General features: G+C 37.4%; 1 protein-coding gene and 1 non-coding gene across 9 annotated transcripts; one reads left to right on the top strand and one right to left on the bottom strand.

Moving 5' to 3' along the window:
• The first annotated feature begins 14881 nt into the window (after positions 1 to 14881).
• Positions 14882 to 15072, top strand: LOC123454425. The gene has a single exon (XR_006633383.1). It is a non-coding gene; the product is annotated as a U2 spliceosomal RNA (small nuclear RNA).
• A 6537-nt stretch (positions 15073 to 21609) lies between these two features.
• Positions 21610 to 213889, bottom strand: Pam (peptidylglycine alpha-amidating monooxygenase). Of its 8 annotated transcripts, none has more exons than XM_045132242.1 (25): positions 213751 to 213889; positions 212498 to 212618; positions 172110 to 172167; positions 157621 to 157708; positions 137909 to 137994; positions 136553 to 136636; positions 111467 to 111515; positions 109779 to 109846; positions 108617 to 108697; positions 108093 to 108169; positions 107439 to 107542; positions 92222 to 92406; positions 90385 to 90453; positions 76176 to 76493; positions 66260 to 66389; positions 54235 to 54351; positions 50927 to 50999; positions 49665 to 49875; positions 48264 to 48464; positions 46908 to 47023; positions 38188 to 38287; positions 33223 to 33276; positions 25992 to 26192; positions 23067 to 23120; positions 21610 to 22435 (listed from the first exon to the last, which is right to left on the bottom strand). In XM_045132242.1, exons 1-25 carry the CDS (start codon positions 213843 to 213845, stop codon positions 22257 to 22259), a joined length of 2919 nt encoding a protein of 972 aa, XP_044988177.1. In that variant the 5' UTR covers positions 213846 to 213889; the 3' UTR covers positions 21610 to 22256. The 8 variants fall into 8 exon arrangements, with proteins under 8 accessions (XP_044988177.1, XP_044988176.1, XP_044988181.1 ...); XM_045132241.1 differs by having other exon boundaries at positions 25992 to 26195; XM_045132246.1 differs by lacking the exon at positions 76176 to 76493.
• Between the last annotated feature and the right edge of the window lie 74469 nt (positions 213890 to 288358).

A 288358-nucleotide genomic window follows, 5' to 3' on the forward strand; every position in this document is an offset into this window, starting at 1 on the left:
ATTTTATTACCTTACCATGGCCTGTAGCCACCTCGAGTGCAGTGTTTGCTGTCTACGCAGTAATCATTTTTTTCCTCCTGTCTATCAAGATTATTTGACACTTGTGTGGAGTAGGAGGTCTTAGGGGAAGATAATCATACCCAAGCTTCTTGAATGGGCCTGTGTGACCTAAATATAGTCCCAATCTCTTTAACATGGAGTTTGGAAATGATCATGGGATGCATGATAGTGATTTTGAACAGAGGCATCAATGTAAAGTCCTTACTTCTAAAAGAATGAACTATAAAAATTGGCTAATAAGCCTTTGAACCTGAAAATACAACAAAATTAATGTTACTGTGTTTCTGAATCCTTTGGTGATGGTGATGGAGTATATAGAGATTGAGAGAATAGTGGAGCCCTTTTCTTTAACTGTTCCCAGATATTGACAGAGATATCTTTAAAAAAAATAATAAAGAGAGATAATGAAGCCAACACTGAGGAAAACAGAGCTTTGAGACAGAAGAAATGAAAATCATACATATGAAAGAGAGGGGGGACATTGAAATCATTTTATGTGTCTCTACACTCTCTTACACTTTAATTTTTGAACCAACAGTCATCAGTTTTTTGCAAAAGCATAATCACAGCCCTGTGAGATCTAGAAATAGTCTTTAACAACAGAAAAGCTCTCTAGAAAGCTGATTGAGCAGTAAATGCATGAGAGCAGCGTGAACATGGCCTCTTCTTGAGCTGAGACTAGAGGGGGATTGGGCAGGGATTGAATGGCCAGGGTGAGAGGAACTTGGAGAAGCAAGCAAGTTTCTAGTGATAGAAGTCTACAGTGTTTACCCCTCTTATGTGAATGGCATCAAAGAGTTAAGGACCTTAATTTTAAATTATAAAGATTTCTTTGCATATGTGAAAGCTGGGAAGCAGAAAATTGGGCATTATCAACAGTTGAAACTTCCCTTTGAAAGTCAAGGTTGAGAAAAATGCACTTTGTGAATCTTAAGTAAACCCTTGATCAAAAATCAACAGCCCAGCAGGATATTTTGCGGATATTAGGGGTTTGGATATGCACTAAATCTTGGCTGGTTATAAAGAAAAAGTACTTCTTGGGCAGTACCTATCAAGAACTGGTTATACTATTCTGCTTTGTTCCTTTTCTCCCTCCCTCCCTTCCACCTTCCTTCCTATTTCCTTCCTATTTCTTAATAAAAATGTGTTTTTCCTACCTTAGTGAGATATTATTGGCATACAAAAATTATATATAATGCATATCATTTTCAAATAGTTCACTAAATATAAATAAATTCAGTGTGTGTATATGTGTGTGTGTGTGTGTGTGATGGGTACCTAAGAGAGGAGATAAAGAAAATGCTGCAAAAAGTTAGGTATTATTGTATCTAAGTGAAGGAAACATGGCTGACATTGTAATGTCTCCATTTTTTCCTGTAGCTCTGAAATTTTTATAGTAAAAAGTAGAAAAACAACATCATAACTTGCTCCCATGTATGTTTCAGAAATAATGGAATCGAGAACACCAAGTTTTATTGTTGTATCTTTTGTTTTATTTACTTACTTATTTGAGAGAGAAGGAGAAAGGCAGATAGAGAGAGAGTATAGGCACTCCAGGGCCTCCAGCCACTGCAAATAAACTCCAGATGTATGTGTCACTTGTGTGTCTAGCTTTAAGTGGGTACTGGGGAATTAAGCCTGTGTCCTTTGGCTTTGTCAGCAAGTTCCTTAACTGCTAAGCCACCTCTCCAGTCCTGTTTTACCTTTTTTATAAGTAAGGCAATTATCTGTTTTATTGACTGGTTGCTACCTGTTTCCATCAACTCATTGGCCTTGTTTAATTTTGTTCATTGCTACCTTTGCAAGCCAATGTTTAATATTTTCTTCTTTAAGTAGTTCTTTTTTGTTCTCTATATTGTTTGTGGGAATTTGAGGCTACATCTACCTTGATAATGGCTTAATCATTCAGTTTCTCTTTAAAAACATAATAGCTTCACTAACTCAAAAATATTATGCTTAAGCTGCTCATTTTTTTTAAAATATACTCTTACTCAATGAGATTAAGTATCCAAGGTTTTTCTTTTGAGGTAACCATTGGTTTCTCAATATAGCTACTATTGGACAGATTTACCTGGCTCGTGGAATGCCTTGATAATGTACCATTGCACTGTCTATGGCATTGTGACTGCTTCTGGGGCAGCACTTGAATCAAATATGGCCAGAGAGCATTAAACTCTTTATAGAGGCTGTCTCACAGTTAGTGATGTTGGAACTGAAATCTAAAGCTGTGGTAGTACTATTACAGATACAGCGTGTTTACTTGAAATACATCCCACTAAAGGATGCAGGGAAGTGGAACTGTATGCCTGTCATCTTAGCCCACATTCCTGGTTTAATGGCCTCTGGACCCCCAATACTGGACCCCTTGCTCCAGAGGGTACAGGAGAAGAATGAATAGGCCGTATCTCTCAGTTCCTTCCCTGTCTCCCATTTCCCTGGTCCTGGATCCCCTGTTGCTGGCTTGGGACTGCCTGGACCCAAGGAGCTTGCTGTGGAAGCAGTACCATTGCTCTGCCTTCCTGAATGAATGGCCTCTGGGTCCCCAACTCTTGGATCTCCTGCTCTGGGGGTGCATGAGCAGAATGTATAGTCCAGAGCTTGTGGCTCATGCCCTACCACTGAGTTCCTTGGTCCTAGTATTCCTGCTACTGGCTTGAGCAGTCTCATCTCTGTGTGTGTGTACTGGGAAAGCAGACCTTTTGCTCTAGTTTCCTGATTGACTGGCTCCTGGGTCCCCAGATCCCTATTTCCCTGAGTCAGAGGGTGCACAGTCTACTTTGGGACCTGGTTTCTTGCCCTTGGCTTCCCAGTTTCCGAGCTCCTGGGTCCCTAACCCTTGGCCCCCTTGTGCTGAACGGTGCCCACCAGTGGAGTAAGTAGGCCAGAGTTCCCTGTTTCCCAGGTACCTTGGAAGTAATTGCAACCTCCACAATCTGTGCATCTACAATTATAACCCCATCATACACAAATTCAGTTCACATTTAAAACAGAACACTCACTGAAGATCCTACAAGGACAAATACATGCTTCCCCTCAATAAAATAAAACTTTTCTTCAAAATTGGTAGACCAGAAAGCAAATAAATAAATAAATAAAGTCAGTAAACTGAGAGTTCTCAACCAACGATACCTAGTCCCACAATGGAAGCCTCCAATGAAATAATAGAAAAACAACAGAAATTGAATCCCAAAATGAAGATAAAATAAGCAATGTGGCCCTGATCAAAAAATTGCGGGGGCTGGAGAGATGGCTTAGTGGTTAAACACTTGCCTGTGAAGCCTAAGGACCCCAGTTCGAGGCTCGGTTCCCCAGGTCCCATGTTAGCCAGATGCACAAGGGGGCCCATGCGTCTGGAGTTAGTTTGCAGAGGCTGGAAGCCCTGGTGCGCCCATTCTCTCTCTCTCCCTCTATCTGTCTTTCTCTCTGTGTCTGTCGCTCTCAAATAAATAAATTTAAAAAAAATTGCGGAACTATAAGCAAACTATCCAAAATCCAACAATTGCATAAATGAAACTTAGCAGAATTTTCTCTTACAGCACTCAGATTTTGTCACTAGGTTTAACTTAATTGAAGAAAATTAGAGAAGTCACAAAAGAGAATGTGAGTCAACAAATAGAAAATCTCAATAAACAGCTGATTAAGCTTAATGAAGACATGATCAAATGCAAGAGTGAATTCCAGGAAGCATCAAAAAATGTCAGACCTGGAACTGAAATTGTACCTCATAAAAGAAATGGATATGATGCAAAATAACACAATAGAAAAGTAAAATCAAATAGACCTTTAAAAAATCTGTCTAGAACACTTCACTACAGAGTCACTCATGTGGAAGACAGAACCTCTGAGCTGTAAGAGATTGGGAGGCCAAAAGTTTTGCTAAATTAAAAAAAAACATGTAAACAGAATATGAGGAAACTGTGGGATACCCTAAAATGACCAAATATCTGGATTGTGAGTATACCAGAAGGAGAAGAAATACAGGACAGAAGCATAGAGAACATATTCAAGAAAATTACTGAAGAAATCTCTCAAAAGAGAGGCCCATACAGATACAAGAAGCCCACAGAACACCAAACAGACAGGACCTAGAGAGAAATTCTCCAATGCACATCTAGTTAAAAATGTTAACAATGGCATCATGAGAGAGTGCTAAAGGCAGCAAGAAAGACACAACTCACTACATGCAAAGGCAAGCCCATCAGAAGTACCTCAGATTTCTCAGTGGAACTACTGGAAGTCAGAAGTGCCTGGAATGGAACACTTCAAGGTCTAAAACACTATGGCTTCCAACCTGAATTACTGTACCAAATGAAAGTATCCTTCATAATAGATGGTAAAAGAAAAACTTTCCATGAAAAAAAATAGCTGTATGATTATATGAACACAAAAGCCAAATCTACAGAGAATAAAGAGTCAAACAACCAATCTCAAGAGCCAACAAGAAGAGCACAATCAATAAAGCTAAAACAGGCTCAAAAAAGTACAATGTACAAGAAAGCACCAAACCCCGTAAGGCTCCCCATCATGGCAGTGATTAAATTGAACCTCACAGTTATAACCTTACATATTAATGGTCATAACCATCCAGAAGACATGTTAACAGGGTGGATTAGACAAATGAACCCTTTCATCAGCTATCTTCAAGAGAACAACCTGACCACTAAACACAGATGCCTCCTCAGGGTGAAAGGATGGAAATTGATAGATATTCCAAGCAAGTGGAAATAAGAAACAAGTCAGTAGTTTCTATATTAATATCTGATAAAATAGACTTCAGACTAAAAGTAATCAAAAAGGACAAAGAAAGCCACTTGTTACTCATCAGCAGAATGATCCAACATGAGGACATGATAATCATAACTCTATATGAACCAAAACCAGCTGTACCACAAGTGCTTCCAACTTATGAAAATCAACAAATAATAATGCTTGTCTGGACAATTTTTTTTATTTTCATCAATATTTACATCATCATTTGTATGTGTGGTATATGCAATGTGGTACATGTGGTGTATTCATGCATACATGCAAATGTGTGTCCCTTGTGTGTACACATGTGGAGGCTAAAGGAGGGTGTTTGAATATCTTCCTCTTTCACTTCTTTCCTTGAGACAGTCTCTCTCAGAGCCTAGAGCTGCTTTTCAGCCAGACTGGCTGACCAGTGGACTCTACCTAGTCTCCTGTCTCTGCTCCCCACAATGGATGGCCACACCCAGCTTCACTGATTCATAATGCTTTTTCTTAAACCCATTTCAGTTGAATTACAATTAAGAATATGCTACAAACAAAAATACTAAATGAACCTGATGAGACTGAAGCAATGGCTCCGTGTGCAAAGTCCTTACTATGAAAGCATGAGTACCTGAGTTTAGCTTCTTAGTAGAAGCCAAGTATGGTGTCAAATGTCCATAACCCCAGCACAGCACAGGTAAGTAGAGACACTGGGATCTCTGGGCTTGCTAGCTGCTTGTTAGTCTTGCCAAATCTGTGAGCTCTAGGTTCAGACAGAGACCCTGTCTCAATAAATAAGACAAAGATTAATTGAAGAAGATACCTGGCATTGCCCTCTGGCCTCCACACATTTGTGCACACACATGCATGTACCTATGCATATGTGTGTTCATTCATACACATGTGTAAATACATGTACATACCCATACATATGCAAAGAAGAAAGCCTGAGAAAGAATCTTGGTGTGATGGCTCACTCATTTACTCTTTGTACATGGGAGGTTGTAGCAGGACTGCCATGATCTTATGAGAACATGGGGTACAGAGTAATGTTCAGGCTACTGTGGACTTTAGAGTGAAATTCTCTTTCTCTCTCTCTCATCTATCTTTACTTATATACATACATATATATGTATAATCATCTCTCAATTATATAAAGACTTCAGAATTTTAAGAAAATTTACTATGAGAAATTTCATGGAGAGAAGGTAAAATTATTAGGCAAAAGAGCAAGGATAAATCCAAAATCAAAAAGGACCCAACTTACCCTTCAGTTTGCCAGGCAATATATTGCAAAAGGCATAAGAAAACTTAGCAGTATATAGCAGAGAAAACAAAACATTCCTAAGAATTCTTACAATAGGATGTATTTTCATTCATAAATAGAGTACACTATAATTAAACTTCTAAAAATTAAAACTCTTGTCTAATCTGTTTATCTTGCTATATTTAAATATGGATATTTTATTAGGTTTTCAATGCCATACCTCTTCTCTATGAAGATATATTGCATATTGAACTTTGGATCATAGAAAATATATGTCTTTGTTTTGTACCTATTCTTAGGATATATGATTGATTGGCTTTTTCTGCTCTGGTGTTTTAAAATCATTAATCTTAAGAAGCAGAGTCATATTTGCCGTCATCAACACATTGTCTAGAGTGGGTTCATTCTCTTAATGCAATTACCATGTTAGAAAAATACTACAAATTGTTTATTTATTTTGTAAAATATATTCACTTATTTGAGAGAGAATAGGAGAGAGAGAAGGAGAGGAAGAGGGAGAAGGAGGGAGGGAGGAAGGGACAGAGAAAGAGAAGAAAAGAGAGATTGAGAACATGAATGGGAGTGAGTGCCATGGCCCTGTTGCTGCAGCAGCAAATGAGCTCCAAGTGCACGCTCCTGGCTTTGTGTGGACTTCATGTGTACTGGGTGATTGAATCTGGGTTCACCGGCTTTGCAAGCAAGAGTCTTCAACTGATGAGCCCTCTCCCACGCCCCCAAGTAGTTATCTTTGTCTTGAAAAAGTCCAAGAGTTCCATTGTCAGTGTCTCAAATGTTTGATTTATGTAATACTGGGGTTAAAGTTTAAGTTTGCAGGGGAAATTTGAAAACAAAACTCTGATTGAACAAAGAAAGGAAGAAAGCTTAGAACAAAAGGCTTTTATGCATATGATAATTTAGGTCCAACTAAGTGAATGACACAACCATCATTTAAATGTCTCTGGATTACACTCCTTTGATAATAATGAAAAAAGAAACTACAGAGTTTTTTTTGAGTTTTTAAAAGTCAATCATTCTCATTTTAATATCCAATTTAATACAATGAATAATTAAGCCATTCATATTTTGGCACTAGAAGTTGTATAAAAACACTAAAGGTCATTTTTCCCTCAAATCACACATAAATTATAATCTATGGGAAAATATAGCCATCCACTTGTCATTGGCAGATTAGAAAAAATCTGTTCTTAAAGACAATGGCTTTCAATTCTGGCTATATATTCAAATCAAATATAGAAGTGTCAAGGTCATGAGCCACATCTGTATCCTACTAAAGGCCAAGTATTGTAATTTGGGATTTCTAGAAAGAGCACTCAGTGATGTTCTTAAATTCTTCTGGTGGTTCTACTTGGAAGCTAGGGCTGGGATCTACTGCCTAAGGCTGTGTCATAGAGCAGAGAAATCTTTAATTGACTCAGTAAGTGAAGTTCACCCCAAACAAAAAATCAGTGGAAAGATTGCCTGAAGTCAAGGTAGGTCATTTGTTTTTATTTTGCCACCTTTAATTAAGCCAGGTAAATAGAATGACTGTGGTATTCCATAGGAAGATCATAATGTATGGAAGAATTTGTTTCTCAAATTTTCCCTTCTTCTGTGTCAAATTAGCCCTATTTGCAGATGGCATGATCCTGTACATAAATGACCCCAAAGTCTCAATTTCAAAACCTCTAAAAGTGATTAATTTCTTCAGTAAAGTGACAGGATATAAAATCAATGCACAAAAATCAGTAGCCTTTCTAAATGCAAAGGAAAAATCTACAGAGAAAGAAAACAGTGAGGCTGTCCCATTTTTATTAGGAACAACATGAAATTAAATAGCTTCCAGTAACACTAACCAAGGATGTGAAAGACCTAGCTAATGAAAACATAAAGAAACAAATCAAGAAAGAAACTGAGGAGGATTGGAGAAGATGGAAAGACCTCCCATGCTCCTGAGTAGGTAGAATTAATATTGTGAAGATGGCAATTCTACTGAAAGCAATATACAGATTTAGTGCAATTCCTATAAAAATACCAGCATCATTCTTCACGGAGATTGACTAAATGATCTCAAAATCCATATGGAATGGTAGCAGGCCTCAGATCGGCAAACACATCCTCAGGAGAAAAATACACACACACACACACCTCTGGCGGTATCACCATACTCGATCTAAAGGCATATTACAAAGCTGTAATAACAAAAACAGCATGGTACTGGGTTAAAAACAGAAACATAGACCAATGGGACAGAATTGACGACTCAGACCCTAGGTCAAGCCACTACAGCTACTTGATCTTTGATAAAGTTGCCAAGAATTTAGACTGGAGTAAAGACAGCACCTTCAACAAAATTGGGTGACCATATGTAGAAAAATGAAACTAGACTCACTCATCTCTACATATACAAAAATCAAGTCTAAATGGATAAACGACCTCAATATAAGACCTGAAAGTTTTCAACTACTGCAAGAAAAAAATAGAAGATACTCTCCACAATATAGGAGTGGGGAAAGACTTCCTGAACAAAACCCCAGTAGTCCAGGAAATTAAATAAGCACTCAACCAATCTGACCTCATGAAGCTAAAAAGCTTTTCCACAGACAAACATGACATAAGCAGAGCCAACCGATTACCCACAAAGTGGTAGAAAATCTTGCCAGCTATACTGCTGACAGAAGCTAAATATCTAGAATCTACAAAGAACTCCAAAAGCTAAACAGTAAAAAAAAAAAAAAGAAAAAAAGAAAAGAATACAAATAACCCACTCCAAAAGTGAGGCAGAGAACTGAATAAGGGTTCTCCGATGTAAGTTACAAATGGCTAACACACACTTAAGAAACTTTTCAACAACCCTAACCATTAGGTAATGCAAATTAAAACAACTATGAAATTCCTATTAAAAATTAAAAACTCAAATGAAAACAAATGTTGATAAGAAATAGGAACCCTCATTCACTGTGGGATTGTAAGCTGGTACAACCTCTTTGGAAATCAATATGTAGACACCTGAAAAGGATAAATTTAGAGTTACTGATAGACCCAGTTATTCCCTTACTTGGAATTTACCCTAAAAGCTCCACTCCTTGGTTTAGAGATAGGCTGCTCATGATTATAGCTGCTCAATTTGTAATAGCTAAGAACTGGAATCAGCCCAGGTGCTCATTATTGGGTGAATGGCTATCCAAGATGTGGTATATCTGCACAGCAGAATTCTACTTAGCAGTAAGAAAAAAAATGACAAATGAAATTTGTAGAGAAATGGCCAAACTTGGAACAGATTATTGTCAGTGAACTCACACAATCAGAGAAAGGCAACTGTCACATTGTCTTAGTCTTCTGCAGTTCCTAACCTGGATCAGCCTGAGTTGCTGACATACCTAATAGGCATCTTGAGGCCTGGATGATAATGAGGTTATGGTTTGAGGGGACGGGAAGAGTGTGGGGGGACACAAAACTGAACCCAAATTGAAGGGGTATCATAGAAACCTATATTTCAGATAGACTAAAAGGTTGATCCCTCAATAGGACCTCAGGGGGAGTACCTTAATCGAAGGGCCCTAGAGAAGGTGTGATGAAGCCTAGCCTTAAATTTCTCCTGTTTCACTTTTTTTCTTTTTATACTTTTCCCTTGGTGCTGGACATAACTCCTAGTACCAGGATGTTGTTAACACCCACAATGAGCTGTTGATCAGAGACCTCCAAAGGTCTCCCAAACAAGACAGACTTCTGTCAGAGTACTTGATTATTCACCAGAGGTTAATGCTAAAACCCTGCTGCTGAAGACATCATACACTGTCACCACAGAGCATGGAGAAATCTGGATGGAATCCAGAAGAGAGCCAGTCTCCAGAGAGTTAGCCCATCTAGTGCTGGCAGGCAGTACATGAGCTACAGGGGGAAAGTGGCCAATACCTGTCTGAGCAAGTGCAATAGTGGCACACAGCCATGGTGGGAAACCAACTGCTCTTGGATTGGCTAACAGATCTGCTCAGTGGAAAGAGAACCATATCTGGACCTGGGAAACAAATCCAAATCAAGCTCCCACTAATACTGGGCTATAAAAGGGTCTATACCCATTAAATTATTCTCTAAATTAATAATGCTTATCCCATTTAACCTGTGATGACTTCACTGTTGGAGAATCTGCTTATTTTTTTCAGATGGGGTGGGGGCTGGAGAGATAACTGACCCATAACATTTCACCCTGGCTGCAGCTGAAACCACAAAATAATTAAGAAAATGAGCAAGAGTGCTGCATTTCTCAGTGAACCTGATGTCAGCACAAAGGTGAAGGAGATGACACTGAGGACACTCAACACCTACAAAAGCAGAGGTCCAGACGCTCGTAAGAGCTCATCACTGAGGTAGACTTAAAATGCACCAACATGGTCAGAATTTTTCAGAAGATGGGGAGGAAAGATTGTTAGAGCCACAGTTGGTACATTATGCACAGAGACATTGCCCCTCCCCCATAACTGACTGCTGCCCCCACAGTGCACAATCCACAATCCCCATGGGGATGACCTGCATCTCCAACGAGGAGGGTGCCTTTAGAAAAGGGGTAGGGATGAGGGAAACATGGTACCAACATGTGTTGTTTATGTACTAAGCATGCCCATAACTAATAAAAAGAAATGTCAATAAATTCCCTTTTCACCCCCATTAGTCTATTTGAAAAGGCAGTTAGGTTAGGGGAAGAGATTGAGTTAAGGGAAGATGGAGGGAGACCTAATCAAAATCTAAGAGGATATAAATAAGTCATATGGAAACATACTTTTTTGGACAATGGAACACTCAGGAGTCATAGATTGTTGCTAGAAAATTTTCAGTGCCAGGGATAGGATACCCTCCATTGAGTTGTTGGCCAGGGAGGTCCCTGATGCTCCCAAAACATTACAGGCCAATGCTGTGGTCCTTGGTATCCCACCAGGAATAGATGGTAAGACCCTATTGCTGAGGACTCCACATACTTGGGCTGCAAGTTCACTGAGAAATCCTACTGGAATTGAGCTGATAATCTCCTCCATCCAGACCAGCTGACAGAAAGCTGGTAAAAGCCATGCTGCATGCAGTTCAATGGGAGAGAAATCACCAGTGAAGGTACTCAACAGTGGACACTGCAAGCCTTACACTTGGCCAACCAGACCAAATGAGCCAACAGGTGCAAAAGTGGCATGTTTGTTATGGTGGAAACCAACTGCCCTCTAATTGGACTGGAGACCTGCTCCATGGGAGGGAATACACCCCTGATACTGAAAACCTAAAACAGGTGTTGTCATAATCCCTAGGGAAGTAAAGTCTGCTGGTGTCTGGATAAATGTATGTATATATATATATATATATATATATATATATATATATATATATATATATATATATATATATATATCTCCACCAAACTGTCCAGTAAGCACTTCTCTTAATGTTCATACCCATATATTAATACTACTCTCACATTTGGTTAGAGAAGCTTCTCTTCAGATGGCAGTGACATTGTGATGACTCAGAAGGCACCATGGTTCTGAGAAGAAGTGATAGAGGAGTTCTCAGCACTGAAACATCTCTAGCACACCTTCCAAGGCTCAGGAAGAGATGGTGGAAAGAATGTAAGAGCCAAAGGAAGTTAAGAATCCTTACAATGTGATCCTCCAGACAAAAAGCCTGGATACCCATGACCTTCCAATGTCTGACACTCCCTATACAAGACCATCATAATAGGAGGAAAAGATCATGACATCAAAATAAAAGAGAGACTGATTGAGATAGGGAGGGGATGTGATAGAGAGTGGAGTTTCAAAGGGGAAAGTGAGGGGAAGGAATTACTCTGGGATATTGTTTACAATTATGGAAGTTGTCAATAAAAGTAAAATAAAATTCCCTTCTTCTAATGCAACTTGTTTAAGCTACATACACATGAACAGATAGGCGCAGTGTACTTTTCTACTCTGTTATTATAGAATTGACATTACACCTCATGGTGCTGTTGCTTAGAAGACATGTGGGAACTAAGCTTTCTGATCTTAATATTACAAATGCTAAATGTTTAATGGACTCATGAATTGTGCAAGTATTCACGTTTTATTTACTGAACTACTAGGAAATTTGGAGCCAAGTTTGTTCTCCATGAGCAAGTCTAATAGAAATTATGTCTGTATCACCTTAATATTTTCTTCTTGTTGCTTACTGTTTTCTTATCACTTTGATCTCTGCATTAATTCATCATTTGTAAAAGTGCTCAGGGACAAGATTAGGTGCACGTATCATTTAAAGTTACAGCTAATGAAGCACAGCAAAAGATATACCTGGTGCAAGTCAGAGTAAGAAAGCCTGGATGGCATCAGAGCCAAATGTGTACACACATCCTGGCACTGGGTGAGTAATTATGAGGAACATGCATGCAGATCTCAGCACATTGTTGTAACCCCACATTCATCACTAGTTTGGTGAAAAGAGCACAAAGGAATGGTTGGGCGTAAGCATTTTTCAATTGAGAAAGAAAACCACAGGAATTGAAAAAAAAAAATGAAGCTTGTATTTGGGGATGATTCAGCTCTAACAAGAACATGAATTTTAGCTGGGCGTGGTGGCGCACGCCTTTAATCCCAGCACTCGGGAGGCAGAGGTAGGAGAATCGCCAAGAGTTCGAGGTCACCCTGAGAATACATAGCGAATTCCAGGTCAGCCTGAGCTAGAGTGAGATCCTACCTTAGGAAACCAAAAACAAAACAAAACAAAAAAAAAAACATGAATTTGACATGTCAAATAGGACCGCCTTGGTATCAATTATGAACAAAATTATGCTACTGTTATGGAAAAATAACATAATTTTTGTCAAAGTATCCTGCATTGTTTTCTAACACTTCAAATATTAACATACCTGAAATGCAAGTAGGCATTTTTAAATGGGTGTGTATGATGTGTTGTTTTGTGAAGCTGTGTGCGTATGGGCATGTGAACACACTGTGCATGTGTGGAGGTCTGTCAGGAGCCATAGAGCAAAAGCCTCTCCATTTTGCCTGGGCCTGCTCATAAACTGACTCATTACTCAGAAAGCTGGTCCATCCAGCTTTTTGTTAGGTACTTCTGGAACTGGTCAGCAGGCTGCTTACAGAATCTAAGCTTTTGCAAAAGGCCAGTTTATGGTCAGGATGTGAAGCCTGGTACAGTCAGGGTGTTAAGCCAGTGAGGCAAGATTGGATGAACACCTAATTACATCCCCTCTAGGTTTCCTGACAACTCTTTGCTCTGGCCATGTCCCCTTCCCCCTACAACTCCTTGCCCTGACCACGTCCCCTTCCCCCTACAACCCTATATAAACCTACATGTAAGAATAAACTCTTGAGGCCTTGACAAACATCTAGCATGGTCTCCTTCTTGTGTCTGCTTGCCTTCTTTCATTCAGGTTAATTGTCCCCTCGTTTCTTTGTTCGACTCTCTGCTAGCCGGGGCAAGTGGTGCCCAATGAACGTGAGGCACGAGGTACAAAGAAAGACCTGAACGTCACTCAAGTGGACGGCCGTCCCAGCCATTAGACCGCCACCCCACCGGAGGGTGAGTGAAGGTCTGCATAGAGGTCACTACAGGCAATACACCTGTAAAACAGACCTGCACCACGATCGATGCAGAAAAAGCCCGCCTGTGAAACTGATCCGTTTGAGGTAAGTGTCGAAATTTAGGCAATTAAAGTAAAGACTATTGAGTCATTTTTTTTCAAGGCACAGGAACTGTGGGACTTCCTTTTTGCACTTCTCTTCCTCCTTTTACTTTCGGTTGGCGCCATCGCGTGGAATTGCAACATAGCGACAGGGCAACTGAAGCCTCTTGGCCAGGGCAACCCTCTGGCATTGGCTGAAGGCCCCTAGCTCCCTGTGCGAATCCCGACAGCCCATTCAGGCATTGGCAAAGACCTCCTATCTAGCCTCTCTTCCTATCAACAAAACTGGGTACGCAACAGCCAGTAAATGCTCTTAGAGTGGCTGCCAGTTTTTAAAATTGTGGTCAGGCCCATCGGGGAACCCCCCCATGCCGGTTCTCCGACTGGGAATGTTGCCCTCTGGTCTTGCCATTTCTCCTCTTTCCTTTTCTATCATGGGACAGACACTAAGTAAGCATAAATTGTTGAAAGGCTTAAAACTTCTCTCAAGGCATAAGGAACAACATGAAAAAAGAAAGAAAGAAAAAAGATTTAACAAAGAGTAAAAAGGATCTAATTGCCATAGTAAAAGATATTTTAAAAACACAAGGAATTGAGATTGCTTCAAGTTCTTTTTGATTTTATCAGAAGGACATGTTCTTTTTATATGTGTGTGTGTATGTGTTTACGTGTGCTCATTGTGCTTGCTAGTCGTGTCATGTTTGTGACTGTTTGTAACTAAAGAGATGAGATGGATGCAGGTGATATTCCTTTCTCTTCTAGAAAACCATTTCAAGGAAATCAAAGACCTAAGCATAGAAATTAAAAAGGGAAAGTTAAATGTCTTTACAGGAGTGAATTTGCCAGATATTTGTTCTAGGTCAAGTTCACCTTACATAGAGGATTATTAAAAACAACAAAACTTCCTCTAAAGAGGTAACTTATAATTTGTCAGATATTTTAAAAAAGATTGTAATGTCCTGTTACTTAAAAGGAGGAGGTAACTGATCTGACTTTTGAGTCAGCCTGCCTTAGGATAACAACACAATTTGCCTTAGCTACTCCTAATAAAATCATTCCCAAGTGTGTTATTGGTATTAATGATATAAAATTGTATTAAGACTGCTTTCTTTTTAGTAATAGGATTAATCAATTTGGTGTAATTTTTTAATAGCCTTATAAGAAAGATAATCACTTCTCGGCCTTTTGGCTAAGATCAAGTGTAGTCTCTGTTCTTATCAGTTTAATATCTGATATGTCCTCTATCCGAGGACAATATATTAAATGGATTTTTGGAGCTTGGAGTTGGAATAGGAGCTTGCTCCATCCACTCCATGCATCAACCTGGTCTTGCAGTACTTCCAGGAATGGTGCACCCCCTCAGGGGAATAAAAAAGAGAGAGAGAGAGAGAGAGAGAGAGAGAGAGAGAGAGAGAGAGAGAGAGACAGAGAGAGAAAAGATAATTAATGATGGGGTAAGATGAATTGATTGAAGGAACTAGAAAAGAATTTTTCAATGTTGGGACATAGAATGCTCGTTAAAAATGCTTTTTGAGTGGTACTGAGAATGTTAAAGTATGTGGATAAAGATGTGCATATGTAGGAAAGAATTTTCAGGCTAAACCTAAATGCCATGCCTAAAGTTAGAGATTCTTCAACTGTTTACAGACTCTTAAGGATACTCTAAAAGTTTTCTATAGGGACATAGTCTTAATCTAAATTCATTTTATATTAGACACAGATGATGCCTATGTTAGGTGGGGTCACAAAGTCATAAGTACAGATGGAATTGGAGGTTTAACTAGGTTAAACATAGACAAGAGTCTATCATCTTGTGTTTTGCAAATGGGTAAATTTGCTATGTAAAAACAAACAACTTCGGAATAGGAAAGAAATGTCAGGATGTTTATCTCTCTGCTCTGTAATTTCATTTTGCTCTTGCTTTTCAACATATGCTACTTAAATTCATGGAAAGCTGGACTCTGAAAAAAAATACAGATGGAACCCCCTTTATCTCAAACCCCATGCAAGTTTAAGCCATGTGTCCCCCAGACTCTGACTAGAGATAAAAATGGCCAATTGTCTCTGACAAGGAAAAAGGAATACAGCATATAACTGTGGTTCTCTTTAGTTCATCTCTTATGAACACCTAAAGTCACATCTGTTATATAAAGTCTCTCACTAGACAAAATGTTAAATAGATAAACTGAGTCTTATGATAAGGCCTCACTCATTAACAGGTCACTGATGCTAATTTGTTATGATTTAAGGGTTATAAAACTAGCTTTAAGACTTTCTCAGTAAAGTAAATTAGGTACCTCTTTTCATCAAGCTTTTAACTATTCTAAAGATAAAGGCTCACATAGAAATGGTTAATTTCCAAAGGTGAAGTACTCATACCTGAAGACATTGTGACTTTACAGATAGCTTCTGTCTTATTTATGCTAATTTTATTGAATGGTCATAACTAGGTTTAATCACTCAGGTTTAAGTGATTTAATTTCAGTAATAATAACTTTCATCTTCCTGGGATTTGTTGGGATAGCTTACTTAAACTTTATCAAATTTAAGTCATGGGTAAAACATAAAATTGTTTTATGTTAATAAAAATTTCTGGGCTGGAGAGATGGCTTAGTGGTTAAGCGCTTGCCTGTGAAGCCTAAGGACCCCGGTTCGAGGCTCGGTTCCCCAGGTCCCACGTTAGCCAGATGCACAAGGGGGCGCACGCATCTGGAGTTCGTTTGCAGAGGCTGGAAGCCCTGGGGTGCCCATTCTCTCTCTCTCTCTCTCTCTCTCTCTCTCTCTCTGTCTTTCTCTCTGTGTCTGTCGCTCTCAAATAAATAAATAAAAATTAAAAAAAAATTTCTGTGGTACATAAAATCAATAGCTATCAAGTTTAAGCCAAAATCATTGGTTGTCAAATAATGTTTTTTCTTTCAATGCACGACCCATTTACATCAACAAGGAGGGTCTAATGGGAGGGGGTAGATCATAGATGAGTCTAAACAATGGTACCAAACTGCTTGTATTTGATGAAAAGAAAACTAATAAATCAAATTTTAAAAAATGAACAAAACTGAACAATTATTAATCCAACCAACTAAAAAAAATTTATTAAGGGTTATATTAATATTTAGCTAGCTATTTTGGCTCAGGAAAAGACCAAATTCTACTCTATTGTATGTAAAGTAACTGTCTCAATTTTTGCATCTTAAGTTCAGTGCTTATAACAAAATTAACTCTTAAGATATATTCCCTACTTTAGGGTACAGCCTCATGCTCAAACAATGGTTCTCATATATATATACATATTCATATATATATATATACATATATGTATATGTATATGTATAATTCAAGCTCCATGGTTCTGTTTCCAATGTTCTCTGGGTAATTTGTACCCACACAGGTATCTGAACTAATCAAAGATGTTTTCACACAGGTGCTAAGACCTTATACTGTCTTACTTGTTCTTTTCTGATAATTTCTAGGTTAAATTAGTTAAGTTTGTAATCAACTGGTACTGTTTTCAAGACTGGTAACAGGTTCTGCCTATATTTATAAATGTTAGATATTTAAAATGTGACATGTGCCTATTTCCTGTGCCTCAGATATATGGCTCATGCTGCCACAGTACAACAAAAATTTTAAAGATAGGACAGAATGATTTTAGAAGCCCTTGTGCCATTCTTTAACTAAGTCTATTTTAGTAATCAAATGTGCTCTATATGTACATACATCCAAGCTGATGTAACTTCCTTTCAGGTTGTGTTAATCACCTATGTATAAGCCGAAGCCAACTGGAATCATTAGAGTAAAAAGTGTCAATATTTTGGCCTGTACTTCCATGTCCTGAGGCCACTGGAGATGATGGGACACTTCTACACTGGCCTCCTGGTAAGTCACCTGTCTTCCTGAGTAGGGAGGATATGGATACCCAAACAAAATTGGTGTACAGTCTAAAACAGGAGAGTCACAATTGAGGAACAATCGGCCCTCCTGACTTCCTAAAGAAGGGAAAATTACTTGGCCAGCATGGCCCTGACTCATCCTCATCCTAACAGGCAAGACACCAGTAAACTATGGGGCTACCCTGTGTATCTAAAGTCTCTTTGGAGAGCCATTAATGACCTCTAAAATTAATCCTTAATTAACTTTTGGCTATCTGCATGGTCTTAAACACTCAGAGAGAAATCTGTAACCAAAGATAAAAAAAAATACCTTAAATGTATAAATGTCCCTTAACTTCTGAAATTAGCTACAGCCATGATGTTAGTACAGGAACAACTTGCTGCAGGCCATATTGGACCTACCATCTCTCCTTGGAATACTCCTATCTTTGTATTGCTCCAGGACCTTAGAGAAATTAATAATGCCATGGGACCTATGGGGGCCCTACAACCAGGCCTCCCCACTCCAGTAGCAATTCCTGCAGGACATTGTAAAATCATTAATGACCTAAAGGATTGCTTTTTTTCAATTCCCTTACACTCCTCGTCAGCATTTTACATTTAGTTTACCTGTGGTAAATTTTAGAGGCCCTGAAGATAGTGGAGGCTACAATTCTGAGCCAAGGAGTCACTTTTATCTCTTATAAAAAGCCTTTTCTCCTGGTCATTTGTGCCACTGACTTTATACCTACTGGGGTGTTCTGGCAGGAGGGACCCCTTTTCTGGGTCCATTTACCCTCCAAAAGTTAAAAATGGGGGATTTATATCCCATAAAAGGCTCTCCAAAAAACATCCTTCATCATGCTTTGTTTGTCCTAAACTTTTTAACCCTTGATACTCAGGGAAATTCAGCTGCTGATCACTTTTGGCACAAATACAAAAAATACCTTTGCCAAAGCCATGTGGAAAGATCCTTTAACCTTAAAATGGAATGGCCCAGACCCAGTACTCATTTGGGGCCAAGGATCAGTATGCTTGTCTGACACCAAAGAAAATGCTACGAGATGGCTACCAGAGAGACTTGTAAAACAAGCTGATGATCCTCCAGTGACATCTCACATATCCAGGGAAGAAACACTTCCCTGAGAGAATCTCCCCCTTTTCCCTAACAGGACAAAGCTGGAAGGACCTCTACTTATCTTAATCCTCTCACTCATAATCGGACCCGTTATTATAATTAAACAGATTAAAGCCATTAAGGTGCAGCCTTTACAGGTCCATTATCACAGATTGGAGCTGGCGGATTGAGGCGTTGCCACTGAAGACCTGCCACCTGCAGCTGTCACTCTCCCTTGATCTTACATTCTGTACTTATTTACTATACTGCTGTCCTCTACACCTCTGCTATTGCTGCGGTCTACCTCTCTTGGCCAAATAGCTACCCCTCCTACGGGAGCTGCATGAGGATCCAGAACAATACATGTCGCCTCACAATGAAGTGAGTGTGATATGGGCACCAACGTGGGTGTGAGGCAAAGCTCTGCAGGGGAAGGTCCTTATCTGACCGCTTCTGGATTCCCTGAGAGGTATACCTGGCTTGCATGGAGGTTGGTACCATAACTGTTATCACTAAGGTCGTGCCTCACTCTCCGGCCACATAGGCCCTGAATCCCCTCCCCAAAAGGTACCAAGGGCCAAAGATTGTGGGGAAAAGACATCCCACGGGAGGAGTTGGGTCCCTACTCCCCCAGTTGGTTAATGCCCACCGCTGCAAAGTGGGCCTCCCCCTCTTTTTGTATAAAAAAAGGGAGGAGATGTTGGGAGCTATGAATCAAACCTTGGCCATGTTAACAGAAACCGCCATATAGCAAGTTAAGTTTCTACTTCCTCACCTAATACTCAACTACCAGAAACAAAGACTGCCATATAACAAGTTAAGTTTCTACTTCCTCACCTAATATTCAGCTACCAGGGGATCATGTGCTTGGCTGAATACTCTCCCATGCTGTCAGTAGCTGATGAAGAAACAAAGGCATTGCAGCCCACCACTGAATAGCAGGCCTCCCCCTCTTTTTTTTTTTTTTAAATTTTTATTAACATTTTCCATGATTATAAAATATATCCCATGGTAATTCCCTCCCTCCCCACCCCCACACTTTCCCGTTTGAAATTCCATTCTCAATCATATTACCTCCCCATTACAATCATTGTAATTACATATATACAATATCAACCTATTAAGTATCCTCCTCCCTTCCTTTCTCCACCCTTTATGTCTCCTTTTTAACTTACTGGCCTCTGCTACTAAGTATTTTCATTCTCACACAGAAGCCCAGTCATCTGTAGCTAGGATCCCCATATGAGAGAGAACATCAGCGGTAAAGAAAAATGAAGTTATGAAATTTGCAGAAAAATGGATGGACCTGGAAAGTATTATACTAAGTCAGGTAACCCAGGCCCAGAAAGCCAAGCGCCACATGTTCCCTCCCCCTCTTTTGTATAAAAGAAGGGAGGAGATGGGAGCCATAGAGCAAAAGCCTCTCCATTTTGCCTGGGCCTGCTCATAAGCTGACTCATTACTCAGAAAACTGGTCCATCCAGCTTTCTGTTAGGTACTTCTCGACCTGGTCAGCAGACTGCTTACAGAATCTAAGCTTTTGCAAAAGGCCAGTTTATGGTCAGGATGTGAAGCCTGGTATAGTCAGGGTGTTAAGCCAGTGAGGCAAGATTGGATGAACACCTAATTACATCTCCTCTAGGTTTCCTGACAACTCTTTGCTCTGGCCATGTTCCCTTCCCCCTACAACTCCTTGCCCTGACCACGTCCCCTCCCCACTACAACCCTATATAAACCTACATGTAAGAATAAACTCTTGAGGCCTTGACAAACATCTAGCATGGTCTCCTTCTTGTGTCTGTTTGCCTTCTTTCATTCAGGTTATTTTTCCCCTCATTTCCTTGTTTGACTCCCAGCTGGCCGGGGCAGAGGTCTGAGGAAAACCTTGGACTGTTTTGTTCTCTCCTTCCACATTGCTTTAGATAGGGTCTCCCTTTTTTAAAAAAATATTTTTTTATATTTTGTTTCTTTGAGAAAGAGAGGCAGATAAATGGAGAGGATGGGCACACCAGGTTTAACCATTGTAAACGAACTCCAGACACATGCCCCACCATGTGCATCTGGCTTATGTGAGTACTATGAAATCAAACCTGGGTTTTTTGGCTATGCAGACAAGTACCTTAACCACTAAGCCATCTCTCCAGCCTGGTTTCCCTTGTGTTTTTTACTGCTTTGTGTGTACCAGTGTATTGGCTTAAAGTTCCTGGATTCTCCTGGCTGTGACTCCATTGCTGTAGTCACACTGGGATCACAGCCACAGGTATCACTTTGTGTGTATGGCAGCAGGTGGATGTTTAGGAATTAAACTCAGATTGACAGGCTTGTAAGCAAGCACTGAGCTATCTTGTCAGGTCCTCCAAATATGCATTTTGATGCCAGGGTTCTAGAGTCCAATCATGAAAAAGTGGAAAGTTATCAGGTTCTCATTAGGCTTTCTTGATTGATTAGAAGAAAGGTGTTCTAAATGTAATCTACAGTCACAGAATGACCTTAGATCATAAGGTTACCCAGTAATTTGGGTCAATGTATTCTTTAAAATGAATACTGTTAGTAGTAATTTACACTGAGAGATTTATTTGTATATGTAATTTGAGACACAGGTTCCCTCTTAGGAGTTAATACATTTTATTAGTATTTACTCTCTAGTATACTACAGGCAAAATATTTTGTTAATATTCAAGGAAAACTTGGTTTTACACAACCATGTGTATACTCTTTTGGTAGTTGTTAATGTTTATTGGCCACATAACAAAATACCTTCTAAATTTTATACAAAACAACTCATTGCCTTTGGTTGAAAACAGTGAATTAGTTTTACCATATCTGACTTGTGTAATTACTACAAAAGGTGCATATAAAACATTGTAAATATGCAAAAAATAAAATAAAATCACAAATACACTCTGACAGCTAATGCTCTGAAAACACTTTATTACACAAATTACATTCAGATTCTGAAAATAGTGTTCTAACAGTATAACCATCTAAAAATAAGACATCCAAGAAACAAACCAACTGAAGAGAAAAATTTAAAAAAGAATTTAAATAGAGAATTTTTCTTTCTCTCATTGCAATATAATGTTAGTGATTTTAAAAAAATAGATTTAGCAGCTCTGTCGTTAGCACGAAGTTTCTCTTTACTGCTGCAGGCTGAGAGTGCTGAACAGGAAAGGCACCAAAGCAAGACGCTGGCGATGGCAGTGCGATTGGGAAAACACTGTGCTCAAGCAGAGATGGGGTTATTTACATCCACCAAAAAGCTCTCAAAATGTAAATGAGCAAACCTTCCATCCTTAGGTTAGTACTACTACGATGGAAGAAGAGGGCTGTTTCTCTACTCTAGGTCTTTATGAAGACAATGGCACTGTTGTGAATTCTTAGGAAATTCCTCATCTAGAAACAAAGCCAACTTAACCAAGATGAAGTAAATAAAATATGTACAGTCCCACACAGACTAGTACAGCTTACAATTAAATGCACAGAACTTTAAACGTGCTAAAGGGAAAGGAATCTGGCATTCTTGGTAAGTCTCATTCCACATAAACCACAGCCTGGTTTTCATGAGGAAGGTGCTGGTGGGGGGAGAGGTGCTGAATACTCCTCTTCCGACTCGCTTCCATCATCTTCATCCTTCTCCTGGTCACTTCCCTCTGTGCTGAGGCGGTCGAACCCTTTGCGACTGTAGCCTTTCCGGCTTGCGAAGAAATTTCCAAGGTTTAAGCCGCCACTTCCCTTTCCTGAAGCAAACAAGAAAGCAATAAGGTATAATTAAAGTTTACACAAACGAGTTTCCATTTCATTTTGCATGTTTAAACATTAAGCAATGGCAGAAGTTGGGGATGGGAAAGGGTAGATAGTGACAGAGAGAATCCTAGAGAACCAGACAGCTATTACCACATAGGCTTATTAGAGTAAACAGGAAAAAAGAAAGCTCCCAGGATCATGTGTTTCTTACAGAAATGTCTCAGATTCACTTTTCACCTTCTGTCTTTGCACAGCTCTCCAGGACTGGCAACCTCGGGGCAGCTTTTCATTTCAATGGTTTTATCAAAAGGTCATTTCCACTGTGACAAGCACTGACATGCCAATAGTAGTGACGGATTTACCAAAGACAAATGCAGCCAGATAGAAGGCGGGGGAAGGGAAATAGATAATACAGAATGGCAAGATGAGAAATTTGCTGTCAGTCACACACTTGGTTTAGCTTATGGTCTGCGTTCTGCATTTACATTGGGGATGCTATATACTGCCTGCTCGAAGTTTAATTTTCAGAGTCAAACTATGAAATATAGCCTTGCTCTTTAAAAGGCATGAGCTTGTTGACTTTGAACCAAACATAGGAAGGAGTCTAAAAGGTCATAGGCATACCTCTAAATCTGCCCAGCACTCTTCCAGAACTTGCTTCGTGTTTGTGTTCAGAATCTGCTTTAAACAAAACAAAACAAAATGAAAAAAAGGGTGCTTTTCAAAATGAGTGCCTGTCACCCTCATTTGATCCATAGGCTCAACTTTTAACATAAAATCAGGAACCCATAGCTTGGCTCTTGTCTACATGCAGTTTATGAAAAAATGGCAATATACTATAGAGAAGTATAAAAGGGGTTGAAATTTATAGATACAAAGTTGTATATAATGGTTTTACTTCAGCCCACATTTCTTATAGACAGTGCAATTTTGTCAAATGAACTTCTAGAATATGTATTTTTTTCCCTCTGAGAAAAGAGGGATTGGGAACAATCTCCACCTATCTATAAAGGCAGAAGGGTTACTCTACGTGGCAAGTTTAGGAAAGTCCCTGGCTCATAACAAAGTAAATGCTCTGTAAATTCTTGTATTTGTATTAGGATAGGATTAAGTTACCAAAATTTTGTAAAAGGTTAGAAGCTTTTGGTTACTGCAATTTAAGAATTCTGTGCTAGAATTCACTTGTTACTCTTTCTATTAAGAACAGAGCACAGGCCTGGGAGGATGACTGAGCAGTTAAAGACCATGCAGCCCTGCCTTGGCCTCTCACCATACCTTGAATAGAATGCTTAAGTGAAGGCAAAGCTTACAAACACTGAGTGTGTTCCCAGTGCACAAGGTGAACTAAATCCTTTCCACGGGGCCCCCATCTCCAGAAGAAGTGGATTCTCTCTTCTTTTAGAGAGGTAGTGGTCCCAAAGGATTTCGTTTTCCTCTTGCTATACATATTCCTGCCCTGTATCTCCTGCTCTCAACATTTCTCAAGAGCTATGCCCAGAGAAGCCGCCACCTCAGGGTTCTCCAGCTGAACCTTTCACTAGGCTTGGAGGCAGTAGCATGATGACAGCTAATAGGCAGTTGGGAAAGGAAAGGAAGGGAACTGATAGGACTGTCAGGAAGACAAGAGTTGGACGCTCAGTTCCACAAGGCTGAGGCAGTGTGCAGTCAGTGTTGTGTGGCCTGCACCTGGATAGGGTCTGATGCAAAGCCACCGTGGAACAGGCTCCCAGGGTGTTTCTGAATCAGTGAAGGTCCTTTAGAAAGGTTTCACAAAACCTTAGAAAGAATTCATCAAGAACAAATGCTATAAAGAGGTGAGAGGCTGATCTACCTTTTGAATTAAATGAAGTAGATAGAACTACAATTTTCTATGTAAAATATGGATGAATAATGGCAATTTCATATGATTTGACTTGATTTTTGCCTTCCCAACAAGTCAACCTTATGCTACAGTGACACACCGCATGTCCCAAATAGCACACAGGGGAGACCAAACCCTCTTGACTTGTTAGTCACCCCCTCTTCCACTTTGGGTCAGGTATCAGGGTTCCTGTCAATGGTCCCCAGTTCTATGTGCTGTTAATGTTATATCATTTTATCAATCCACTCACTCCTCCCTATTGTAGCAAGTAGCAGTACTTATTATGAGGAATTCAATAAAACCATGTACCCCCTATTTTGGGAGCTTCATTCACTTATTTTTTTCAACAATCATTTCATTGAATCCCTCACACCAAGAACTGTTACTTGCACTGGTGACATATAAGTAAACATGCATGCAAGATTGTCGTTTACTCAAAGCTTTTATCAAGTTCCATGGAAAAATATGTCCTTTGTGCTTACTTATGATAGCTTCAGATTCAAGATGAGGGCCTTATAGAAGTCTTTCCTGGGAAGAGCTAACTATATTGGGTCACAATTGCTGTCCATGAAAATCAAAGGAAAGTTTAAGACTTCACTTTTTGTTTCTGTATCTTTTTCTGTGTCAGGGCTTTGCCACGGGCACTGGACCCTTGCCGTGCATGCCTTGACCTGAAAGAGGAATAGGTTCTGCCTCTTGATCCAGCAGTGCCTCCCCTTGCTGCCCACTGATTCTTTCCCAGACACAAGGGCAGACTGCCTGAAGACCTGGGGACCTAGCCAACAGACGGCTATTGACACAATTGTATACATTATTTATCTTAATGCCCTAAAAGGATCTTATACCATGGTAATGATTTTATAAAATAAAATAAAACACGACCCTGTATTGTTATTTAGGGAAGGCTGATGGTCAAACTTATCACCATTCAAAAACTACCAAGCACTTGTTAGAACAGGTGGTTTCATGAGAAAGCTGAGGTTTGAGACATGTCTTCTCTTACAAAACAACCGTTGGTCATATTGAATACTTACTAGGTGTTAGGTACTTTGATAAATTCATTATAAACAGTATTTTATTTCATTTTTATGCAACCTTGAAGTTTATACAACCTTACAGGATATTTTATCCTCACTTTCCCCAAGGAGAAACTGTATTGTAAGATTAGATAACTTGCCCAATGTCATGTAGCCAGGAGTTAGAGCCCATCTGATGAGGGTGGGAGGGGGGATACTCTGAGGGTGAGGCCTGTTCCTATCAGAGGTATTTTCTTGTCTTCTTTGATCTGTCAACTAATTTATACTGACTCAACAATCTATCCAATTTCATTTGGAGATATTGGTTGGGTCAGTTGTTAAAGGTTATATTACAATTAAACTATCTAAATTTCAAAGCATCTAGGCGTACTGTATGTTGTGATACTAATTAGATAACTTTTGAAACACAGACAATAATGTTAAAAAAATAAAGGTAGGTGGGGAGGGAGGGAATTACCATGGGATATATTTTATAATCATGGAAAATGTTAATAAAAATAAAAAAAAAAATAAAATAAAGGTAGAGAGTATGTTAACCAAACCAGATAAAACAGACACTTGAAAAAAAAAAATCATGACATAACTCCTGAGGTTAGGCCAAACACGTTTTCAAATGCATGTTTTTAAGTTCAAGGGGCTCATTTTACTTGCCTCCAAAGGCCCTTGATTTTTTCCACCGAATAAATATGACAATGGCCAGCAGGACAACCACCGGAATAACCAGGAGGGTTGTAATGAGAACCACGGGCACTCCCGAGCCTGGCTCTTTGATCAATTTCTGTTTCTCTTGCATCTTCTGCAACTCTGAGGAGGTAGGTTTGTTCTCCGTTTTGGGTTCAACAACTGCCTCGGCTTCTTCAGGGAAAGAAGAGTTCACAGTGTTCAACTGCTGCAAAGATTCTGAAACCCTCTCACCCATCCCAACCCAGTCAAATCAACACTTGTGCACAAAAGCTTGTGGAGACCAACGCAGGTGGGATCACATCTGAACGTCTGTATGTGCAACGCTCACAGCAGGTACGATGATCACTAAATGGCCTTCCGTCTTCCAAGTGGTTTTCTTCCATTCTGCCTGTAGTTCTTTACTTAACTATCATTTCACAAAGCCTATGACCTTTTGCATCTTTTTCCAAAGACAAAATCACAAATAGCATTGTGCAGAGGAAAAGAACTAATACACATCCTGGAGTCAAACCTGAGCTCAGGTATGCTAACTATATAACTTTGGGCAAGTTACCTAAATTATCTTGGCTTTAATAACTTCATTTATAAAACTATGATAATAATATCTACTTCCCAAGACTGTTGAGTTTAAATGCCTGTGATGAAGAAGGTACTTAATATGTTGGCTCATTGTAGCTTTTTTTATGGATCTCTTTCATGTTCAGTGAAATTTCAGTACTCTACATACATAGTTACATACATAAGTTCTAGGACTGAAGCGAGAAAAGGGAACTATTCTTTTGTAGTTATTTTATATGGTTCTCAAAAAATGTAAGTACAGAAATCCCATGAATGTAATTTTACTGGTGATGGAAATCACTTACATTACTGTTCTGTGACACTGGCAGTGTGCATAGGTGTGAGACGTAAAGTGCTGCAGAGAAATGGAGCCAACACATACTGCAACACAAAAGCTTCTAGAAGGATCTTAATAACTACTGACTGGAAAATAAGGTTGGACCTTGAGACATTCTTGTCCCCAAGAAGCATATGGGAATTTATATATAGAAACCCTAATACATAACAGCTGGTAAGAATTTGGCTAGGCTAAATGTTACAATCATGTCTGCCAATACACTTCCAAGGTTTCTGGAATTACAATTTCTTAATGCGTCATTGCCTGCAATACAGAGGAACTGACATGACCTCACAGAGACCTAGACAAAATGGCAAGGATTGGTGGCTAACACAATCAAGAAACTTGGTTAATGTTTAGTATATAAAGAGTTCGTTTCAAGCTTGCTGGACACAGTGTTTCCCATGTTACATCAGACACTGCAAGAACCATTTGCAATGCAAACAAATGTAAGGTTGAAAGTTTTTGCTTCAATGTTCTGAGTCAGCCTTTTTCCTTGTCTCAATTGCATCTACTGAGTGCACACTGCCTGGAGTTGCTCTCCTTCAGTCCTCACGCAGCACAGCGAGTAGGCACTAGGGCTAGGACCATTCTCATCTGGCCTAAGTCTTCATTGCCTTCCTGGCACTGGGTGGGTAAGGGGAGACCACAGTGTCTCCCTTGTGTCCTTTCTCCTTGTGTGGCTCTTCAAACCGAAAGAGGAAGGAAAGATAAGGACTGGTTCAGTGTCCTCTTTCTAAGTCTTGGTTTCCAAGGACTGGACATATGAGCCCTACTCTTCCTGACCACTGTTCTGTCATTTCCATTGTCACTACAGAAAACAACTAAACAAACAAAAAATCTTCTTCCACATTTAAGCAGGAAAAACAACATAAGTCAAACATGCAGCTTAGTATCCAAGAACTTGCTGACTTTGGAAGAAAGGCATGTTTCTATTTGAAGGTAACAGATACTGGCATAATAATTACCCCATTTTTACAGCTGTCATTTCTTGGGTTCATGAGCATCTAGTTCAATGGTTGTTCTACTTCAAATCCAGTTTCTTTGAGAAGGCATGACCAGGAGTGAGTTGCATCAAATATAAAGAACTGGGGATGCCATGGCAATAGACTAAGAATCAGCTTACTATTCTTATAAAGTGTGATGAGATGATGCACTGAACTTGCTATGGCATGCATTTGATATTCTTCTCATCTACACCCTACTCCCTGCCCACCACCCAGCCAAGGCAGAGTCTTTCTCTAGTTTAGACTGATCTGAAACTCACTAAGTAGCCCCAAGTTGGCCTCAAACTCACAGCAATCCTCTGACCTCAGCCTCCTAAGTGCTGGTACTAAAGGCATGTGCTACCATACTCAGACAGAAATTCTTTGATATCCATATCTCTTCTGGTAATTTGAATGTCATCTACTAAAAATACTTGAACATTTTAACTTTTGAAATAAGCTAAAATATGTTTAAGCTTTAAAAGACGGTGTTTTTAAAAAAGATTGTAAGGTTTTTTAATGACTAACATATATATGTGTGTGTGTGTTTAAATGTTTTATTGACAATTTTGAGGCTAAACTTTTAAAATTTTTCTGTCATGGAGAAAACAAAAGAAAAAGATTGCTGTTTTTCTCAGAAGAAGATTGCTGTTACCTACCCTTTATAGGTAGGATACATAGCCTAAAATAATACTTCCCCTTTCAGAGTCTAGGAATTCCATTCAAAGAATAAATTGTCCAAATTGTACCCCATTCATTATTTATCCTACATCCCTAGTAAATAATGAGTAGACTTTTGAAGACTGGGCAATACCTGGCTCTCTGAAAAATTAAAGGAATGAAGCATGGCATTATCCTATCATATAATATATGCCAGACATCCACATAGAACAAAAATGTCTTAAAACCTTACAAAATCACAAATTATTATAGCATCTTTATAAATATTTGAAAATAAACATAATTTTAAAAGCTGATGGTAAAATTTTTTTCCTACTCTAAAGCAACACATTTTGCAAAGGAGGCGGGCTGCATTCCTGTGTGACAACACTCGTACCAATGCTCTTCTCTCCTCTTTAACAAAAGGAAGTGGAATACTGTGACAAGAAAGGAGGGATACTCTGAATACAGTAACACAGAAATTACTACTCAGTTTATCATGGGCAAAAGTTAAGGTTTTGTTAGCATGCTAATGGTGAAGAGATGAAAATTCCACATAACACTGATGAGATTGATTCATACTCCTTCCCACCCCCTGAGCCCCCTCTCTCCTTCCATATACATTTCTCTCCGTAGGGCCTAAGACGCTCTCTGCACTAAGGAGTTTTCTCTGACTTTTCTTCTTTCATCTTTCTTGAGACTGATTACCATCGTTATACTCTGATGGGGGTAGGCTATGAAGAGTATGTTTTTTTTTTTTTTTTTTTTAATTTCCAGTACCTCTATTTTAAAATTAAATTCCTTTTCCTGTTTTTTTATTTTTAATTTCTAACTCTCTTATTCCTGTACCTCCCTTAAAGTGTGGGTTCTGAAACCTTGTTATATTTGATTAGTATCACAGTGGAAGTTAGTGTCATTATAGGCTACTCCAGTTCGGAGATTTTAAAGTTAACAAGCACCTGCTAGGCTATCAGATATGAGAGTTACTCCTCTCTCTGTTATGCAACTTGAATTAAGCTTCATGATTTTGATAAAAAAATAAGATATAGGATCCAACATAATCAATATTACTTTAATAATAAAATATCACTAAAATTTTTTAATAAGAATTAATAAATGAATTCTAGTTGGAAGTAGTGGTGCATACCTTTAATCCCAGCCCTCAGGGCCCTATGAGTTAAAGGCCATCCTGGAACTACAGAGTGGGTTCCAGGTCAGCCTGAACTACCTATCTTTAAAAAACTGAAAGGAAAAAGAAGGAATTACATGTATTAAAATAACAAAATAAATTTTTGAGTTGGGGAACTGTGGTATTCCTATTAAAATGTGACTACTGGGTATTGAGGAGATAGCTTAGTTAGTTAAATTCTTGCCTCACAAGTATGGGGACCTGAGCTCAATTCCCAGTACCCATGTAAAACCATTAGGCTTGGTGGCACGTGTAATCTCAGCACTGGGGATGCAGACACATGAGGATCTCTTGTGCTTTTTGGCCAGGGGGTTAAGCCTAATTGGAAAGCACTAAGCCAGCAAGATACCCCGTCTCAAGAAAAAGTGCACAATATTCTGAGGAAGGTATCTGGAGTTTGTCCTTTTCCACACATGTATATGTGTGCACATATATATGTGAACAAACATACAAATTATGCACATGTATTTAAATTATTATTAAATATATTATTTAAATAAATAAGTTGCAATTAACTTAATGTATTAAATTAACAGCTTGGACTGGGCTGGGGAGATAGATCAGGGGCTAAAGGCATTTTATAGGCACGTACTTGCAATCCTGCTGGCCCAAGTACAATTCTCCAGCACCATATAAAAGCTGGATGCAAAGGGGCACATGTGTCTGTGATCAAAACCACAATGGGAGGTGAAGCCAGAAGAATCTGGATGCTTATAGACCAATCAGACTGGCACATAGGCAGTGGCCAAACAAGGAAGCCCCTGCCTTAAGCATGGAGAACCTCCAGGCACATGCAATGATATGCATATGTGTGCACGCATGCACACACACATACACACTACACACATCCTAGACTATCATGAAAGACTTGAACTTCTGGGTCCTGACACAAGACTGGAAGTTTTCTTTTTTTTTTAATTTTATTTATTTATTTAAGAGTGACAGACAGAGAGAGAAAGAGGCAAGGCCTCCAGCCACTGCAAACGAACTCCAGACGCGTGCGCCCCTTTGTGCATCTGGCTAACGTGGGTCCTGGGGAATCGAGCCTCGAACCGGGGTCCTTAGGCTTTATAGGCAAGCACTTAACTGCTAAGCCATCTCTCCAGCCCAAGCCTGGGAGTTTTCTGACCAAATGGATTCAGTAGTGTGCACTGAGAAGAGAACATGGCCTACAGGAGGAGACTGTTCATCCTTTACTTATCAGTAAAGGTGATGTCAGTATAACTGGATTGTTCCCAATGTACCAAATAGTACCATCAAGAATTTTTAGGCTCAGTTAGTACTTGCTGAACAATCCTGAGACCCAGAGGTTAGATCCTTAGCACCTACGTGGAAGGTAAGTGCAGTGTTGTATGCCTGTAATCCAAGTCCGGGGGAGGTGGAGACCGGATATCCCTGGGACCTGCTGGCCAGACAGTCTAGCTAGCTGGAATAGACCAGCAGGATTGCAAGCGTCAGGTTCAGTGGGAGAATCTGTGTCAAATATAACACAGTGAGTGATTCAAGAAGACACCCAAGATTAACTCTTGGCCTCTACATGCATGCACACCCACTTAAGTATCTGCCCACAGCACATGCACTTATATTCATGTGATCATGCATTTACATACAAACAATAAGCATGTGCATGCAGAACAAAAGATGTTTATGGTTGGAACTATTTAAAGAGAAGTAGTTTGAAATCACTGAGAAACTCTTGTTGTTTCAGTATCAACTGCAACCATTCACAGGCTGTACTTCTTGGAAGAATTTACAGTGAGTGAATTGAAAGGATCAATTAAGAACACAGTATATGACAATTTTTGTTTAAAACCTGACTCTACATTTACTATCTCAGTTGTAATTCTCATCCTCATTTCTTCATAAGAAAAATGGGAATTGTAATAAAAATCATATCATTGCCATAAAGATTTGATTTGATCATTTTTTATACTGTCCATGTTTTTGTGTTCTATAAGTGATAGCAGGTTTAGTCCAGGCTGATCTGAAACTTGCTCTGTAGCCCGGGCTGGCCTTGAACTTATAAGCAATCCTCCTACCTCAGATTCCTGAATGATAGAATTAAAGGCATGTACCACCATACCTGGATAAGTAGCTAATTAAAAAAATATATTTTATTTGTTTATGTGAGAAAAAGAAGCCAGTAGAGACAGCGGGGGTAGCGGAAGAATAATGGGCACGCCAGGGCCTTTAGCCACTGCAAACAAACTCCATACTCATCTGCCTCCATGTGCATCTGGCTTATGTGGGTACTGAGAAATTGAACCTGGGTACTTGGGTTCTGCAGGCAATCACCTTAAATGCTAAGCCACCTTTCCAGCACAGCTGTTTTTAATAATATCTTTTTCAATCACCTTTATCCCAATATAAACATAACATCAAAAATTCTCTAAATAGCAATGATATAAATCAGTATGAGTCATATGAACCCCATTCAGTAGTATCACTTGGGAAGAATCTCTACAAGTGCTAACTGCTATGTGTTTACATTATATTACCTTATCCCTTTCAACCCTGAGGCAACCATATTTTATTATGTGCCTATATTGACCCCTAACATTCCTTTTGATTCCTGTTTATTTTCATCTTTTTCAAATCTGCTTTTAGGAGAAAGCAAAACAAGGAAACCCAGGGTTAATCTGAATATTTATGGGAGTCATTTTTAAAGAACCTAATACTGGAATCACTTGGTTACTTAAGCATTAGAGGCACCTCATGAGGAACATGAAAACACATGACAAGCCTGCAGATCAGAGAAGATATACAAATTCAAACTGATCCCAGGAAAGGGATAGTTGCTTACCAGTCATTAAACTCCTCTCCCCATTCCTGAGAGTGTGTCTCAATAAACTGAGATGCACTTATTTGTCTGTAGGTATGTGTGCTTGTGTATTCTTTTATTCTTATCTATAATTTTAGGCTGTAACTCTCTTGAGGCCAAGTGCAGTTTCATTTAGTCTCAGACATGCTACCAGGGCTTTCAAATAGAAGCCCTCAGTAAATCTTGCAGGCTGAGAGATTCTAAGATAGAAGCTGGGGAATAGCTAATGTTTTTACATGCCTATAGGATTTACTCCTGGAGATTACTTTTCAACTCCTTTACATTAGAGACCATTAAAAAGTCTTTGCCAGTATACTGAACAGCATTTTCCTGTTTGCTTAAGGTTAACATACTTCCGTAAGTGACTAACTGAATATTTCTGCTCTAAATAGAGGCACTGATTATACACATCCTTAGCCACATTCCTTCAATGGAAGTCAGTGACTTGAAATCTTTGTGATTACTCCATTTATTAGACAAAGTCATAACAACATGCAGGTGTATAAGGCTCAGCACATGGCAGAAGTCTGGGATAGTCTGCCCATTATATATTTTTATCCTGATAATTTTAAGCTGCAATCAAGAGCCAAAAAGAATTCAACACAAATAGCTTTTGGTTTCGTAGTCAACAGAGGACTCTTACCAACCTTTGATTTCCTGGACCTCAATGCCAGCCTTTTTAACCGATCGATGCTCCATTTCTGTAACACAGCACAGCAAGGAGAGAGAAAAATCAGAATCCTCAAAACAAAATCTGAAAACTCAGCTTTGGTATAAGTTTCATTAACTAGAAAGTATTTTTCTCAGCCACCAAATATATTGTTACACTAGCAAGAAGTTAACACAACCCACTCATCAGTCATCAATTGCATGAATCCTGGATAAAATCTCCTAGGACAAGCAGAGATGATATATTTTTTTAATTTTTTTAAATTTTTAAATTTTTATTAGCATTTTCTATGATTATAAAAATTGTAGCTTCCGTCCGGGCGTGGTGGTGCACGCCTTTAATCCCAGCACTCGGGAGGCAGAGGTAGGAGGATCGCCGTGAGTTCAAGGCCACCCTGAGAGTACAGAGTTTATTCCAGGTCAGCCTGGACCACAGTGAGACCCTACCTCGAAAAACCAAAAAAAAAAATAAAAAAATAAAAAAAAAAAATTGTAGCTTCCGGTTAAGATGGTGGCGTAGGAACCACACCAAAGCAGTCTAGGGGAGAAAAAAGCCAAATAAATAAATAAATAAATAAATCCAGCAAAATACACTCTTCTACTAAAAAGTGAGGTGTATAGGAAATTATCAATGATAGCAGAGAAGTAAGAGAGATCCAGAGAGTATAGAGCCCACAGAAGCAGGCAGAAGTGGTTCCAGCAGTGGCAGCACCAGGTCCACGTGGCCACAGCCGCCAGGCTCGGCCTGAACTGCAGGAAAAGCCAGTGCAGGCACCAAGGAGCACCGGAGACCTGGGGAAGGGAGCTCAACTGCACAGCACCCGGCACAGGTGACCAGAGCAGCGATGTAGCAACCCAGCCAACCTGCCTGAGCCCACAGTGCAGCAAAGAAAGACCCAGGTGGGAGTGCAGCATAACTGAGATCAAAACAATCCCAAAAGGTAACCTGGATTACACCAGGTCAGTATCCTCCAAATAAGCCTGGTATATAGGCTTGAATTGGAAGTGCTAATTGTAACTTCCATGTCAGGAAAAGTTATATGTTAAATCTGATAGATAGTTGGATTTGCCATTCTTAAATAAGCTATATCGGGGGCTTGTCATTTGTTGCTTCCTGATTTATAGTGCCTTTGTTTCCTCTTCTGTTGTTCCTTAGGGAAGGGACTCACTTGGTCACAAGCAGACTTGGAACTCTCAACAGACCAGAAATCTTGTCCTCCTACTTGACAGGGTTAAGGGTGAGGGGCAACACATACCCTAAGGGACTGTGACTTTGTTAAAGAATCTGGTTGTCATTATACCTATTCCTGCATAAATACTCTGTGCTGTTTTTCACTGAATGTGTTCATTGTTTAGTTAAATTTTAGACTATGCTTGTGTTTTGCTCCACTCAGCCTACTTGAATACTCTTTGTGTATTTATTTTATATCCTGCTACATGGTTGTAGGTTTTGGTCAGCTCTAACAGTTTGCTAGTAGAGTTTTTAGGGTCCTTTATGTATAGAATCATGTCATCTGCAAATAATGATAACTTGATATCTTCCTTTCCAATTTGTATCCCTTTTATGTGTGTCTCTTGCCTTATTGCTATGGCTAAGACTTCCAAAACTATATTAAATAAAAGTGGGGACAGTGGAAAAAAAAATCCCATGGTAATTCCCTCCTGCCCCACTTTCCCCTTTGAAATTCCATTCTCCATCATATTATCTCCCCATCTCAATCATAGTACTTACATATAAAATATCAACCTACTGAGATAATATTTTTAAGAACTGTATATATACAATGGGATTTTCCTTCTGGGGCTCATCATATTGCATTATTTCTGAACTATCCATTAGTTCTGTTTACATATGGGCAATGTCATAGACTGGCTTCTAATTCTGCCATGCTGGATTGCCCAGCTTCTAGTGAAGATGGATGTACCTGACTAAGTACTAGAATGCATAGACACATTTGTTACTAGTCTCCACTAGTGGCCAAGCTATGTCCAAGGCCCTGAGTTCCAGATTTGTTCTTCTCAGGATTATGCAAAGGGATGTTTCCTTTAAAACTATATGCCATACTATAGCACATCTTAATCAGAACAGGTACCCAAACCACATAGACACCTTCCTCTTTTGTCTTTTCTTTTGTTTTTTAAAGATCTATTTATTATTTGAGAGAGAGAAAGAGAGAGAGAGAGAATGAGAATGGGTACACCAAGGCCTCAGGCCACTGCAGTCAAACTCCAGATGCATGCACCACCTTGTGCATCTGGCTTACGTGGGTACTGGGAAATCGAACCTGGGTCCTTAGGCAACTGCCTTAACTGGGATGTCATCTCTCCTGTCCCATCTTCTTCTTCTTTATATAGATCTTGAGGAAGAACTGACATCTAGACTTTTAAAACAATCCCTGTGGAATGTTTATACATTTTTCATCAGGTATCAACAACTGGTGGTGGGGGGGATACATGACCTTAGATTACTATCTTAGTATGCCTAAGAATTATTTTTCTTTTGAAAAGTGAATATACTGGGCATATGTCTAAAGTGTTTTCATTCTTCAGTATATTTATTTATTTTGATTTTGTTCTAAAAGGCTTAGTTTGTCCAGGAAATAGGGGATTTTTTTTTTTTTTCATCTCTCCTTGTCTATCTTGTTAGCTCACAGAGCCAGGATCCTTTTTGAAAATATAGATGATGAAATCTACTTTTGTGGGGAAAATATAAAGTAATATCTGAGAGCAGAATAGTCCAGAGTTGCTATAACTATCTACAATCTCAACATTACTGAAAAGAAATGTCTATGATAATAAAGTCATCCATTTGTTGAGTCAAAAATAAAAAAAGAACAACAACAAAGAAATGTCTATGAAATTAGTAAAGCACACTACTTGGCTGTATCTCTGAGGGCATTTCTAGAGATTTTAGATCATGAGGATTCTGAAATAACAATTCATTAATTCTTTGATGGAGTCATAGTATGATGACACTGTTGGAGGCTAATTATAAGTCGGAAGAAGGGTCTTAGGCAAAGTAAGTCTGTGAGGGCAAATTCACGGAGACTATTTTGCTTGGTCCTCTCTCTGTCTGGGCCACCATGAGGTGGACTGTGCTTTTCTGCCACATGTTGTTGCTGCTAATATGTTCTGAGAGCACAAGGGAAAACAACTATGGATTGAACCCTCTGAAGCCATAAGAAAGCAATGTCTTTCTTTTTTTTTTTAAATTGTTTATTATTTTTATTTATTTATTTGAGAGTGACAGACAGAGAGAGAAAGAGGTAGATAGATAGAGAGAGAGAGAGAGAGAGAGAGAGAGGGAGAGAGGGAGAGAATGGGCACTCCAGGGCCTCCAGCCACTGCAAACAAACTCCAGACACGTGCACCCACTTGTGCATCTGACTAACGTGGGTCCTGGGGAATCAAGTCTCGAACCAGGGTTCTTAGGCTTCACAGGCAAGCACTTAACCACTAAGCCATCTGTACAGCCCAAAGTCTTCCTCTTTTGTGTTGTATCTGCTGGGAATTTTGTCAGAGCTGTACAAGGGATAACTCACCCATGCTTGTATATACTTTCTACTCTAATTGTCCTTATTTCAAAATAGCATAAGGTATTCAAAGGATAGTGCTAAATATAGCAGTGACCAAATCAAGTTTTAATATTTACATTATAACTTTATTATACTTTTCTGTATTGATGATTTTACGTTTTTGTTCAGTGATTTGTTTTCTTTCCTTGTTATGACATACTTTACTCTTTGTAATTATAATCTTTTTCTCCATCGAATTTTCATGTCTTTTACCCAATACTATCTGTTGCTGTTGATACCTCAAGTTTATCATCATCAATTCTTTTCCTTATCCTAACCTTTTCCTGTTGTTTAGACACTACTATATTTAAGAAGCATCTCTGGGGCTGAATAGATGGCTTAGTGGTTAAGGTATTTGCTTGTGAAGCCTAAGGACTCAGTAGCCACATAAGCCAGATGTACAAAGTGGTGCATGCATCTGGAGTTCATTTGCAGTGACTAGAGGCCCTGGTGCACCCATTTACCCATTCTCTCTATGCATCTGCGTCTTTCTCTCAAATATTTTTAATATCTCTTGGAATTAAGGTTTATGATTAATGGAACATTTATTGCCCTTTTCTTCAGAAAACTTAAGTTTTTTTTTAAGCTTGAAATCAGTGCTAGTTTAGCATACTTTCAAGGAACCAGAAATGATATCTGAGTTGAAGTTAGAAGATTCCGACACCAGCATACTAGCTGGCTGGACACTGACAGAACAAATCTGTCTCCAGCCAAAACTCTGAGGTAAATAAAAACAGAGAAGTTCAGTATTTGAGGAAAACTGAGTCCTAAACAAAGCGCAAAAATGTTCCATGTGTATGGCAAGATGTATCTGACAAGGATACTGGAGTCTGTAGACGCTCAACAACCACTAAGAGCTAAAGAGCCATGGTGTAAAGCCTTATAGAAAACAAGTTGACCCTCTCTCTATATTGTCAAAGCCATCTCTTCCTTCTGGAAACAAGCTGGATTTAACTCTGGCTTTTAATGTAACAGACACTGTTTCATGCATCAAGAATTTCCTGTGGAGTATCTCTGGAAAGAGGAATATAGCTGCCAACAAAAAAGAATGATCTTTCTCTCTCTCTTTTAAAAATTAATTTAATCCTTGAAATTCCCTGAAATAGTTACCAAATGGAATCAATCTCCCTCCCTCTCTGTTTTTATACTGTTGGAAATTGAACTCATAGGTTCTAGAGAAGTGTTCTACCACTGAGATGCATCACCAAACCCCAAATAAACCCAACAACTGCCTTATATCTTGATTTCCTACTTCTGTCATTAAAAAAGAAGAAAATGCAAACGTTTTTAAAATATTTAAAAATAAACAGGGATAGATGTACACAAAGATGTAGATAAATGTAGACAAAGAAACTGTAACAAACATACTTTCAGCCAGGGTGAATTTCCACACGGTGTTTGTGTGAGCATCTCCAATGTACACAGTCCCATCTTCAGAAGCAACAATATCATGAGGCATATCAAAATGCTGCCAAAACAAAAGAAACATTAGAATGGTGTGGTAGTTTGAGTCAGGTGTCCCCCATAAACTTAGGTGTTCTGACTGCTAGGTTCCCAGCTGATGGATATTTGGGAATTAATGCTTCCTGGAGGGAGTGTATTGTTGGGGGTGGGCTTATGGGTGTTATAGCCAGTCTCCCAATGCCAGTGTTTGCTACATCTTCCTGTGGTCCCCCTTATGATGGCCAGGGGTTGATGTCCACCCTCTGCTCATGCCTTCGCTTTCCCCTGCCATCGTGGAGCTTCCCCTTGAGCCTGTAAGCCAAAATAAACCTCTTTTACCCAGAAGCTGCTCTTGGTTGGGTGATTTCTACCAGCAATGTGAACCAGACTGCAACAGGAAAGTGGTACCAAAGAGTGGGATTGCTGCTAGACACCTGACTGTGTGCCTTTGGTCTTTTGGAGCTGATTTTCAAGAGGAATGTGGAAGGAGTTGAAACCTTGGCCTAAGAGATGCCTTGCAGTGCTGTAAGTACAGCTTGATGGACTATTCTGGTCAGAGCTGTAAAACTGGCTTTATATGGGTACTGGAGAATTAAACCCTCGCTGGCAGGCTTTGCAACAAACACCTTTAATCACTGAGCCATCTCCCCAGCTATTTTTTCCTATATATGTTTATTTGGTTTTTGCCATTGCTATCCTATGGTTATCACCTTGACAGGATTTAGAATCACCATGGAAACAAACCTTTGGTTATGGCTGTGAAGGATTTTCTAAATTAGCTTAGTTGAGAAGGGCAGACTCCACCTAACTATGGGTGGTGCCATCCCATTGGGCTCGGTTCCTGGACTGTATAAAAAGGAGAAAGCTAGATGAGAATGCAGCATTCATCTCTCTATTCTTCATGTCAGTTAATGTGACATGTGATGAGGGTTTCTTGCTCCTGCCATGCCTTCTCACCATGGTGAACTTCCCTTCAGAACTGCAAGCCAAAGTAAACTCTTTGTTTCCCTAAGCTGCTTCTCATCAGTTATTTGTTCACAGCAATGAGAAAACAACTGATACAGAAAATTAGCACTGAGAAATGGAGCTATTTCTGGGATTAACCTGACCATGTGTTTCTTTTGGAACTGGTTTGTGAAAGGAATATATAAGGATTTGGACATTTGGACTTGAGAAGCCTTACAATATTGTAAGCAGAGCTTAATGGGCCATTTTGGTGGGGGTTCAAAAGGCCAGAATATTGAGGGAAATGTAACTATGGATGCTCAGCTTATGAGGTTTTACGATCTGTGCTAGAGGCAGTGCATGTGATATGCTAGAATTAAAAATTGGGGTACATTCTGCGTGAATGCTTGAAACTTGAATGGAGTTGAATGAAGTAATAGACTAATGAGTGTGGTGGAAGAAATTTCAAAGCAGAATGGCACTGAATTTGTGGAATAGCTTCTTATAGCTGTCCTGATCCAGATCTACAATGAAATGGAGCAAGATGTGGAGAAGATACGAAACAAAACATTTGGCATCGAAAGAAATATAAGGAAAATTAAATTCCCAGACCCAGAGAGTACAGTTGCTTCAGCTAGAAATGTTAAAGTACATACAAACACTAAAGATAAGTGTGCTCCTCTGCATTGGGGCATTAGGAAAGGTGCCTTAAGGGCAGATTCAACCCACTGTAATCTCAAAATTGGAAGAATGAAGAATGTGAATTATTGAAAGGAAAAAGCTTGAAGGAAAAAATCTGAAGGAGGGCTATGCTTTCCAAGGTCAGCATACAGAACTGCTGAACTGTGGTCCAAATCCTTGCTTTACCCATAGCTGGTAGTAGAACTTGGGTGCATGGTCTATGTCATGCTTGTTTTGGAAGAATGAAAGATGCAACATGGAATTCATGTAGTATTGAACCATGATTCCAGAGAACTACAGAGATTAGGCAATGTGAGTCAGGGTTGAAGTTCTAGCAAGAAGGCCCGTGAGGCTTCTGTGTGAAGCTATAAAGGTGAAACTTAAGTTTCAGTGGGTACCTCAGAATATTACAGATGCCAGGACCATGCAAGGGACATCCACCAAGGACAGTTGTGGCCTCAGGACAGGTGCAGCCCATGGAAGGCTGTACAGGCAGCAAAGCTGGAGGAGTGTAGCCACCCAAGCATTTTGGAGACCAGAAGATATCATCAGAAGTCCCAAATCTCAGAAATGGAGATGAAAGTTTTGCTGTTTTTCCCTGCTAGGTTTCAGCCTGGTTTTGGTCGTCTTTCCTGGTGTGCCCCCTATTCCTCCATTTTAGGGAGGGAATGTTTACTTTGTACATGCATGTTGGACATGTGAAACTCATTTTAAAATGTTATAGGAGCTCACAGTTAAGTGTCGGCTTTACTTTGGTATTAATGACCTCATAGAGGCTGATGCTACCTATATAATACCTACATAATAGGAAGGAGAAATTATGACATCAAAATAGAAAACAGACTAGTTGGATAGAAGGGATTCTGTGAAGGGGAGAAAAGAAAGGGTGATGGAAGGGGATTATGATCAAGGTATATTGTCTATACGTACAGAGTTATAAATAAGAACTTAAAGCAAAGAGTTTTCCTGAGTCTCAAAAGAAATATATTTAAATTTTTTAAACAGTACTGAAATTGGTAAAGACTATGAGGACTTTTAAAGTGATGCTTAATGCATTTTGTATTGTGAGATGGCCAGGAACCTGTGGAAACAAGGGGTGGGAGGTTATGGTTTAAAAGCATCACGTTTGAGTGTCAGGTTGACAGGGGGTAGACTTGTTATGGGTAATCTCTGTTTGCCAACTTGACAGAATTTAGCATCACTATTGAAACAAAACCCTGATCAAATCTGTGAGATATCTTCCCAATTCAGTCAGCTGAGGTGGGAGAGCCCACCCGGGCTGTCAGTGGCACTATCCCAAGGGCCGGGGTCCTGCGATGTAAAACGTGTAAAGCTTGCTGGCCAAGCCACATTCATGCTTCTCTCTCCCTTGTATGTATCTTCTATCTTCTTACCACTATCAAAGTTGTTTTTCCAAGCCTATGTAAGTCAAAAGGATCAGGAATAATTTTGTTTTTATTCTTATCTAGCTATTGTGTTAGATTAAAGCCATTTGAATAGCACTGGTAAGGGGAATTGTTAATTTTTTCAAAGATTCAGATCATCTTCATTATTTCCAACATTTGCACTAGAAGACAGGAAATGGCATGGGATCTCATATTCTCAAAGTTCAGTGTTTTAAATATTTTCAGTCTGAAAATTAAGTGACACCTCCTGATACTAGGTGTTATGTGTCTAACATAGGTACTGTGCATTTGAATATATTTTCTTCAGTTAGCATCATGAGGAATAAGGTGCCAGGAGCATTTTATGTAACTTTCTCAGGGTCTCTAAATAAATTCCTTGAAGAGTAGCTTTGAAATACTGTGCTGTTGACATTTTCATCTGTCTACTAAGCCTCCACATGTGTCCCAGGCCCTCATGCTGGCTCTGGACAATTTCTTTCACTTTTGAGGTCAGCAGGCCTCCATGAATACATAGTTCTCAAAAGAAACACTATCTAGGCTACAGTTTTATCAGCCAGTATATGACAACTTTGGTTTGCTGAGTACAAAGGGCACTGATGAGGTCCTACTTGAAGAGTTCATGTTTTGAACATGAAAGCTACCATGCTTCAGAAACTGCCAAAATTTTTTGTAATGTAGAAAAGAAGAGATGAAATAGCCATGCCAGAAAGTATAATTTCTTCATACTCTCAAATGATCTGGTGATAAATGTGCAGAGGCTAGAGAGCCAAAGATCAAAATGTTGCCATGTTGAAACCTCACAGGACTGTCATGAAGCATTAATCATGATTTTGGGGTCAGCTGTGAGTGGCTATAGACTTGAGAAATACAGGTCACTATTGTTCTACGGAAGAGTTCTCAGAAAGAACTTCTCATAAAACATAGTTGTAAGAGATACTGCATATTTTCTGGTAGAAAAACATCACAATGGTGCAGATTTGAAACATAAAATTTAATGCTATGGATATTTAAGGAAAACCTTTCTATTTTCAAAGTGGGACTGATATGAAGATTCTATAGTCTGGGCTTGCAAACTCTTTTTTTTCTCTCACAAAATAAAACTGACAGGAAAAAAGAATGACAGCATCTTCTTTTGACACATGGTGAAGAATGTCTGGGCCTCAAACATCTTATATTAACATTTCATCAGGAATTTTTGAGCCACTCAAGATCAAAACTATGTTTGTTGCAACAGAACCATAAGGCTTAACAGTACTTATTTTTGAGATACACACACACACACACACACACACACACACACACACACACACACGTGTATTTATATATATTTGAGGTAGGGTCTTGCTGATCTGGAATTCACTATGCAGTCTTAGGATGGAACTCACCTATTTCTGCCTCCCAAGTGCTGGGATTAAAGGTGTGTGCCATCATGTCCAGCTTAATAGTTTTGCTTTAAATTTTATTTTTATTTAAGAGAGAGAGGGAGAGGGAGGGAAGGAGAGAGGGAGCGAGGGAGAGAATGGGCACACCAGGGCCTCTAGCACTGCAAAAAACTCCAGAAGCATGTGATACCTTGTGCTTATGTGGCTTACATGGGTCCTGGGGAATCAAACCTGGGTCTTTTGGCTTTGTATGCAAGTGCCTTAACCACTAAACCATCTCTCCAGGCCCCGGCTTAATAGTTTTTATAAGAAGTTTCAGTGTGTTTATGTTCTGACTTAAATATAGCTACAGGAGGTGAGAGTGTAGCTCTGTGGTGGCGTGCTTGCTCTATCTGTATGTAGTCCTGGTCTCCAGCCTCAACACGTCCCCACTCTCAACAGCCTTTGCATATGTATTCATACCTCAAGATTAAAAGGTTAAACATTTTAGAGTCAGAAAGATTTGGATTTAAGATCACATATACTCTTCGTAAAAGTATTTTTTAAGAGTTGGAGAGATAGCTTAGCAGTTAAGGCACCTGCATGCAAAGCCTAAGGACCCATGATCAACTCTCCAGATCCCATATCTGCCAGATGTGCAACAGCAAAACAAGCACAAGGTTGCCCATGTCCACTAGGTGGTGTAAGCATCTGGAGTTCCATTTCAGTGGCTGAGGCCCTGGCATGCTAATTCTCTCTCTCTTTCAAATAAAAACAAAATTAAAAATTTACTTATTTATTTATTTAAGGGGCAGAGGTAGAGAGAAAGAGACAGATTGAGAGAGAATAGGCAGGCCAGGGCCAGGGCGTGTAGCCACTTCAAATGAATTCCAAATGCATGTGCCACCTTGTGCGTCTGGCTTACATGGGTACTGGGGAATGGAACTTTGGTCCATAGGCTTCACAGGCAAGCCCCTTGACTGCTAAGCCATCTCTCCAGCCCTTATGTGTACTCTTTACTGTCGCTTTGGATAAGTAGTTCATGTGTGTTTCTTTTACTTCAATATTTCCAAATCTTATAATTTTAACATCCATTGTGAAGGTTCAAGAAAATCATGAGACTAGGCACACTGCTCCTCTTGTTGTTGTTATAAAGGGGTAGGAAAGATTCTCATCTTCTTCTACATGTATGTCTTTGCACATGAAAGACCAAAAGTCCAATTTGATGGGGGGGTGTTATGTGTGAAAGCATATGATGAGGGACCACATGTTGCCCCTTGCATTCGAACTGGGATGTGACTTATGTGTACTTTACCCTCACAGCTTTGAGTTTCAGTACTGAAGGTTAAACCTAGGGCCTCATGCATGCTCAGCAAATGTTCTACAACTGAGCTATATCCCCAGTCCCCAAACTTTCTTTTTCTGGCATGTGCTTGTGTATGCATTTTCATGTACATGGGATTGCATGCGTATGTACGTGCAGGTATCTGTGTACATGTGCATGTGAAGAGCAGAGGACAACTTGGGGTGTCGTCCTCAAGAATTCTATCCATCTCCATTGAGACATGGTCTCTCACTGGCTTGAAGCTCATCCGTTTGGCAAATAAAAATCTGGCTGATGAGCCACGCCATCCTCCTATCTTGACCTCAGCAATACTGGGATTATAGACACAGGTTACCATGCTTGGTATTTTTACATGGGTACTGGGAATCGAACTCACATCCTCATGCTGTGAGACAAATACTTTACTGCATCATTTCTCTAGCTCATTTATATATATATATATTTTTAACAGCATTCCACAGAACTGTCTTTATAGGTCTTACTGTCTCATTTTCCTTGCGTGGTAACATGGTGATCAAACATTCAGATATAAACATATCTAAATAGTCTAAATATCTAAATTCAAAGTGAATAAATGTGAGTAAATCAGCAATTGGTATGACCAAACATACAGTGTAAAACTTGACTTAACAATGAGTCAAAATCTATATTATTTCTTGGATCCAAATTTAATCTTTAAGATGACTACCTAATTAAATAAAAATTCTGACAGATTCCTAAATCATCCTCACTTTATTGAATCAGTGCAATTTTCTGTTTTGGCATATTAACAAGTCTTATTTACTGAAAGGAAACAAAAACAAACAAAGAAACAAGTACATATTGGAGTGAGGCTCTCTTTTCACATTTGCTGTATTGACCCTCATATTGTGACTCAGTCATCAGTGGACTGGATGTCTGGTGACTGCTGATGTTAAGGAAAAGTGCTTTCTGAAATTTTAATTCAGATCTATTTGAATTCTTACAAGAGTAAGACTTAGCACTTGGTTTTGATTTATAATTGCATATTTTAATTAAATTGTAATAACCTAGACACAGCACATAACCATTAAAAGAACCAGAAAGGCAAACATTCTGCTATGCAAAGTGAATACCTGAAAGCAAGTGAAGCTTCTTGCTTCTTTTATAAGTAAATATAAGGAAGTTAGCTCAAAGGGATATAGCCGTGAAGAATAGATAATCAATGAGGGTATGAATCACTTTGGGGTCAAAAAATATATTTTCAAAGCAACAATTTTCCTTCTAATAGATGCTAGGATTTGGCATGTGATTACTTATTGTAAAAACAAAGGATACCCAAATAAAACAATCCATGAATTAATCTTAGGTTCATATTCCCTAAGGTTTGATTCAGATGCTGTTACTCTTCCAAAAGCTCCACTGAGGAAGAGGCTGTGCTCCTTTGCACTTGATTATGTCCTCAGAATCCAATATAATGCCTGGGATGAAAGCTGATAAGACCCAGATCATCTGTCCTTTTACAATCTTATTGCCAAAGTATTAGAGCATTTTAAAAATTCTTCCTTTTTTAATTTAGCAAACTTAGTTTCTTAACAAAAGTGTAAAAATTATGGTATCAAGACCTATTTTGAGCAGTGGGTTATGATAACTGTATTTTGATCCAAGTAAATAAATACTTGCATATTTTGAAAAATAACTTTTTGAGCATTTTGGCAGGCTGGTTTTTTTTTTTTTTTTTTTAAACACACTGATATACACAAAATGTAGTTCTGTAGTGTGTTCAGCACTCTGGTTACCCTGGAAATTCCAGTGCAGGTGAAGTTTACTGGGGCACTTAATCACATTCAGCGTGCATGTCAAAACACTGTTAGAGTATGTGGTGACACGTCACATGAAGGAAAATAGGCCTTTAACTTCCTGCCTAACCCAGTCTTTAGAACTTGAATAAATCCCAGGAAGTGCTATTCTGAACTCTTGTCACTTAGTAACATCTTAGCAATAATAAAAGTAAATAAGGTTTCTACTGAAGAAGAACAATAAGGTACACTTAACATATAGTATCTTTACTACTTCAATGAAACAAGGAAAATAATTCATCTCCCATCTATCTATATATCTATCCATCCATCCATCAATTATCTATCTATCTATCTATCTATCTATCTATCTATCTATCTATCTACCTACTTATCTATCATCATCATCATCCATCACTCTATCCAACAATCTGTTTGTCTATCAGCTACCTATTTTGGTGTGCCACCTATAGTGTACTTAATGTATCTATTATATTCAAAGTCTACTGCAAACATACAACTGCATATGGGTGAATATTTTTAAAGACTATGGACAAGGGAAGACTGATTAAAAATATTATTATTGGGGCTGGAGAGATGGCTTAGCAGTTAAGGTGCATGCCTGCAAAGACTAAGGACCGAGGTTTGATTCTCCAGGTCCCACATAAGCCAGATGCTCATCGTGGCACATGCGTCTGGAGTTTGTTTGCAGTGGCTAGAAGCCCTGGTGTGCCCATTCTCGCTCTCTCTAAAAATATTATTATTATGTGTGTGTGAGAGAATGAATGAATGAATATGGACGCACCAAACAAAAGAATGCCAGACAAATGTGCCATTTTGTGCATCTGGCTTTATGTGGGTACTGGGGAATTGAACCTGGGCCAGCAGGCTTCGGAAGAAAGTGCCTTTAACTTTTCAGGCATCTCCCCACCCCAGGGAAACTTTTTTTCATTTGAAAATAATAATGATTTAGGAAAAGGCAAGTTATTTTAAATAAAATACCACAATAGGATACTGCTGTCAATTCAGCTAAGAAATTTATCATATCCTCTAAGTTTTTTTTTATAAGTCCAAGTACAAAGCAATGTCATTATTCATGCACTAATATAATTTTTGTTAAAATTGAAATGTAGATAATGCATGTAAATACCTTGCGTACTGGCTTGAAGACATCTATAATTTCTCCACTGGAAAAGTTCATCACAAATCCTTGCACAGGTTCTTGTTCCCCAAAGTAAGGCTTCCCATTCACGGCAAAGAGCAAGCCTGGAAATATGGATTAAGATAAGCTTTCATATTGAAGGTCAACTTTGTCTTTACAATTTCTAACAAAATTTACATATAAAATACTTAGTAAATGTTGCCTCCAGAGTTAACCAGATTTGGGGCAAACAAGTCAGAGGACTAACTTCATTGTAATAAGAAAATCAGAGACTGGGAGGTCTGATCTACTTAGGAGGCCAGTGAAAATCAGGAATACATAGTTATTGATATATACATATATTGACATATAGATATAGATGTAATATAGGTACCCTAAGAAGGAATAGTGAAAAGCCAAGTTATTCAAGACAGTTATTCTGGTGTAGCAAATCTTTTGAAAAAATATAATATCTATGATTACTATAATGTCAGTCTGTGTGTGTTTGTGCATACATACATATACATATGCATATGTGTGTGTGCTTATTTTTATTTATTTGAGAGAAAGAGGCAGAAAGACAGAGACAGAATGGGTGCACCAGGGCCTCCAGCTACTACAATGAACTTCAGATGCATTACCTTATACATCTGGCTTACGTGGATCCTGAGGAACTGAATTGAGAATTTTTGGCTTTTCAGGCAAATACCTTAACCAGTAAGCAATATTTCTAGCACTATATCTTTGTTAATAAAGAAGTTTTTAGATTATTAAGTTGCTCAGCATTTATTTAAATGCTGGTTTACATTCTAATTATGTATATCTTATTTTATAAGTTCGGACTATTTTTCAAGTCTCCTTGGAAAATTTTAAAGTCATTAAAAGCTATATGAAAATGAGAAAGAAATCAAAAATTGGTTGTTTCTCCTTGCATGAAGATATAAACCTCCCTTATTTTACATATTTATCTTATTTTAAAAGTTGGCCAGCACATTTTAACAAATGTGAAACAGCAGAATTTTCAATGCTAATTTTGTCAGACATATACCATCTGTTGATGATGTGTGAAGACAATATTAATCATTTAATAACTAGAACATATGATCATAATTAAAGAAAGATGAATGTTTGGGAACATTTTAAAACCCAATACAAATAGCTGTTAACTCTTTTTGCAAAAGGAATAAAATAGTGACATTTAAGTTGAAAATAATTTATAGTGTGGGAACATATTTAAGACAACTTCAAGATTTGGTATATAATGCATTTTTATCCTATTAAAAATGATCAAAACACATTCAGATAAGGAAAACCACTTTAAAGAGTAGAATATTGTATAACAAAACACACAAAAAGATGAAATACCTGGAACATATGAAATTGCAAATACATTTCTTCCAAATGATGCATGCTTGATCTCTCTCACAAATTCTTTGTTGTCAGTTTTAAAACACTGGATCCGCCCATTTTCTCTGTCTGCCACACACAGTTGGCCCAAATGGGGCACAAGTGCCAAGCTATGAGGAACACGAAATTGGCCTGGCTTAGGATTGCTCTCTGAAGACTCTACAAAACAAAGAAAAGTCTCAGATATGTCATTTATGAATTTATCCACTGTCTGATTCTATAATTTTATAACTCAAAATTTATGACAGAACACCAAGAAATGTTTATATTTAGTCTGTTATATCATACATACGACCCACAAACACATGACAGATTTTCTATTTGGACAGTTTTTACTGGAAACATTATTTTCCCTTAAACCTCCTCCATGTATACCAGCTGACAGAAAGCTGGAAAAAGCCACACTGCATGCAGCTCAATGGGAGAGAGAGAACTCACCAGTGAAGATACTCCACAGTGGACACTGCAAAACTTATGTCAGGCCAAACAGGTCAAATGAGCCAATAGGTACAAAAGTGGCACATCTGTTTGTGGGGAACCAACTGCTCTCTAATTTGACTGGAGGCCTGCTCCATGGAAGAGCATACACCCCTGATACTGAAAACCTACAACAGGGGTAGTCATGAGCCCTAGGGGTGTAATGTCTGTTGTTGTCTGGCTAAATGTATATACTATGCTAATCAATCTGCCCAAGAAGCTCTTCTCTTAATGCTCATACCCATATCTTAATGCTACTCTCACTTTCTTGTTAGAGAATTTTCTCTTTTCAGATGGCAGTGACCTTGCAATGACTCAGAAGGCACCACGGTGCTGAGAAGAAGTGACAGAGGAGTGCTCAGCACTGCAATATCTCTATCACAACTTCCAAGGCTCAGGGTCCATTGTGGAAGAGGTGTTGGAAAGAATGTAAAAGCCAAAGGAAGGGTAGGAGTTCTTACAATGTGTTCCTCCAGACACAAAATGGCCTGGCTATTCATGACCTCACAGCGTCTGATACTACCTATACACGACCATCAAAATAATAGGAAGAAAAGATGATGACATCAAAATAAAAGAGACTGATTGAGAGGGGGAGAGGATATGATGGAGTTTCAAAGGGGAAAGTGGGTGGGGGGGAGGGAATTACCATGGGATATTATTTACAATCATGGAAGTTGTTAATTATTCAACATAAAAAATTAAATTAAAAAATTAAGAAAGGGAATGTGTGTGTGTGTGTGCGTGGTGACTAAGCCAACTGGTTACATACAATGACCTTGTTTTCTTCATACCCTAAAGAATGTGAGGAGTGGCCAAGGTCATGGTCCAGGTCATAGTTTGTCAGAATTACAATCAGAGATCAAGAGCCCAATTGGATACCTTCTCCCCATTGTGTGATGAACTTTCCACTTGGTGAAAACTGCACAATCCGACTATTACAGTAACCATCTGACACGTAGATGGCTCCAGTGCTGGGATCCACAGCCACGTCAGTTGGTTGGCAGAAGTGATTTTGGTCGCTGCCTGGTTGCATGCTCCTTCCCAGGACTAAGAGAGGTCCTTCTTTATGGTTTAGATTCAGCTTGAATACCTGTTTGAAAAAGAGTAAAACCCTTACCTGCTTCTCATGACTATTGGCACCCACATGATGACAAACACTTGAATAAGCAGTTACAGACCAAAAGGCTTATTTAAAAGCAAATAACGTGAAGACCCAGATTGGATCCTAGAAACCATCTGATCTGATTCCCTAAATTGATAATTAGACACATAGAGATTAAGTGGTTTACTTAATGCCATCCAGTTAATACATAATGAACACTGTTACTTGTATGTGGATCTCCTTTTTATCCACCTCAACTACCTTTCTGTCTTTCCTTAGATAATATGACAATGACCTTCAGATAGTACATAAATAAAAGGGTGTTTACTGAGCTTATAGCTAAAGATTGTTAAGAAAACACCTTAATAACTCATAACTAAGAGTGAGAGTGAGGCTTCTTTTTCCCATTCTTCCTAGTTCTATGCCACCAACATTATATTTTACAAGCTTACTTTGTGGTAGAAAACAACCTTAGGACTATTTTGTGACTAAAATAAATGATGTCACAAAATAACAACTATTCTGTTTTATTGTACATAAATGTATACATGTGAGGATACAATGAGAAGATGCTCATCTGCAAGACAGCCTTCATCACCCTACTATGCTGGTTCCTTGATCTTAGCTGTCTAGGCTCTAGACCTATGAGAAATGATTTTCTTCTGTTGATAGGCCAGCGAGTCTATGGATTTCTTCTAGTAGGCTGAACTAAGACATGACTGTTCCATTGTCCTGTTATCAACTTATATTTTGTTATCAACTTCTTGAGTCATAGGAAAAGACCCAGGGAATTCCAAAGCACTTTGAAAGCTTAACCATCTTAGCTTCTTTTTAAATTAATTAATTAACTAATTTTGTTTTCTGAGATAGGATCTCACTCTAGCCCAGGCTGACCTAGAATTCACTATTGTAGTCTCAGACTATCCTTAAACTCATGGCAATCCTCCTAACTCTGCCTCTAGTGTGCTGGAATCAAAGGCATGCACCACCATGCCCGGCTTAGCTTTTATTTGAATATACTGACAAATTGGAAGATTACCTGATGGAGAGCTACATCCGTGACCCAGTAATTTCCATCTTTATCTATACTCAATCCATGTGGCAAGTAAAACCTGTAAAACCAAAGTAATAAAATAAAATAAAAATAAAAGTATCTTAATTATATTTATTCAAGCACACAAGAGAATCATTTATTTATAATTAGCATATAAGTATACATGTATAATATCAATGTATATTTGTATAATTATAAAAAACATCAAAATGAGCCAGGTGTGGTAGTGCAGACCTTTAATCCAAGAACTTGGGAGGCAGAGGTAGAGGATCGCCATGAGTTTGAGGCCACACTGAGACTATATACTGAATTCCAGGTCAGCTTGAGCTAGAGTGAAACCCTAACTCAGAAAAAAACAAAACAAAACAAAACAAAAAAACAAAAAAAAAAAAAAAACACCACCAAAAATGGATTAAGTGATAATATCTCTTATAATGATGAATTCTTTATGAAAAACCTTCAGCTGCATTTAATCAATCAAATTAAATGTATAAGGGCAGCCTACATAAAATTTTATTTGTTATAAAGAATGCTCTATTAGGGAAATGCTTATTGGGCAGTTTGGTGAGCATAGTATATACATTTTGCCAGACAGCAACAGACATTACACCCTGAGGGCTCATGACTACCCCTGTTGTAGGTTTTCAGTATCAGGGGTGTATTCTCTCCCATGGAGTGGGCCACCAGTCAAATTAGAGGGTGGTTGGTTTTTCCCATAATAGATGTACCACTATTGCATCCATTGGCTCATTTGGCCTGGCTGGCCAAATATAAGGCTTGCAGTGTCCACTGTTGAGTATCTTCATTGGTTATTTCTCCCGCCCCCCCCCCCCTTGAACTGCATGTAGCATGGCTTTTTCCAGCTTTCTGTCAGCGGGTAGACATGGAGGAGGTTTTCACCTCAGCTCTGGCAGGATTTCTCAGTGACCTTGCAGCCCAAGTATGTGGAGTCCTCAGCAATAGGGATTTACCATCTATTCCTGGCATGAAACCAAGGACTTACGCAATGGCCTGTAATGTTTTGGGATCATCAGGGGCCTTCCTGACCTTGGGATGACTCAGAAGGCACCATGGTACTGAGAAGAAGTGACAGAGGAATGCTCAGCATTGCAATATCTTTATCATACCTTCCAAGGCTCAGGGTCCATTGCAGAAGAGGTGTTGGAAAGAATGTAAGAGCCACAGGAAGGGTAGGACTCCTTACAATGTGCTCCTCCAGACACAAAATGGCCTGGCTATCCATGACCTCACAGTGCCTGACACTACTTACATAAGATCATCATAAAAGGAAGAAGAGATCATGACATCAAAAGAAAAAAGAAACTGATTGAGAGGAGTAGGGGATATGATGGAGAGTGGAGTTTCAAAGGGGAAAGTCAGGGTAAGGAGAGAATTACAATGGGATATGATATTGTTTACAATCATGGAAGTTGTCAATAAAAAAGAATGCTCTATTACGCAACACAAATAACATGAAATTAAAATCAAGATCTAATATCATAAATATTAATGCTTTAGAGATATATATATAAAACAAATTGCCCTGAGAAATATACTGGATTTCCATATTTGAACAGTTAAAAAGTCTTCCAAGGAAATGTAGTATCATATTAATAGAAAACATTAAATATGTAACTCCAAAGCTTTGAGAGTGGCTACAAAAGATAATAAAACACAAAGATATCAGCTTTGATCAGGGTTGTGACCCTCCAGGTTCAGTGAAGCATGAGCTGGACAATCTCTAGAGAAGATTACTATTCAGCAAATCTGTCAGGATGATCTGAGTACGAGACTTGCAGCTGATGCACACAGAGGCCCACAGGTTTTAGGAACCTGGGCAGAGTTAACACATGGTTCTTGCTTGTCCAATGACACCCGGCAGTCCTACAAGCTTCTGTGCCAACTTCTACACAACGCAGATGCTGGCACTAGAGATTTTCCTTTTTTTTTCTGGGGTGGGGGCACATTTGTAGCACTTTAATCTTAACTAATAGGCTCCACTAGATCTCCATGTTGGTCACTGAAAGTGAAGGCTGTGATTTGCTTTCAGGATTGACTCTGCACTGCTGGCTCCAAGGTGGCTTAACTGCAGTTGTTCCATCTTCATCCTTAATTCCTTTCTGAGATGATTTCTGATTAATGGACGTGGTTCCAGAGAGATAGGCTCACCCAGAGTGGTAGATATGGTATTAGAAGTTGGCCTGTTATGTATCATGTGAGAATAGTATGAAAATGCCAAGTCTCACTATTTCCACCTCCACTAGCTGCTATTCCAGAAGCAGTGTCTCCCTGTCTTTCCAAGGCTGGCCTTCACTGGGCTTAAGCAGATGGAGAAGGACATAGCTGTGGAAGCCGCCAGGTTACAATGGATCAGATGACTCTGGAAGCTTTCTTTTTGTTTGTTTTGCTTGCCAAATGCTTTACATATGCATGCAAAGGAAAACTAAAAATGGTATTGCTTTAAAATGGTATTTAATTTTAGGTGGGAAGAGAAAAGCCTTTTATTTTTATCAATGATTGTTTGGTGGTAGTTCAGTTTGTAGTTGTCTGTTGAGGATCCAGCTGACCAAAAGCTTGCTCCACTAAACATACATGTCAAAGCCTGACTGCATATTAGAATCACCTGGAGAGCATCAATAGCATTAGCTACACCAAATCACAGTGCAATCTTTTGAAATTTAAATTTAGGATGACAAATTAACATTATATATATGTATAAGATGTGAAATCATGAGATGTGCACACAATCCATGATGTTTTAATCAAACTAATATATCTATATATCAAATAACTTGTGGTGAGAATATTTGAAATTTACTCTTATTCATTTTCAGATGGGCAAAGGTATCAAATAAATATGACTCCAAATATGTCCCACAAATGGTCAATTGCTATATGAGTAGAATTATTTGGAACTCTCAGATAATTCTAAAGAATATTCAGTTCAAGTTAAAGTAGCTTATTTAGAAAGTATAGCCTAATTAGTCTCTTTCTGTTTTTCTTTCTTTATAATAATAATAATAATAATAATCATGATAATAATAATTATTATTATTGGTTTTTTGAGGTAGGGGCTCACTCTGGTCCAGGCTGACCTGGAATTCACTATGTAGTCTCAGGGTAGCCTCAAACTCATGGCTGGGATTAAAGGTGTGCGCCATCATGCCCGGCTTTAGACTCTTGCCTTCTTAAGGACAGCTTTACAACACACTAAAGACTCAAAAATGCATTTTTTTTTTTAAATCCAGCATAAGCGGTATGTGCCTTAATAAGAAAAAAATCATTTAACTCACAGATTTTTCCCACTAGACTGGAGCACAGCAGCATTATTTGGATCTATGACAAGAATGGTGTCTTCTTCAATTGGCCCAAGTCCTCTTTGCTGATAAACAAATTTGCTGTCAAAAGAGCTAAACAAAATACATTAAAAAACATACTAAGCAACCAGAAGTTCCAAGGCAGTTGACAAATCCAGACTCCTTACTTGAGAATCTCAGTCCACACTCAGAAGAAGGGCTGAGATGCACTCAACTTCACTGTCTCTTGTACTACAAGGTGAACCATTTAGGGTAGTCAGTGGAATGGTGGCATTGACATTATTCAGAAATGCAGTCTTAAACTCACCCGACCCAAATCTGCACTTCCACAAGAACCACTGTGGGAGCTCATATGCACATTAGGATTTGAGAAACATGGATACAAAACTGGTAAGTTAACTAAAAGTCTCTCAATAGCTTTGCATACTTTATAATTCAACATATGTTTTCTCAAATTATAATCAAAGAATATTTTTTCCCATTTCTTTGTGAGACAATAATATTAAGAAGGTAGTGATCAGAAGTATGTTATTGCACTTGCCAAAGGTACAATATATGAACACAAGGGCTATAAAGTATGTTTAAAATATTTCAAGAATATAAAATACTAAAAGAAAAATATGCTTAGAGACATAAAGCTTTTAAAAATATTTTTGTAACAACTTGTTTTTGCTTGCTTGTTTGTTTTGAGGCAGGATGTCACTCTAGCCCAGGCTGACCTGGAACTACCTATGTAACTACTCTAGGATAGCCGTAACCTCACTAGGATCCTTTTGGCCTTGCAAGTGCTGGGATTCAAGGCATGTGCTACCACACCCACCTATAACAGCTTTCAAGATGAGTACTTATAGAATAACTGGTTTGAAAAATGAATATGGAAATTCAAACTTTAATAGTTCCTTTTAGATTATTATCAAATATTGTGAACCCATGTGTTCACATATTTACATTTTAAATTTATATTGCTTTCAAAATTCTTAGCAATATCCTTCTTTAAAAATGCTAATTATAGCCAGGTGTGGTGACGCATACCTTTAATCCCAGCACTCAGGAGGCAGAGGTAGGAGGTAGAGATAGAGGCCACCATGAGACTACATAGAGAATTCCAGGTCAGCCTGAGCTAAAGTGAGACCCTACCTCAAAAAAAAGAAAGAAAAAAAAAAAAAAAAGAAAGCCAACAATCATAGATGAGCCTTTTTAAATATCTGTTTCAAAAACCAAACTAGTCCTTTCTCATCCTTGAGATTCTTAGAATCCAGTGATGATCAAACCCTGAATATGCTATGATTCCTACATTGATATATTATGATAACATTTCAGTTACAAATCAGACATAATAAGACTAAAACTAGCAACTAATACTAAAATAAATATAATATAAATAAAATGCTATACTGCAATAAAATTGCTAGTGTCACTACTCCTGAACTTTGAGATTATTATTAATATAAAGGTTACTTCAACAAAAATACTGTGTTACTTTGACAGTCAATCCAATAACAGAAATAGCCAAATGAGGTGGTGGATCCAGTGTGGATCGACAAAGAAATGATTCATATACTGAACTAGGTATAGGGTAATTTCCTCATGCTGCTCAAAATAGCACACAGTTTTAGGTGTAAAATATGTAACTGTTTACTCCTGGAATTTTTTTCATATAATAGTTTTGGACTATAGTTGACTGAAAGTAACTGAAGCCATTGAAAAATATAACTATAAATCAGAGGAGCTACTGTATATGTAAGGGGAGCTAATAACAAAGATAAGCTCTTATTTAAGCTTTTGTAACAGAGAGGTAAATGAATGAAGCACCAAGAAACCAACACATATTTTCAAAAAGAAAGCACTAGAGTAGTAATAGGTGTGTGTGTGTGTGTGTGTGTGTGTGTGTGTGTGTTCGTAGGCACCAAAAATCAGCAGATGAACAAATATTTCTGTAAAATAGAACTTGGTTTATAGCATCTCAAACAGTTGTAGGGAAATACATTTTCCAGTTCTATTGGATAAAAAAGGATTAACTATCAGATGCAGTAAGGTTACAACTTGGGAACATGACTGCTTAAATCCATCTTACATCCATTGATTGGTTAGTTGGTGCTTTTTTGTGGTACTGATATGAAGTCCCAGTAGGAGTACAAAACACATTTTAAATGATATTCCCTTGCCACTAAAGATATTCATTACACAAGTATATGAGCCTTTTGATTGTTTAGGTCTTTTGGGATTTTTTTTTTCCTGAAAGTTAACAGTAAGTCTCTGAAGTAGTCTTATTAATGATGCATTCAATTGAACACAAAATATTGATTCAAGTCCGTCAACTTAAAAGTTAAATAAAAGTGCATATGCTACTATGTGAAATTAAAACCATATGGAAGTATCCAGAAAGAATCGCATGAAGTTTATGAAACAAAAGTAGCATTATTAATAAAATCCATATAAGATATTTATGGGAACATTATTAAATTAAGATATGAAATTTATTAGAATGATATCAGTGACTGAATATAGGATGTCCTCTTATTTCATGGAAGAACATTTGGTAAGGGGAAATAAGCAGTCATTCACTGTTGCTACCATGAATACTAAGGAATTTATTCTGTACCTGAAAATAAATTCAATAGGATTTCTTTACTTAGAACATCTTAACTAGTCCTCTAGCAAACAAAGATAGATTTAACCATTAAATTCTCCTTTTTCCAATCTCTGACATTAGTTAGCTAAAACTAAAATTAAAAAAAAATTAACATTAAAAAAAAATCAGTTCATCTAATATGGCTGCTTTCACACATAATAAGATGGGCCCCTGTGATGCATTAAGTCTCAAGATTTAAGTCTACTATTATTCATTATTTAGTGCTACTCACACATATAGAAAAATGCTTCCAATGACATATTTTCTGGTCACAAACAGAATTTTCATACAGGTTCCTAATAATCTAGAAATGTCAGTTTTGCAGTAATGCTCTCTTTTTATACAAAGAAATTATTTTATTATATTTTTGACACTGTAAAAATTAGTGTGTACTTACTATACAAAATTATAGTATTCATTGTGACATATATGTACATAATAAATTTTGCTAACAGTCACTTCCCATTATTCTGTTCTTCCTCCAAATAGTCATGCTGCCAATTTAATTTACACACACACACACACAATTTAGATTTTACATGTGTGATAAAACATTAATGTGATAATCTCCATATCTTCTGACATAATTTTCCTATGGCTAAATAAAGCATTACTTTGCACACACACACACACACACACACACACACACACACACACATATATATATTTCTTTATTGATTCATTTGCAGATGGACATCTAAAGCTAATTCCATAACCTCGCTGCTTCTTTCTTTCATTCATTCATTCTTTCTTTCTTCCCCTCTTTCTTTCTTTCTTGTTTGCAATGAGAGAGAAGAAAAAAAAGAGGGGGAAAGAGAGTTAGGTATCCAGGGCCACCTGCCATTGCAAACTCCAGATGCATGCTAAACTTAGTGCACCTAGCTTCATGCGGATAATAGGGAGTCAAACCCTGGCTATCAGGCTTTATAAGCAGGCACCTTTAACCATCGAGTCATCTCTCCAGGCCCCTTTTTCTAAAATAAAAATTTAGTTGAGATGAATGTAGATTCATATGTAGTTTTAAGAAATGACCAAGTGCCTTGAATACTTTCTTCCAGTGATAGGGTATTATAACCAGACAGTGATGTTGATAAGATCCATTGTTTTATTCAGATTCCCTTTTCATTATTTATTTTGTAAAATTTTCTTTGATGGTTAAATTTCATTTGCTTGAGTATGAAATACATGGGCACATTACTTGTCTGTCCCATTCCTACCAAGGATTTAGTAACATGGAAAATTCTCAGGTCCTCTCAATTCTTACTCAGGGCTTTCCATTTCACATAAAGATAGTGCCTGGCTTCATCATGGACAGCTAATAACTATGACAGTACAAAGGCCACTGTAGATTCTCCTGAAACTGCAGCCTATGAGGCTTCAGCAAACTTATGTGTAACTCTCCTTTACTGCAGAATGAAGAGCTACAGAGGAAGAACCATATATTACCTGCTGCTGGTTCATCGTGGAACGAATGTCACTAATACTGTAGGACAATTGCTTACTTTCTCTTCTTGTTTATTCATTTAAATATTCACCATCAATCCTAAATAACTAGTCATATTTTTTGAAGAAAAAATTCCTTCAGTTTCTTTATGAGAGACAGCAGGACCCCCCACTATCTATATCTCTAGTTTATTTTTCCACTCTAATACTTAAAAACATAAATATTATTCCCTGGTAGGGACAGAGACCCAAAATGCTGGGATTGGCCTTCAAGAGTAAAAGCTGTATAAAGGAACAAAGATGAACCATCCAAAACTGGAGTCCTGTGCCACTCAGGTCGTAACTGATGAATAGGCCACTGAAGAGTGCATCTCTTAGAGGTGCTATGCCACACTACTCACACATATAGAAAAATGCTTCCAATGACATATTTCCTGGTCACAAACAGAATTTTCATACAGGTTCCTAATAATCTAGAAATGTCAGTTTTGCAATAATGCTCATAAGCAGTAAAAATAACTAACATGGGGTTTATACATTTATTTTATTATTCACTTTGGGTGTGATAATATTATTATGAAATAGCAAATTAATGGAATAAAAATAAGTAACAAATTCAAACTTGACAAAGTGAATAGATCTGTTTTCGTAATCACCAGTTGGAATGATCAAGATCAAAAATATAAACTTTCTCAGCTTATCAAGGTATTTTACAAGCATCTTATATATAGCAATAAAAACGTGGGTGGTTTGTTTGTTCCTTTTAACATGTACCATAAATTATATTAATGTCAAATGTGTGTAAAAAGGCCATCATATGGACTAAGACTAGCCACTTTTCCACAGAACTACATTTATTACATATAGTTAATGCACTTAAGCTGTATCCAAGAAATGTCTTAGTTATTGGGAACATTCTTCAATTTACCAATTAGAGACTTTTTTCATGTAGCTATAACTCACAGAATAAAACAAAAAAAGATAAGATAAAGGAAAGAATACACCATAAAATAATCTCCACATCCAAGCTAATCTACTAATAGTAACATCATTAACATATATTAATTTACTTTGAGAACATAAATAAAAGATAAGGCAAAAAAAGAGTTCTTACAAAGAATATAGCTTCAAAGGAATTAACTACAACTCAAGATGTCTGACCACTCCATTTAACATCTTGGTGATACCCTTTAATAGATGTCTTTATGTGTAAACTGCCAGGACCTAGACATTCAGTCACTCAATTGATTGGTTGTCTGTTCCCAGTCCTTTCACTGGGGATGGCTGAAGTTTCATAGCACTAACAGCTGGTCCCTGGTGTTCGGCTGAACAAATGATAAAAGGACTAGAATTTGTTTCTTAAATGAGAAAACTGCACACACACCATATGCACACACATTAAACCTGCCAAACAAAATCATTTATAAGGTTTCTTTTAATTCAAAGAAAGGTAACCCTTGAACAATTCACCAATGGATGTCATGTTATAGAGCTGGATACACCGTTGCTATAGCAAACTGCTTATTTAGTGTTCTAAAGCAGCGACCCCATATTCTATGCTGCAGAGATGTCTTTACTTCAACCACATTTAACTTTACAGGATATAATAATACCCTGCACATTTCACACAGTGCCCAGAGCACTGATGATTTTTGTTTGCTTCTCTGAAAAAGCACTCAGCTGAAAAGACTGAGCTGTGGCCTGTGGGCTGGAAATCACCAGCTCATTATTTTAGCAGTTTGCATTCTCCATTAATGATTTTGCACATTAGCAGCTAATCAAACAGTTTAGATAAGGCTGAGAAGAAATGCTTTTCCATATTCCTGCAAACACAAAGCTGGACTGAAGAGAAAACAAACTTATATGTCATCAATCAAAATTAAGGCAGTGCAAAACAAGTGAGAGCAAGTTGGAGTAAGAAGTGACACGTTGCTGAAACTATATAAATCAAGATGCTGGTTGAAGAACTATGGATTTTCAGGTGTGAAAATAAGTGAGAACATGCCCTCTCTGTTAGAAAAGCAGAGACATATTGTATATCCCAAGTGGAATATATCTTAAATATGATGCTAAAAAACATGTTACATCTCAGTACACACACATGAGAAGAAACCCCTGTGATGAGGAAAAGAGGAGAGTAGATAGAGAGACCAGCATAACTATGTAGTGTTAGGATGGTCTGGACCTAGAAAGAGAACAAAGGAGGACCTATACTAGTTCCTGGACTCTGGGTCCTCTGCACTCAATATCGGTCCTGGGCACAAGTCATTTTTATCAAAAGTTTAACATGAAACAATTATTAAAGCTCTCAGTTTTTTAAACAAGGAAGTTGAATAGTCAGGAAATTCAGATGTCTTGACACAGGTCTCAAAGTTATGAAACCTAAGACTTAAATTGAGGTTTCCTGTCTCCTTAAACATATGGTTTTATGTTATTAAGGATTGACTTCAATGGCCTGGGCATATACGAAAGAGAGACGGAATGATAGTCTAAAGAAAAGACTTAGAAAGAGTGGCATAAAATTGGATAAAATGGCTTGTGTAAAAGAAATGGCAATATGAAAGATAGGAGTGGAATATGGAAACCTCTTGTCGAACTCAGTTTTCTCTCAGATATTGAGACACTACACATGACTCTGTCACTTTGAGTTTTAGTCTTCATGCGGAATTAAATCTCAAGATATGAAAGAAAGGGGAACTGTAGAGGCAGAATCCCCAAGCTTGTAAATTAATGGGGGGCTCCAGAAAACCAGTGAGGCAAATACAAAATTTTTTTTCTCCAAATTTAAAAGAAAATAGATTTTGTTTTGTTTTGTTTTGTTTTGTTTTTTGAGGTAGGATCTCACTCTAGCCCAGGCTGGCCAAGAATTCACTATATAGTCTCAGGCTGACTTTGAACAGTGAACTTCCTACCTCTGTCTCCTAAGTGCTGGGATTAAACGCATGTACCATCATGGCCAGCTAAGAAAATAGAATTCTAAACCAAAAGATGTAGGCAAAATTCTTTTTATGGAGAACACTAATAAAGAGGCAGTTTGTGATCTATCTGGAGGACTGCAAGACGGTCATGAGTTCTCTGTGAACAAATCTTGAAGAATGAATCCACTGAACACATTATAAATACTTATAAAGCTATGAAAGGTATGTCTGTCAGAGATTGAATAAAGGATAGGAAGGACAGCTCATTTTATGACTCATTAGGGTCAAAATGTCTACATATTTAAGTACTGTTAAATCTAATGAAATGATGCCTAACCTTACAAAAACTGAATACATATGAACATCTGGTAAACCATAGCATAATTTCATAAAATAGTTTGAATACCTTGGTAGATTACAAACTAAACTGTCGGATGCATAGCAATATAACTGCTGAAAAGATGAATGAAGGGCTGAAAGAAGGGAATGCAGTGATAAAATGCTTGCCGACTCTGCGTTTTGGTCTGATGCCTCCCCCCCACACACAGTGACTTCAATTATTTTATATTAATACATATCTAGACTGCATAGCAAAGAAAGTAATTGTATCACTAGTGACATGAAATAAATGAGGTATCATGTCCACTTCCAGACTAAGCATAGGAAACTTTCAAATAACCAAAGTACTTTCATATTAAAGTAATCAGGTCAATGTAAAAACAAGCTGAGGGTCTGGGGGATATTTAGCCTACAGTACGCAACCACTGATATTAGAAAACGAGAGTAAATCTGCTCTAAGTTATTGTTATAAGAGTGGACTCATACTTGAGTTTAACACATGAAGAAAGTTATAACATCAAGAGGGGTCTCATAATTGGACAGCATTTCCATATTCAGGCAATTTCATGGCAGTGAAAAAGTCCAAACAGAACAACTATTGAAGATACTGTAGAAAAAATGTACACATTAAGTGGGAGGAAAGAGATGAGCTCTCTGGTGGACATGTGCTATTATAGTAAATAGCATTCAATACTGAATAGTACATTGTGCATTAGTGCCATCTGAGCTTTTCTTCAAAATTTTCCAAAACTCAGGACCCCACTCTCAGTCTGTTTCCAAGGACACAGAAAATATTCAGATCAGAGGATGTGACAGAAGCTCAGCTTCTTGGATAATGAAATTTGGAAGTTTATAGGAGGAAAGGAGAGGGAAGCATCATCAAGTCAAAACCTGGAAATAGTAGAATCAACCAGGAGGAAATGAATTCCAAAACAGATTATGGTAATGTTATTTAGGGAACTATATTATTGAAGATTTCATTTCTGCTGATTAAAGTGATAAATTTTCTCCCTTGCTAAAGTAGCTCATGCTGAATTTTCTTTATATTGGTAATATAAAGATTCAAGATCAGAAAACTTCCAAAAATCCCTTCCAACTCCATGTGTAGTAATGATAAATGATAGAGGGATGCAACTCCTGAAAGATAGGGGAAGGACCCACAACTTAGTTGAGTGAGTACGTGCTGACTCCTTCCTGCATAGCTGAGATCAATGAATGTCTCCCAAACAATCCTTTGATTGTGGTTGTGACTTGAAGATGAGACCCAGGAAGAGCTGTTATGAGATAGGACTTATTGAGCTTCTGCTGCAAAGCATTTCAACATGGAAGAGCCTTACTTGCCATACTGCTCTAACATCAGGGAAGACAAGAGACTGTTTAAAGTTTTATTGTGCCTCCTAGGCAATATGCATTTCCTGCCTCTACCAGAAGAAGAATTTTAAGGTAGCCATATTGAAGTGGAGAACATACAAGAATAAAGTTAAAATCATATCAAAAAAGAAAGTGGTAAAGATTTTGCATGAAGTTAAGTGATTCATATTCTTATTAGTCTCATTTTAGTTGTCATATCAACCTAGAATGGCTAAGAACATGGGGAAGAGCTAAAGAATAAAAGAACTTATAAAGAAACTTCATGCAATGGTATGGACCTTTGGGGGCTGAATATCAATTTGAGATTATTAACTCCAAAATTTACTTGCTATACAAAAATGATCATCATCTAAGATTTATGGAATATATAGCATTCAGTTTTGATTTAAAGCAAGCCCTTTGACTGATAGACCAGAACTTTGTGGGTCTGAGAAATAAAATAGGAAAAATTTCAAGGAAGATGACCATGATATTTGTTACTCCTCTCTCCAAACTGAAGCAAAAGAATGCAGTTTCTTCTTAACCTATAATTACGACTGTTTCTCCTCAGGATAGCATAACTTCTGCACGAAGGTGCTATCTTTCATTTGTACAATTCTTGGGTATTTATTTGAGAGAAAGAAGGAAGTAGGGAATGAGAGAGAGAAAGAGAGAGAGAGAGAGTAGACAATGGGTAGACCAGTCTCTCCTGCCACTGCAAATTCTAGATACTTGCACCACATTGTGCATCTGGATTTTGTGGGTACAGGGAATTGAACTCAGGTTATTAAGCTTTATAGGCAAGTGCCTTAAATAATGAGCCATCCCTTCTCCCCAATTCTTAGAGTTAATGCAGAAAAATATATACACTGTCAAACTTATAGTTGATTTTATGCATAGGAAGGATAGCCATGCATTCAGTGAACATAACTGTTTTTCTGTGAACAAATCCAAACTGATTTTCTCTATAAGAAGTAACTAGTGTAATCTACTTTTAATTCTGTTATTAATAAAAAAAATAAACAGAGAAGCAGAGATCAGAGGCCTACCAATTTCTTTAAAAACCACATATCATAAAGGTAGCTACAGTTCAACGGACAATTCTAAGAGGGAAGGGGAAAGATAGACAACAAATATTCTTTCATGTAAAAGAGATAAAAGAGAAAGAAGAAACAGAAACATATTTAGTAAGCCCAGTCTGCAGACCTGCCTTTCCACCAGTAAGTACCCTTTATGCCATTTTCCTTGGTCAATGCACCAGCGCTTGGGTTGTGAACCTACATATGCTATGGCTTGAGCTGCACACCATGTTCTTCCATTGGTTCTTGTTTCACCTTCCTGGGTCATCTCCTGCCTCAAAGTGATCTCTCTCTCTATTGTACTGAACTAGTCCAGCCTCTGCTGTTTACTTGGAATGAATATCATATTAAAATGGGAACTTGGACTTTTTCCAGAGTAGCTTTTGCCAGCTGAAACAGTATCAAGAGGAGAAAATGATGCTGTAATTTCCTTGTCTAGCAAAACATGGCAAGATATCCATGCATAAAATGTAGAAATATTCATTAAAATGAAGAATATGCTACAATGAGTAGCTATAGTTTGCTTTTAAAAGCACTTGTTAAAATACCATTAGACATTCAATACATTCAATAATGACTAAATCAATACCACAGAGATGTATGAATAGGAATGCTGAGCTCGATTGTTTACTTTGAACTTGGAAGTTACCTCTTTCTGAGATTTTGTTTTCAAGTGGAATTAGGCAGTAATAAGCTAACAATCTATTTTGAAATGTTGACTGAAGTTCATCTTGAAATGCACAAAGAAAACTACATAAGTGAATGTTTGACAGAATAAGTTTAACATAATTTTAATCAGCCTCTCAGACAATGGAGGTAAAACAATTGGGCTATACATATAGCTCCTCAATTTTCTACATGGGAGTCTATAAGCTGTTGTTATGTGAAAGGAGAAATTCATTGGACTTTATTGATAAGATATTTATAATTTTACTTTTATATGCAAACTTCTAATAAAAGAAACAGTAAATGGATATGCATCACCCACAAGAAGCAAAACAACTTGCTAAATTTTGGAGTACATTTAAAAACATACAGTCACTTGTGTGCTTACAAATAAGTTCTAGGCAATACCATGATGCAATTAAATGGCCTAACTCTGCACTTAGATGGAAGGGCCTGGAATGTGGCTTTATCACTTGGCTGATGTGACACTCTGAGATTCTTGGTTTTTCATCTGTATGATGATGATAACAGTGATGATGATGATATCAGTGCTTGCTATGAAGTATTGCATGTAAATATTTATTCATGTTTAGACTCATATTAAATACTTGGTAAGTGTTAGCTTTTTATAAACTAAAAATCTCTCTTAGAAAGTATTGGAAGATAGAAAGGTTGAAAAGGGAGACCTAAAGGAAATAACATTAATATTAGAGTCCTGTTATCAGCTGATACCCATAAAGTCTCTGATGCCCATAAAAGAACACATTTAAGTACCAAAATCTTTATGTTAAAATGTAAAACCAAGACACTAACATCTCTACACATCAAGTAAACTGCTCCAGCCAGAATATCTAGAAGGAAAGTAATTCTCAGTGCCATGGGAAGATCCAAGGCAGCCAGAGTACAATGGCCTTGGGATTCTTTTTACTAAGACAGGAAAATAAAAAACTGCCTTAATTGGAGTCAACCAGTAACTTTTCTTAGCTGATCGTTTATTTGGATCATTTTCCTTGGAGTCTGGAAATTTTTAATCACTATACTGACTGAACTGTTTTTAATAGTTTTGCCTTAGGAAGGGAAGGTCATTTCCAGTAGGAAGAAGCAAGATGATAAGTTGGCAGAATTGTACATTGTTCCTACCTTCTTTCCGTCAACTAGAAGATGAGACTACTTTGTTTGACATACATGAGATTTACTCTCTGCTAATTATGACAACTGTATATCAAAAAAACATTTTCCTTAATAAGAATCACACTTAGAGATATACAGGATGATATGAAATTTTAGACATATCTCAGCATAATTCATGAAAAAGTACAGAGAGGTGAAGTGGAAGAAATGATAAAAGAGATACTACAATAGAATTAGAGTACCTATTCTGCATGTCACTAATACCTAATGAGAGTCACACAGTTCTTGCATATCTCCAGGTAGAAGAACTACTCTTCTTTAGAGTACTGAGACACCAAAGTGAAAAGAAATATTAGTTTGCCCATGATTATTTCAGAGTTAATGAAAAGTGATATACACTATTTTTATTTTACTTTGCATCTCAAAGAAAACACATTACTTACTTTCCATCCCAAACGTGGTCACCTCTGTGAAAAATCACTAGGTTATTCTCAGGGTCCAGAGCGACTCCAGAAACCTGGCCTGGTAACAAGTATACTCCAGGCCAATCCAGTGCCTCCTCCATGTGGAAATCTGAAAGATGAATTCACACATAAATTCAGGGCAATAACAAGAGCTAGAATAACAAAGACTCATCATAGCTATAAGAAGTCATGCAAAGAAATTGAAACAAACTCAAGCCATGCTCTACATACAATATTCCACATGCACATGCCAAGCAACTTCTTGAGCTATGAAAAAAATGACTGTGAACTTGACTTGGGACCATCTGCCCTCTTTTCCTGTTGGTAAAATGCCTGTAAAACTAGGTGATTCTTAAGTTACAGAGGAGCCAATTTGAAACTGCCACCTTCTTGATAAGATGTTTACTTTAAATTAATACCTTTCAAAACTGGAAAATGGATGTCATCATTTTAATATATAGCTTTCAATATCACAAATAAATGGCAAAAGATGAGAAATAAGACAGTAACTTAATACACCTCTGCATCTCTCCTCTATCTATCTATCCATACACCCACCTATCCCTGTATCTATCTATTCTGAGTAAATTCTGGATGTTCAATATGCAATATGGTCCACAATAAGCCACTCATTTTATAAGAAAATATGGAAGACACCAATATCATCCTCTCTTCTAGCATCAGTGTTCTTATAAAAATTGGATTTTTTTTCTATATACATCTCATTGTTTTGTGGCACAAAAGGAAAAATGACAGAAACACTGTGGGCATATAATTTTTATATCATTCTTATTTCTGATCACAGTATGTTTTACTCAGGAAATATCTCACTTTATTTGTTCTAATCCCATTTAACAAACATGTTCTTGAGTAAAGAGATATGATATACAGTGGTATCTATATAACTATAAAAATAACCCTGGAAGTTACTGTATCAGTGTTGGCATTCCTTTCTCTCTTGAATGCTTCAACTGACAGGCTGAGAAATAGAAAATCAGCAACTCAAATCTCATTTTTCTTCTTCCATTCAACACACAGTGAAACCAGTTGAAACCCTCAAAGCTAGGCTTTAAAGGCTAGTAAGAGAGCAAAGACTGAGTCGAGCACTGAGGACTTGAAAACTGAGAGGGTGGCAAATGAAAATAACTTAAAAATAATTTTGTCTGTGGTACAGAAGGAAAAGATAATGTTCAGCTGTAAACATTTAAGTACATACATTTTTTATATAATATAAACTAACAAACTATTCCAGTTTGGCAAGCAGCCTTTAATGAAGTATCTTTATTAAATAAATATAATCTCTATAAGGTATTACATTCAATTCTGTTAACATAAACAAAAAAAAACATGCATTTTGGCCTCGATGGATATAAATATACCATAAGGATATACAAATAATATTGGTTTATAAATAAGAAAAAGAAAAAAACAAATATTTATGACACAAAATTTTGCAGGACCACAACAGTGACCCCACAGTCCTTTTTGAGGGCTTTCCTGGCATTGGTAGGGATGGGGAAGTCATCCCAGCTGTAAAACATTAGTGTTTGCATGCCAAGTTGGATAGGTGGGGGTAGAGGAGGCCATTGAGATTATGCTTAATAGAAAAGAAGAAAAACAATAATGTTTATAACAGCAGCCTATGTTCAAGATGCTTAGACATGTGGAGAGGCATCCTGTGTGTTGAGGTTGTGGCAGACATAGAGGCAGGATAAGGCAACCCTCAGATCTGATGTGAACTCATTAACAGGAAAATGTACTGTATATCACAGAATGAGCCTGGATTGAATAATGAGAATGTAATGGTTTTGTTGTGGTGTCTTGACCTAGACTATAATTAAATTTAAGACATGATGCAAGTACTTTCTGAATAGCAATAAAGCACAAAGTTGAGGGGTTATTTAGCTTTGAATATATTCGTATACGTGGTGATGTCATTTTCATGAATGTGCATTGGGATATGCCTTCTTGGATTACAGAGAAGCACTGTAGACTTACATCTGGCATGCCTGAATTTGCAGATATTCCTGGGCCTAGCAGTGGACCTGGATGGAGCTGTTAGATGAATAGCATCCATTATCTACCACACTTGCTTGTCAAAACAGGAGAAAAGGTTGAAAATTGCTGCTACAGGCAATTGTGAGTCACTAAAAGTTTTGAAGCACAGAGTGACATGATTAAAATTTTGTTTTTAAAAGTTAACTTTATAAATAGAGAATAGGCATTATAATTAGACATGTCTCGATAGATCAACAGATGGCTAAGTCATTCTCCAAAGAAAATATTTTAAATAGTTTAGAGTGGCTTGAATCTCAGTTTGATCGTCATTTTCATCTTGGCTTTAGCCTGGCCCCTTGGCTGCCATCATTCTACACTTACCAACCCCTGAAACTTCTGGATAGAATCCAAGTGAGTCTCCAAGCACATACTGATGTAGATATTTAATTGCTTTCTCAAGATTCTCAGAGCCCAGGGACACTGCATCAATACAAAATTCCTCAAGGGCAAGAATCATCTCTTATTCAGTGTTTTGTCACATGTCACATGGGTCTGGCTGCTGCAGGTGGTAATAAATGTACTTACCTCTATATTAAACTTGTTTATGTTGATATTTATGACTCACACACTTACATATGTCATAACTAACATATATGATCATTTTATTCTCCTAAATCAGCACTGATAGAACTGTGAAATTATTTAGTGAAAATGTGAATTAATGAATGGATTTCATTTAAGAGAACTGATACATCATGACTCCTTCTGGGCTAGAAAATTTTCAAGAAGGGAAGGTAGTATAAATATATAGAACCTACTTATAGAAATATCTACTTCTGGTAAATTTTCAACACAGTAAAGTTGATTTGTAAGGAAATTCATGAACTCTAACATTATTTGCAACTTGGCTCTTTTAGTACCAAATGCTTGGAAGAGTTACTTTTTTTCCCTACAATTTAATTTTTGTTATCTATTAGAGAGAGAGAGAGAGAGAGAGAGAGAGAGAGAGAGAGAGGGAGGGAGGGAGGGAGGGAGAGAATAGGCATGTCAGGCCCTCTAGCCACTGCAAACAAACTCCAGACACATGTGTCACCTTGTACATCTGGCTTATATGGATATTGAGGAATCAAATCTGTGTGCCTAGGCTTCACAGACAAACACCTTAACTGCTAAATCATCTCTCCAACAGCCCAAGAGTTATAATTTTTTTTGAGGCAAGCCCAACAGACTGGCCTTTTGTCAAATGTGAGAACAAGCAAATGAGAGGGAGAGAGAGGATGATCCAGGGCCTCCAGCCACTGCAAACCAACTCTAGATGTGCATCACCTTGTTTGTATATGAGACCTTTCATGCTGTGTCACTTTGTGTGTCTGGCTTACATGGGATGTGGAGAGTTGAACATAGGTCCTTAGGCTTCAAGCAAATGCCTTAACCACTAAGCAATCTCTCCAGCCCAAAAGTTATTTTTAATTGAATTTTAAGTCTCTTTACCTTTAAGAAGATTACATAGTGAATACTTCAAAATTTTCAGGATCAGAGTTTTTAGGAAACTGAGATCATGTTCTCTTTTGTGAATACTCATCTTTATTTATTTATTTTTATTTATTTATTTGAGAGTGACAGACAGATACAAAGCAAGAAAGAGGCAGATAGATAAAGAAGGGGCACACCAGGGCCTCCAGCCACTGCAAGTGAACTCCAGACGCTTGTGTCACCTTGTGCATCTGGCTTACGAGGGCCCTGGAGAACTGAGCCTGGAACTGAGGTCCTTAGGCTTCACAGGCAAGTGCTTAACTGCTAAGCCATCTCTCCAGCCCTGAATATCAACTTAAGTAATCAACATTTTCCCTATTATGTAGTTTGAGGTTACTTCCTTTAGGAGCAAATGGCCTAGAATTAAGAAAGTCATTCAGAAGTGCTCGTTTTAGGTGGAATTAACATGGACTGAGGTATTCACCACCCAAGAATCAGGACACTAGAACCAGACTGGAATAATCTCATGGTGTTTTCTCATTTGACAGGAAGAGAACTGTAGCCTTGAGCTACAGGGGATTATTTCATAATGCCCAAGTTTGGAAAATTTTAAATCTTTACAAAATACTGCATGATGAAATTATATCTTAGTTCTACCTTCAAACATTTTTTTTTTAGTCAAAATAAGAAGATATAGTTCAGATTCCAAATTCCACTTAGACTTTACTTATAAAATGATCCAAAGTTCAATACTACAGCCTTGTGGTTTTAATCTGAAAATTAAATAAAAATTTTTAACTTATGACCTTGGGTAAACCACACATGACACTTAAATGGGAGCTGTTCTAAACTCTGATGGCAAATAATAGGATTAATATTCATTTCTTATCTTAAAACATCCAGATTTGGAAACAAATTGGAAGAAATTATGTTTTGTGTATATGTGTGTCCTATACATGTATATATGTATACGTTAATAGGTACATGGGCATATACAGGTCTGCAGGTGCACATACATTTGTGTATGTCTACATTTGCATGTGGACATCAGAGGTTGCAATCATATGTCTTCCTTGAGCACTGCACCTAACTTTTTGAGATGGGCTCTTTCGCTGGATCTGGAGCTCATTAATTTAGATAGACTATGTAGCCAGCAAACCCCAGGAACCATCTGTCTCTGCTTCCCATTAGTAGTCTTTCAAGAGCATACTGCTGTGTCATACACGGGTGCAGGGAATCCAAACTCAGGTCCTCAGGCTTGTGGGACAAGTGCTTTACAGACAAAGCCATCTCCCCAAGCCCACCTTTAAAAACAACACAAATTAAATTGTTTTCAGTTATAGATGCCAGTAGCCAAGATATAAATTCATTGTGATTTACAAATGAAATCCTGAGATTTTAAAATGACCTTCTTTCCAAATGGTATATAAGACTTGTATAACAAACATATTGTATTGTTAATATGCTAAATTATTTTCAAATTAATCAAATATATAATTAAGTAAAAGCTAGGTAGAACCTAAACTTGTGTTCATTATGGGGTGAATGTATAGCTTCATATTTTCTTATAGATTTGAATAAATTATTGTTACAAAAAATTAAACATTACTATTATATCAATAAATGGCTAATATAATTTTATATATTCCCAAAGAAGAGACTAATGTTAGGGATAAATGCTACTTTGGTATGAAATTATTAATAAGAATTTTAAAAGGCATTCATTTATCTCTGTTACATAAGAATCAATGGATCAGCAGAGCTAGACAAAACTGAACAAAATGAGCCCAGAATTATGACTTAACTTGAATGTGACAAGACTCTGCATATATAATCCTACAGAAAAAAATCTAATAAAATCAGTAAAACATTTCAGTGAGAACAAAGTATGATGGTTGCTTCTTCTACACTTAAAATTTTTTCACTAGTGAAGAAAGTATGGTTTATATTTGCCAGCAATGATTATGTCTCAACAGTCCCCAAATTACAGGACAAATATTTATATCAAGAGCAAAAAACCCACTAAGAATTAATCACAATACCTCATATTATGGAGTGAACCAAAAAAGAGACATACACTATGACTGGGGCCTCAAAAATGCTAGCAGAATTAGTTTCTTCAATCACAGATGGGGTTTCATCCTGGTCATACTGTTCAGATACAGACAGTGAACATATAGCCAATGGTAGTGTATGACTGTAGTTATTGTATTATAGAATAAGATGATAGAATGACTAGAAAAACAGAATCTGTCTTCCCACCTATCTTTCTAGTTGGTTTATATTCTTGTTAGGCGCAGAATGATAAAAGCATGACTCAGGGGCACATGTGTCTGGCTTGGCTTGCTTCCTGGTTCCTTGAGCTGTGGCATTTTATGCATGGGACTGAAACTTCCCATGCCTCAGTTTCTCTATCTCTCTCTAAAATGTAATTAATAGGTATGGTTGTTGTATGTAATCAATTCATTAAACCACTTAGCCTCATTCAAAGTACTACATATCTGTTTGTTATTATCTTCATCTATTTCCGAGAAGGAAATTCATCCAAGAAATGTTTTATTGTAATGTGGGAATTCTGTAATACTTGACTAGATATGAGCATGTGACTAAAATTTGCCTTTAAAACAGACTTATAAATTACATAAAAGTTTATCATCACTAGTGGTGTGAAAAATGTAATGAACCCTAAGAACACAGATTCTTTATATGAAACAAGAAGTGTCATACAAATACAGATGTGTTCTATGACACACAGAGGTTTATAATATTGGCTGAACCAACTTTCTATATACAACAGTGTGATAAAAGTTGCCAGGTAGAGTTGGCTAAAACTATGTGCAATTTTTCACTGCTTATTCAATAAGCCTACTTTCTAGAAGTCAGCTAGCATAAAGAAACAACATTTTATTACATATTTATTAATTTCATTTAATACTGACTGATATTTTAAGTATAAATCTTTGCAATTTACTAAGTTAAATATGTTCACATTGAATTTCATATATCCAAGACAAACCCAGTATTGGTCAATGTAAAATCCATGACATGAAAATGCCCTGCCCCCTTACGATGGAACACTGCCTAACACTTTCTCAACTTACTAATGTGTGAAATTCTGTAGCTTTCCTACATAGTTTAGGAAAATTCTTCCATAAATGTTGCTTAAGGTAAAATAATGTTTACACTTCAATTATTTATGGTTTTGGAATATCAATATAACATATTTAGCTAGGGATAATAATTATAATTACTGTTCAAATATCCTAATGCCTCTATTCAAACTTTTTTCCATGTATAATCTCAACCATACCTCACTTCAACTCTATAAAAATTATATCATTGTAATGTAGATGAAAAAAAAAACCAAGGCTTAGCGAATTATTAAAAACTTATGAAGGGTTCACAGTGTAAATGGTATAGCTGTAATGTGAAGTCTAGCTGTTGGTACTGGGGTCTAGAGGTAGTGTGTGGGCTATTTTATGTCCTTTTAAAGACACAATGGACAGACAACACTTAACCCTCTTGCTTTGGAGAATGCAGAAGATTTCCTCAGCTTGGCAATGCTAAGAGATATCATTCATTTGTGCTCCCCTGCATGTTGGTACCCACTGAAACTTATCCCTTAATAGAAAGAGTACACAATTTTTGAGGTGAGAGTGTGGAACAAAATTTTGTCCTGATATTTGGAGGAAAAAGAAGCATAAATTGGTTTTGTTTTAGGAACTTCATGTATTCCTGGGCCTACTGCATAGTCACAGCAGCACTTTTGAGCGAATTCATGAATTTACCTTTGATTCCCTCAAACCATCTGGATAGAACCCATCATTATATTGCAGTTCTTACCTATGGACATGCCAATAAAAATCTAAAGTACTGTTGCTTAAGACACCACTGTTTCAGGTTGTATAGACACCAAAAACAGGTGACATGAAAACATGATCCTGAGTGGAAGTCTCCAGCTTCTAAGCAATGAGGGGCCAGAACTCCAAGGAAGTGTATCTCAACTGGCAAGTCAGCTTCATGGAACACAACTCAAGGAAACCAAAGAACTAGACAGTACACACTGGAAATCATAATGTCTAAGCTGTAAATTCAGGCTTGGTGACTACACTCAAATAGGTTAACTTCTCTTGGCTTCTCTTTCTTCTTTTGTAAAAATTAATATGTCTTAAAGATATCTAGAATGACTATAAGCTATATTATTAGTTGATACAATAGCCTTCCATTTTAGCTTTAGTAAAATGCCACATAAAAGTTACTTTCTTCTTTGTAGCTAATATCCTTCTCGCAAATTAGACACTTAAAGAAGATAGTTAATTCCTAGGCCATTAGGGCCAATTCTCAGCTTTGCCTGGAGTAAAGAGAGGGCAGGAGAGAAACAACAGAAGATTATCCATCAAATTGATTCTCCTTGCCAATACCCTGAGAAATCCACATGAATTAACTGCTAATATTTTATGAGGTCATTGCATGTGAATAACTTTATCCTTTCTTTTGGCAGAATGGAAGCTTGCTGGCTATAGTCTTTCTCTGGTTTATGCACTGAAATGAACACTATAAAATAAAGTTAGATATCGCATTGTGTAATAAAAACAGAGAGAATTAGGACAGAAAAGTGTAGAAATAGATGCTTTAAATATAGATTTCACCATTTTGCACTAAAAAACTGCTTTAGAGTTAGTGTAGTGCAATGACATTAAAATAAGTCATTTGAGAAAAGGAAATACATATATTATCATTTTGGTAATTAAGATTGTGCTGTCTGTGTCTCACTGATTAAATTTAGTGACATTTACCCACATATAAAAGATGAAGGAAGACTTCCCAAATGGGATACTGGAAAGATTTTTTTTTTCTCCTGAGCAGTGCCACATGACTACCCTTGAAGCTAGGAGGAGGTATGGCAAGGAAACGGATTTTTAACAAAAGGTTTCTTTCCTAGAAAAACCGAGGTTTCAGAAATACAATGCCTTAAGCCAAAAATATTTTACACTGCTACTCACTATGGTTAACAGTGACCATGATATCATTTCATATCCAAGAATGAAAAGGGAATTCATGGAATAAAGCATGCTAAAACTATTTTCACATGTGAACAAAACTGTGCTCTCATCAAAGATGCCCCTTTGTATTTTATGTCTCCATGCCATTAATGCAGAGGTCCAGAGACCTCTGTATTAAGTGTTACGAAATAGCAGGGACATGTGAAACTGCACATCTCTAGGTAATTCACTCAGGGATGTCTGCTCAGTTATTCCTCAATAGGATATAGAAGTCTGATGTTTTCTTAAAACCTTTAGGTGAGTTTTAGGCAAAAGGGTCCAGGTATTGCCTCTAGAGAAACACAGTTTTATTAGACAATTTTGGAACTAGTTAGAGCATGACAAAGCCTGTTAAAATTAGAGTGACAAGTCTAGGTTCCAGTTCACACTTTGTATGGACCATTAAGCCAGTCTCAATGGACGAAGTCTGCAACGTTCATGTGAGCAAAAGACACTGCATGCTAATTTTTTTCAATTATAAATAAAAATCAGCTGGGTGTTGAATAATTCATGGCTTCCTGCAAAGCTGAATTTGAAAACGTCAAGCTGGCAGCCCGTGCCATTTCAGCCCACGCATGGACAGCTGCCATGCACGCATATCCGTTACTTCTTTGGAGATTCTCTCCACATGCTGTATAATTTGGCTTTCCACATTAGCAAGTAACATGAAACACAATCAATATCACAGAGGCCACAACACAATTAACGACAACGACGAGGCATCCATAGCTTGCTGGTACAGAAACCTGAAGGGAATAAGATATTGTCCTCTAATTATGCAAGCCAGTCCTGGTTAGAAATAAGCACAATTCTGAAGGCTATTGACTTACTGGAGGGTCCCTTCAGAAATAAATACTCAATTTTCAATTAAGATAGCAGTTGATAATGGAACTTAAGGAATCAAAGTCGTAAAATGGATACATTTTACAAGTCCACTGGATAAGAATGATGAAAGTATAAGATTCCTTTGGGAGGAAATTAATTATCTTAAAAGAAGACAGTGCATAAGCATGGCGTTCTGGAATTTACATGTGAGGTTTTGAAAAACCAATTTCTTTCCATTGAGCAAGATGGAAAATGCTGATTTCTTACCCTGGTTCTCATAAGCCTTTTCCCCCAAAATGATCCAAATATTTTTGGTTCTTGGAGTTTATGTTCACCCACTTAATAAGCACTGAATTTATGTTGTAAAGGACCAAAACCAAAAGAAAAGCTCTTCATATGAAGGGAAGATCTGATAGCTCAAATTTGTGCAACACTTTCTCCAGTAAGTCATTTTCATTGACAGGCTTTATTATCCATTATTTTTTATTCCCTTCAGATTTTGCTAATGTGCATTGCAGTGTTTCACACTCTATTCCTTGATGAAACCCTAAACCCACCTCCTGTGTGTTCTGGCTCCCAGTTGCCTTCACCCGTCTGCTGTAATGAGAAAGCTCTGCTCTCAGCTGGTCTCAGGGTAGATTCTAGTCTGTGGAACTTGTGGATTCTGTCTCTGACAAGAATAGCATTGCCCCTCTCATCATGCTCTTCACCCTCTCTGGCATCAGCCCCACCGAGATCCTTTTTCTGGACTACGTTTGCAATCTCAGCTACCAGGTCTGCATCTGACTCTGCCTGTTCTGTAGGGTTATACTTGTGCAGTTGAACCACACCTTCCCTTTCTCCTAGCAGCTTGGAAAGGAGGGAATAGAAATCACCTGTGGAAAAGAGAAAAGAGAAAGCGGTGGAGTGTTTACCAGACGGTAAATATTACAAACCCTGGTGCCTTAATAATACTGTCTATTGACTGGAGTTATTGAGACACAAGGTTGCTCTTACATTTTCAAGCATGGCAGAGAAAAAAAGAATTGCTCAAACCCTGAAAGAATAATATGCCTTTACATTTCATTTTATATACCATTTACTTCTTTCTGTAATTATGACTACTGACATATTAGTGGAAACCAAGTAATGCATATGTAATTGCAAGGCACATTCCAATCACTGGCTTTCATAGATAGTTACACTGTTGTGGAAGCTAAGAATTCATCAACTTTCAAAATAAAATAACAAGGATACAACAGAGAGAGCTACTGTAATGTACAAACCCTCTGAAGTTGTCTTTAAGATCTATTAAAAGATAAGCCACAAGATATTAAATGTATTTTTCAAGAAGATCCTATAAAATAAAACAGATATATAAGATATGCATCTATTTGCCAACTGGCAAAATGAAGGTTTTATTATTACTTTGCTGATAGTCTTAGTGTAAGTGGTTCAATTGTTTATTTTAAACAATAAATGAGCAAGTTTCAGAAAAAAATTATTTTAGGATTAAAAAACCCTTAAAAGTCAGTTTGAAACAAAAAAAGATTAAAATAACTGAAAACCATTATTATGATTCATCATTAAATATTATTAATTATATATTATGACTATATTAAAGACCGATCTCATGAAACCAAGTTATTTATAAGCTATAATATGATACAAATCATATCTAAAGAAAGTTCATGAAGTATTTAAATCCACATCATTTATATCTTCACACCATAAATATCAACTGTGTGAATAAAAGACATATATTCACTTCCATGGCAATCCCCAGTTCTTCTACTCTGTTCTAATAGCTGACAATGAAGAAATCATTATTATGTAGAATTGGTTCATTTTAATTACAGTTAAAACACACCATTAGATAACATTTAAAAAATATATTTTCGATGGCTGTTAGGAAAAAAAAATCACAAGTAGTTTAGTTATACAAGCCATTGATGGGTGTATTATTGAGAAACTAGTGCAAGGGAATATGAAGTCTTTCCAAAATGATAGTAACAGCTCCTGTCATGGTTGCAAATAATCTTGGCTTACGAATGCAAAATAGGTCTTCAGTTCTTGCCCATAAAATCAGCTTATCCCAGGTGAAATCTTCAATCAAGAAATAATTACCAAGTAATGGGAATAATTTCTTTAAAATGAACAAAGCAAATTATGACTCAACCAAACTGGTTAGAGTACAGTGGCATTCTGACTTACAGTTAAGAAAATTAATCCATTACTGCTGAATTCTTCTGCCATGCACACAAAGTATAAACAGTTTAATAGGCTGTTTATAATGAGACACATAAAAGATACTATTAAAATATATAACACTATTTTAAAAACAGAAAACAATTAGAAATTTGAACCTATGGTATATTCAGCAAATATTGATGAAGGAGGACAACTTATTTACTATATTCAATTTTTTTTTTTTTCGAGGTAGGGTCTCACTCTGGTCCAGGCTGACCTGGAATTAACTATGTAGTCTCAGGGTGGCCTTGAACTCATGGCGATCCTCCTACCTCTGCCTCCCGAGTGCTGGGATTAAAGGTGCGCGCCATCACGCCCGGCTTCAAAATTTTTTATACATTTAAGTTATCTCTAGGAAAGTGTACATCATAGTGCATGTTGATTTTCATAAAAGAACTTATTTCATATCCATGCTTAGTCATATTCCAAGTACTGCTTCAATCATAGTCAATGATTTTAGAGTGAAACATTCACTACTTGTTAAAATGCCATCCTTTGCTTCTATGGCAGTAGACGTAGTATTTTTTCCTTGTTAATTATATATTGCCATGAAGTTCCATTTACTCCCACAACACTCCCAACACCTTGGTTCTTATTTTATCAAATGCAGAAATGTGGTAGGATCAGTTTGCTATTTGGAAAACACAACTGGAGGAGCAAATAATGTGTTGACAAAATGAGTGCATGTGAATGTGAATGGTAACATTTAAATCTAGTTTGTAATCTGTGTGCTCTCAATAACTACTTCATGGCCAAATGGGCATTTTTGTGTTTAGCAGGGACTATTCACTATTCCCCATTCCCTGAAAGGAAATTTCTCAATTAGTTTTTTAGGCACATGATGAGAACAAACTAAAATAAAAGGAAATGCATGTTAAAACAATGTCCTAACCCATTTCCTCTTTAACTTAATAATTGATATGCTAAGAAAAGGAGAGTTTTAATATCAGAGGCCTGCTATTATTCCATATGAATTTTGAGATTTTTTTTAAGACTCTGTGAAAAATTATGCAGGAATTTTCATTGGCATTGCATTAAATCTGTTTATTGCTTTTGGTAGAACTCCCATTTTCACAATATTAATTCTACCTATCCAGGAACGTGGGAGATCTTTCCACCTTCTCAAGTGCTCCCCAATTTCTTACTTGAGTTTCTTTTTATGCTTCATTATATAGGTCTTCCACATCCTTGGTTAGTGATATTTCAAGGTATTTAATATTTTTTGTTGCTATTGAAAATGAGACACCCTCACCGATTTCTTTCCCTGTATATTTGTCCTTTGCATATAGAAAGGCTACTGATTTTTGTGCATTGATTTTGTATCCCACCACATTACTGAAGGAACTGATCACCTTTAAAAGTTCTGAGATGGAGACTTTTGGGTCACTTATGTACAGGATTATATCATTTGCACATAGGGCTAACTTGACTTCTTCCTTTCCAATTTCAATCTTTTTCTTTCATTCTCCTTATTGCTTATTCTCTTATTGCTTGGGCTACTACTTCTTGTATTATGTTGAAGAGCAGTGGTGAGAGTGGGCATACCTGTCTTGTTCCAAGTCTCATTGGGAACTCCTTGAGTCTTTCCCCATTAAGTATTATTGGGCTTTGGGTGCTTTATATATAGCCTTTATTGTGTTGAGATATAAACCCTACATGCCTATTCTTTCCAGTGTTTTGAGAATAAAGTGGTGTTGTATTTATTCAAAGGCCTTCTCTGCATCGATTGAGATAGTCATGTAGTTCTTATGATTAAGTTTATTTATGTGGTGTATCACACTGACAAATTTCTGTATGTATAACCCTCCCTGTATACCTGGGATGAAGCCTACTTGATCAATGTGGATAATGCTTTTGATGTGCTATAGAATTCAGTTTGTGAAGATTTTATTCAGGATCATTGCATCTATATTCTTCAGGGATACATGCCTATAGTTTTCTTTTCTTGGTGCATCTCTGGTTTTGGTACTACAGTGATGTTAGTTTCATAAAAATAGTTGGGGATGATTCTGTAGTCTCCAATTATGTGAAACAGTTTGGATGATCAGATGTAGAAAAATGAAACTAGACCCACTCATCTCTCCATACACAAAATCAAGTCCAAATGGATTAAAGACCTCAATATAATCCTGAAACTCTTCTCCTACAGGAAGAAAAAAATAGGAGGTTTTATCCATGATACAGGAATGGGGAAAGTCTTCCTGAACAAAACCCCAGTAGTCCAAGAAATTCAGCAAGGGCTGGAGAGATGGCTTACTGGTTAAGCGCTTGCCTGTGAAGCCTAAGGACCCTGTTTCGAGGCTCAGTTCCCCAGGTCCCACATTAGCCAGATGCACAAGGGGGCACATGCGTCTGGAGTTCGTTTGCAGAGGCTGGAAGCCCTGGCGCACCCATTCTCTCTCTCCCCCTCTATCTGTCTTTCTCTCTGTGTCTGTCTCTCTCAAATAATAAATAAATAAATGAATAAATAAAGGTGTAAAGAAATTAAGCAAGCATTCATACAATGTGATCTCATGAAGCTAAAAATATTTTGCACAGACAAACACACCATAAGCAGAGATTACCCAATGCATGGGATAAAATCTTTGCTTGCTGTACCACTGATAGAAACCTAATATCTAGAATCTCTAAAAAACTAAACAATAAACAAATCAAACAATCCACTACAAAAGTGGGGCAGAGAACTGCATAGGGTGTTTTCAGAGGAAGAACTACAAATGGCTAACAAACACTTAAGTAAATGTTCAACATCCCTAACCATTAGGGAAATGCCAATTAAAACAACAGTGAGATTCCACCTTACCCCAGTAAGAACAGAAAACATTAAACAATCAAATGAAGGAAGTTAATAGGTGTAGGCCCTCTTGTAGCCCAAGATTGTTGGGAGCTTGTTCCTGGAGAGCTCAGGCAATCACACCTCACCAGGGCCCCAGCTGAAATGATTGAGTAGTTGTGAAAATGAGCAAGAGTGCTGCTTTCTTGGTGAACCTGGTACCAGCACAAGGGTGAAAAAGGTAGACACAGAGAACACTCAACTTCTACCAAACCAGATATCCAGAGAAACAGAGGTTCCCAAGACCTCATCACTGAAGTAGACCTAAATGAACCCAACATGGCTCAGGAAAATTCATGGACGAGGGGGCAGAAAGATTGTTGGAGCCACAGGTTGGGACATTATGCACAGAGACATTTCCTCTTCCTCATAACTGATGGCTATCCCCAGAATGCATGACCCCCAATCCTCAATGAGGAGGGTCCCTTTGGAGGGGGGGACAGGATAGGGAGGAGGCTAATAATGAAACCAACATGGCTGTGTACCACTGAGTATGTACATAACTAATAAATAAAAAAATCACATGAGAACATGTGTTGGTGAGGATGTGGAGAAATAAGAATCCTCATCCACTGTTGGTGGGAATGTAAACTTGCATAACAATGATGGAAATCAATTTGGAGATTCCTGAAAAGGATGAACATAGAGCTACCACAGATCCAGTTATTTCCTTACTGAGCATTTATGCTAAATGCTCCATACATCAATACAGAGACAATTGATCAACCATGTTTATAGCTGCTTAATTAATTATAGCTAAAAACTGGAATCAACCCAGATGCCCATCATGAGATGAGTGGATAATGAAGTTGTGGTACATTTACACAATGGAATTCTACTCAGCATCAAGGAAAAAAATGATACAATGAAATTTGTGGAAAAATTGATAGACTTGGAACAGATCATTCTCAGTGAATGTACAAAATCTCAGGAAGACAAAAGCCACAGAGTATCACTTATCTGTGGTTCCAACCTAGACCTGCTCAAGTTTTTGGAGTACCTGAAAGGCAACCTAAGGCCAAGACAATAGAGATGGGAGGGCTTTGCGTGAGGGAAAATGGAGGAGGGGATAAAAACCACAAAATAAAATCCAAAATGAGCAGATACCATAGAAACCTTTATCCTTGGAGATAGCCTAAAAGATATAACCCTCAAAATGAATAAGAGGGGAGCACCTAAAAAGTAAGGCTCTCATGAGTTTGGGATGAAGCCTAAGCTTAAAAGAAAAAAAAAAGTCTCTGACCTGTAACTCCCAGTACCAAAGATTAGTTGCTACCCACATTGAGCTGTTGATTGGAGAGACCTACAAGGTCCCCAAATCAAGAAAGCTTTCCAGCAAATTTCTTGATAGCCTGACTGAGGCAAAAGCTAAGAATTGTGAAGACCCTGTTGTGAAGACACCATATGCTGCTGACACAGAGCACAGAAAGACCTGGCTGGAATTCAGAAGAAAGCCAGTTCTAAGACAGCGTGTCTAAGGCTGGAAAGCACTACATGAGCTACTGGGGCAAAATGGCCAACAATGATCTGAGCAACCAGAACTTTAACCTACTCAGAGATAAATGTCCTGATATGGGGTATATGCCAGTCCAATAGTGGCACACAGCCTCAGTGGGTAACTAATGGCATTCTGATTGGTTAAGAGATCCACTCAGTGTAAAGGAATCCATATCTGGAATGGGAGACCAGAGTACTACAGAGACAAAGAATATGTTCTCCAGTGTCAAGCTCTCACAAGTCTTTGGCTAAAAGAGGGATTATATACATCCAATTCTCCCTAAATTAATGCTTTTCCCATTTAAACTATGTTGACTTCACTGTTGGAGAATCTGTTCTTCTTTTTCAGAAAGTAGCGAGGTGAAAAACTACCCTTAACACTTCAGCCAAGCCACAGCTGAAACCACAGAAGAATATGGAGACAAGCAAGAGTACTGCTTCCATGTTGTTCTTAATAATCAGTGCCAGGGTGGAGGAGACAGACCCCAAGGATTCTCAACACCTACTACAGCAAGATCCAGAGGCTCCTAAGAGATCATCACTGAAGTAGACTTAAATCTCATCCACCACAGCTCAGGGAATTTTGCAGGAGAGTGGTTGGAAAGAGTGGAAGAGCCACAGGTTGAGACATCATGTTAAGAGGCATTCCCTCCCCTCCAAAATAAATTACTACTACTTCCACAACACATAAAGTGCAGCCCCATGAGGAATACCTGAAACTCCACTGAGGAGTGTCCCAATGGAATGGAGGCATGGAGAGGGCAAAGAGGGCAGCAACACGTGATGCATCCATATGAAACTTCTTGTTATAATAAAATTATATATATGTATATATATATGGAGAGAGAGAGAGAATTTTGCAAAAGGAAAAAAGAAGTGGTGGATAATGCTGTGCTAGAAGACATAGATTATTGTTAGCAAAATTTTAGTGCTTGCACTGGAATACCTTCTAGTGAGTTGTTGGTCAGGGAGATTCCTGATGGTACCCAAATATTACAAACTATTGCCAAGGCTCTTGGTTGCTCATCAGAACCACATGGTAAGAGCCTATTCCTGAAGACTCCACAAGCTTCGGCAGCAAGTTACTTAGAAATCAAGCTGGAGCTGGGTTAGAAGTCCCCTCCCTTGTTGACTAGCTCTCATGATACTGGAAGTAGCTATTCAGCCTGTTTGAAGAAAAGTCATCAACAGTAAGCCAGTAGTGTACCCTGCAAGCTTTATGGCTGCCCAGCCAGGACAAATATACCAATTGGGGCAGCAGTTTCATTTCTGTTATGGGAGAACCAACTGTTCTCTGGACTTGAGCCCTGCTCCATGGGGAAAAAAAAAAATCTGCCTGACACTGAAAACCTAATTAAACATTTATGGCTGGGGAGGTCATAAGTCCTAAGTGGGAAATTCTTCTATATAAATTCCCCTAAGGGGGAAATTACTACTTTTGTCTGACTAAACAGATATATTATATCCATCAAACTACCCTCTCAATATTTATATTTATGCCCATATATTAAGGCTATCTTACTTTGGTTAGAGACATTTCTCTTTTCAGATGGTGGTAACCACTGACGTGACTTAAAACTTATCAAAGTCCTGATAAGCAGTGGCTGTGGAGTGTTCAGCACTAAATAAGGCATCTCTAATCCCACATTACAAGGATCAGGGACCATTTTAGAAGAGGTGGTGTAAAGAATGTAAGGGACAAAGAAATGGGAAGAGTTCTTTGCAATGCTGCCTTCCAGGCACAAAGTGGCATTGGCACTCATGGCTAATGCTATCTACAGAAGACCTGCATAACAAGAGGGAACAAAATTATGATGTCAAAATAGAGGAGACTAGTTGGAAAGAAGGAATTACATGGTGAGGGATAGGAGAGTGGGGAAAGAGGATTGTGGAAGGGGTCTACAATGGTGGTGTATTGATTTTACATTTATAGAGGTTGTCAATAAAAAGTTAAAAAAATGGCCTATGAAGCCAGATATGGTAGTTCATGGTTCATACTTGTAAGCTCATTCCTAAGCAGGTGAAGGCTGTAGGCTCAGAGTTTCAGGCCTGCCTGGGCTACAGTGTGGGGACATCTCAAAAAACATAAGGATAAAAGTCTCAAAAGAGAAAATCTGCCTTATGATAGGCTTTGTAAATAAAATGCTTTAAATTATCAGTTAAAAACAAACAGTGCCTTTAACTTTCAGAAAAATGTACAATGTTAATGGTGTAGATGTTTTACCTTTAAAAATGATCACAAACCTACTGGTAACTTTGTGGAATAAAAATCCATCCCCCATAGGAACCACTAGTACTTTATTACAGAAAACCACCAGCTCTCATTCCATCTCTCTGCTTTTTATAGCACAGCAATAGTCAACTGGCTAGCTTTTGACTGTTTAGCCACTAACAAAATATGTCACATAACCAAACTAATGAGATCACAGCCATGGAGCACAATTGATTAATGAGAGGCATGTGAGGAATGGGAAAACAAAAGCATCTTTTAAAGACATTGATATTCTGCCAGGCATGGTGGCGCATGCCTTTAATCCCAGCACTTAGGAGGCAGAGGTAGGAGGATCGCCATGAGTTTGAAGTCACTCTGAGACTACATAGTGAGTTCCAGGTCAGTCTGTGCTAGAGCGAGACCCTACCTCAACAAAAGACATTAATATTCTGTTTTATGACTTATAACTGACTTTCCCTTTTGTATATTGATTGTTTACTTATTATTAACCCACACCTTTATTACCTAGCTTTTGAAAAATAAACACATGGTCATGATGCCCAGTTCAAGAAGCATAACTGAAGAAAATTTTATATTGTTTTCTTTGTACAGGACCCATGTTATGGAAATCCAAACACATAGGATTTTCTTTTACTTAAGAAAATAAAAATATAGATATGAGAATATAAAATAGAGTAAAATATACAGTAGGAAAAAAGAAGGTTTTTGCACTTACATGCACAGAGATCTTTATCAGAAAACACAGCCATGTGATAAATGATTGCTCACATCTGCCTATTTTGTTATTAGGAAAGCAATTCTAAACAGCATTCAGTCAGCTTCCCAGGGCCCTAGGGGTATTCAGAGTTGTGTTTGATAGATGAGTTCAATAAATAAAGACTTGTGAGCAGCTCATAAATCATAACGTACTGATAAATGTTAGCAAATTGGAGTACATATATGAATTATATCTTAAAACCTCAGTCCTGGTGATATTAACAGTCCTTGGTATTAACTGAGGAGATGATGATAATAAAATAATTGTACTATTTTTAGGGGATCAAGGGAATTTCTCATTTGAACAAAGCAAAAAAATACAAATACTTCATCCCATTTTGTTTTAGTCCTTCCATGAATTATTTAGTAATTCTTACTTCAGGTAGCTTTTATAGTATGTGATTGTGGCTTCAACCTGCAACTGTGTTCCTTGATTCTGCTTATTTGATAAAACATGCCAATGGTAATTCATTTTTGTTAGCATAAAATCACTGTGAAATTATTCTGTTTCACAGAAGGTGCCTGACGACCTTTAACTATCTGGGGTCATAGAGTGTTTTCCCTTTACAAATTGTATTTTTGTCATATTCTCTTCCCTGCCTTGGGAATATAGCAGCTCATGCTGACCTTTGAGTAGAAAGATTGATTCTTTGGGGGCACAAAGACAACAATGAGAAGGGTTTAGAGCAAACTGAATAAAACATGTTAAAGATCCTTTTTGCACAAAGCACCCATAGAATAATGCACAATTATAAGAACATCCTGCCATTGCAGATTTGGGCTTTCAATTCTGTTTAGGATGTTTGAAGAGTTTGAGCCATCCTACTACAATCAACATAAATTTCAACACTACATTCATATGCTGAATTTTAAAAAGAGACATTAAAATCCAGAATGTCTAAATATACTTGCATATATTTTTGCTTGCAGCAGGCAAATCTCTTAGTTGCTGCCCATATTCCTTGTGTAAGTAATATTGTCAGAAAGCTTACATGTATGTTTCGTCTAGTAAACATATATACATCATAGTATACAAAGAATAAAATTTTACAGAATGTGCATTAATTTTCTAAAAATGCCAACTCATGTATCAGGTCTGAAAGATCAAAATGCCACCTACTTCTTCATATACGCTTCTAGGATTCCTGGTCTCCACCCAGAACCACAGTCTAGTTAGATTTATTACTTGATTTATCACACATATTACCTATATGGGTAATCCTTCACTGCTTAATTTCTTATACTCATATAGCAATCATCCTTTATTTACAATGACTTTAATGTGTGTTAACATTCCTGTTTTCAATATCCATTTGTTTTTCTACATAATCAGTTTGTTCACAGATAAGCTCACATGTATAGAAATAGGTTGTTTTAAAATCATTAGAAATATATGTAGTTAATGCAGCCATTAAAGCTTGCTTTTGTAGGATGGAGATGTAGCTCAGTGGTAGAATATTTGCATGGTGCGGTTTTAATCCCTTGCATGGAGAAAAGAAAGAAAATCATACTTGCCAACAACTTTTACTATTGTAGTCACTAGTTAAAATATAATGTCTTAAAAAGAAGTCAAAGAACTATACATACATTATGATCTAAATATTATCAATACACATACACACATAATACACAGTTTATATGAAGGTATACACATACATTTCTGGGGCTATAATTTTTTGCTTATTAGTACATTATATATAGTTATCTTCTACAATGAATATTTAAAACACAGTTGAAATAGCATCATTTTAAAAATTCTTGCAGCCTTACTTAAAAACCTCATTAAAATGTTTCCAATTTTTGCATGTTCTAAGACAACTCAAAGGCAAAAAATATCAAATAATAATGCTTCTTTACTGTATTGGGAATTATGTCATTTAAAATAGAGTCTGAGATATATTTGTCAAAGATGCCATGGAAGGTCAATGCATTTGTGAGTAAGCCCAGGCCAGAGCAAGAGTATATGGCTTGATAATACTCAGGTGTCTATTTCTTTTTAATATATTTTATTTATTTATTTATTTATGTATTTGAGATGGGAGAGAGAGAGGGAGAAAGGGAGTGAGAGAGAGAAAGAGAGATAGAGAGAGAGAGGCATACCAGGGCTTCCATCCACTGCAAACAAACTCCATATGCATACATTCCCTTGTGCATCTGGCTTATGTGCATGCTGGAGAGTCAAACTGGGATCCTTTGGCTTTGTAAGCAAACGTCTTAATCGCTAAGCCATCTTTCCAGCCCTGTTGGGTATCTTTTTCAAACTTTAAGTTGATCATAGCCAAGGCAAATATTATGGCAATATTTTAATAGTTATCCATTTTAGTAATGAGAATTTCAAAGAAAAGCAGCCAAATATTAGATAAACCAGTATTAAAAGGATCATAAGACTTAAATCAACTTTTAAAATAAATATTTTAATTACTTATTTTGAGAGACAGAGGGGCAGGTAGAAAGAAAAAAGAGTATGGGCATGCCAGGGCCTCAAGTCACTGCAAATGAACTCCAGGTGGTTGAGCCACCTTGTGCATCTGGCTTACGTGGGTACTGGAAAATTGAATCTGTGTCCTTAGGCTTTGCAGGCAAATGCCTTAACCACTGTTTTTTGTCCTGACATTTATTTATTTTTGTTTATGGAATATGATTATTTTCCCTGTATTTCTGCTACCATAGTAAAAGTAGTCCCTTCTTCCTAAAGTAGTATTTATTACATAACTCTTTTACCAGCTCTCAAATCAATTAAATATATATATATATATACATATATATATATATATACACATATACATATATGCATATATACATAGATATGTGCATATATTCTTTCTATCTATATATATAGGCATATACTTTTATGTCGGAATACAAGACCCTGATATTGTAAGCCTTTTTTCTTGATAGCTATTATATTTATTATCATATTTTGACATATTCTGTGGAACTCACATAGATGATAAGTTATTTTGTAGATAGCACCACAAAATTATTTCATAGCTATTGTTTGTTGAATGAAAAAAATGTTAAAAAGATTACCATAATTTGAAAGAATACAATTTAGGCTTAAACAACAAAATAAGGCAATGAGATTGAGTGTTTTGAAATTTAAGACACATGGACAAATTTGTTTGAATAATTGGAATCCTACTATTAGCTATTTGGCCAGCATAATGTCTCAGAGACTGAAATGGAAAATGTGTGCAAACAAATGCCTGTTATAAGAATAGAATAGTCTTTCAGGAATGAGTACATTTGTCCTGTGTGTTTTAATGAGATAAATTAATCTCATTAATGTATCAAATTAACTGCTTATATATTTCTACATTTCTCTTTAAATTTTAGGCTGTTGGTCTCTAGTGGCCAGTAGGTTAACTCACAGATCCCAAAGGCTATTCAGTGGCTTTAGTGAGGCAATGCTCTCACATAATACAAGAAATGATTTTTGATGCATATATTCATTTCAACATGAGCACCATATTTTATTTTCTACTATATTAAAAATTTAGTCAAAATTTTTGCCTTTCTAAGTTACAATAATTGCTTTGTACCATTTTTTTTTTTTTTTTTTTGGTTTTTCGAGGTAGGGTCTCACTCTGGTCCAGGCTTTGTACCATTTTTATTTCTAAATAAAAGAGAACAGAAACTGTAGAAAAACAATTCCATATCTTTGCTCAGAATTCTCTGAAAGCAACAAGTGTCTGATTATATTGAAACTTCTGTAGACACCATGGAATACAAAATGGTTAACGTACTGCAAAACGTGAAAGTATTTTAATAGTCTTAAAATATGACACTTTCTAGATCCTACTGATTGTAAACAAAAGATTCAGCCCAGTATTTACAATTGCTTCACTTATCAAACTGAGTTTCTCACTGTTCAGCAATGTCAGTATCTCTCTTGACCAATTCAAGTAACTCCACAAAGATGTCCAGACTGAGTTTCCATATCTACAAAATAGTGGCCTCATTTCAAACTATACCATATATTTTGGGATTTGAAAATGAATTTTAAAATTGCTTAAATAATTTCAAAGACAACTATCAAAATAAATCCTGTGAGTCTGGACAAAGTCCATTACAAATACACTAAACATTGTTAGTACTACTACAGTTAAGCTACTGTGGTCAATATCCTAACACATCCATAAACAAGAATGATAAATTAAGTTATTTTAAATTGTACTCCTTATTACTTTGGTGAAAAAAAAAACCCTCTCTAGTTTTGATTTATACAGAAACAGAAATAACTTTAAGCTAAGAAGCATGTTTGAAATAGGTATTTTATTTGAGTAGGATGTTACAGAACAAACTCCATTTAATTTAACATACTATGCTTAACTTAAAGTCTATAGATTATAATTTACTTTGATGCTCAATTCAGAGATGTTTCCCTTTCAAAATTTTAAATTTTTTTATTGTTGAATTATAATTACCTTTGACCTAATATAATACATTTTGAAGAATTTTAGTAGTAGATGACATTGTCTGAGAAATAGAAAACTCAGATAAATTTTCAATAGAAAATTCTCATTTCTTGTATCCCTTATGTTGTCAGGCTTACAATAATATAACAATGTTTGAAAATATTTTATTTAGGTCAAAATGATTTGATAGAATGCTGTATTCCAGCACTTACCGTCAAGCACTATATCCCAAACAACCTTTAACAGACAAGAATTCCAGAGAATTTTCATTGCCGGAATATAGTGATGTAATATCACCAAACATTCCCACTCACAACAGGAAACAACTTATCATATGATAATATAACACAAAACTAAAGACAGAGCAGAAGGACTCACACAGACATGATGCAGGTTCAGCTCTCAGTTTCCTTTGCTTGAAAGATAAATGTACTTATTAAATATACCATACATGGTAAACATGAATTTACATGTTGTGGTTTATATTATATTTTAAAAGAAGCCCAGTGATTGATTATCATCATAATTTGCACTCATACATGCCATATATAAAAGAAACAACATTAAATTAACTGAAAGATAGAAAAACCTAACAAGAATAAAATAATCTAATGAATTATGCTTTTGAGATCAGGGACAATAATTGACCATTTCCTCATGACCTGTTCATTTACATAAATATGCCAATATAGTATGAGGCTGATACATACAGGCTTTAGATATTTGACTAACTTTAAAATTGGATTGCATAGTTGGATAATATTGTCTGCAGACCTGGTTATAGAAATCGGCACACATACCTTGGTCTAACACTTCTTCTTCCCGTTTTGGTGGCTGTACTAAGGCAGTCTTATCTTTGTTTTCTGTTTCTGTAAATGACCAAAGAAACTAAGCATAAGTGTTCAGAATATATTAAACACTATAATAGTTTATGAAATTTTGTACCATAAATACAGAAACATTAGTCAGGATCTTTCATGAATTATGGCTTTAAGAATTTTTATAATAGCAGTACTCTAAGTCACAACCTTCTCCCATTCCCAGCATAACTAGCAATTATCAGGATTTTAACAAATTAATTAAGTCAATTATAGCTATGTTTTGGTAAAATATATAGAAAATTTTAATATGTTTTAATAAACTACTCATATTTGTTTTTATAAATTTTACTTAATATTTTAAGGTACCTTAAGGACAATGTGGGACATATTTTATAAATAGGAGCATCTTAATAAATAATGTAATTGTTATGCTATCTTCTCTCATAAATTCCCTTTTTAAAAAGTTATTTATTTATTTATTTTGAGAGTGACAGACAAAGAGAGAAAGAGGCAGACAGAGATAGATAGAGAATGGGCACGCCAGGGCCTCCAGCCACATGCACCCCCTTGTGCATCTGGCTAATGTGGGTCCTGGGGAATCAAGCCTCAAACCGGGGTCCTTAGGCTTCATAGGCAAGCGCTTAACCACTAAGCCATCTCTCCAGCCCTCATAAATTCCCTTTTCAGGCTGCTTTCCCTGCTAGCCAGAGAATCATCTCTATGGACATGGCAGTAGACAGAAAGGAGACTCAAATTCATCATTGTAGAAAATAATAAGTTACAGACAGCTCAACCCTAAAGGAGAGTTCTACAGTGCCCTTTCAGGGCTAAGGGAACATGGTGAAAGGGGAGGGGGCAGAAGGAATGTGAGATCCCCAGGGTTGGAAGTAATACTTTGGAGCACTGTCCTTCTGACATGAACTGATTGGTTCATTCATGACTGCACAGTGGCTATTCACACCCCTAAAAGATTAGTACAATTCTGAGCTTACCAACACTTTGACCTGGAGAATGGAGGAAGACAAAAGGAAAGAGACAATTAAACAGAGAAAAGACTATCTTGAAAGAAGATGGTTGAGGAGGAAGGAGATGTGATCAAATTACTATATGTTCATATAGTAAAGTTATCAGTAACAAAATCCAGAACAAAACAAAACAAGAAGCTGCTCTGACATTTTATGGTTGGACTTAAACAAAAACCCTTAAGGTGTCAGTCGATGGTATGCAGTAAGTCAGGGCATGAGTTGCAATCTTAAACTAAAGGACTGACAGTCAATATGAGCATTTTTGCAGATGAATTATATGTTAAAGCCCATTTTGAAAGTGAGACCTAAAAACGCTAAGACGAGTAATATCAAGAATTACTCTTGGGTTGAAAAGGTCCATTCAGCAGATAATTAGGACATGGTTAGAGTTAACCATTTTCACTGGCAAGTTGTAACACATTTCAGAATATGGTGTAATTTGCAAATTCAGAAATCATGGAATCTATTCTATCTATGGGAATAATTAGATACTTTTTTAAAATTAAAAAAAATGCGAAGTAAATCAAAAAGGACTACATCTGTAGAATTGGTCCCCAGACTAATATTTTCAGCAGTGGTTGAGACTTTTCTTTCACAGTTTTGATGGCAAGGTATCAAGGAGGGGAGATAGTTTACGAAAGAGAGATTGAGGAAATAAGAATACACACACATATGTGACTTTATGACTAAAGGGATGCAAATGATTTTAAATTTATTATATATTCAGGAGAGACACAAAAGTACCTAAAATACAAAACCATATGGTGCTTGCTGTTCACTGCCAAGCTCACCTTTGTGATGCCCATGCATCATAACCATATCAGACTTTACAGGGATGGGAATGTTGGCCTCTGGTGGTATAGATCGGAACATGTCTGGAACCACATTTTGTGTGCAGGTCATGAAAGAGACTGCGTGCTTCGCCTCCATGTAATACATAATGTACAAATTACACATTTCATCACTAGATGTGCCGCTGCAGGAGAAAATTAGACATAGAGACTCAGCCATTCACATAAAACATAATATCCGAGCAAGGAAAATGCAACTGCCAGGTTGGCCAGCAATGGATTCAAGGGTGAAAATACCATGCATTTATCTTATAGTTTTCATTTAAACCCATCCATTTCCAACACCAATGACACATCGTAAAAGATGTATTTCCATGCAACAGTGGAACAGGGGTTTGTGGTTACTCGACGAATACTGCCCAACATCACAGATGTTACTTCTTTCCTACATCATTTGTTGATTTCTTGACCATGTTCTAAAACCCATAAATCAGGAATTGATCTTTTTTTCCTATAACTTATCTTATTTACTTACCAGGGGTTAAACTTAATATATATCAACAGAAATATCAAATATGATTTACAAGTCCACTTGACACCAAGAGTCTAGAAACTTGTTTTGGTTCACTACCTTTTCATGGTATGACACATCTCACCATGTGTCACACTGAAACTGCAACATTGTAACCTTGGTATTTGACATTCCAATAGACTGCTGTGGCAGAGTTAAGATCATTAAAGGGGTTTTTACACTGAGGATTTGACTGAGGGAGCACAATACAGCTGAATGACAATGTTAAAAGTAGATTTTAAAACAATGAAAGACATTTTGAAGTAAAAAAAAATAAAAAAAATGTAGTAGTTTACAAAGTGTTCTCATCTCTTCAATCCTCACTGGTTGCTATGCTATGCTACGCAATGCTCATTGGTGTTTTGATCTCTTTATGGTCACTAAGTAGGAATTATTTGCATATGCCTTCAGATGAAATGTGCAAACAAACTCTTTCTAGAAAAAGAACATTTACTTTTGGTTATGGGTTTTGATAACTTTTAGTAAGCCTATATGAATCCAAAACAAGCTACAAAGAGGAGTACATCCATGTTGATACAGAAGTTCATCCATGTTGATTTTTCCCAAAGTCGTGTGACATTTACTTCCTCTGCATAGAAAGAGTAATAACACCAGCAAGGAAAATTTAAAAAAAACGTCTTTTCTACATAGGGCTGTGATTCCTATAAGTTCTGAAATGATATAGTCCCTAGGAGACCTCAGGAATAAGTGCTTGCCACCAGAAGTTCTGTTTATGTTTTTTATACATCACTTGGCTCCTCATTCAGAATCTGACAAATGTCACTGTAATTGCCTCTCCTGAATTAAAAGCAAACATTGAATGCAGTCTCAAACACCTGTTCACCACATACCCCTTTAGGGTGTCAAAACACATTGCTAACTTCACATTTTAACAGGTTTAAAGTTGGTCAGAAATCTGTGTGCTCTAAATGGAATGGTTGATGCCAATATAAGAAAACAGTCTTCCACCACATTATTTCCCCCTTCCTGTTCAAAAAGAAGCATATGTAGACAGGGATAAAGGAAGGAAAAGGAAGGTCACACATGGGTCTAGTTCAGATCACTAGGTCATCCACAGGGAAAACAAAGTCACCATTTAAGTATCGTAAGTTAATGCAAGAAAAATTAACAAATAATAATTCCTGAAGTCTTCAATGAACCCACAGCCAAATCCCTTCTATTTTATCTGTGTAAGCATCAGTGCTCATCTTTTCACTTGGGAAAGTATGCGTACAAATGTAGGTAATACAGCCAATATCCTCACTTTTTTCCTTATTTCTAAAAACAAAAACAAAAACACAACAACAACAACAATAACAAAAAACCTAAGCTAAACAATGTAAGTATAACTGCTGGTTTAAATGGTTCTTGGGCCAGTAGAGTTCCTGCTGCACAACTGGAATAATTGAAGTGAGTTACCATGACTTGTTTACACATAAACAATGAAAGACATTTTGAAGTAAAAAAAATAAAAAAAAATATGTAGTAGTTTACAAAGTGTTCTCATCTCTTCAATCCTCACTGGTTGCTATGCTATGCTACGCAATGCTCATTGGTGTTTTGATCTCTTTATGGTCACTAAGTAGGAATTATTTGCATATGCCTTCAGATGAAATGTGCAAGAATTCTAGATGAGAAAAGATTTCTAGATGAGAAAAGATGAGAAAAGAATTCTAGAATTCTATTTTTTTTTCTAGAGCAATATTTCCAATATTAGTTGACAATGAAACTTTGGTTCTTGAAATACTTGTAAATAAGCCAAGAAAAATGTACACAATAACTAAACATGAAAATACATAATTTAGGTAGAATTTTCCATTGCTGGAGCTACTGGAAGGAGTGCCCACAATAGGCGCTTTGTCTTAGCTGAATCTGACCAGGCTTTTTTTGTGTTATTACAAGTTCCAGAACATAATCTGTAATAAAAGTTGTATGATGATACATAGGACTTACTCTTACATATGTGCAAATGCAATCCTAGTATTTTTTAGGAATGACTGACCCAAAGGGCCACTTATTGTGGTAGTTTGAGTCTAAGATGTTCTTAATAGCTTTATGTGTTTGTGATTAAGCCTCCTGACCTTCAGGCAGTAGAGACTTGCTAAAGGAGGTTTGTCACTAGGAGCTGCTTTGGGAGTTTACAGCCCAGTCTCTGTGCCAGTGCTGGGCTTTCGCTTGCTGCTTCCTCCCAGCTGATGTGCAAGATGTGACACCCAGTTGCCTGCTCTGTCATACTTTTTTCACCATGATTAAACTTTTCTTACAACTGGAAGGTAAAACAGAATCTTTCCTTCCATAAGCTGCTCCTGGTCTGGTGTTCCAGCAATGAGAAGGTTAACTGCTACACTAATATGGAGTGGTTTGGAGACACATGTAAAAATATATTGTTATTTTTGTGAATCATGAATTATGTACACTATACGTATGTTCTATAGCTACACAAAACTATCTAAATGTGTGTACATAGATATGAGTATAGATTTGTGTCGGTAATTATGTTTGCCTATATCGTATGTCTATTAATATTTTCTCCAACTATTCATCCACCCATCCATCCATCCACCCGCTTATCTCAATAGATAGTTGAATTTTTTTTAATAAAAAAAATCTGCTGGGGAGTATGTGGGCAGGCACCGCAGTCTAGAGTGAGTAGGCTAGACCCATTTCTGAACTCCTCTCACCTCCCAGGTCTGAGTTGTCTGCACTGGTCTGTGTGCTAGAATGCTCACCACAAAGTAGGGCAGATTCCTATTCCCTTGCTCCTTCTACTCTCCTGGTCCAGGTTGGACCCATTGTTCCCTGCTTGGGGAGGCCTGATCCCTGTGTGAGCTGTGGAATGAGGCCTTTTGTTCTGGTATCCAGACTTGCCACTAGGTACCAACAACCCTGTCCACCTGAGTCAGAGTGTAAACAGGCCAAAGGACAAAACCTTGTTTCCTCCTCAATAAAATAGAGATTCTTCCTAAAATGGGTATACAGAAAAGCCAAAGATATCTCTCAAAAGAGAGGTCCATCCAGATACAAGAAGTCCACAGAACACCAAACAGACAGGACCAAAGAAGAAACTCTCTAAGACACATCATAGTTAAAACTCTCAACAATGAAAACAAAGAGCGAGTGTTCAAAGCAGCAAGAGAGAAGTAATTCAGAACATACAAAGGCAATCCCATCAGATTTCTCAATGGAAACCCTGAAAGCCAGAAGGGTCTGGAAGGGAATACTTCAAAGTCTAACAAGCTATGGCTTCCAACCCAAGCTATTCTACCCAGCAAAAGTAACCCTCATAACAGATGGTGAAAGAAAAATTTTTCATGGAAAAAACTCAACTTTATGATTATTATGAACACAAGGCCAAACATACAGAGAATACTGGAGGGAATACTCCACACAGAACAGTCAAACAACCTGTCCTAAGAGCCAATAAGAAAATCACAATAACAAAAACAAATCAGACTCAAAACAGTGCATAACACAAGAAAGCACCAAACCCCATAAATACCTCATCATGACAGGGATTAATTCAAACCTCACAGTAATAGCCTTAAATATTAATGCTTTTAATTCACCCATCAAAAGGCACAGGCTATCAGGATGGATTAAAAAAAAAAAACTGGACCCTTCTATTTGCTATTTTTAAGAAACCTACCTCACCACTAAAGATAGACACATCCTCAGGGTGAAAGGTTGGGAAATGATATTCCAAGCAAATGGAAATAAAAAAAAAGTGGGTATTGCTATAGTAATATCCAATAAAATAGACTTTAAACCAAAAGTTATCAGAAAGGACAAAGAAGGCCACTTCCTACTTATCAAGGGAATGATCCAACAGGAGCACATAACAATCATAAATATTTATGTGCCAAACACAGGGGTACCACAGTGTATAAAACAAAATTTACTTATCAACAAAACAGAAATAAACACCAATACCATCATAGTTGGAGACTTCAATACTCCACTATAATTAGTAGGCAGATCATCTAGGAAATAATAGAGTTCAACAGCAACATAGATCCACTAGACCTAATGGATTTCTACAGAACTTTCCACCCCAACTCTACAGAATACACATTTTTCTCAGAAACCTATGGACCCTTCTCCAAAACTGACCATATAGGAGGCCATAAATCATGCCTTCAGGGCTGGAGAGATGGCTTAGCGGTTAAGCGCTTGCCTGTGAAGCCTAAGGACCCCGGTTCGAGGCTTGGTTCCCCAGGTCCCACGTTAGCCAGATGCACAAGGGGGCGCACGCGTCTGGAGTTCGTTTGCAGAGGCTGGAAGCCCTGGCGCGCCCATTCTCTCTCTCCCTCTATCTGTCTTTCTCTCTGTGTCTGTCGCTCTCAAATAAATAAATAAAAAATTAAAAAAAAATCATGCCTTCATAAAGTCAGGAAAATTTAAGTAACTTCCTGTATCATGTCAGATCCTAATGCTTTAAAGCTAGAAATTAACAACAAGAGGCACATCAAGAACTCCACCACCTCCTGGAGACTAAACAACATGTGTTTACACAATGAGTGGGAGTGGGTCGTTGAAGAAATCAAAAGTAAATTGTAAAATTCCTAGAATTTAGTGATAATGAAAACACAACCTACCAAAATCTATGGGACACAATGAAGGCAGTCGTTAGGGGAAAATTCATAGCCCTAAATGCCTTCATTACAAAGACAGAGAGATCCCAAATCAATAACCCAACTATCTACCTGAAGGTGCTGGAAAAACAAGAAGAATCCAACCCAAATATCTCCAGATGGAAAGAAACAATCAGGATTAGAGTAGAAATTAATCAAATGGAAACTAAGAAAATTATTTTAAAAACTTATGAATGAAGAACTGGGTCTTTGAGAAAATAAACAAGATTGACAAACCCCTGGCCAAATTGATCAAGCCAAAAAAGAGAAGTCTCAAATTAACAAAATCAGAAATAAAAATGAAGAGATCACAACAGACATCAATGAAATTGGAAGAATCATCAGGACATACTTCCAAAACCTCTAATCCACAAAATTAAATAATCTGGAAGAAATGGATGAATTCCTAGACACATGCAACCTACCCAAATTGAACTCAGAGGAGATTAATCACCTAAACAAACCTATCACATCCACAGAGATTGAAAAGATAATCAGAGACCTCACCAAACAGAAAAGTCCAGGACTACAAGGCTTCTCAGCTGAATTCTATCAAACCTTCATAGAAGAACTCAAGCCAATTTTTCTCAATCTTTCTACATAACCAGAGACCATGGAATCCTCCCCAACTCGTTTTAGGAAGCTAATATCACCCTAGTACCAAAAACAGACAGAGATGCAACAAAGAAAGAAAACTATAGTCCTATATCCCTAGTGACCTTAGATGCAAAGATCCTGAACAAAATCCTTGCAAACCGAATTCAACAACACACAAAAACATTATCCTTCTTAATCAAGTAGGCTTTATCCCAGGGATGCAGGGATGGTTTAACATATGGAAATCAGTCAATGTAATATAACAAATTAATAAACTGAACCATAAGAAACACATGATCATCTCAATTGATGCAGAGAAGTCCTTTAACAAAATACAACACCACTTTATGATGGAAACAATAGTCATGGAGGGTTTATATCTCAACACAATAAAGGCTATATATAAAGCTCCTAAAGACCAAATAATAATTAATTGGGAAAACCTCAAGGAGTTCTCACTGAGACTGGGAACAAGACAGGGGCACCCACTCTGGCCACTGCTCTTCAACATAGTACTAGAAGTACTAGCCCAAGCAATAAGACAGGAGAAAGAAATAAAAGGGATTCAAATTGGAAATGAAGATGTCAAGTTAGAGGTCAAAACTTCTAAAGGTGATAAATTTCTTTAGCAAAGTGGCAGGATACAAAATCAATGTACAAAAATCAGTAGGCTTTCTATATGCACAGGACAAATATATGAAGAAAGAAATCAGTGAGGCTGCCCCATTTTCAATAGCAACAAAACATTAAATACCTTGGAATAACACTAACCAAAGATGTGAAAGATCACTATAATGAAAACATAAAAGCACTCAAGCAAGAAATAGAGGAGGTCTTGTGAAGATGGAAAGACCTCCTATGCTCCTAGATAGGTAGAATTAATATTGTGAAAATGGCAATTCTACCAAAAGCTGTATACAGATATAATGAAATACCAATAAAAATACCACATCATTCTTCACAGAGACAGACCACATGATCTCAAAATTCATATGGAATGGCAGAAGGCCTTGGATATCCAAACATATCCTCAGGAAACAAACAAACAAACCCCTCTGCAGCCTCTGGTGGTATCACCATACCTGATCTAAAGCTATAATACAAAGCCACAGTGACAAAAGATGGTACTGGAATACAAACAGAAACATATACCAGATCACTCTAAGTGAACTCACACAATCGCAGAAAGACAACTGTCACATGATCTTATCTGCAGTTCCTAACCTGGATCAGCCCAAGTTGCTGACATAACTGGATAGCAACTTGAAGCTTGGACAATATGGAGGGTAGGGCTGGGGGGAAGGGAAAGGATGTGTGTTGGGGGGGGCACAAAACTGAACCCAAATTAAACTGGTACCATAGGATCCTCTATCCTGGAAGTCAGGCTAGAAGGTGGAACCTTCAAGAGGACTTTAAAGGGAGCATCTGAATCAAAGATCCCTGTAGAGGGTGAGTTGAATCCTAACCTCAAATTTGTCCTGTTTCTCCCTCTTCTCTCTCTTTTCCTTTTTTCTTTGTGCTGGCCTATAATTCCCTGTAGTCTACATCCACAGTGAGCTGTTGATCAGAAAGACCTACTAGGTCTCCCAAAACTAACAATGCAGAGTTCTGTCACAGCACTTGATTACCCACCAGATGTTAATGGTAAGACCCCACTGCTGAAGACACCAAATGCTGTTGGCATGGACCACATGCAGACCTGGTTGGAATCTTGAGGACACCTAGTCCCTAGCCCATTAGCCAATCTAGTGCTGGAAGGCACTACATGAGCTTCTGGGGGCAAAGTGGCCAACATTTGTCCAAGAAACTCAAAGTCTAAGTGACTCAGAAGCAAATAACCTGACGTGACGCCCACACAATTGCAGTAGTAGCACACAGCCATGGTGGGTAACTAACTGCTCTTGAATTGGCTAACAGATCTGCTTAGTGGAAAGGACACCATATCTGGAACTGGGAAACAAGTCAAAATGGTATCCAGGTAATGATTCTCCTTTCCATTGTCAAGTTTTCACTAACCTTAGACCAAGGGATGGTGCACACCCTTTTAATTCTCTTTAAATCAATAATGGATATCCCAATAACTGGTGCTGACTTCATTCTCTTTTGGAGAATCTGAGTCTCCTTTTCAGATGGGAACTGGTCCCAAGGAGATAAATGACCCAGTGTACTCTACCCCAGCCCCAGCTGAAACCACAGAGGAACTGGGGAAATGAGCTAGAGAGCTGCTTTCTCAGTGAATCTGATATCAGCACAAGGGTGAAGGAGATAGACACTGAGGACACTCACCACCTACCAAACCAGACATCCAGAGGCTCCTGAGTGTCCATCACTGAAGTAAAATGTTCCCAGCATGGCTCAGAGAATTTTGCGGATGTTGGGACATTCTGTACAGAGAAATTGCCTCTCCTCCTCTCATAATGCATGGCCCACAATCCCCAAGCTGTTGACCCAGTGAGGAAGGCCTCTTCAGTAAAACGGCAGGGAGGAGGGAAAGGATGGTACCAACATGTGTTGTTTACATACAAAATAGTCCGTACCTACTGGGGATTTGAGAGCCAACTAATAACACTGAATTTCAAATTAATCAATCGGTATATCTAGCTAATATATTCCCTCCAAATGTAATTTTAGTGTCTCCAAACTTTATACATGTTTACTTGAAGGATTTCTTTTAGTATACAACTGAAAAGAAACTGTTCTAATGCATAGAGTCAATTACAATTGAGTAGAATGTAATCCTTCTGGGAACAAGAACCTAAACTGTGCAATGTGTGTCAAAAGGAATTGTCAACAGATACGACAGTCCTGAAAGAAATTTAATTATGCTATCACCACCAAATCAGTGACAGGCAAGTTTTCCTTTGAAAAGAAAACTGTGGAGAATGATTAATAGTTATAGAGCAGAAGTTGAAATAATGAAGTGGTATAAACTGAGACAATTTTACACTAATATTGGACACAAAGATTGAAATTACCATTTTGGAAGTTGTAAACAAGTAAAGTAAAAGATAATATGTTTAAAAATTCAATTAAGTAATTATATTTAAATTTTTTTAAATTTTAATTTTGTGTGCGTTTGTGAATGTGGTGTGTGTGTGTGTGTGTGTGTGTGTGTGTGTATGCTCACAAGTTTGTGGATGTATATATATTCGGAGGTCAGAGGTAGAACATGCATGTTTTCTTCAATGGCTCTCCACCTTATTCATTGAGACAGGGTTTCTAACTGAACCTAGAGATCACTGGTCCATTAGACTAGCTAGCCAGTAAGTGTCCAGGTTTACCTTCCTCTCTTCCCTGTGCTGAAATTATAGGCACATATCATGATTAGCATTTGTGTGTGTTCTGGGGATCTAAGCTTAGGTTCTCATGCTTATGTGGAAAGTACTTTTATAAACTACACCCTCTTCCTAACACTAGTTAAGTATTTCTAAAGGATATTTTGTTCTTTATAATATTCTCAAGGATAATCAATTTGATAAAAGCTAAGTCACAATGTAGCAACTTGAAATGTGATTTATCTCATCATGTGTTAAATTAGCTGAAGAAAATTATATATTTATATATAATATATTATATGTGTATATCCACATATATCTTCAAATATTTAGTCATACAGAATATATTTTATAGACACATTCATTTTATAGATACATAAATTAGTTCATCTTTAAATATGTGCAATTTTGTGAGCGATCCTAATCAGTTCTCCAATATGATTTATTTGAGGTACTCATTCTAATTACAAAATTTAGTGTATCAAATAATTTAGGAATCTTAACTACTACAAGGAAAACTTCATTGACAGATCTGAATAAAGTGAGTCATACTTAATTCTTTGCCATCTATAATTGGACTTGTAGTCAAGGTAACTCTGAACTCCTATCTGACAGGGAAATTCTAATGTGCTCAAAATGTTAAGATTCAAATCTCCCTTGGAGCAGCATCACCGTTTGATGGTTTTCTTCCATAATCATTCATTTTTCCCTTCACACTAAAATATAATGATATTTTAAACTTGCGTCTATATTCCTAAGAGAGGATTTTGTCACAAAACCCTTATTTTGCATGAAGGTCCACCCATGCAAGTCAGCTGCTAATCTGAATAGTCATTAATGTAAAAAAGTAGTGGTTTGGGAAGACTGTATTCACACATCTGTCTGGATTTACTGAATGGCTCTTGAAACATTCCCCAGTGCCACTGTGATTCTTAAAAATGGTGACTGCTGGCATCACCAGAATCCCAACAGTACAGCATGGCACTTTTGTCATGACAAGGGGTGCATGTGATGGCTCCTTCTTACATTGGCATCCTTAATATTAGCATCTTTACATCTGACATAGTAAAGTGAGCTTGAAAAGTATAAAGCCTCAAGAAATGACTGTTCAGGGATGGATAGATAGTTTAGCAGTTAGAGTGCTTGCCTGCAAAGCCAAAGCACCCAGTTTAAATTTTCTAGGAACCATTTAAGCCAGATGCTCAAGGTGGCAAATGCACCTGGAATTTGTTTGTAGTGGCTAGAGGCCCTGACATACCCATCCCCTCTCCTCTTTTTTTTTTTTCTCTATCCCTCTCCTCCTCTTTCTCTCTCAAATGAATAAAAAAGGAAATAAGTGTTGAATCAAGAATGAATAATATTGCTTAGTAAATGTCTAGGACTTACTATGTTTTAATATGTTGGCCTTGGCCTATCATACTACCAAAATATTAATTACGTCAAATATACTTTATGTGACATTTCTGAAAATATGTTTACCAAGCTCTCTCTCTCTTGAGATATAATAATCATCTGTCTAGTTTCCATGGGGCTTTCAACAAAAATAATATATGTTAGAAAAATACATTGTAGATATTTAAGAGAGTACTCTGTATTTTGAAATATATAGTTTTGGAAATGTGAACTTTTGAATGTGAAGCTTAGGTTGTAGAGTGTGACACTGCATGAAGTGATTGGTGGTCTCACCTCCAACCTGGTGTCTTATAAGCAATAGAAGCTGGCCTGAACAATAAAGCTACTGATTTGGAAAAGACATGTGAAAACATAAAAGACATTATTTTATAACTTTTATTTTTCAAACACTTTCATGGTGCTTATAGGCCTTGCAGATTAAGTAATAATTACTCATATAACTTTATCTTTGCAAATACTGTACTTTAGAATGCTGTTTAATGGGATGGCATGAAAGTGAAAGGGAGAGTAGACTACTTGGGGAGAGACTTGAAGAGCAAGGAGGGGAACCAGAGAATGTAATGGGAGGAATGCACGTGATGAAAGTGTATTACATACACAACGCAAATGGCATAATTGAAATTCTGTATTTTGTATAATTTATGCTAATAGAATAAAAGTTAAAATGTTGATTAAAATGCTGTTGAGAATCTGTCAATGTTTTTGAGACATTGACATATTGTCTTATGCTTATATTCCATGAACTGACTCATTTAGAATAAAAAATATGATGAGAAAATTGGGCAAATCAGTAAATGATACCTACATACTGCAAAGAATTAATTTGAAATTTTAGCCTATCAATTTTTAGGATGACTAGCTGACTTAATTATCTTAATTGGCTGACTGAGCTGAATTCTATTTTTTATTTAAACTTGACTAAACATTTGAAATAAATTTATATAAATGTCATATTGGATGTAAAATACATAATGAAGTCAGGCATAAAATATTGCTTCTTCACAGATTAATTAGCACAAAGTTAGTAAATACTGTAGTTTAATACCTTTTTCATGAGATATATTATTTGCTATTTTAAAGAAATACAAATAAATGAACATAAAATTTTACTGTTAAGTATATTATCTAGTCTTAAATCCACCTATATAAAACATATTTTAATATTACTCTTTGATACATTACAACTACATTTACATTTTTAAAACAAGAATAATTTAGCATACCCATATCCTGTATTATCTATATCTTATATTTACTATTTTATTTGCAAGCAGAAAGACACAGAAAGAGAGAGAGAGAGAATACACCAGGGACTCCTGCCACTGCAAATTCCAGATGCATGGGCCACTCTGTATCTGGCTTTATGTGGGTACTGAGGAATTGAACCCAGGCCTTTAGGCTTTTCCAGCAAGTACCTAAACTGCTGAGCCATTTCTTCATTCCCATATCTATTATACCTATCACTTTTTATGATGAGGTATATTAAATTTACTTTTATTTATTTGTTATACATACTCAACAATATGTACATTGTTGGGTATAGTTACCATTATGAAAAAGAAATCGAAAGCCATATAAGCCTATCTGCAACTTTGTGCTCTTTGACCAACACTTCCTTTTTTTCCCCTTTCTATTCATAGTCATAGCTTCTGGTAGCCATAATTCTAACTCTCTACTTCAACCTTTTTAGACCCCACCAATAAAAGTAAGATTGTGTGGTATTTGTCTTTCTATGCCTGACTTAATTTAGCTGGCATAAAGTCAGACCCATGTATCTTGTCACAAGGACAAGGTTTTCTGCCCTTTGTCTAAAAGGCTAATTAGTGCTGCATTGTTTAATATGCTATATTGTCCTTTATTCACTCATTCATTGATGGATATGTAGGTTCTTAAATCTACCTACTTTGTCTTAGGTTTAGCTTGGTTTTCTTTGGAGACAAGCACTTGTTATATAGTCAAACTAGGCTTTGAACTCTCTATGTAGCCCAGACTGGCCTCCACCGTGATATTCCTGTTTCAGCATATGGAGTGCTGTGAATCCAGGTGTGTGCCACAACTTTTGGATCTATTTGCCAATAGTAACACTTTGAAGTAAATCCCAGATGTGAGAAAATCGCTATCTATTTTTAAAAATTCTTTTTAATATTTAATCATGACTGGTCCACCTAAGCAAAATTTTGTCTGGTTCTAACATTGCCAGCTAACTAGACTTATGCTTGCCTTCTGCTTAAGAATCACTGAAGTTGAATAAACTTCATAGCAGACCAGTGTCAACATAGTTTTACAGTGAAACCTAATTTCCAGGTGGTTGAAGTAACAACAAAAAAAATGGTATAAAACTAGAAGTTGATAGTTCTTCTAGCATCTTACAGGATCTGCTGCTGGTCCTGGACCAGACTTGTACCTAAGTGCTTCAGGCTCTGAGCTCAGATATGTGTCCAGCGGGTGTGCAAGTTTGTGCATGTGTGTGAAATAAGGAGAGAGAGAGAGAGAGAGAGAGAGAGAGAGAGAGGGAGGGAGAGAGAGAGAGAGAGAGAGAAAGAGAAAGAGAATGTGAGAAGGGTTAGCAGTGGATCCTTCAATTTAATAATTTATTACTGTTTCTACTGGTTACAATCTCAATTGTGCTACCTCAGTACTCTAGGGAGGGCCTATTATTTTACAAAATACAGTAGTATTGTGGGTGACATCTTTCTGAAATTAAAAGAATGTTCAATCTTATAGGCACACAGGCATACCATTATAATAAGGAACGTTTTCATGATTAAATTTAGTCTAACTTGTCTTATGAGTTTATTGTTCTACTGAAAAAACATGCTTCTTAACTATAAATTGAATATTCAGCATATAAACTTACCCAATAACTTAATTTCCTATTATTCCTTTATAATTTATTTATATTACAAGATAGCATTTCCTTTAGCCCACATGAGAGGTACAAAGGGATAGATTAGTATCATGATATTAGAGTATTATATTAAAGCAAAATGCATACTCTGAAAAAGTAGAATTATTCTAGTTTCATGAAACTAAAAGAGGCCTCCAGGGACCACTCTGGCTTCTCCTCTGGCGCTATAACAAGTCATTAATTTCTATAGCTGAAATTACTTCATGGAGGAACCTCAGAAGATTGATTCTTGCCAAGGTTACAAGCCCCCTACCTCAAATAATAAAGGACCTTTAGGCAAAAACTCTAAATTTTCCACACTTAAACTTATAAGCCAATACACGAATTTCTTTGAAAGAGATTTTGTTAATTTTTTCTTTTTACTACTTTGTTTATTCATTGTGAAGTTTCAGAAAATAACCTAAAGATTTAAGTACCACACTGTGGCTCCGCATGAGCATGAACAGGCAGGAACTGATTTCTGTACTCTGGATGACCTTTCCTCAAGGACTACACTGCTCATTCCATCCTTACAAATGTAGTGATGTCTACATTGTCCAGCTTTTCTTTTTCCTTTCCTTTGAAAAATCGCCATTTCTGGTAACTCAATAATTACATTGTTTTTCTCAAGTCTCTTTTACAAATTTACTCAAAGGCAATCCTGATGGAAAGTTTCTTGCCTCATACAAATCACCGGCTCCTTCTCTTTGTTACATAAACATCCTTTCCAGGTGTCATCAATGATCTTCCCCTGCAAGCAGCACCACCGTCCTTCTGCTCCTTGCAGATGGCTAGTGGTGTCAGGAGAGTCCTCTCCAGTGCATGCAGTCCAGGTTTTCAGATATATAATTCCTATAACTAACTTCTCTCTGACGCAGACATGAGGACCTTCAAACTCCAGCTCGTGAGGGGCCTTGGTAAATATCTTAAAATCTAGTTTAACGTGGAAAGGAGGCTCCTTTTTTTTTAACTAATAAAAAGCACGAGACTGTCTTTCATGTTTGAAACCTTTCATCTTTTTATCTTTCTTAAGGGTTCCTAGCAGTTATTTTTAGATTTTTTTAATTTAATGCCATGAAATATTATTATTTCAAGGGGCTCAATGTTTTGAGCATTATGTATGTCCTTGCATCTTTCTTTTGGATCAGTGATATGCACAGTAATGTCATTTAATAGACAAACAACCAAAAATTAGAAAACATACATTACTGTGAACAGGCAGAAAGAATCATTTTTTGCATATATAGTTTGTACTAAGTGTAAATCTATGTCTGTTTAAATTTAAGCCCAGGGCAAAAGGACTCTCAAGAAAAGAAATTTTTACAATCATACTTCTTCATTAGGATGATTCCAAAGAAGTAATTAATATATAGTCTGTGGCAACTATAATATGCAGAGGTATGATATGGAAGGTCTTGATGAGGCAGGAAAAAATAAACCATGCAAAAATGAATACGTGATCTAGAGTTTATACAAGTCAATCAGTTTGGAATTGATAAATGGTTATAATTATTACTACAGTCAATGACAAGACAAAGTATATATAATTCATTCATAAAATATTCATTAAATTTTTTTTGTTTATTCTTATTTATTTGAGAGTGACAGACAGAGAGAAAGAGGCAGAGAAAGAGAGAGAGAGAATGGGCGCGCCAGGGCTTCCAGCCACTGCAAACAATCTCCAGACACATGCGACCCCTTGTGCATCTGGCTAAGGTGGGTCCTTGGGAATCGAGCCTCGAAGTAGGGTCCTTATGCTTCACAGGCAAGCACTTAACCGCTAAACCATGCCTTTAGCCCAAAATATTCATTTTCTTAAAAATAAGAAAATGCAGAATCTTACCCAATGTGAGTGGCTTCTGTCCTTCCCTCACCAGTGAACACACATCTTGCTGCCAGTATGTCACCAAAAGTAACATCCACAGGGTGCTCCACTGGGTAGAAAGCCTGCCCAGAAGACCAGTGCAACACTCATTAAAAATAACAGTAAAACCCAAAACCGCATGCTTGACTAATGTGAGACTAGATCACTGTGGATAGAGAGAATGAAGACAGACAGACAGACAGACACACACACACACACACACACACACGCACGCACACAACATAGACACACAAATAGCTACTGAATAAAGAGCTCTCTTTTCTTTAATCATCTCCACATTGATACAAATACTGGACTTTGAAATAAATGCTATCTTTATAGGCATTCCACAAAAAATCTGAATAAATGTACAACAAAAACAGGTGACTGAAACACTATGTGACAGGTGCTAAAGACTTCCAAAATACCGACATATCATTAGGAAAATTGACAGGTAAGCACCAGACACAAATTTATAAAGAGAGAAGCTTAAACATCTTAGGTGAATAGTGCATGTGCAAAAACAGAGCTTAGATATATAGTGCACATGGACTTGAAGGCTAATAGGTTCTAGGGAAATTAATAAGCATTTAAAAATTTCTTCGTCTTAAAATTCAATTAGATTCTACACACCTGTGGCAGCTGGGGGCTCTGGCGTCCAATCAGTGTCCACTGTCCATTTCTTACTCTATATCCACTCACTACCTTACCTTAAGAAACACAAATTGCAATCATTTAATATGATACTATATAAAAAATGAAGCTATATTTACTTTTTGTTTGTTTGTTTTCTTTTTTGAGGCAGCGTCTCCCTCTGGCTCAGGCTGACCTCGAATTAACTCTGTGGTCTCAAGGTGGCCTTGAAGTCTCAGTGATCCTCCTACCTCTGCCTCCTTGGTATTGAGATTAAAGGCATGGACTGCCATGCCCGGCTATGTTTACTTTTTAAGATACAAAATCTGAATATTTCCAGAACTCAAAATATTATACACGTTAATGAAATCCATATGATAAAATGGCATAAAAGTCTAAGGAAGTGTGTAAAATTATTTGACTGAGGCAGACTTCAGTTCAAGTATAATTTACATTTCCTATTTACAATACTAGGAAGAATCATGGTAAATATTTAGAATTCAGCAAGCAGTTAATGCTCTTACCTAAATGGTGAGTATGAACTCTATAGGCAAAGACATGCATGGGATACATTTTATAGTGGCACGAAATATCGGAGTTCACCACTGCAAGACATGGAAGCAGAGAAGTCAGTGTCAACTGGAAGTGACATTTGTCTTGTCTAAAAGCATACTTGGGATATTCTCAAGATGCAAGGCGCTGGTGTTTTCTTGCAAATTAAGCATATATTCCCTCAATCCTCAAGCAGTAAGCATTTGATCCATGTCACCCATTTCACTGAGATGGATTAAGAGTTTCACGTTCACATCTCATTTATGAATAAAATGATGGTGACCAAATTAAAATATCACATCAAAACACATCACAGCAGAGGCATAATTTGTTATATATTTTTAAAATTTATCCATTTGAAAAATCTTATTAAAGAAAAAGAATTATAAAAATGGATTTAAGCACCTCAAATTACTACATTTGCAGGTCCTGCTTAGAAGGACCATTTCATATACTTTTCCTTTCCTGTGTTCTAACATATGATAGCAATTCCATAAATATGCTATCACAAGAGGTAAGAAACAGTAACAAAGGAAACATGCAAACTATTAACTTTAAAGTATTCCCAGTCAAAATAAAGAAACAGTATGTAAAGTGACACTTTCATGAGAGGATCTTCAGAGGCACTGAAAAATAACATCACACCTATTCTCATAGCTTCTGTCAGTTAAGAGAACTGAATGCTAATGTTTCCAGTTTGTAAGTAGGGAAATTAGCTTATGTAAGTCTAAAGATGGAGTTGGTGCTGCATTTGCTGGTCTCTTGATTCTGAGCCGTTCTGTGCAGTAGTCTAACCCCTGCACCATGTTATGCACCTTATCTTCTGCATCTAGACAATGGATGATTGATTTTGTAAAGTACTTCAGACTTAGTCTTTAATTTATAAAACACACTACCTACTGATGGGCCTCTATTGTTAGCATCTCAATGAATAATGATGGAAAAACTACTAACTCATGGACAGAATAATTAGAAAATCAATTCTAAATCCAAGGACACTCCAGAACTACTTTAGTTTCTTAAACTGGGAATAAATACTGGTCAAAGGGTATAGGTTTATAAACATAGATTGTGTATCTGTTTATATGAATTAGTTGATGATGTCATGGCACATACTGTGAGGTCATTACTCACCTTTCTCACCCGCTGGTATAACAGTGTCAACAGACATCATAAGGTACATGCCAGCAATTAAAGGTTGTCTGAAAAAAATGAGAAAATAATAATAATCCATTTTTCTCAATTATGTGGCATGACCAAAATATTCTCTCAGGAAAGTAGAGTGTACACCTCAGCACACTGGTTTATGGTATTTGATTTTTGTATTTGCTAATTAAAATGTAACAAAATGGGAGAAGAGGTAGATAAGTTATGTGGCTATTTTTTTTTCTCAAAATGTACTTCAATTTTTTTATTTGAGTTTTTTGAATTTTTTGCTTTATTTTTATTTATTCATTTGAGAGTGACAGACAGAGAAAGAGGGAGGGAGGGAGGGAGAGGGGGAGAGAGAGACAGAGAGGGAGAGAGAGAGAGAATGGGCGCACCAGGGCCTCCAGCCACTGAGAACGACCTCCAGATGTGTTCACCCCCTTGTACATCTGGCTAACGTGGGTCCTGGGGAATCAAGCCTTGAACCAGGGTCCTTAGGCTTCACAGGCAAGGGCTTAACTGCTAAGCCATTTCTCCAGCCCTGCTTCAATTTTTGTTAAGGCAAACTGAAAATAGTTCCTGAACTAGCTGTTTATATTTGTCAACTTTTAGGCTAGTATATGTGGTTGTGGAGTCAAACACCAAGTGTAGGTGGTGTAAATGTTTTTTTTTTGTTTATGGTTTTTCTTTTGGATGTGACTAACATTTACATTTAAATCACACTAAGTACAACAGATCATCTTCCATAGTGTGGGTAGGTCTCATGGTTTCATTGAACCAGTTGATGGCCCTTAATTGACTGAGGTCCCTGAAAATGATGAATTTTTGCCTTCAGACTGCTTTTGGAACCAAGAATTTGTCAATCCTCCACAGAATTACTGGTTGTTCCTACAGATTTTGGACTTCTCAATCACCATAGAAAGAGAAGCCAACCCCTTAAAACCTTAACCATCCCAATTCCTCTTTGTTGCCTTCTCTCCCTCTCTAGTTATTTTATTTTATTCCTCCTTTTTCTTTCTCTTCTCCTTTTGTCTCCTCCCAATGCATGTAGCTCCCCCATTCCAACACAAGTTGGTTTGGAGAACAGGGACTAATACACGTGCCACAATTCTAAGCTGTAATGCTCAGGTCCTCGTCTAATCTTCTGCAGATGGAGTGTGGGCAGGGTAAGTATGGTGATTTATGTCTAAGACATAGGGTGTGGCAACTGTGATAACATGCAATTCTAAGGTTAGGTTACAAAAATACCTTGGTTCATGCCTTTCCTTCCTTCCCTCCCTCCTTCTTTTCTTTATTTTCTTTCTGCTTGTTTTCCATGTTGGAATCCAATTGCCATATTGTCACTTGCACTGTTTACAGGCCATATAGAAAAAAGGAATTAGAAACACCCCCAGCTACCAGGCAACAAAGAAGTGAGCCCTGGCACTCACTATGTGACTGGCAGTGGCTCTCATGGTTGAACTCAGTGCAAACTCCAGCGCATCCTCTGACTCAGGACCTTTCTACGATGCCTGGCCAGACTTCTCCCTCACAGTACACTGAGATAATGAATATTCTTAGCTCTGAGACAATAAATTTGGGTTAGTTTACATTCTAAAGCAGATAACCAAAACAGTGAATGTTCTCTCAGTCAATTCTCAATGATTTTGTCCAGGAAACTGGGGATTACTTACGGCACACGAGTGAGATGTAAGGACACACCAGAGCAGTCTTTGTGATTATCTGGAAACACACAAATGCATGGTAATTGTGAGAATTTTATAAATAAACAGAAGTACAACAAATGCTGAATGTTTACAACACGAGCTTAGACATCATGCAATGGTTACACAGTTCTCATGTTCACTCTTCCTTCATCATCACTGCCTCACAGCAGCAAAGATAAAAACTTCTGTTTCCCAGAGACTGATCCTTCTGGGCTTTCCTGCAGACACACTGGGTAGGGCACTAGTTCCCACAGCATGTGGATATTGATCCCTCTGCATCTTCCTTATCAGGAAACACTGGAAAAAGCTGGTGAACTGAAAGATCTGTTCCATGGGGACACCCAAACAACTAGGTTTACTTCTTTTCTCAAATGGAAGCAGCCAACCAATTGGATTCTGAAGGTCTTGTATCACAACTCCTAGAGTCTGCACATTCCAAAGATCTATGGGAACCACCTTGTTGGAATTCTAAGCCAGGCCTTACATCCACCTAATTTAATTTTGTTTTTCTTTTTTGAGATGAAGCCTAACATTAATTTCTCCTGTTTCTTTTTCTTTTTTCCTTTCCCTTGGCACTAGTCTGAAACTCCCTGTACCAGGATGTGGTCTACATCCACAATGAGCTGTTGATCATAGAAACCTACTAGACAACCCCAAACAAACAAGACAGATTTCTGTCACAGCACCAGAGGTTAATGGTGAAGACACCATATGCTATTGGCATGGACCATACAGAGACCTGGTTGGAATCTGGAAGAGAGCCAGTCCCCATAACAGTAGCCCATCTAGTTCTGGAAGGTGCTACATGAGCTACCAGGGGAAAGTGGCCAACATCTGTCCAAGCAACTCAAAGTCTAAGCAGGTCAGAAGCAAACAACCTGATGTGATACTCACACAAGTGCAATAGTGGCACACAGCCATGGTGGGTAACCAAACTATTCTTGGATTGGCTAACAGATCCACCTAGTGGAAAGGTAACTGTATCTGGAACTCGGAGATGAGTCAGAATCATATCCAGATAACAATTCTGTTTTTCATTGCCAAGCTCCCACTAATCTTGGGCTATAAGAGGGTCTACACCCTTTAAATTCTCTATAAATAAATAATGGTTATCCCATGTAATTGGTGCTGACTTCACTCTCTGTTGAAGAATCTGCTTCTCCTTTTCAGATGGGAGCTGGACCTGTGGAGATAAATGACCCATCACATTTCACCCTGGCCCCAGCTGAAACCACAGAGGAACTGGGGAAATGAGCAAGCATGCTGCTTTCTTAGTGAATCTGATATCAGAACAAGGGTGATGGAAATAGACACTGAATACACTCAACACCTACCAAAGCCGAGATCCAGAGGTTCCTAAGTGTCCATCACTGAAGTAGACTTAAAATGCACCCAACATGGCTCAGAGAATTTTGTGGGAGAGGGGGCAGCAAGATTGTTAGAGTCACAAGTTGGGACATTTTACACAGAGACATTGCCTCTCCCCCATAACTAACTACTTCTCCAATACTGCATGACCCACAATCCCCATGGGGTTGACCTGTATCCCCAACAAGAAAGGCCTCTTTAGAAAAGGGGCAGGGAGGAGAGAAAGGATGGTACCAACATGTGTTGTTTACAAAGTAAACATGTCCATATCCAATAAAAATAAATTTTATTTATTTATTTATTTATTTATTTATTTATTTATTTATTTATTTGAGAGAGAGAGAATGAGAGGCAGATAGAGGGAGAGAATGGGCACATCAGGCTCTCCATCCACTGCAAATGAACTCTACACATATGCATCACCTTGTGCATCTGGCTTTACATGGGTACTGGGGAATCAAACCTGAATTGTCATACTTTGCAGGTAAGAGCTTTAACCACTGAGCAAGCTCTCCAGCCTGGAATGGGCTTTTAAAAGTAATTTTGTTACTATGTAGCCAACATTTTCATGAAAAAAATAAACAGTTTTATATAGAAATATATGATTAACAGGTTAACTAACAAGATCTACTTGGTTATTGTAGCTAAGTAAAGAAAATATACAAATTACATTTAAACCTTTTATCATCAAATACTAAGTTTACTTCTCTGTCTCAGAAAAATAATATATAAAGTTTTCCTTGAGTCATAACTTTAAGTGAGTTTAAAAAATAAGAATGAATAATAATGATGAGTTATGAGCACATTTATATCTTAATTTTGCCTGTGCATTTACAAATGGGAAAGATAATTGAATATAATATAATTCTTTATTTCATATGAAAACAAACTTTTGAGTACAGGTTTTCTTCATTATATTGCATGTAATTTAATAACTATGTCTGGGGTGTATGCCTTTAAAAATGTGATACCCTTACTGAGAAATATGTGAGTATCTCCACTGAGGAAGGAGAGTGGTGATGATAACACCGTTAAGATCAGGTGAACTACGAACTCCTAGGAGTCACTTAATTAACTTAGGTGATTGGAAGAAACATTTGTCATGTGCCCGAAAGTTTCATTTATGTTAAAAGGTCACCCAAATACTACTTATGGAGAAATGTGTATCATCCAGGCACTGTGCTGGAACTGGAATAAAGTGAAGAAGGATCTTTTCTGGTTTCCTGCTTTGGCAGTGCTTGTGCTTGCAAATGGGGATAGTGGAGTAAGAGGTAGGGAGAAACAAATCACCAAATGCAGCAACAAGCAAGGGTTAGAAAGTGTACGCAATAAGACAGTGTGAGAGCAGACAGCTATTTTATCCACCGAAATCGGAGAAGAAGAAACATGTATGAACAAATTCCTCAATGAAATGGGGTCCATGTTAGGCACTGCCAGGCACAGGCTGGAGGCTTCAGGAGAAGGGCCTGAGCTACGAGGCATGACTAGGGGCCCCGGGGATACAGGGGGCCACTCCCTCTCCAAGCCCAGCACACCTGAGCTTAGGCTTTACCCATAGCCCGTGACCTCTGGCCAGTTGCGGAGGAAACTCCTTATCAGCCAACAGTCTTCACACAACCCATCCCCCTGGGACCCTCTTCTCACCACTCTGTAGATCTCCCTATGTGCTGGAATGAATATCTGTAGGCATTGGCTAGCAACCTTTCAATCCACCAATCCCTTAGGACTCTCTTCATGCTCCAAACTGCTTATCAACCCATTTCCCTGAAAATATATGAGCTGTTCACTGCCACAGCCTCCCCAAAGTGGTTCTTTCATCACGCCGCCGCTCAAGACCCTGCTGGACACAGTTGCCTGGTCGCCTTTGGAAAACCGCAGCCCCGAGGATCTAGGGACCCACAGGCCCTGGAGGTGAATTTTCCAGGTAAAAGCAAAAGTCAGGGTTCCAGAACTTGACATACTTATGGGACAAGAGGGCAAGATAGGAGAAGCTCAGTGAATGTGGGCGGTGTCAGGGACTGTGACTCCACAGTACATGCACAGTGTTCAGAATCTGGGTTTTATCCTACATGTGATGAAACCTTGCAATGAGTGGAATAAACATGTGAAGTACCCAACTAGAACAGTGCATGTCACTTATGCATTACTCACTATTAATTTCTGAATGTCAGGTTTTGTAACTTTGGTGGTTGGTTCATTGTACTTGAAATAGAACCCAAGACCTTGTGAATCCTAGGCAAACACTCTAACACTGAGTAACATGGCTATCACAATGGATTTTTCTATTTTAATTACATGACATCAAAGTGGTAGCTCTATGCACACAGTTGACATTCAAGCACAAGCTCATCGTGCTGTAAGACTTTTCATTGTAGTTTTTCTTGAAAGAATCAAGTTAATCATTACTTGTTTCTACAGTGAAAATTGTATATTCATTCTGTATCATGACTTTTAAAAGTGGAATCGGAGAAACTAGTAAATAAATTAAAACATTTAAGGAACTACTGAAGAAGCATAATTAACACTAAGAACTGCCACAAAGTAAGGATAGTCATAATGTTACTCATAGCATCACACCAGGTAGGCATTGTTAAACATAAGAAACTGAATTCTCTTCCTATTAGACAATGTTTATTCAAAGTGTTCAGGTTGAGTAAGTTTTCTAAGGAAAAATATAAAAATATTCTGAACCACTTTAAAAAATTTAAAGATGGGCTGGAGAGATGGCTTAGCGGTTAAGTGCTTGCCTGTGAAGCCTAAGGACCCTGGTTCAAGACTCGATTCCCCAGGACCCATGTTAGCCAGATGCACAAGGGGGCGCAGGCATCTGGAGTTCGTTTGCAGTGGCTGGAAGCCCTGGTGCATCCATTCCCTCTCTATCTGTCTCTTTCTCTCCCTCTCTCTCTGTCACTTTCAAATAAATAAATAAAAAATGAACAAAATTTTTTGTTAATTTAAAGATATTTATAATCTTTTATAAGAGATGTTTCTAAGTAAATCTTAGACATGTCTTTGTAATTCTTGCTTCCCTGTTTAGAACTTCAGAGATGAGTCACAGCGTTATCACACTACATAGCAAGGTCAGACAACTGGTTTTTCCTTTTTTTTTTTTTGGTTTTTCAAGGTAGGGTCTCACTCTGGTCCACCTGACCAGGAATTAAGTATGTAGTCTCAGGATGACCTCGAATTTACAGTAATTTATGGTAATCCTCCTACCTCTGCCTCCAAAGTGCTGGGATTAAAGATGTGTGCCACCATGCCCAGCTGTTTTTTTTTGAAATCACAAATATTTATAATATACATATTTATATACATATTACATATATCCTATTGTAAAGACAAAAATATTGTACAATAAGAACAAAACAGTCCAACATCAAACTGCCACAGATGAGGAAGAACACATTATAGAGAAAAACACATGTACTCGGACAAAAGGTACCATGAGGTGTTATAGTGAAACCTCAGCTGTAGTGTGCTGAGTTTTGTCTTAAAAAATGCAAATCTTGTGGCAGGTACATACACACAGAGATAAAGTAAGACCTTTGCTTGTTTCATAAAATAGCTCCAGCAATCAAAATATACAAAAGGAAATTAAAAACCATAGTTGAGAACTACACTCTACAGTTTCTGAGTAATGACTAAAAGAATTTCTTCCATCAGATTTGTTTGGTCAATTTTGTGCATTGTTTCCAGGAATTTATGCATAATGTGGTGTGTGTATAAATCTTAATGTTTAAATTAGGGGAATAATAATTTAGGTTACTCATCATTACTTCACCTTGAGTTGGTATAAATATAATTTTATTAACTTTGAAAATTATTTCATTATGTATGTATATAAAGAAATCATCTTTCACCTCTAAAATCTAGATTTGACTAAACATACACACACACACACACAAGCACAAGGGTAACAACTTGGAAAGGAAAAGGACCCACAATGTTGGAAGAAGAGATGGGGGAAGTGAAAGGTTGTTGAATATAAGAAAAGTACAATGGCATGTATGTATGAAAATATCATAATGAAACTTGCTGTTTTATACACCAATTTAAATTAAAAATTTACAATAACAATAATGCTAATCTTGAAAAACATGTTCTATATAATTGATGAATATCTGGTTTGACTGTTCTAACAGGGCTACACTTTGAAAGTTACCTCAAACGCTTCTAAATATTAGTCATATACATTTTAGGAATGACTGGCCTATGACTTTTCATTGATTCAGTACTCCAAAATTGAACATTATAATTGTAAATAAATTGTAAATTATGACTTCTTCTTGTATAGCTTTCTATAGTTTGGCCTAAGACCCTACAGGCTTACATGTATACATAGTGAAAGTCCTAGTGAAGTGATCTGAGGCCCTGGCAGGGTGATCTGAATCAGGGACATGCTCTTGGATCCAGATCAGTAGCTGTAGCAGGTACCAGTGTTAATTAGAAGACATTTTATCTACAGTATTTGCTACCAAAATTATAACCTTTTAGCTCCAACATGATCTTTAACACAATGATGCATTATTAATCTCATAATCTCTGCTGATCTTCCCTCTGATGAATCCAGAGACTTCATCTAGTTTTACATATTTCACTGTTGACTTGTGGTACACTCTGACTTCATCTGTCCTTCTGTTGCAATGTGGACTGAGCCACAAGATATGAGTACTCATAAAATTTAATTCATTTTACTTTACTAGGCTATATACAACATTGGTTCTGACAGGTATCATCATAAAAATGGGAAGTACTTAAAAAGTTTGCTAGAAAAAAGAAAACACATTGGCTGCTAATATGCTACATATAAAACTTAAGAAATGCCAATTTGATTGTTTAAGCAGTGCACAGAAATGGGACTCAGAATATTAAAATCTTACACACACACACATATATGTATATGTGTGTATATATATATATATATATATATATATATATATATAGTTTTATTTAATTATTTGAGAGAAAGAAAGAGGCAGACACAGAGAGAGTGAATACAGGTGTACCAGGACCTCCCGCCACTGCAAATTACAAACCCATGTGACACTTTGTACATGGGGCCTTGTGCAGGTGCTGGGGAAATTAAACCCAAGTCTCAGGCTTTGCAAGCAAGTTTTTTTCTTTTTTTAACCACAGAGCAATCTCTCTAGCTTCTCAAAAGCTGAAAAATTGGTTGCAAATTCAGTGGGAGAAAATAGAGATAAGAGAAGAAGGAATAGATGGAAGAGTTAACCCATGGCAGGAAAATTAAATCTACTTGCTTAAGACAAGATAAGAAGAGCAGTGAATTAAAAACTAAAATGGACTAAAATTAATTTGAATGAATGAAAGGCAGATGAGGAAACAAACTATTCCTCCAGTGCATATTTTAGTATAAATAATGTATATCTCCATGTGATGGTTCTGCTGGAGATGAAGCTTGCCATTTAATGTATTTCAACCATACAGTCATTTGACACTATTAAAATGACGTGTCTAAAATAATCACCAGGGACTGGGGAGGTTGCTCAGTGGTTAAAGCTACTTGCTTGTAAAACCCGTGGATCCAGGTTTCAGTTCTCCCGTGTAAAGCCACATGCAAAGGTACACATGCATCTGTGATCCCAAGGTGCCTATGACAATGCGAGGCAGAGTCAGGATAATTCAAAGTCTGTGCTCAGCTAGTCTGGCAGTTAACTGCAGCAACAAGGAGCTTTGACTTAAAGAAAGTGAAGCCCAGACATCTGAAGTTATCTTCTCACCACCGCACATGTGCCATGGCATGCACACACATTCACACAAATAAATGAATTTTAGAAAAAGATCATTATCTTTCACCTCAAAACTCAAGGATTTCTTTCATCTCTTATGAGTATGATAGAGAAGTTCAACATTTGGGAGATAACTAGTAGTGTTCAATTTTACAGCGTAAGACGCTAGTGTAGAAATGAGATAGCAAGTGACGCTATCAAATCTAGCTCAGCACTAGATTTGGAGCATAGGAAAAATTCCATTACTGGTATGTTCATCATTCTTTTTATTGGTATATTTCAAAAAAATTGGTATATGAATGTTTTACTTTGAAGTAATGAATTTTCAGTTATGAGCCTGGAATTTCTTTCATAGACAAAGTGGAAATACACTAGGTTTGTCTAATATAGGACTAGAAGGAAGGGGAAAAGGAAATGTGGGATACAAAATAGTAAAGAGATAGTTAAAGGAATTATACTTGAAATTTGTTATGTCAAGAGTATTATATTTAAAAGATTCGAAAAAGCCAGGTGTGGTGGTGCATGCCTTTAATCCCAGCACTTGGGAGGCAGTGGTAGGAAGATCACTGTGAGTTCGAGGCCACCCTGAGACTACATAATGAATTCCAGGTCAGCCTGAGCTAGAGTGAGACCCTACCTCGAGACACAAAAATGAAACAAACAAACAAACAAACAAACAAAAGATTCAGAAAAGTCTGAAATAGGCAGAAACAGAGGAGAGTCATCATTGAAGTAGAATGTAAGAAGTAAGATAAATACTAAGGTCCATCTAACATTAATGTCCTAAATAAAAGGCCATTAAACTGTGAAGAAAGGTGGTAATTCATTGTTCAAGGACCTTTCATGATTTAGTAATAAAGCTGCGCTTACTTAGCCCCAACACCACCTGATTTGTTTTTGTGTGTGTGAATTCTGGACTAGATGTAGTCAGTCCAATAGGATCCTATATTTTCAGAAAAGAGAGTGAAACCATTTATATGTGAATACTGAAATGCTTATTTACACCCATGTTCTTGCAAAAAAATGCTATTCTTTTGAGTTAGCTCCACTTATTCTTATTTTAGTTTTCTTACTCCAAAGTGAATCAGTCTACTCAATGAGTTGTTCTCCAAGTTCACATTCTCTCAAAGTTACACCAGTGAATGAATACCAGAATTTTGCCTAATAATATTCTGTATTTACAGATAATTGTATTCAAGGCATCTGTGGTAAAAGGTCATTTCATGACTTTCTTCTTCACTGATGGATAAAGTGCAGCCTAACAGATTTCAAGATATGGAGACAAAATTATTCACTGGATAGGTATCAGATGCCATATTCCATTATACTGTCATGTGTATGTGTGTGAAACTTCAGTAATGATGAATTATTAATAGTAAGTGGAAAAGTAAAATGAAGCATTTGTAAAAAGAAACAAAATAATGAAGCTTAACAATACTTTACATGAACAGAACATGAGATGGTACTGCAAAACTGGTGGCTGAGTGGTAAGACTTAAAAAACAAACTGTAGTCAGGTAATGAAATAAAGTATCTCCAGGCACTGGGTGAGACTTGAAAATAGCATTCTGTCAGAACCTAATCTTGAAGAAGATGAAAACTGGATGACCACTTCACAAGAGCTCCAGCTTTCCTATTCTGAGAAATTGCTCTCCTCTGCTTAGGCAGAGATGTATAACCACAGCAAGGTATTTCATGAAATATACAGACTCATAGAATTCACAGTTGAAAGGGACCCTGGAGATGAAGGATTTTGACTCCTGCACTTTTACAGACAGGGAACAAGAGGCTGTAGAGATTAAGGGCTTTGCCCAAGGCACTCAGGTAACTGGTGACATCACTGGGTATCAAATCCAATCCTACAATGTTAATGTTAAATAAACTTATCTCTTGAAAAGTGGCCTATTTCTTAGTGAATTCCAAACCATTTTCTCTAAAGCTGAAAGAATCCAGCAAGCCTGGATAAGTGACCAGTGTGTACTTAAAGACATCCACTTAAGCAGGAAGTTCCATTCTCTTAATGGGAATTGAGTGCAGTGGATATGATGTTATCCTTTCCAAACTATGTAGCTTGCTTTTCTAATAATAGCATGTAATTCCTGCTTGGATTCATAGCTAAGTAGTAAAGTAAGCCTGTGGAATAATGCATGATAATAACCTATTACATCTTTGGATCTTAGAAGTCTGCTAGCCTGTCCTCACTTTCTCTCTAGAGATAGCCCTCTTTATTCCATGAGATCATCTTGTCTTGGTTGTTTCCTCCTTCAGCAAAAGAATAGGTGAACCATTGATGTTGAGAGAACTGGCGTATTGTTATAAACTATATCCCAGTAATCGGAAAAGTCCTGTAGAAAGAGAGTCATAGTGGGGATTTCAATTCCCTAAGCTCTATTAAGAAGGTAACAGAGAGGATGCATATCCACTTCTTATGATCCTAAGCTACAGTTTTGATAATGGATTCATTCCGTATGGAGCTACTGAAAAAGCATGATTAGGACCACTGACAAGTGGCAAAGAAAGAGAGAAGTGGTATCTTTAACAATTACTTGTTTCAGAAATCATGGAAGAAAATAGCACTGACCTGTATCAAGTCTTTCCACCCTCCCTCCCCAGCATGTAAAGAATTCCTTTCTCTATGGTCTCTCTTTCTTGAACACAAATAAGAATGAATTAAAGATAATTTTTTAATATCATGTACACAGACATTTTAATAACTATTTGGCTCTTGTGCTGTTTTTATCATTACCTTAAAGTTCTTTGTTCTAAATTACTAGCATAGAATTAATGGGACGGATGATGTTTTGCTGAGACAAAATCATAGCTCCCGAGATGATCAAGGGTAGGAGATTATCTGGCAATTAATTTCTAAAGTCAGGGAAAGTTTCATATAATTAAAATTACTTTAAAAATCCCTTAAGAGAATGAACAGTGAGGTCTCTTAATAGACCCAAGACAGCCAGTTTTCTTGGCATGGGATCATATTGCTATCAATTGTGCCATGAGTTTTTAAAAGATATTTCTGTAGAGCTAAGCTGTACTGTCATATAAAAAGGATATTTCCGAACAACTGAAACCCTGGGGCAGAGACCTGAACACAGGCAGAAGAGGTAAACAGGAAATGAACCCAACTAAGAAAATAGTAGATTCATCTTTTGTGCTTAGCCAAGGACAGTGAGTGGCCTGCAGTAGGGAGCCTTGGTTTTAAAGAAGCTAAGAAAGGATTGTGAATGACTAAGTCTCCCACTGGTACTCAAGGAGAAAAAAGGCGGTTATCCAAACTAATGCGAAAATACATATGTGCAAGTCTTTTTTTTTTAATTAGTGATGTTTTTCAAAAATTAATCTGAATCACAAAATTTCTCCTGGAGAATTTATAGTCCTTGGAAGCATATTGTGAAAGTACCAGGGTTTTCCACTTACAGATATATAAACATAAAACAGCCTCCACTCATAAGGCACTGATGCCTTGAGTTGCCACAGGAAATATGCATCTGCTAGGAAATTATAACTGAAACAGGGGCACTATTAACACCTGGCCCAGGTTATGTACAGGTTTTTCTGGGGGCTCCTGAAAGCTGGTTGAGCAGAGAAGCTTTCAGTGCTAAATAAACCAGCACTATGGGAAAAAAAAAAAAAAAAAGCAAACTTCAAACAAGAATTTCTTTTGAAGTTGTCACTGCAGTGAGTTAGCCTCTTTTGATTTTGAATTCACTACCATGGGACTAGAAATTACTAGCTTCCATTTGCCTTGTGGCAAGGAAGAGAAAATGTATTTATCCATTCTTCAAGAAGATGCCTTTTCACAAATGATGGCCTCTGTGCTCCCAGAAGAGATCAAATGGAAGGCAGGAAACACTGACTTCATAATTGCAATGTGAGCAGAGGATATTAGGGAAGGACTAGCATCAGGGCACTCCCCCACTTTTACCCTTTACAGCAGCAAAATGAATCTGCAGCAATGTTTACAATTTATACTGTTTCTTATCTCATTATAAACCTGCTCCAGAGTCATATATCACAAAAGTAAGTTTAAAAGAGAGGACCTACCAATGCTAGGTAAACACATTTATTATTTAAAAAAAGGCACTAAATTTCAAATGTGTTGGTTTTTGAACTCCTTATTGAACCACACTAGGCAGAGAAACAGATCAGAAGGTCAAGATTCAGAAATTAAAAAATAAAAACCAAATACTCTAAAGTAACCACTACTCAAATCAAGAAATAAAAATCCTCTACTTCTGTGCCCTTCCTGAGCATTATGTCTGAAATTGTTACATTATGTGCCCACTGCACATAAACAGTTACTGTCTTCAAGAAACTGTCCTTGGGTGAAGACCACATATATTCAACTAACTTGTCCACAAGCTTCATGGGGTTTGATGGATGGTTTTCAATACAATACAAAGGAATATTTATTTTTAATTTCCTTTTTCTTCTAGCCAAAAGTCCTATCAATCACTCCTTTCTTATCTCTATTTCAGTATGTCATATATTCCTATTATAAAAGCATTCTGAATTTCTTTGTCCACATTCCCAAATATTATATAACCTTCCCATTGAGGCCACAATATTTGAGGAAAAATCCAGGACGCAAGAAGAAAGCACTGAATATAAGAAACCAGGGAAGGAAAAGGAACTTGAGTGTGAATGAAGGAAATCAATTTCATACCACTTAAGCATAAAACTGAAAATGTATTTTTCATATAAAATACTCTATTTTGTATAACATGACAACATCTTAATAATATATAAAAGGTTTATTTTTCATGATCTTCATAATTTTTACCTATTTTTATAATGATGTGGTCTTTCATTTTTTTGTTTTGCAGCCACATGCTTATGGATGAAAGCAAAGAAACCTGCCAGTTAAACCATCCCACCTTGTTTTAAAAATAGCAAGTTTTGTGTTCTACAAAAACTGTAATTTAATTGGAAAATTTAAAACTCAAACCAGAATTAGTGGCTGCAATCTTTTTAGGTAAGAATGAGTGAACTTGAATAGCTGTTTTCTTAGAGCAATGTAAAAGACTTAGGGTTGCCTATAATAATGATACCAGTGGGAAGAGTGCTGAACTCTTAGGCCCCTCCCCAACTACTCCTCAGCATGCCTCCTTAGCCTTCACGAACTCTCCCCATACTCCTCTGTGCATTCAGCCCCGAGGTGGTAAATACTCAGATTTGAGCAGGGAGCAAAACCAACCCTGAGCTCAAGGGATTAAATGCCAGCAAACAGGACAAGGGCAGTGGCTGCATTTTTCACACAATTGTTTTCAGCAACTTAAAATACTATTTTGGAGGCAGGAGAAATGGCCCAGCAGTTAAGGTGCTTGCCTGTAAATCCTACCTATACAGGTTCGGTTCCCCAGTACCCTATAAAGCCTATGCACAAAGTGATGCATATATCTGGAGTTTGCAGTGGCTTGAGATCCTAGCACATCCATTCTTTCTATCTCTCTGCTTGCAAATAAATAAATGGAGTATTAAAAATACTATTTTGTATTGTTTTGGTTCTTTGTTGAAAAAAATTAATCAGAAACATATAATTTACATGTAATTATGTATGACCATAGTCTTTGGTATTAAGTAATGTACTCTGAACATATAGTTCATATATTTGATTTATTTAACTTTCTATTATCTAATTTGTAATGGGGTACAAAGGTTAAGGTAATATTTGCAAAGCACTTTTAGGTTAAAAATACTACACAAATACCAAGTACTAGTATTCTATTCATGGAAAAATATTGAAATTCCTCACAGATATTAAGTACTCAAATTTCTTTATCTATTAACAAGTCTTTATATTTCAACATAAATTGTCAGTGTAGAAGGGTTGATGATTACTGAAAAAAATTTTATTTTACTTTCAGTAACGCAAAGAAAGGAACCCTAGAAAAGCATCATGCTGGGGAACTAGACTTAGAAGAAAGACTTATGGTTTTCCAAGATGGAGAAAAGAACAATTATGCATTGAGAACAACTGTACAGTTGGTGAAAGGTATCAAGGACAAAGTGACTTAAATGGAAGAAACAGGTCAGAAGGTCTCTTCCAGGCCTAGGGAAAGTTTGATTTTATTTTTAAAATGTAATATCCTATAAATGTTATTAAATATTAAGATTTTAATTGTTTTCATTGAATGGTTTTAAAGTCATATCCATAATTAGGGTGTCCTTTCCATTTTACATGTGAAGCAGTCAATTAACCAGCACAATAACTGGAATAAGTAGTAGTAAATGAGAAAGAGGGTGTGTGAACCCTGAAACCACTTTCTAATGACTTTCCCCTTTTCCAGAACTACTAGAACAGACATAATACATAATGGCCTTGAGGAAGGCATTGAGGATGAAAGGAGTCAGAAATCTGATGGAATATGTGTGGTCAGTCAAATAGAATGCCAAGGTCAGTACAGTGAGGCCCTTGAGTTAGCATTCTTTTCTTTAACATGTTGGGGGGGGGCGGGGAACAGACAGAGAGAGAGGAGAGAGAATAGATATACCAGAGCCTTATGCCACTGCAAACTTTGTGCATATGGCTTGAACCCTGGTCACCAAGCTTTGTAAGCAAGCACTTTAACCAATGAATGATATCTCCACCCCTGATTTAGTATTCTTAAAACTAGACTATACCCCTTAAATTTTGTGTGACTCGATGGGCAACAAGCTTTATTTCTTCTGTTAATTACTCTTAGTTACAAATTCAACCATATTCTGTATTGATTTAAATGGAAATAGTGGATTACTATTGTTTTCAAACTCTGACCAGCTTGAAAACAAAGTTAATAATTATGAGTGATTTAAAAAGGCATGACTTGTAAAAGAATGAATGAAGACAAAGTGGAGGCTTCTTAAAAAGAAACTACAGATAAATATTAAATCTATAAAACTACATTTAGAAATGACCCCTGCTCTCAGATATCACTTAAGTTAAATACTCTATCATTCCATGCAGAACTGCTTCTTCTAAAAATCCATGCACTAAAAGATAGAGAACACTGGGAATATATCCTTCAAAAACTGATGCTGTAGTGTGCTTTACATAACTTCCTATAACAAAATGAATGGAAGAGTGATTCCTGATACTAAATGGGCATACTTTGGTATCAAAATAAACAGGTGTCCAATAGAATGAGCTACATGAATAAGGATCACTCAGTCTTCTAGAATGAAGATGATTAACTAAGTGCAAATGCAGGCGCCTGTGAATCAGGGAGCTCACATTTACACAGACTGGCAAGAGCGATACTGTGGGGTAATGGGCTGCTTGTGGATCATTTCAGAGGTACTGAATAGTCTTAAATCATTCACATGACTCACATCAAGCTGTGTACAATGAGCGCTATAGCAAAATAGAAAGAATATCCAATTATGATTCTTCTGAAATCAGCGGGATTATCAAGCAACCTGATTTAGATATGATTCTACAGGATTGGAAATAGAATATCACCCACACACCCAAATGAAAAGGCACAGATGAGATGAGGTAGACCATTTGTATCGTTGTGAATATTCCACCTACTGTGAAAGTGTTCACTCCCCTCTGCTAGCTAATTATCACTCAAAGAACTGTTAAAAATATTGGCTCTGTAAGGTACTGGTTTTAGAGTTATGGCATAAACTCTGGCATGTATGCAAACTAAATATCCAACAGAATTATTTTGATTTCAATAGCATGGGTTAGTCACTGTATCATTGTAGGCAATGCATGTAACCTTATAGCATCAATTTTCATTTCTGCCAGGTGGCAGGGCAGGGATAGGCGATCCCTTCTAGTTACTACATTCTTGATCTATGATTTGTTCTTGTTCTCTGTGTTTTAAAGTGATCAATTTAAAATGAAAAAGCATACAACACATGCGATCTAGTGGTCTTATGATTTTCTTTCGGTAAGAAAGTTAGTTTCTACTTTGACAAGCACTCTTACCATATGTTTCAACCTCATTCTTTCATTTGAAAAGACATATGGAGCTATGGAATTTTGTACAGGTAGAATGTTATTTCTTTGTTAATCATTTTTCTCTGAGAGTTCTTTTCATGGCCCTTCATTCCCTCCATGTACTGTTTACTGCACATATTTCATTTAATTTTTTTAAAATGGAAAGGATTTAACTTTCTTTGATATGCCCTTCCAAAAGGTGTGCCTTGGTCAAGTGTGAAGAGAGATTTGTACACTTGAACCTGAGTGCCTGGAAAGAGGATTGCCAAGTCCCATATGCACTGTAAATGGCTTCAAGTATAGCATTTTAAAAGGCACAGATCAGGGCTGGAGGGATGGCTTAGCAGTTAATGCACTCACCAGTAAAGCCAACGGACCGCTGTTTGATTCCCCAGGGCCCACGTAAGCCAGATGCTTAAGGGGGCACATGCTTCTGGAGTTCACTTGCAGTGGCTGAAGACTCTGGCACACCCATTCTCTCTCTCTCTCTCTTTCTCTCTCTCTCACTCACATACACACATGCAAATAAATAAAATAAAAAATTAAAAGGCATAGACCAAGTCTTGTGTATAGATTGAGAATAATATTATACTCTCTTTCAAACTTCTAAGTAAAAGAAAGTGTAAGAATAACCAGACAGTAATTAAATGCCTTTTCCTCTCTCAAAGTTCTCTTTTCTTAAGAGAATTGAGATTTAATTAAATGTATTTTGGCAAATGCAAATTATTCTGTGCGTGTTCCTAGCCCCAAGAGATTGCCTTAACACACCTTCAGTACCAGGGGGAAAAAAAATTGAAGGAGAGACTTCAATCCTTACTATATTTGAGCACCAGTTGTTAAAGTTTAGTTTGTATACAAATAGATCAGAGAACTCATTAAAATTTCAGAATCCTGAATCTATACTAAAAAGATATGCACATGTATACTCATGTATTATGGTTTATACTGACCAAATATATAGTGCATGATTCAGTCAATAAATACACAGCACTGTGTTACTTTCTTAGAAGAAGGTGAATCTCATGTAACTGTTTCCTTGATTTTTGCTGAACTTTTTTGTAACTTGTCTAATGGCTGCAACTGACCAGTCCTAACCAGGGTGTTTAGCAGAATACCAAGCAGATATTTTTTATTTCTTGAAACAATAAAGGTATATATTTATGAGACTAACTCATTACCTACTGTGCTAACAAGGCACCTAAAGGTATATATTTAAACTGCATTTGCTCTTCATTGATGTTAGCACACTTTTTACTGGACTGGGTATGGAGACATTGAGATAATATTTCTTTACTTATTTTAGTCATTCACAATAATCTGCACTACTAGTATCTTTTTCATCATCTTATTTCATTGAGTTGGCAATAAAAAGAAGAATGCATCCAAGATTGACTTCAATTTGTCAACTTCCATGGTGTAAATGTTCACAATATGGCTGACTTCTGAGACAGACTTTTGTGGTGTTTGCACAGCATAGAAATAGCAGATATAATTGATTCCAAGAATAGAGATAATAGAAAAATATAGTAATATAAAAGAGGTGATAGTTTCCAGTGTTTATTGCTTTAAGTTATGGGTATATTAAACAATCAGCTCATAGAATATGAGCAAATTACATGTTGGCTCTTGTAAGTGTTTTTATTTTATCTTTTTTTTATTATTTTTTAGTTTTTCAAGGTAGGGTCTCATTCTAGCCCAGGCTGACCTAGAATTCACTGTATTGTCTCAGGGTGTCTTGTAAAACTTTATGAGCCCATGCCCCCATTCTGTGTGTGGATCCAGGTCTACTTTGAACAGACATTTTTATTTTCACCAAAGGAGTCTGGTGTAAGTAGTCAGATCAGAGGTTCTTGATCTATACTATGTACTTTAGAGGTAAGTCTATTCAGATCTTCAAATTAATTCTAATCCTCTTAATGAGATTTTTCTGAGGGATTCTTTTGTTTAAGAAAAACACAACAGAAAAAGCATGGAAAAGCATAAGAAGCTTATTTATTCACTGTGAATGGTAAATGGTGAAATCTGTTTTGTTGGGTAGTTCAGTGAGATCTATTAGGGTTTGAATGCCTCATGGCTCAAATCTAGTATTTCTAAATATCTGACCTGGAGTAAGACTATATGGTTACATAAAACATTATATAAAACCTTAAGATGCAGGGCAGCATTTTTATAATAAAAAAAAAAACTAGAAAACTCTACCAGAGAGTAGGATGCATAAATTACTCTATGTGGTGGCTTGAATTAGGTATCTCCCATAAACTCATGTGTTTTGAAGACTTGGTCCCCAGCTGATGGCAGTTTGGGAGATGGAGCCTTCCTGGAGGAGGTATGTTATGAGGGGAAGGCTTCTGGTTATTACAGCCAGCTCAAAATTTGAACATTCAGCACTGAATGTGAGTGGATTTGGTTTGAGATGATGCCCTGAATTCCCAAAGTGATGTATTGCATAATTTTGTACCCTGAATGCCTTTCATAAATGTTAGAAACTCTTATTTCTAAGTCATAACTGCTCTGAAGCATGTGGACAAAGGAGTGTCTACATCACAGGGTGTTAGCAAATCAGAAATGGGAGCTGCAGAGGGAAAAAAAAAAAGGAGACATAGTAGATGAGTAGCGAAGACAGAGAAAAGGGAAAATAAGGAAATTGTACCCTTCCTGGAACCACATATCTGTTTGTACTGGGGATAAGGCTGGCGTAGCCAGGGCTAGTGTTTCTGGAACAAAGAACTTGGAAACAGCATGTTGGGAGGGGACTAGGATTACTGGACCTTGGTTATGCCGGGTCCCACACATGCAACCTCAGGCAGGTGCCGGCCATGTCTCACTTTCAGTTGCAGAGCCTTCTTGGTTTTTAGAAACCTCAGCTGAGGAAGGGAGAGAATCAGTGACATTGCCACCACAACACAATTCTAAAGGAGTTTCTTAAGCAGGAAAAGTAATCCAAAATGCTCTGAAACACCTGGGTTTAAACACTCATAGTATCCCTCACTTTGCAGAAGAATGAGTGCAAGTAGGCTTGGGCTATCATGCTGGAAAGGATATCGAGGGACTCCTCGTGTACAGACTGAGGCATGATGCCCGAGGAACCAATCTTTCATCCAGTTTTCCACTAACCATTGCTGTCAGAAATCAGGGAGGCAGGAACACTCAAACACACACTCAAGTCAGAACAGTCGGCTTTAAGGTTCAATGAAATCACTTTAAGCGCAGCTGCTCTTCTACTGATCTCTGCTCTATTTTGTTTAAAAATATGCATTAGCAAGGGATTTTTCCTCAGTTCACCATCTCAAAGCCTTTCCCAGTATCTGTGTGGAAGTGGCTTTGTAAGAGTTGGAGCTAGCAGAATCAAAATTATTCTGGAATCCTCCTTGCCTTTCCTGTAGCCACCACTAGTATTCTTGTGTGTTGGCTCCTTCAGCGAGGCCAGGCAGGAACCTCATGTGTGTATATGTGTGTGGGGCCTGCATACCCTGCTTCCAGGAACATTGGCCATTCTGGAACTAAGTGATGTAGGAGCTCCACTTCAAGATGCTATCCCGGGTGGAATAAAGCTGTATAACGAGGCCACATCAAGTCTGATGGACAGAGTATATGCACTAGGTCTCCTAGGACTTTATACAAACTGTTCCCCACAGGAGTTCCAAGTCGGTTCACTAAATTCACAAACATCTAAGGTTTCAAAGTGTCTAGATTCTAAATCTAAAGTACAAATTTCTAGAAAGGGATGGAAAATCTGTCTGACTGTTCTGCCATCTTCTAAGCTAGCAGTGATCATGATTATGTTTCCATGTCCCCCCTCACTGCACTTTTTATTGGATCACACCATATGGCCTTTACTTTATTGGAACTTACCCTCTCCCCCCCCCCATTGGTCAGGAAGCATATGAGGATAGGTATATTCTAACTAATCCATGCCTGAATTATAGTAAGTTGAAATGGTAGCCCAAGAACAAATGAAAATACAGAAAACAAAAACACTGGTAGGAGTCAATAAGCACAATACCATGAGGAAAGTATACAATTACTGAAAATTTTTAAAAATATTTTATTTTTTTTTTATTTATTTGACAGAGAAAGAGGGAGAGAGAGAGGGAGAGAGAGAGAATGGGCACGCCAGGGTCTCCAGCCACTGCAAACAAACTCCAGATGTGTGTGCCCCTTGTGCATCTGGCTAACGTGGGACCTGGGGAATCAAACCTGTGTCCTTTGGCTTTGCAGGCAAATGCCTTAACCGGTAAGCCATCCCTCCAGCCCAATTACTGAAATTTTTAAAGAAAGCATTGAAAAAACTGATCACTCAGTGTGATCAGAGAAAACGTGGAAAGACAGAGAAGGTTTTGAGTGAACATTCATTGCCTGTCAGCCACATCTAGCAGGCAAATCACACATACCAGCTCATTCAACTTTGTAGAACATGCTAAATGAGGACTTCTACCCAACAGGTTCCAAAGTTACAGTACTAAAGCCTTAGATCTGGAATATATTGCTACTGAAAATAATCATTCCCTAAGGGTTGTACCTGCAATTTCATGATCTGATTTTACTAAAATCATTCTAGAAATTTAGAGATTAAGCCTCTTAGTGCTCACATCATGGAGTTGAAAACAGCAACTCTGGGTCTGATTCATCTAATTTAGGATGTAAGTATTAAAAAGCTACTTGAAGAAAAATGGATCTTTTGAGAGTTCTCTCAGGAACATGCCCAAATATATCAAATGCAGGTGAAATTTGAGGGATGTAATGAAGATATGGAAGCAAGGGGTGTGTCTCTATGTGGGGCCGTTGACTTTGACCTCCTGGTTACACCAACAGCCCGACGACAGTAAGTGGATGGTATTTTGGAAATTTTGCCAACCTGCACAATAGAGTAACACATTTGGGAGGAGATCCTACCTCTATTCTAAGAATATCAGTTTTAACTTCCCTTGATGAGCACACAGGATTTCCAGTTTGAGATTAGTATGTGACACTAGAGGCTGATGCCATAAACTCTAGAAAGAAGGCAATTTTGTAAAAAGCTTACAGAAAAAAAAAAAAAAAACACAAAAAAAATTCTGCAAAAGTCTCAAAATAATTTTCTTTTCAGGACAAGATTATTGAAAACAATTGATCCATCCTGCTCCAAAAGTGTTTTGTGGAGGCAGGGGATAGAGCAGATCAAAGCTTTAGTCCTCACCATTCTCTTTCCCTCGGGCTCAGAGACTTGGTTTTTGCTATTTGTATAGTGGAACTGTAAATGGTAAAGCGTGCTGTGGACAACAGGAAACACTGCATAACTAGGAAACTTCTGGCAGCATGACAGATGTAAACACAGTTCTGTATCTAAACATAATGAGATGCTACAGCACTTTTCAAAAGTAGCCAACGTCCTTAGCTAAAATTATGGACCACTATGAGCAAAGGTTGTATTTAGGAGACTACAATGATCACAGCTAACATTTACTGAGTACTTACCAAGTAACTGTCTGAATCAACATGAACCCACTTTATAAGAAGGAGAGCAGAGACACTTAGAAACATGGCAAGGGGAGAAAACAAGCCAATGCTAGTCAGGGAAGACCTGTATGCATCTATCTTCTGGCATCATCCACAAACGGTATGCCTGTCTATTACTGTTTACAGACACTGTCCTTTTGTGTTGCTTCCTGGCTGGCCGGTCAGCATGCCCAGCAACAGCACACGCCTGAGAGTGTGATGAAAATGGCATTTAATAAAGTTGATTGTTTTTAAATGACAGTATTATAAACTCACATTCTGTGCAATATCCAAAATTAATGAAACTGGATTTGGGAGTCTGGTTAACAAACCTTGTTCTGCGCTCCTGCCTACATGGGACTCTCATTTCTAATTAGACTATTTGGTAGTCCCCATGAAATTTTAATTTGTAAATAATTAAGAAGCGTACATTTAATAAATCATTCTTGTTTTTCTAAGACCCTATCGTGGTTCTGTCTGAATACCTGCTTTAAAGGGCAAGTAGCTGTTGTGTGATTTCAAGCACAGAACTGACTGGACTTATGAAAAGAAAAATCTAACTGGGATGTTTCTTTGAGGAAGTGCTTTCAGAACCCATCTCTGCAGGGACATTATGGCCTGGTTTTTCTTCTTCACATATTTTCTAATATTTTTCCCTGTCTCTCTTTTCACATTGTAGTAATACCAAATAACCAAGAACTGGCTGTGCCTAGAGGCTGTTTCATCCTCATGCCTCTGCACACGGATTTTTACTTTCTCTAGCATCTCTACCACATGCCCCCAGAAAACTGAGAGCTCCTGAACATCCTTCAAAACCATGCTCTGGTTCCATTTTCTAAGATGCATCCCCTCAGACCAACTTTCTAGACTTCAAACTGAATCTGTGTGCTCCTGTCCATTTGCAGCCTGCATGAGTGGAGTGCCCTTCCGTTATGGCCCATAACCATTCTCCTATGCGTGGCTTCCTGGCAGGAAGGTTAGCATGCCCAGCACCACACGGGCTTGAGGCTGTGATTGACACGGCACATAATAAAGTTGACTGTTTTTAAATGACACCTTTACAGCTTCCCATTCAGTGCAATTTCCAAAACAAACAAACAAAATCAGATCAGCATTTCATGTAATCTCACAGAACCCACTGCCAATCTTTTCCTACTAATAGAGATCGTGGTCCAACTCAGACTCTGCTGGCTTCAGGGTACACTCTAACATTCTTTACGACATTCCCCTCACTTTAAGAAGTTACTTTACCTTTACTGTTGGAGGTCTATTTAAGAGAAAAAAGTTCCAGGCCTCAGCATTCTCTAAGACCCTCTGTGAGTAAGAAAACTGCTCACTTGCTAAAGCCAAATACTTCCCCACTTTCCCAAATTCAGTAATAATCTAATAGTGTCACACTGCTTCTGAGTTACAATTCATACTCATAAAAAATAATTCCTAGGTTTGCAATCATGAAGTTCAAATCTTTATTGCCATCAGTATGCGTATATGTGATTCTATTTGTGTGAACTATATGTGTATACATATGTGTGTGTGTAGAATACACATATATTTAATGCATTTAATAATTAGAAGGCATTATTATTCTCTACTTCTAACTATGCATAGAGACAAGTATGAGGCTGGAACACAGAACCTGTTTAAAATATAAATAACTCCTATGGAAAACCAGGCATACACAAATTCACATTAAGTCTTTTTTGTTATGAGTACATAAGTGGGAATGAAATATACTGACTGGTATGTTCAGTAGTGGCACAGCACTTCTACTTGTGGAATTAAAAATATATTGTTAGGACAATGTTAAACTGGGTGTGTTGATGCATGCCTTTAATCCCAGCACTTTGGAGGAAGAGGTAGGAGGATCATCTCTGAGTTCAATGCCACCCTGAAACTACAGAGTGAATTCCAGGTCAGCCTGAACTAGGCTAGAGTGAAAGAAATCCTACCTTGAAAAATTGGGGAAAAAAAAAAAAGACAATGTTAACATTGAAAAAAAAATAAGCATGCCTTCCTTTCTGGCTCATCCACTTTTACATCCTTTTTTCTTTCTTCCTCACCATTGCAAAAATACACACATACATGTATTTTTATATAGTCTGCCTTAAATTTTAATTGTTATTTTTTGATTCATTATTTATTTAACCAGTTCCCTATAAGTGGACACTATTAATTTTTTTAGTTTTTCATGTTAATAGTTTTTAAGGTACCAAAATAATTAGGTAGGTAGCTCATTTTTAAAACAAAGCCTTTCTCTTGGGCTGGAGAGATGGCTTAGCGGTTAAGCACTTGCCTATGAAGCCTAAGGACCCCGGTTCAAGGCTTGGTTCCCTAGGTCCCATGTTAGCCAGATGCACAAGGGGGCGCACGCGTCTGGAGTTTGTTTGCAGAGGCTGGAAGCCCTGGCGCGCCCATTCTCTCTCTCCCTCTGTCTTTCTCTCTGTGTCTGTCGCTCTCAAATAAATAAATAAATAAATTAATTTAAAAAAAAAAGCTGGGCTCACCTGAGATATGGCAGTGGTGCTTGCCAGCAAAAAAAAAAAAAAAAAAAAAGCCTTTCTCTTTAGAACAAAGGCCCAGAACAATTATTATTATATACCAACTGTATGGAATGGGAAAGCTACTTACTAAGATATTACATTAGTTAACAAAGCATCCTAAACTATGCCAGATTCACCCAAACTCTTTTTTATTTATTTATTTATTTATTTATTTGAGAGTGACAGACACAGAGAGAAAGACAGATAGAGGGAGAGAGAGAGAATGGGCGCGCCAGGGCTTCCAGCCTCTGCAAACGAACTCCAGACGCGTGCGCCCCCTTGTGCATCTGGCTAACGTGGGACCTGGGGAACCGAGCCTCGAACCGGGGTCCGTAGGCTTCACAGGCAAGCGCTTAACCGCTAAGCCATCTCTCCAGCCCATCACCCAAACTCTTGTAGTGTTGAGTTTATAATTCTCCTCTGCCTGCCCCCAATTTAATATATACACAAATACATTTCATTATTTTAGTGAGATTTGATATTTTCTCTTGAGTTTATTAACTAGTTTAAACCATGTAGAGCTTAAGGGACATGATATCTAATTATACTGAATGTACACATGGAGGAAGACTTTTTCTTTTATCCATGGGTCTGTGTATGCATGTGCATGTGTGAGGGCACATATATGCATAGCTGCATACACACTTGTGTGTACATGTGTACAGAGGTCAATTTTTCAGAAGTCAGCAGTGTTAGCATCTGCATATTCCACTAACACCAACATGGTTAGTTTTAGAGCAGATAGCTTCTGGTTTTGTTCCTAAAACAAAACATTATTCCTTGTTTTCAACAGAACTGTGTCTCAGCATTTGGCAGTGAATACTTTTGCAGAAATGGAAAGCTACATGTTGATAATTCCAGGTATTTAAAAAATATTAATATAAACTTTATTTGGAAGTGAGGCTCATAGGTGGATCTGCAGGTGTGTATTTAATTGATAACAGATCTCATTCTAGTACTAATTATGTTTTCAGTGATATACAAATATTCCTTTCAACGTATTTTTTTCCTCAGGGGAAGACAATTTCCTGTGGTAGTTCTGAGGGATGAGAACCTATGAATTCTGTCCAGCACACAGTGCTCTGCCAGGAATAGCTTCCAAAGGTATATATAGGAACAGACAGACATCTGCTTTTACCCTTTGTTGCTGGATAGAAATTGAAGGTATTTTCAGAAGGAAATATATCAGATCAGTGGGTAGAAACATAACAGGAAATGAGAGAATCCAGGAGAATGAGTATAAGTCAGCATGGCATAGTAAAAGAAAAACATAAAAGAAAGAAAAAACAAGCCATGAAGAATTCTGTTAATATTTACACTGTCATGAACACAAGAGTGTGAATCCAGAATGCAGCTGGTATTTGGCTAAATGCAGCAGAACAAATAATAAGCACCAGTCTTGGTTGCCTTGGGAACAAGGCCCATTCCTCATGGTAATGATTCTATAATAAGAAATGGGTACTTAAAGAATGGGCACAATAGTTGCAGCTAGAGCAACAGGTGCCTGGGAGCACTTAGCAGTGTCTAACTGGTGAGTGGAGTCTGTGCTTCTGTGCAGTGTGTATAATAGATGGGTTCATCATGGGCAGCCGTAGATTACATATGAAGTGCTCTTGCCCAAGTGCCTGAAACCTGCCTGGTACTGTAGAACCTGTAGGTTCTTCCAATGGCTTGCTAATAGTAAAGCAAACTCCCAGTCCCTTTCTGTATTGTCTAATAATGTTGGTTGGAATGAGTGTCACCTTTGACAGGAATAGAAGCAAACAGGTAAGACAATACACAAAGTCAGCAAAAGAGAAAGGAAATGGAGGGAATGTTCACATATAGACAAGTAACATTTAAAAAATACAAATTAGAGGAAACAAAGGCAGTTTGCTCTAGTTGTCAGAGAGTATGGGAAATTCTTCATTCCATTATGTGGATAGCATGTCTAGTTTAAACAATATACTATTTAAAATTTTGTTTATTTTCAAAAATACAAAACTAACCTCTGAAAGCACTAATATCTCCATAGTGTACTTGCAGAACAAAATATTTACTTCCAGATTCTCCTCCAACTCTGAATCCAACACCTAAAAATGTACAAAAGAAGGTAAATTAATATTTTAGAAATGGAAATCTAAATGGGCTAATGTAATAAGTTTAGTTTGCTCATATAAAGTCCATAAGAAATAAAATAGCTTATACCATATGAAATTGTTACACAAATCTGAAATAAACAAATAGATAAAATTCCTTCTCAATATTGTGTAGGATTCTATAGTTCCTACTTTAGTTCCATAGTAGTCACACACTAACCAGACAGCTCATTTTGAAAAAATGAGAACGAAAGAAAACTAAATTCCATTCCTGCTGGCCATTTACTATGCACATACCCAGAAGGCAGGATAAACAATATGCTTTTATTTTGTATACATTAGCACATTTTTATTTTCTAATTGATTATACTAAATGGACTCAGGAATATCTCAGAGGAATTTCTCTCCTTCTCATATGAAAACAGGTCATCGACAAAGGTGTTATTGAAGAAACCAGCTGTCATGAAGAATATAAAGGCCAGTATGCTGGTGAAGTGTTGGTATCTGGAGTTTCCAATGGCCTCAGGGTTAATAGACATGGAGCTTGCTGATGACATTCTCAAATATATCTTTGGAGAATTCACAGGCAGAGAAAAAAAATATGTCTGCTTTAAAACTATCAAGAAATCTATGACACGCCTACCTATTTGTGTTTAAACCTGTTAGTGGCCACATGGCAAACTAGAGGGAATGCTGAGGCTAATCTGAAGCAATGCAAAACAGAGCTAAATTAGTAATGCCAGCATGAGTCAGGGAAGGAATACCATAGCAGAAGTATTCTCTAACAGATTCTCATACTCCCTTAATTTTAAGAAACATCAGGTAATGGACAGAGTCTGGTAATTTGTTCAGACATTGGAAAGTACAACAGCCTACAGGCAGTCTGAAAGCCAGCTGGGGTTTCACATCACATTAAATACCTAGGTTATAGGACTATATGTTTTAAAAAATTCTGTTTGCTGAAATAGCGATTTATTTTCTCGATCTCTTGGCTGATGAAATGCTCCTGTTGTCAAGAGTCAATGTGCGTTATGTCAAAGGTGGTTTGAGGTCATTTTCTAATTCAATCTAAGCTGTTGTGAGGGCAAACTACTTACCAAAGTGAGGTGAGAGCAAAGTAACAACTAAATGAAAACTTGTCAGTATGAAATGGGTGACTCTGGCATCTTCAGAGTGAAACAGCAGTATAAAATACTGGAAATAGCTTGTAAAATGACCACTAATGAGCAGATAAGCATAGTGCTGTGTAAAAGACCTATGGTGTACCTTTGGGGAGCCTGGTGGGAGGAGCATTTCTTGCCCAGGCATAGAGGATATTGGCTTTATCGGAACAGGTTCCTTCATCACAAAACCTGAAAAAAAGTAGTTGCAATAAATAATCAAGTAGTTACATGTATATAATGTTCCACAACAGTATGTGTATTTCAAAGTAAATTACATCACTACATAGTTAGTATATTCCGTTAAAGGTTTAACATCCAAATATAGCCTAGGACAATTTCCATATGGAAAAAAAGTCATGAAAGGAGTTTTCCTTGTCTGTTATCTATATAAAATAACCCTGCATAGTAGAATCCTACTCTATACTTTATACATTCATTCATAGGAAGAATGTGTTCTGAGAAATCAGGTAGAAAAGCAAGCATAAACCAGAATCATGTATCAATCAAACATAATGTAGTGGAAATCTGGAAGTGGACTGACAGAAATTTCTTGCATATTTTCCCACTGGGGATCAGTGTAATTGTCAATAAATGACCATGCAACAAATTCTAACCCTCATCAATGTGTATTCCACTTAAACATGTGTATTCCACTTAAAAGTTTTTTTCTTAAATTTTTATTGACAATTTTGTACATGTATATAATACATTTTGATCATAATAGCCCTCTTTACCTACTCTTGACCCTCTTCTCTACACTTTTCCATTGAATCCCTTCTTTTTCCAAACTAGCCCCCCTTTTATTTGGATGCTGTGTGTGAGTGTGTGTGCGTGTGTGTGTTTGTGTGTATGTTTAATTGGGGTTGCATGGACAAGCATGGGTGGGGAGTTATTTAACAAGGACATGAACTTACCAGTGGCTATACTACTGAATAAAATGTGCCCCCAGTCACCATTAACTGACAATAACTGCTCTGGGAGGGATGGGGACCTCAACTGTCCTCCATTGTTCATGATAAAATATTGGCAGGCCCAATATTGTGAGGGTGTTGTGCAGGCCATGACAGTCACTATGATGTTATAAATGCAACATCCACAGCACGTCTGCATTCCACAGCACTCCTCCCCATCCTCTGGCTCTAAACACTCTTCCCCATCTTTTGCATTGTTCTCTGAGGATTGGAGGTGGCGATATAAGTGTCTCACTTTTATTCCCATTAAATTGCCCTCTATATATCTATGTTTATGCCCATAGACTAGTGCTGTTCTCACCTAGTTAAAGGTTTTTGATTTTATATATAATCTTTAAAAACTTCTGAACAGTTTTGAAGTTTTTTCATGTTGGAAGTCACTCAACCTTACTATCTATGTTTTCTCCTGCAAAGCAGAGATAATCTTACTTACTTCACACAGTTTTTCATGCAAATCAAATGAGATACAAGTGAAATAATTTATAAGCTATTTAATGTAATGTGTTGTTTAACAAAGCACTCACTTGATCAAAAGGTTCATGGTTGGCCCCCGGCAGCTCCGCCAACAGCCGCGGCAGGGCGCACCAGAAAGCCATCAGACTCGGCTCCAGCTGCAGGAAAAGCCAGGTGCGGGAGCTTTCCCTCACACCGTGCTCTCCGCAACTCGGGAAACATGAAGGGAGAGCGGCAGTAAGCAGCGGAGGAGCAGACCACCAGGTAGAAGAACATGTGGAGCAGCGAGAGAACCAGAGCAGCTGCGGCTCCCTCCCCTCCCCCACCACCTGAGCCCAGCTCCAGCGAACAGAGCAGCGTCCCGGGACCCGGCCACGCCAACTTGAGCGACAGCAGGACCCAAGCAGGAGCAGAGTTCGGCAGCAACATCGGCAGCTCCGGAACCGGTACCAGCAGCCCCAGCAGCAGCAGACCCAGGAGCGTTAGCAGTTCCAGCAGCGGGGGTGCTGATCTGCAGGGCCACAGTTGCCAGGCTTGGTTTGCCCCACAGGAAAAGCCAGTGCCCAGCTTCAGAAATCAGAGCAGCAGCCGGAAGACCCAGGCAGCAACTTGACTGAGACCAAAATCATCCAGGGTAACTGGGTTTGCACCAGGGAAGGGTCTCACTTGGTCACAAGCTGACTGGGAAACCTCAACAGACCAGAAATCTTAGCCTCTGTGTTGATAGAGGATCTGGTTGTTATAATAACTACTCTGGCATACATACTTGGGGCTGTTTTTGACTGAATGGCTACAGTGTTTAGTTAACTTTTAGAATCTACCGGTATATTATTCCACTCAGCCTACTTGAATACTCCTATAGCAGGGAAACTCAACTCCTAGGAGCACCTTTGTAGATACTCTCAGAGTCTTAAGAGCCACATCTAACACCTTAAGCTCCTACCCTGAAAATATATAACATCAAATCAATTGATACAGCTAAGAATACCCAGCTAGCTAGAAAAATCAAAGCATTAACTTAATCCAAGATGCAAAAATATATAAATTATAACACAAGAAACACTAAAAAGCAAGACGATATAAATCCACCTAGAAATATTAATGCATCAGAAATGACCTCCAGAGAGAACGAGTTAGAGGAAATGCCTGAAAAAGATTTCAAAAGAATGATTGTAAATATGTTCAAAGAAGTCAGAGAACAAACCAAAGGAGTCAAAGAGGAACTTAAAGAGGAAATCAAAGGAATCAAAGAAGATGCAGGACAACAATTTCATGAAATAAAGAAGGCAATACAAGACATAAATAAGGAAATAGAAATAATAAAGAAAAACCAGTCAGAATTACTAGGAATGAAGAACACAGTTAATAAAATAAAAAACTCTGTAGAAAATCTCAGAAGTAGAATGGATGAAGGAAAGGACAGAATATCTAAGCTAGAAGACCAGGTGGCAGATCTAATACAGGCCAACAAAGAGAAAGACAAACTTATAGAAAAGTATGAGTGGGAATTTCAAGATATTCGGGACACTATGAAAAGATCAAATATTAGAATTCAGGGCATAGTAGAAGGAGAAGAATTTCACTCAAAAGGCATAGTAGGTGTCTTCAACAAAATCATAGAAGAAAATTTCCCCCAAATTGGGAAAGAGGTGCCAATACAGATACAGGAAGCCTTTAGAACCCCAGCCAGACAAAACCCAGAAAGAACCTCTCCTTGCCATATTATAAGCAAACTTCCAAACACACACCAAAGAAAAAATATTGAAAGCAGTTAGAGAGAAAAATCAAGTTACCTACAAAAGTAAGCCCATCAGGATTACAGCAAATTATTAAACACAAACTTTTAAAGCCAGAAGGGCTTGGGGTGATATATTCCAAGTTCTGAAAGATAACAACTGTCAACCAAGGTTACTTTATCCTGCAAAGTTATCCATTCAAATAGACAGAGAAATAAGGATATTCCATGACAAAAGCAGGTTAAAGGAGTATTTGAAGACAAAACCAGCTCTACAGAAAATACTTGATAGAATCCTCCATGCTGAAGAAAAGGAAAAGCAGTCATATAAGGAACCTAGAAAAAACAAGCAGTACTCAAATACTAGTTAACAAAAGAGAGCACAGGTAGAACCAGAACCACAAAAAAAAAAAAAAGGCAAACATAAATACACACCTTTCAATAATATCTCTTAATATTAACAGCCTCAATGCCCCAACAAAAAGACATAAATTCGCAGACTGGGTTAAAAAGCAGGATCCTACAATTTGTTGTCTCCAAGAAACTCACCTTTCTACAAAGGATAGACATTACCTTAGGGTGAAAGGGTGGAAGACGATGTTTCAAGCAAATGGGCCTAGAAAACAAGCAGGGGTTGCTATCCTAATATCGGACAGGGTAGACTTTAGTCCGACGTTAGTCACGAAAGATAAGGAAGGTCACTTTATATTGATTAAGGGCACACTCCAACAGGAGGACATTACAATCCTAAACATATATGCACCTAACATGGGGGCTCCCAAATTCGTCAAACAAACACTATTAGAACTCAGGTCACAGATAACATCAAACACAGTGGTGGTGGGTGACTTTAACACCCCACTCCCATCAATTGACAGGTCATCCCGGGAAAAAATAAACAGAGAGGCATCTGGACTAAATGAGGTCATAGAAGGAATGGACTTAACAGATATATACAGGACATTTCATCCAAAGGCTGCAGAATATACATTCTTTTCAGCAGCACATGGAACATTCTCTAAAATAGACCATATATTAGGACACAAAGCACATCTTAACAAATTAAGGAAAATTGAAATAATTCCTTGCATTCTATCTGACCACAATGGAATTAAACTACAAATCAGTAGCAAGAAAGGCTATAGAGCATACACAAAATCATGGAAACTAAACAATACAATATTAAATGATGAATGTGTCAATGAAGAAATCAAAAAGGAAATCAAAAACTTTATAGAGTCAAACGATAATGAGAACACAACATACCAAAATCTCTGGGACACAATGAAGGCAGTTCTAAGAGGTAAATTTATAGCCTTAAGTGCCTATCTTAAGAAATTAGAAAGGTCGAAGGAAATGACCTAATGCTTCGCCTTAAAGCCTTGGAAAAAGAAGAACAAGGCAAAGCAAAAATCAGTAGATGGGAAGAAATAATAAAGATTAGGGCAGAAATTAATGAAATAGAAACAAAAAGAACAATCCAAAGAATTAATGAAACAAAGAGTTGGTTCTTTGAAAGGATAAATAAGAATGATAAACCCTTAGCAAATCTTAAAAAAAGAAAGATAGAAGAGACACAAATTAATAAAATCAGGGATGAACAAGGTAACATCACAACAGATTCCAGAGAAATTCAAAAAATCATAGGGACATACTATAAAAGCATATACTCCACAAAGTATGAAAATATGAAAGAAATGGATGATTTCCTTGATCTATATGACCTACCTAAATTAAATAAAAATGAGATTAATCACTTAAATAGACCTACAACAAACATGGAGATCCGAACAGTTATCAATAATCTCCCAACTAAAAAAAGCCCAGGCCCAGATGGATTAAATGCTGAATTTTACCAGACTTTTAGGGAAGAGCTAACACCATTGCTTCTTAAGCTTTTCCAGGAAATAGAAAAAGAAGGAATTCTACCAAACTCCTTCTATGAGGTCAGCATCACCCTGATACCAAAACCAGGCAAAGATAGAACAAAAAAAGAAAATTACAGACCAATCTCCCTCATGAACATAGATGTAAAAATTCTCAACAAAATATTGGCAAACAGAATACAAGAATATATCAAAAAGATCATTCACCCTGACCAAGTAGGCTTTATCCCAGAGATGCAGGGATGGTTCAACATACGCAAATCTATAAATGTAATACATTACATAAACGGGTTGAAGGACAAAAATCCCATGATCATCTCATTAGATGCAGAGAAAGCATTTGACAAAATCCAACATCCCTTCATGATAAAAGTCCTACAGAGACTGGGAATAGAAGGAACATATCTCAATATAATAAAGGCTATTTATGACAAGCCGACAGCCAACATATTACTAAATGGGGAAAAACTGGAAGCTTTTCCACTAAAATCAGGAACAAGACAAGGGTGTCCACTGTCCCCACTTTTATTTAATATAGTTTTGGAAGTCTTAGCCATACCAATAAGGCAAGAGACACACATAAAAGGGATACAAATTGGAAAGGAAGAGATCAAGTTATCATTATTTGCAGATGACATGATTCTATACATAAAGGACCCTAAAGACTACTAGCAAACTGTTAGAGCTGATCAAAACCTACAGCAATGTAGCAGGATACAAACTAAATACACAGAAATCAGTAGCCTTCATATATGCTAACAAACACACAGAGGATGAAATCAGAGAATCATTCCCATTCACAATTGCATCAAAAAAAAAAAAAATAAAGTACCTTGGAATAAACCTAACCAAGGAAGTAAAGAATCTCTATAATGAGAACTTTAAAACACTCAAGCAAGAAATTGCAGAAGACACTAGAAAGTGGAGAAACATCCCTTGTTCCTGGATTGGAAGAATCAATATTGTGAAAATGGCAATCTTACCTAAAGCAATCTACACATTTAATGCAATCCCTATCAAAATTCCAAAGGCTTTCTTCATAGAAATAGAAAAAACAATCCAAAAATTCATTTGGAATCACAAAAAACCTTGAATATCTAAAATAATACTGAGCAACAAAAATGAGGCTGGTGGTATCACCATACCTGATTTTAACCTATACTACAGAGCCATAGTAACCAAAACAGCATGGTACTGGCACAAAAACAGACATATAGATCAGTGGAACAGAATAGAGGACCCAGATGTAAGCCCAAGTAGCTATAGCCACCTGATATTCAATAAAAATGCCAAAAATACTCATTGGAGAAGAGACAGCCTCTTCAGCAAATGGTGTTGGGAAAACTGGATATATATCTGCAGAAGGATGAAAATAGATTCTTCTCTCTCGCCATGCACAAGAATTAAGTCCAAATGGATTAAAGACCTTAACATCAGACCTGAAACTCTGAAACTGCTAGAGTAAAAAGTAGGGGAAACCCTTCAATATATTGGTCTTGGCAAAGACTTTCTGAATACAACCCCAATTGCTCAGGCAATAAAACCACAGATTAATCACTGGGACCTCATGAAATTACAAAGATTTTACACTGCAAAGGACAGAGTGAAAAAAGCAAAGAGGCAACCTACAGAATGGGAAAAAATCTTCGCCAGCTATATATCTGATAGAGGATTAATATCTAGGATATACAAAGAACTCAAAAAGTTAAATAATAAGGAATCAATCAAGCCAATCAAAAAATGGGCTATGGAGCTAAATAGAGAGTTCTCAAAAGAAGAAATACGAATGGCATATAAGCATCTAAAAAATGTTCTACGTCACTAATCATCAGGGAAATGCAGATTAAAACTACATTGAGATTCCGTCTCACTCCTGTCAGATTGGCCACCATCATGAAAACAAATGATCATAAATGTTGGTGGGGATGTGGAAAAAAAGGAACCCTTCTACACTGCTGGTGGGCATGCAATCTGGTCCAACCATTGTGGAAAACAGTGTTGAGGTTCCTAAAACAGCTAAATATTGATCTACCATATGACCCAGCTATAGCACTCCTAGGCATATATCCAAAGTACTCATCTCATTTCCTTAGAAGTACATGCTCAACCATGTTTATTGCAGCTCAATTTATAATAACTGGGAAATGGAACCAGCCTAGATGTCCCTCAACAGATGAGTGGATAATGAAGATGTGGCACATTTATACAATGGAGTTCTAGTCAGCGGTAAAGAAAAATGGATGGACCTGGAAAGTATTATACTAAGTGAGGTAACCCAGGCCCAGAAAGCCAAGCGCCACATGTTCTCTCTCATATGTGGATCCTAGCTACAGATGATTGGGCTTCTGCGTGAGAATGAAAATACTTAGTAGCAGAGACCAGTAAGGTAAAAAGTAGACATAAAGGGTAGAGAAAGGAAGGGAGGAGGATACTTAATAGGTTGATATTGTATATATGTAATTACAATGATTGTAATGGGGAGGTAATATGATGGAGAATGGAATTTCAAATGGGAAATTGTGGGGGTGGGGAGGGCGGGAATTACCATGGGATATATTTTATAATCATGGAAAATGTTAAAAAAATTTAAAAAAAAAAAAGGTTCATGGTTGAGGACAGAGTTTCATTGTGGGGAGAGCACCCAAGCAAAGACATTTGTTCCTGGAATACCCCCAATAGCTGTGATGCTTAGGTATCTTTGTGAGCTCACAAGGGCCCAACAGCTACTGTATGGAAACCTCTCTCCCCAGGATGCTGTGTTGATATGAGCAAGACAGCTTTTGAGGATCATTGAGACACCTGATAGATCAAATTTGATAGATGATAAGATGATGACAAATAATACTTTCTAATGACATTATAGCTCTCAGTTTGTTCTGCTACAGAATGAGACTTGTTCAAAACATTGTTTGGTTACATTATTTTTTATTTATTAGATAGATTAGATGACAGAGAAAGAAAGATTAAAAATAAGAAGGGAAGAAGGGATGGAGGGAGGGAGAATGGGCATGCCCAGGCCTCTAGCCACTGAAAATGAACTCCAAACATGTGCACCACCATATGTATCTGGCTTATGTGGGATCTGTAGAATCAAACCTGGGTCCTTAGGCTTTACAGGCAAATACCTTAACCATAAGCTATCTCCCCAGCCCCTCTAGTTCACATCTTTTTACATTGCTTTTATATGTTTGTATTTTGGAAAATTAGGGCCATACAAGGCCAGAGGCATGTAATTAGGCAGTATCTGGTTCACATAGGGAAAAATACCCATGGCCTATGGTCTTAAGGGATGTGATGGAAGACCTTGTTGGCTTCCTAAAGAAGGTAGAAACTGAAGGCAAAGCCTGGAAAACATTTGGGGCACCAATACAGTCATTGGGCAAGACATTCCTTCACACAGGAAGAAACTGCTGTTTACTCTCCTGTTTACATTCAGGAAGGGGCTAGAGGAAGGCAAATAAGCACAAGCAACATTTATCTGCCCACATTTAGAGGTGAAGGACCCATGCCAGGGGTGGTGGCACACATCTTCAATCCCAACACTCACTTAGGAGGCAGAGGTAGGAGGAGGATCACAGTGAGTTTGAGGCCAACCTGAGACTACATAGTGACTTGCAGGTCACCCTGGCAACAGTGAGGATGTTACCTTGAAAAGCCCCCCAAAAAGAGGTAAAGAACCCAGAACCAGGAGGTCCCAATGATATGCTTAGTAAAGACCCTTGAGTCTATAAATGAGGCAGCAAAAGGAGATGGTATAATGTACATTGCAAAAGGCATCACTCAGTTGTGTATTACTGTTGGCTGTCAATTACAATGTATTTATGATAAAAGATTGTTACCAGGAGACAATTAGACTCTAGAACTAATGTCTGTGATGTTCTGATGCCAAGTGTGTTAAAAGGCTTAGGGTGTTAGACACTGTCCAAAAGCCAAAAAGTTCCTTCACTTCTTATTTTAATAGTTGAAGAAACAATACTGTCAGATGTGATGAACTTTGTGTCTCACTTCTGCAAGCTATTAAATTTAAAGATTTAGGTGGCAATTTTCACAGCTCTCAACAAGGACCATAAATATTCAAGTGCCTAACATCAATGTGATGACAGCATTATGTTATACATGATAATTATTTCCTCTGATATGGAATGCAAATTTCAATATATGACTACTCAGAAACAGACTGAAATATAAGGAAGAGCAATGGTTCACTGAATGTTTCTAAGCTCCATATTTATGACATTTACTGGCTAAAAATCTTGCAAAACCTTCCTCCAAATAAATTCAAATATTGTAGCACAACATACAAGGCATTTGATGACCTGCAACCTTGTTATATCTCCAGTTAAACCTCTTTATGAGTGCCACACTCCTGCCCAGTTTTCAATTTCTCTCTTCTCCATTGTTCCCTTTGCCTGGAAGACTCCTTCCTAGCTCTCTGCATGAAAAATGTGCACTCAGGATCTTCAAGGTGTCCAGTTCTGCTTTTCCTCCCTATGGACACATTCTCTAACCCCATCTCACCCAGCCTCCCTTCCTTATGTGTGGTGCCGTACTGTGTCAGCATACTCAGCCATCTCTCCAACCAGCCTGTGAGCACTGAGGCTTGGTGGTCACACCTTTCACCCTGCGCTGATCACACCTGCACACTGCCCAGCACATTGCCCAGCAAATGTGTGGTGCAGTTTGCTTCCATGCCAGTTGTAATTTTCCATGTTCAGGCTCTTAGACAACAGAGTTAACTGCAATTAAACTACACTCTCATGGGTGAAATAAGGACTAAAAATATTAAAGACTTATAAGCACCACTATGTTGGGATTATTATTTGCCTGTTATTAGTGTAAACCAGCATACCTTTACTGCCTTAGAAGCACTAAGCATGAGTTGTACTTTTCAACTAAATAAACTCAGAGAGTTTAAACAAGTTTAAAATTCACATAGTTAACCAAGATTCACAGGTTTGGCTGTCATATGCCTATCAAATCTATGATACTTATTTGCAGGTAGAAATACTATATAAAGATAAGGTTTTTGGCTACTGTCATATCTGATGTAGGCTGAAATTCCACAATTAATACATGCAATTCTGAAATTAAAAGTTGGTGAAACAAGATGTGTAGACATTCACAGAGACTATGGTCTTTATAGTGTCTTCATTTTTCTGGCCTAATAGGATAAGAGCTTAAAAATGCCAGATTAATTTAAAAAGCTGTGTTTCATAACTTTTTCCATGTAGTAAACATAGACTACATCATGGTGATCTACTAGAAGATACAGGACTTGGGCACTGTGAGTAACAGGACTAAGAAAGGAGGAAAAGGACCTAAGATAAGTGGGTTCTGAACTATTGACACAATTCAGTGGCAAGAACCTGTGGATCAAACCTTGTGTTCCCTTTCACTGCACTTGTTCCCTTTAAAAAAAGTGACATATGTTGTTCATATAATGACTAGCAGGAGAAAGACAACATTTTCTATTTTTGCTTTGCAAAAGTCACCTTATGAAAGTAGAGAGATACTTATTGTTCTTACTGGTAAGAAGAAACTCAAGGCCAAAAAGCAACAGAACTCTTGATCAATGGCCATTATGCCTCAACAACTAGGTTTCTTGTGCTCATCATTCTAGTAAGTTCTCCTAATGGCACCTGCTGATTGTCAATTCATTTCTAAGTTTGAATAATAAAAATGGCAAGAATTAAGATTTAAAATTAAGACAATTCTGAATTCTTGATCTTTCCTGTGGAAGTATTTCCACCTCTAATCCACAAGGAAAATCTTTCATGACAGAAATAGATTCTTGATGTGCCAAACACTGAAAAATGCAAGCCTGTTATTTTGAGTTATCTAAATGAAGCATGATCAACTGCTAAGGCACTCTGGTTGTATCTGTTAAAGGGTATTTAAAATCTAAGGTTGCCCAGGGAAGATCGGAACTGATAACTTATTGCTTCTTTCGATTAAAAAAAAATGTAATGACTTGAGTTTAAATCCATATGGCTTAAATTCCAACTCTAATGCAATAAGTATCTAGCATCAATAGCCAAAACATTATATAAAATTTTATAGTTTATTTGAAAAAAATGCAACACAAAAATCAATAACATGGATGTGAATTCCTCACCTTTCAAAATTATATCTCATAAAAGTTACAAATACAAATCCAATTATCTGCTGTATAATCCTACAGAATATTTTGCTCAGTTCAGATATGTGAACTTCAGGGTAATGGGTATGCATTAACATAATAATTAGAATAATACTACAGTAATCCGGACCCAAACAGCAATGGTACCATAAAATTCTACTTCCTAAAAGACAGACCAAATGACTGAACCTTCACTAGTCCCTTACAGGAAACACCTGAACCACAAGACACTGGAGAGGGTAGGATCAAGACTGACCTAAATCTCCTACATCTTCCTTCCCTCCCTCTCCCCCTCTCCCCTCTATCTCTCTCCTCTCTAACTCTTGTACATTAGTTATCTTTTTCCTCAATTTCTTAGTGGACACTGACCTGTAACCCCCACTTCCAGCTTGGGCCTACAATCCACAATGAGCTTTTGATCAGAGAAACCTACAAGGTTTCCCAAAACAATGACAGACTTCTGTCAGAGTAATTGATGACCCACCAAAGGCCAGTGGTAAGACCCTATTGCTGAAGACTCCATACGCAGCTGACACGTAAAATGGAATGACATGGCTGGAAGCCAGGAGAGAGTCAGTCCCCAGACAGTCAGCGTGTCTAGTGCCAGAAGGCGCTACATAGGCGACTGGGGGAAGTGACCAAGATCTGTCCAAGCAACACATTGTTTAACCTAAGTAGCAACAATTAACCGGATGTGATACCCACACAAGTGCAATAGTGGTACACAGCCATGGTGAGGAATCAATTGCTCTTGATTTGGCTAACTGATCCACTCAGTGGTACTAGACCCTTAGCTGGAGCTGGGAAACAAGTCAGAACCATACCCAAACACAAGCCCACTCTACAATATCAAGCTACCATCAATCACGGGGTATAAGAGGGCCTACACCTATCAAACTGTCTATCAAAAAAGTAAGTGTTATCTCAATTTTCTGGGTGCTAACTTACTCTCCGTTGGAGAATCTGCTTCTCTTTTCCAGATAGATGCAGATCCTAAGAAGAGAGCTGCCCCAACATACCTCAGAAGGGGCCCAACTGAAACTAAGGACAACTGGCGAAATAAGCAAGGGTGATGTTTTCCTGTGAACTGGATACCAGCACAAAGGGGAAGGAGATCAATGCAGAGAAAAATCAACTCCTACCAAATCAGAGAGCCAGAGCCTCAGAGGCCCCCAACACCTCAGCACTGAAGCAGACCAAAAATGAACCCAACATGGCTCAGGGAAATCTTGCGGAAGAGGGGGCGGAAAGAATGTCAGAGTTACATGTTGGGTCATGATTTTCAGAGACATTTATCATACTAATAACTGGGGGCTAACTCCACAATGCACGACCCATTTTCAATAACAAGGAGGGTCTAATGGGAGGGGGTAGATCACAGATGAGCCTAAATAATGGTACCAAACTGCCTGTATTTACTGAAAAGAAAACTAATAAATTAAATTTAAAAAAATTAGAAGAATACTAATTAGAAAGCTAAATAAGAATGGTGATTAAGGAGTACTGGTCTGATAATAGATGGAACCACCCTTCTCTTTCTTCACCCCATTGAGATTAGAGAGGCAACAAAGTCCCTAAAATCAGAGAGTATGAGCCACAAATTCTGAGTGTTACAAAGCTACCACTTCCATGGGGGAAGGGGTGATGCTGTGTATCACCTGCCTTTTCATCTAGCCCTCTAAGGCAGGATTAGATGCCCATTTTAAAGGTAAGGAAGTATATCAATCCAGGCTAAATCATTTAGCCAATGCTTAGAAGAACTACCCATGTAATATATGAACATAGGACACCTTGATTTTGAAGTTCTTGCTTTATGCAAAGTATAACATGGTGTTATAATGTTGCTACAACGTTTAACACAGATACAGTTCTTATAAGAAAATGAGAATGTTCAAAACAATAGAGTGAATGCTTCTATATAGACTGTCAAAGTGTTTAAAATCATAGCTTTAGTAGATACCAGCCTACCAAGAATTTTATAGATGATAAGGGGCTCCTATCAATACTTCTAATCCATACACCTAAAAATTATTAGTTGGGGAACATAATCATTGGTGACTAGAAATTAGGAGCAGATGTTAACTATATTTTAGTCAACAGATTCCCTAGAACCAATATAAAATTTAATAGAACTCTGTTACAGTACTAAGGTAGACAAGGAAAATGGATGTAATTAATTCTATTTCAACAGAAATTGTGCCTATACATTGTCACTGCACTTAAATATACATTTCATTATGGTTTCAACAAAGAACTGTGTAGATTTCAGAGACTATGTTATTTTTAATTATGGAGAGAAGTGTGCTCTATATGTTTAATTTTTTTCCTATGTCAGGGGAAACGAAGTGCTGCAGAAGTCACTCTGAGTTTTGCTATGGAGTATATGTCTTACAAGAAGGGGAGGAATGTAGAAGTTGCAAAAGGCAATATATGCAGATGCTTTCTTCATAACTGATCATGAGGAAGGCAGCGATGCTGTGGCCTTATTACAACATGGCATCACAAAATAAACCAAAAAAAAGTCATGTAAAAGAGTAACTGGGAAGGGGCAGTGTGTGTATGTGTGTGATTTTGCTCACCAGCATCTATAATTCTGTGGAGATAGCAGCATTTAAAAAGACCCAGCAGGTGGTTAATAAACAGAAGCAATTCAAAGGGATTTAAACTGAAATTTCATGGGATGGCAACATTCCACTGCTTTAACTTGAGAATGCTTCCTAGTTAGAACAGCTGGAAACAGCCTCTTTTAACCAACTGGGACTCTTCAAAAAGATCAAACAACCTGTAGAAGCCCTCTGATTTTTAGAGATAAATCGGCAATAACTATCATCAGAAATAGTTTTAAAATAAAAACATTATTATCAGCATTAAAAAGTTTTAGCCATTCATAGATGATGACACCAAAGTATAAGGCTGGACATATAAAAAGCCCATTTACTATAATCACCCAATTTTGTTGGCTACTTTGTCAATTTATATCACTCTGTGTTCTTGTATTCACAGAGTTTTTGGTTATTTGAAAAATTTAACTGCTATACAAAAACATGAATGTTGAACATATCAGTGGTGCACCAGATAATATATGACACTTGTGCAATGTTTTAATCTATTTAAATATATGTAAATTATCAAATATGCAAAACATATATGATTTCTTGGTGGTGAAAATTTTCAATATCCCTTTTCCTGTCTTTTATGTGAACAGTATGCAATTGTTATCTGCAATCACCATGCTGTAGAATAGTGCCCCAAATCACTCAATATTCTGGACACAGTATCTTAAGATTTGCCATGTTACTTTAAGCATTATGTTATGCACTAGATAGAATAGAAATACAAAAGGCTACAAATATATACACACACACACACATATATATATATTAAAAAGGGGATTCTGAAACTATAGTAAAGGAAACCATAGTTTGTATAAATATAAATGTTTACATTTTCAAAATCTTGAAATTCTCAGTGAATCACTACTCATCAGCTAAAAATTTGTAAAGATAAAAATGAAATAAGGCCTTTATAGAATAGAAAAATATAAATTTTAATTTCTAAGAACTAAAAATTTGCTAGATTTTTTGGTGAAAAACAGTAATAGTTCTGTTTGAATGGCCCAGAGACCAGCACCTTTATTTCCTTGCTGATGTTTAAGGAGGGGTCTGGGCTGTGGCTCAGTGGTAGAGCACCTGCTCACTCCTGGCTCTTATGCAGCCCACAAATCTGCTCTGGTCTGAAACTACAAGAACATGTAAAGTCCAGCACTCCATGTTATTGCCACACTTGCTGCAATCTTGATATTACTCTTCTTTGGTGTTCAGAAGTGTTAAATTGCTTCCTCCTTTAACAGACGGCTGAGAAAGAAAGCATTAAAGTTACATCTGGCAGGTATAGCTGCCTTCTTCTTCATATGGGTCAGCAGAGCTATGGTTTTTCCTTTAAGTGGTCCTTATTTGCATCCCCCAGAGGTATGTTAATTTGGAATTGAGCATCAGACCCACTCTAACTATTAAGAGACCACCTCGCAGTATATTAAAAGGTTCACATCAATGTATGCAATTTAAGTGCACATGCATATAATTAACTAGACACATTACCAGTGTGAGCTGCTAATTTGGAATGAGACACAAAAGACTAGAATGTGTGTGGAAGAAAAAAAAAAACTTTAAAATTAAAATGACTACATAATGAAAACTGCTTCATGCTGTGTCTAGTATTTTCATGTAAACTTAATATAACTGTAAATATATTTTAATGAACAGTAGAAGAGGCAAATTACAAAGAGCAAAGGAGGGCAGCACACCAGTGAGATATCACCAGAACAGCTCTCTGCCTTCACATTAAAAGTGCTGCCTGAAGACAGAGAACGAATTATTACTTCATAATTTCTGAAAGAAAATGTTGTCTATATTGAAGACATACTTGTTTGCCAAAGAGCTGGTAATGAAAACAGTATCAGCTGAAAATTCATGGAGGTATGAAGTGGCCCTAACTAATGAACAAAATAGGAAAATCCAAGATTATCATTTTGCTGTCAAACTATCTTATTGTTTTTTTTCTCTTTCTTTCTTTCTTTCTTTTTTTTTTAAAGCAGCTTTGTATTCCCTGAAGATTTTCCTAAAGTGTGGATGAGTTCTTGATATTATTTAGAATCAAAAGTCATAACAGGTATAGTACTTCCCCAAATGTGTGAAAGTTTGGAAGCCTTCTTTGAAATGCTTTCTATGTTTTGGAACAGCTGAGTAATCAATTTATAAGTCTAGAATGAGTGTGATAAATCTCATGATTTAAAAATTTGAGAAAAAGCATGAAGGACTATGGACATTGATAGATTTCTGTTATGAGTATTATGATCCAATTGTGAGAGAAGGAGTGTGAGGGGTCAGGCACCAAACAATGCTTTCCAGGGCTGAGCAGGTGAGATAATGGGGGAGAGGCCATGGGTGCTATTGTGAAACAACCTAGGAGTTTAGCCCATGAAATACAGACACAGTGAGCTCTAATTTTAAAAGAGAGACTTGGATTTTGGCAAACAGTAGAGGATAATGCTCTACAATAACTTTAAATGGAATGAAAGGCTGGTTTGTAAAGTCAAAGTGACTAGGACATTTTTGGTTCATGCGTGTCTTTCTTATTGTGCAGAGTGAACAAGTACTGGATATATTTTTAAATGTGAAAGGAAGACTTTGCATTGGTTAAAGAAGATGAATCATAAAATCAATTATTTTCCTTGCTTTATGGCTATAAAGTTAATTATTATAAATATTTTGTTTATTGATTGATTGATTTGACAGAGGAAGAAGGAGAGAGAGAGAGAGGGAGGGAGGGAGAGAGAGAATGGGTGCACCAGGGCCTCTAGCGACTGCAAATGAACTCCAGACACGTGTATTCCCTTGTGAATCTGGCTAAAGTGGGTCCTGAGAATTGAACCTGGGTCCTTTGGCTTTGCAGGCAAATGCCTTAACCACTAAGCAATCCCTCCAGCCCAATTATTACAAATCTATAGAATACATGAAAACATGGGATACCAAGAAAATATTTGAAATTATATTTAAAATAATATTAGTACAGTCTTATTACAAATTACAATTACTCAAAGATACCACATACTGGCAAAAGAGTGGCTACTCGTTTATGGTAAGTTGACCACTATACACTATCCAAGCTTCTAGTAATAATGCCTAAATTGGGCTTGAGAAATGGCTTGGTATTTAAGGTGCTTGCCTGCAAACCCTAGGGATGCAGGTTTGATTCCCCAGTACCCATGTAAAGCCAGATATAAAAGTAGCACAATCATCTGGAGTCCATTTGCAGTGGATGGAGGTCCTGGCATGCCTCTTTTCTTGCTCTTCCCTTACAAATACATACATACATACATGCATGCAGAAATATTCTTTAAAATGCCTAAATTGACTCATCATTAGTGTATATAGAATATTCATAGAGTTATGGAATTTTAGAGAGATATTTTATAACTAGTCTAGTATAATTCTTTCTCTAACATGATTAAATCATATATACTAAATAATCTTCCCAGGGAAACACCCAGTTAGCTCACTGCCTTTTGGTTCTGTCTTATTACTTTTTAAGAAGTAAGTTTAGCAAACTAACATATATAGATATAGCAAGAACTTTCCACTTTCTACTTCCATTTATGTTTTCTTTTAATCTTTTCCTTCATCTTGGCATTCTCTGCCAATATGTTTTATAGACATAATTTCAAAAATAGTCTATTTAAGAATACTAATGTATATTTCAAAGGGATAAAATAATGTACTTGTTTTTATATACCCTCTAATATCATGGAACTACACTTAATTCATTTTATATGACTGCTATTAACAGAATCACAATAGCATTTAAGTGCTATTAATTTTAGATTTTTTTCTCTTTTTAAAACATATTAATTTAATTTAATTTATTTATTTGACTGAGAGAAAGAGGGAGGGGGGGGAGAGAGAGAGAGAGAATGGGTGCTCCAGGGCCTCCAGCCACTACAAAGGAACTCCAGACGCCTGCGCCCACTTGTGCATCCATGTACATCTGACTTACGTGGATCCTAGAGAATCAAACCATGATCCTTTGGTTTTGCAAGCAAATGCCTTAACCACTGAGTCATCTCTTCAGCCCTTAAATGTTGTTTTATTTTATCATTCCTTCACTTCAATCTATGTGAAACTAAATCAGATTGAAACAGCATGTATTCCTCCTATTTTTAAGAATTCTAATTCAAAAGTACATATTGTTAATTTCAGAAGCGCTATTTGAAGGTATAAACAACAGAGACTATGACTTGCTGGAAACGATTCAGAAAAGACAGTCAAAGAATAATATTTTAATGCAGAATTTTATTTTAAAAATAACTGAAGAGCAAAATCTGGAATGTTGCTATTAAAGGGTATTAACTATGATTTGCTGAGTCCACTTTTACATAAATCCAGTCATGTTAGTTTGGTTCTTATGTGATATGCCCCTTTCACCAAATTATTTAAGCCTATTAACAAATGCTTTGATGGTACTGGTTCCACTGAGATTTCCACTAATTGCCCTTTGCTTTTAACAGTCCCAAATACCTATTGCAATTGTTTATTATAAAAATGACTAGAAAGTAATTGCTGCATGCCTTACATCAGACTAATGAATATTAGGATGCACAGAGAAAGGGCCATCAGTTGGCATAGGGATGGGGCATCCAAACAGATCCCTTCTCAGCGAGGAGTAAGCACTCCAGTTATTCTGACTGCTGAAAATATAACAAAGGCTCTGTCAGCGGAAAATAAAAGGCTTAAGATGCATGGCTATTTTCAAAGTAAACAGATTTACAAGAATACCAGAGAACAATGAAAGGGGAAAAATATCTCAAGATATTATTATACTACACATTTCTGGGAACAGAAAACATGTTTATTCCAGAACGTCTCACGACATCTACTTTTGATCTATGACAGGCATTTAATAGAAATTCATTGATTGCTTATGATATAATATTAAGAATCATCAGTGTTTAAAATTGTTTTTTCCAAAACCATAATTACTTGAGTACACAGGAGACAGTGTGGTAAAATGTAAATTGGAAATTATTTTCTTTTTGAATTATATATTTAAGGTTTAATCCTGGTTTCATATTACCCAGCTGTGCTTCTTTGAATGGGTTCATAAATCTCTTTGAGTTTCAGGCTTGTTGTCTTCTGTAAAATGGGACTAAAATACTTGCTTTGTAAAGACATTAGGACAGACATAGTGGTATGACCAGAGCATGTAGTGCAGTTTTTGGTACAAAAGAACTTGCAATGAAAAGAAGTGTGTTCTTTGGATAAAATCATGAACTTTATAAAAAAAATCACATAACAGTAGCACTAATCCCCCAGGATTTGTGAGATTGAGGCCTTCTCCACAAAGATGTATGAAGCATGAAAACAGATATATTTATTAAATCATTGACAAATACTGATATTATTTATGGTGAACTAAATAATTATGACAAAACATGCTAACCACATGATTCCAATGAGATTGTTCTTTTGTTGGGCTGGAGAGATGGCTTAGCAGTTAACGTGCTTGCCTGCAAAGCCAAAGAACCCAGGTTTGGTTCTCCAAGTCCCACATAAGACAGATGCACATGGTGGCATATGCATCTGTAGTTTGTTTTGAGTGGCCAGAGGCTCTGGTGCACCCATTCTTTCTCTCTTTCTCTCCCTTTTCTCTGTCTCTAATAAATAAAGTCTTTTTAAAAAAAAGAATGTTCTTTTGTTGAAAAAAATTCTATTCAGTAGAAATGTTTTCTATGTCTTTAGCATGAAATTCTTTCCTATGCCTATGATTTGTAGAGTTGATCTTTCCATAGTGATCCACAGAAGTGAAACTCTAAGAGAACAAATAGATGAATGTGGGGCAGGGAGAGGGGAAAGTAAGAGGTTTTGAGGGAAAATGAACCTAACATATAATACATACTTGTATGACAGTACCCTTATGTCACATAGTACCACTTACAATGAATATACACAATGATAATTTTATAATAAATATATCTATTTGCTAGTCAATTAAAAAATACTTCTACAAATACACTTAGTAATTATTTCAAGTGCATATTCTCCAGATCCAAGTGTACTATGAGCCCATTATATTTACCAGTAACTTCCAGTGGATGAAGGCATATTGCATCCAAACAGCAACATATGATGGACAGTATCCATGCTGGCACGAGGTTTGAAGTCAACTGTTATGAAAACAGAATGATACATGAATGTGAATATGTTACAGATTTGTGCATAGATGCCACAATGTGTACCTTTAATACTTGTATAATGTTGCAGATTCACATTGCTGGTAGAAATCACCCAACAAAGAGCAGTTTGTGGGGGACAGAGGTTTATTTTGGCTTAAAGGCTTGAGGGGAAGCTACACGATGGCAGGAAAAACGATGGCATGACTAGAGGATGGTCATCACCCCCTGACCAACGTAAGGTGGACAATAGCAACAGGAGAGTGTGCCAACACTGGCATGGGGAAACTGGATATAACACCCATAAGCCTGCTCCCAACAATACACTGCCTCCAGGAGGTTTTAATTCCCAAATCTCCATTAGCTGGGAACCTAGCATTCAGAACAACTAAGTTTATGTGGGACACCTGAATCAAACCACCACATATCACAAGTATGTCTTAATGCTTTAATGATAAAATGCCCTGGAATTAAAGTTTTATTTTTTATGATTAGTATCACTTGAGAATTTGATTCAATAGGATATTCAACTACTATGACAAAAAGGAAAAATAATAATTAGCAGGCAAGCTACTACTACTGCTATGACTACAACTTACACGTATTTTAAAATGGAATATCCTAGTTTTGAAATGGTGATAGTGTTATGCAGGTAGAACGTGAAAGCTCCAGGCTTATTTGCTTCCCAGAGAATCCTGCATTGAAGCACAGCGAAATGGAAGCACAGCACATGGCCAGAGCATAAGCAGCATGAATAAAATACAAACATAAACCTGAAATAACAGCAGTGGTCCCTGGGATATATATGCAAAGTGACTTGCCAAGAGACAAGAATATGTAGAAAATATATCTTTCTGAAAATAACAGGTGTGGCATTATGTTGTACGTGAACCCAGCACACTTGTTAAAGGATACTGAAAGTTTCAAAGTGCTCTTTCTCTTTTTCTCCTACTAAGAGTGGTTTGAAGATATTAAAATGAACAAAAATCAGTGCAGAAGCACAAAACAAAAAGTCTTAAAAGTTATAAGATCTACAGCTGACAGAAGCTTGACCTCCCTTTCCTGGAAGGGGTTTCTTGTCCCTTTTTGTCCTCATTGAGAATACTGCCTAGAATGCAGTAGCTGCGTTGTGTCACCTGCAAAGATAAAAATGTTAAGTTGTCTAAATAACCGTAAGACTCGGGTGTGGAGAAACTGCATCTCTCATCTACTTTTGTCTAGCCACTTGACAAAACTTATAAAACATAATTTGTTGCTAGACTATGTACTCAAGCCACGAGTATTTATCAAATAAAGATGTTTTACAACTAACTGTAACGCAGGACTTGCAGAGCCTGGCTGGTCAGAAAGCCCAGGGCGCTGACCGTGGACCACATTGGCCTGTAGCTCTCACAGGCAATAGATTTTCAGTGATTACACAGAAAGTATGAACTTAAACCTTACAAACCAAACCTTAAGGCTTTCATTCCACCATTTTAAAAAATAACAAAGTAAAAAATAACAGAGGACAGCATGAGGTTTTGTTTTCTATCACCCAAGAATACAGCGGAGCAGGAGATCGAAGGAAAGAATCAATTGAAAGTTGCAACAGTTCACAACTCATAGAGAATCATATTGTTAAGTGTGTTAACAACAGAAAAAGAAGGAAGCAAAAGCTTTCATGTCAACAGGACATTCTCAAATTGAGGTAATGCTTCCTTTCCAGAGTCCTCCCAGGGACTTCCAGGGACCTTTCCTGACAGAAGAAAAACATCAACAAATGCTTTGAAGTACAAGTACTTCTTAATCATTTTCTACCACTAAATAATCCGTGGAATTCTGGTAACAAATCAACATAACCAAGTACATTCTTGTTTGCAGTATGTATATGAGTGCATTATGTGTGCATCTGTGCATGCATGTGCATGTGTTTCAGTACATGTGTGGAGAAGACAGAAGTTGATTCTGGTATCGTGTAGTTCTCTACCTTATTTTACAAGCCATATCTCTCACTGAAGCCAGAGCTCTCCAATTTGGATAGTCTAGTTACAACTCCTGAGATGTTCATGTCCACTTAACCAAGGCTGGGATTACAGGTGTTTGCCGTCATGTCAGGCTTTTATGTGGGTCCTGGGGGATCTGAACTCAGACCCTCATATTTGACCCACTAAACCACCTCATGTAGTTTATTCTATGAATTACATTTTTAAGCAATTTGAGACTCATACATCAGCTACAAACCTAAATGGAAATATACAGCAAAGAGATGGAAGAGTGATTCTTGTTCAGAAATGTAGGCAGAGAAGTATACATTTAGGAGTCAATCACAGATTAGACCTGGAGGCTGGGAGGTTGGACAGAAGCATCCAGATGAAAGCAGGAACCTTGAGAAGGCTCAGGACAGAGGAACAGGGAAAGACCTGAATTATCAGCATTCCTTCACAAGACTCTGACTAGGTCTTTTAATATTAATGTTGTGAATGTCGTGGGGGTGTCTGCTGAGAAATAAGGCAAAGATTATTTTTAACACATCTACTGGACCAAAAGTAACTTTATAGAATGAAATTCCAATGGAAAAAATGTTCAGGTATGAGCAATAATATGCCATCTTTGTGGCTTTCACAAGGGAAGAATGAGCTTATCTTGGATCTTGCTTATGTAAGAGGATTTTTTTCACTATCCATTTTACAGTAAATGGTAAGTGCTAATAACTAAAAGGATAAATTCTCCAACCATATGTTTTCATTCTGATATTTTCTCTTAGGTAGCACTTATTTGCTCCATAGTGAACTCTTAATAGATTTGAGTTTTGATTTTGTTTCTATAATGAGAGACAAATCTATACTTAAGTGGTAGTGAAAACAATTCCAGAGTATCCTTTCACAAAACCTTATTCCCCTGATTCATACATTCCTCCAGGAACTCAAGATCTAATTTAAATGCTGCAAGACTAAAATAAGCTTCTAACCATTTTTTTCAAATCCTAAAGAAAAAGTATATCTAATTATTTTTGTAATTATAGCTTAAAGTAAAATTCATTGCAAGTTGAAATGAAAAATACCTTCAGCAAAAAAACTCGTATTTAAATGTAAATCAAAAACAAATAACAGATGACTTAAAGCAATGCAGAGCTTAACAAGTTAATTGAAAGGCCTGCTGCCAGTAGGATTGGGACAAATAGAAAAAACATTAGTCTCACAGGTTCATTTCCTGGGCTTGCTCCATTCTTACTTGCTATAGGAACAATAAGGCCTCACCCTTTATTAATAATAAAAACGTCCACTCAACACAAGAAATACACATGACATTTTCGAAGATTGCAATGGAACATGAAAGAATACAGAAAATAAAATCACATTTTAAAAGAAATTGTTCCTTTCTTTTCCTCCAATCATATCTGAAAGAAATAAAAGATCTAAGGGAATGGGAGGCAGCAGATAATGATGTGAAGGATAGCACTTAAGTGTATAGTTCTGAAGGGCATAATAAACAAAGACAGCCTTGGAAGGGTGACAGCTTTCTCAAAACACCATCCTGTGAGAATGCAAGGTAGCATTATAGCTGAGAAGATTAAAAGTGTCACCTACTTGTCCCGGTCAAATGTATGATAGCAGTAGCTTACAGGGAAATGGTACTTGAGTCTCAAAGCATGTTAACAGTTAAGATCATTTGATGTATAGGATCAAGGAAAATTGTATAGGTAAGCCCTAGGAACTAAACACCTTAGAAGAACTAAAACTCTGGAAATAGTAACTCAGACACCCTAATGAAAGGAAACACAATGACATGGAAATGCATAGGTTGGAGGACTGCTCAAAGGGCAAGACCAGCTGAACTGAAGGGCTCAGTAATGAGTGGTGGGCAGCATTTTGAGCAGAAAGATAACTGGGGTTCCTTTCTGGAGTTCTAATCAGATTTATTCTAACTGCATGAGGTTGTTTGAGATTCATGGCTATGTAGCTACATTTCTAAGCATTTGAAAGTAGGAGAAAGTTTCATTTAGCCCTTGGCTTTCTCTCCTTTTTTTTTTTTCCCCTGCCCAAGTGCATATCCAGGTCTAGTTCTATATGTCAAATTTGATTCATCTGCCAGACTCAGGATGTGGAAAGATCATGAAGAACAAACAAGCCTAGTTGAGGAGCCAGTGACTTGGAAGACATTCATGTGCTCAGAATCAATCCGAAATTACAACTGGAAACAGCAACCTTGGCATTTTTTAAAAAATGAAAATTAAACATATGCTCTAGAGGAATAGCATTAACAAAGGCTAATTATTTTACTGAACACAAGAAATAACTGACCTAAAAATATATCTAGATCTACCAGAATTGTTCTCTCTCTTCCTTCCTTCTTCTCCCTCCTCTCTCTTCTCCTCTTTCTCTCCCCTCTCTCTCTTTCCATGCACACATATACACAATTTTAGAGATAATCATTATTATTTGATTCTTTATCCTCCTATATATCATACTATATAACATGAATGGCTTATTTAATTTTATTATGGGCATTATTACATGTTGTTATATGATTTCCTTCAACAGAAATTTTTCAGCCTGTGATATGCATTCAATTTACCTATGGAGTATGTTAAAAATATGATAGGCTGACATTGGAGCTCTTCAGTAGAAGACTTGCAGAACATACAAAAGGCCCTGGGTTCAACAGGCACTTCCACAATAACATTAAAAAAGTGAGACCAGGGAATGTTGCTCATTGAACAGTGGAGCACATGGTAAGGAGAGTAAGATTCCCTGATCTTATTCTCCAGAACCATAAACAAAGGCAAACGGTGCCCAGTGTCCATCCTATCTGTGAGCCTCTCCAATCCATACCACAATTGTATGTCTACAGGTCATGTCCAGGCAGGAGTTGCAGGAGATTGATTCTAACTACATTCAATATTTATAGTGGATACCTGTACTGTACTCATGAGAATACTTAGGTTTAGTTACCTAATCTTAGTTAGAGATTGTATTTGGTCTTTTAAATGTACAGGGCAAATAGCAAAAACAAGTTTTATTTGAAAACAAATTTCAAAAAGAGTTTCTAGAGACAAAATTTGATATTTTAGAATTGCTCTATTAAAGGAGATTCTGGGAGCTGTGCACTAGATCAAGCAATTTTAGCTGGATGACCTAAAGCGCTTCAAGGGCTGAAGTGTGAAGCAGGCAAAAACATAGAGCCTCTAGGGATTATGTCTGTGTCTATGACGAAAGACTGGTTTACTGAAACTACAGTGCTTCTAGGCATATTCTATAGATAATCTGGAGTGATATAAGGGTTAGGAAACTAATATAAAGGAGAAATTATATTTTAAAATTACAGGCTCCCAAATCTTAACACTACTCCCTCAAACATTTCTTTATATGCACAAAACAAAGATTCTATTTCAAAAACCACCCAAAGGTAGAAAAGCATTAAAGTATAATTTAAGTGTAGGATATGATGACTAATCATAATATTCATAATCTGCATTTTAAAAATATTTTATTTTTATTTGTTTGAGACTGAGAGAAAGAAGGAGAGACAGAGACAGAGAGAGAGAGAGAGGGCCTTTAGCTGCTGCAAACAAATTCCAGATGCATGTGCCACCTTGTGCATCTGGTTTATGTGGGTCCTGGGGAGTCAAACCTAGGTCTTTTGGCTTTGCAGGCAAGTGCCTTATCTGATAAGCCATCTCTCTAGCCCCATAATCTGCATTTTAATGCTAATTCACTAGCACGTTAAAACCTGAAGCAACAGAATATTGGCTCACATTCTGCTACAATCCCCATAACTATAAAACAATTCCATACTACAGAAAGACTTTTGCTAAAAAATTCTTAAATCGAGATGAGATTAATCACTTAAATAGACCTATAACAAGCATAGAGATATAAACAGTTATCAAAAATCTCCCAACTAAAAAAATCCCAGGCCTGGATGGATTCACTGCTGAATTGTACCCTACCTTCAAGGAAGAGATAACACCATTGCTTTTTACGTTTTTCCATAAAATAGAAAGAAGGAATCCTACCAAACTCCTCCTATGAAGCCAGCAACACTCCTATACCCAGGCATAGATAGAACAAAAAAGGAAAATTACAGACCAATCTCCCTCATGAACATAGATGCAAATATTCTCAACAAAATATTGGCAAACAGAATACAAGAATATATCAGAAAGATTATTCACCCTGACCAAGTAGGCTTTATCCCAGAGATGCAGGGATGGTTCAATATATGCAAACCTATAATTGTGATACATTATATAAATGGATTGAAGGACAAAAATCACATGATTATCTCATTAGACACAGAGAAAGCATTTGACAAAATCCAACATCCCTTCATGATAAAAGTCCTACAGAGACTGGGAATAGAAGGAACATATCTCAATATAATAAAGACTATTTATGACAAGCTGACAGCCAATATATTACTAACTGGGGAAAAACTGGAAGCTTTTCCACTAAAATCAGGAACAAGACAAGAGTGTCCACTGTCCCCACTTTTATTTAATATAGTACTGGGAGTTGTAGCCATAGCAATAAGGCAAGAGACACACATAAAAGGGATACAAATTGGAAAAGAAGAAATCAAGTTACCATTATTTGCAGATGACATGATTCTATACATAAAGTACCCTAAAGAATCTACTAGCAAACTGTTAGAGCTGATAAAAACCAATAGCCATGTATCAAGATACAAAATAAATACACAGAAATCAGTAGCCTTTATATATGCTAACAACAAACACACAGAGGATGAAATCAGAGAATCACTCCCATTCACAATTGCATCAAAAAAATAAAGTACCTTGGAATAAACCTAACCAAGGGAGTAAAGGATCTCTACAATGAAAACTTTAAAACACTCAAGCGAGAAATTGGAGAAGACACTAGGAAGTGGAAAAACATCCCTTGTTCCTGGATTGGAAGAATCAATATTGTGAAAATGGCAATCTTACCAAAAGCAATCTATACATTTAATGCAATCCCCATCAAAATTCCAAAGGCATTCTTCATGGAAATAGAAAAAACAATCCAAAAATTCATTCGGAATCACAAAACACCTCAAATATCTAAAATAATACTGAGCAACAAAAATAAGGTTGGTGGTATCACCATACCTGATTTTTACCTACACTACAGAGCCATAGTAACAAAAACAGCATGGTACTGGCACTAAAGCAGACATGTAGATCAATGAAACAGAATAGAGGACCCAGATGTAAGTCCAGGCAGCTATAGCCATCTGATATTCAATAAAAATACTCATTGGAGGGCTGGAAAGATGGCTTAGTGGTTAAGTGCTTGCCTGTGAAGCCTAAGGACCCCGGTTCAAGGCTCGGTTCCCCAGGTACCACGTTAGCCAGATGCACAAGGGGGCGCACGCGTCTGGAGTTCGTTTGCAGAGGCTGGAAGCCCTGGCGCGCCCATTCTTTCTCTTTCCCTCTATCTGCCTTTCTCTCTGTGTCTGTTGCTCTCAAATAAAAAAAAAAAAAAAAAAAAAAAAAAAGATTTAGTAGAACAAGTTTAAAAAAAAAAGTACTCATTGGAGGAAAGACAGCCTCTTCAGCAAATGGTGTTGGGAAAATTGGATATGTATCTGTAGAAGGATGAAAATAGATTCTTCTCTCTCTACATGCACAAGAATTAAGTCCAAATGTATTAAAGACCTTAACATCAGACCTGAAACTCTGAAACTGCTAGAGGATAAGGTAGGGGAAACCCTTCAACAAATTGGTCTTGGCAAAGACTTTCTGAATACAACCCCAATTGCTCAGGCAATAAAACCACAGATTAACCACAGGGACCTCATGAAATTACAAAGATTTTGCACCGCAAAGGACACTGTGAATAAAGCAAAGAGGCAACCTACAGAATGGGGAAAAATCTTCACCAGCTATATATCTGATAGAGGATTAATATCTAGGATATACAAAGAACTCAAAAAGTTAAATAATAAGAAATCAAACAAGCCAATTAAAAATGGGCTATGAAGCTAAATAGAGAGTTTTCAAAGGAAGAAATATGGATGGTGTATAAGCATCTAAAAAATGCTCTACATCCCTAGTCATAAGGGAAATGCAGATTAAAACTACATTGAGATTCCATCTCACTCCTGTCAGATTGGCTACCATCATGAAAACAAATGATCATAAATGTTGGCGGGGATGTGGAAAAAGAGGAACCCTTCTACACTGCTGGTGTGAATGCAATCGGGTCCAGTCATTGCGGAAATCAGTGTGGAGGTTCCTAAAACAGCTAAATATTGATCTACCATATGACCCAGCTATAGCATTCCTAGGCATATATCCAAAGGACTCATCTCATTTCCTTAGAAGTACGTGCTCAACCATGTTTATTGCTGCTCAATTTATAATAGCTGGAAAATGGAACCAGCCTAGATGTCCCTCAACTGATGAGTGGATAATGAATATGTGGCACATTTATACAATGGAGTTCTAGTCAGCGGTAAAGAAAAATGAAATTATGAAATTTGAAGAAAAATGGATGGATCTAGAAAGGATTATACTTAGTGAGGTAACCCAGGCCCAGAAAGCCAAGCACTGCATGTTCTCTCTCATATGTGGATCCTAGCTACAGATGATTGGTCTTCTGTGTGAGTAGGAAAAAACTCAGTTACAGAGGCCAGTAAGCTAAAAATGAGATACAAAGTAAGAGAAGGGAAGGGAGGAGGGTACTTAATAAATTGGTATTGTATATATATAAGTAGAAGAATAGATTAATGGAGGTGAAAATGCTCAAAGTGAGGTCAGGGGAGGAGATTGAGTAAAGGTGGAGGAAGGGCTAATCAAAATCTAAGAGGATATAAATAAATCAAATGGGATCCTTTAGTTTTGGACAATGGAACACTCAGGAGCCGTAGATCGTTGCTAGAAAATTTTCAGTGCCAGGGATGGGATACCTTCCAGTGGGTTGTTGGCCAGGGAGTTCCTGATGCCCCCAAAACATTATAGGCCATTACCGAGACCTTTGGTTTCCCACCAGGAATAGATGGTAAGACCCTATTGCTGAAGATTCCACACACTTGGGCTGCAAGGCCACTGAGAAATCCTGCTGGGACTGAGCTGATAATCTCCTCCATGTAGACCAGCTGTCAGAAAGCTGGAAGAAGCCATTCTACATGCAGTTCAGTGGGAGAAAGGGAAACCACCAGTGAAGATACTCAACAGTGGACACTGCAAGCCTTATAACTGGCCGGCCAGGCCAAATGAGTCAAAGGATGCAATAGTGGCATGTCTGTCATGGTGGAAACCAACTGCCCTCCAACTGGACTGGAGGCCCACTCCAAGGGAGAGAATAGATCCCTGATACTGAAAACTTAAAACAAGGGTAGTCATGAGCCCTAGGGTTGTAACATCTGCTGATGTCTGGATTAGTGTATATACTATGCTTATCAAACTGCCCAGTAAGCGCTTCTCTTAATATTCATACCCTTATATTAATGCTACTCTCCCTTTGGATAGAGAATCTTCTCTTTTCAGATGGCAGTGACCTTGGGACAACTCAGAAGGTATCATGGTGCTGGAAAGAAGTAACTAGAATACCGAGTAAACATCTTGATCACACCTTCCAAGGCTCAGGGTCTAATGCAGAAGAGGTGGCAGAAAGAATGTAAGAGCCAAAGGAAGGGTTGGACTTCTTACAACGTGCTCCCTCCAGACAAAAAATTGGCCTCAATATCCATGACCTCATAATGCCTGACACTACCTACATAAGACCATCATAAGAGGAGGGAAAGATCATGGCATCCAAATAGAGGAGAGACTTCCTTCTTGAGATGGGGAGTGGATGTGATGGAGAAGGGAATTTCAAAGGGGAAAAGGGGGGAGGGGCTTATTACCAAGGGATATTTTTTATAATCATGGAAAATGATTAATAAAGTTGAGAAAAAAAACTAGAAATGAAAAAAAATCTTCACTAGAAAGCAAGAAATAGAAGCTTATTAACACCTGCTAGTGTGGACAATGATGGACAATATATAAATAATTATAAAATATAATTAACTAATTTCCACATCTACTTAGACTTTTTTGGATACCTTATACAAAATCTGGGCCATCATGTATAAATGTTTGTTATTGGGTAACCAGACGTTGACAGCATTCAAGACATATTTCAGAAAATATTAGATAACAACATCATTTACTTCATCATTGTAACCAAGGAAATTAACTTTTATCCACTGTCTGAGACCTCTAGTAACATCTATCTTGTTTATGCTATCATTAATAACTTTCTCCAAGAAACTGGGAGGGCTCCCTATGGTACCTGCTAGAAGGTTCTCAGTGGCCACCTGGGTGACAGAAAACCATATTATATTGGAGAAAATTCTAGCAGGAAGGGAAAAGATACTCAGAGGAAGCAGGAAGATGACAGTTCGACATATGTGTGCGTACACCCGCCATGCTGTTCATTGTCAGGGCCCTAACCGTGAATATAAGCAATGTCTTGCTAGACTTTGGTCCTTGTAGTCATGGTATCTTATGGGCTATGAGCAGAATTAACAACAGATTTTTTTTTTCCTGCAGCTTTAAAACTATCTCTAAATCACCTCAACATAGATTCTGTCTAGAAAAAAAGCCACATTTCGAAATATCAATATCTAACTGTGCAATTCTGTAACAGAAATTACTCCATATTCAAAATAGAAGCCCATGAAAATGCAAAGCAATGAGTCACTGGATTAATTTCATCCCCTTCTAAACTCAACAACTTCTACCTCATTTATAGAAAGCAGTTTGATAGATAGGGTCCTGTCATCATTCACTAAGGAAAAGACACATTTATTTACTGGTCATCCATGTGAGGGAAAGCAAGTGGATGAAGATGACAGTCAAATTTCTTGGCTGAGTGGGCTCCTGTCAGAGCCAATTCCTCTGAGTGTCTGTAAAACACCTTTTAGACAGCACCACAGTTGAGTGGTCAAATGTAGATTTTATCTTTCCCCAACAGCCATTCTTTGATTTCTTGTTAAACAAAAAAACAAAGTAATGTTCTAGGAAAAGCTATAATTTTGTTCAAAATATAAGTTTTGTGTTCATTAAACATACTTTAACTCACATTTAATATTTCAATAAGATCTGAAATATATTATAGGTATTATAGGTTCATATGTAATTAGTATAGGTATATAAATGAACTCGATGATAATAGTAAAGGTACTTTCTGAAACTTTAGAAGTATAGGCATTAAACACATGTTGAGTGAAGCTGGGTGTGGTGGTACACTGTAATCCCAGCACTTGGGAGGCAGAGGTAGGAGAATTGCTGTGAGTTCGAGGCCACCCTGAGACTACTTAGAGAATTCCATTCAGGTTATCTTGGGCTAGAGGGAGACCCTCCCTCAAAAAAATGTGTTAAGTAACTACTCATAAAATGCAAAGCAAAAAAAAAAAGTGAATTAATCAAATGTAACTGAGTTTCCACACTGAAGAGACTGTCATATTCCCAACTGACAAGGTTAAGCGTACCTTGCTTATTGCATGTTCCTTAGAGACCTGTCAGGTACAAAGGAGGAATCTCCTTTCTACGTTCTGCCACGTATACTCTATATATTCTTCTGTTTTCTACCAGGTGGCAGCTACCTTGACTCCCACCAGCCTCAGAATCCCGATTACCTAGCCCAGGCATGGCCAACAGAAGTATTTTAGGTTGACTGAACTAATGAATAAGTAACTTTTCTTTAAAAAATTAATATGGGAAAATAAAATAACTTTAAAGGTAAATGTTTTACTATCTGAAATGACATATTACAAGTGGTCAAACAAAATACTTCCATGGTGTTTATTCATCAAGAAAACATTAAGCCTTTACCATATCCTGTAGGCATTCATAAGTTATAAAGCATAGGTAATAAAAGTAGAAGTTATAAAATGTATCTTAAGAAAAGAATGTGCAAATAGAGTGCTATAAAAAACGTAGAATGAAAAACAAGAATGAACAAATGATTTCTGATTTTTTCAATGCTTTATGTACAACCTAATCTTATGAAATGGTTTTATGAAGTCTTACTTATCTTAAGAAGTTTGAGATTTGGAATCTGGGTTAAGCCACAAAAGGCACAGGCCATCTGTAGGCCATCAGAATCTCTGGGAGTGGGCAACCACCAGCTAACACACAAGCAAAGCTTCCACTTTGGGAGTCTGGAAAAGTGGTGGTGGCTTCTGACATGCAAGTGTATTTACTCAGCTTCTTTCCCTTACTTTCCCCTGTATATTAATGATAGTTTCATATTTCTCTTTGGTTTCCAATTGTATAGTTTAAAATTTTTCTGTTTATCATCTATTTATTTGTTTATTTGAGAGCAACAGATAGAGAAAGAGGCAGATAGATAGAGAGAGAGAGAATGGGCGTGCTAGGGCTTCCAGCTACTGCAAATGAACTCCAGACGTGTATGCCCCCTTGTGCATCTGGCTTATGTGGGTCCTGGGGAATTGAGCCTAGAACCGGGGTCCTTAGTCTTCACAGGCAAGCACTTAACCACCAGACCATATCTCCAGCCCCCCAATTCTATAGTTTTAAATTTTCCACCTGTAACTTTCAATATCAGGTGTTCCAGGGGACAGTATGTCAGAGTCAATCCTTAATAACACTTGGTTTGAACAAACAATAAAATCTGTAGCCTTCGGAAAGTCTTTCCTCAATGAAGAAATGAGGAAATACTGAAAAGTGTTACTAATCTTAGAAGGCTGTGAAATGATCTTAGAACTTGGAATAAGTCAATCTGTTTAAGAAAATGAAAAATCATGTTTAGCACCTTGATTCTAACAGCCATGTGTTCCCTGTGAATACTTTGTCAGACTAAATATATTCACTTGTCTTTATCAATTTTAAATTATGTGAAAGTAAATGCATTAATATTAGGACAGCAATAACATATTCCTAGATATATTTATAGTTCTTGGAATCACCAGCCCTGAAATTGTACACTACAGCCAACCTTCAGAAACAAACCAGTACGTGTGAATGAAAAACCTGTAATGTTGCTATGACACATGGCAACCATATTTATACAGGTGTGCTGGGTGGCCTTCTCAAAGCAAGTAGAAAATGGCAGCAATTAAACCTACCTCTGAATTTGAACAGCAAATATAAAATTACTAAAGAAAAAGAGTTATGTGATATTCCTTTTAGGAGTAAACGTCAAACATGTAGATATTAAATTTTAAAAAGTATTTTTATTGATGCTTAAATTATGGCTATATTCTAAATCTAATTTAGGGTGATTGAAAGAATTATAATTCAGAACTTATTTTTTTCTATGATTAAAGGTAATCAATTCATCATTGGAAGCACTTCCTAAATTTATTTTTGGTAATGTCCAAATACTATACAAAACATTAGATAATGCTTACTTTCTCATGGTGTAGTTTATATCCTAAGGGATTAACCACCAAGCCAACTTTGTTTAGACTGTCATTAAACTTGCATTTTGTTGTTGTGATTGCCAGTAAGGTTTGAGGAAGAAATAAATGCAGTGTTTTGGCTTTGCAGGTCTATAATGTACTGTCCTGTGGGAAGTATCTCATGAAAATTCATCCTCAGACTGCCCCACGGCTACATAGTACACACTTTACAATCCACATAGTAGTCATTTCAGACAGCACACCTGAAGATTAATTTCAAGGGAACAAGGTAAAACTTTCATTACCATCACTTCCCCAAATCAACACCTCAAGTCATAAAAGTGAAGCAAAAAAGAAATATAATAAATCCATGAATAATTTGCCAATCACAATCTTATCAGCTAGACTTCAGTCACCAGGATGTTTAAATTAAAACAATCACGAGCTAAACAGATGGTACTCTGTCATTTCTCCTATCTGATTTAAAGCCCCAGCTGGGAAAGGACCTGCCCTTTAAAGAGTTCTCTTACTCTATAATATAAGCAAGGGGATAGCTACTCCTTCTCTCTCTCCTTTTACCCCTTGCTCTCACTCTGCCCTTTCTTCTCTTCTTTTCTCCCTCCTCCAGTTCACTCTTATCCATCTACTTGTCTTAAAGGTACAATTTTACATTCTCCACTGCTAATCCTAAATATAGTCGATTTATAGCATGAGCCAGCAAGTAAATAGTTTTGTTGAATGGAAAGAAATTAAGAATCCAACCACAAGACAGAAAGCCAATACTATACAAATGGGACCACACAGTATTGGTGAACATTGACATTCACATGTGACTCTTTACCTCCCTTTACTCATGAATCTCTCCAGATACCATTTGTAATCTTGTCTCTCAGTAGCTGTCTGTAGTTTGTTTTTGCATTAAGTTTGATAAATGCATTTTGAACCTTGACAGTAAAAGATTAATACACTCACAGCCATCACAGAGAACCTTTTACTGTTTTGAAATAGCCACTCTCCTTTCCAATGCCACCCCTGACCCCACCACCCAAAGGATACTTACTCACAAAGGCTTCCTCATCCACAGGCAAACGCATAGACATGCAGAAGTATGTGTCAGACTGTTAACAAGAAAGATATAAAATCTAGGTTAAACTGTTGCAAATAAGAGAAATGATAATAATTAAATGCATGGAATCTAAGGCCAAAAAAGAAATTCTGGTCCAGTGAGGTGAGGTGGTATGGAAGAGATACATCTACATAACTTAAGTATGCTAAAAGTTTTTCTAAATACTTCATAAACAATTTCAGAATTTATTTAAGATGCTATCAGGAGTGGAATTTCTAGTATTGTTGAAGTTAAAAGGAAAAATTCTAGATGCTTATATGGAAATTTGGAATAAGGCATTTAATTTGAAAATGCTGAGAGTTGGTTTCAATGATCTTTGCTGCTTGAGAAATTAAATGCATAATTTCTTAACATCTTTCCCAAATATTAGCTAGAGAAATATAGTAAGTCATAGTTGATCTTAAATACAGTATTACATTTGTCATTTTCTTTTACTCTGAAATTTTTACATAGTACATAAAATCATATACATACATACATACATATAGATAGATAGATAGATAGATAGATAGATTGATAGATAGATATAATATATATATATATGCCATGAAAGTAGAAGCAAAACTGGGGAATAATCAAGACTTATGGGTGGGTGGGAGAAGAAAGGAATGGATAGGGAGTACATGGATATATGATTAACATACATAAATATATACTTATTTGAAAATGTCACTATGTGACACAGGACCATGTACAATGAATGCATACAGTGATATTTAAAAAAAAATTCTTCATGCTCAGGCTCAAATAGGGCATCCAAAGCACTTGCTCCAAAGCCCAAGGAACCACAGAAGAGAGGCCAGGAAGAATGTAAGAGCAGTAGGATGTAGAAAAGAGCTGTGAAACGCTGTCCTCTGGACAGGCATAGCATTACAACCAAGCACTCACAGCAGTTGTGGTTTCCTGAACAAAATTAAATCTGTTAATACTTCACCATTGATGGGGATGGGGGAATGGTCCGTGAGATCCCACACCTCCCAGATTGGCTAGTGGCAGATAGTGGATGCTGGGAGAGGTGGGATCAGGTTCATCAGTGGTAAATCCACTAGTAAGTTGTGCATTCCATAGGAAATAACTTTTCACCCATGATCATGCCAACAACACTGATTTAATTTTATGGGTTAAAAAGGTAGTAAAGTACAATGGGGGTTACTTGGAGAAGAAGGGTTTGGTGGTTAGGGGAGGACCAGATTAGGTAATTTGAGGACATAAAATCAAAACGTATTATATATATGTATGAAAATATCAAAATGGAAGTCATTAAAAGCTGTATAAGTCAGTGGAGAAATTAATACAACCTCAAATTATTCTTTCTTCCCCAGCTATTAGTTTTGTATCTAAGTGATAATTTTTTCCAATATGAAATATAATATCACATATGAGACTCTTTCATAGGCCAGGTATTATGACCCATGCCTTTAGTTCTGCCTACACTGGAGGCTGACTCAGAATAACTTGAGCCCAAAAGTTCAAGGCAAGCTTGGGAATCATAGAAAGACCCCGTCTCTAAAAAATAAAATTGGAGAAATATCTAGAGTTAAAAATTTTGATTTAGGAGAACAGGCTCATGAGGACCCATGAACTCCAGGACCTTAATGAAAATCCATATGCAGTGTGATATTTCCTATGGTTGATAATACATCCAATAACAAGAGAAGCTGTACTCACTTAATAATTCATAGTTCATAGATTATTATTGCAAAAGACTAAAATAAACAACAGACACTAGCATCACAGATACTGATTCTTTGGGTTTCTCTAAATCTACTGGTTAGAAACTAAAAATTAAAAATGTAACCCACATTTTCACTTCTGTGTTGGGAAGCAGGGGGGTTGAAAGGCATAGACAAATATCTTAAAATTCGATATTTATATGCATATGTATATATGCATACACACACACACACACACACACACACACACACACACACACGAGATGTCTTAGTTACTATTGTAGTTACCTTCTCTTTTCTGGGACAAGCACCTGAACAAATACCAGGTGATGGGAGGAATTTTTATCTTTTTTAATATTTTGACTTATAATCTTGACAAGAAGCTTCAAGACAGCAGGAAAAAGCATGGTATGAGCAGAGGCTGGACATCATCTCTGCCACAAATGTTGAACAATAGAGTAAATTCTAGCAAGGGAGAGTTTGCTAAAACACTTCTAAGCTCACCCCCGACAATACACTTCCTCCAGCAAGGGTCTAGCTCCCAAGCTGCCACAGCTGGTGGCCATTTAGAACACATATGGGTTTATAGTGGACACCTGTTCCAAACCACCACAGTGAAAATTTGGCATATGCTGCTTTCTAACTTGAAAAAAATATTTCATTTCTTAAAAGTCTGGATAATAATTCTGGTTCAATATCATTTTTCCAGCAAGAAAGTTTGTTAAGAAATGGTAGAAAGCTGCACAAGAAGGAAGGTGAATCACAAACAGGCTGGGGAAATGAACAGTGCATATAAAACCCAAGTGAAACACAGACAAAATAGTACCTAAGGACCTATAACCATCAGCAACCATTATTAAAATTGCTCAGAAATATGCTTCTAATGTCTGAGTTACTAATGTCACAAAACATACCTACTCCATTCTGAAGTAATAAATAGTAAACTCAAGATTCCTTTGTATTAGGTCATCCTAAGCTATGAGTAATTTTGAACCAAAAGCTATTTTGTGACACCTTCAATTGCTGATGCTATTTCTAGCACATATGCTTAGTATGGGCCAAATGTGATTTCAATATTCTACTTGTATTATACCATTTAATATCTAAAATAATCCTATAAAGCAGACAGACTATATTAGTTCCACCTTAAAAATAATAAGAAAAATAACAAACAACTCTTGATTCCTTTAATCCTCAAAACTCCTACCATGTGGGGTACTATTTGATTATCCTTATGTGACAGTCAAAGAAACTGAGGCAAACAAAGAAAGATTAAGTAGCTCACGATAATGACATACTGCCCCCCTGACTAAGCCCTAATCATGATCCTCAGAGTCCTCAGCTAAGCATCACCGTTGACCTATGAAAACTTCAAACTCTCCGTTCAATTATTTTTCTGCACCTCTCTCCCATAAAAATACATAATATGTCACTTGACAGGGCTTTGGAAAATGTTTTATTTTTATTTATTTGACATAGAAAAGTGGAGAGAGAGAGAGAGAATGAGTGCACTAGGGCCTCCAAGTTGCTGCAAATGAACTCCAGACGCATGTGCCCCCTTGTGCATCTGGATAACATGGGCACTGGAGAATCAAACCTGGGTCCTTTGGCTTTGCAGGCAAATGCCTTAAATGCTAAGATCCAGCCCACTTGACAGGGTTTTTAAACAGCACAAACCTGTATATATCTAAGACAACTCTATCATCTCTTAAGGATCCTGTCTGAAAGTATTCAATTTAGCAAATGTGTCTCTACCAGCCAAAATTTGGCACATAGGGATTGGTCCCTAAGCCTCCCATTAGAGTGATTATAGACATCTTGAAGCTCTGAGTCCTTCCTCTGTCTCTTTAGGATATGAATCTGTAATACAAACTGTCTTTTTACAGTCAAGGATGTAACTGCTCAGCTCCTACTTCTTGTTCTAAATTACAGTGAGGCCTCCCGATACAGAGATATAATAGATCGTTTCTTCTCCCAGTAAATGCCAACTAACAAAACCAGATAGCCCAGTCACATGTGCCAACTCTACTTCGCAGTTCTCAGTATAACTCAGCCTTCAAAAAGGTCTCCCCACTTTGGTTAAGTTTATGGTGGGTAAACTTCCCTACTGCAAGTCACTGCTGAATAAATCTGTCTTTACTACATTAACTTGTACTGGCCTTGTTCATGCTGGACAGTAACAAGTAAAGCAGAAGTGATCTGAATGTAGGCCATCTGGCTAATACATTACACATCACTTAAATTAATATACAAAGAATGACTTATAAGAAAATATAGAAACAAAAGTAACCTTAAAGTGGCTAAGCATATATAACTGTGATTAAATGCAAATAAAACCAAAGTACTTTTTAATTTGAAAAAAATGTGGGTTTACATTTTAATTTTTTTATTGTAAGCCACATCAGATTATTTCTACAATAAGAAAGTATATGCTTATCAAATTATGCAAGTTGGGTTTTTTTGACAAAATACAAAGCAAACCCACAAACTAAGTACAATGAAGAATGTACATGTATATATTTATTATTTATGCAACTACTATTTATCATGAATGGCACAATTTTAAATGACATAAAAACTTGGGAATGTCTTCTTTTGAATTTATATGTTCTTGGATTATAACATCTCTAATAATAAGAATGTATTTAGATTTCAACTGCATCTTTTCTAAGCTTTTAATTTGAAAAGCAGATAAAGAAGGAAAATAAAGTAAGAAAGAAAGAAAGGAGAGCAGTAAGAGAAAAATAATGACAACACCATGCAGAATACTAATATCGTAAATAATTATTTTGGGGGGAATAGAAACTATGTATGAAACACAGTGTTCTACCATGAAACATCCTGGTTTCATTTAGGATTTTACTTATGACCCGTTTTCAAGATAAAGAATAATTTCATTTGTAAGAAAAATGCTTCCCATGCCCTAAATATACTATATCACATCAACAATTTGTCTTTAGCTGACGGCACTGAAGATCACAGTCAACAGGTTAGACAGTGAGAACTGTAAAAGGCATGGGTGATTTTATTCTGCAGGTGTTTGTTACTGAGTTGACTACTCGCACTAGGTGAGACCTCAACTATGTGAATAAAGTAAGCATGGGACCTCTGCACACTGCAACTCGAAAGCAGATATTAATGGATGAGTCAGAGCCTACTTCTCTTATCTTGAGACTGGCATAATGTGAGCTTGATTGTTTTTGAGGCAGGGTCGGGCTGACCAGGAACTCACTGTGTAGTCAGGCTGGCCTGGAACTCATTATGATGCTCCTACCTCTGCTTCCTGAATGGTGGGGTTATAGGTGTGTGCCACCATACTGGGTTTGCCTTTTGATTTTTTTTAACAGAGAAACTAGAAACTGATTCACAGTAAGATTGCCAGATTGACCATTAAGGCCACTCAGGTAGTTAGTATCAGAGTTAAGATAAAAAGCCATCAATATCCCCAACTGAGGAAGAACCTCAGTGGATTGGGGTGGGGGGAAGAGAATATGAACACAAACGTATGGACTGTGACCACCTGATAGGGTCATACATTAAGATTCATAAACATTTAAAAATAGAAGAGGGGCTAGTTGGAGGGAGGAAGGAACAGGGAAAGAGTACGGGAAAAAGACAAAGAAAGGTGAGGCAATTATGATCTAAATATAATTTGTGCATACATAAAAATTGTCAAATAGAAGAGGGACTAGCTAGAAAGAAGAGACTCAGGGCTGAGGGACGTGAGAGGAGAAGAAAAGGACTATGATCATGGTATATTGAATATATGTACATATGTTGTGAATAAAAGAAGTTTTTTTAAAAGCCTTCAAGTTTATGCCTTCATGGCCATCAAAGATAATATATTATCTTTCTTGATATCAAGTCTTAATCTAGTTTAATTGTGGTTCTCGCTAGTCTTTTGAAAATCATCATACCAGGCTAGAGAAATGGCTTAGTCGTTAAGGTACTTGCCTGCAAAGCTAGAGGACCTAGGTTCAATTTTCCAGGACACACATAAGCCAGATGCACAAGGTGGCACATGCATCTGGCATTCACTTGCAGTGGCTGGAGGCCCTGACATGCCCATTTTCTCTTTACCTGCCTCTCTCTTTCTCTCTCTAACAAATAAATAAAAATATTTTAAAATCACGTCTCTATTTTTTCTAAGAAACTACATGCTAGTTACAGAAAAATGAAATTTCTTCATAAGTAAAGGAATAACATATTTAAAAACAAAACATGTAATTTGTTGAAGGATATATTGCACAATGATGTTTACCACACTCAAGGAAAGGTTATTTATATCATTATAAATATTACTTTGTTAATAAAGTTTTATTTCTATAGCAGGTCAACAATAGTCATGGTTATATTAAAGTAATATTCTATACTATAAGCAGAAGTTCAAAAGTTTAAAACTAGGTGTATATTATTATAATAACTAGGACAAAACTTGTGATCAAGCAACAGTTTTTTCAAGAGCAAAACTCTTGAATGCAGCATAACATGAGACAACAAATGATACATTTCTTAAAGAAATAAAATTACAAAATAACCAAAGTATAGTGAAATTCTACTGTAATCCCAGTACTAGTCAGACCAAGGCAGGAAAACGGCGCCAAGTGCAGGGCTACCTTTTGCTACACAGTGAGTTCTAGGCCATCCAGAGCTATCTAGCAAAATCATGTCTCAAAAGTATGAATAAATAATAATTAAAAATAAAAATAAATGAAATCATCATAGTGATAAATAAAACTAATTGTTTTTATTTTTACCATGACTGAAACCAGCACTATTTACTAATATCTTGACTCCATATCCTCAACTGCTAAACCAAAAAATAATTCACATAGTTTATATACATTACATACAATCAAAAAGTTAGCATGTGATGCCTCATAAAAGACATTTATTGAATTTTTTAATTTCCTTTGAGAAGTTTCCATCTACATTATTTCCCAGGAAAACACTGTCAGGTCTGTTAGTACAGAAATTCTTTTCAAAATGGAAAACTAAAGTTTAAGAAGGTATCTTGTTTGCAGAAAAGCAAATAATGTAGGTACTGACAAAATGGAATTTGTATCTAATTCTCCAAAGCACTTCACTTTACATTATAAAAGATTGCTATTATTTTAGTTGTTTACTGGATTAATGGAAGACGTAAGGGAATAAAAAATATAAAATGTAATATGAATTTTTAGCTCAATCCCTTAAATTTCCAATTGCACCTGTGAACATTGACTGAAAGCTTGTTGACAAACTTCAGTGAACCAGACTAGACACACAGCTATGTAACTGTCACCATTTTGTTTCTGCAGAGCAAAGTTATTTGAACACATATCATAATTCAAATCAATGCTTCTCCCCAATACCTTTTCAAGACACAAAGCCGGCACCTTACTGTCCAATATAATGGTCTTTTCATTGGAGCACACTGTGCTAGAAAGGATACTTCTCGAATTCAGCCCTGACTGCCAGCACAATCTCTCATGGTTTTCCATACGTCATCATAATAAATGTTTTTTTCCTCTCTATGGGGAGAGTGCTGCATCTGACCTGAGTGTTGAGAGACTGTCTGTCTTAAAATACTGCAGATTGTAACTGCTAACATAAGGCTCAGATGTATGAAAAGGGAGAAATAATATGAACCTTCATAGCCACATCTCCCAGTGCTGTCTGTTTTGGTACATCAGCCAAATCTGATCCAAGAGGGATCTGATATTGCCGATGTCTCTTTACTGCTGCTATTGGGAACTATCCAAGAAAAGCACATTTTTTTTCCTGTAAAAATTGTATGGAAGAAATGAAAAAGAAGCCGTTATTGCTAAAGAACTCCTATGATGTTCTGTATGATATTATATATTCTATCACTATCTATTTTCAACCAGGAGTTTTTATATAGATAACAGTGTTCAGTAATGGCCTTCTTGAATTATTTAAGGAACAAAAAGGCTTTTTTTATGTGGTCCTTTTTAAAAGACCGAGATGGGATGGTCTCTATAGAGGGAGAAGTCAATAAAATCAGCTGCTTATTTAAATTAATATGGGATAATCAAAACAATCTGTATACTATTACAAATGAAAACTGTTCACATAAAACTGGTAATTTTTGTTTAGGGAAACCAAAGGTACCATTCGCATTCTAGTGTTGAATGCTATGATTTCATCCTGATTGGATAATCTCATTTTATTGTGCAGGCTTAAAGAATTCCCCAGAGTGTCTTTTGAGAGAAGCCTAGCAAATGTGGGGACCACAAATAAGTGCACTCTGCAAACAGACTACAAACTATAAAATAGTTGTATTATGCACATGTGGTTTCTAGTAACATGTCATAATTATCCACTATAAGTAATGGGAACTATCTAAAATAGTAAGGCAACCAGGGAAGGTAATGGGTAGATTAAGTCACTTAAAAATTTCACTATATATATGTATCAAAACATCATGGCGTATGCTACAAACATGATGAAAAGCAAAACCCAGCAAAAGTGGAAACGTCACATGGAAGCAACTGACAAGTGACTTAGTTTATAGAAGAAGTAGTTACTCAGAAGATGTTCAGACTGCAGACCTTGCACATGCAAAACTGTTAAAGACACATAAAGTTTCACATTTTTGCACATGCTTATTCTGAGTTTAAATAGCTTGGTTTTTGCAAAGAGCTGGTGGGACTACTAGAAGTTCTGTCAGTCTAGCACAGTTAAGACACTGATTGTGGTTGTTTGATGAAGGTGTCCTCTCTAAACTTGTGTTCTGAAGACTTAGGTTCCCAGTTGATGGCAATTTGGAATTGGATCCTCCTGGATGCAGTGTATTGTTGGGGGTGGGCTTATGGGTGTTATAGCCAGTTTCCTCTTACAAGTGTTTGGCCCACTCTCCTGTTGCTGTTGTCTACCTTATGTTGGCCAGAGGATGATGTCCACTCTCTTCTCATGCCTTAGCTTTTCCCTGCCATCATGGAGCTTCCTGAGTCTGTAAGCCAAAATAAACCTCCGGCCCCCGCCCCAACCGACACTTGGTCAGGTGTTTTCTGCCAGCAATGTGAACCTGCCTGCAACACTGATAGAGATCTGATAAGGATTTATCAGATATTTTAAAATTAAAAAATATTTAAAAAAATATTTTCTTTTAGGTCACATGAGGTTACTTTTAGACTCATCTGAATTAAGGGATATTTGAAGATAGTGTGTGTGTGCGCGCGCACGTGTGCGCGTGTGTGTGTTTTCAGATCTGATGTGTGGAATTCTGGATGTACTAGGTATAGAAGATATAACCACACTGTGGAGAAGCAGCATCCAGTCACCTCAGGTCCTAGAAAGAACCAGAGTAAAGAAAAGTCCAAGTAATGCCTCTTTCACCCTTTCTTGAAGGAAGGATGCAATCTTATCCAGTCCTTGAACATCACAACTGCAAGTTCTCTTGCCGTTACACTTTATAGTTACAACATCTATCCCTGACTCTCAGGCCAACCTAAATTGAGCCACACTACTGAAATCACATGCCTTCCATACTCTGGACATTCTATCATGGGACTTCCAATTCTCTATAACTGTTTAATCCAATTTCTGTCCTAAATTTCCACCCTATCTCTCTATTTCTTCTGTATGAAATCTATATCTGCTATAGGCTTACTCTAGAGAAAACTAATTAATATTAACACATGTAATGTAAATAGGCAATGCAATGAAGTCCCTATGTCCTAAAGTACCTTTAATATATGCATAATCAGCTTTGTTCTCTCAGACTATGCAATCTCCACTGCATACAGGGGGAAGTAGAGAAGAACAGCATTACTACAAAATACAAAGGTTTGTCTATACCAGAAAGAAGGAAAGAAAGAAAGAAAGAAAGGAAAAGAAAAGAAAACTCACTGAATTCAGGTTTTAGAGGTCCTTGAAGCTGGGCATGGTTGTGCCTTTCATCCCAGCAGAGGTAGGAGGCAGAGGTAGGATTGCTGTGAGGTTGAGGCCACCCTGATTCCAGGTCTGCCTGGGCTACATCCAGACCCTACCTATAAAAACCAACACAAATAAATAAATAAATAAATAAAAGTTCTTGAAATCAGAATTTAAAATATTGCACTGCAGATTGAATGTCTCAAAATGTCACTTTTGTGTATAGTCTAACTTTTACTTTCCTTGCCCTGTTATCTTTCCTTTACTATGTAATTGTATAGATCCACATATACGCAATATATAATTCTCAGGCTCTAGAAGAGATGCCATAGTGAGCAGGTTATGTTTACATGAGAAATAGGAAAGAGTTTACAGTAAAACATGTCAAATGAGTCTATAAAGTACTCCACTCTATTCTCTACCCTTAAGCTCAGTTCTGTCACATCAATGTTTTGCACATTCACCCCAACCTAGAACACAGTCCGCTGGTAACAGCATCTGTCAGGCGCCCTCAACACTGAGAAAGATGCACGGCAATACTTAAAGTTCTATAAATATTTATCAAAACATGGGCACATCGACCTCATTTGGTGACAAAAAACCTATGTTTTAAGAAAGGCTAAACTGAACTTTCTATTATAGATGCTGCCTCATTAGAGTTTTATGCTGCACTGCTTTTCATATGGATTTTATCCTTTATTTAATTCATTCCAGAATCTCATTTACATTTTGGAACTATAATCACAGTGTGGCTGGTGATGACAAGATTCTCAACACTAAGCAGCTCTAGTGGAAGCAACTTTCCTGGCAAGGGTTCTTCTTTGGGAATCACAACTCTTATTAAGAAAATGATGAGGGCTGGAGAGATGGCTTAGTGGTTAAGTGCTTGCCTGTGAAGCCTAAGGACCCTGGTTTGAGGCTCGATTACCCAGGACCCACATTAGCCATATGCACAAGGAGGCGTATGTGTCTGGAGTTTGCAGTGGCTGGAAGCCCTGGTGTGCCCATTCTCTCTCTCTTTCTTTGTCTGTTGCTGTCAAATAAATTAATAAAAATAAACAAAAAAATTTTAAAAAGAAAATGATGAAGGGAAAATATTGTGGGGAGGAAAAAGTTACCTTAGAGCCTTATACATTTTCACTTATGAGCAAGCAAAAAATTCTAATATTGATTCATAACTGTTTTGGGGGCAAGAAGGTAGTGAGACTGGCTTCCTGGTTAGGGGAGGGACAAAGTGTCTGTGAGGGAAAATTATTGTTCTGTGTAGTGGTGGCTGTTGATCGCCAACCTTCAGCTAGCGGTTTAGAATTTTCATTGTTGCCTTGAACAGGGAAACAGCCACTATTCTGATCTTTGTGCTAAGAGTAAATAGTCATACCTACTACTCTAGCATAAAAGACTGAAAATTAACTATACTTACCCCGTCTAATTGGAAACAGCTCTACCATCACCACTTCCAGCAATGTTTCTAGGTAAGATGACTTACATTTGATACTGGGACAATGTAGCCTCATGACAGCTAAGCTCCAGTTTAGCAAAGGTCTTTCAACATTTTTGAGCCACATTTTACTCTCCAGGAGTTTAAAAATCAACCATCAGAAAACAACAGAGCAGTTGTAATTTTTATTTGATCTGGAGCCCGTTCTATTGTATCTTGACATAGTCATGTCTTTAATACTTGCTTACTATGAAATCACGTTTTGCTCCCTATAGAGATCCTTTCTTCTGAGAGCTGAGTGTGGTGGCACACACCTTTTATCCCAGCACTTGGGAGGTAAGGTAGGACTACAAGTGAGTTCCAGGTAAGCCTAGGCTAGAGAAAGACCATATCTTGGGGGAAAAAAAGAAATCTCTTTTTTTCCACCCATATATTTATTCAATTAACCAACAAAGTTGAACCACTGAGCAACTCCCAGGCATGAGATCCTGTAGTGTATCTAAAAAGCTGTGGACAAAAGCACATGATTCTCTACCCTGATGACGCTTAAGACCCATTTTTTTTTTTTTTACTATTTATTTATTTATTGAGGTAGTGTCTCACTATAGCCCAGGATGACCTAGAATTCACTATGTAGTCTTAGGGTGGCCTCTAGTTTATAGCAACCCTCCTACCTCTGCCTACAGAGCACAGGGATTAAAGGTATGTACCACCAAGCCTGGCTGACCTGTTACTTTAACAAGAAAATCATCACACAAGCAAATGATGCACGTGTATTATTTTAAGTGCTACATGAGAGAAATGTAAATTTCTGCCAAAGGCAGTAGCATAGGAGAAAGAAATCATATGGTAGAAAGGGAGTCACCAATGCTTTGGCACTGGAAATAATATATTCAAAAGCCTTGTAACTGGAGAGAATTTGTTGTGATTGGGAAAAAGTAAGTCATATTGGATATGGACAAGGAGCATGTTTCATCTAGACAGGGAAAGCTATGTGGAAAAAGTAAGTCATATTGGATATGGACAAGGAGCATGTTTCATCTAGACAGGGAAAGCTATGTGGCACACATGGCCTTTGAGATTGATGCTAAAAACTTCAGCTTCTTTTTTCTCTAGACAATAACAAAGTTGTTGAAGTGTCTTAGAAGAAATTGACATGAGGACTGGAGAGATCATTTAGTGGTTAAAGCACTTGCCTACAAAGCCTAAGGACCCAGGTTTGATTTCCCAGTACCCATGTATGTTAGATGCACAAGGTGGCACACGCATCTGGAGTTCATTTGCACTGGACGTAGGTCCTGGCATGCCCATTTTCATTCTCTCTCTCTCACTCTCTCCTCTATCCAATAAATAAATAGATAATTTTTTTTAAAAAAGAAATTGATATGAATCCAGGACTGATTAGATGAGGCTAGTAACAAGACTGCATAGTTGTTTAGTGTAATGATGCTGGTAGCTTGAATCTGAAAGATGGAATTAAAGAGGAAACAAACAAGGCAGAGTATGGGGAGATTTACAAGGGGAAATACTACTTGGGCATGAACTTTATTGGAAATAGAGAAATAGAGTCAAGCATGATCTAGACAATTGGCTAGCATAACTGAATGTATAACAACAAGTACCATTTACTATGGCATAAAAAAAAAACACATACAAAAAATTAACTAGGTTTGGGGAACCTAAGGTGCTTCTCAGAAATCAAATATGTGAGTTTTCCAGAACAGTTATATGAACTGGAGTTCAGAGGAAAAGCCTAGCCTCCGATGTAAATTCATGCAACATAAAGGCTCAGGGCTGATTGGCCAATGGATCTAGTGGATTTTTGTTTAGTGGGAATAGAGAGTAGAAACACAGACCAAGTAAGTGATAACAGTATACGGTGAGTGGGATAGGCATTTAGAGAAGAACCAATAGGCATATGTCACAGGAAATAACAGAAGAAAATGTTTCAAGGAGACAGCAATTGGTCAAATCTCTAAGGGAAATTCCTGGTAACAGCACCTTCCCACATATGGCTACAATGCAATGTTAGTTTCTGGGTGTCTACTAACAAAAAGTCAGTATCACTGGCACATTAGAAAACCTACTTCTCCCCTGTGGCTCGTCCTCTAGGGGCCGTGGCTCTGTGTGCTCTGTGCTTATGATGCAGGCCTTTCAAAAGGCCACATAAAGCTCCAGTGACATTCACTGTTCTTGGAAAATCTCAAGTTTTGTGAGCTCCATCATTTCACTGCCTCTGAGTGAGAAAACATGTGAAACAGTTTTTTACTCAAGCCTACAGTGAAGGCCATGGAGCCAAATGTGACTTGGGAAGCAGGAAAAAAAAAAATCATAAAAATGTATCAATGGAAGGAAAACAGGAAAAGCACTGACAACAGCTATTAGAAAAATCAAAGAATTAGAAGAATGAAGAAAATGGATAGCTCAAGAGTTTAAGTTTTAAAACCCCTAATACTCAAAATAAAAATATTAGGGAATTTATTTAAAGAAATACTGGCATATTTTAAGTGGTAGAAGAGTCACAGTGCTCAGTGGACACTTGTTGACTTTTAATCTATGAGACTATTCCAGCTCACAGGCTACTGGGTCAGGACACAGACATCTGAACATTGCCTTTGCCCTTTCAACACATAGTGACTGTCATATCTCATAATACACTAAGAACTAATGAAATGATAAACTATAAAAGACAAAACTTTTTAAATGAAGAAGAAAAAACATTACAAAATTTAAAGAGGCCATATAAAGTAACAATCAAATCAATTTAAGCAGATTTGTATAAATTTGACAGTTTTTCACAAAAGCTTAGTTCTACAGGCACTACATGTTTGCAAGGAGGCTAATAATTTAAAATATTAAACTATTATGCTCATGTTCTTCTTAAAAATCATATTTGTTTCCCCATTAGACATCCCATAGTGATACCAAGGATGGAAACAGTGAGAAATTACCCTAAATAAGCTTCTAGAGTGGAGATCAGTGATGACAGCTATGTGCTCCATCATCTGAAACATCTTTCCTTGCTCAAGGCCATTCAGTAATGCCCAAGGCCATTATTTCCAAACATTCAGATCCCATACTAACAAGCAGAAGAGAGAGAATATAGCTTAATAAACAGTTGAACTGACTGTCTGAACCAGGAGACACTGGGATATTTTTGAATTTTACTTTTAAAGTTTCTTTATTTGTTCTGTAGAGATCAGAAGCTTAAGTGCTAAATTAAGGCTAGGTATGATGGCACAGGCCTATAATGCCAGCACTCAGGAGGCTGAGGCAGTCGGATCACTGCTGGTTCAAGGCCGGTCTGAGTTATATCATGAGAAACGCTGCCTCAAAAACAAGAAAGAAAAAACTAAATTATATAGCTAGATTAGCTTTGTAAAGGAAGAACATTAACTTTCTTTGAACATTTGAACGGTGTATAAATTGCAACTTGGCTACACACATGTGATTAATAAAAACTAATGTATATATATTGTAAATTAATGTATGTGTACATTATGTCAATTTCTACTATTTGTTACTCATGACTGATGAAAGTGTTGTGGGAAAAATATTAAAACAATGGCTTAAGGCTCAAATATGTTTATTAACTGATAGCCACTAAAGTTTTTAACTTGAATGGTCAAGTTTGTACCTCATTGCTTGTAACAGTCACTTAAAACTGGCACAGTGATTCTAAGATTTCACAGTGGCTAGAGTGTGTTTCAGAAACACCCTTGTGCTGCCAGCACATGAGCAGATATCATCAGGGCATTATCAGGAGGATGGTGATAAATCAAATACCATATACGGCATCTGAATCTCATGTAAAAAGCCTGTCACCACTGAGAATGCTTTGGGGGGCAGATCTAAGAATGGATTTCATCCAGCAACCAAACAATGTCAGGTTATGTCCAGCTTTCAGCTTTGTCTATTTAGCCACTGCCTTTCACCTCTAGAACTCTGTCCTGATCACAGCACAGTGGGCTCATAACCTTCCCGCATTGCTTCCACATGATGTGATTTCCAAAGGCCAGCAGAGAGAAAGTCCCTTCCTTAAGGTCCTTTCCAAGAAGAACACTTTCCAGAAAGTACTTCAGCTCTGAGACCTCCATACTTGAATTATATCCCAGGCTTCTCTAACCCAATCGACAGAGGAAAGGTACTGGCCACGAAGGCCTCAGTCAAAAGATTGACTTGCTGGACTAAAGAAGGCAAATGCCAGAATAGAAGAAAGGTAAGACGATGCAAGTAAAAAGATGAGAGGCTGCCTTTTTAGATGACAACCAAAATGTTATTTATAGCACATTTAAGAAACCAAAAACAACACCTTCCTTAAGTTTAACAAGTAGCAGAACCAGAAGACATTGGGATATTTTTATTTTCACTTTTTAAAAAACAAAAACAAAAACAGACATTTCTTTGTTTGTTTATTTATTTAGTTGAGAGTGACAGACAGGAGAGAAAGAGAGGAGAGTGGGCGCACCAGGGCCTCCATCCACTGCAAATGAACTCCAGATGTGTGCGCCCCCTTGTGCATCTATCTGGCTAATGTGGGTTCTGGGGAATCGAACCTTGAACCAGGGTCCTTAGGCTTCACAGGCAAATGCTTAACCGCTAAGCCATCTCTCCAGCCCTGATCTTCACTTTTAAAGTTTCTTTGAATCACTTGGGTAACTGAGTATACTGATTTGGAATGTTCAGGACTTGTGGAATCCTTTTCTTCTTGTCAAGTAAAAAGATTAATTAAATATACTCATTTCGGTTTGTTGTTGCTGCCGCATCTCTTACAGTGAACAAGATACATGCAGATATAAGGGGGCCAGAGTAGATAAAATGCCAGTGCCCAGGGTCAGCAAGCCTGATGATCTTGAAGGTCAGCTCAATTCTAAGTTAACATTAAGGTAATTGTGCCTTCTGAAAAAATAGGCTTTTCCTTCCAAAGGAATGGAACCAAATGCACAGGGTACTTGTGCTCAATGGTGGAGTCATATATTTCGTCACAATGATCAAGGACAGGGTCACTCTGTTTCTCCCTACTTTCCTCAAGTGATTCTATGACCTATTCATTTTCCTTAGACTTCTGACCCATAAAGAAAACATTTCCAAAAGATTTATATTCTTTGCCTTGAACTTTTAAGAGGAGCTATAAAAGTAAATATAAAAATATTTTTGGAATGCTCATTGATTATCCACTGCACATAATAAACATCATTCCAGAATTAGGCAGTTACAACAAAGCTCCTTTACAGCTTCCGTTTCCTGCTACCAGACTATCTTTTTAGGGCCAAAGCCTGGATTTATTTTCCTTTGTGTCCTAAAGACCACCTGGCATATGAACTGTTGATTGAATGAGCTCACTGAATTTTGTAATGTACATTACTAACAGCCTTTCATAAAGATCTTGTTGCTACAAAAATAGTTCTCAGAATTGAGTCACATTTTCCTTTAAGCACTTTATTCATGCTTTTTAAAAGGCTATCAAACCAAACTTATCCCAGTATAATTTTCCAACTTTCTTTCAAAAACAGTATTAATAATTAAAGAAAAAGAACAACTTTACAAAGGTTGTCTTCTAAAACCCTAAAGGTGGATATGTATCACATAGTTAATGAAACCACAAAGCTATGGAAACTGTGGACACCCAACTTCTAGATGTGCTTTTACTTGTCCCAATTTAATTTTTTGTCATAAACAGAAATACTTCATTTCAGTGGATGATACCTCATTTGACTCTCTTTTGGAAATTTGCTAATAATAGAAAAGTAAATTTAATAGCTAGGCATGGTGACACATGCCTTTAATCCCAGCACTTGGGAAGTAGAGGTAGGAGGACTTCTGTGAGTTCCAGGCTGCCTATAACTACAGACTGAGTTCCAGATCAGCATGGGCTAGAGTAAGTCTCTACATTGGTGTGTCCATTCTCTATTTCTGCCTCTTTCTCTTAAATAAATAGAGAATTTTTTTTTAAAAAAAAAGAAACAAAGAAATGTTAAGGCTCTGAAATAGCCTTAATGTGTTTATTTAAATTGCCTATTGTTTTTATGTTTTACCAGGCTACACATGCATGCATACATGCACATAGAACGTGGTAAGATAAAAATAGTTATCCCACTCTATCATGCAATATAATAAAATCTCTACAGTCAGTGACTCTTAATGAAGTGCTCGATAAATCTGAGTTGGGCAAGGTGGCAGGTACCTGGAGTTCTAAATCTTCGTGAGGCTGTGACAGGAGGAGTGCCCATGCCGGACCTTGGAGATGCCTGAGAAGCACAGTAGGATGCAAATCTCCAAATAAGTTAACTAACAAAAATAAGGGAAAATCTGACATTTTAATGTTTTTTTTTTTCTCTCTATCGTGTATGTATTTCTGCCGTGCGTGTGTGTGTGTGTGTGCGTGTGTGTTTATGCCTTTTTGTGTGCGTGTGGGTGCGTGTGCATGTGGGCGCATGTGCACATCATGCATATGTAAGTAGAGGTGACAGGTTGAAGTCAGGTGTCTTCCTCAATTACTCTCCACAGAGATCTGAACTTCAGTCCTCACACTTGCACAATCCCCACGCAATTTATCCACTGAATCATCTACCCAGACTTGACATTTTATTTTTATTTATTTATTTATGAGGAAGAGAGCGTAAGAGGTAGAGGTATATATAGAGACAATGGGCATGCCAGGGATTCTAGCCACTGCAAACAAATTCCAGACACATCTATCACCTTATGCATCTGGTTTACATGGGTCCCGGGGAATTGAACCTGGGTCCTTTGGGTTTGCAGGTTTGTACTTGCTAAGCCATGTCTCCAGCCTGACTTTTTATCTTTTATATCTAGCTCCCAACAGGTCTAACACCTAAATGGAATAAATAAACAAAATGAACTATATTTAGAGAAGATCAGATAGTCTATGAGGCAAAGTTTCCTAGTGCATTTATTTATTATCTATTGATAAATATGTAAAGAAGGATGCAATTAAATGCATGGCATATGAAGGTTCTAATAAATCAAGGCTAGGATAACCATCCAGAGCTACCAAAACCAATAGTAGATGATAGGCAACTTTCTACACAATTGTGAGGCTAATCAACCCCATAAGTACTAGAGTATATCATCACAAGAAGATACATAATCAGGAATTATGTATCTCCTGTTAGTAGCACAGGCTATTGTCTGTGAAATATTCTAGCAGAAGAATTATTTGGGGATGGAGATGTAGCTCAGTTGGTAGAGTATTAGCCTAGCATAGGTGAAGCCCTAGGGCCAATCACCCCACATCAACTGGGTGTGGTGGTGCACACCTAATCCTGGTACTCAAGAGGTGGAAGCAGGAGGATTAGGAGCCAAAGGTCAGCCCCATCTACTTCTAGGCCATTTTGGGTTTCATAAGACCCTGTCTCAATTTTTAAAAATTATTTTTGGAACATTATCCTGTGAATGTGAAATGGCTATTGCCCTCTTGAACTCTGAGCAATTGTGATTACACCCAGAACATCTGCTCAAGATTGGCCCTGTCAATGTTCCGTAATGGAGTCGGGGAGGGACTCAGGGAAACAGCCCCCCCTCCAAGTTTTTTTTTAAAATTTTTATTTATTTATTTGAGAGCAACAGACACAGAGAGAAAGACAGATAGAGGGAGAGAGAGAGAATGGGTGCGCCAGGGCTTCCAGCCTCTGCAAACGAACTCCAGACACGTGCGCCCCCTTGTGCATCTGGCTAACGTGGGACCTGGGGAACTGAGCCTCGAACTGGGGTCCTTAGGCTTCTCAGGCAAGCGCTTAACCGCTAAGCCATCTCTCCAGCCCCCCACTCCAAGTTTTTATGAGCAGTACATTTTTTCTCTGGGAGGGGTAGGGGTTTAGTCACCTCACAAAATTATTTTCAATTACTTTCCATTTGTGTCCACTTCTATCACTTGAAATGCACAAGTTCATATATTTTACAAATTCTGTGATAAGCTTGTGGATAGAACTGAGTATTGTGCTGAATCATTTCCATAGTGAAAATATCAATTTGCTCAGCTATATTTAAACAGTTCAACTGACATTAATTTAGAAAACAAAAGGTAGAAATAAATAAGACACCTGAGAAGTCAACCAAGGAAAGGAAATAAGGACGAAGATGTAGGGTAGGATAAAGAAAGCAACGAAAGGATGTTAAAATGCCCCAGAGATTAAATAAGCAGCAAGTTGTTGCTATCCTGAGGTCTTGGGAGTTACGATGAGGAAAAGCTGCCCAAACTATAAACAGCTATAAACACTGGAGAGGACCACAGCAGCTTTGCCACAAAGAGCAAAATTTACTGTCAACTTGCTACCCAACAGAAAAAGCTGTGTTCCCCCACAGGCTAAAATCCACTGGAATCCAAAGAACATGGAAGCCCACCAAATTGGTCGACAAAGGTCAGACTCTTGGAGCTTACAGGCAGGAGAAGTTCATCTGGGGAAATCAATGGGGAATATCAAGATCCCTGCTTCTATACTCCTGTTGTGGTGCTTCTTACTATTTTGAACATTAGGAAACGTAGGCCTCAAAAACAAAAGGAAGTTACATGGGTTTCTCTCAGCATCTGGGAAGCCCTGAACAGAAAGGCCAAGTCTTTCCAGAGTCGGAAAAGAACTTATATAAAGATAATATGAGGAAAACATTCTGGGGTGAAAAGTTAGAATGAAACTCTCAGATGGTGAGTAAGAAGTTATGGTACCTGGGCTAGTAGGCACAGAAGTTATACCATAGGAAGTTATAAGAATGCAAGTTGGACAGACTGAGCAAGTCAGGTAATAAAAGGCCTTAGGACAAAGGGAGAAGTTAGATTTGATTAAAATCTTTTCTAGGACTGGAGGGTTGGCTGGGTGCTTAACATGTTTGTCTGCAAAGCCAAAGGACCCAGGTTCAACTCCCGGGGACCCACATTTTCCAGATGCACAAGGGGGTGCATGCATCTGGAGTTCATTTGCAGTGGCTTGAGGCTCTGGTGGGCCCATTTTCTCTCTCTCTCCCTCTTTCTCTGTCAAATAAATAAATAAATAAAAGTAAAAAACATTTTCTAATTTTAGTGTGATTGGGCTGGAGAGATGGCTTAGCATTTAAGGTACTTTCCAGTAAGCCAAAGGACCACAGTTCGATTATCCAGGACCAAGTAAGATGTACAAGGTGGCACATGCATCTGGAGTTTGTTTGCAGTGGCTAGAGGCCCTGGTGTACCCATTCTTTCTCTCTCTGTCCCTCCTTGACTGCTCTTTCTCTTAAATAAATACAATATGAACTTTGGTGAGATAATTATAATGTGATCTAAATTTGTATTTAGATGTGATGTTAGTCATTCTGCGTAAGGCATGAGTGATAGCTGCATTCCTTTAGAAAGACAACTTTGATGGAAGTAAGGAAAATACAGAGAGAGAGAGAGCAATGGGTCAGCCATTAGTGTGGTTTAGGACTTTAATACATAGGTATTAGTGGAAACTTGGTCATTCTCCAAACTATACGTCACATTTGTCTGTCTATTAAAAAAATACATATAGAAGGCTGTAGAGATTGCTTAGCAGTTACAGTGCTTGCCTGCAAAACCTAAGGACCCAAGTTCGATCCCCCAGTACCCATGTAAGCCAGATGCACAAGGTGGCCCATGAGTCTAGAGTTTGTTTATAGTAACTGGAGGCCTTGACGTGCCCATTCTCTCTCTCTTTATCTGTCAATCTCTCTCTTGAATAAACAAACAAATAAATAAAATAGTTAAGAGAAGTAAATACTGAGTCTAGTATTACTACATACTTGACCAGAGAGAGAAGATAGAATGATGAACAAAAGTATATGTGCTTTTTGTTCTCATATGCTCTGTAGCCTGATGAGACATGACCTAAATAATGTCATTAAAAATGTAATGTTTTCTGCATTTGTGAGGGATACCATGAGAGAGAGAGACACAGGGTGATGTAAGAGGAGATAACTCTCAAAACAATAGAGGCAGGGGAGAATGAGAGAGAGAGAGAGACAGGAAGGAAGGTTGTTAGGACAAGCTTCTCTGAGAAAGTAGTATTCTATTCAGGCTGAGATCTGAAAGGTGAGAAAGAATTAATCAGAGAGGGAAGTAGCTGAGTGATGTGGTGAATTTGGGTGGACCACTTTAGTCCAAGAGCTAGAGGCCATCACCACCAGCAACACCAAGAGAGGGACATGTAACCCCAGCAAGGACAATTTAGTCTGTAAACCTTGAGTGGGAGCAAAGGAAGGACATAGGACTGAAGAAATCAGTTTAGCTAAAAGAGAAGATATGGGACAGATTTTATGACATTTCAAAGGAGGACATAAAAGCACCATATATACCTAAAGTATTGCCACCAAGAAGCTAAAGAGTCTATCATGGTTCTGTCCCTATGAACACTGAGGGAACATGCTTACTGGGCCATGAATTCCTCAGAGGTTTCACTGTGTAATCAGTCTTCTTTGGCTAATTTGGCCTGTGCTTTGACCATGAAACACAATAATAACTATTATTCAAAAATAATGCAAAAAGACTCATTAAGAATGAGACACTTTGCAAGGCACTGCGAATATACCCCTACTTACTGACAATTCTAACTGGACCATCCTGGGCTATGAGCCAACTTGCTTTCCTACATGTGTCCCAAAGTAAAATATATAGCTAGATGCAGAGTCAAGGATGATCTATCAATCAATGGATATATACTCAGTGTCTTCTACATGCAAAATACTATGCAAGTCCTATCTTCCAAATGACTGGTAGGAAAGAGCTCAACTCTTTTAAATATAGATGGTGATGTTTGTTCAGTATGAGCACACACTGGCAAATTATCCCTAAAGATGAGTAAGATACCATCATAGTTTCAGAGATCTTCAGTGAGAGGAATTTCAAACATGAAAATTAATCATGCCAGGTGACGTCACAATAGGCAGTCCAAATGATTATAGCACTGTGGTCAATATGAGGCAATCAGGTGAGTCCAAAGGGAAAGCATCACATATTCATAACTTACTAATGGGGGATGACTTCAACAGGTGAAGAGATGGGAAGCAGGATGTTAAAGAGGCAGAAAGAATATCAAGAGATTCAAAGATACTATTCATAACATTAGCAGGTCTAAGTGTGGTAGAAAGGGGGGTTAGTAAAGAAAGAACAGACAATTTTTTAAGTGGCATAGATGGGGCCATATGGTGAAGAAATTATGTTATAAAAAATGGTATTTGGTCATGATGAGGAACCTTTGAAGATCTTTGAGTAAAACGTTAGGAAAGATTATTAAAATTATTTTGAATGAAACACACAAGAACTTAATGGCTATAGGCAGAGGTTCTGGAGTCAGGCTGCCCACCTTAGAATCCAGCCTCCTTGCACTTCTCCTTCAAAGAAAAAAAGCACAAAGTACTAAAACCACAACATCATGGATGAATATAAAATTATTTGGCTCTATTAAGGAAGTCAGCCAGAAAGAGCTCTGCTAATATAATTACATTTTCATAAAACCCAGAAGTCGGTACAGAGGAAGAGGTAATGTGAGCGGTGCTCTCACGGCTAGCCTGAAAACCAGCTCCAGAGAGATGGAGGCAGACACTGTGGTCACTTTAAACTTCATCAAGACAGAGATCTAGAGGCTTTAGAAAAGTCAATACTAAATCATATCTCTATCATGCTAAGGCTCTGGGAACAAAGAGGAAGAGGAGGCAGGCAGATAGTAAAGAGCCTCAGGGTATGTGGGAAGAGCATGAGGCACTATGTTCCCCTCCCCTCCTCTACTGACTGAGGCCTCTTGCTTCCCACACTGAATGTCAGTAACCCCATTGAAGAAGACCCTCAGCTTAATTGGAGTGGGGCAGAGGGATCTAAGAATGAAAGCATTTTATTAAAAAAAAAAAAAGATCTCCCAAAACAAACAAGACAGACTTCTGTCAGAGCACTTGATTATCCACAATAGGTTCATGGTTAAGACCCTACTGCTAAAGGCACCATATGCTCTCAGCATGGACCATGGAGAAACCTGGTTGGAATCCTGAAGAGAGCCAGTCCCCAGACAATTAGCCCATCTAGTGATGGAAGGTAGTACATGAGCTACCTGGGGAAAGTGGCCAACATCTGTCCAAGCAACCCTAAGTGACTCATAAGCAAACAACCTGATGTGATGCTCACAGAAGTCAGTAGTGGCACACAGCCATGATGGGTAACCAGCTGTTCTTGGACTGGCTAACAGATCCACTCAGTGGAAAGGAAATCATATCTGGACCTGGGAAACAAGTCAGAATCATAATCAGATAATTACTCTGTTTTCCATTGTCAGGTTTCCACTAACCTTGGACTATAAGAGGGTCTACTCCCTTTAAATTTTCTCTAAATAAATAATGGTTATCCCATTTAACTGGTGCTGACTTCACTCTCCACTGGAGAATCTGCTTCTCTTTTTCTGATGGGAGCTGGACCTCAGGAGATAAACAACCTAATGCACTCCACCCTGGCCCCAGCTGAAACCACAATGGGGAAATGAGCTAGAGAGCTGCTTTCTCAGTGAATCTGATATCAGCACAAGAGTGAAGGAGATAGACACTGAGGACACTCAATACCTATCAAACCAGAGATCCAGAGGCTCCTAAGTACCCATCACTGAAGTAGACTTAAAATGTTCCCAGCATGGCTCAGGGAATTTTGTGGAAGAGGGGATAGAGAGATTGTCAGAGCCACAAGTTGGGACATTTTGCATGGAGATATTGCCTCCCCCCCCCAATAATGCATGATCCACAATCTCCATGGGATTGACCTGCATTCCCATTGAGGAAGGACTCTTTAGTAAAGGGGCAGGGAGGAGGGAAAGGATGGTACCAACATGTGTTGTTTACATACTAAATATGTCCATATCTAATAAAAAATAATAAAATCAATATATGACAAATGTACAAAAAAGAATGCAAAAGTACAAAATTAGGAAGCAGCTGGAATAAAAATATTGAATCTAAAAACACTTATTAAATATGAAGAGTATGGGAACAAAGGCCTCACAACTTACAAGCCATATGAACACACTATACTATACTATAGTCCATGGTGTGTTTGATGTGAGAGGGTGTATACGCATGGCATAAAGGGAATTCCTTTTCTTATTTTTCTTTGTGTGTGTGTGTGTAAGATGGGTATGGGTATATGGGTACATGCCTGAGCCTTGGCTCACATGTGTACTATGGTACATGTGCCCTCCCCTTTATTTGTTTGCTTTTTGTTTTGTGAGGTAGGGTCTTGCTCTAGCCAGGCTTACCTGGAATTCACTATTTAGTTTCAGGGTGGCCTTGAACTCACATCAATCTATCTACCTCTGCCTCCTGAATGCTTGGATTAAAGTTGTGCTCTACCATGCCTGGATTCTACCTTGTATTGAGACAAGGTCTCTCTCTCTCAGACTAGCTAGTCCATAATAAGTTCTAAGATTCTCCTGACTCTACTTGTTTCTGTAGGCATTCTGAGATTACAACTGCATGCATCACAGTCTCCAGCACTGAGTGGATTCTGTGGATCTGAACTCTGGTCCTCACGCTTGTGTGGCAAGCACTTTTAACCATTGAGCCAACTCTTAAGCTCTGAGTTCCTTTACCTTTATAAAAATGTTATTCAGTGAATTTTCACTGGGTAGTAAGCATCATTTCATGACCAGGAGATTCCAGAATGAACCAGACAGGCAAGTCTTTAATCTGAAGGAAATTTTATAAATTTATTATTATAACTAATAGGTAAACTTGCATGTACTTATCATTGACAGCACAGAGTTTTTTGTACGTATGTGTTGTGGATTGGCTAACTAGCTAACAACCAAATATATTAACTCGCTTTTATCATTTTTTTGAAGAGAAGAAATCTAGAATTTTACCATTGTATCTCCAGAAAGATAGAGGTGCAGGAAATGCAATGAAGAGACATGACATGGAGATGCTTGCAAACTGATGAATATTTAGAATTCAGATTCCTTCCTCCTCTTCCCCCAAGAAAAGGGATATAACATATATTGACAGGTTAGCATAATTACTATATTCCATACTATACATAATGGGTTAGGTACATTATAGTGGTGGATACGTAGATACTTAAAAGACAATATAAAGAACAACACAGATAAAACTATTTGATGAAAACCTACATGGGATTGAGAAGTGGTTGCGCTAATGGGGATACAGAAAGTAAAGAGCCTGGAAAATAATTTCTATCTTATTTTCATTTCAGTGCTCTGGCACAAGTACTTTAAAAACTACCAGGGCTGGGAATGTAGTTCAGTGGTATAATACTTACTAGTATGAGGCCCTGGATCGAATACCCAGTTTGATATAAAATTTGTCATATGTGCCTGAATTAACTCCATGCGTACTAACATTTACGTTTATATTTTTCTGGAATATTTCAGTATGCCTTGTAGAAAAGTTTTCTCAATGATCTCCTGAACTGACCACAACAATGAAGGGATAGTAACATTTGTAATTTATATTCTGTTCTTCACAAAAAATGTTCAATGAAAAACAAACAAGTTTGCAAGTCTATAAAATTCTTAACTGCATTTAGCAGGGTTTTTCTCAAATACATTTGACAGGGATGGGGGAAGGGGTTATTCTCCTGTGAACTGGATACCAGCACAAAGGGGAAGGAGATCAATGCAGAGAAAAATCAACTCCTACCAAATCAGAGAGCCAGAGCCTCAGAGGCCCCCAACACCTCAGCACTGAAGCAGACCAAAAATGAACCCAACATGGCTCAGGGAAATCTTGCGGAAGAGGGGGCAGAAAGAATGTCAGAGTCACATGTTGGGTCATGATTTTCAGAGACATTTATCATACTAATAACTGGGGGCTAACTCCACAATGCACGACCCATTTTCAATAATAAGGAGGGTCTAATGGGAGGGGGTTGATCACAGATGAGCCTAAATAATGGTACCAAACTGCCTGTATTTATTGAAAAGAAAACTAATAAATTCAATTAAAAAAAAAAAAAGGTCAGGAAATAATTTTAGGTTTGTATGTTTTTAAACAGTTTTAACAGCTGACATTTTCTTATCTTGGGAAACACATACAGAGGAAAGAGGGAAGGGAAGAGCTAAGGAAACAGAACCTACTGGCAAGCCCAGAGTTGTCCAAAAGTAGCAAGCTTGAATGCATTAAAACGGAGCTAGGTGATTTTGTTTTTCTAATTTGCTTTGGTGGTGCCTCAAATCTCCTCAGCTATTGTAGAAGGGTTTCAGGTCAGCGCCAGCCAAAATGAAAAGGGAATACTGTTGGTAGAACAGTATGGAATACCTTATTTATTCCAACCGACTCCTGCCATGACAGACTGAAGAACTGAAAGTCCCCTTATGCCCACCGCAGTGGGCTTCCAGACCCACGCTTACTGTGTTGATTAAATAAATGATAGGTAGAAGACAGGACCGCTGGCGGAGTCAGAAGTTTCATGTTGAGTAAGATAAATATTTTGTTCTCAACTCTAAGCAATTTAAGGCACAAACTTCATTTCCTCACCCTTGAGCACAATTTTCTCCATTTTGTACTGTAGAGTGTTTATGACAGCAGAGAAACAAAGCAGATACTATCTTTTAACTTTTAAACTTGTGCGACCCCACTACATTCCCTCTTTAATACCTGCATTTACTCAAGCTAGCAATCTATTTCCTTTCTCCTTTCCACTACCTTCGTTGTCTGACTCAAGTAGGTGCAGCTATAACAGTAAAGTATCTGTGAATATTGCCTTAGTGTTCATGAAAAATACATTAAGGAGATAAAATTAATATTTAACACATCCAAGTGGAGAGGCTTAATATTATATCTGATATCATCAACTGTGAAAATAGTGAGGTAAACAGAATTTGCATGTTCATAGCCAAATGATCATTTAGTTGGAAGCAAATGATTTAACCCTAATTCAACAGCTTAACACATGAATTATTTGATTCCCATAAATAATGAAGGCTAAAGTAATTTAGTGGTATTTTATTCTGTTTACACTTAACTTGATGTCAATTTTTGCTACTAGCTTATAGTTTTTTTCTGTTTATTTCTAAAATGTTAAATCTATTTCTAAACTACAACATTTGAATCTAATCGGGTAAGTCTGTTTGTTTATAAAATTAGTTTTACATATAAAGCTAAAGTTGTTAAAGTGTCAACTGTATGAAGCTGAGCTGTATGGAAAAAAAGAAACACTTCACCTTTCAGAAACATTACTTGCTCTTTGTAAATCAATGTTGCTATGGCAAATGTTTTCATTTAGTGGATTAGCTGAGGGTGGGCGTAAGACACATTGTTCAACAGAATGTCCTCTCTATTTTTATATGTCATTGTCTCTAAAAGGGTCTGAGGTGTTTTGATGGGGTGATGTCTACCTCTGAAGAGTTAGCTATTCCTGTAAAATATGCATCTGGTTTATCTTTATAAATGATGAAGTGTACTACAATATCTGTGAAGAGCAATCTGAGGCTTCCAAGAATGTGTTCTGTACTTTGGCTTAAAGAAAGCAGGATGCAGGCAGAATGGGTCCAAAGCTTTTTCTTTCTTTCTTTTTTTGAATACAGTTACTGAAATATTAATTCAGACTGCATAAATCTGAAAGTAAGTGAAACAAAAAAGATTTTTCTGGTGGCTAATAAGTGTAAAGAGGATCACTTTTCTCGCTAATGTGGAAAGATATGCATGGTTGCCTCCCCCAAATAACTTCACACTGTCTATAATAGAAAAATGACCTCCTACAAATCTGCCACTATTTGTTTCTAAACATGCACAAAATTTCCTAAGTTCTTTAATATATCAGAGTTTCTAATATCACTTCTGCAAAGGAGATAAATAGAAATTAAAAATTTATCAATTAGAAGCATTGCATTGAAAAAAAAATACTAACCTAGAGTTTTCTAATATGTTAAGGGTTTGTATGAAAAAAGCCCAGATCCAGTTGTACTGTTTTGGTTGGTGATATTGTTTTTTTTTTAAAAAAAAAAAAAAAACAGATTTATTTGCAAGGAGAGAGAGAGAGAGAGAAAGAAAGGTACACTAGAACCTCCAGACACCGCAAAAGAACTCCAGATGTATGCACAACTTTGTGCGCCTGGCTTTATGGGGGTACTGGAGAATCAAGCCCAGGTTGTTGGGCTTTGTAGGCAAGTGCCTTAACCACTGAGTCATCTTTCCAGCCCATTATTTCTTTTTCTTTTTTTGTTTTTTTGAGGTAGGGTATCACTCTACCTCAGGCTGACCTGGAATTCACTATGTAGTCTCAGGGTGCCTCAAACTCATGGCCATCCTCCTACCTCTGCCTCCTGAGAGCTAGGATTAATGGTGTGTGCCACCATGCCCAGCTTCATTATTTATTACTTTTTAAAAATTGCAAAATAATCATAAAAGTTTGGATAAACACCAAAAATACCTGCTGTCATCCTCCTCCATGAGTATTTTTTCCAGTAGAATATGGACTATAGCCTGAGGTTAATTTTCCTATCCACCTCTGTACAAATAAACAGCTAACTGAATGGATACATGTGTACCCAGATTTTGTGATCATTGATATTTACTAAGATAGGATCACAGTTCACATACAACTCTGAAGGGTACTTTCCTCACTTAGTAAATGTATAATGGCAGCACTTCATGGGAAAGAGCTACATATCTATCCCCATCTTCCAATCACTGCACAATGCTCTGAAGAACAATCTCTCACAACTTTTAAGGATATAATTATTTTTGCTATAAGAGGTAATTCTAATAAGTGTCCCTAAAATCCCATCTGGCCAGCAGTGTGTGAGACTGCCCATGCTTTGCGTTCTTTGGTTCTGTGTGTGTGTGTGTGTGTGTAGTATGTGATCTGGCATATATGTAGCATGTCTGTATGCACAGTATATTTGCTGTATGTGCAGATACATACATCCCATATGCAATATTTGGAGGCCAAAGGAAAATGTCAGTTGTCGTCTTTTTATAATCTTACTCATTCTTTCCTCAAGACAGTCTTTCACTGAACATGAAACTGCTGGGATTTTTCTGTTTATTTTTCAATCAGACTGGCTGACCAGAGAGCCCCAGTAATGCTCTGGTCTTCACCCCCACAGGACTGGAGTCACAGGTAGTCAGGGCCACACCCAGATGTTTAATGGGTGAAAAGGATCAAAAACAATTACCTACTCAGCTATCTCCCCATTCTGATGATTTCTATTGCCTAGCTAGGTAATCCTTTAAAGGTGCCATGTATGTTAAGAATGTGGATTCTCTGTGTATAGTATACTTTATTTCTAGCTAGATATATTAAAATACATTTACTTGCCGGGCATGGTGGCACATGCCTTAATTGCAGCACTCGGGATGCAGAGGTAGGAGGCTGCCATGAGTTTGAGGCCACCCTGAGACTACATAGAGAATTCCAGGTCAGCTTGGGCTAAAGTGAGACCCTACCTAGAAAAATCAAAGAGTAAAATACATTTCCTGGGCTGGAGAGATGGCTTAGCAATTAAGCACTTGCCTGTGAAGCCTGAGGACCCTGGTTAGAGGCTTGATTCTCCAGGACCCACGTTAGCCATTTGCACAAGGGGGCACACGCATCTGGAGTTCGTTTGCAGTGGCTGGAGGCCCTGGTGTGCCCATTCTCTCTCTCTCTCTCTCTCTCTCTCTCTCTCTCTCTCTCTTTCTTCTTTCTCTCTCTGTCTGTCGCTCTCAAATAAATATGTAAAAGAAAACAAAAATTTTAAAAATATACATTTACTATATTTTAAATACATATATACTTATTTGCTTGATTAAAACACTCTAATTTTTTATAAACTTGCCTTTTGGGATCGTTTGACATACCATATAGCCCTTCATAATGTACTTTGATTAACTTTGACATGAGTTTTTATAGTATATGTTTGAAAGTGATCATTTTGTTCTTAAGTTACATTAGCAAGTGTTTTCTTTGTAAATTATCTCCTGAATAATTACTAGACTCTTGGGAAGATAGAATTATAAAAGGTAAAGTTCTGATTACTTCGTCTCTGTATAATGCTATTTCTAGATAGTAACTTTATTCTAAACAAATAGAGGGGCTGGAGAGATGGCTTAGCAGTTAAGCGCTTGCCTGTGAAGCCTAAGGACCCCGGTTCGAGGCTCGGTTCCCCAGGTCCCACGTTAGCCAGATGCACAAGGGGGCGCATGTGTCTGGAGTTGGTTCGCAGAGGCTGGAAGCCCTGGCGCGCCCATTCTCTCTCTCTCCCTCTATCTGTCTTTCTCTCTGTGTCTGTCGCTCTCAAATAAATAAATAAATAAATAAATAAAAACAAATAGAGTATAAACTTTTATTTGAAACTATTTTTACTTACCTCTTGAACTACATTCTTCAACTTGTACTGTCTTCATAGGTACTTTCTTAATGAAGCAAAGGAGAAATATAGATTCTGTATGCTTCTATAGTGTCCAGTAGACAAGTTTGATTGTGATCCTAACTAAAGTGCTATTGTAATTACACTGTTGATGCTCAATGAATCACTGCAGAATTCTTCATTTTAGTTACACTAAGGTATTCATTGCACAGGGCCTTGCATTACCTACTTGAAGGCATGTCTTAACTTAGCCATAATAATATCCTTCATAGCAGCAATTATAATAAAGAAATTTGCCAAGCTTTATACATACTAATATGCTTATCCACAATTCTTTCTGAAACTATCTTCATCCTTGTTATATAGACGAAAACACTGAAGCACATCAATGTTGAAGCATTTCACCTATGATCTTGAAGCCAGAATGTTCCCATGTCTTTTGTACCTCTAACAACTGACAAAGACCATCTCCTCAGCTGAACCCTTGCTAGGCTCTTCTCGTCCTTCTTCTCAACTAGGTCTTGACCTTTGCCTATAGAGAGTTGAATATACACTGACAGAGTGAGTGTTACACAGCTCAACACCATGTCCTAACAATGACCCCAGTATGCCTTAACATACCTGCAAAAGAAAACTCAAGTTTGTTACCCAGCCAGGATATGGGAAAACAATGTCTTTCGCTTCCTGTGGCTGGATAGAATCACAGTGCTGCTGATTACCAGCAAGCAGACGCTGCTAGCCTAATTGCATTTACACTGACTCATCCTGCGTGGACTTTCTTCACTGACTTTCCTGAGTCCCTACTTGTTCACTATGTCCTCTCACTGCCTACAATACCCAGTTATTTCAGCATATATCTGGCTTGTGTCCAGCTCCTACTGGATTCTTGTTCCTGCCATGATAGTTACTAGCAATGAAAATGCACCCTCCTTCTTTATTAACATCATCTTTGTTTATCCTTTATTCTCAACACAGACGCGAGGACACAGAGACAGCTGAGAGAAAAGGCCACAGGAAAAATGAGCGTTTTGGAGGTCACTTGGCTGTAAACGTGAATGGTGCTGGAAACATGTGAAGCATTTTCGTATAAAGGTGATGTGACTCGACTTCTGTTTTGATAGGATCCCTGTGGCTTCTATGAGCCATGCGCTCTAGGGACGCATAGGGACAAAGCAGGGCCAGTTAGGGAGGTTATCATAACAGTGCAGAAAGAAAGGATGTTTGGGCCTGAATAGGCAAGATGGCGAGAAAAATCTACTCTGGCTATTCTGGGAGATAAAAACAACAGGATGTGCTGGCATATTGCTATGGGCCATGAGAGAGAACATCATGTCAGTGAGACTCCACTGTACTTGACCTAGAGGAATTGTAAGATGGAAATTGCCATTTGTTAAGATGGAGAAGTCAGGAATGCAATATTGCAAGTAAGATAATTCTAGTTTATGATTGTTCACCCATAAAAATTGAATAGGTAACTAAGGGACAAAGATTAAAACTCTGTTAACCTTGAATTGATATCTTATTCCTCATGTTCTGTAAGTCAGAAGACACAGTCCATGAGATGCCAAAGGTTAAACCCATTTATTAGCCTAAATGGCATATGCAGTTGTTCGATCAGGGATAGAGAAGCGATGGCCCATGGGCTGGCTGCCTGCTTAGTAAATACAGTTTTGCATTGGAACACAGCCAAGCCATTCATTCACTTATTATCGATAGCTGCTTCCTGACTATAACAGTTAAGAGACTACACAGCATACAAGCTGAAAATGTTTTCTATCTGGCATTTTAGAAGCAGCTAGGAAAGTTGAAAATTGTGTTAAAATAAGGTTAACTAGTTTGTGAGCTGTCATAACAATCATCTGACAAACATATAGTTGAATTTAGATCAGCAGCATTTATTTTACATGTAAATAAAAACATTTCAGAAAAAAAGTTATTCAAAATTTAGAATAGAATCAATAATCCATATTTTGTTGAAAAAATATTTTGTACCATATGTACAATAAAATATATCCATACATAAAATGTGCATAATAATATCCTACCTGTTATGTTGTCCCATTACAATTTCAAATTGTTTTTACTTTACACATTTGAAAAACATGGCTCTTGATGTATGAGGTATCTAGCTGTTTGTCATTTAGTAATTTTCACCATTAGTAATTACTAATTTCTCAAATATAGGCCATTACCAGATAGCAGAAGATAATCATGAAATGAACATAAGTCTCAGGTTCAAGTAGTATGTATGTAAATGCTTATTCTTATATTTACTAGCTGTTTGGTTAGGAATAGGTTATTTAACCTCTTTTGGATTCAATTTCTCATGCAAAAATGAGGTTCATAATACCTTAAACAATTTTTTTTCTTGAGAATTAATGAGACAATAGATGAAAAGTGTCCAGTAATAGTGGTGCATAATGAACACTGAAAAATATGCTTTCTCCTTCAAAATATTTAATTGACACCAAGAACAACAAAGAGAACTCTAAATTTTCTTGGGAAAATAAGACGGTCTCTTACATGACAGATGCTTTTCTAATATTTTCTAAACCATCTAAACTAAAATGTACAAACATTAATTAAAAAATACTTCTCTCTTCTGCTTCTCATTTTAAATAAAGAATTGAAAAACTGGGCAGTGTATACTCATGTGGGTAATCCTGAACCCCAAGATGTAACATAGAAAAACACTGTTGGATCTTATCTAAGCAGCCATTAAATAGGCTTCAGTAAAAATGAAGCATAAGCATAATAATTTAATGTTAAGCAATTAGCTGTGAACTACACACCACTTTATTTTGAAGTTTGCAGGAGCCAGCTAACATTTGTGTATTGTATTTAATTCTTATAATTGAGTCTTACTGAGAAAGCAAAGTATGAATGCACTAATAAATGCAATTTGTGAATTTGTCATGTAGCACTAAACTTAAGCTTTCAAAAAAGAAAGAGAAAAGAACAACAGTAATTTAATGAGAGGCTGCTAAGCCATCAGAGGCAGGACCTGGTGGCTGTCCTTCCATTCACTCACGATTCGTTTCCTTTAGCTTTTCCACTGGGAAAATGGAGATCATGTTACCTCAGCTTAGAAGAAGGAAAGACAATATTTTAATATCTTTTGTTGCTTTTTCTTACAAATCTTAGAATTTCATACATTTTTGTCAGACTCTTCCTAAATAATAAAAAAAAATAAATGCTAATTCAAAATTAGGATACCTTGTAATTTTCTTTTCTCTACAGCAAGATCATTCAGCTTCTTGTATTTATTTCTTTATTTGTGAAAGGAGGGAAAGGACAATAATGATGGAAAAGAAACAGTAAAAGTGATGACTTATGTTCAATTTAAAACAATGACTGACATTATCAGCCCATGCTGGCTTTTTCTGACAACACAAACACACACCCACTCTGGAGTAGGAAGGTCAGGAGCGTACTGCCACTTCAACACTTCTTTTTCACTCTTAGAAGCACACACTACTCCTGTGTCTCCACACACTTCCCCACCAAGCCTAGAGGTGTCTCAACCTTCCTCGTAACACATTCCAGGCAGCTGCTTCCAATCAGTGGGTTTGGCAGAGAAAACAGCCTCCTTCTCCCCCCACCTCTCCCTCTCCCTCCCTCTTCCCTCCCTCTCTCTCTCTCTCTCTCTCTGTGTGTGTGTGTGTGTGTGTGTGTGTGTATGAGTGTGTCCATGTCCTAGTGCACACATGTAGGGGCTCACTGGTCAGAGGACTACTGTAAGTAGGGAGAAAACAGGTAGTCCGTAGGCTCTTGGAGCTGGCTGGAACCTTCTTTAGCCATTTCCTAGCAACCACACAGCTGCTATAGGAAAAGTGTAGGTTAACTGTCCTCAGGTGACCCTAACTAACAACCTGCCCACTGCTGTGTAGCAGGAGCCAGTTAGTATTTGTGCCCACAAGTGAGTTTTCTTTTCTTGGGCAGCAAGACCTAAATTCAAAGTCAAGGTAGTCTGTGAGGGGAACCTGAGATATGGCAGCACGGAACTTTCCCCCTCCTTCTAATCTCATGCCCAAAAGAATACTCCAATTTTCTTTTTATTCTTCTTTCCTTTCTTTCTTTCTTCCCTCCCTTCCTTCTTCCTTTATTTTCAAGGAGAGAGAGAGAGAGAGAGAATTAGAATGGGCACTCTTGTTACTGTAAACAAACTCCAGATACATGTGTCACTTTGTACATCTGGCTTTACCTGAGTAAGGAAGAATTAAACTTAGGCCAGTAGGCTTTGCAAGCAAGTACCTATAACCACTGGGCAATCTCGCTAGCCCTCAAATCTTAGTTCAAAAGAATGCAAACATTGCATAGTAATGAGTAGCAAGTGTTAGAAAAGGAAATCATAATCTCTAAAGAACTGAGAATTGTTTCAGTAAAGCCTCATGGATTATGGAGTCATTACCAAGTTTGCCCTGAGTTTTGGGCATGGAGTGATATATATGTGATTTTTTTCTGTGTAATGATTAAACCTTAAATTATATAAATGTAACATTTTATAATATGTTCAAAAGTAGACAAATACTCCACTTCGGTTTAACTATGCTTCCATTTGAAAATATCTCATCACCATTCTTGAACTGAAGATAATTCTGCATTTAATTGTACATTGCCTCTGACATAATAATAAAGATAAATTATGTGCAACTGCTCCTTACAAATGATCTTATAATCACACCTTACTATGTTAAAATTGAGTTCTTAAAGGAGTATAGAAAGAAAAGCCAGGCAAACTGCATTTTTTTTTTAAATTATGTGATCATCTATGCACCATGGAGGCAGGAAACAAAGTTTGTTAGTAAATATTTTTTTAGCAATTGCTCATTTAGAAAAAAACTTTGGAAAGCCATTGAGACAATGTTATAGGTGTATTATGTTCAGTTTTTTTATTTCAATGATGACATTCTTTTCATCACTACTGACTGATTCCTCAGTACCTACGTAAAGCCAGATGAATGAAGTGGTGCACACATCTGGAGTTCATTTGGAATGGCCAGAGACCCTGGCACTCCCATTCTCTCTGTCTCTGTCTCTCTCTCTCTGTCTGTCTATCTCTTCTTGCAAATAAAAACATTAAATATTAAAAAATAAGTGATCATTTTATAATTTCAGATTTTAAACTTGTTCTGAAGTTTCTGATCTGGTATTTACACTATAATTTTTATAGGAGTACAGATTTGGACGGAGAAATATGGGGAAGGAACACTTTTTATTTCAAGGTGTGGCCTGTGATTTTTGAAAAGACAAATATTATATAAAATCAAAAATTTGCAAGATGTCCATAAGGAGAAAATATATTCCTCTCCAGTTCTCCAAACACTACCAACAACAGGGAGGACATGACCAGTGACAGCTGAACACAAACTTAGTTGAATGAATATAATAAAAATATTTTCTAGTTATTAGATTCAAATTTTTCAAAATTATACTTTACAAATTAGTTTGCATTTTAAGACGTTAAGCCAAGAATGCAAAAGGCCTGTGTTGATTAAATAGCAAGTAAATAAAATTCTAGTAAGCCTAGGATTTGGAATAATATATTAGAAAAGAGTTTTGTTTCGTTTCCTTTTACAAGGTCAATGTACAAAGTCCTCTGGAGAGCTGGCACTGAAGAAATCTCGGCTGATCCTATGAAAATATTCATATTAATAAATAAGACTTTCTATTGATTTTGCCTCTGTTGATTCAGCTTACAAGGAACACAATGGATAAGCAAAAGCTGAGAAAGCTGAGCTCCTTAGTGTCCCTTGCTGCCATCATATGCCTGTTTTCCATGGATGGCCTACTTCAGAGGAGGTATGCCAAAAGGTCTTGCTTTCTCCACCCAGGCTTCTGCTGTGAATACGTGCTTTTTCTTCAGGTGGCCACCACTGCTCTCCTTTGGAATCAAAGTGTCTTACTTCGTCCATGTAGCCATGATGGAATGCACAGTGGCTAGCAATTTCTCACTGTAAGACTCATTCTTATTTCCTTCCAGGCACACAGTGAGGAAACAACGCTCACACATGTTTTATGAGAACACACATGGTGCAGAGCTACTGAACTTAATGTGCTGCGAGCAACACTCCCATGGGGCACCCTTGGGTAGGAAAGCTTGCTCCTTCCACAGATGAAAGAGCAGGAGTAGATGGTCTCAGAGACAAAAGACATTGCTGAGTTGACCCCACAGGAAATGCTATGTTCTCACCTCTGAGTTGAACTTCAAGTTTTACAACCAACTATATGTTACAATAAGTATGCTTTCATTTGTTTGTTTTAAAACCAAGCACCCAGGTGATTATTGATTCACCAAATTGATAATACTCTATTATGAAGATGAATGAACAGAAATTTGATCAAATTATTTACTTTGTTGATGTGAGATTGGGTCAAAGCAATAGTTTACCAAGTCCCAAGTGAGTAAGAGAATCTTATGAGGAACAGGGAGGTCTAAATGGCATTTTCAAGTTAGTGTCCCTTCTGCTGTATGTGAAGCCAGTGTCACTGGACACCAGGTCCTTACTTGAACTCTAAGTAGATTTTGAGGAGTTGCCTATAAATAAATAAGTAATGTCCAAAATATGGATGTTTGAGAAATTTATAAAAGGAAGGATATTTAATTATTTTCAAGTCGTAAAAGCGTTGCCCCACTTTGATTATACAATTCAAGTTGTACATCATTCATTGTATATACTGTTATTGACATTAAGAGGTAAAAGTAACATCTTGTGTAAGTGTTTATACAACAAGGTCTACTTTAAATACAATGTACTGTTGTATCTCATTGTGTTTATATCTCTTATTAAACAGTTCTTAATGATGAGTATACAGACGTAGAAATTGACAAATCTCTGATGTCGGGTATGATATCATTACAGTAGCACAAGTTGCACTAAATAGTCCTTATATTCCCTTTTGAAAGATGTTTTTAAAAACAGTTATGAAAGTTCTAGGATCTATTTTATCTCTCCTTTTAGTAGAATAAGCCTAAGCAAAGATTGGTTGGTTCTTTGTTTAGTCATGTGATTCAGCCAAAAATCTCTTACGGTTCCTTAACCTGTGCTCACTTGACTTGTTTTTTTTCCAGCCCTGAATATATATATTTTTTAACCAATGTGGTTTTCTCTGCTTATCAACATATGTCCTTGTTCCCCCATTCCTTCTTTTAATTTTGCTGTTACTGATCCTTTACTATTAAAAATTTAATTTCCTATAAATACTTTACTTTTTCTTTTTCCTTTTAATATAACTTTAAAATATTCTGTTCTACATATTCTAGTTACCTTATAATTAATTTTTCAATTTAATTTCTTCCTAGTCATTTTCTTGGATTTTGTTTGTTTTGGTCAATTCTTAACTGTCTTTCACTTTTAGTTTCTTCCTTCTAATACTATTTCATTGTCTATTGCTTGCTCTTTTATCTCTTTTCTTCTAAAGGACCTGTGTTAACTCTGGGTTTATCTTCATTTTAAAGAAAGAATGGCACCTTTTCACCCCAAATACAGTATCATAGCTCTGGGTCTACTTCACTGGCAGGGCTATGTGAAGGTGAATAAAGGCTGTGGAGATCTCATGTTCATCTATTGTGGCCATTCTCAATAGGGAGGCCATCATTTCTTGTGAAAGTTATTGAGGTGGTCGATTTTCAGGTTAGCCAGGGAAAACTAACTTACAGCACATGGTCAATCGAGCGTAGTGAGGGGACATGAAAGAAATGATCAACAACCAGTTCTGAGCTGAGTAGGCCAAGCAACATAACCATTTACAGCTAGGTACTTTTAGCTGCCAGTAAGACAAAAACCTAACTCAACGTGGTTGAAATAAAAATGGCTAACATAATCATAAAGTCTCTAAGTAATGGTGTCACCAGGTGCTTACACTATTCCATCTCTTTACTGCCTCCTGTGGTTCTGGTTTTATCCTGGTCATAGCTGCCTCATAAACCTGGCAGACACCAGGACAATGTACCTATCATTTACATTCAACTAAAAATGTGTTCCTAGCACAATCCCAAAATTTAACTGGACTGGTCTAGGTGACACATCCTCTTCTGAACCCATCGCTGTGGAATAGGAGGCAAGATGCAGTCATTTGCTTATGCTAATCTGTGGCTCCCCTCTTAAGGTAGTACCTGGAAGGACAGGACCTTGGAGAAATTGCAAGGAGAAGACAAACCCTCTGTGGGAAAAGTAACCAGCAAATGGCATTGCATGAGGAAAAGCTGCATACCGACAGTGCAAAATAAAACCAAGCAACTAAAGCATATTTGCTCCTTTCCCAGGTAGTTATTTTCACAGTCCTAAGGTTACAAAAATGAAGAAACATTTCTGATACAAAAATGGACCTTCTCTGCATATTTTATCATTAAATCTCCTGGTGACTGAGGTTATTGATCATTGATCACTACATTGTCTGTTATTGACGAGAAAAAAAGAACAAATAACATCAAAAAATAACTTGACTAAAACAACAATATTCTTCTGGGAAGTTTGCTTAAGAACCAGTTAGTCCTGCTAGGCTTGGTCACTCAAGCCTGTGATCCCTGCACTTGAAAAACTAAGGGAAGGAGTGGTTTTAGCTCTGAGGCTAGGCTGGGCTTCAGAGACAGACTTAGCCTCAACAAATAGCAAATAAACAAACAAATGACAACTAGTGAGTTTTGCTTGTTTGTTTTTGAACCAGAGTCTTCTAGCACCAGGTGGCACGTAACTTTATAGCCCAGGCTGGACTTGAACTCATGGCAATCCACCCATTTCAGTCTCTCATGCTGAGATTAAAGGTATGTACCATCATGCCTGGCTCCAATTAGCAAATGTTTTGAAAGAAATAAATATGCTAAAATTAAGCAAATAAAGTGGAAAGCGACAAAAAAAAAAAGAGGTAACTATGTGACTGAGTGAGGGTGACTCTCTTCTAGTCTAAGTCTCATCACACTAATGTTGGCTGACTACTAAGTAAAGAGATCAGGAAAGCAAAGGCCAAGATAGAATGACAGTGTACAGAAAAGTCACCTGCATGGTCACTTGTGGATGTGGAGTGGTTGGGGGTTTTTGTACAGTGGAAAAGTGGAGTTATAGATAATTAGACCATTCTCAGGTCTTCAAACAAATGTCAGATTTAGTCCCTGAAGGAAGAGTATTTTCTAGTGTTTCTGGATGTTAGTTTTCAAAAGGAATTTTCTCCAGTAAGTAGAATACTTTTATTTTCCCAGTGCAAAAAGGAAGGAAACCTCCAGTGTTATCTGCAACAATGAGTCATCAGTGACTGCAGCTCCCCAACGTCCAGGTCTCTCCCTGTGCCTACAGCCCTTCAGGAAGAGAGGACTATCTTTTAATGACAGACATAAATCCCTCACTGCCCGACTGCATTGCTTAATGAATTCTGACCTTTTCATGCTTAATGAAACACCTTGTATACATGGCAGCCATGGCTTTGAACATCTGTGAGTTCCTAGACTACGGCAAGCCTAGCAACCTACTTCCACAAATGCTCTATTGAAGACAAATATATAAGGGCTTCCATCATTTCTTCAAAATACATCTCTGATGAGCAGCAGCTAAAGATAATTCACCCTCAGCCACCTGTATGAACAGTTTCCCCAACTTTTCAAAATGTGGAATGTTTTGTTTTGTCAAATTCTTGGCAGCACCTGTATTTTTTTTTAAAATTTCTCAACTGTGGCTGCTGTGGAAAAGTATTTAAATAAATATAATCTCTTAGATGCAGCTACCCAGGGTAATTTCCTTTGTTAGAATGTTTTCCCAATTTGATGCACTTACATGCTGTATTCCAGGCGCTTCTCCTCCATGGAAAATCAGTCCCAAGATGTAAATGCTCGAGGTTCCATTTCAAACCACAATTGCGTAACTCTTTACAAACAAAACTTAACTGAAAGTTATCCTCTTTAAAATTTTCAGTTAATTCTACCCCCATCTCACAGGAGTCCAGAATCAAAGACATACTGTTAAAGAAGTTACTATAGCTGTAAGCATAGTTTCCTTGCTTTAATTATAGACTATACAGAGAACAACTGAAAATGAAAAATATAATTCCCCTCACCTGTTTTGGTGTAACCCCAGGCATGCGAATATCCAAAGCAAAATCTGAAGAATCAATAGGAATGACTGGTCTGGTGTTACCAAGACACTCATTGGAAAATGATCGAGTAGTTTCTTTAAACCTTAAAGGAGAAGATCATGTTAGCATCCTTGAACACGATGGGAAGGGGGAAATGAAGTCTATGACTCTAAGGTTAAAGATTATTACTACAGACACAATAAAAAGTATAAAGATGGCATGACTACATAATGATCCTAAATATACTCATAACTGCATTTTATTATCTATGAATAATATCCCACCAATTTGTAAACAAAGTACAGTCAAGCTCGCTGCATTTAAAATTCTATTCAGTATAAACATGCTAATCTATATTGACTTCCAGTTAATGAAGTAATTATCAATATCACATGCATGCTGACTTGGTAGTGACCCAAATATGAATCATAAAGCAGTAAAATTTGTTAACTATTTTATGAATGTCCAAAATTGCCAATTAGAAACAAAAATCTAACCATAAACCTGCTAGGAGGCAGCTATATAGTGGGGGTGGGCGATGTGAATTACAAGTGTACAAGCACATAAATATTTCATATGGTAATTATGAGGTGCGTGTATGCAGCTCGATGATTCCTAGTGAGCTATCACAGCCCATGAGCTGCATCTCCTCACCACCGGTCTATCTGGCTGTTTTATTCTTCCAGCTGTTATAAACAGGAAGACATTGGAGTTTAAACAACTATACCATAGTTTCTGAAATAGCTTTCCAACAGGGATCGATCTGTATTGGAAATCACAACTTGTAACTAGAGTTTTGAAAACCGGGTAGCAGATTGGCTACAAGACAGGAAACCTTTCTCTTCTTTCTTTCCTTCCTTTCTTCTTTCTCTTCTTTCCCTTTCTCTCTTTCTCCTTTTTCTTCTTTCTTTCCTTTCTTTCTTTCTCTCTCTCTCTTTCTTTCTTTCTTTCTTTCTTTCTTTCTTTCTTTCTTTCTTTCTTTCTTTCTTTCTTTCTCTTTCTTCTTTCTTTTCCTTCTTACCCTGCAAAAAGGACTTTATAAGAAGTTACTACGCTAAAAATCCCAAGTCTTTTTCGGGTAGAAATCAACCTACTAGTTCCTTTACCAACACTGTGGATACTAAAAGTGAATTCATTTCTAAGCAGCATGCACGGAAACCCGCTCTCTGTCTCGGTCTCTCTCTCCCTCTCCCTCTCTCTCTCCCTCCCTCCTTTAGCAGCACGCAGACACCCACCTCTTAAAGACGGAAAGTGGGCTTCGGAAAGCCGCCAGCCCGCCGCTGTGCAGGGCGAGCAGGAGCAGCAGCAGGCTGCGGGCGCGGCCGGCCATGTCCGCGCTCGGCTCGCTCGCTCGCTGGCCGGGCCCGGGAGGACCGCGCGGCCGCCGCTACTTCATGGCCCGGGCGCGGCGCGCTCCGGCAGCGGGCGGGCGGGCGTCGGAGCCCGCGGGCAGGCGGATGGGTGCCCGGGGCCGGGTCTCTCCGCCCTCCAGAGCCGCTCCTCGGCGGGGCGCGGGGGCTAGACGCGTCGGGTCCTTATCGCTCCCGAGCGACAGGGGCTGTGAGCGCGATGCCACAGACCCGCGTCAGTCATCCTTCAAAACCTGCAAAAATAGAAGCCGATAATGGATGACTAACACATTACAGCATTTGTCCTCAGCAAATCCCAGCTGAGGTTCTTTCAGACATTAGGACTTTCACAAGCTTGCGCCGGAGCCCAGGGAAAACGCTGGTCTGTTGCCCCCCCCCATCACAAGCCCCCAAGATGTCACAGACCCTCAGAGCGAAGCCCCTGTGATGCCTTTTTCTTGCTCTTCTTCCGTCAGTCACTCCCTATTTTTTTTTTAAGCATCATTACTATTTTCTTCCTTATTCTCTATTTTTTTTACCTATATCTGGTTCTTTCCCCCTGGTCTCCCCTTCCCTCTCCACATGTCTTCTTCCGCTTTGAGTCTCTTCCCCAAATGCTCTCAATGCCTCTGTTCAATGTAAACAAAGTTACCACACAAATCACTAAAGCACAAAGAAAGAATCAGCCAGAGAGGCAGAGAGACAAAGCTCTCCGAGCCCACAGTCCTCGGACAGAAGACAGAGAACAAAGGCATAAAGGCATATCGTGTGCACGCAACCCGAGCTACCGACCAGGGGAGACGGATGCCCCTTTGCCAAGAACTTCCAAGTACCTATCCGATCACAAGTAATCCTCCAAGTTCTCTGGGTTATTCTAAAACAAACTAAAACTTCAGATAACATGACACGTGAATTGCAAAGGACCATTAAAAGAAGCTAGCATCTAACAAGGCAATAATTTCTTCCTTATAGGGCATGCCTCCCCAGTCCAAAGATGCTCTTTCCTAAATAAAGTTGGAAGATTTACAACAGAATTAGAAAGAATCTGAGCTAGCCCCCAAATGACTATTACCTACAAAGGCTATGATCAGGACCTTCTGTTAACCCAAGTGACAGGTGTAAGGGCTCAGAGGATTCCTCAAAGCCATGTCAGATGCTGGAAAGCTGAGCCATCACCTAAAGGAAATCAAAGGCTTTCAGAGCAGGTTCGGGATCAATGTCCTCTAACCTGTCTTGCTCCTTCCAACCAAGCACAAGGGAAGCTCCCTCTGACGTTCCCTTTATCACATGAGACCCAAACTGCAGCATGGACCACCTCTGCCTTGAGTACTCAGCCAGAAACCCCACTCAGCACAGAAGACAGGAATGTGACCCTACCGGACCGGCTCCCCAGACCAGATCACGCCTGCTCCCTGAATTCATGCAAATTCCAAAGAGAACATCTGGACTTGTGCTCCCTTAGTAACCATTTACACCCTACATTCCCCATCCCAGCCACCCACCCCCATAGAGAAAGGAGCAAGCATGCTTCTGAGTACTTCTGGCTAGTGAGTGGGTAATCATAGTCCTGTCACTGTGACTTCCCACTCTTTGGCAAGTTTGTAAATTTCTCTGCCTTTTCTTCTGTTTAATCTTTCTCAGTTTATTCCAGGAGGCTTCAGTAGGCCCAAGGGAAATTTTCCTTTGTTCCTACAGAAGCCACAACAAAGTAGTGTGACTCCTCACCACTTCATGAAGAGGACCCAAGGAGGCTAACTTCTAAAAGTCATGTTTTGACTTCACTGGTTGCTCTGGGCATAGTTCAAATTATCTACCAAGTCTGAATATGACTTCCAAAGAAATGGATTTCTTAATATTTTAATCCATAATCATAAACATGTTTCCGAAAATGTAAAAGCAGTTGGCCAGATGAATAACAGGAACAAAAACAACAACAAAGAAATAAAGACATGTTGAGCAGCTGGGGTGTGACTTGATGGCATGGGCCATGCTTAGCATGCATGAGGGTCCAGGTTCAACTGTTAGCACTAAGTAAAACAATCATTAAGATCACATAGAAGTGCTTCACCATAATATGATAGCCTCTTACTTTACCCTCCATAAAACACAGGATAATGAAGCACAAGAAAAAAAAAAAATCAGGGCTGGAGGGATGGCTTAGTGGTAAAGGCACTTGTCTGCGAAGCATAAGGACCCAGATTCGATTCCCTGGTATCCATATAAGCCTGACGCACAAGCGGGCTCATACATCTGGAAGGGCTCATTCCTTTGCAGTGGGTGGATGCCCTGACCTGCCCATTCCATCTGCCTTTTTCTCTTAACATGAATAAATAAATTTTAAAAAATTAAAGTAAAATGCCAAGAACACAAAAAAATAAGCACTAACAAACCTTTAAAGTTAAAAAGTTTATTCAAGTTTAGTACTTTCTAGAGAACAAATATAAATAAAACACAATTTGATATCCAACCAGCTGAGAGATGCTTAAGGCTCAAGGCACCAAGGACCACAGCTAATCTGCATAAGCAATGACATTTTTAAAAGACTGATGATATTTGTTTGAACTTTCCCTTTGCTCCCTGTTTGAGCTTTGTCCTAATTCTGAAGATAGAGGAAACTGTGCTCCTTGTAGGGATAGACGCAGAGGGCCTGAGGCTGCACCCTTGCCTTTGCTAGAAACAAAGTACAATCCTGTCACATGACAATACCTAACATGCCCTGAGCTTCTCTTTATAAAAATATATGTGTGAGGAAAGAATTCCATTCTGTAATTTCATTCAGAACAGGACTCAAGGACAGTCCTTGTTCTAACTAGGAGGCTTGGTACCATACAGAACACTTGAAAACAAATTTATTATTAAAATTTTGTAACCAGAACAGACCTTTTAAAAAGTGTAAGCCTTTGAAAAAACATTCCACTTCTCTGCTTGATTGATTCTATTACCTTTGATGCCCCTAAACCAACCATTTCAAGAAAAGAGTTGAAGTTGTGAATAGAAGTAAAGCTGATATTTGCATCCATGAATATAATATCCATCTTATATGAAAGCTAATTATGATTTTTGATGTAGTGCAAAGACAAAATACAAATCATCATATGAAAATAGACATGTCCAAACATTGCCAGTTCATGTTACTTTATAATCCCTATTAATATGAGATATATATCATTCAAATTTTAGTCCTATAGGATTTTAATAATTCAAAGTATATGTTCCTAAAGTAATTCATCCACTCTTCAAAAATAATTAAACTTGTACTCTGCACAAAATATTGACTACATATTGGAGTTTTACTAGTGCAGGCAGAGGATGTTTGAAAAATAAGTAAGAAAAGCTTTGCCTCAGGCTGGAGAGAGAGTTCAGCTGTTAAAGCACTTTCCTGCAAAGCCTAACTACCTGGGGTTTGGCTCCCAAGTACCCACATAAAGATGGGTATACAGGGCTGGAGGAATGGCTTAGTGGTTAAGGTGCTGGCACACAAAGCCAAAGGACCCAGGTTCAATTCCCCAGGACCCACATAAGCCAGATGCACATGGTGGCACATGTGTCAGAAGCTCTTTTGCAGTAGCTGGAAATTCTGGCATGTCAACTCTCTCTGTCTTTCTTTGTCTCTCTGTCTCTTTCTCTCTCAAGTAAATAAATAATAAAAATAAAGAAAAAAAAGAAATGGATGCACAAAATGCCATGCATCTGGAGTTTTTGTTTGCAGTGGGTAGAGGCCCTGGCACACTCATCCTTTTTCTCTCTCTTCCCTCCTTGTATGTGTTACTGTCTCTCTCTGCTTGTAAATAAATAAATGTTTAAAAGCTCTACCTCTTGGGTTCAAGCTGCAGGCCCAGTTTTATTGTTTTATTTTTTACACAAAGCAAAGACTCTGTTTACATCACCATAAATTCTTTGGGTAAGAATGATGTATAGTCTATACCTATATGGATATTAGTTCTAGAAGCAGCATCATTAGTTAGTAAGTATAGGCCAGTCTATAGCACCATGAAACTTATTTGACATTTAGAAAGTAAGCTGACAATTCTCTACTTTTCATTTGATACAGTAAAAATGGTTAAATTGATATTTATAATTGGCTAAATACTCAAATAAGCACATTTGCAATTTGCTTATGGATTAAGGTAATCAGTGAGAAAACCAGTATAGCACAGTGGTTACTTGAAACTGGAAGGGAAACTGACTATATGGTTTACAAGCACTGAGAAATTCAGTGAGTATCCAGACTTTGTATGCCTTAGTTTCTTCACGCGAAAAACAGAAATAATTATTCCACCTACCTCATAAGAGTTACTGCCAGGAATAACTGAATTAATATCCTTAAGACAGTGCCAGTGCCAAGCACATACTAAGTGTATGTTAGTGTTGATGCCACTACAAATCCATGCTGACTGCCTGATGCTGAGAATGGGGGATCCCACTCTCACAGAAAGGACTTGCTACTGGAGAAAACAAATAAAAATAACTGCCAAATTATAAACTTCATTTTCTTTTAAGGAGAGTTTATAAGGTTTCTAGGAATGATTTATGATTAAACTGATTAAAGGGTGCATATCTACTCACACAGCAATTTGTCTTCTGGGGATTTGTTCTTAGAAAAAACACTACACAAGGACACAAATATGTCAACAAGGGTATTTAGCAACCCAGTTTGAAATAATAAAGAACTAGATATTGATAGTAGTACAGCACTGGAAGTTACATAAATGTGCATAGAAAATTATTTTAAACTTAGAAAACCAGAATCCTCTTCATCCCCTTAAAAAGGAAAAATAAGTTTCTTTTTATAGCTAAGAGTATATGACATATGGTTTTTCATTTAGCTATAGCAACCTCAAATATATAAATATTGCAAGTATTAAAGAAATGACCTTTGTTCTTATAACTGCTTAAGAAGCTATTGACCCAATGCTTCAATACCCCAGCTTCTTATTTTTTATTTAAAATATTTTATTTACTTGAGAGAGAGAGAAAATAAGAAAGAGAGAGAGAGAAAAAGCACACAAGAATGGGCATGCCAGGGTTTCTAGCCACTGCAAGCGAACTCCAGATACATGCACCACCTTGAGCATTTGGCTTACGTGGGTAATACAGAATCAAACCTGGGACCAGGCATGATGGTGCACGCCTTTAATCCCAGCACTCAGGAGGCAAAGGTAGGAGGTTCACCAAGAGTTTTGAGGCCATCTTGAGACTTGAGAGTGAATTCCAGGTCAGCCTGGGACAGAGTGAGACCCTTCCTCAAAAGAGAGAGAAAGAAAGAATATCAAACCTGGGCCTTAATCGATAAGCCATTTCTCCAGCCCACCTTCAGCTACCTGAAAGTACATCCTATCACATATCCAGGAGGGAGTGGTGGATATTGGTGAACATATTTCATCACTGTGTCCCTCTTTCTAGGATTAAGTGTCTCCACTAAATGTAGCTGGCCTCTCCCAGAAATATAATCATTATGACATCCTATAGGCTATGCAAGTGAGGCCCACTTAGTATTGAAGAACACAATTCAAGCTCATAAGTAAATCTTAGAAGCTGGATACCATGTCATTGCATTAGATTGCAACAGGAGTTTGGTATATCTAATCATTGATGAGAAAAACTTTGGCCAGTTGATTCCGGTGACTTCCATCAGGGTTTCCACTGTACAGTCAATATTTTCTTTTAATTGATGTTTTGGTGAAATTATAATTATTTAAAAATATTTTATTGTATTTTTTTCTTTATTTAAGAGAGAGAGGGAGAGAGGTAGGTAGAAAGACAATAGGCATGCTAGGGTGTCTATCCGCTGCAAACAAAATTCAGACACATGCACCATCTTGTGCATCTGGCTAACATGGGCATTGGAGAATTGAACCTGAGACCTTAGGCTTCACAGGTAAATGACTAGGTCATCTCTCCAGCCCCCCAAAGTATCATTTTAAATTTTACAAGTATTCTATTTTTATTAAACTTTCAATTTATTCATTTATTTAGTATATCAAAATAGACTCATGGTTCCATGCTTTGATGAATTCTGACTAATTACTCTCATTATTTACTACTTTGATACTTAAACTGTCTCAAGCAGTGTCTTCTTAAAAGCTTCCTTTGTGTCCTTTTGTCTTATGCCCATGATCTTTGCAGCAGTTTCTTGCTTTTTGCAAGCTCCCACCTGAGTTCAAAATGTTACATAAGACCTTTATCTGTGTACTTCCCACTTCCCAATTGACCCCAAACTGGGCTGCCCAATCGTGATGCCTGCCGGGCTCCCCAGGCAGGTAGTGCTGAGGAAGGACCAGGCCCGCTGGTTCCTCCCAAGGGGTCTAGGAGGAGGACAAGTGTCCACAGCTCAGAACCTCTCCTAGTCACCGGAGAAAAACCCCACTGAGTCAGGAGTCTTGTCAAAGCAGGAACTCACTTTATTGTTACAGGCAGTTGCCTATATAATGTTGAGAACGAAGGCGGGGATCTCAGGAAAGGATGAGGATGATGAGGTGTAAGGGCCAATAGCATATCGTGACTTTTGAAATGATTGGTTCTAATCCCGCTCGGGAACTCTTAACTTTTTTGCAGAGGTAGCAGGCCAGAGGCAATTAGTCACCCTGCTGAGTCCTGGCCAGTGACAGGTTGCCAAACTTTAGCTAGGCTCAGGAAACTCCACTAGGCCTCACGTCCGGGCCTCTCAAGGCCCAACAGATGCCTTTTCACCCATGTGGGCTCTGATAGTGCCAGATGCTTTCCTCGGGATCTGAAATGTCCTCCAAAGGCACATAGGTTACAGACTCAGTGGCAGTGCAGTGCTATGGGAAAGTGGTGGACACAGGAAGAGGGGAGGCCTAATGTGAGGTCTCTGGTCATGTCATTCATTCCCAGCATAGGACAGTTTTGCTCTGCCTCACACTCTCTTTTGTAGTTTGCTACCTTACTGCAGGCCCCCAAACAACAGCACCAACAATCATGGACTGAAACCTGAAAAGTGCTAGCCAAAATGCAATGTCTCCTTGCAAGTTGATTCTCTCAAGTATTGGCTACAATGACAGAAAGCTGAGAAAAATAGCAGGTCACCAATCCCACCTCATGGATTCCATTACCCAAGGCTAGTGATGCTTCCTGAAAGTCTACTTTGCTCCATTCTACCTACTGGCTTTAGGACTATTTGAGAAAGAAAAAGATCTTGATTTTTAAGTATACTATAGAAAGTATACATACTACATATGTATTTAAAAATCAAAAGTACTCAAATTCTGGGATTTCTAAGGGAAAAGAGACCCACGTTAGCCAGATGCACAAGGGGGTGCACACATCTGGAGTTCATTTGCAGTGGCTGGAGGCCCTGGAGCACCCATTCTCTCTCTCTCTCTGTCACTCTCAACTCAATAAATAAACATGAACAAAAAAATACATAGATATTATGTAATGTGGTTCTCCTCATTTCAATATAAATGTTAACTTCCTTTTAGAGTTAGGTAATGCTTTTAAAAAAGAACCTTTTCCTTTGCTTAGCAAGAACATTACAAACTAAACATTACAGTGGCTTAATGGCTTTAATGCGAGGTCCCTCAAACTCGGCACCATGAACATTATGAATGAACTGAAGAATCCTCTATGTGGGTAGCTGTCCTGTGTATCAGGAAATGATCAGTCACAGCGTTGGCCCACAACCCACCAGATGCTAGTAGCACTGCCCTAGGTAATGAAGACAACAGCATCACTAGATGTTGTCCAATGTCACTTGAACTGCTCATTAAGCTCAATTTGTAAGCTCAAATTAAGATGAATCTTAATGCAATGGTGTTTTCTTTTAATATATACAAAAGTCTGAAAAGATGTTTATAAGAATGGAGATTCTAAAGTAGGTGGGTTTAACCTACAGCCAGTGGGATAGCCATGAATGGGACCATCATGTGTATAGATGATGTAACCTTACAAGAATGAACAAGTAGTATACAAGCAAGCAATATTCATTTATTTGTGTAGCAGGTGTTGATTCTATATGTATATTATCATACTAAATTCTTCTGACTTTGAGGTATGAGTTATCATTCACCTTTTTGAGATAAGAGACTCGAAGGCTTAGGAGGATTAATTTACCACTGTAGTTATGTAGTGAATAATGGAACATTGACTTAAATCCTGACTTGCTCACTCTAGAATCTGGGCTCTTAACCTATACCTTCCAACAGAAAACTAACCCTCCTTATTTCCAGGGGGTATTTTCTTTAAGTAAAATAATAAGCAATCCTAAAATTGTTTTTGTTATAAAATGATTTTAGTTCATGTTGATTATGCAATTATGATATCCAAGTACTTTTTGCTAAGCAATTTAGCCCATGAGAATTCTCAATAACTCAATAAAATCTGTGTTGTTGTTCCTATTGTATAGAAGTGGAATTTGAAATACCAAGTGAATTGGAAAGCTCACTTAGGACAGCCAGGATTTAAACAGGCATCTGATACCACAGTGCAAGCCATTAACTACTCAACTACACAATGTTACCTCGTCTTCTCCATCTACAAAGTAGGAGGAATTAACCTTTCCACTGCAACCTTACAGACATTACTCCTTTAACTAGCACTGTGGGAAACATATCAAAAGCAAAAATGTCTATAGTTCAAATTTGATGCAAAAGTTGGTTTTGTTTGGTTTACAAGTGAAAAACAAACAAACAAACAAACAAAGGAAGAGTAGCTGTTTTAAATAATGTTATCCAAATAGAACAGATACTAGAGGAAAGAGGCAGGGATTCCGCTGAGAGTGCAGGGGAGGGAGGATAAAGGAGAGCGATGGGAGGGGAGGAGATTATGATCATGAAATATATAAATGTGTGTGTATGTGTGCTGTCAATAAAAGGATTTGAAAAAAGAGTAGCTGTTACTGTTATTTAGCACTTAGGTACAATCCTGGTTATCTGCTTATTCTTTGTTGTTGTTGTTGTTGTTGTTTCTTTTTTAAAATTAAAATAAGAACTTTACATAAAAAATTATATAATACTCTCCTGCTGCTTTTTACCCCAACCCACAACACTTTTTGTTGTTGTTTTGTTTTTGCTTTCTCGTATGTGGCTAGTTTTGTTTTTTTTTTCTTCTCATTAAAATTACTAGCTGAAAGCTTAAAATTATCTGTGCTGTGATCACTGAAGTGTAGAACTCTTCCTCTATGTAGGAAGGGAAACTTCACCCTGTATAGCATAGAATATTCCCCTTACATGTGTTAAATTGTTCCTTTTTCCTTTTTCTTCTTTAAGGTCCCCTTCATTAGCAAGACACCAGACATTTTTGGCACATGGATTTATTTGATATTCAGCTCTTCTAACACATAACCGATTTGATGTATCCTCCTGTTGCAAGTCAAAATGGACTAAATACCTGTTAGAATATATGATAAAAAGTCTCTAGGGTACCATATAGCATATGATACTATGGCAAAAAGAACTTACCAGCACTAACAATTTGTGTTTATTTATTTACTTATTTATTCATAGTTTCCAAGGTCAGTACCAGATGCCCTTTAAATGTGTTCATTAGTCATCAAATCGGTTGGTTCTAAAAATACTTCCACCGAGAAATACAGGCATAATTCATAATTAAATTTCCCCGCTTTAACTAATACAAATGTTACTTCTGAGAACATATATCTGAATTCAATACTAGCATATTTTACTGTAAAATAAAACAGGTCCCTGTGTTCCAAGCAGTAGTCTTTTAGCTCTAAGGACTGCGCTGGCTGGGTCTCTGGAGACCAGTACACTGCACAGAGCAGCATTAGCAGTTTCTGATGACATCACGGAGCTGGAATTACTTCTGTACATTTGACTCATTTGCCCACCAGGTATTTCATTTATTTAAAAACACACAATGTAGCTTTAGAAAAGGACAAAATACCTCTGCAGCTGTCATCTTGATTCGCTTTTAAATAACACTCTTGTTTGGTGGGGAGACAGGCTGGGAGCCTTGTTCTCCCAGAGCTATTTAGTACAGACAGCCCTCAGTGACTTCTGCCCTAACTCTAGTAGTACAGAAGGGCACAGATTTATAAACCATTTCTGTAAGATGGCACTTCAAAAGTTATTAAACTTGTTTGTTAGTATGTTTTTTCCCTCTTCAGTGAAATTTCTGAGAAAGTAGCTTGAAACCAACACCAAAGACCTTAGTAAATTTCTAATGTCAATTTGGGTGTTTAAGTAAAGTATGAATCACTGAAGGACCTACTCAGGTACTAAAATGTTAAGATTATTGGCATTAATGCTGAAGTTCTTCCTTTGAGAGTCTTCAAGTTAGCAGCTTCTATTTTTAACAGAAAGTTGCACAGAGTAGAGGGCGATGCAGTTCTGCCTTTAAGGGCCAGTGTTTAGTACAAGGTCTCTTAAGAATGTGCTGTGAAGACAGTGATCCTCAGTCCTGTGTCTCTCTTGCCATCAGTGAATACATTTTTAATGAGATGTTTATGACACTCCCTCTCTGTGACGCGATTTTCTTAGGATACAGTAACTCCTGCAGCACTGTCATCTCCCTTTAGTTAAATGCTTTCCAAGGAGTCCAGAGGCTGGAGTTATTAACAATACATTTTTGAAAACTAGCTCAGAGCTGGAGCATGAACTTGTGAAATACATATTCTTTTCCTTTAAAGAAAGTATATAGGAAATGTCAAGATTTTCACTCAAAAATAACTGTGAATTTTATCTTCTGCTTCTTGTGTTGTGCTAGAGGAATTTTATCCCATAGCACAGAATTATATTTGCAAACAATCCTTTTGTTTTTCATTTCAAATGTTCAAATCCTTACAATAAAATGCCCATAAACAAAGCTCTTGCTATTGTAAAATTTTTGCTATCCTTTTTAAAAGCATCTCAGCTGTGCAATTATAGTGCTTAGAAGTGAAATCTATAATCACAGAGTAGTATTATCTAATTGAAAAACTTATGGAATTTTTTCTTAAAGATCATGAAGGAATGTCAAAACATTATCCCACTTATATAGTTCTGCACAACTGGGTTTACAGAAACCTAGAGGGATTCTACAAAATATGTATTACACTGCCCCTCAATCCCTCAACTATGCAATTTGAAAGTCATTATCAAAAGAATATAGTTGCTTAAAAACATTTCAGTGTCTTTCATTTTAGCGTAGAGAGGCTAGAACAAAATCTAGCTTAATCATATGATGACCATTTGAATTTTTAAACATGCAATTCACTAGTGAATAAAGTACAATGTAATAGACTAGCACATAAGCAGATATTTTCATTTCTGGTCCATATTCATAATAATTTTCTTTGATCAGATTTCTCCCAACTCCCCAGTAACTATCAATGAAGGAGCTTCATGATTTTTTTTCTGGCTGAAAATGATCAAAGCACTCTCATGTTTGTCAGAACTCTTTGATGCTGCTCCCTAACAGGTGGTGAGTTTATTTCACTGCTATTAAACTGTGTCTTAGTGTCTTGAGCTTAAGAAGAAGTGGTTTATTTTACAAGGTACTTATAGAGTGCCTTGCTTTTTCCAAGTTTTAATCCTCATTACAAGATTTCCTATAGAGATTTGCAATACACTCAAGAACTTCAACATCTGGGAAAAGATGAGACCTATGAGTGATCAACCCTAAGAGCATCAATGGGTGCAGTCAACACTCACATCTGAATCTATTTTTTATCTCATCTTTAAGTAACGTGTCAGAATACTAGAACCTGTTTAGGTAGCAGTCACTTTACCATTGACAGTGAAGAGTCAAGAAACAGCTGAAAGCTGAAATTCACTCTTTCTAACACAAAGAACAAGAGCATGCACAGTAAAACTACCAGCCGACCATAAAGAAAATCTCAACCCAAGACATTTGGAATGTGTGCCATTAGTATGATACAGCAATTTACAGTCCAAGGTGTGTCATTTCACTTCCTATCACTATGATAAAACACCTGTGATAAAGAACTTAAGAGGAGGATATTTTGGTTTGGTTTCAGTCCAGCATGCCTTGGAATCATAGTTTTGAGTCTGTGATGTTGGGGAAAAGTGTGTGTGGTAAAGCAAAATTATTCTCTCAATGCAGATGGAAGACAAGGAGAAAAAGAGAATGGAACCAGTCACCATACCTCCTTCCCGAGGATGCCCCAGTGACTTACTCCCTACAACTGCCCTCCACCTCCTACAGTTTCTATCACCTCCCAAGTTCCTTCATCTGGAGATCAAGCCTTTACCACATTTTTATGGGGAAGTGATGAAAGTGATGTCAAGATTATAATATACATTGTGTGTGCACATGTATTTGTGTGCATTTCAGAAGTGACAGGTCATGAAGTTTTGGGTACAAGTTTCTGTTGCAGGAGTTAAAGAAACCATAGAGAAACAGATGTGCAGAACCAATACTCCAAGGAAATCAGCAGTGGAGGTAAACATGCATTTATAGTTAAAATGCAATTATATATTTCTAGATTAAGTGAAATATGAAATGGTAGAACAAACTAGGTTTGAGGATTTAAATGAGAAAAACATAAGCTCATTAATAAAACTTGCTTCTATTCTTCAAGAAATATTAACAAGAAGTATATATTCTTATTGATTAAAACATTTTAGAAGATGTAATGTGCCACGTGACCATTGGTCAAAGAGACTATGTGCAGCATGGGCAAGGTTGCAGCTGTTGATGTTATTCTGTTGAACTTTCCATTTATTCCTAAGTAGAAGGGTTCTTTCAAGTACTTTGCAGGAAAGTGGTTCCTTTGAAATAGAGTTCTTAAAATCAGTATACATGGACCAAGTTTATGTTTCCAAATTTGTTTCCTTACAATTCCAACAATGTATTTCCAGAAATCCCACTCAAGCACTATTTTGTAATGACACATTCTAAAATATTTAGGACAAACAAAAACAAAAGGACCATATGCTTTTAAACATACTATTCATAAAGATTGAATAAGGATTTAGATTTAGTAGAGATCATAGTTACTGTTCCCAGACAGTACAGTAAAGACTGAGGATGTATGTAGCTCAGTGGCAAAAGAGCTTGGTTAGTTTGCCCAAAGCCCTTGGCTTAACTGCAGTTGCATCGTAGGGAAAAAAGCTACACTAAAGTCACTGTCAAATCCTTTAAAATTTCATTGACAAAATAAAACTATAAAGTAACTGGCAATGCCTTGATTAGAGTGTAGTCAAGAATAGCTGACAATGGTATCTTTCAATATCCTTTCCAGGAACTTTATCAATGCATTCAGAAACAATGGTGTGTGCTTGACTGGCCAGTCAGTGGCTGATGTAGATGACTTCATTACTGATGCAGGAACAGGTATACCTTGAAGGAAGCTTCTTGACTAGTTAGGTATACTCAGTATATTCCTAGAAAGATGTTGTACTTGTTACTGCTTTTTAGGCTTGGTAAGTTTGTATTTTATTTCATAGTATCTTCATCTGTGATTAAATAGAAAAGATAAGTTGAGATATACAGATGAAAGAAGGGCACTGCTAAATATGAGTGGAGTTAAACTATCAAAGGAAAATACACTCTAAATTTCTGATTAAACACACCAAGGTTAAGATAAATAAAAAAGGTAAAATTCATTTCTTCATAAATAATAACACATTAAATATTCTATATTTTCTTGAAAAGGGTAAGTTGTTTTGATTTGAATTAGCTAATATAATATTTTAAGATGGTCTAATTATTTTTTTTCTCTGAAACTTTCTAATTATTTTCTTACCTTTATCCAAAACATTAAAATGCTGCTTGCTATCAAAGAGGTCAACATATTTTATCTGTACATTTTTAACCAAATATTAATTTTAAAATTAAAAAAATAATTTAGCAGTATTTTTGCCTGAAGAAGACTAAAACTGATTAATGTCCCTTTCATTTTGATATTTAAATCATATCAGTACTAAATTGTAATGAGATAAGAGTTCATTAGTGCTGACTTTGTTATGTAAAAACAACACATACTGGAGGGAAACTTCTTTATTGAGTTACTGTTACCCTTCAGGGACATAGCAACTGAGACATCATGAAAAGTATGGTGGGTTGAGTGAAAAATGTCGCCACTGCCTCATGTGCTTGTGATTAAGTCTTGTACTTAATCTGCAGCTGGTGAAGACTTCTGGAGGTAGAGCCTTGCTAGAAGAGGTGTGTCACTGGTGGTGAGTCTTGGGATTTTATAGCCCAGCCCTGTGGTCAGTGCTAGTGAACTCTTTGGAGGCTTCCTCCCTGCCGATGCATGGCAAGGTGCACCAGCTTTCCATTCTTGCCAAGCTTTCCTTTCCATGATGAAACTCCCCACTATGCCCCCGCCAAACTACAAGCTGAGGGCTGGAGAAATGGCTTAGTGGTTTAGGTGCTTGCCTGCAAAACCTACAAACCCAGGTTTGAGTCCCCAGTACTGACATAAGCCAGATGCAAATTGTGGCACATATGTTTGGAGTGTGTTTGCAGTGACTAGAGGGCATGCTCATTCTCTCTCGCTCTCTTTTTGAGTTAGGGTCGCTCTTTAGCCAAGGCTGACCTGGAATTCACTGTGTACTCAGAGTGGCCTCAAACTCATGGCAATTCTATCTCTGCCTCCCAAGTGCTGGGATTAAAGGCGTGTGCCAAACTGCAAGCTGAAATAAACACTTTCCTTCCATCAGCCACCTCTGTTCAGGTATTTTGTGCTAGCAACAAGAAGGTAACTGCTACAAGGAACAATCACACTTTCATGCACATGAAGTTGGCTATTCTAAGATGACTGTTGAGCGCATCTGATAAATGAGCTGAACTCACCCCACAATGAGCTTCAGGCTCTCCCAGTCGTGAGCTTCTAGTGCTGCAGTAGATCCCATCAGTACATTATTCGCTTTTTGCTTTCCCAAAATGAATCTAGTAATTCAGAGGCTGATGAATGGGTTGCTACTGACAAGTTGGGTTTTTTACTGTTTCTATTTTTCCCACTCACACTCAAATAATTAACTCATAAACTCTGCCTTCCCTAAATAGAAGAATAGGGGAAAAACCAAAGAAATTCACCAGCCATAGACTTCCTAATCAGCAATCTTTCTTTAGGTTTACAGGAATGGCTGGTGAGTTGTGAAGAACATCAAAATCTTGTCAAGGAAATTGATTAAATAAGAATTATGGGCATTCTAGTATCTTTCTGGCTATGGCTAAAATTAAACTTCCCAGAAACCACACGCATTTTTGTAACAGTGACCCCAGACAAGGTAGAATTTGGGTGACATTCTTTCATCTTCCATCTTCCAGGTGTTGCCAATCAGTGGTACCAAATTTGTCACACTTACAATGTGAATTTCTTTTCCTAGATATACCCCATTAATTAACTTGAATCCAAGACCTTAAAGTGGCTACTGCTGTACTTCTGACTCTGTATTCCTTTCCTCTCTGTTTTTTTTTTAATGCCAATATTTTGCTTTCAGTCTCTCAATCATCAGATTTGATTTTCCAATCATCTCATTGTTGCATAACACTGAGTGAGTCTAGGGACTGTCACTCCAAGATATGACATCCTGGTAAAAGAGTTACTGAATGCCCCAGCAAATGCTGGGCAGGCTTTCCTTTCTCACCTCCTTATCTGCTTAAAGGCAGGAAATGATTTCATTCCTTCCCTGAATTGTCTTTAACTCAATACAGGAAGAGAGACCAAAGTCTGCCAACAACACCTGCACAGACCGTTGTGACACACTCTCTGGTCTCAAAAGTCATGCACAAATAACTGGCTGCTCGGCAAGCCTACTAGACTGTTTTGAGCCATCTTGGTCCTCCAAGCCTACTGGTCTCCAAGTCCCTAAAAACCTGCAGCACAAGTGGTATGTGGGCTTCTAAGCAATGTCAGGATCAATGGGCAAATCATAATACTGTGATTTTCCACCACACTGCAATTTTCACTGGTTTTTTTTTTTTTTGCATGCAAATAAATATTCTTCCTCTTCTATTTAATTTTTGTCATTGTATTAGAAAAGGCCTACAGAGGGCAGAGGCGAAGTCTGTCTTTCCTCTAACATGCTATATCTGATGGAAAGGAGACCAGGTTGAGTTTTACATAGCTACCATAGCTTGAGGTGCTGCGAGGTATGAAAGTCACAAATGCTGGCCACTACCTAACTATGTGACTTCCTGTAGTCCGTGGAAAGAGGAACAGGATGGAAGTTTGTCCAAACTGAAGTTGTAAACATCATTGCGTAACACTCCAGACACTGCTGCTGTTCAGAGCTGGCGGCCACCCCATGAGCAATGCCAGGCCCTCTCTCAGAGTGAGAACGCAGCAGAGGGACCAGGCCCCTTATGAAAACTTGAGTTTAGAAATTACACAAATATTTACATGAAAAGGGAGCAGAAGAACAGAAGAGAGAGATAACTTCAATGGGAAAATATAATTATTTTCTAACTCCTTGGCCTCAGTGTCTTTTTCACTAAAGATTGGAAACTAGGACAAGATCTGAACCATGTATGAGATGTCTTTATTCTAGCTCCATAGTGTTCGGAAGATTTAGAGAATTATCAGATGGGCATCACTTTTTCTAGGAATTTTAGGGACATCCCTGTCCTATTTTGTTATTATTTATAGTTCTCCTGCTAAAAATTCAGATACCATTCTTATTTCTAATAATGGTGACACCTCTCAATCTCTCCCCTCTGTTCTCTGTTCTATTCTCTTGAAATTTATGAAGTGATCTCTTTGGATTCCTGTTCTTACCTCTTTCTATTTCCTATCCCACCATATATTTTGATCCTACTAAGGCCTATCCCATATATGCTAAATCTCTTCCTTTCTGTCTTCCTCCTTTCATTCTTCCCTATACTGATACACTCTTTTAAGTCTAAAGGCTTTTCCTAAAGATTCTGGAGACTCACTCTTGTGTTTGCAGTGAAGAACAAAACATCTGTCAGCTCCCTGGTGCTACACAGGCGGGTGGCTGAGTCTCACCTTGGCCTTTGCTCATGGGATGCCCACAAATCAGTAAGGAGATGAGGGACTCCACATTTCTACCCTGCACCTCTTCAATTCCCCAGAGATCCATTTTTTCCATATTTAAAAGAGTGATATGTACAGCCAGAATTCTGGAAGCAAGACAGTTACCAAGGTAAGAGCCAGCTTTCAGCTTACCTTGTTGCTAACCTCATATGGAACCCCCACTATTAAATACAGTTTGAGACTGTTTCTGTTCTCTAAAGTCCTACATAAGAAACTGTATATACAAAAAAAAAAAAAAAAACCCTCTAATTTACGGGCATATCAAATACCCCAACTGTGGCAGCCAACTCATTATGCCCAAATAAGGAAGCGGTAGCCAATCAAATGTTTTCTCTGCTTTGATTCTCGACCCAGTGTATAGAAGCTGTGCTCTTTGACTTTGAAATTATTCTTTACTCAAATAACTAGTTCCCACAGTACTGGTAAGACCAAGAGGTAAATGTTGATTGGGGGTGGGGGAGGATCTGCCTATTTCTGGTTTGTTTGCCTCACGGTGAGCTCTTAATTGAAACAGTTCTCACTACACTGAGGTTTCGTTGTCTTACATGTGCAACTAGATGTGGTTTCCTTATGTGCTGGGAAGCCTTTCCTAGGCTCCTTGCCTTTGTCAGTTTAAAATTTTAAAATTCTTTCAACATTCTTTTTAGGAGGACTTTGGGAGTTAAAGAAAAACATGTGTTAAATCTTCCAGGTTGCACCTGAAATTCAAGGGATATAATTTTAAAGTAGATTATCTGGAGATTATCTAGTTCAACTTCTTCACTGAACAGTCTAGGGCGGAATTGCTCAAAGTTTCTTCTCTAAGTACACAGTAGGACCAGGGATCACCTGGCTTTTCAGTCCAACATTTCTTCCTCATCTAACATGTCTTTGTAGGGAAAGTATTTTGTTAGTCTTCTGGATGTGAAAAAAGAAATAAGCCGCTGAACCAACCATTAATTCCATAATTAGAAAAAAAAACTAACAACACAGTAGAACACATGCTGAGAGTTGTGTGTCAAAAATAATAAACACTAAGGTGTTGAGAGAAAGATGCCCTAGGGCTAGGATAAAAGATTCCATAAGGAAGCAGAGAATTCCATCAATCCTGCAGCTCGTGTTTGGGTAAAAGAAGAGAATGCGGGCTGGAGAGATGGCTTAGCAGTTAACTGCTTGCCTGTGAAACCTAAGAACCCAGGTTGGAGGCTTGATTCCCCAGGACCCACTTTAGCCAGATGCACAAGGGGGCACACATGTCTGGAGTTTGTTTGCATTGGCTGAAGGCTCTGGTGCGCCCATTCTCCCTCTCTCCCCCTCTCTCTCTCTCTCTCTCTCTCTCTCTCTCTCTCTCTCTCTCTCTCTCTCTCTGCCTCTTTCTCTCTTTGTCACTCTCAAATAAATAAAAATGAACAAAAAAAGAAAGAAAGAAAGAAAGAAAGAAAGAAAGAAAGAAAGAAAGAAAGAAAAGAAAGAAAGAAAGAGGAGAATGGCAATGAGCTGGCAGAGGATCTGTGTGAAGAGCAGTGAGAGATCACTACAGAGATTTCCACCCAGGGATCTTTAATGGAAGGGAGAAGCCACTCTTGTGATGCGGCCTTGCTGCCTACTATTCTGACAAGTGCCCAGGCCACACACCACAGAATCACTGCTTGCTTTTCTGTCTTCAGTCCACAGGGGCAAGCTAAGTTGATGTTGACTTGTTTTCTGTAGTTTGTTTCGTAGAAACAAAGGGTGGTCTTTCATTTTCTGTTCTATTTACATTATACAGTAGGTATTTTTAAAGTACATAATCTAAAATTTATAATATTAGCTTCAATATTTCTAGAAAAAATATTGTATTTAGGGCCTAAAATGATTAATTATAGGATAAAAATATGTCGAGATTAAGTAGAATTAAAAAAATTTAACTGAATGTCATTTTTTTAAAGGAGCAAAATGTTGGCACCTTTCTCTGTGACACATGTGAATAGATAAAAGGAGGCTAAAGGAAACACTGCAACTGTCAACAGCAGCTTTGAGTACTGTGTTCTTTCTGAGGAAAACAATGAATTGTTTGCCTATAAAGAACAGGAAAGAGGTAAGATGCAGCAGCAATTATTTTTGCTTTTGTTGATATTTCCAAGGCAAACGATTAGCTAAAATCGCCACTATTCTATGACCTAGACATAAATACTGCTTTCTTCCCATGGAAAAGCCAGGTCTTATCTAATTTTGTCAACCTAAGAAAATAGGTGCATCTGGGTATTTCAAAATAACACACATGTTTTCAGCTAATGGAGCATAAACAAATGAAAAGCATTTACTCTGTTATCAAAATATTGCTAAACCCATCCCTCCTAATCTTACTTCTTAGTTCCACTGAAATAGAGATTTCTAATACGCATACTTTATCTCTTTTGTTCAAGATTGTTCTGGGAGTCTTTGTTAACTACTATACATCTTGGCTGTATTTTGATGAAACTATGACTTGAAGGGAGGTAAGGAGGTAAATTATTTAATATCCAATAAATATATTAATAGGAAAAAAACCTGAGTGTTCCAGAAATATGGGTTCATTAATTTAGGCAAAATTCTTGAGTTTGCTCTTGATTAAAATAATTCTGTCTATGTATCATGTCTATGCTTGCTCTTACACAGAATTTTCCAGCACTTATACTAATTAAAGTATTTAATGGAGAGCAGCAGAGATCATATTCTGATGTTCTTACCTCATAGAGAGATTCTAGGAGGAAAAAGGAAGAGAATATTGGTGAAAGGCCTTTGCATATTTTATTTTATTTTACTTTTTCTCCAAGGACCAACCAGGAGAACTGGTCCAAAAAAATGCCCATAACCCTCCATGTGGCCATCTTTCAGTGTCAAAATCTACATTATGTGTGTGATGAACTACTCCAAAGTGTCGCTAAAAGGACGAAGATTGAACCAGGAGCATGGGAGTATGTTGGAATTGTGCTGTGTCACTTAGGCTGGCCATGAACTTGCAATTCCCCTCGTTCAGCCTTCTATATATTAGGATTACAGACATGCACCGCCATACCCAGGTGATTATTTTTAAGGCTCTCCTGCTTTTTAGGTTAGTGCTGTTTTCACTGAAGCTTTCCTGCTTAGGCCTAAAAGGACCAGAGCATAGGCAGTGCCAGAAGGCTTCCTTGTAGAAAGTTTCCTGGAGTCAGGTCACTGTGGAGTATTAAATCTGACTGAGTCGGAGAGTGGCAACAACATAACACAGCACAGTTCACAGCACCAGGTCACCAGGGAGCTTAAAGTACAGATTCTAAGGTATTCATTTATTAATTCAAACTGACTACATCGAGTAAGGCCCTAGGATATGCATTTTCTGATGCACGTGAGTTGAAGACAGTTTAAAATCCATGGCCTAGGAGTTGTAGTCACTCAGCAGTAGACCAGATATTTAGGGTCTTCTATCCATCTTACAATCATCTTACACTTGATACCTAGCAGTCTGTGCATCGATAGGGTGACGGTAAGGTGTCAAGAAGTGTGCCAGCTCTCCATATGATGGAAGAACCTTTTGTTCTTCATACCTTTATCTATTTTCCCATATAATATTTTTGTAGGAGCATCAAACCAATATCATCTCTTCAGGGCCATAAGAGACAAACACCAGACAATTATTCCCAAGATCCACTCCTTCCCTGATCTACGTTCCTCAGGTCTTTACTGGGATATGACATCTAGATTGGTCTACAGCAGGGCACATTGAGGAACTATGGCACTTAAAATACTCTTGGCTAGGTATCTAATAGTTATAGGTATTATCTGAGTAAGAAAAAAAATCTCAGAACAGCCCATGATGGCATACGGTGGAGCGTGAGTTACGAAGGGAACCGGAGTTCTGTTGCTCTCCACCTCATTCCAAGAAGACTGCACTGCAATTCCTCATAGGTCAGTGGCTGGCAAAGACACAGAACAGGGGTGCAGGAGAGGGCCTCGTTCCTACAGTGCGCATGCTCCCAGTCCCCAGTACCCCATGGACTCTGGAAGGCAGCATATTTCAAGGCAAGTTCAGAATCAATGTCCATCCCTGACCCTTCACAAGACTAGATTCTCCAAATGGTCAAAAAGAAACAAAAGCTTCAAAACTAAAAGCATCCTTAGGATTATGAGAATGCCATATTTGTTCTGTACACTTTACTCATTTTCAATAATAATAACAATAAGACAAATTAGGATATTAGCCCACTATTAAAAATGTATAAAAATAAAAATATATCTGTAAAACCTGATAAATGCAGAGGGGCTAACCAACAAAGTAATTAATTATAAGTTAATATTTACCATATTAGAAAGGCAATAATTTATTCTCTAGAAAATAGTATATATATTTATATGTTAATGGATTTTGTTTCAAAAATGTGTTCAGTTTCTACCCAACATAAACTATACTACAGTAAAGAAAACTAATTTCCAAATTACTAAAGGAAATAATAAAAAAACTAACAGAATTTTCATTGATATAAGTGCTGAATATTTGGCTGGAGAGTTGGCTTAGTACTTAAGGTTACTTGCCTGCGAAGCCTAAGTACCCAAGTTCGATTCCCCAGAACCCATGTAAGCCAGATGCACATGGTGGTGCATGTTTCTGAAGTATTTTCAGTGACTAGTGGCCCCGGCATGTACATTCTCAGTCTGTCTGTCTCTCTCTCTCTAATAACTAAATAAATAACTAATTTTTTTAAAGTACTGAATATCTTTGGTATAACACATACACCATTGATAATTACTGTGGGTTTTCACAGGAGCTTACAATGCTAATAGTGAGCTTTGATTTGTGTTAAGGAAAAATGGCTTCAAACTGTAAAAGTGGACTATGTGTCCCTACTGTCTTAAAGGTTCTTCAGGTAGCTACTACTCGACCCAAAGTTCTTGACTCTACTACATTTGCAACACTTCAACAAGAAGTACTTTGCCAGAACCCTCATAACATAGTTTTGATGAAACTACCACGGCTGAGTACACAAAAAGCTTCTTCACCAAAATAAATAAGCAACAGACTTGGAATAAGGTGGCCTCTAAAATAATGTATTATTATGCTTGTCACAATAGTAATCAACTAACTATCAACCAGATAGGGCTGAAAATTCAATTATATGCCTGATGATAATGAAGTTAAGAAGGTATAACCTCATTTCTGCCCTCTTTTCACCTTTCCTTATCAGTGTTCCTCCTTCAAAACATACAGATGCATATTGTGTGAACGTGTTTGATGTATTATGCCCATGGCTAATGACTATAGGTCCAACCATCACCAAGTGCTTTAAAATGTGAGCCCTGGCTCACATGAGAGATTTAATAGACCATGTGTCAGGATCTGACACTGATCAACAAATCACCACATCTTGAAAGGTCTCATATTCATGGTGCATTAACATCTACCACCTTTACATAAAATGGGCAAACATCAAAATGCCTCACAGAAGCTCTGAGACCCCTCTCAGCTAAGTCGTATATTTTGTTTTGACTGCTCATACATAAGTATGCATGAGTGGTGTGGTGTGTGTGCAGTATGCATGTCTGTGCCCTTGCAGTATCCACATGCTCCACTGTGGCAGGGGCCAAAATCTGGGTGTTCACATCCATTGTTCTTCTATGTGTTCTTCCTTGAGCCAGTGTCTGTTTGCTGATACCTAAGCTTGCTGTTTTTCACAAGTCCAGGTGATTCTCTGTTTGTTTGTTTGTTTTTCTTTGTGTCCAACCCCTTTGTGGAACTGAGGTTACAGGTGCATGTGGCCATGTGTTTACATGGCATCTGGAGATTCAACCTTGGATAGTTTCGGGCCCCCTCAGACCATCATGTTTGTGAAGGAAACATGTTTAACTACTGACCCATCTCTCCAGCTCCTTAGCTTTATAATCTTGATTATGTGGTTTTCATAAGATAGTTAAGCTTCTAGTCACTGATTCCTCTTGCACGTCACACACACAAAACATATGTTTCTAATGAACTGAATGAAAAGGTAGTGAAATAAATAATTATGGTTCAACTGATCTCAGAGTAAGAGGCTTAAAATGGGCTAAAACACAAAAGAAAAAAAATCTGATTTCCCAAAATACAATCTAAATTCCTAAATTGTATATATGTATATCTATAAGCATGCAAATATATAGAAAGAAAACTGAATAATACTTAGGAAATTGTTAAAAATTACTTTGGGGCTCAGGATGATCACTCGGTGTTGATAAACTGCTAGCTGCACAAGTCTGGTGATCCCCAGAACCCACATAAAGCTGAAGGCATACACAACAGTTTGGAATCTCATGAGCCTACAGAGAGATGGGAAATGGACACAGAAGAATCTCAAAGCTCAAGGATCTGTTACCCTGGCAAAGGTAGCTCAAGGACCAGCTACCAGGTACAAGAGCGTGCCTGCCTCAAAACAAGGTGGAAAGCAGGGACAATACTCTGACCTCCATACTTACCCACACACACAATGGCACGCACATATTCACACACATGCATATGTACATGACAATAGTCTACTTGATTGAAGGAGATATGATTGACATGGGATCTTACATGGGTTGGTTTGTAACCACCAACTCCAAAAATTGTTCTACTGTGTTGTCTTAAATAACGAACAACAGTGTAATGACCTAACATATTGAATCAAAAGAGTTAGGAAGTCTACATGGTAGTGTACTCTGCAGGCTAAGCTAGGAGGGTCATTTATGAAGTAAAGGCAGGAGATAGGCATTGGAGTATGAAAAGAGAAACTTAAGAATCAAAAGCATGATGTTTAAATGATCCTGTATAGTCAGGTGCTAGACTAACAGCTATTTGTTTTAAAAGTAATGTCCACTTTCTGGATTTATATGGAAGGGAAATTACATATAACCTAGGGAGTTTCTTGTATCCAAAACACAGGGCCTTGTTAAAGTTGATAGCTCCATTTCCATTTATCTGTTGAAGTGTTTGAGGTTTGGATCACCCAGTTATTAAAAAATCTCAGATCAAATTGTCTGTATCTTCAGAGACAGTCGTGTATTCCCTTTGCACTATGGAAGGAAAAGTATGAAAGCATTATGCCAAGGAATCTTGGGTGCTCTACTTTCAAAATCACTCTTTAATTATTAATGCTCTCAGGCATTAGGAAAGGTGCAATGTTTCCAAAGTAACTAACATTCGATATGGCTTTATACAATGATGGGACATTAATAAACGAAGATGAGAACTGGGAAATGAAGTGTGAAATTGTGTGGTATTTCAAAAGGCAAGCTTCATTTGTGATCTATATTTTATCAGCTACTAGTTCCCATTTGTTCATGAATTTGCTCATGGGTTAACAAACCATTTGGTTATAGTAGTTTCTTTTAAACACCATACCCAACTAGTAGGACACTGGGTAGTCCCCAGTAGTGGAAATACTGACCTATACAGCTACTCTTGTGAAGCTCACTTTCTCAGTGATATGCCGCCTCTGATCTTGCTGTACCTCAGTCTTCAGCCCTCTGAAACAGATGAGCTTTCTGTCCCTTCCTCGGAACACCTCAACCATAATGAAGACTATACTTCCCAACTGAAGCTGCCTCAGTAAAAAATAAGTTGCTAGAAGTAGAAACTCACCAATAAAAAGTATGTATACATAGGAAAGAATAAGATACTTCACCCTTCATGGAACAAGGAGATAATGAGCCCCTGTGATAAAATGACTTCTGGTTTCCCTATTTTTGTGTTATTTCAGCGTCTTTATAGTTTTATTATCAACATGAATTTTTTTTAAATTTTATTTATTTATTTATTTGAGAGCAACAGACACAGAGAGAAAGACAGATAGAGGGAGAGAGAGAATGGGTGCACCAGGGCTTCCAGTCTCTGCATACAAACTCCAGACGCGTGCGCCCCATCGTGCATCTGGCTAACGTGGGACCTGGGGAACCGAGCCTCGAACTGGGGTCCTTAGGCGTCACAGGCAAGCGCTTAACCGCTAAGCCATCTCTCCAGCCCATCAACATGAATTTTTGACTCAACCATTCTTTTCACCAGTCTAGATCCTCAGGGAGAGACATGTGGATAGCCTCACTTAAAGTTTAAAAACAAAAATCAGTTGGGTCTTCAAAATAGGGTCATACTCTTCAAAGCTAAAATGGTGAGATTAGCTTAACCCTTCGGAAATAGATTCTTCTGTGTTTCATGAGTGTCATTTTATTGTGCTCATAAGCACATACTTTTATTTATCCTTCACTCAAACAGTCTAAAATATCTGGAACTTGGGGTGAGGCATCTCACTTCATATTTAAGAAATGATTTTCCAAATTCTTGGTTGCTGTCCTTCCATGTTTCTATGTCTTGTTTTTAAATAGACATTACATGATGTGATTATTCTAAAATCTTTTTGTTGGTGCAACTGTTACAACTACTTATGAGAAAAACTAATAAATTTTAAAATAAAATTGAACTTTTTTATCACTTGCACTATGAAATTTATCTACTTGAGAAAGACAAAGATAGTAAAATTACAGTTATATTAGTATCGCTCAATTCTCTAAACTGCTTTTGAAGAAAATTCCAGTGAGTACTTCAGATGACAAGAGGCCAAATTTCCTAAGAAAAAATTTTAGATGAAAATATCCTAAATAAACTCAAAACTGAAACTAACTAGAGATATTTTCTCTTTAAATATATAATACAGCCTATCAAATTTCCAGTGATGCTCTATTTTGAAAACTTAATCTTACAAAATATCAGTTCTATACAGAAAGGTGAATAGAGTTATTGTGAAAATTTTATTATTACCACTGAAAAATACGCTTCTTTTGAGGGTCTTGTTCCAAATGTCCTGCATGATCTTCTGCCTCATGCTGTGATTTGCCAAAAGCATGGATTGATTTTCCTCTGCAGGTGTCAGAATGAGAGTGTATTTAAAGACAAGAACTGTGTAAGACATGTTGAGTGACCAAATAGATTCTCTTTCTAAATTACCTTCTTTTCTTTCTCCTATTTTTCTCTAATCTTTTAACTAAGACATAGTCCTTGATTGCACTTCTTCCTTCTCCTCTAAGAAGATGTTAATGCCACAGCCAGTTTCTCATTAGGATTACTTCTGGGAATGTTATGCATGTGCCATACAAATTGTCACATCATAGAAAGAGGTGCCATTGTGTAGCCTAGTATGTGCAGCAAAGGGAACAAAGATGAGCACCTCTGTATCAAGGGTTAACATTTAGCTTGGGAGTCAGACAAATCTGGGCTCATTGCCTAAACATTCTGAGTCAAAAGACTTGGAGTATATCCTAGTGCTATTTTAACCAACTGCTCAGATTGTACTATCTTTGAGCAGAATTTGGGAAATAATGTTGAAGGATTTCATTCTCATTTTCTTCATTCATAATGTGGGGAGTAAAAAAAAATGCAAGTGTGAATAATGACATTCCTGAAAAAGCACCCACATGATGCTTAGAATATAGTATGTACTTCATAAATGGCAGTTTCCTTTATTTTCAATAAAATATGCAGAAATTGTTCAGAACCCTATAGAAACTATAAATTCAATGCCTAGATAATTCAACAATTTAGAATAGAAGAGCTTCTGTTTGGGCTGTTTGGGAAGGAACAGGTTGTGTTTGTGTGTGTGTGTGTGTGTGTGTGTGTGTGTGTGTGTATGCTGGCCTATTAGTATGAGAGGGGATGTGTACAATGGGTGGGGTAGGGTGTTTTATATATTCTGCTCCCACAAGACTTGGTTTAAATCTTGAATTTCTTATTCCATATCCAAGGAACATGGAACGTGTTCCTTAGCCTCATGTGCTTCACATTTTGCAGTTACGTCATGGAGAAGATATGGAATTGTTTGAGAGACAGTAAAGCCCCCATTCATTTATTTCCCCCTTCCACACATGCTTGAGCACCTGCCATCTTCCAGTCATTGTTCTAGGTGTGGAGATGTTGCAGTAAAAGCAACAGCAGCAACAGCAGGAGGAGCAGCGACAGCTGACCACTGCTCAGTCACAGCTCACAGACACGAGAGCTATCACTATGGAGTGATAACAAAATGTCTGCCATCCTGATACCTAACATACCTTAGGTAACATACAAAGTCACTCACTTTCTCTTAAATTTTTAGGTACTTTTAAGTGTGTTCTGCACTTTTTCAATTTTGCATTAATGCCTTAGTGCAGCTATGAAACATGCATCAAGATAAATGGTCACAGTTGCTTCCTACACTTGCAAGAAGCACTAAAATTCACACTTCTCTTCATTAACCCTTAAATACCATTAAGTATTTATGCACATACACCAAAATTACTGAGGTCTTCAAAGGACAGAAAAATCACAACTGTGCATATTCAAATAATTACTTAGTTTGGGTTTGTTTTTGAAGTCAATGAAGAAATAATGATCTTTACACTATAAAACAGAGAAACAAAAGTATGCATGCCGATTTTGTAGGCATTTGAAAATGACAGGTAGAGATGACAGAAAAGTAAGGCTTCACTCTGAGTCTAAGAATAACTATATAAACAATGTAAAGTTATACCAAGTGCAGAGGACACTGTCTAAGTAAATGCAAATAAAAAATATCTACTGTGGAAAAGAGATGGTATTAATCCAACAATTTTGTAAAGTACAATTTGAAGCCTAAATTATCTGAAAGAATTAGGCATTTCCATTCTAAATAACTGGGTTTTAATGAAGCTTATTACATCTGTTATCTCTTATTGCTATGCTAGTTTATTTACTATTTACAGTAACAAAATTGCCTTGAAATTATAAAAAGAAACTCAGCTTAATGACGCTAGTTCTATACTGAAAAAGATGAGGTAAAAATCAAGTAAAATTTATGTTTCTTCTTACCTTTCCACTATTCAATAAGTTCATTGAATGAAAATATTTACCTATAATAGAGACACTGACCTAACAATACTTCTTTTTATCCATTCCACTTATAAGAGGACCCCTAATTTTTTAAAATATTTTATTCTTATTTATTTATTTGACAGAGAAAGAGTGAGGGAGAGAAAGAATGGGCATGCCAGGGCTTCAAGCCACTACAAATGAACTCCAGATACGTGTGCCCCCTTGTGCATCTGGCTAACATGGGTCCTGGGGAATCAAACCTGGGTTATTTGGCTTTGCAGGCAAATGCCTTAACCATGAAACCATCCCTCCAGCCCAGAGCCCCTAATTTTTAAGCTGTGTATATTGCTGCTCAATTCAAATAGATGGAAAATTTCTGTTTGTTATTCCTTGTTCCTTCTTCTCTCCCTGACTAAAGGGGACACATAATATCTGGAGCCATAACAGCTGTGTTGGACCATTTGGAAAGGGACTATATTGTACAAATGGAAAAGTTGTAACCTGGATGAAGGCTGGGAGCCTGATAAATGCATATAATGCCCTTCTAGTTTATTCCCCAAATCTATCCTATTAAAAATAATTTCAACTATTTTGTTTGATATAGTTAAACTCTATCATAATTACATATTAATATGTACATAATAAATATAATAACATAATACATATTAATAATAATGGTTTTATGTACTAGTAAGATTGGTTTATAGAATCAATGTGTTATATTTTGTTTTGTAAAGAAATTCCTGTGTAACTTATTACTATAAAGGTAAAACCCTGAGCTTAATTGAATAATGTTTATGTCAAAATATTTACAAGATTGGTAAGTTGTAGTTATCTGAGGTCAAGCTTAGTTTGTGGGAGGCTCTAGGATCAACATTCAGAAAACAAAAAGTTATAAAGTCAAAATAGGGAATAATTGTCTCTAGATTTTGCTGCCCACATTTTTCCAACAATATCAACACTTGAAAGTAGTAGCAAAGACAATATTTATAAAATAAAAAATAACAAATAAAGATAAGCAAGTTTTATCCCCTTTAATGTAAAATAATAGAAAAATGCTTTGGAACATGAATTCAAATAAAATGTAGCATATTAATTAAGTGCATATAAATGTATGTAAGGATATATAGATTATATATTACTTTAAATTTGCATACATAGAGTATTTGAACTTTATTTTTTCTTGTTTTATTGCTGTGGTTAGATCCCCACGTACAATGCATAACAGAAACAGTGGGAGAAGATGCATGCCTCATTTCCAATTGCAGGACAATTGTGTCCAATATTTTGGCATCAAGTTTGATATTTACTGTGAGTCTCGTTACATCATCTTTATCTGGTTTCCACCCTTAGTTTAAGTGTCCTTTCTATGCAAAGACACTTAATTTTATCAAATACTTTTTGTGAAACCATTAAGAAACCAAGAAACTTTTTATCTTTAATTAATTAATTAATTAATTAATTATTTGAGTGAGTGAGAGAGAAGGAGGCAGAGAGAGAGAGAGAGAGAGAGAGAGAGAGAGAGAGAGAGAGAGAATGAATGAGCCAGGGTCTCCAGTCACTGCAAACAAAGAATTTCAGATGCGCATCTGGCTTACATAGGTTCTGGGGAATCAAACCAAGGTCCTTTGGTTTTGCAGGCAAATGCCTTAGCCACTAAGACATCTCTCCAGCACCCCCCTTTTTTTGAGGTAGGATCTCACTCTAGCTCAGGCTGATCTGCTTTTCACTATGAAGTCAGGATGGCCTCAAACTCATGGTGATCCTCCTAGCTCTGCCACCCTAGTGCTGAGATTAAAGGCATGTGCCACCATGCCCAGCTCCCTTTTTATCGTTTAATTTAATAATGTCAGAATTATCTTGACAGATTTACTGGTGTTAAGCCACTATAAAAACTTCATAAAGCTTCTTTTGGTCATGATATATATTCTAAATATATGGCTGAATTTTATTTCATTTTACTTCATTTAGGAGTTTTACATGTAAGTTTACAAATGAGATTTGCTTCTAATTTTCTCTTATTATACACTTGACTCTCATTTTAACTTTAAGATTATGAAAGCTTTGTAAAATGGCAAGTATATTCTTAGATTTCATCAGCTGACACAAGATTAAAATTGTTTGTATTTTGAACTTGTTGTGTAACTTTCTGGTAACTATTTTCAATTTTGGGTAAAAAAGTTGTAAGTACTAGTTAAATCCAGTTATAGTTTTGACTTGAAGGGGGATTCATGTGTTGAAGGCTTGTCCTCAACTTGATCCTTACTGAGAGGTGATTAGATCATGAGGGTTCTGACTTAATAGCAAATATCACAGTCAACTCCATAATAACTAAGTTAATTACATGATATAGATATACATATTGGTTATAATTGCCTTGGAAGAAAGAAAAATTAAGAAGGAAAGTAAGGGTGTGTGAATTGGAGGACTTCATATGTGACATGTGACCAAGAGTCACAGCTAGTTAGGGAGACAGTATACATCTACAGATGTTCCCATGAAGAAAAAAAAAAAATGCCCAGCCTAAGAAACCATGAGGAGGAGAATGTACCTGGACAAGGGAGGGGAGAGCAGGAGAGGCAGGTGGTAAAGAGGAGGATCTGTTAAGTCTTGTGGGTCACAGCAAGGGCTCTGGCTTGCACTTGGGGGAGCGGGGATGAAGATGCACTGCGGTGTCTGAGAGGAGGAAGGCAGCCCTGGTTTCATGTTTTCAAAGTGATTGTGTCGGCTTCTTTATTAAGTAAGGGCTCAGGGGAGAAGGGAGTAGTAAGGACATAGGCACAGAACTTAAATTATGTTATTGTTTTATATAATCTAAGTGATTTGCCCCAGGATGGTAGCAGCTCATGTAATGCAAATGCTTTGATTCTAGATATATTTTAAAGGTAGAGACAGCATGATTTCCTAATGGATTATGTAAAAGCTCTTGACCAGGAAAAGTAATAGAGAACCAAGGACCACATGGATGTTAAACAGTTCTTGTTCTTCACTCCAGCCAGCGATAATGCAACGCACAACACATAACGTGCCCACGAACACACTCTAAGAGGAATACTGGGACTCCATTCAGGGATGCAGAGACTGAGGCAAGAGATGTAGAATTAAAACATAATAGGAGAGGAACTGATTGTGGCCTTTAGATATGACATATCTGATATCTCTCTCATTTAAGAAATAAGTAAGCAGACTTACATAGGGTTAATTTTCCTGTCCCATCTTTCTTTCTTTCTTTCTTTCTTTCTTTCTTTCTTTCTTTCTTTCTTTCTTTCTTTCTTTCTTTCCTTCCTTCCTTCCTTCTTTCTCTCTCTCTCTCTCTCTCTCTCTCTCTCTCTCTCTCTCTTTCTTTCTTTCTTTCTTTCTTTCTTTCTGTTTTAGTAATCTGATATGATCATTGAGTGTGAAGCTTTGCCAATAGCTCTCCAAGGGGGAACATTTTTTTTAACTGCAGAAACCAGCACCCATATGCTTCTTCATCACAGCACCATTTTAATGATGTTTATAGTTCCTTTTAAAGCACTAAAGTATCTTCTCAGTGATTAATAATTCAAAACACCATAAAACAAAACCAAACAAATGACCACAGAGCAAGAATGCGGCATACGAAATAAGTGTGCATATAACACAATGTCTGTCCAAATGAAAAAAAAGCAACGTATGTTTTATGTGCAAAGCACTGGGGTGTATATTTAAAGATCCACTGTCTAGTCAGGAATGGCAGCAGACATTTTTTTCCCCTGAAAAACCTAATTATATTCCTTTTAAATCATTTGTCTGATGTCTTACTGAGAACTGCACTCTCTCAGCTGCCTTCCGCCCTGCTATTTCTACAACTGACTACTTACTCTTAGTTTGCTCTATCACCATGAAAGACAGATTTAGTCTGTGCCAATCCAAGGAACCCTACATCCACCCGAATATCTACAGCATTTACCTCTATTCCCAGCAATTTCAAGACAGAACAAAGAATGCTTCCCACATCTCAGTCACTAAATGACACTGGAACAGTTTTCTAAAAGACACGATTTTACATTCAGCCATTAATTACATTTCACATGAAAAAGGAATAGAAATAATTCTGGCCTACAAAGGGTTTCTATGGACTCTGACTTTTCCCAATTATAAATCCCTTAAATTTGGAGGTGAAATAATGAACGTCACACCTGGAATCCTACATTATAAGCTTTGAGAAGAAGCAGAACTGGGTGGTAGAAGACAAGTGAAAGTTTACGAGAAGGCTTCTGATATACTAGTGATACTCTGCTGCTTAATTCCCATGTTAATTCCACAGGAGTTCACCACTATTTTCTGAATAGCTGAGCTGTATATATACATACATACATACATACACGCAGGCAGAGAGAAAAGAGAGAGAGAGAGAGAATGGGCATGACAGGGCCTCCAGCCTCTACAGATAAACTATAGACACATGGGCTACTTTGTGCACTTGGCTTTATGTGGGCACTGGGGAATCACACTTGAGTTGTCAGGCTTTGCAAGCAAGTGGCCTAACTGCTGAGCCATCTCTCCAGCCCTAATGAAGCCCTTTGAAAGACCCTTAAGAAAGCAATTGCTTAGGTGCACTTCCAAGATTCAGGGATTGAAGGTGATCTTTCAAAGGTTATTTCCAGATCTCTAATTCTTCATTTATCACATATTACTCAATCCATCACTGTCAACTCTCCATATTAAAGAACATTTAAAAGTGAGAATGCAGAAACTCTTACATTTTAGTCAAAAATTTTAATCAAGAGTTAAGGAGATTCATGACATACGTGTGTCACTAATGGATTTGAATGGGAGGCAAAGCTATAGCTCTGACCTGTCCTCTTGTTCCAAGTTCTGTGTACTGATCATTGGCTGGGTTATGAAACAATCATCCTTTTGAACTGATACTAAGTTAAGAACTAAGCATAAGGGGCATCTACCTTGGGGATAAAACTACAATGTTTTATCATCCTACTGAAATCCTGGGAGTCTAGATTTCTCTAACACACATAAAGAACCCCAGGTTAAAAAATCAGTAAGCAGGGCTGGAAAGATGACTTGGTGCTTAAGGCACTTGCCTGCAAAGCCTAAGGACCCAAGATTGATTCTCCAATACCCACAAAATCCAGATGCACAAGGGGGCACATATGCCTGGAATTCATATGCAGTGGCTAGAGGCGCTGGTGTGCCCATTCTCTCTCTCTCCTTTCTCTGCCTCTCTCTCCCTCTTTCTCTCTTAAACAAATAAATAAAGAATTCTGTTTTCTCCATTATAAATGAGGAAAAATAAATTTGGCCCTTATTGTTTAGCAATGTTTTACAAGGGATAATCTAAAATTATCTTTAAATCTGGCTATTTTTAAAGAAATGTACTTAGAAATATGTGTTGTATATATTCCTTATCTATTTTGGGTTAATGAACATCCAAAGAACATCACAGACAGTCTCCAAGACTGGTGTTATTATATTCAGTATTAAAAATGATAGAATTCTATATAGGTCTGACAATACTGTATCTGAAAGAGGGGGAAAAAAAACCTCATAAATGCTTGAGGCAGTGTTTGCTAATCTGCACATTAATGGCAGTTGCTTACTTAAAGGAAAACAATAAATGGAATTGATGACAGATTTAAAACTCTAAGAACTGTCCTTGGGATGCAGCACAAAGCTTGCCTTGCAAGCTTAAAACCAAAGTGCTTTGCTCATTACAGAAAACTACAAAAGAAAACAGTAAGAATTACCTCAGGTTACTTCCAGGTAAGATGGCGAGATAGAAGTCACACAAAACTAGCTTAGGGAGGGATTTAAGCAAAAACACAGCAAAATACACTCTTCTTTCAAAAAGTGGAGGTGTATAGGCTATTATCTGCCACAGTGGAGAAGCAGGAGAGACCAAGCTCTACCAGAAAGGAAGAAACTGGCCAGAATCCCATTGAAAGGATAAAGAGGATTGATAAACCCTTAGCAAATCTGAACAGAAGAAAGAGAGAAGTCACACAAATTACTAAAATTAGAGATGTAAAAAGCATTATTACAACAGATATCAAAGGAATTCAGAAAACCATAAGGACATACATTAAGGATGTATATGCCTCTAAGTTTGAAAATCTGAAAGAAATGGATGATTTTCTTGATTCATATGACCTATCAAAATTAAATCAAGATGAGATAAACCATTCAAATAGACCTATAACAAGAGATCTAAGCATTTATAAAAAGTCTCCCAACTAAAAAAGTCCAGGCTCAGATAGATTCACTTATGAATTTTACCAGACCTTCAAGGAAGAACTAACACCACTGCTTCTCAAACTATTCTCTAAAATAGAAAAGGAAGGAATTCTATGAAACTACTTCTATAAAGTCAGCATCACCCTGATACCAAAACCAGACAAAGACAGAAAGCAGAAGAAAAGTATAGACTAATCTGCTTATAAACATAAATGCAAATATTCTCAACAAATATTGGCAAACAGAATACCAGAATATATGAAAAAGATCATTCACCCCAACCAAGGAGGGTTCATCCCAGAGATGAAGAGATGACTCAACATATGCAAATCAATAAGTATAATACACTGCTGGATGACAAAAATCACATGACCATATCAATAGATGCAGAAAAGGCATTTGACAAAATCCAACATCCCTGCATGGTAAAAGTCCTACAGAAACTGGGAATAGAAGGTACATATCTCAACGTAATAAAGGCTATTTATGACAAACCTTCAGCCAACATAAGACTAAGTGGGGGAAAACTTGAAGCTTCTCCACTAAACTCAGGAACTCTTATTTAATATAGTACTGGAAGTCTTAGCTATAGCAATAAGACAAGAGACACTCATAAAAGGGATACAAATTGGAAAGGAAGAGATCAAATTATTTTTATTTGCATATGACAGAATTCTATACATAAAGGACCCTAAAGACTCTCTCAGCAGACTGTTAGAGCTTATAAACACTTTTAGCAATGTAGCAGGATACAAAATAACCAGAAATTATTAGCTTTTCAGTATATACTAACAACAAACATGAGGAGGATGAAATCTGGGAAGCACTCTCTTTCACAATTGCCTCAATAATAATTATAATAAAGTACCTTGGAGTAAATCTAGCCCAGGAAGTCAAGAATCTTTACAATGAAAACTTTAAAACACTCAAGTGTGAAATTGCATAAGAAAGTAAAAAATGGAAAGACATCCCATGGTTTTGGATTGGAATAATCAATATTGTGAAAATGCCAATCTTACCAAAAGCAATCTACACATTTAATGCAATCTCCATTAAAATTCCAATGGCATTCTTCATGGAAATAGAAAAAAGCAATACTAAAATTCATTGGGAAGCACAAAAAACCCTCAAATAGCCAAAATATTTCTGAGCAGCAAAATAACGTTGCTAGTAGTACCATATCCAATTTTAAGCTATATTACAAAGCCATAATAATAAAAACAGCATGGCACTAGCACAAAGACATGTAGATCAATAGAACAGAATGGAGGACCAGGATGTTAATCATGGCAGCTACAACCATCTGATTTTTGACAAAAATGCCAAAAAAAAAAATTCATTGGAGAAAAAAACACCTCTTCAACAAGTGGTGCTGGGAAAACCAGATATCTATATGCAGAAGGATGAAAATAGATCCATGTCTCTCTCCATGCACAAGAATCAAGTCCAAAGGGATCAGGAACCTTAAAATCAGACCTAAAACTCTGAAACTGCTAAAGGTAAAAGTAGGGAAAACCATTCAACATACTGGCATAGGCAATGACTTTCTGACTATAACCCCAGTAGCTCAGGAAATAAAACCACTAATCAACCACTGGGATCTCATGAAGTTACAAACCTTTTATACAGCAAAGGACACTGTGACTAGAGCAAAGAGACAACCTACAGAATGGGAGAAAACCTTTGCCAGCTATACATCTGACAGAGGATTAATATCCAGAATATACAAAAAACTCAAAAAACTAAACAATAAAAAATCAAACAACCCAATTAAAAATGGGATATGGAGCCAGGTGTGGTCGCACATGCCTTTAATCCAAGCACTTGGGAGGCAGAGATAGGATTGCTGTGAGTTCGAGGCCAGCCTGAGACTATATAGTGAATTGCAGTTCAGCATGGACTAGAGCAAAACCCTACCTTGAATAACCCTCCCCCCAAAATAATCCAAAAATTGGCTATGAAACTAAATAGAGAATTCTCAAAACAATAAATACAGATGGCATATAAACATCTAAGAAACTGTTCTACATCCTTAGCCATCAGGGAATTGCAAATTAAAAGTACTTTGAGATTCCACCTCACTCCTTTCAGAATGGCTATCATAAGGAAAACAAATGACAATAAGTGTCAGTGAGGATGTGGAAAAGGGGGAAATGTTGGTGGGAATGCAGTCTGGTACAGCCATTGTGGAATTCAGTGTGGAGGTTCCTGAGACAGCTATAAAGAGGTTTATCATATGTTCCAGCTATAGCACTCCTAGGCATATATACTAAGGTCCTTCTCACTACCTTAGTGATAATTGCACAACCATGTTTCTTGCTGCTCTATTCACAAATAGCTAGGAAAATGGAACCAGCCTAGAGGTCCCTCAATGGATGAGTGGATAATAAAGGTGTGGTACATTTACACAATGGAGTTCTATTCAGCGGTAAAGAAAAATGAAATTTGCAGGGAAATGGATGGGTCTGAAAAGGATTATACTAAGTGAGGTTACCCAGGTCTGGAAAATCAAACATATGTTTTCTCTCATATGTGGATCCTAGTTACAAATGTTCAGACTTGTGTGTGAGTTGGAGTAAAAGTCAGTAGCAGAGGCTAGTAAGATGGAAAAGGGCTATAAGGGAGGGAAGAGAGGGGTGGACTTAAGGGGATGGTACTGTATATATGTAAGTAGATGGTCAGAATATTGTGGGTTGAATGGCCTAAGTAAGGTCAGGGAAGAGATTGAATAAAAAGAGTGTGGGGGGCGAGGCATTCAAAATCCAGAATATTGTGAATAAGCCACATGATAACCTACTCTTTGGGATAATGGCACACCCAGAAGATATAGACTCTTACTAGAAAAAATTCAGTGCCAAGGATGGATACCTCCCAGTGAGCTGTTGGCGAGAGAGGTTCCTGATGTACCCAAATCATTACAGGCTATTGCCAAGGCTCCTGGTTTCCCACCAGGAATAGATAATAAGACCCTATTTCTGAAGACTCCCAATGCCTGGGTCGCAAGGTCACCAAGAAATCGATCTGGGGCTGAGATGACAACCTTCTCCCAGTAGACCAGCTGGCAGAATGCTAGAAAAAGGTGCACTGCATGCAGCCTTATGGGAGACAGAAGCCATCAGTGGTGAAAACAGTGGACACTGCCAGCCTCATGTTTGGCCAGTCAGGCCAAATGAGCCAAGAGTGTATAGTGTCATGTCTGTTATGGAGGAAACCAGCTGCTCTCTAACTGGACTAGTGACTAGCTCTATGGGAGGGAACACATGACTGGTACTGAAAACCAAACCAAAAGCCTATGGTGGGGGTGGTCATGAGCATTAGGGTTGCAATGCCTGCTCTTATCTAGTTAAATGCATATATTACGCTCACCAAACTGCCCTGTAAGCAATTTACTTAATGTTCATACACATATATTAATGCTACTCTCACTTTTGGTTAAAAAGCTTCTCTTTTCAGATGTTGGTGACCACTGTGATGACCCAAAAGGTACCATAGTGCTGAGAAGACATGATGGAGGAATGTTCAGCCTTGAACCATCTCTATCCCACCTTCCAAGGCTTAGGGGCCATTGCAGAAAAGGTGGCAGAAAGAATGTAAGAGCCGTAGGAACAGTAGGACTGCTGATAATGCAATGGGCCAGACAGAAATTGGCCTTGATATCCATGACTTCACAGTGCCTAGCACTATCTTCACAAGACCCTCATAATAGGAGGAAAAGATAATGACATTAAAATAAAAGACAGACTAATGGAAAGAGGGAGCAGATATGATGGAGTGTAGATTTGTGAAGGGGAAGGTGGGGGAAGGAAGGGAATTATCATGGTTTATTGTCTGTAAGTATGGAAGCTGTCAGTAAAAAGGAAAATAAAAAGATTAAAAAAAACCCACAAAATGAATTAACTCATTATGATCAATTCTGTTCCATATTAAATTTAGATAAACAAATATAAACATATATAACTAAACATCCCAAATATAATTTACTTTGTAAATAATACTTTAAACATTAAACAATTTATGAAAACTTATAAATATCTATTCTGATTGCTATAATTATTTGGGGCAACTGTCGATACAAAACAATTTTCAAGGCCATGATCTTTCAGTATTACATTATAATTTAAAACCACACAATTGATCATATTATAATGAATCATACAGATCTTCAAATGAGTCATTTAATTTCCTATTGCAATATAAAAGTATACATATAATTATGTTTGTTTTTCTACATGTCTCTAATGCTTATGTTGATTAATTCTAAGTGTGGTTTAGAATTCTGGTCTCCTGGGTTGAGAAAAATATACATAGTGAAGAAAGTATGTAGTTATTAATATGCCCCTTATATTTTCTTTCATTGACAAGAATTCATTGTTACTTATATAAACACCTTGTATTCCATTTTTTTGGCTTTATTTAATCATTTAGTTATAAAAATGGGAAAGTGGATTTGGAAGTTGAAGTTTTCCTAAGAGCAAACATTATAAGATTAAGAAATTTATGCTTTTAAAACACAATGGCCATTAAAAGTAATTGGTTCCAGACACTTCATTGGCCTGTGTATAAACAATGATTATGTTTACCTAGCACTTATTGTGGCAAACTGAGATGTGGCATTTTAGAGAAAGCTGGGGAGAATACTGCAAGAGAATACAAGAAAGCTTATAATTGAAACAAATACAACGTTCTGTATACTCAGAGAAGTGAGGATTAGTAGATTTGGTAGATCAAAAAAGCCCTCTGATAGACACAAGTTGGTGGATTTTTTTTTGTTGTTTGTTTTTGTTTTTCAAAGTAGAGTCTCACTCTGGCTCAGGCTGACCTTGTATTAACCATGTAACTATGTAGTCTCATGGTGGCCTCAAACTCACAGCAATCTTCATACCTCTGCCTCCCGAATGCTGGGATTAAAGGTGTGTGACACCACACCTGTCTTAAGTTGGTAGACTTTTACAAAAATATAAGAAAGTGAGGGAACATTAGGGAATAACTGTCTCTTCAGCATATCCTTGGGGGTGAGTGTGGAGAAGAGGTGTAACACGCCATGTATTTAAACTCTTGGTAGATGGATAACTCTGCATGCAACCTGGCTATTAGGAATCTGAAGTGTAGGCTACAGGGCTAAGAGAAGGACAAAATGGCTTATTTTTATCATTCAGGTCTCAGCCTTCCTAGGAGGTGAGCAGCCCCTTCCCTGACACATGCAATGTTGGACTGCTCTCCTCGCTGGTTTCCTTCTTGATATGTGAGTGATCTGTGCTTTCATTTTAAAGTTCTTTGCTGCCCATCTTCTTCACAGAGGGGATGGCTTCAAGAGATCAGGGAGCTGTATTTCTAGTTCCAAGAACAGGGTCTGACATCCACTAGGTACTAGATGATAGTGTTGAATGTAATTCTTAAGTCATGAAAAGAGGAAGGGGAAAGGAAAGGAATGAGGACCATGTAAAGAATGTTCTACGGTGAACAGGAAAGCATTAGAAAACAACATATTAACACTGTCAGTTATCACCCAGGGCACAGCCCTTCACCATTTTCAACCAAAATATGTAAAAGGTACATATCAGATTGATAACCAGAGCACCAAACACATTTTACTATTATTATTTCAACTGAAAAGTGAAGATAAAAGATATAGGAGAGGATTATTATAATCAAAACTTATTTAAACAAATAAGCTTTTCAACATGAAATTATTAATCTTTTCAGTAATCATATTTATAAGAAATAAATAGGTTATAATTATGTGACCCGTAAATTCAGATTTCAGTCTTGAGCACTAAGATTTCCACACAAATATCACTATATTAACCTGCCATTTTTCCATATCACAGCAGCTATGTTCAAAAATTCAATCTGTTAGACAAATGGCAATTCATGAACACAGTTCAAATGATGTATTATTCCCCTTGACGAGAAATGTAGATTATCCCATTCAGATTTTTTAATTTAAATTTTGCAGCAGTTGTTATTTGATATATTTCTGAACATAAAATATATATCCTACTTTCTCAACTAATATTAAATAGAGCAGTCTTTCATCCTTTCTCTGAAATAGTCAAAATTTTAAAGTTAAATTGGATTATACATAAATTATTTGTTACTTTTTTGACATCGTTTAAATATTTTAACTATATGCAATGCATCCTTGAGGTTAAATGTATAATATCGTGAATCTTAATATTTAAATTCCATGTGTGAAATTTTTGTCTGAAATATTTTAACATCTATAAATGTTATGTTAAATAATATGTACAGTATTGCTGTTCAGCAAAAAATAGATATATTTTAAAGTTATTTCCTCCACATCTTGGGAAGTAGTCCTTCTAAGTTTAGTACACTTGTTCCTATCTCATCTTTAGATCTGTGAATCTTATGAAAAGGTCAGTTGAACTTGAAAGGAGAAAATTGCAAATGTCCTTGTTTATAAAACAGTATCCTATGAACAATTTACAATGACTCAACTTCAGTACCAATTAAGTTGCTTTTCATCTGATTGACAACACAGCAACCACCAATGACAGATACACTCTTTAATGAGCCTGCAGCTAAGTAAATCGCATTAAGTGCACCTGAATCTCATCTTCTATAGACAGATGGTGATTTGGTTATTATGTGGCTTGTGAATATTCACTGGGACCAATATGCACAATCCTGAAACTGGAGGATTGTAACTATGCAACTCAAGGTATAGCTTATAAACCTCAAAGCTATCATCTGACGTAGGTCTGTGAGGTACAGGTGAAGCTATATACGTGCATGCATGATTCATATTGTTATCACTGCCATTGATGACTAAAGTATCTAAAGCACATATCTGATGCTTTTTCTACAGTGCAAGATTTGAACAACATAGGAGGAGACTCAGAGACAGGAAAATAATTAGAAATGGGTTTTTCTTTCACTTTCTTAGTGTGTTTTCTATATAGCTTTAGATGTGCAGTAAGTAGAGAGACACCCTTATTACACGCCCAGATGGTTGTAACTGCCTGATAACTCATCTCCTTGCTTTGGCCCTTGCCCCCTAATAATCTGTTGTTAATACATGCTCAACAGAGTGAAGCCTCTTAAAAGGTAAAGTGGTGCAGGTCATCCTTTTGCTTTGCTCTCCTCAGTGGCTTCTTCTCTCACGCCACCTAAAGGGCCTAGTCCTTACCCTGACAAGCAAGACAATGGTGAGCTGGCCTCTGTACCCAGATTCCAACCCAGGGATCCCCCTCCCAACCCTTTTTTCTGGCCCCTTGTCCTCTGGGCACAATGATCTTGTTCTTCTATGCAGGAAAGCTAAGCTTCCCTATTACAGATTCATTGTCTTTGTATTTACTATTCCCTCAACATAGAATTTTCTCTCCTATCTCTCCAAATAACTTCCTCTTTTGCTTCCCTTCTGATCTATGCTCCACTCATCCCATCAGGGAGTCTTTATCACCTTATTTAAAACCCAGACCCTCTCTCTTCTAAGTTACTGGTATTTCTCATCCCTTCTATTGCCCACAAGTAGTCTGGCCCACTAGAGTATCAACTGTTTTATTTTTTACTGGGAATTCTATGACAGCAGGAAATTTACATCTTCCTGACTACTGTATCTCAATACCAAGCAGAATGCCTGTCTCAGAGAACAAAATCAAAACATATTTGTTAGATTAACAGATCCACAACTTTGTCATCACACACAAAGGCAATTCCTGTAAATTACCATGTTCATTACCCAAGTTCAAGTTAGATTTTATAAAAAGAGTGATTTGAAAAGCAAGGAGAAAAACATGTAATTTTCTCTTCATATAACCAAAAACAAAACACTAAATCATGCCAAATATATCAGTAAAGTGACATCAAGATCAGGAATGCCCCATCATTTTCATAAAACCTTGCATTTAGTCAACTACAAATGGAGGTTAAAAAATATATTCCAGGGCAGGAGAAGATTGCTTAGCAGTTAAGGCACTCACCTGCAAAGCCAAAGGACCCTAGTTCAATTCCCCAGGACCCACTTAAGCAAGATGCACAAGGAGGCACATGCATGTGGAGATCATTTGTAGTGGCCAGAAGCCCTGGCATGACCATTCTCTCTCTCTCTACCTCTTTCTCTCTCTTCAAATAAATAAAATATATTTTTAAAAAACATATTCCAAACTCACCTTTGATTAAAAGTTTAAAAGCCAAGAATTAACCAATGATATTTGGTTTTGATTCTTTTCTATATGGAATCAAAATTACTAAAACTAGATATGAGACTCCAAGGCCTCTGTGTTTTAAACACACAAATACATAAAAGTAAATTTTGTTTCTTGGCCACTAGACTACAGCCATGTTTTGAGTAATCACACATAGGTTAAGTATTGGATACGGTTTTAGAAAATGTGGGTCCCCCCAGAGACTAAGGGAGTTCAGTATCATATATTTTTGTGATTCTAGGGTATACTCATAGGAATGTGATGAATCTATGTGTCTAACCTTCTTTCAAGTATATCTGCCAAGACATCCAATTCTTTTAATGAGTGTCAATTTCTTCTAGAAAATTAAAAACTTGAAAAGATCTGCCAAAGTTATGATTTTTCCAGTAACTGTTAAAAGATTGTCTATGGAATCCTAATTCGATTGTTAAATGTTAAATTGTAAGCTGTTAAATGAACCAATGTCCCATTAGAACATACAAATAGAGTTGTCGTTCACATGGAATTTTGTCCCCCAAATGCATTCTTTCCTTTCTATAATATCCTGTACCCCAAAGAACTTTATGTGTAACAAGTTCTTAAACTGCTTCATAGATAACCACAGTTCCCATAAAAGAGCTTATTGGAGGCAGAAAGCATCAATTAATAAATATTCAATTTAATGAAGATGAATCCATGTTGATATCACTATCAAGGAAAAAAAACAAAAAAATGAGTCTTTGTGCACGCATTTATGTGTCTTTGTATATGTGTGGGTGCACATGTGTGTGTGTGTGCAGGTTCACATAAATGTGAGTATGTATATTTGTATGTGTAAGTGTGTGTGTGTGTGTGTGTGTGTGTGTGTGCATATAGAGGCCACAAATCAATAATAGGTACTGCCTTCCATCACACTCTACCTTATTTACTGAGACAAGGTCCTTTGACCACAGAGCTCACTAATTTCGCTTGTCTAGCTAGCCAGCTGGTATAAGAAATCCACTATCTCTGCCTCCCAGTACTGGGATTAGAGGCAGGCTGCCACACCCACATAACACTGAATCATCTCTCTGGCTCTATCCTTTTTTTTTTAATCTTCCTATAATGATTCAGTTAAAATATTATTTATCTCTACTTTGTAGGTGATGAAACATTGGTCTAAGTGAAGCCAGTCTTGATATTAACATGTTTGAAATGACAGAATGTCTCAAAGAAGACTTAAGATCAGGACGGCATGATTCAAAGGCCATTCTGGCTGCCAAGCTTTTTCTGTCCTATTATGTCTGGTGTTCGCCACATGCATAGATCTTGAGGTTTATAACACTAGTATGGAAATTAATTTCCTGAGATTTATCCCTCCAACCAGTTCTTTCAGGAAGATATACACTCAATTACAGATTAAAGAGCAGCATACATGAATCAAGGAAAACAGATATATGATTTAAATCCCCATGAAGCTACTATACTGGAACAGTTTGCCTCAATCAAAAGGAGGAGATGGTCAATACTGAGTCATCATTAAGGGAAATAAATGCAAATGATATTTACAATCTCTGTTAAAGGATAAAATATTGTGTATTATGCAATAACAAACTCTCATCAGCACAAAGTAGGTCTTAAATGCCTTGAGAAAAGCTTGAGAAGTTGTATTCAGTGTTAAATGTGGACATTTTTCAAGTCTTCCTAGGGGAAAGAATGTCTGAGTCACATGTTGGGTCATGATATGCAGAGACATTTATCGTACCAATAACTGTGGGCTAACTCCACAATGCACGACCCATTTACATCATCCAGGAGGGTCTAATGGGAGGGGGTAGATCATGGATGAGCCTAAACAATGGTACCAAACTGCCTGTATTTGCTGAAAAGAAAACTAATAAATTTAATTAAAAAAAAAAAGAATGACTGGGCAGCAGAGGTGGAGGAAATAGATATGAAAATATCTTTAAATCCCATGTTTCTATTGGGGGGGGGCTTTGGAATCATTGTTTTCAAAGGCAGTAACAAGAAAATATAAAGTATAAAATAGGAAAGATGGATGACTGATGTTACATGTATATAAGAGTAAGAGAGGGGACAGAGGGCTGAAGCCTAGTACCAGGAAATTCACTTACCATCATAACATACTGTAGAAATTGTGCTCCATCATCACAGCTCTAATTTTTTTTCTAGTCAAAAAGTGAAAAGTGTATGGGGAAAGAATTATCATCATTATTAAATATTTACTATGTGCCAACAATGTTAGCCAGGAAAAACACAGTCTATACCCGCTGGGCTTCAAACCTGTATAAATTATCGTTATATTATTCCTAATTCCATGACACATGCAATTCCTCTTAGCTATTGATACTCACATTTCTATTCTATACGTACAGATATATGAATGTTTTGGCAATAACCTACCTGAAGTTAATTCTCCCAGATTTAGTCCCTGTTGAAGAACATCCTTGAAAAAGTTGATGGACTACATTAAGAAAAGCTCAATAATGAAGGGTCCTACTTAAAAGATGTGCATATAAAGCCACCTTTCTTCCTTTATACATCTTTTCTTTGGCTTAAATATTGAATAATAAGCATGTTATTTTTAACAAGATAATTTTCACTTTCTTTGCATATAATAAAAATGTCAGAGTCTTAATTTTTCATGCCTATATAATAGATTACAAGGTTATAAAATGCATTCAATGTGAGGGTTTCCATGAGGATTATAATAAAAATGACTAGAAGAAATAAGAATGAGATTAGAAATTTAAAATAACTAGTTTCCAGTCCAGGACCTGGTACTACCTAACTCTGAGACTTTGCTGTAATTGAGGAATGATATACTTATGTCCTCCAAAGTCCAAAATGCCTATTTTTGTTGCAGTATGGGGACCCAACACAGGCTTCTTGCATGCTAGGCAGGAACTCTAGCACTCAGCCGCATTCCTAATCCCCAAAATCCCTACTGCTAGAGATCACATGGAAGTTAAGACTAACCACCTCAGAATTTGTAACTTGGCTACTATGAACTATGAAGATTGACAGAGCCACCACCAGAGTTACATTGATAGCCAGAAACCAAACCACAAACAAAAACAAAGCAACAATTTTTTTTAACAAAAGGCATAATCAGGTCTCATGTATGATAATGATTATTCCTACAGTAAGAACTGTATAGGACATTTTCTTCCCAAAGGTATTTCAAGGTTGGATGATCCCTTCAAAAGAAGAATCATGGGAAAGAGTGAACAAGTAGTTATGCATTTCATATTTACAAAAACATCTGAAAAGTTCAACAAAGAATAATGGAAGTACCCAACAACACACTTCAGTGGTGAGGTACCCTACCCTATAACAATACTGCAGTTCAGTATGGTGGCAAAATAAAGCACAACTCAGCAAACATCAACTCTAAAGAAAAGTCTACCCACTTGATAGAAACTATTTCACAGTCATGAGTTCAATCTTCCTATAGACAGAAAAGACAAACCAAATAAGACTATGTTACTCTAAAGAAGGAAATAGGATAGAGTTAAATATATAGATATAAATAGTTCTTAATACTATTCAAGGTACTTGAATATAGTACAATTGTACTATATTGGTACTGATGAGTCAGAATGAATCCAAACCATAAAGTGAGAACAGTAACACCAGTGTGTGGTAGCTGGACACATTCCTCTGTTATAAACAGACATATTTACCTAGAGCAAGTAGTCTAAAAGAAATATTTATATGTTGGTAGCTAAGCAAAATACTAATCCATTTACATAGTGAGACTAGCATTCCTTCTAGACTCTGAGATTCCTAAAGATAATACAGGGGCTGGAGAGATGGCTCAGCAGTTAAAGCACTTGACTGCAAAGACTAAGAACCAAGGTTTAATTCCCCAGTACCCACATAAAGATAGATGCACAAAGTGGCACATGCATGTAGAGTTTGTGTGCAGTGGCTGCAGACTCTGGCATGCCCTTTCTCTCTGTCTCTCTTCTCCCTCTGTCCTTGCAAATAAATATTTTTAAAAGATAATATAAACAGCCTGAATACACTTGTTAAAAGTCACTCTCTGAACCATTTCTCACAACTACCATTTTCTATATTCACAAAGCTTATTTGTTCATTTTTTGGCTCTTTTATTTAAAAGCTACTTATTAAAGATATCAAAGAGGTAGTCACTTATATGAACATATTTTCAAATTTCAGCAATTTAAAGTGCTAATTACTGCAATTTAAAGTGTCGGAGTATCTAGAAGTATTTTGTAAATATGTCTCAGACAACCTTGAGTACCCAACTTCTATCATAAGAATTGCATCTTTATATTATCAAGTGCTACTTCTGCCTGGAAATTTTGTGTATGGTAAGCTCTTCTGACTATTATGTATCTTTAAGCCTTTAAAATAACTTTATGAAGTAGGAGTTTCTTATCTGTGAATGAAGTTGATTAAGTAATATATATTTTCAACCCAAGCTGACATGAAACCAAGCCATCAATATGAGTTAAAAGATTAGACAGTACTGTATAGCCAGGGGAAATAGAGACCAGTTGAGAGAAAGGCGAGAAGGATTTCAAAAGAAAGAAAATATCAAATTGCTGTAAATACAATATTGTTAATCAAGAATCCAAGGGTAGTTTTTGTATTAAAATGATAGCAATCTTCAAACTATTGAAGTTTTACTTTGTATTTTATTAGAATCCTGGATTTCAAAATTTTACTCATGAAAACAGATGTGAGATATCAACTTTGTAAACAATTTCATAAAACAAAATACTTTTTTTTTTTCTTTTGGTTTTCTGAGGTACAGTCTCACTCTGGCTCAGGCTGACCTGGAATTTACTCTGTAGTCTCAAGGTGGCATTGAACTCAGGCTGATCCTCCTACATCTGCCTCTCAAGTGCTGGGATTAAAGGCGTGTACCACTATGCTCAGCAAAATAAAATATTTTTAATGTTTAAATACTACATTATGAGGATAGAATTTAAAATAAAGAGAAATATTAGGATATTATAAAAACTTTGTGATAGCATCAGTTTCCTCATATTTTACTTAGTTTTGTAATGTCTCAGTCTATCAGTGTGGTATTCTGGGAAATTAAGAGATATCATGTTGCATGAGAAGAGTAAAAGAAAAAAATAGGATAGTTCCTGGCTTTTACTCTTCCTATTTTAAATTTCACTCCAACTTTCTCAGAAGGTTCTTAATTATCAAACAATATGCTCAAAGTGAATACTTCTTAGCATATGTTTCTTTTCAAATACTAAAAATTAAAAACCTTAAAAGGAAATGTCTTCATGTATGGTTGAATGGCTTATAAATTCACATAGCATTGTCTTCTAGAATCAGCAATGTCATCATACAAGAATAAAGAGAAGTAATTTTAACTTTTGTAAGAATGAATATTTCCTGTAAAAATCTTTGAATTTCATAACCTACCAGACAAAAATAAGTACAAGGTCTGCCTTGGCTTTTCTGGGAGTGGCAGTTATATTGTAAGACCTGTGAAGGCACATGAGATTACTAGCTACAAAATCTAGAACAAATTTTATATCCTTAAAGGTGGTAGTCTTGACAGTACTCATCTGATTTCCTAAAGGCAGGTTTGTGCTGCCTCTCAAACACACGGCAATCTCTCATGCTTCTCCGCCATGCTTGCTAGGGAAGGGACAGCTCATAGTATCCTCAAACATATTTCATTTCAAAATAAAAGAAAAAAGCCACACTATGTCTTTTGAGTCATACAGGCTTCTCTTTGTTTGAATCAGCTCATCATCAAAACATTCTACCATTAAAGTTATAGCTGCACCAGACAATAAATGTTGAAAGGATCCTACTCATCCATTCTTGTTCAAGTCCCTTATACTAGAATGTTAAAAAGATACATATAAAAAGAATATTACCTGTTTATGAGGAAATATCTCATTCTACATAAATACTTAGCTTAAAGGGCACAGAAGTTTATAGAATAACAAATTTCCAACCAAGTAGAAATAAATACAGGAATAAGATGTAGCTAGAGTGAGAGAGGGGGTGTATATATATATATGTATGTATATTGCCCAAATGCAAAATATATAATGTATGAAATTGTAAAGCAAAATTTTTTAAAAAACGTTCTGAGACATTTAAAAATATTAGTTGGTCTTGGGAGATTTCTCACTGGATAAAGCTCTCACTGCCTAAACCTGAGTACCTGAGTTCAATCCCCAGAGGCCAAGTAAGCTAGGAACTGCTCAGGTTTCTGTAATCCCAGCATGCTAGCTGCCAGGCAGGAGGCACAGACAAGAGAACTGTCTAGAACCTTTGATCAGCATAGCAAAGATCAACAGAAGAATAAAATCAGGGAATAGAAATATTGCTCCAAATGAGGTACTAAGATGAGCACCAACCCAAAAGTTGTCTTTCACACACATATATGGTACACTTACATATATTCACACACATACACAGTCGCACACATACAAACATATATGATAATATTAGTAACTTACATCCTGTAATAGTTTATAAGCATTAGTTACAAGCTTGTTGACCTCATTTTATAATGATGAAAAATGATGCTTGGTTGGTTTACCAGACACTGGGTCTACCAGACAATAGAACACTCAAACACAATCCAGATTTTACAGAGCAGGAAGAAATTTCTTAATAAATTGAATTTTTCTCAAATGTTGCCATTGTAGCTCCAAGCAGTTCTATGACTTGGTGAAGTTCACACAGTTGATACTCAGAGCTTGAACTCGGGCTAGAGTTCTAGGACTCCACATTAATTGCTCTCATGAGCATAGCATGCTGACATTAAAATATGACATTCTATAGCTGAGCTTACACAGGCAGTGAACAGCCAGGTTCCTATTCAGAATATCTTTGATTGTCTTCTGAGCATATTCTCTTGAGCTAGTAAGACTATATTTGATTTAGATAGTAATTAACTTCTCACCCTAAGTCAAAAGGGTTTTTTTTTTCAGTTTGAAATTTAAAACTAACAATGTAGAAGTAAAAATAATAGTGCTACAAAATTTAACCCATCAGTATCTAGGGAGATCCAATCTAGTATCAAAGATTTATTCCTAGAAGTTTTGTAACACAATTTTTGATTTTTAAAAGGGAACTATTAGCCATCTGATTCATATATTTGCCAACAATGTGAATTTTTTTTCTGGTAACATACACAATAAGCTGAATCGTGACAGCTGAGGAGCTACAGGGTATCATAAACCATCGACGGCCAGGTAGGAAAGGTACGCCCTTCTCAGTTGTCCAGTCCTACAGGTCTGCCATTAGTTCCTATCTCCTGAGCGTTTCATCAATTTATAGAATCAGCCAGAACCTCATTTGGCAGCAAGGCACTGATTGAGATGTGCTAGCTCTATGTAGAGAATCTATAGCCACATAGTTTCTGTTGTCGTAACAAAATACCTAAGCCCACAGAGGGACAGTGGTTTACTGTCTCACAGTAAGTCTAAGTACAGGTAGCCCTGTGATTTGGCTTTGGTCTTTCACAGTATATATGGCATCATGATAGACAAGTGCACAAGTGTGAGAAAACACCCACATCCATGACAGCTTTCAGAGGCCAGGATTCCTCCTTTTATAGGAATCTAACCTTGTGGGATCTAACCCAGGTACTTTGAGACTTCCATAAATCACTTCATAGGGGCTCCTAGAGTAACTTAATGACATCCTAGGAATTCCCACTTCCTAAAAGAGCCATACCTCAACACAATGAACTGGAGATCAAGCTTCTAGCACCGGAACTATTGAGGAGCATACCACATTCCATCCATAGCAGAATTGTTATTCAAGAAATTTCTCTTTTTGTATTGTTTTGTTTTTGTTGTTTGTTTTTTTGTTTTTGTTTTTGCTTTTGTTTTTGCGTTTCGAGGTAGGGTCTCACTCTAGCTCAGGCTGACCTGGATTTCATTATGTAGTCTCAGGGTGGCCTCGAACTCATGGTGATCCTCCTACCTCTGCCTCTCGAGTGCTGGGATTAAAGGCGTGTGCCACCACGCCTGGCAAAAAATTTAAATTTCTTAACTTCAAAAAAATGGAGGCAGGTCTTCATGTATCTGAAGCTAGTCTTGAACTTGATATATAGCAAACGATGACCTTGAACTTCTGATTCTCCTGCCTCCTACCTCCTGAGTGTTAGTACTATATGATTATAAGCATGTGTCACTATATGTGTGTGTGTGTGTGTGTGTGTATACATATATATATATATATACATATATATATATATATATATATATATATATATATATATATATATGTGTGTGTGTGTATATATATATACACACATACATACATACATGTTTATTTATTGACAACTTCAATACTTATAGACAACAAATCAGACCAATGGCACATCCAGAAGTCATAGATTGTTACAATACCTATTTGTATGTGGTGCTGAGGATCAATCCTAACTTTGTGTATGGTAGGCAATCACTATTCACTGATCTACATTCTAGTTAGTCCAGCACTTCTTACTATTAACTATTGAATTTTTATTTATTTATTTGAGAGAGAGTCAGAGAGAGAGAGAGAGAGAGAGAGAGAGAGAGAATGGGTACACCTGGGCCTCCAGTGGCTGAAAATGAACTCCAGACACATGTGCCACCTTGTGCATCTGGCTTACATGGGACCTGGAGAATCAAATCTGGGTCCTTTGGCTCTGAAGGCAAGCACCTTAACTGCTAAGCCATCTCTCCAGCCTTTTCTTACTTTTAAAGAATGTTGAAATAATTCATGCACTTTAAGTGATCTCTTTCTACTATCATAAAATTAATTAGAAAAACTGTCAACAATTTTTAAGACTGCTTTAAAGCTTCATTTTCTGAGGGTAGAGGAAGACAGAGAGGGAAGAAAGGCAGGGAGTGGGCAGAAACACTTAGCTTGTGTTGAGCAAAAAAGAAACATTTTCACAAATAGAATGATTATAGCAAAACGAAGCAATGTGAGTAACAGTAAAAGTAACCAGATGCTGGCTATCACAGTTATACATGGTACACATTAATTATATTCAACTTTTTAATCACTATCAGATATAAGTGTTGAAAAAGATTTACAGACAATGACTTAGGAATTCCATATTTGGTATGAGGAGTTTAACATAAGATGCTGATTCCAAAGGACAACTTCCATTTGTACAGAGACAGACTATGCTGAAGCAACCCATCTATGAAGCTCTAGCTGCTCATTATAAAATTCCTGTGAGTAAACATTACACACTTACAGGCTTTGTAGAGTCCTATTCTCTATGAAAGATATATTTTATTTCACATACTATGCTCATGAATGTTTATCTATTATTATCTTAAATATTCATGAATAACAAATATTTTAATTCATGAGCATTTTTCCTAACAGCTTTTCTTACAGAAGTAGCACCAAGCGTGGTGTGGTCTTAAGTGAAGAATCATGTAGCATCTTTAATGTTGCTTTCCTGAACTGTTTGCTAACTTTGTAGGTAATCAATTCAAAGGTCATGAGCCCATGTCTAGCAGTAATAACCATAATAAAATAAAAATATACTACAGACATGCAAAGTATGCTATCTGATTAAAATTAAATAATTAAAGTTTGAGTACTTTTATCATGAGTAGACAAGGGTAAAGAAATGGTATGTTTCCATAGTCAGGATCTACTTAAGATCTGCTAGCTCCCTTTTTTTGTGATTGGATTATCCAAAGATATGGTTGTGCTATATAAAGTGTAAGTATTTGATTCTCCAGGTCCCATGTAAGCCAGATGCACAAGGTGGCACATGTGCCTTATAAATAGGTCTTTTAAATTAACCTGCAGTGAACAGGATAATAGTGGTTGAATTTGTACTTAGTATGTGAAAAGCCCTAGATTCATTCTGGACACCAAAACAAGAAAATAAAGTTAAGCCACAAGCATGGACTTTGTAGGTTTACAGAAAATTTAATCTTAGGACCACCAGGGTTCCAAGCATGATTCTAGGTCACAGTTTGGTTTCTTTCTTCATGCTAACACTTATAATCTGCCTATAAAAAACAAGCGTGCTCTCACCTGTAAGTCCTAGTTTGGTTAACCCCAAGATAACTCATTTCAACTATTCACCTGACATGTTGACCAGTGTGCCTTCCAAGAATCCAGGCACAAGAGCAGGAAAACTTGAATCATCCCATGGTTCAGTCTTTCACATTTAATTTCTTCTCATACCAAAGTTCTATATGATGTTCACATACTTAAAAGGTTTTAAGGAGCCGGGCGTGGTGGCGCACACCTTTAATTCCAGCACTTGAGAGGCAGAGGTAGGAGGATTGCCATGAGTTCAGGGCCACCCTGAGATGACAGAGTTAATTCCAGGTCAGCCTGGACCAGAGTGAGACCCTACCTCAAAAAACCAAAAAAAAAAAAAAAAGGAAGACGACACTATATTTTAAAACATGGTGCTATAATACACCATTAAATTGTACTGGTACATTCAGTTAAAAAAAAAACAAAACACATTTTCAGGGGCTGGAGAGATGGCTTACCACTTGCCAGCAAAGCCTAAGAACCTACCTCTCTCTCAAATAAATAAATAAAACAATATTTAATAATAAACTTAAAAATGTTTTCAATTGTCATGTAATTCTTTTCCCTACAATTTAGTAAGATGATGGCAGTTTTCCTGGTTCAGTCCTTGGGCCTGGACTGTGCATTTTGCCCTCAACTTTTCACCTTAAACCTTTATGTCAATTCAGGGTTGCTAACTAAACACAGTGATTCCCTTCTCTTCTGTATCCATTTCTGATAGTCTGACAACTCTGCTTTCCAGATAAAGTTTATAAAGAAAACTACTTTTGAAGCAGTTGAGGCTTTTTCCAGTTTTCATGATTCCCCAGCTTATGGCCACCCATCCGCTTACCCCACAAATTCTTCCCACTTAGGACATGATTTGAGTTTTAAATTTACTCTCAGTATAATATAATATTAAATAAAATAATATCTGTGACCCTCAACTGAGAAAGTTTTAAGTATTCCTGGTTCCGACTCTCTGAAAGGCTAGGAATCAGAAACAAAAGGCAATTTGCTGAATAATGTCACATTGGATTTATAATATTCTTCTCAAATTACATTATACATCTAGCCATTGTGCTTTGTGAGTATGTTAAAAAGGGGATTAGTAAATTCAATGTAAACATTACATTATCCTGTAGGTTCTGTAACCTGGTTTTGGAAATCAGCTGGATCCCTGAGAAATGGAAGTGGAGCTAGGAAAGGCTTTTGTGCTTAAGTCCACCTAGAGATTCATTCATTTTAAGGCTTAGAAGCTAATCTCATCTCCTGATGAGCTACACTATAAAGAATCAAGAGTTTGGAACTGGTACAAAGTACCTTAAACTCATATTTATTTTCTTCCTATGCCCATGACTTCAACCTCCTCCTGCTCTACCACCACCATCAGATTAGAGCCGCTTCAAAACAGAACCAGTTCAATGAAACACCTCAGAGTCAGACAGCTCTCCTGGGACCTGGTTCTATAACTGAATAGGTCCTTGCTAGGATGAGCTGGGTTCAAGCATGCCTTCACATGCTGGGGACTGGGATGTCAATGGCAGAATCTTAGCAGAGACTTGGTCATGCTTTTCACTGAGCCCTTTGAGGTCCTTAACTTTGTCTGGCACACCCTACTTACTGATGCCTGTGTGTTTTATGCTTGCCCTCACTTTCTAGGGCTACAATTGTCTTTTGGAGTTTGGGATTAAGCAGCATTGACCATGGGCGCTAAGAACATAAGGGACTGAAAGGGGGAAGATGAAAATAATCCACATGAAATCAGCATGGCTTGCAATGAACTCAAACTGGCAAAAAAATCTAGATAATGTAACTTGGTGGATGATCCTGAGATAGTGCAGAATGTATGGGATCCAGAACAGCTGGGCACTGCTACTCATTCCTATCTTAATACTTATCTTACTACCTTAAACTTAATACTTCACCCCAATGCTCAACCTTATCCTAGCCTCTTTTATCTATCACTTTCCCACCAATCTTTCCAGCTTATTGAATGCAAGAAATTTTAGGATCATGCCTTTTTTAAAAAACTACATTATCTCCTAAGAACCATTCCATCTAGCAGATCAAGTCATGCATTACCTAATTTTTTAAATTAAATATGAAAGAAGTGCTTTGAACCAATGCCACTATTCATTTGCTATTTGCACATGTGGTTAACCTAGGTGAGCACCAGGGTCAAAGAAGCTGTGGAGGTAATTATTTAAGGTTTTAATCAAAGATGAGTATTAGGAATAGAAGGAAGAGGAAAACTAAAGCAGTCTAAAGTACACTAGCACACCACTGCTACAGAACAAGAATAGAAGAGCAGATGAATGGTAAGCTTGCAAGGAGGAGCTGTAGCTTAGTGGTAGAGTGCTTGCTGAGTATCTGAGAGACCTTGTCTTCAAGTCTAGTATTGTAGGAAAGTAATGTTAAAATGGCTGAACAGAAAACCATGCAGCACATGACAGCACACTGTGACACACATAGACAGTATAAACTCAGTGTTTCTATGGACTAATATTTACTAAATGCTAACTATGCATCAGAGATTGTCTAGACCGGTAATCCTCGCATAGTAACTGCCTGATTTGAAAAGCAAAAACTATGCAGGATTATCTGTAGCAATACCAAAGTACATGATAAAGAAATATGGAATACAAATTTAAAAACAGAAAAAAAATGTTAAGTATTCTCAAAACCATTTCAAGAAACAAAAATCAATAAGGGGAGCAAATAATTAGTTCATTACATAGAAAATCCAGTTTCTTTTAGTGAGTTATCTCACAGCCACTTAACATTTTCACCTTCTACCTTCCAGATGCAGCACCTCTCCTGAACCGTCCATCTGTACTTGGAGTGATAATCTTTGGTACCTCTACAGAGATTTGAGATAGTGTTTTTAAAGCAAACTATTACCAGGGTTAGGGAAATGGTTCAGTAGGTAAAGTGTTTGCTATATAAGCATGAGGACCTCAGGACTTCAGAAGTCTTGTAAAGTCAAATTAGTAGTTCATGTCTGCAATACCAGATTTGTTTTCCAAGGTGAGATCAGATATAGGAACAGGAGAATAACTGAAAACTCGCAAGCCAGCAAGCCTGGCACACACAGTGGCAAACAAGAGACTCTGCATCAAACAAGGAAGAAGGCAGGACCTGAGTTTTCCCTCTGACTTCCACACCCATGGTTTGACACATATGTACATGTACACACACACACACACACACACAAGACAGAGAGAGAGAAAAAGAATCTATACCATTGTCTAAATTACTTTTTTCTTATGCTTCTCATTTTTACTGAAACAAAAATATCATGCCTACAGTGGTATTCTACTTCTAACAAATTAAACACCTAGGTAACCACCATAGCAAGTAGGTAACTTCCTCTCCAATCCCCACACTACTACAGGCAACCTTGGCTCTTTGCCCTACATTTAACCTTTTCATGTCTGTGCTGTAAGACCAGAAAGCTCCTTATGACCACAAATACTTCACAGCTGGTGAGAACTTTCAATCCTGCCTTCTCATTTGGACAACAAGGAGACAAAGAGGCAGAAAGGACTCCGAGGGTGCCATCAGGGAACACGGGCTCTCTTGGGGCACTACACTCTCTATTATGCTACTTGACAACATGACTTTTCATTGACCCATTTAGTATGTCACTTAACTGCTCAGAAATCTCCTTGAACTAGAATAAAAAAGACAATGACTTGAAACCATGTTGCCCATGGGGTGAACAAGGAAGCATTAACTATTCACATGCAGGGAAATTCCAGGAGTGGAATCTATTTTAATGGGATTTTTGTACAGTAATCCTAGGCTATCCGCTAGACTAGTTAGTCATACTGAACTGTTACATCATTTACAAAATAAGGTGGTAATAATGATGGCACTCTGAACAGAGGGTGTCTGTTAGAGTAAAATGAGAAAATACTTGCCATAGTGCCTGTCACATGGTATGTTGGTTATTAACCAAAGGGCTCCCAGCAAAGTTCTCTGGGGATCTAAGTTATATGCACAGTCATAATAGAAGTGTTTGTAAGTATATGTGTCAACACAAAATAAAATCAACACAGACAAAATAAATATGTCAGAAAAAAAGGACTGCCCATGCTAGTGTAATAGAATAGAAGAGAATGAAGTCTATTCCAAGCTGTGGCCAAGCAGCTCCTCACCTGAAAATTTCTTCCATCTCAGAACTTCCATGTTGTTTCTGGTAATGATCCTGACCCTTTATAACAATGTTCTTCATGTCCTTCTCCCCTTATGAGAATGGAGGCAATTTAGGTTAAATTTTAATATGTAAATTAAAATCTATTTTAAATAAAGATAATGTCTTTTTCCTCCCTTTCCATTTCTAATCTTTACCATGAAAAAAATCTAAGCTTGAATAGAGGTGATTACAATAAAACCATGTAATATACTAATTCAAAGTTTATCTTTAAAAGATTCCAGTAATAGTTGATGACAAATTTCTATAGAGTCACAATTATTTTCATTTTCTGTTGGTCCATTTCCAAAAGTCTTCATATTTTTCATTCCAACTATGAAGCAATTAACAAAATGAATCTTCAAATTTTTCCCCAAAACAAAAATAACTATTGCCTTCTGGTATAAGTTTCCACAGGAAATAAAAGCTGAGTATATTTATTCCATAGTTCTTGAGAATGTTTTAAAAGCTATTGCTTTTGTTTGTTCAAACATTCTCCAGGCAAAACTGTAGTTTGTTGGGTTTCCTCCATAAATACTAAAACTATTTTTATCATATTAATTACATTTATTTATTAATTTAGACAGGGAAGAAAGAACTCAAATCACCATCCTATAAATTATTACATATGGAAATCATGTTATTATGCATAACACAAGTATATCTCTCACACATCTAATCTACATGTTATAATGGAATCACAGATTGTTATGCTTCCAAAACAATGAAATGGCTATCATCCTTTTCTTCATCCTCCTCTTCTCCAAATTTCTGTTTCCAATATCTTAAATGTATGTTTTTCTAGATTTTATCAGCAGGCATTAACTTATCTGTATCAATTTTGAATGAATATGCTTTCATCCATTTATTATCTTAACATATGTAAGGAAGTAGAATTTATCACAATCTATTTATAATAGTTATAAGAAATTTATGATTAGCATATACTTGGAAATTGTTGGGTTTATGACAGCACACTATAGGACTGGTGTTCACATTCATGGCTGGAAACACAGGACACTGATTTGAAATTTTCCCTAAAAATGTCACTAAAAACAAAAAGCCCCATCAGTTCAATTTGTCTAGAAAGCAAATTTTCTCAATATAGTTAGTGCACATTATGCTCTAAATATTTAGGAGGAAGGAAATGATACATTTTAAAGGCCATTTTCAATGAATATTTCATTAATTTGCAAACTTACTGCCATAAAAATCTTTATATATTACATTTAATTTTTCATAAGTCATCTGATGGCTTCAACTGGTTCATATAAGGCTGAGGAAATTCTGCTGTGACCACCCTCACTGAGCAGACTGGAGGCAGATGGTGCTGATGTGTTCAGCAGAGAGGAGTGTTGATCACAGAGAGGCTGCCAATCAAACACTTGGGAAAGAAATGAGCACCATCTGTGTTTTAATTACGACCGCAAAACCATCCAGTGTAACTGCCAGAGTTGCACATTTTCATGGAGTACAAGAAACAGAACACGGACTTTCTTTCATAAATAAAATTAGAATTTCCCATATATAGTGCTGGCCCAAAATAAAAAAAAAAATATGAGGACTGCCAGCTAAGAACAAGGCCAATGACAGTATGAATATCCTTTCAAAAACATTCCCATGTTACTACAGTGCTCACATCATTTCTGTATGGGAATTCTAATGTAGTTGAAGGAATTATGTAGGCAAAAAAGGCAGTATCTATAAGTTAATATTATCAAAATATTTCAGTTACCTATTAAAATTCAAACAATAGGAAAAAATATATATATTTCTGCATTTTTGTGTTAAAATGCATTAGGCTTACTCATATATCATTTCATTTGTAACAGTACAAAATTGTTCTATTAAAAGAAATACCAACACTTTCAAAATTTTATAGCAAGTGACATCTGTCCATAAGTAACTGAAATTTTTTAAAGCCACAACGTTAGCAAGACTTGGTTATGGCTAGCGACAGGCACAGGAGGATGGATCTTGACCATAGTGGGGGAGACTCTCAGAGACAGGAGTAGGCTTCCTTTGCCACACATGGAGTAGACAGAACAACAAGACAGACGATGCTTTGAGCAAAGGCCGACAGACACCTAACAGCTGAGGCTGCTTCTTGACTATCTGTTTCTTGGGAATGATGGCCTCTGGTCAAAGGCTATAAAGATGTCACTGTGGTGAGGGCTGAGAAGGGTAAATCACTTTTAGCCAGCAAATAATTATAAGTGAGTTCTTTGCTGGACAGCTTTAAGTTTCACTCACATTTTGAAGAACAGAAAATGAATGTATAGTATTTTGCCAGAAAGATAACAACAAGAGAGAATGAGGAAGAAAAGTGGTAGAGAGATGAAGATGAGGTTTAAAATTTGAGTATGTTGAAATGTAACAGAAATAGCTGCTTTTAAGGACAATAGGTGGAAAATCCATCTGTTTTGCAACTAAATAGAAATTATTTCTTTATGATTATTTATTGATTTGTCTAACTAAAACTATTTTATTGAATAACCAGGTAATCTCAGAAAGCCATATAGAAAAATCTTATCCCAAAGTAATATATTCTGTTTTGTCCAAATTATCCACTACCTTTAATGCTATGCTACCAGACTAGTCATACACTTATTTTTCACCAAATCCTTTATGAAACAAATGCTAACTTACCCAAGCACTGATAGAGACTTAATCTCACTTTAAGTCAAGGCTAATATCTAGTACATAATTCAGAGATGAATTCATATCAGATACCTGTAAGCATGGATATTTAGATTTGAGTACATTAAGTGAAAGATTTTCAATATGTTCTAAAAACACAAAATTTTCAAAATGGTTTAAGGGCTGGGAAGATGGCTTAGCAGTTAAGCACTTGCCTGTGAAGCCCAAGGGCCCTGGTTTGATGCTCTATTCCCCAGGACCCACGTTAGCCAGATGCACAAGGGGGCGCACACATCTGGAGTTCATTTGCAGTGGATAGAGGCACTGGCGTGCCCATTCTCTCCCACTGTCTGTCTGTCTGTCTGTCTCTCTCTCTCTCTCTCACACCCTCTTTCTCTGTCTGTCTGTTGCTCTCAAATAGATAAATAAAAGTAAAAAATTTAAAAAAGTGACCTCGTCAGTGAGATGTCCTATCTGTATTCTTTAAAAAAAAATAATAATAAAAATGATTTAAGATAACCATTATAATTATAGTCACTGCAATTTCATGCTTATCAGAACCTAAATTCTTTTTCTTTTCAATTTTTTTATTAACAACTTCCATGATTATTAAAAATATCCCATGGTAATGCCCTCTCTCCCCCCACTTTCCACTTTGAAACTCCGTTCTCCATCATATCCCCTCCCACTCTCAATCAGTCTCTTTTATTTTGATGTCATGATCTTTTCCTCCTGTTATGATGGTCTTGTGTAGGTAGTGTCAGGCACTGTGACAGGCTGTGAGGTCATGGATATCCAGGTCATTTTGTGTCTGGGAGGAGCACGTTGTAAGGAGTCCTACCCTTCCTTTGGCTCTTACATTCTTTCTGCCACCTCTTCCGCAATGGACCCTGAGCCTTGGAAGATGTGATAGAGATATTGCAGTGCTGAGCACTCCTGTCACTTCTTAATTAAATGCTAACTCATCAATTTACGAAGGGTGAGTGGATAGGTAACTAAAACTGACAGATAAACTTGTCAATGATTAGTAAATTTTTCTATCTTTTCTGTTTAATTTTACTTTAATTTTGTACCAGAGTACTAGCCACATACTTCAATGCCTTCATCCTTCTACAACAAATGACTATTTTTTTAAAGCAAATGTGTTTTCCAGAGTAGATTACTTACAGTAAATTACGAAATTTGAAGTGCGGCACAATCCATTACATTATTTGCTATATTACTGCATTAAAGCCTTTTTTCCCAGACAAGTAAATATATATGACTCAATGGGTTTATAATTACATCCAATAGTCCTATTAAACAACATAATAAGGAGAAGCCATAATCTACCATAGTAATAAATAAATGCTTCAAGAAATAATAGACTTTTCTCCATTGGTAGAGAGAAGAAAAATTTCAAATTAAGAAAGAATATAAAAAATCTTTCACATTCATAACCCTTGGAAACTAATATGCCTCAGTCCTACCAAAACCAACAGAATTAATCAGAAAGGATGACAATGGGATTTATAATCTGCTGTGTATATAATCTCCAGTCATCTTTGGTCTTCTCTTGTTTACATATACCCAATCCTTTAGCAAATCTTCTTAACTCCTATGTCACAATAAACTCTGAGTCTGATCCACTAATCTCCTGACCCTTGTCTTGTCTCACCAAAAATCTTCAAGGTTCCAATCAACTGACTTTCCCTCTTCCATAACTAGCAGTAGGCAAGGCTTGGCTTGTGAAAGGCAAGTCAGATCATGTTGTTCTTGTGTTAGAGCTTTCCAGTGGTTCCAACTCTCAACAGGACCTACCTACCCTCTTCTCTGGCAACTCTCCCTTCATTCACCTCACATTTTTGCACAATTACCTTGTCAGTACCCAAACACATCTGGCACACACCTGCACAGCGCCTGTAGCCTTGGTCTTTCCCACAGCTCAAACACTCTTCCTGCCTGTCACTTCATTTAGGCCTTTATGTAACTGAAACTCTTAGTGAGTCATTCTCTGATGATACAAACTAAAGCCTCAAGTCCAGCCACATCATCCCAACCCTTTCCACTGCTACTCCCTATTCCACTCTCCTACTTACTACTGCGTGCTGCAGTCACCTTTGCGTTTCCAGCAGAAAACACCCAATCAAGAGCAGCCTATGAGAGGAAAGGGTTTATTGGCTTACAGACTCATGGGGAAGCTCCATGATGGAGGGGAGAATCATAATATGAGCAGAGGGTAGACATCACCTCCTGGCCAATATCAGGTGAACAATAGCAACAGGAAAGTGTGCCAGACACTGACAATGGGAAGCTGGCTACCACATCCATAAGCCCACTCCTTATAATACACTGCCTCCATGAGTCTCCAATTGCCAAAATGCCACCAGCTGGAGACCTAGCATTAAGAACACATCATGTGGGCTCGAGAGATTACTTAGTAGTTAAGGCATTTGCCTGCAAAACCAAAGGACCCAGGTTTGATTCCCCCAGACCCACGTAAGCCAGGTGTACAAGGTGGCACATGTGTCTGGAGTTTGTTTGCAGAGGCTGAAGGCCCTAATAAGCTCCATCTCTCTCTCTCTCTCTTTCTTTCTCACTCTCTACCTCTTTCTCCCTTTCTGCCTCTCTCCCTCTCTCTCTCTCTCTCTTTCTCTCTCATAAATAAAAATAAAAACAGTTTATAGGGGATATTTGAATCAAACCACCACACTGCCTGTTCATAACAGTCAATATATTTTTATATTTGCTTATTATCAGTCTCTCCTATGCTCATGAAGGCAAAATTTTTACTTCAGGTATGCAACATTTGACATATTGTTAATTTGTAATAAATATTTGTTGTATGAATGTAACTGAACAATTCAGGGAGCAGAGAGTTGGTAACAAACAATATCACACAGAACTTATTTCTTGTACAATAGAAAAAAGTTTAGCACAGCATAATTTTTAATGAATTTCTTTTCACCTCATTTTTCTGGGTGAAATTTCTGTAACAATACAGTCTGGGATACAATGATGAACAAGACCCATAATAATAGTTAAAAACAGTCAAATTAATGCTATTATCAAGATTTGAGTCTATCACTAAATAAGCAGAAGAAAATGATGAGTATCTCTGATGGCCATAAACACTAGTCAAGCATTCAGAGTATCTCCCTTTTCAAATTCCTTGATGTTCATCCAGAAAGCTTTGGAATGGGCAAAGTTCAGATTTCAGTTTTTCCATAATATCCAAAGTCAGAGAACATAATTCCATGCCAAAATAATTGGCAAGGCATCCTCCAATTCTTTCTTTGAAAATCTGACTAAAATAACTCAAAGTCCCTTGAGCTTCTCCTAATCTGAGCACATGAACCTCAATATTTGTAATTAGCAGCAAGTGAATGCTGTACATGAGAACTTCTCTCTTTCACCAATACCTTCAATTTCTCTTATGATCTGGTTTTAATGGGCCCAATTACTGTTTCTGTTATGTGCAAAATCATTAGATAGCCATTGGAAAATATAGTAAAATGTTGTGCCTTTTTCTCTTATCTTTTGCAAATCAATTTTATAGCATGAATTTGAAGACATGGAACCTCAAAGTTTGGTAGAATGTGCATGTATTATTGAAAATGCATAAAACGTACAGGAAACATTCCAATAATTCAGAGAACATCTCTTTTGAGCCAAGTACCATCCAAGACAGAATTATCAACATCCTTTAAACTCTGTCCTCCTTCACTTCATAATTACTTCTCTTCTTCTTATCAATTTTCATTGAAGATTAGCACAACATCAATAAGCTGCTTGTCCTTCCTTACCTGCTTGCTACCCCTTACCAAATGGTTTGCACATTTTTCCATAAACTTAAATTATTCAATCATATGCTTTTTAAAAATTTATCTATTTGAGAGAGAGAGGAGAGAGAGAAAGAGACACATAGAGAGAATGGGTACACCGGAGCCTCCAGCCACTGCAAACTGCACACAACACCTTGTGCATCTGGTCTATGTGGGTACTGGGGAATTGAAGCTGGGTCTTTAGGCTTCATAGGCAATGTGGTGGTTTGATTCAGGTGTCCCCCATAAACTTAGGTGTTCTGAATGCTAGGTTCCCAGCTGATGGATATTTGGGAATTAATGCCTCCTGGAGGGAGTGTATTGTTGGGGGCGGGCTTGTGGGCTTTATAGCCAGTTTCCCCATGCCAGTGTTTGGCACACTCCCCTGTTGCTATTGTCCACCTTATGTTGGCCAGGGGGTGATGTCTACCCTCTGCTCATGCCATCGTTTTCCCCTGCCATCGTGGAGCTTCCCCTCAAGCCTGTAAGCCAAAATAAAACTCTTTTTCCCAGAAGCTGCTCTTGGTTGGGTGATTTCTACCAGCAATGCGAACCAGACTGCAACAGGCAAGTAAGTGCCTTAGCTACTAAGCCATCTCTCCAGTCCCCTATATGCATAATTTTTAAATTAAAATTAAATTTACTTTGAAACTGGTAGATGAAACTATAAACACACACACACACACACACACACACACACACACACACACACACACACACAGGGCAACCAGTGATATTACTATACATGTTTGTAATATGTAATGTTTAAATCAGTTTAAATAGGTTTACTTCTCTCTCTCTCTCTTTCTTTCTCTCTCTCATAGTACTAAAGACCTCCAAAGTCCTGTCTCCTGGGTTTTTGAAACTTACAGTATATTATTATTAGCCATAGTTATCTTACTGACTACAGACAGAAACTCTTACTGTCCCTGCCTGGCCATAACTTGTACCGCGTGATCAGCCTTTGCCTATCCGTTCCTGCCCACCACTCTCCTCAGTCTCTGTCACTAGAGTGATGACCTCAACTTCAATAACTTCTGACTTTCCAGACTCCACAAATGAGTGAGATCATATTACTTTCTGGGAGACATTTCAATTCTTTAAGCAGAATAAAAGCAATCAGTTTTGCTTCCACCTGGTATCTTAAAGAACAAGTAGATGGTGGATAACATATGTGAAGCATTGCTATAGGAGCTGGAGTTACACAGTGAATAAAACAAAGCTTCTTTCCCTCATGGAACTTGTGTTCTTGGGAAAAGATGAACTGAATTCAATTACCAAGCAGACTGTATATTCTGCCAGCTAATATATGCTGGAATGGAAAAAAAAAAAAGCAAAAAGGGGAGCTAGGGAGCTGATGACAAATGGGGACAATGGAGTCCATAAGCATATAACAAATACTTTTCAATATTTAGAAATGCAGAGATTTGTGGACAATAAAGCTATGGGCCTTGCAAGATCTGGAGCAAGGCCAGTCTGGGCACAGGTAAAAACAACTGTAAAAGTCCAGAATGGAAACATATATTGCCTATAACAGGGAAAGTGTGAATAATAAAATCAATGAGAATACAGAACAGCACTTGAAACCCTGGTTTATGCTAAATAAGATGAGAAGTTAAGAGCTTTGAAAAGAGAGGTGAAGTATGTTCTGACATGTGCTGGAAAAGAATCATCATAGCCTCCTTTAAGATTAGGGAATACAAGCTAAAGACATGTGAACCAGTTGTCAAAAGAAAAAAAATATCAAACAAGATAGCATAGATCTGAGTAATAGTAATGTGGTCAGATTCTGACTATATTTTGAAGGAATCACTAATAGTATCTCAGTATAGCAGGAAAAAAAGGTAGAATAAATATTCCCAATGTTATTAACTTGTACAATTAAACATTATTGTCTAATAAAAATTTAGCAAACAATACACATTGTTTTTAATTTTCTGGCAATGCTATTTTTAAAAATAAAAAGACAAGGTGAAATCAAGTTTTAAAAAATATCTTATTTAGGGCTGACAAGATGACTTAGCACTTAAGGCACTTGCCTGTGAATAATAACGATCCATGTTTAATTCCCCAGGACCCACGTAAACCAGATGCACAAGATGGTACATGTATCTGGAGTTCATTGGCATGATGAAGGCCTTGGCATGGCCATTAGCTCTATCTGCCTCTTTCTCTCTCCAATAAATAAATAAATATTTTTAAACATCTTATTTAACCCAATATATAACTAAACTATCACTTTAAATAAGTAATCAGTGTAAGAATTACTAAAACATTTTACATTATTGTGAATTTTACACTTTGAGTACATCTTAACTGGATTAGATTTAAGTGCTAAAAATGTGGCTAGAGGCTATCATAGTGAAAAATTAGATAGTAAAATGTAAAAAGTGGAGAGGGCTGGAGAGATGGCTTAGCAGTTAAGGTATTTACCTGCAAAGCCAAAGGATCCTGGTTCAACTACCCAGGACCCATGTTAAGCCAGGTGCATAAAAGGGCACATTTACTGTAGATGGAGGCCCTGGTGTGCCCATTCTCTGTCTCTCTCTCTCTCTCCCTCTCTGCCTCTTTCTCTCAGATAAATAAATACAATATATATATTTTAAAGTGGAGAGATTGAGTATAATTACTCAGCAAGTTACGTGAAGCAATCCAAAGTTCACCAGTAAAGGAAACTGCAATAAAAATGTAGCAACTAAAAGCTAGCTTTACAAAGACTATGCAGAACATGCCCATGGTAAATGAGGGGGAAAGAGCAGGAAACAGCACATACAACATGATGTTACATGTGGGAGCTAGAAATAAGTAGGCACCCACCAGGGGCCTGGAAAGGCAGCATACCAAAACACTCGCCATGATGATATCTTGGATGACTGAACAGGAGGGATTTGGGGTTTGGCACAGGGTTTGGAAGGAATATTAGACAAATTATATTTAGGATGTCTATTAGGATTTGACATGTAGAGCCATGCTGTCTCTTGTTTATTAGGGAGGTTTAGATCAGAAATACAAAATTGGAAGCTGTCCGCATACAGATGGAATTTAAAACTATGAGACCACATGAGAGCACAAAGAAATTGATCCTTAATGGATAGGTAACCCAGGAGTGAACTTTGGGATTCCCTAACTATAGATCAGGAAGATGAAGCAGGGTTAGCAAGGAGATCAGGGAGAACAGCAAATTAGGACTGAAGGAAACCAGAAGAGTGTGGTTCTTTGAAGAATGGAGGAGGAAAAGTGCTTAAAGTGTGCCTGAAAAGTCTAGTCAGACACGATGTCAAATTGCCTACTAAATATCTGTATTCGTCCCAGTGGATTAGTACTGCTTGGCGTCTCAGTCATAGGAATTGGTCACTACAATGGGCAGAGGTTAATGCAACTATGCATAGCTGGCAAAATTGTCAAGAACAAGTTACTACTGTGTGCTCAGTCTCAAAGAGGACATCTGAACCACTTTATCAATGTACAGGGAACCTTGAGGAAGAGGGGGAAGAAAAATATGTAAGAGCAGGCAGACTGGGAGGAGGGATGCAAAGCCCTGTCTTCTGTGGATGATACGGCTGTTATAGCCATGAATTAACAGCATCTATGGTCCTTGCAGAAGACTTGGTCTGTCAGTATTTCACCACTGATAGTGGAAAGCCCCATGAGACCCCATATGTTCCATGGTAGCTAGTGGCATCTAATGGCTGTTGGGAGAAGGGAGTCAGGTTCATCACTTGTGTAGCTACTGGTAAGTTGCCCACTCCCCAGTCAATAATCTCTCTCCCCTGGTTATGCAAGCAACCATAATTTCACTCAGTGGGTTATAAAAAGGCCTAGGGCTGGAGAAGATGGCTTAGTGGTTAAAGTGTTTGCCTGCAAAACCAAAGGATCCTGGTTCAATTCCCCTGGACCCACATAATTCAGATGCGCAAAGTGATACATGCATCTTGTTCGTTTGCAGTGGCTGAAGGCCCTGGCATACCCATTCTCTCTCTCTCTCTCCAATAAATACATAACAAAAATACATTTTTTTAAAAAAGGGCATTAAAGTAAGATGGGAATTAAAGTGGAAGTAGGGTATTAGTGGGCATGGGAGGGGTATGAGAGTAATGATGGGGAGAATAAACTCAAAGTACTTAAATACATGTATGAAGATGTTTCAAATTGAACTAAAAACTACTTTTAAACACATTAAATTTATCATCCCAAGGGAGACTGCTTAGGAAAAGAAAGAGGACAAGGGAGAGCAGGAGAGTGGCAGGGAAGGTTTCTGGGAGAAGGTGAATATGAGCAAAGGACAATGACTTAAAACATTTAAAATTTAAAAAGAAAAGTAATATCAGATACTTTGTTAATGAAATTCAGGAAAGTCAAAGCAACAGAAAGAAAGAAAGAAAGAAAGAAAGAAAGAAAGAAAGAAAGAAAGAAAGAAAGAAAGAAAGAAAGAAAGAAAGAAAGAAAGAAAATCGTAGACAAAGAACTGAAAACTGAGTCATGACCTGAAGCGTCTGAGACAATGTCATTCTGGTAAAGAGGAGGGTCTGAAGAGTTGGGTCGAGAGAAGACAGAAGGCAAAGTGCCAGGGACAACAAGCACGGACCACACGTGGGCAGTTCTGCTGTGAAGGGCAGTGGAACAGTATCATATTTCTTTTATTAGCATCTTATCTCAAAACCACAAATAGGGATATTCTTACTCTCAATATTGCTTTTGTGGCAAGGAATTGAAAATGTGTGTCTTAATGTAAATACAGACACAATCTAGCACACTGAGTAATGAGCTAAATTACTGGAAACTATAGGATCAACATGAGACTTACCTATGATTCAGGTCCTCAATAGGATATACGTTAAACCCATGGCTAACACCTCTGAAAACTTAATATAATCCAATAATTACTAGTGTCAAAAAGTCTAAATATAAATTTCTGGATGACTCACTGAACTGTTTCATCAAGAATAATCTTTGCTTTTGGCCAAACACCAAATTTACAAAACCACTAGACCCTCAACTTCTTTGACAAAGTTGAAAAAATTCAAAATGTTGAAACTTTATAGCAGCCAGTTAAATATCGTTTACAACACTAAAACACATGGACTGTGAGCCAAGTTAGTAAAAGACATTGTTCAACAGAACACACATGAACTGGGAATGTCAATTATTCACCCAACATTCAACATTTTACTATGCCTGAACAAATTTCAAATTACTGTTTGTGCACAAGTCTTTCTTAAACAGTTAAGATACATGGAAACTCTTCACAGGGCTAGCATATCGATAGATAATTCTAGGTGACTATCAAGTCAGTTCTGTTTTGCATCTAGGCCTAATACCTTGCTCATAAGCTTCATTTAGAAAAGCATGAGTTATTTCTAAAACTTCAGACATTACTTTTTTAAAAACTATCATCTAGGACTTAGAAGTGATGGCCAGCAAAAGGACAGGTTAGTGAAATCACCACAGTAATGCCATAAAATGTGAAGTTTTGAGGATTTCCAATTTGGATTTTAACTCACTGTGAGTGATAAATTGGTAATTTAATTCGAAAGATGCCACGTGTACGTTCAGCAGCCCATTTCTCTACAAAATGCCCAAGGGAACACTGAAAAGATTGTGCCTCTTCTCCTTCCTTCCTCCTGCTGCCAGCATAAACTCAGCGGCATCAGCTCCCTCCAACCTGGGTTAAAAATACCTTCCGCTTGTTTGCTCTGTAGCCAACCATGTCCTTCCATTTGCTCACACTCTCCTTTCATTTCTCCAACATTTTGCCATCAGAAGTACTGATAACTGTACAAATGGAGATTTGCAGTGGGAAAATGAGGGGACTCCCTGTATAGCTTAATGTTATACGTTGTATATTCCATGGGTATTCAATCAACAAGAGTTGGTTGCTTATAATCAATGTTATTACAAGGACCTGTAAAGAAGATGGACAAAAAGATACAGGGAAGTAGGTGTTTGGAAAAGCCCATGGAGGGCTGGAGAGATGGATTAGCGGTTAAGCGCTTGCCTGTGAAACCTAAGGACCCCAGTTCGAGGCTCGATTCCCCAGGACCCACATTAGCCAGATGCACAAGGGGTGCACATATCTGGAATTCGTCTGCAGTGGCTGGAAGCCCTGGTGTGCCTATTCTCTCTCTCAATCTGCCTCTTTCTCTGTCTATTGCTCTCAAATAAATAAATAAAAATAAACCAAAAAAAATTAAAAAGAAAAAAGCCCATGGAAGTGTGATAGGCATGTGTGATGCACATGGAAGGGTCTCGGAGACGAACAGCAAAATAGCCTATGATGCAAAAGGCATGGTAGTTTACCATTTGGAATATAATTGGGGTGAATAAAAATGGTAATGGGGGGCTGGAGATATGGCTTAGCAGTTAAAGTGGTTCTATAGAAAGCCAAAAGACTCAGGTTTGATTCCCCAGGACCCATGTAAGCCAGGTACACAAAGTGGGGGAGCATACATCTGGAGTTCATTTGCAATGGCTGAAGGCCCTGATGCAACCATTCTCCCTCTCTCTCTCTCTCTCTCTGGAAAAAAATAAAATAATATATGTTTAAATAATGTAAATAGGATAACAATAGGTTTATTGTCAAGTAAACATGTCAATTCATTAAGAATCTTAAGAAATGCATACTCCTCATTTGAATTCAAATAAAATGAATTTATTACATCCTTACTGAAATTTGCTGTTTGGCAAAAGTTAACATAAATACAAAACACTAGTTATACTGAGTGACAAGGAAATTACTCTTTACATATATTCATGTTCATAGCTAAAACTTCTTGAGGTCATGTTTTCCTTTGATGACAGTGCATTGTACTTAGTGCATCAACACACATGTGAGGATATTCAGTAATAATTACTGTGATTGTGTTTGGATTGAAGATGACAGAACTGACTTTTTCCAATGAGGTAAACATTGCTACCTGTCTCTTATTGTACTCTAATATTATTAAGACCATTAGGGTGTTTTTGAGTTTAAATTGTACTATATATCATTAGAAGGCAAGAATTTTTGAAAAATTCTGAGTTGGTGAGCTTAGACCTCTACTTGTGAATACTGAAGGCTAACCATGTGGTGTCCACTTGCCTCCTCTCGTATACTTTGGTTTATAGAAAGAGTACTTGGACTCTATTTTCCAGCAAGTCTGTGGTTGCATTAAGAAACCAAACTCCTTCTTCCACCATAAGCCCCTTACTTGGGTAAAGTCAATTAGGGCAGGAAGAACAGGCACATGGCCCAATCCTCTATTTTCCCACCTGATTTGTGCCTAAAACACAATTTCCAGTGAACCCTGGCAGTGACAAACATTTGCTTTTATACTTTTATGCCCCTCAAGGTATTGTTTCTTAAACTATTTTTTGCACATTTTTGTGAGTGGTATGTGTGAATGTATATGTATGCTCATATACCTGTGTGTACGTATACCTAGTGTTTGTGTGTGTGTGTGTGTATAGGCCCGAGGTTGACATTGTAATCTCAGTCAATCTCCCTTTCACTTATTGAAACAGTCAGTATCTCTCACTTGAACACAAAGCTTACCAATTCAGTGAGTCTAGCTAGCCAGCTTGCCTAGGAGATCCTGTCTCTGCCTCCTTAGCTGTGGGATTACAGACGGGCCACTACATCCACGGACATTCACGTGGGTGCTATGGGTCTGAACTCAGGTTCTACACTTGCATAGCTAGTGCTTTATCCACTGGCCCATCTCCCTAGTCTCTGCCGCCCCGACTCTAACAACTTGCTAGCTTGCAGAAGAGGTACCTATTCTTTCTATTCCTTTTTGTTCCAGAAGACTGCCTTAAAACGGTTTATTAAAAATGTTTGGTAGAGCTGGACATGGTGCGCATGCCTTTAATCCCCACACTCAGGAGGCAGAGGCAGGAAGATAACCACTGTTAGTTCTAGGGCACCCAGAGACTTCATAGTGAATTCCAGGCCAGCCCGGGCTACAGAGAGACCCTACCTCGGAAAAAGAAAAAAATGTTTGGTTGAATTTTACCTCCATAGAATAAACTGGCGAAATATAGAACCATTACATCAATTGAAACAAGAGAATATTCTCCTTAAACAATCTCCATTAACTGCCTTTCTTTAGGTACTATTCATTTGACTTTAAAGATGGGTACAAAACCAAAAATCACTGCATTAAAGAAAACAATTGCAAGATGAGTGAGGAAAATGGGTAGTGTTTTGATGTTTCTCTGATCTGCATAAATTTTGGAGTAGTTTGGATAGCCTCCTAGTTCCATTACTTTCTTCTACTTGCCCCCTCCCTACAAAAAAAGAAAAAGAAAACTATGAGTGAGCTTTCAAGAGAGTGAGCAATCACAATAGTCTTTGAACTTTTGATATTGAAGTCTCCTTCCATGCATCCACCACCCACAGACCAAAACAGATTCAAAACACTCATTTCCATCCGTTCCTTTATCTTTGATTTCTTTCAAAGATAAACTTTTAAGATAATTTTTAAAAAAGTAAAAGGGATTAGAAAATAAGTAGGCCCTTTCAAAATGATTTAAAGATTAAAAACATCTCTTCTCTCACAGAGGGCAGCTGTTTCATCAGACTGCTTTTTTTTTTTTTCCCAAGTGAAATAGATATAATCTTCCCTAGCTCTAATTTACTGTAACTAGAGTAAATAAATAATCAGTATTAAATAGAATATTATAACTATATTTGTAAAAAAATAAATGTTCATATGTTTAAAGAGATATGCATTTTATTTGTATGGGGACCTGAAATAGTAAACTCTATTAATAGGAACTAAATATTAAAGTAAATTAGTATGTACACAAATAAAAACACAGCCAAATACATATATAACTTGTAGGGAGAGTTTCCCAAATTAACAATTACATTGTTGATTTTAAATTATATAATTTTTTCAATGAATTTTGATTAGCAAATAAATCCCATAATGACATAAATCATATTTTGATTTCATATAAGATCATAAAAACACATACTAGTATGTTATTGTCACAATTACTTCCTACCAATTAAGGAATCAAATCCCTTGTCTTTTAAGCCAAGGCCTTAAGTTACTGCCTAGTTTTTCTCTAGAAAATCATTCAAGTTTTTAAGTGAATAAAGAAGAAAAGAGTTCTCTTTCCATCTCCCTTTCTTCAGAGACCCAAAGCAAAATATGTAATTTCAAACATGGTATCCAAAACAAACAGGCTATAATAGTTTCTCTTCCAAAGCTTCTGCCACTATTTTTAAGCACCAGTTAAAAATTATTAGCAGATATAAATTATTTTATGCTTACCTATCTCTTCTCTCCCCCCCTCCCTCTCTCTATTTTTATAGTTGTGAATCTTAAGTCTGGAGTTACTGATTATTGCAATATGTTATACTTTCCTAGGAAACTGTAGGGCACAGCTGCCAGATTCATCAGCTAGGTCTTGTGACCCTTATGGCTTCATGCCAGATCAATGAATGACAATGTTATTCAAAACTCAGGGTTACTGGGTCTCACAATTGAGTCTCTATGGCCCTAGCCATTACCTTTCAGATTGTAAGGAAGTCTCGGGCTCATTCACATGGGAGTTAACTAATAGAATTTTTGTAGTCCCAAACCAGCCTTGTTTAATTAACTTGAACTGACATGAGCTTCTCAATAAAAATATTAAACTGAGAATAATGTCACATTATAAGCTTCACCTCTGTGAGTTTTGAACATTTAAGTTGGTCAAATATTTCTCCCCAATTTGGTTTTCCCTCATTAATTATCTTGAGGTATTTTAGTATCTTTGAGGAGGAATGCATTCAGTGAAGTAGGTCAAAAATTCATGCTGTCCTTTGGCAATCATTTGTTTAATATACAACTTTAAGGAAAAATGTCATATTTGTGAATTTGATGTTGATAAAATTGGTTATGAATTTATTATCCTTCTCTAGTTTTCTTCTGTTCCTTCTGTTGTAGCCATCTGTAGTGATCCCCAAAGAGGTCCATGTCCTAAAACCCAGGACCTATGAATATATGACTTGGAATCACAGTAAGCTCTTTGCATAGGTGATGACTATTAAAGACTTTAAATTGGGGCAGCTATCCTGGAATATCCAGATGGGCCTGAGTTAAAGAATGGCATGAACTTTCTAAAGTAGTGAACAAGTTTTGTTGCAGATAACCAGCAGGATGTCACTATGAAGACTTCATGTCCCCTTAACTTCATGTCTCCTCACTAACTGTGAAGAGGGAGGAATGAGTCCATGAGAGGAATATAAGTCACCCCTGGAAGTTCCAAAATACAAGAATCTACAGTCTTTCTCAAAGCCTCCCAGAAGAAAGTGCCACCAGTTCTCCTGACTCCTTGCTTTTATTATTTATTTATTTTTGGCCTTTCAAGATAGGGTCTTGCTTTAGTTCAGGGTGATATGGAACTCATTATATAGTCTCAGGGTAGCCTTGAATTCACAGTGATCCTCCCACCTTGGTCTCCCAAAAGCTGGGATTAAAGGTGTGCACCACCATGGCCTGCTGACTCCTTGCTTTTATTCCAGTAATGTGTTCAAGACTCGTAGCCAATAGAGGGGAAGATAATAATTTTATGTTCTGGAAGCCATCATGACTATAATAATTTGTTAGATCAAAAACCAGGAAACAAATAAAGTGTTTTTTGTTTTTTTTTTTAATAGGGCTGGAGAGAGGGTTTAGCAGTTAAGGCGCCTGCCTATGAAGCCTAAAGACATAGGTTCGATTCCCCAGAACCCACCCACATAAGCCATATGAACATGGTGGCACATGCATCTGTAGTTCTTTTGCAGTGGCTACAGGTCCTGCCATGCCCATTCTCTCTCTCTCTCTCTCTCTCTCTCTCTCTCTCTCTGTCTCTCTCTGTGTCTCCCTCCCTTCTTGTCCCTAATAAATAAATGAAAATAAAATATTTCAAAAAACAAGAAACAATTAAACCTTAATAATTCTCCTATATTGATCACTCATTTTTGTGAGAGAAATAAGTTTACAAGTTCTCTATGAGAAAGTTCCCAACTCTGGGAAAAGTGGGGCCCTGAAAATGGAGAGCAGCCTATAAAAATATGGGTATCTAATTTCCAGGTTGGGAGCATAGGACCACAGAAAGGACTTCAAGATCTCTCACAACCTGAGCTTCTCTCCTGTCACTGGCCAAAATGTTCACTGCACATCTGTTTTCCATGTAACTTATTTGAGTTCTTTTGGACACTGACTTCATTTATTCTTTCTACCAAGAGCTAAGATTATTCGTTTTCTGCTATAGTTCATTCACCTCATGCTGGTTAAGTCTACAGACTTGGCATGTAGCATTTCATCAAGAACCAGTTTCACTATGGAAACTTTAAACATTCTTATTACAGCATGAAAATAAAATAAAGCCATTCCCAAACCAATATTTATGTCTGAACTGCTTGGAATTACTTCTGACTCAAGCCGGAATGGAACTATAATAATTAAAGCATACTTTGCATTTATTAAGTACTATTCATATAGTCAGATGGTAGGATAATATTTTCAAAGTTCAAAACTGTATAAGTATTTATAGTCTAAATAGGTTTAATCAACTGATTAAATCATATTGCCCTAAACATGAGAGCAAAAACTTGATATAATTTGGCTTAAAACATATTAATTTTGTTTCCAACATGGACATTATGATCATAATCAACATAATTTTGGTGGCACCAATTTAGATAGACTAATTTTTAAATATTTGACCTACTACAATCTAAATATTATTATATAATTTCCTTCTACATTTTTTTAGGAACTTTTCCCAATAGCAACTAATAAGCAA

This window comes from Jaculus jaculus, chromosome 13 (assembly GCF_020740685.1).
Source record: "Jaculus jaculus isolate mJacJac1 chromosome 13, mJacJac1.mat.Y.cur, whole genome shotgun sequence".
NCBI classification, from domain to species: Eukaryota; Metazoa; Chordata; class Mammalia; order Rodentia; family Dipodidae; genus Jaculus; species Jaculus jaculus.

Bases quoted from the DNA above. Each gene is read 5' to 3' on its own strand.
- Pam (XM_045132241.1), bottom strand. From the start codon at position 213,845: ATGGCCGGCCGCGCCCGCAGCCTGCTGCTGCTCCTGCTCGCCCTGCAC. The intron at 172,168-212,497 runs GTGAGGGGAATT...TCTTGTTAACAG, and splicing joins CTGGGGTTACACCAAAACAG to TCTGACACATACTTCTGCAT. The intron at 49,876-50,926 runs GTAATCTTCCAA...TTTTTCAAACAG, and splicing joins CGGATGTAGCTCTCCATCAG to GTATTCAAGCTGAATCTAAA.